This window comes from Schistocerca gregaria, chromosome 6, assembly GCF_023897955.1.
Source record: "Schistocerca gregaria isolate iqSchGreg1 chromosome 6, iqSchGreg1.2, whole genome shotgun sequence".
NCBI lineage: Eukaryota > Metazoa > Arthropoda > Insecta > Orthoptera > Acrididae > Schistocerca > Schistocerca gregaria.
The window spans coordinates 206,688,294-206,976,651 of NC_064925.1; the positions used below are offsets into that span (position 1 = coordinate 206,688,294).

Here is a 288,358-nt window from a genome sequence, read left to right on the forward strand (position 1 = left end):
CTTAGGTTAGTTAGGTTTACTTAGTTCTAAGTTCTAGGGGGCTGATGACATGAGATGTTGTCCCATAGAGCTCAGACCCATTTGAACCATTTGAAAAAGGCGTCATTTTGGAGCATTACATGCCTAGAGGGACCACTGTTACCAGTGAATCATTCACAGATTTCTTAAAAAGTCATTTGCGGCCTGCACTCTTCCAGATGTTCACTGGAATCTCTGAAATCAAAGAGACGTGGACTGCTGTCAGCAGGTGTAGTTTTGCAGCATGACATAGCAAGGTCCCACACTGCCCGTACAACAATTTCAGCAATCACAGACCTGCATTTTGAGTGTTTTCCTCATCCACAATACTCACCAGACCTTGCCCCATCTGATTTCCATATGTTTGGAGCGCTCAAAGACGCAATGGGAGGAAAGAAGTTCCGTTCTGATTAAGAGATACGCCAAGCGCTGCATGAGTGGTTGCGCAGACTACCAAACGAATTATTTTCAAAGGAATTTATGCACTTTGTAAGAACTGGAGGACTTGCATCGAGTGTAGGGGGGATTATGTTGAAAAGTGATACAGCTTGTACCACATCTGCACAATAAATAAAATAAAAAAAATTTAAGGTTTTCATTTGACTCACCCTCGTATTAATCCTGAATACGAGCTTAATTGAGCCATCTAAACACATCTCTCTTCTCGACTTAAAACTTTAGACAATCAATTTTCTAAACCTTACAAATGTCCTATTGTGTATCTTGCTGCACTAGCGCCTTCGGAGGAAAGGATATGATGCAGAATGAATTTGAATTAGCGAACGCTGTAGAGGAGTCAACGCTGCGGTGGAGCTTCTGGTATGTCTGCCTGAATTTTTTTTCCTGTTGAATTCGTAAGTGAAGTTATCAAATTGTCAAACAAAATTTAATTGGCACTAAAAACTTTCATGGATTCATAGATTATAGGCGATACAGTATAAATTGTGTACTTATTCGTAGCAACATATAACATATATTATAAATTGTGTACTTATTCGTAGCAATATATAACATATATTTTATGTTAGGTGGGGTAGAAGAATGGTAGCCGTCAACTATTACATTTATTACACACTTCTGATATCTTTAGTGTGTGGGCCATTTGTAATACGAGGTCTATTCAGAAAGTAAGGTCCGATATGCTATGCGATCCAAAGTATTCGGACACCTGGCTGAAAATGACTTACAAGCTCGTGGAGGCATCTGTAAGGCCGAGCGGTTCTAGGTGCTTCATTCCCGAACAGTGCTGCTGCTACGGTCGCAGGTTCGAATCCTGCCTCGGGCATGGTTATGTGTGATGTCCTTAGGTTAGTTAGATTTAAGTAGTTCTATGTCTAGGAGACTGATGACCTCAGATGTTAAGTTCCATGGTGCTTGGAGCCATTTGAAACATTTCTGAGACATCGGTAATGCTGGAATTCAGTATGGTGTTGGCTCACCCTTAGCCTTGATGGCAGCTTCCACTCGCACAGGCATGTATGTCCAATCAGGTGATGGAAGGTTTCACGGGGAATCACAGCCCGTTCTTCACGGAGTGCTGCGCTGGGGAGAGGTATCGATGTGGGTCGGTGAGACCTGGCACCAAGTCAGCGTTCCAAAACATCCCAAAGGTGTTCAGTAGGATTCAGGTCAGGACTGTCTGCAACCCAGTCCATTATAGGGATGTTATTGTCGTGTAACCACTCTGCCACAGGCCTTTCATTATGAACATCTGCTCGATCGTGTTGAAATACGCAATCGCCATCCCAGAATGCATCTTCAACACTGGGAGGCAAGAAGGTGATTAAAACATCAACGTAGGTCTGTGCTGTGATAGTGCCCCCTCCATGAGAAAACACCGCAGCCTCCGAATTTTATTGTAGGCCCTACACACGCTGCCAGATGACGTTCACCGGGCATTCGCCATACCCACACCCTACCATCGGATCACCTCATTGTGTACCGTGATTCGTCACTCCACTGTTCGTCCCATGTTATGCTTATGACCAGTCGTTCGTCCATGAAATCAAAGTTTTATCGACTCCCGCCTAACTGTCATAGTACTTGGAGCGGATCCTGATGCCATTTGGAATTCCTGTGTGATGGTCTGGATAGATGTCTGCCTATTACACATTAAGACCCTCTTTAACTGTCGGCGCTCTCTGTCAGTCAACAGACGAGGCTGGCTTGTACACTTTTGTGCTGTACGTGTCCCTTCACGTTTCCACTTCACTATCACATAGGAAACAGAGGACCTAAGGATGTTTAGGGGTGTGGAAATCTCGAGTACAGACGTACGATGCAAGTTACATCCAATCACATGGCCACGTTCGCAGTCCGTGATTTACGCGGATCGCTTCATTTTGCTCTCTCACGATGTCTATTGACTACTGAGGTCGCTGATATGGAGTACCTGGCAGTAGGTGGCTGTACAATGCTAATATGAAAAACGTATGTTTTGGGGGGTGTCCGGATACTTTTGATCACATACTGAATGTCGCGAAATGAAAACGACAGTGAAAATCCAAAGAAGCTTTCCACAGATGTGCTGGGCAGTGTCTCTAATATGCCCGTTGATCGCGTCACGTCGCTGTTTCAGCTCTGTGCACAAAGTGAGGAAGATAGCCCGTAAAGATACCTAGAACAATAATGCCTCCCGCCAAATACGGGTATCCGCTGAGAGATTTTGACTGATTTCATGCAACACCACATAGCGGGTCGTTCTTACATATTCTTCTTCATGGTAATTCTCGATCAGAAACTGCAGGGGCAAACAGGACATCCCTGCACCGTTTTCGATGGGAACATTTGGTCACCCACCATACAGACCGGATTTGTCTCCCTCTGATGATCATCACTGCTCACATCGACCGCTGTCTATGAAGACAACATTTTGGCACAGACAGCGATCCGGCCGGGGTGGCCGAGCGGTTCTAGGCACTACAGTTTGGAATCGCACGACCGCTACGGTCGCAGGTTCGAATGCTGCCTCGGGCATGGATGTGTGTGATGTCCTTAGGTTAGTTAGGTTTAAGTAGTTCTAAGTTATAGGGGACTGATGACCTCAGAAGCTAGGTCCCATAGTGCTCAGAGCCACTTTTGAACAGACAACGAACTGCAGACCAGCGTATAAAAATGGCGGAAAGCGCAAGTGGCAGCCTTCTATGACGAAGGTATTGGAAAGTTGGTGCAACGCTCCGACAAATATCTAAGTCGGAGAGTCAACTATGTGGAGAAGTAGCTGGAGATGTAACTAACTGCAATGAATAAAACAGTTTTGATTTTCGCTGTAATTTACATTTTGTTACCAATCGGATCTTACTTTTCGAATAGCCCTCGTATTATCAACAGCGAATACATTTTCAGCGGTCAAGATCGCTAAAATCATTTATTCATATAGTTTACCGGTTTCGGCAATTCTGTGATGCCATCCTCTGGTCTATTTTTACATCATTACCCAATCATCTTCTTCAGTTCCGTAAGTGGTGCTATACAACATGGACGTACATTGAATAGTACTACTTACTGTAACATTACGTAATGATATAATCTTAGCTTCGAAGATAGTAATAGAGAACTGCCAAAATCGATGATCTGCAAGAATAATTGATTTTAGCGATCTTGGCAGTTGAAAATTTACTTAGTGTTCATGTTACACTTATTTATTTTGAAAGTTTTTGAGGTTGGAATTTCGGCTTTTGTTTTACGTACTTCAGAATACATCTGATATTTTAAAATTGTGATGCGCACTAAGACACAAAATTGCCGCTGTCTTCTACTTGAAAATAAATAAAAGATAAAAATATAATATTGTTTTTTCAAAACGAAAAATTTTAATATCGCAGGCGACCATGATGTCCCTTTTTTTTAAAAAAAAAAAAAAAAAAACTTAAACCAACTTTAGTCAGCAAGTTTTAAACTATTAACGATTTATTTCACATTTCAGCATGTTGCTAGTGGCAGATTTTTGTCCTGACTGGCTGCCTGGTTGCCAAAGACTTCACACTGAATGAGGCAGACATCATATTCTCTTTGATCATTAAGCTGACGTCTTGGCGAAGTAAAGTCGTAATGCAGCGCAAAGGCCGACTTGGGAAAGAAGATTTGGAGGTGCGTCTGATGCCACTGCCAGAAACTGGACGGGTGTGTTTCGTCATTCCGCGTATTTCTCAAGGTGAGACTGTGCTCCAGAGCGGGCGCTCTCAGGTCACATGTGGCAGTGGTCAGTCGCGTGGGAGGGGCTCTGGTGGACTATATAAGGGGCCAGCGCTTCGTCTGGAGTCGTCAGTCCCTCTCATCTCGGTCAACTGAAGAGAACTCGCATTATGGCTTCTCAGGTGAGCAAGGCGCTGCGTTACGAATCTGAACGATAAGATTTCGATACCAGAATCTTTGGGTTAGAAAATAGTTCATCTCACAGCAACGATAGAGTGAGAAATAAGCAGGTTAGGTTACTTTCCGCTATCTTAGTAACTTGATCACATTCCTTCCGGATAAACAGATTCTTATGTGCGAATACCGCTTAATACTGAATTAAAGTAAATGCGTACCGTGTGCAGTTTTTAACAGAAGTCTTTTTAGTCATTAGTCTTCTGGCTGGATCGGTGTGGCTTACTACGAATTCCTTTCTTGTGCCAACCTCTTCATCTCAGACAGCACTTGCCCGCTACATTCTCAATTATATGCTGGATGTATTCAGATCTTCTCCTTCCCCTACAGGTCTCTACAGTAACATTGAAGTTACTCCCTGATGCCTTAACGCATATCCTATCATTCTGATACTTTTTTTCCCCCTCTATTACCATATGATCCTTCTGCGCAGATTCTGTGGAGAGATTCCTCATTCCTTATAAGTGCACCTAGATTGCAATATCCTTCTATAGCATCACATCTCAACCGCTTGGATTCCCCTCTTTTTGAGTTTTCTCGCAGTCTTTGGTTGACTCCCATACAATTCTGTGGAACAAAACCGGGGTACAAGGGGGTATAATAGTTTCTGAAGTCTTTCTCTTCACTAAATGTGTGCTGAAGTCATCACGTGAAATGAAGATCTCACTGTAGAAACATTAGATAGACATTACCTGCCTACAGTGAGTGGGCGTAGGCCTACAGCTAAGGAAAATGAATACCTGTACGCAACTTAAGATCTCTATCTCCAAGATCGATGCTTCAATATGAGGATAAAGTAGTCATCTTGGCTACATTAGGACACTCATAAAAAGTGCTATGTATCATAGATGAAAATTCTGGCTGAGAAGCACATCAAATTCCCTCGTAAACTGCAATTTTTCGTGAGTGATATCTCCAGCCACATTAGAATTATCTACTTAAAAATGTAGACTGGATAATTATCAGATTTTGTCTTCTATCCTCATACGTTGTAATACATACTCTGTCGATTTATCCTCGTCACAGTCTTCGCACTGAAAAGTGATTGGCGACTTTCTGCCTATGTCAGTGGAGACGGTTTATGAACCAAACATGTCGCTACCCTATATTACTTGGAGTTTTCAATACTTAAAACACTGGACTCGCTTCCGGTGAGGTATTCTCTTGGCGTATTACTTACAATTTTTTGCGTAATCTGTGCTGTTTTCCAAGTATTATATATTAGGTTTATATGTGGACATGTGCAGGCGATATTCTAATTTCGAAACAGAAGTATCAGGGAGCTATTGTACACTCCACTTAGGGTTAACACGGCCAAGAGGAGTCTATTGATACCAAACATAGGCCTTAATTTGAGGAAGAAATTTCTGAGAATGTACGTTTGGAGCACAACATTGTATGATAGTGAAACATTGACTGTGAGACAACCGGACCAGAAGAGAATAGAAGCATTTGAGATGTGGTGCTATAGAATAATGTTGAAAGTTAGAGGGACTGGTAAGGTAAACAATGAGGGAAGGAAGCGAGTGTATGGGAAACTTTGACAAGAAAAAGAGAGAAAATGATAGAACATCTATTAAGACGTAAGGGAATAATTTCCATGCTACAAGAGAGAGCTGTAAAGGGCAAAAACATCAGAGGAAGGCAGAGATTGAAATACATTCAGCAAATAATGGAGGACACAGGACGTAGGCTGAAAGCGCTACACTGAGATGAAAAAATTATTACAGGACAGAATGTCATCGCGGCCCGCGTCAAAAGGCTGATGAGTAAAAAGAATTTTTTTTCTTCGAAACTAAAATTACCTTATCATAGATTAAAATATTCTGAATTGTAAAGAATGATCGTGTTATGCGGCATGGCATCTCATCGTTTTTAGCTAACCGAACATGCGTAGTAGCACTTACCGTTTAACACAAATCCTTTACTTATGAGATCGAATTTCACTCTCGAAGGCCGTCCGCGGTGGCCGAGCGGTTCTAGGCGCTTCAGTCCGGAACCGCGCAACTGCTACGGTTGCAGGTTCGAGTCCTGCCTCGGGCATGGATGTGTGTGATGTCCTCATGTTCGTTAGGTTTAAGTAGTTCTAGGGGACTGATGACCTTAGAAGTTAAGTCCCGTAGTGCTCAGAGCCATTTGAACCATTTTTTTCCCACTGTAACTTAGCCAGGTACTTGATCAGCACAATGCTTTGCACTCTGTCGGCCAGTGGGGAGTATCTAGTTTAGATAATTCCTGTTTAGTATAAGTTTTAGAATGTCAAATTCAATCGATGTAAAATAAACATCAATTCCTGATTCCTGGCCATATCAGATATCAGTTGTACCTGGCTTATAGTCTCATGAGGAAGCATCTGTGTAGTTTTAGAGAAATCTGGAAATCCTTGTACCAAGCTGAGTCTCTCTGACGGTATGTGTACCGCACTGTTCGTGAAAGCTCCCACATATATTCCAGTCTGAAGAACTATTTTGACCTATCACAAGTGAAAGAATTTCTCCAAGTTTCCTACGAAACTCTGAAGTTCGTAGCGAAGAAATTATTTCCGCGAATGATTAACAATATGTGAACACTCCGCAGTAATGAAGATTTGTAGCAGAATAAAGACGTTGCTGAATAGGGGCATGCCTAACATCTCTGTCGGCTGCCTAGCATATTACTGCCGACTGCCGACTAGTATCTCTCTCCCGATATCCAAAATATACAGGGGCTCGAATACACACTTTGCTGGACAATGGCACTGAAGGACAGAGAGTGGCCTAATCAGAACATTTCACTTGTTTCCTGAGTGTGCCTCGCTTTGTTCAACAGAGTTAGCTATGTAAGGAGACAGCTAAACTCTCGTCTAGTTTATTCTATGTTCAAACCGGTACGCGACCTGACACTGTCAACGCCGAAGAAAGCGCATGTGCCGTACATGAAAAACAAACTATAAACTGTAATGACGATGGGTGTCAGGTTTAAAGATCTACGTTTGCATTGCTCACATAAGTGACAGAAGCTCTGTTTCCGGCAGGCGGTGCTGCTGTGCGTGTGTGTGGCGGTGGGCGTGGCCAGCGCGGGCTTCCTTGGCTCCCCGGCCGTCTCCTACTCGGCGGCTCCCGCTGTCCACGCGGCCCCGGCGCTTCCAGGTAAGGCAGCAGCACCCGTCTGAAAGCTGACAGCACTGTCTGCTGATTATGCTTCTTCACAAGCGCTACAACAAAGTTAACTTTGTCAATAATTAGATAATTTCCCATTTCAGTTGCATACAACGTTTTTATTATAATAAAATTATATTGTGTTAATAATATAATACGTTTCTTTTTACAGCGGATGAGTGCAACAAATAATCTTTGACGTATTACGATTGTCTTGGTACACTCAAAATCCGATAGGCATCTTTATATGTTTACACATAAAATTTTTATTGATAAACAGCTAAAGGTGCCCGTTGAATGTACCAAGACAATAGTAACGGACTCAAATATGATTTGTTACATAGATCTGATGTGAAAAGAAACGTATTATCTACAGCGAAAAATTAGAAAAGGAGCTAATGGATTGATAATGAATTAAATTTTTCGAAAATGGTCACTAGTAAAAGTAGCATGCGTAACGCTGACGGGAATCTTAATTAATGAATTACAAATATACTTAGTTACTGAAGCTGAATGTTGCCATTACGTAAAGTTTACTTTTGTTTCTTATTCTTCTTTCTTTTTTCTTCGATTTCTGTAGTCTGTGCCTTTTTTATGATTTTTAGCCCTTACACTGTTTCTTTATTAATTCACCGTGTTCTTTCCTTTTCTCATTTGTATACACAGTGAAGTGCTTTTTCTCGTCCAAACTACGAGCTTTCTAATCTCGTTTATAAAAGCTGCCCTCTCTAGATTTTCTGCTTTTGTATGTGTAATTGCTGCTAAGTCCTTTTCCATTTACCTGGAGCAACTGCTTTGCGTTTTGGGATTTTTCTCGAAATGGCCAAATATTGTTTTTTATTCAGTCGTCCCCGGTTTCATCGAACCAAGTAATCATAAAAAGTAATCATTCCCTGAGCATGATATAGTTTTCCAGTTTGAGAGTGGATTTCGTCATTACTTCTTCTCATCCACGCCCTCCTTCTTTCCTTGGACTAAATATTTTCCGCAGTACCTTCCTTCCTTTTTTCTCCACCACCATTTCTTCTCCCTTTCTGTGGAGGAGCACACATGCCGCTTCATAAAGACAATCCGGTTTTATGAAAGTGGTGTAGTATTCTATGTTTGGTTTTACCGAGAGTGATTTTTGTTGTAAATATCCTTCGTTAACTGATAAGATATTTGTATTTTCTGGGGTCTTTCTTTGCTTCTTTATCTTGATAGTTTCCCTGTATTATTTCTTGAGAGCAAACACATTTATTCATTCTGTTGATAGTAAAGTATCTTGTGCTACTGGAGATTTCGAGTGTTCGTTATGAATATGTATTCTCTATAGAAAAACTTGTAAACCGCGTTATCCCGTCGTCATTTTCAACAGAATGATTTACTCAATAGCTGTATCGATCTTTTCTAGTCAAGAGAGGTTACAATGGCTTTGTGACAACCTTCTCCAGCGACTCAGTACATGAATCCAGACCAGAAGGAGTGCAACATCAAACTGATAGGGTGGCGCATCCTGCCTACTTCTTCGTAAATTTGGCTCCATTCTACAGTCACTGAAATAACACCAGAAAGCATATCACCCCACACGGTGTCTTAGCAATGTTGTATTTGGGATCGACAGGAACTATGGTTTTAGCTACCTGACCGAGATCTTGTACGTGCTAACTAACTCCTCTTTTTATGGGGACTGCATTTTAAGAACACGTTTAACGAGTTCGCTTTTCAGACCGTGAATGTATTATAAGACAGCTTTGCGACTTGCTCTCGCTCACCTTATGAACATAATTCCCAGTTTAACGACTCGATGACCAAACTTTAAAGAGATTATGCAATTAGTCGGTTTACAAATTGAACTTTCCACCATCGCACATTTTCTCGACCCTTATGATGTGAATAGCTTTTTCTCCTGAAGATGTCCTACAATGATGTGAAACTGGTAGTATTGTTTGATAAGGGACTTCTATACATTTTTATTCATTTTCAAAAGCAATTTTAAACGATTTTTTAAGATCACTTTAGAGAATTTTGGGAAAGTTAGTTAGTTACATGTTCCATAGATCATTTGAATGATTCTTTTAACGAAATGATGTGGAATGAGACAGTTTACGTGAGACATTTTACTTTTTTGGGGCAAATGATCAAAAATTTCAATTCTGGCCTTTTGAACTCCCCTGTGCCCGTTAAATAACAACTTTCAGGATGAGTAATAAAGGTACTTTTACCCTCTCGTGTTGGAGGTATCAACAACACTGTATTAGCATATTGCGATAGATTATTTATCATATAGTGAATAGTTTTTTCTCCTGAAGATGTCCTACAATGATGTGAAACTGTTTGTGTTGTTTGATAAGGGACTTCTATACATCTAACACGACCTTGAAAAATTTTTATTCATTTTCAAAAGCAATTTTAAACGATTTTTTAAGATCACTTTAGAGAATTTTGGGAAAGTTAGTTAGTTACATGTTCCATAGATCATTTGAATGATTCTTTTAACGAAATGCCTAGCTCTTGAAGAGATACCTACATGAAGACCGTGGGTGAAGACCACATACATCTACATTTACATTTCTACTCCGCAAGCCACCCAACGGTGTGTGGCGGAGGGCACTTTACGTGCCACTGTCATTACGTCCCTTTCCTGTTCTAATCACGTATGGTTCGCGGGACGAACGACTGCAGGAAAGGCTCCGTGCGCGCTCTAAACCTTCTAATTTTACATTATGATCTTGTCGGGAGGTATAAGTAGGGGGAAGTAATATATTCGATACCTCATCCATAAACGCAGCCTCTGGAAACCTGGGCAGTAAGCTACACCGCGATGCAGAGCGCCTCTCTTGCAAAGTCTGCTATCACGCTTACGAAATAACCCTGTGACGAAACGCGCCGCTCTTCTTTGGATCTTCTCTATCTCCTCTATTAACCCGATCTGGTACGTATCCCACACTGATGAGCACTACTCAATTATACACTCCTGGAAATGGAAAAAAGAACACATTGACACCGGTGTGTCAGACCCACCATACTTGCTCCGGACACTGCGAGAGGGCTGTACAAGCAATGATCACACGCACGGCACAGCGGACACACCAGGAACCGCGGTGTTGGCCGTCGAATGGCGCTAGCTGCGCAGCATTTGTGCACCGCCGCCGTCAGTGCCAGGGAGTTTGCCGTGGCATACGGAGCTCCATCGCAGTCTTTAACACTGGTAGCATGCCGCGACAGCGTGGACGTGAACCGTATGTGCAGTTGACGGACTTTGAGCGAGGGGGTATAGTGGGCATGCGGGAGGCCGGGTGGACGTACCGCCGAATTGCTCAACACGTGGGGCGTGAGGTCTCCACAGTACATCGATGTTGTCGCCAGTGGTCGGCGGAAGGTGCACGTGCCCGTCGACCTGGGACCGGACCGCAGCGACGCACGGATGCACGCCACGACCGTAGGATTCTACGCAGTGCCGTAGGGGACCGCACCGCCACTTCCCAGCAAATTAGGGACACTGTTGCTCCTGGGGTATCGAGGAGGACCATTCGCAACCGTCTCCATGAAGGTGGGCTACGGTCCCGCACACCGTTAGGCCGTCTTCCGCTCACGCCCCAACATCCTGCAGCCCGCCTCCAGTGGTGTCGCGACAGCCGTGAATGGAGGGACGAATGGAGACGTGTCGTCTTCAGCGATGAGAGTCGCTTCTGCCTTGGTGCCAATGATAGTCGTATGCGTGTTTGGCGCCGTGCAGGTGAGCGCCACAATCAGGATTGCATACGACCGAGGCACACAGGGCCAACACCCGGCATCATGGTGTGGGGAGAGATCTCCTACACTGGCCGTACACCTCTGGTGATCGTCGAGGGGACACTGAATAGTGCACGGTACATCCAAACCGTCATCGAACCCATCGATCTACCATTCCTAGACCGGCAAGGGAACTTGCTGTTCCAACAGGACAATGCACGTCCGCATGTATCCCGTGCCACCCAACGTGCTCTAGAAGGTGTAAGTCAACTACCCTGGCCAGCAAGATCTCCGGATCTGTCCCCCTTTGAGCATGTTTGGGACTGGATGAAGCGTCGTCTCACGCGGTCTGCACGTCCAGCACGAACTCTGGTCCAACTGAGGCGCCAGGTGGAAATGGCATGGCAAGCCGTTCCACAGGACTACATCCAGCATCTCTACGATCGTCTCCATGGGAGAATAGCAGCCTGCATTGCTGCGAAAGGTGGATATACACTGTACTAGTGCCGACATTGTGCATGCTCTGTTGCCTGTGTCTATGTGCCTGTGGTTCTGTCAGTGTGATCATGTGATGTATCTGACCCCAGGAATGTGTCAATAAAGTTTCCCCTTCCTGGGACAATGAATTCACTGTGTTCTTATTTCAATTTCCAGGAGTGTAGATCGAAAGAGTGTTTTGTAAGCCACTTCCTTTGCTGATGGACTACAGTTTCTAAGGACTCTCCCAATGAATCTCAACCTGGCACCCGCCTTACCAACAATTAATTTTAAATGATCATTCCACTTCAAATTGTTCTGTACGCATATTCCCAGATATTTTACAGAAGTAACTGCTACCAGTGTTTGTTCCGCTATCATACAATCATACAATAAACTCTTACTGCTCGCTTCATAAAACCTTTGCTGTCTTTGTAAGTGATGACTTAATCAAGGAAATTATTCCGCACGACATTAATGAATGGAAATATGCACATATTTTCTGGAGATTGATAAGTTTGTTTCCAAGATTAGCAGTTATACTAAGAGCGAAAGTAGCTAATCTCAATTATTTGAGAAGATTATACCGTACAGTTCCATTTCGTTTCCTCCTCCCTTTGCAACAGTCCTTTTATCAGTGCATAAGGGGAGCAATTATAGCGAAGTACCTCACAAGCTCAGCTTCCTTCCCTCCTTGTTATAGTTATTTTTTTGGTCCGCTGTTGTGTTCTGGAGGGGTGGTCAAGAGACACTGAGGCAGCAACAATAACGGTAGTTGATCACCGGCGAGCGCAGTGAATAGCGTCGAATAACCACCGCCATTGCCGACAGGAGCGCTGGCGGCGGCCGGGTCTGACGCGGACTACGACCCGAACCCGCAGTACAGCTTCAGCTACAGCGTGAGCGACGCGCTGACGGGCGACGCCAAGCAGCAGCAGGAGAGCCGCAGCGGCGACGCCGTGCAGGGCAGCTACAGCGTCGTCGAGCCGGACGGCGCCGTCCGCACCGTGCAGTACTCGGCCGCGCCCGGCGCCGGCTTCAACGCCGTCGTCTCCCGCTCCGGCGGTGCACCCCCGCCTCCCGCGCCCGCCAGGGTCGCCGTACCCGCGCCTCTGCCCGGTGGGTACCACTCCGGTGTAGCCGTAGTAGCTCAGATGTAACTAGCACTGTCACCTAATGAACGAAATAACATTGTAAAGAAGATCAAACCACTGACCTTGAAATCTTTGGGGTGGTTCGTCAGCGTCATATTTCTTCTGAACGATCGACGTTTCGAACAGTCTGCTGGGATCCTCTTCAGGATCACTTTCATACGCAATATGAACTTAGTACATACCCTAGCAAAGCGTTAGGGGACTATTATTGTTTAGTATACACGTACACGGTGGTCGGAAACAGTATGGAAAATTTGTAATCCTGTTGCAGCGTAGTTTATAGTAAGAAAACAATTCGAAAATTTGCCCTCTTTCTCAGTTACTTAGCATCAAAGTTAGCCAATTCGGCCGTTGTTGCCGCAAATTCAAGCAACCCGTCGTAGACTGTATTGTCAAACGCAGTCTCCCTTTTGTTTTCTAAAACCGAACAAAAGAGCGACACATAATCTGGAATGGAACGGTATTAAGGATCGAACCCGAGCCAGGGGCTGAGCAGTCGCGCCTGCTATGATCTCTATGAGAACAACTGACGATAGTTGAATCTGGAGGGCCTCTTGAATTCGAGCTCGCAACGACCACATTGCCGAGATTAAATGCTAATTAACTTTGAAACGGTGCAACGTATCGACATTTATTCCAAACAATTATTTCTCTGTACATCGTACCCTGTAAAACCCTTACAAGCTTTCTAGACTGTTTTCGACCACTCTGGAGACCTTCTGACCAAAACCGTTTACCACATCATAATTCTTTTTACCGCCAAAACCATTTGACTCGTCATTTTTTTCAGGCAGATGAATTGTGCCAAAGTCTTCACCAAACTATAAATTGTCTTTTTTCATTGCAATAATAGACATGGCAGGTAGGATGCAAATGGGAGTGTTAAGGTGGTGAACTCAAGTAATGGATTAGGAAAGGAATGTGGTCAGAAAAAGTCAAATAAGTCAGAATGGCAAGATGTTGATAGCGCCGGCTACAGTATGAGCAACAAAGACGTAGACCAGATGCTGTACAGCACCAGAATTTCACCTGGTGGCCAAAATTGGAACTTTTTTTCATACAACCAATGCTTTTGTAGGAACATCCGCAGCTGAGCATTATACCAGAGGTTGAAAATACCGCATCAGTTGTAAATTTCTTTTATGATCACGACCTATTTCGGGCTGTCATACGCCCATCCTCAGGTGTTCCAAATGTGCTGTAGCCCCCGAGCGCCGCAATGGACGTGTTATAGGCACGGTGTGCTACCTATGAGCGCACAGCAGGGAGGTAGCACGGAATAGGTGGCACACCCCGCCTAGTACACGTCCATCGCGGCGCTCGGGGGCCACAGCACAGTTGCGACACCTGACGATGGGCTTATGAGAACCCGAAACAGGTCTTGATCATAAAAGAAATTTACAACTGATGCGGTGTTTTCAACCTCTGGTAAGTTTTTCAGCTTTAATCGTTTCCGAATCGGTTTTTATTGACGCATTAGCATGTCTGCCAAGTTTGACTGCCATCCGACGATTACAGTCCACACTGGGTTTCCATGATTATCTTTACTCCCATGTCTTTCTCTTGGTCACATGTTACTTCACTGAAACTGATAACCGGTTTCGACTCGATTACAAAAGACTGGTGATGGCTGCAAAGCCGAAATCGGTTAGCGATTTCAATAAATTAACATATAACTAAGACATAGACTTTTATTATCTAATCCGATACACAGGTCGCCGGGGTCTTAGGGAGGTCAAAACGGCCTCATTCCTCGCCTTTGTCTTACATCCACTGTGCTTGTTGTCTTGTTGCAGGCCGCCTGGTGCCGCTGCCCGCCGCCGTGCCGCGGTTGGCGCCTCTGCCGCCCCCCGCCGCCCCCGCGGTCGTCATCGCCAAGACTCCCGTACTATTCGCCGCCCCCGCAGTAGTCGCTGCCCCCGCCAAGGTCGCCCCACCGTCCCCAGCCGCGCTGTACGGCGCGCCACTCAAGAGCTCGCACACTGCTGTCAGAACGTCACACGCCAGCTACCAGTACTGATGAGCTCCGTCCCGTCTTGTCTCTAAATACATCGTAGCTGCCGTTAAGTTGCAACATATTGTGCAAACTATTTAAAAACTCGAATAAAAACATCGAATTTCCTTTGAATGTATGTGTGTGTCTAACATTCTGCGTGGTGTCTGTTTGTTCTATATCGTGTCTCCTTACCACTTTCGCGCAACGACGGTCTGAACGTGTTTTTTAGGGAATTGACTAGTTTGAACCTGGGACCTGTTGCTGGTAAGGAGACGCCAGACCACACATGACATGTAGAGTTCAGAAGAGTTCAGTGAGACTAGCGATGATATAACCAATTACTTAATGATTTCAGCGTCAGAACCACTGCACTCCCTGTAAAAGAATCTTAATACTAACTAAATTTAGTGGAAGAGTTTCTAGGCTTTCCTATTTTTAGTTAGCTGGTAAAATAACGTCGAAAAAGCAGTTAAGTTTACCATTGTAAATTTTATTCTACTCACAAAACAATGTTTATAAATTGCACTATTGATAAAAGGAAATGTTTTAACACAGGATGGTAAAAACCAACTGCGTTCAACAAAAATGTGAACGAATATTCCCTGACTGGGTTTCCAAGTTCTACAATGGATCGAAGGATGACCTATGCCATATCACATCTATAATCTAGGTTTAAATTAAGTTTCACAAAAGAGAAAACTATCAAAATGGTCTACAGTGACCCTCAATTTTCTTTAATTACTTATCTAATTTGTCGTAAATTACAGTGTCTGGTGTGGCTTCTCAATATCTATATAACAGAAAGATCATCGCGTTTCAGATTTTTTTACTTCAAGTGGCAAATGTGAACACCATGAGCTTCAATTGACGATCGACACTAGTATTACGAAAAAAGGGGGTGTAACAGATGAGACTTCTGCAGTTCTGAGTGAAGCTTTATGCGCTGTTATGCGGCATCGCATGCGTTCATTACCTTGTCAGTGTTCGTCAGGGGGCGGCGGGCAGCACAGTTCCAGTCACCTCTACTAACTTCTCCTTACTACAATTTACCGAAGTTGATTATAAAAAACTATCTGGCTATGTCTTCATCTGACCAATCAGGGTCTCAATGTTAACCTTAAGCTCCACCTACAAAAATTCTGTCTATCCAATGAGAAACGTAATACTTTTCATGGTAGGGCAATGTTTTTAAAGTTTGCAACGTAACAGAGACGCAAAAAAGTCTCACGCTAAAACTTGCGGCTGAGTTGGCCCTTTTTGTGTTATCGTAAGATCTATACTGTTCTTCTGGAGGGCTATAGCTTTTAACATAGGCTGGGGGGTGGTCCTAGCGGTGTCCGTCCCTTATCGTAGGGCCTTCCAGCTTAACACGGTTCTGCTCTCGGCTTCTGTTCTCGTTTCTCCCCTCGGAACTGCGTCTGTCTCACGGTGGGTAGGTATGACATGCATTTAGGCATTCTTGTGTTAGTCTGTGTTATTCCATTAGCTCACTCGTTACTCGTATTACTTTGGTTAATTTAATATCACGATTTTTCGGAGCTATGTGACATACTACTAGATTTGCTTATCATGTCATGGTTTTCATGTAAGGTGTTGGATTTGCTTGACACTTTACATGTGTTCTTCTAACAAACTAAAAACAACCAGTTTTCTTGCATGCTGATTAATATATAACACAAAAGCGACACAGTTAAATATTGATACAAGAGGGGGTCAAAAGTTCGAAGGCCATACGCTATAGAATCGGTGTACCAAGCAGGTAAAATCTTCGTGAGCACTGAGGCAATTATCCCACCGACATACCAGGCTGATGCTACCCATTTGGTAAAGCTCCGTGTCCTGAGGCGTGAAGAAGTCAATGCTGCCTCTTTGTTCGACAGGAGTCGCCGACCATTGAACGACTTTTAAGTGACCATAGGCATTATAATCGCGTGGGGAAACATCAGGATTACAGGACGGGTGTTTTCGTGTGTCCCACTTGAGTTGGCGTAATTTCAGCGTTATCAAGTTTGGGATCTGAGTACGTGCGTTACGATGACACACTAACTGCCTTTTGGCGCACCATTCCTTAACGGTGGTTGTAAACAGGTGTCTTGCCCCTTACAAATTCTTCATCGTCCGATGGAAGTCTATCAGTGTTTGTCCTTCCTCAGCAACGAAAATTATAACAGCAAGTTCGTCCTGTTTGGACGCATTTGATAATGACGTAGCCACATTAGCGTCACGCACATCGGAAATATACACTATTGGCCATTAAAATTGCTTAAGCAAGAAAAAATGCAGATAATAAACGGGCATTCACTGGACAAATATATTATACTAAACTGACATATGATTACATTTTCACGCAATTTGGGTGCATAGATACTGAGAATACAGTATCCAGAACAACCACCTCTGCCGTAATAACGGCCATGTTACGCCTGAGAATTGTGTCAAACAGAGCTTGGGTGGCGTGTACAGGTACAGCTGCCCATGCACCTACAACACGATACCACAGTTCATCAAGAGTAGTGACTGGCGTATTGTCACGAGCCAGCTGCTCGGTCACCATTGACCAGACAATTTCAGTTAGTGAGAGATCTGGAGAATGTGCTGGCCAGACCAGCAGTCGAACATTTTCTGTGTCCAGAAAGGCCAGTCCAGGACCTGCAACATCGGTCGTGCATTATACTGCTGAAATGAAGGGTTTTGAAGGCATCGAATGAAGGGTAGAGCCACGGGTCGTAACACATATGAAATGTAACGTCCACTTTTCAAAGTACCGTCAATGTGAACAAAAGGTGAGAGAGACGTGAAACCAGTGGTTGCCTACACCATAACGCCACGTGATACGCCAGTATGGCGATGACGAATACACGCCTCCAATGTGCGTTCACCGCGATGTCGCCAAACACGGATGCGACCACGAGGATGCTGTAAGCAGAACCTGGATGCATCCGCGACAATGAGGCTTTGACATTCGTACACCCAAGTTCGATGTTGAGTACACTACCGCAGGCCCTCTTGCCTGGTAGAGAGGCGTCAGGGGTAACCGCAGCCATGGTCTCCGAGCTGATAGTCCATACTACTGCAAACGTCGACGAACTGTTGTTGCAGATGGTTGTTGTCTTTCAAATGTCCCCATGTATTGACTCAGGGATCGAGACGTGGCTACAAGATCCGTTTCAGGCATGTGGATGAGATGCCTGGCATCCCTACTGCTAGTGATACGAGGCCGTTGGAATCCAGCACGAAGTTCCGTATTACCCTACTGAACCCACCGATTCGATATTCTGCTAACAGTCATTGGATCTCTACCAACGCGAGCAGAAATGTCGCGATACGATAAACCGCAATCGCGATATGCTACAATCCGACCTTTATCAAAGTAGAAAACGTGATGGTACACATTTCTCCTCCTTACACTAGGCATCACAACAACGTTTCACCAGGCAACGCCGGTCAACTGCTGTTTGTGTTTGAGAAATCGGCTGGAAACTTTCCTCATGTCAGCACGTTGTATTTGTCGCCACCGGAACCAACCTTGTGTGAATGCTCTGAAAAGCTAATCATTCGCATATCACAGCATATTCTTCCTGTCGGTTAAATTTCGCGTCTGTAGCATGTTACCTTCGTAGTGTAGCAATTTTAATGGCCAGTGGTGTGAAATATACCGTATCGACACACGTGTTCACATCTCCGACACATTGATGGCCCTTCCTTCCGTAAGATAAAAGCATATGATAATGGACAATGTTCCCTCCTGTGTTTTGCAAGGGCTACTTCTTCAGCTCGTTGTAGTCAGAGCGAGGTGTTGCTGACAGCAGTCTAATGTTCCTCAGTTTAAGTCCCTGACGGCTGCAGCAAGTCACCTCACTAAAATATTACTGTTCCTTAATTCCTTCCACTGAGCCAACAACACATTGCCTTTTAGGGCCCCGTAAGAGCTGATTATCAGCAGGGATACAGAGCAACGAGCATGTGGAAGGAATAAAGCGTTCTTTGAAGCTACGTCGACGAATTTATTTCCCCCTGTTGCTATGAGCTCTGGAATCCACCTGAAAATTTAATTTCTCTTACCTATCTAATAAAAAGAGAGGGTCGAGGACGTCTTGCACCCTCCCATCTTCTTGATACATATGATCAATAGTAAGAAGTATACTTGGAGACGGTAGCACGTTGTGAATTTCTTGCCATGACGTCACCTCGTCTGATCAATTGCTCTCAGCGTAGCAAACAAATCCACATAATAACAGATTGACAGGATATCGCTGATAAGACTAGCTGGTGATATTGCCATCTACAGTGAATGTGAAGAAGAATTAGAGTACAAAATAAGGACTGAGAGTATAGAATATGGAGTACAAATTACAGACTGAGAGTACAGAATATAGATTGAAAGTAAAGCGGGAAGCAGACAAATGTAATGAGATGCAGCAGAAATTAAAACAGCCAGATACTAACTTTTTGAAAACTGGTGATCACGAAGTAGTCTAAGTTAAGAAGTGACGAACGAATTAAGGAGGACGTGAAGAGAGAGTAGGACATCTAAGAAAAGTCGACTGGTAGCAAACATGAGCTAAAATTTGTGGAAGTAATTTCTAAGAAGGTACGTCTGAAGCCGAGAATTGTATGGTTTACTGGTGTCTTTGATCAACTTGATGGTGATGTCACCTATGGTCAGTTATTTGAGGGTAACATTTCCCATTTTTGGGAAGTCCTCTCGAAAATTTAGGATGCCGGGATGACTGCTAAGCCGTCCAAGATTAGACTTGTTAAGATATAGGTGTCGTTTCGGAGCCATTTAATTTCCGGGGAGGGCCCTAGGATTGATCAGGAACGAATTAATGTGTTGAAGATATTTCCTCAGTCTCGAAGGAGGAAGGTGATTGACATATTTATTGGGCTGGCAAATTATTTTCCCAGTTTTGTCCCTGGTTTTGCCCAATTGGTCGATCCCCTTAGTAAACCACATAAGAAGCGGAAGAAATTTGTCTGGATGAGAAGTTGTATGGTCCTGAGATGAATTACTCCGTTTATGAGTGCGAGGCGCTAGCTGTGCTTTTCGCCTTAGAGAAGTTTCAGTTCTATCTTAAGCATATGGAGTTTGATCTCGAGGCGGATAATCAGGATTTCCAGGTAGGCGGTCCGCATCTTCACGTTTCATTAGAAGGATGTGACAACCAAGTCGCTGACGCAGTCAGGCTTATTTTTCAGAAGGAGAGGCTGTGGAGAATAAGGGCTTTAGTGAGTCTCACCCGGTTGTGTCTACCGTTTCAGCCGAAGTTTCCCATTTGTCTGTCGATAGATAGTATGAAAATCCAATCCGATAAGAGGTTGAAAAGAGGTAGATTGATAAAAGGAACATCCGAAAAATCTAGTGTGTGTGTGTGTGTGTCTTCGTGCACTTTGACGGAGTCATCTGCCGCCTGTATCTAAAAGTCGGTTGAGATTGATATCCGCCAATAATTTCAGTGTAGGGCTAAACAGAACAGAAATAATTGTAGTCATCATCGTAATTAGCCCCTTTCAGAAGAATCTACACATATAGTGAGCTAACGTTCGACTGTAATTTGTTAACCTCCATTACTGGAATACAGTTGTTGCTGAAATAGTTGTTTTATATGTCGTTTTCTGAGTGTGGCGCAAGATAACGTGCTGTCGTTTCCTATGAGTCGAAAGTGTTGTCGTTGTATTGGTGGCACGTATGCATGTTAATTAAAATTTACCGAACGTATGCAAATCAATGCTTATGAAATTATCACTGACGTTCAGGTGTGTACAATTCTCTTTGTTACGACGTTACTTTTGGTAAATTCTAGGCCTGATGATGACAACAAGAGTCTGTTGAAACCGGTCTTTGTGAAATAAAATAATTATACCAAGCTATCTTGTCTGCAGAAGATTTTCCTATCGACAAAAGAAATTCACTTGATATATATTTTAAATTAGAGCCACAGAGGTAGTCGTAATGGACTTTGATTCAATAATTGATAATCGATTATGGAATTATATTACAAACGCACGTATATTTCGTAATGTATGTCACCGTTCACGAAACCCATTGGCACCCTATGATTTGGAGCTGGTCAGATAATCTAAACCAGTGGTTCCTTAGAAATTCTGACGATGTCGGATGTCTGATGTAGATTGCCCTATCTGCGTTGTAGGATGTGGGATTGTAGGCTTCTTCCTGGATATGAGCACGCAGGAAGCTACTCGGGTAGCAGAGTATCAGCGGTGATCAAAATGCTTTGACTATCAAAGTGGCAAAAGCAAGTTACGATCATGATACTTGGTGAAGGTTTTAGTCTTTCACTAATAATCACCCTTCAATGGGACACATTGTGGATGACTCAGTGGAGACCTTGGTTGTCGAATTCTATTTTCCGGCCTTTCAGAGATCGTTCCACATCAAACACCACCTCGTCGTATTTCTAGGAATGGCTACCACCCAGTGGTTTCTTCGTCAGGGAAGGAGGTAAAGTCACTGGGTGCCATGACAAGAGAATACGGCAGGCAATTCAAGTTGGAAGCACAAGGAAGCAGCGTCTCTGACTGCGTCTTGCGCCGAATGACCTGGGGCGTTGTCGTGAAGCAAAAACACTCGCTTGGACACCTTCCTAAGATACTGCTTGGTACAGTGCAGTGACGTTGCAGAAAATTTCTACGGTATGCTCCTGTGAGGATAGCTGTTCGTAGCCTTTCGGCGGTGGTGAATCTACAAGTTTTCACTGTTCGATTTGCTCCTCTGTCACACAGTCGTAGTGATACTCCCAGCTGCTGCTTCGATTTGGCGGGCTTTTTGAATAAGGGTGAGCAGTCGTGGCACCCACGGATGGTGACTTTTGTCATCTACACATATATGATGTAATTCAAAGTTAAATTAAGTGCCTCGCAAAGGGTTGTTGGAACTATCATAATATTCCTCTAAAACATTTTCAGGCTGAGGAGAGAGTTTGAGATTGAAATTGTGTGAAAAGGTATCGCCGCAATGAAAAACTCCTTTGTTTGAATGGCTGCCATCCGAAATCGTTTACCGTATCTGTGACACTCTCTCTCCTATTTCACGATAAGCCAAAGAGAGCTGCCTTTCATTGGACTTCGTCGATGAGCTCCGTCAATCCTGTCTGTTAAGGATCACATCGCGCACAAGATTTCAATGTATACCAGAGCTGCAGATGTGCTCCTGCAAATAAACGAGAATGATAATAATGTAAATAAATTTTTTTGAGGTGATAATTGAAAGTTTGTAAGTAACTCTCGTAACAGCAGTGTCCTTCTGACGGTATTTAGTGTCACAGGAAACCCTCTCTCTGTCCGATGAGCCACGAAGGAGAATTGGGCTGTACTGTCTTACAAAACAAAAAGTGGAAATGTAAACATGATAGCAAACTGCAACAGCACATGAAGGAAGAGCCTAGAACTTTTCTCGCTTATTTTAAATATCAGCATTCACGGCACAAACAAGGGAGGAAAGAAGTTGAGATGGCCGGTGGCAGGAATCCAAAGTGATCTATGCATATACATTCAAATTAATAGCACACGTTATATCTGAAAAAGAAAAGAAAGACAACTTAACTTGCTTCCTGTGCTCTTCTCTACGCAATTACATTTCCCTTCTACTATTCTCAGAACGCAAGCTAAGCAACCTCTTCTTATCACTTAATACTGTTGCTCTTGAAGTCTACAACCGAAATGGGCCGACCAGCGATGGTTTGGTGGTGAAGATAGCTTTGACAGACGGCGCTGAACTCTTGTCATCCTTAGAGAGCCTGTATACAGAGAGAGTGGCCATAGGTGAAGTTGCCTGTGATGGGTTGATTAGCTTTGGCGTCATTTTCCTGCCAAACGTCTCTCGCGTTTCATATGTTTGCCGTGCTTTTCAGTTGAATTGAAGATCAGAGGACTTTTGGAAACGTTTAAATCTATTTGAATTATTGAGATACTAGTTATGCGTTGTGCATGCATGTTCGATTTGGTTGTATATCGTTTTTAGTAAGAAATTTGCGTTTGCAATCTTAAATACGAGTTGATTTTAAGGTGTCAGTTTTTTAAAATATTGTTAGCCACGCAAAACTGGTAGGTCCATTACAATTTACTGCATTTTTTAGCTCTTATTTCTTTAACAGTTCGTGCATACCGGTAGCATCACAAGCTTTTCTGAAGCCAGTATCTGACTGTCTTTGCTCGAAACGGAAATTTCCTGTAATTGTTGTGCCATACTCATTTGACTTTACAGCGTCAACCTTTATTTCGTTCCGAATCAGAACACTAGGCATCATTTTGCTTCCAGTATTATTGCCTGACTGTTCAAATGGTTCAAATGGCTCTGAGCACTATGCGACTTAACTTCTGAGGTCATCAGTCCCCTAGAACTTAGAACTACTTAAACCTAACTAACCTAAGTACATCACGCACATCCATGCCCGAGGCAGAATTCGAACCTGCGACCGTAGCGGTCGCTCGGCTCCAGACTGTAACGCCTAGAACCGCACGGCCACTCCGGCTGGCGCATGACTGTTGACGCACGCAAGTTGTAAGCACGTTTTCCGCAGTTCTCGTGGTTACTGAAACATTATTCGTAGTAAATAATTGTAGGTACTCTTGAAGACAGTTTTAATAGGCCTACTTACTGTGGGGTAGAAGGGATACGGTAGTTTTCTTGTTATATTTGGTCGTTATTACAGTAGCCTACATTTAACATTACCTGATTTTTGTAATCTTTTTCGTTTGTTATCTATATGAAGAAAGTCGTAAGCAGTTCTTGTGACATGCAAAAAGTTTGAAGACGTGACAAGAACTACTAATACGGCTCATACTTTTTGCATGTCACGACTTTCATTCATCTGACTTAATACAGGTACGTTAAATCTTTAGCGTTATGTACTTCCGATACAAAACAAATGCTATACACTATATTTTTTATTTACGGTACTTTCATTGCAATATGTCTAGTAAACGAACTTTAAAGAAAATAAATGCAAGTAACGAATAATTTTTACCACCACTGTATCAAATTTTCCTGTGCTGTACGTAGTAGGCTACTATATTATAGCTGTAAAGAAAGGCATTGTACAAATGATTTCGCAATATTGTCTAGTGCTTTTGATTCGGTGAGTGTGTACTCCACTACTCCACTACTGGCCATTCAAACATCCCGCCCGCAGTTTGGCAGAAGAATGGCCGCCGTATCGTCCGGTTGGCCACTCTCTCCCTATACAGGCTCTCTTGTCTTCCTGAAGATGCGGCGGTGCCCGCTGTTGCTATTGGCGCTCGAGTCAGCGCATTCTTGATGCTGTTTCGCGTCTCTGGCCGGTGTGCAGTCGTTGCTTTAAGACTTCACACACGTGGTGCTGAATCCGTAGGATGAAGCTGGAAATTACTAATAGTAATATGTTACGTAGTGGCCGTCTCCATGTAGAGGGATGCCTCATTCGTCTTGCTGTTTCTGCATCTTGATGAAGACAGAAGCCCGCCGTTTTTCAGTCGTTGACTGGCCTGGCCGCCACGTTCGCAAGGCTCAGTCTAGCCATATGATTAAAAATCTATAAAGAAGTCTTTTATATTTTGGTATTTTCATTGTCTTCTCATGTTCCATAGATAAGTTAGAAACTGTAATTTCTCTGTGTGTGACAGATAATAGACATAGTGCGCTGTGTGGGCGACTATCTGTATGGTGACAGATGCCTTGCAGGCATGAAGTGGCATAAAGTATGGAGCCGTGACAGTAGTTGTGCTGAAATGGTTTGTCGCGGTTCTGTGTGATAGACTATTAGTTTACTAGTTTTGCAAATAACTGCGACCGTTCGACATAGAATACTGCGCTCCAGAGCTTTAGACATGTTAGCCACAATCACACCCAAACTTTTGGATCTAATGTATGTAGTGGCAGGATCCATAAGGCTGTTATTACATCACTGACTGGTGGACTTGACAGAAATGCATGAAAAGATAAATTAATTTCAGGAAATTTTCTGCCTCAAATAGGAAGGTAAAATGCTTTCGAGTTGCTCTGTCGCTATCGTCAGAAGTTACGTGTACATCGCGTGTACTATATACAGTTGATCGAATTATGTCACGGAGACCTCAAGAAGTCACAGTTTCTCCATACGATACCGGATATTACGTCGCTGTCCATTAGTGGAGCTTCACTAGTAGCGGTGCTGATTTCGACATATGGTGAACAACTCACTAAAATCGTGAAGCTTTTCTCATTTTAACTATGTTTAATTATCCCTTGTATAACAGTAAATAATACATGATGATGGCGACATAGACAGACCGCTAAAGCTTGAGATTACATAACAAATCTGACGAGAGGAAATCTGTGAAAACCTAATTCAAATTGTTACCACGAAAAACTACGTTCCCAAGGTAGAAAATTATTTCTGGTTCGTAAGTTTGACAATATTAATATAATAATACATAATAATATTTAAAGTTAACTGAGTAGTCGGCAGAAAGCATTTGACTCTAGGAAGAAAACTGTGAAGGATTCGGTACCACAAACTCAACAGTAATGTGAGAAACCATTTTCTTGATAAATATGTGGAATGCAACAGAGTGAGCTCTAGGAAAGAACCTCCATAGTTCACGATAAATGTTGGGAAATTTCTTTGAAAGCTAACAGAGCTTCACATGAGTTTCATACGAACCCATCGTTTCTAACAAACAAACGATGAATGGCACGAGAACGCGTGACTATTTTTTGACGACTTTCATCACGAAGCGTTGATCTTTCAATCTGTGTATACTGACTACACCCAACACACTGCACAAAGTGTCTTGTAATGTAACTTCTTTTTATGCTTACTAAATTTCTCATGTGGTCTAGGAATAGCGTCTTTGACTAATAATCAAAACGTTGTCGGTCCCGGGTTCGAAACCCGCCACTGCTTAAACTTTGATTAATAACCAGCACTGGCGAGAGGGCAGAAGGGAAAGATAACACTCCTTCATAATTTCTAAAATCACTGGGGAAGTGGGAACAAAACGACTTTTCACGTTGGTATGTAGAATGTACGAGTTTGGCAACATACCATCTTACTTTCGAAAAGTATCATTCACACAACTCCGAAGGCTGTAAGAACAATGGCTTATTCTTAACTGCGATAAGCACTGTTTACCCTTCCTTTCTCACTGAAGATGCAAAATGCTCGCCATCAGATGAGAGGGACGCTAAATTCGTGTCAGAGCCATTAATGAGGCAATATCCTCGCGATGCTCCATGTGGCAATCAATAACAAGAGCACGGGGAACCCAGTCCTTACCAAGTCCACGAGCTTCTTCATCGCAACTATTAGACGCAGGCCTGAGTCAAGATTGAAATTTAACGGAGTAGGGTAGCAAGGCGCGGCCTGGGTAAAGCTAGGCGTCACACTATGAGCGCGCATTGGGAGTCAGTTTCCTGATCAATATACCGCATGGTTCCCTTGTGAACCAATGGCTGAACTCGTGGAACTAATTTCAGACACTTGTTCTGATGATCAAAGGGTAAGCTGATGATACTGTATGACACTTCAAGGTGAAATAAGCCGGAACTGAAAAGCGGGTACATTAACAAGAGAAACACTCACCGTGAATTGGTTTTGATGCCTTATTTTTTGACAAACGGTTCACCAACTTCTTCCACTTTGTTTGGAGTCCATTCCACAGGATTTACAAGGTTGGAAATGTACTTTTCCAAAATTTTTAATGCCCAAACGTCAACTGGAAGTGAGAAAAAGTTAGGTGTCTTTCTGAGGTGGGTTTTGTTTAAATTTCATACAAAAATAACTGAAAGTAATAAATTACTTAGTCACTTACCTCAACAGGCAGAAATAAATATATACTCAAATTGCTCTAGAAAATTTAAGTACGAAAGTATTTGAGTATGTTTATGAGTTGAGCATGAGGCCTAGCAGATGAACTTGAGTTAATAAGAAGTTTCAGATATCTTGTGAAGAGTAACAACGAACTGTAGTGTCACAAGGTAGACCTTAGTACCCGCGTTGTAGGTGTAGCGTCTTTGATTAGTGATCAAAATGTCATGTATTCTCGGTCCCAAAAAGCAGAAAAGCTACCGGCGAATGTTTCATAACTTCCTGTAGATCTCGCTGGACGCAGCTTTAAGGTCGTCGTCAACAACACGTGAAGTGAACGCCGCCGCTCCCACAACAGCCTTGCCCTCTCGCCGCTGCCGCCTCCCTCCCCCCTCTCTCACGCCCATATAAGTGCAGTGTCGAAGTGAAAAGTGGAAGTGCAGCTCTAATGTGCTTAAATGCTCCGTATCCTTTACCGTGTGTGACAAATGAAGTACGAAAATCAAACATTATTGACGGTTAATCCTAAGTCAGTATATAAATTTTGTTTTTTAGTTTTTGTTTTGTGTAGAAGTACAGTCAACATTGTTTAGTATTTTATGTGTTTTTAGTCTGTCTTGTATTTTGTGTGTCTGAATTTGTTGGTTTCAAAGAAAATGTGAAAACACAAAATTCTGTCATTAGAGAGAAGCGACATATTTCAATTTTGCGTCTTTTGTAATGTATAATTTAAATAATGTTTCTATAAATAAATGTGCTACGTCTCTCTCAACCCCTCTCTTCTCGTCTCCCTCCCTTTTCCTCTTCCTCTCTCTGTCTCCCCTCTTTTAAAACAAAAGTTTACTTTGTTAAAAGGCACTGCGCCTCTTCCGTCTGCCTAAATGTGCCTAAATGTGATTTGCTTATTTCTTTTTCATTAATATTAATAGACATGTTTGTGGTTCATGTATATGTCACCTTCTGTCTTTGCCTCTCCATCTCCATCTACATCTACACCTACGTCTGCATCTACATGTATACTCTGCAAATCACACTTAAGTGCCTCGCAGAGGGTTCATCGAACTACCTTCGCAATAATTCACTACTATTCCATTCTCGAACAGCGCGCTGAAGAAACGAACACCTGTATATTTCTGTGAAAACTTTGATTTCCCTTATTTTATTATGATGATTGTTTCTCCCTAAGTTACAAAATATTTTCCCATTCGGAGCAGAAAATTGGTGATTGAAATTTCATGGAAAGATCCCAGTGCAAAGAGAAACGCCTCTGTTTTAGTGATGTACTCCCAAATCCCGTGTCATATCAGTGACACTCTTTCCCCTTTGCCCATAATTGCTTGTAAATTGTAATTTACTTCTATTTATATTATCAATATATATGTTTCTATGTATATGTATATCATTGCGCTCAAAAAAGAAAATCATCTGTGAACACTTACAGGTGTTACAGTGTGCATATAAAAGCTTCCGGCATAAGAAATCACCCTCACTCTGCCAACGCCCTAGTCAAAGAGGGTGGAGAAGCGGACGGAGGTTCAAGACACTCTATTGCCTTTGTGGTGGGAGACTGCACCCAAATTGTGGAAGAATCAGGTATGGTCAATGACATGAGGATGCAGAACGCAATGGATACCTCTGCATTAAAGACACGTGTCGTGTATCCACAGGACATCTTTCCTGTAATTGAGAAAGTGTCACGATGATCTCTCTAATGGGAACAGATTCCGCATTAGTCTCTCATTCGTATCCCTATGACGGACTGGCAAGGGGGAGGTGGTCATGAGAAAAAGATGTAATAGTCAACGAAAGAATAATGGCCTACCAGTCGGAGCGTGGGCTGTCAGAGGTTTGGACGTAGTAAGAATGCTAGAAAATCTGAAAAGGTAAATACAAAGACGTAGTGTATATATAGTAGGCGATAGTGAAGTGAAATGGAAAGAAGACAAAGATTGCTTATCGAACAAATAAAGGGTAATATCAATAGCAGCAGAATATTACGGGAGTGGTATTTGTATCGAAACTAAAGTAGGGCAGAGAGTGCACCACTGTTAACATTCCAATGATAGGATTGTAGCTCTCATCAGACTTGACAGCAAACCAAAGCCGACGACCTTAAATGATTTACACTCCTGGAAATTGAAATAAGAACACCGTGAATTCATTGTCCCAGGAAGGGGAAACTTTATTGACACATTCCTGGGGTCAGATACATCACATGATCACACTGACAGAACCACAGGCACATAGACACTGGCAACAGAGCATGCACAATGTCGGCACTAGTACAGTGTATATCCACCTTTCGCAGCAATGCAGGCTGCTATTCTCCCATGGAGATGATCGTAGAGATGCTGGATGTAGTCCTGTGGAACGGCTTGCCATGCCATTTCCACCTGGCGCCTCAGTTGGACCAGCGTTCGTGCTGGACGTGCAGACCGCGTGAAACGACGCTTCATCCAGTCCCAAACATGCTCAATGGGGGACAGATCCGGAGATCTTGCTGGCCAGGGTAGTTGACTTACACCTTCTAGAGCACGTTGGGTGGCACGAGATACATGCGGACGTGCATTGTCCTGTTGGAACAGCAAGTTCCCTTGCCGGTCTAGGAATGGTAGAACGATGGGTTCGATGACGGTTTGGATGTACCGTGCACTATTCAGTGTCCCCTCGACGATCACCAGAGGTGTACGGACAGTGTAGGAGATCGCTCCCCACACCATGACGCCGGGTGTTGGCCCTGTGTTCCTAGGTCGTATGCAGTCCTGATTGTGGCGCTCACCTGTACGGCGCCAAACACGCATACGACCATCATTGGCACCAAGGCAGAAGTGACTCTCATCGCTGAAGACGACACGTCTCCATTCGTTCCTCCATTCACGCCTGTCGCGACACCACTAGAGGCGGGCTGCACGATGTTGGGGCGTGAGCGGAAGACGGCCTAACGGTGTGCGGGACCGTAGCCCAGCTTCATGGAGACGGTTGCGAATAGTCCTCGCCGATACCCCAGGAGCAACAGTGTCCCTAATTTGCTGGGAAGTGGCGGTGCGGTCCCCTACGGCACTGCGTAGGATCTTACGGTCTTGGCGTGCATCCGTGCGTCGCTGCGGTCCGGTTCCAGGTCGACGGGCACGTGCACCTTCCGCCGACCACTGGCGACAACATCGATGTACTGTGGAGACCTCACGCGCCTCGTGTTGAGCAATTCTGCGGTACGTCCACCCGGCCTCCCGCATGCCCACTATACGCCCTCGCTCAAAGTCCGTCATCTGCACATACGGTTCACGTCCACGCTGTCGCGGCATGCTACCAGTGTTAAAGACTACGATGGAGCTCCGTATGCCACGGCAAACTGGCTGACACTGACGGCGGCGGTGCACAAATGCTGCGCAGCTAGCGCCATTCGACGGCCAACACCGCAGTTCCTGGTGTGTCCGCTGTGCCGTGCGTGTGATCATTGCTTGTACAGGCCTCTCGCAGTGTCCGGAGCAAGTATGGTGGGTCTGACACACCGGTGTCAATGTGTTCTTTTTTCCGTTTCCAGGAGTGTATATTTGATGTCTTCGCAAGGTGAAGATAATGAGTGGGTAATTCGGTATGTAAAGGAAGATGAGAAATCTAATAGTCATGGAGGTTTGGAACGCGGTTGCGGGGAAGAAATAGAGTAAATGATTATGGGTGAATATGGGTTATTCAGTAGGAATGAGAGAGGAGAGCCATTGAGTCTTGCAATAAATTTCAGCAATTAACAGCGAATACTCCGTTCAAGAATCACAAGACCAGGACGTTTATCGGAAAAGATCCGTGTTACAAGGGAATATTGTAAATAGTTTATGTCATGCTCAGACAGAGACTCAGGAATCAGATATTGGTAGAAGTGATACTCTGATGTATTGAGGAATGATGAGACGCGTTTGAAGTTCACTAAAGATGCGAAAACTGCTGTAAGGAATACCAGAGTAGGCAGTTCAGTTGAAGAGCTGTCAGTATCTCTAAAGAGGGCAGTTAGAAAAGTTGGACAGTCAAACATAGGTAGGACTGAAGTAAACAGGAAGTAAACAGCAGTCAAGGCGAAATAGCTGAGGGAAAAATGTAAAGAAATCGAAGAAGGAATGATCGTTGGATGGATTGGCCAAGGATATAGAAAAATCAAAACAGCCGTCGGTGAAATGAAAAGCACGGAAGATAACATGAAGAGTGCAAATGGAATTCCGTTGTTACACGCAGAGGAAAGAGTCAGTAGGTGGGAAGAGCATATTTAAGCCCTCAGTGAGGGTTAAGACTTGTCTGATAACTTGATAGAGGAACCAACTGAAGTCGGTAAGAAAGACATAGTCGGTCGTGTATTAATCACATTCTGAAAGAGCTCATGAAGATGAGATCCAGTAAGTCAGAAGGGATAAATAACATGCCATTCGGAATTCCTAAAATCATTGAGGGAAGTGACATCCAAATAACTATTCAAGTTGGTTTGTAGAATATATAAGACTGCCGACGTACCATCTAACTTTTCGGAAAAATGTCATCCAGGCAGTTCCCAAGAGAGCAAGGTCAGATGGACGAAACAAACATTCGCAAACACTTTTACATCTCATACATCGAAGCTGCTGATAAGAATCATACGAGTATGAGAATAATGGAAAAGGATCTGAGGATCAGTTTGGCTTTAAGAAAGATAAAGACGGGAGAGAGGGAGATCTGACCTTGTGCTTGAAACTGGAACCAAGACTGAAGAAAAATCAATCGGTGCAAGATGTTCGAAATTCTGAGAAAAATTGGACTAAGCTATAAGAAAAAACGGGTGGTACACAACATATTCAAGAAGAAAGAGGGAACAATAAGACTGGAGAGGCAAGAACGAAATGCTCGGTTTAAAAGCGGTGTAAGACATGGATACAGTCTTTTGCCCTTTCTGTTCAATCTATATATCTAAGAAGCAATGACAGTAGTGAAAGAAATGTTGAAGACTAGGATGAAAATTCGGGAAGGAAGGACATCAATTATAAATTTGGTGATGAAATTGATGAGGGGGTAAATGAACAAATGTGTGCAAGAGAGGATTTCATGGCTATCCTTATCAAACCAGTCAGGGTAATGATTACAAAAGGAAGTCGGAAAGAAAAGAAGGGGAAAAGGCCGAGGCGTCTCCCTGCCCTGCGTATAATTCGCGGTGTTGTGTAGAAACTACAGTAGCGTAAACACTCGCTGCGCCGCCTCACCCTGTGTCCGAAAGTGTAGATGATGCTGCGTAGTTAGGTCAGCGTAATCCTCTTGATGTTCACTGGAACCACTAAAAACATCGGTAGTAAATTACTGCATTAGTTCAATCAGGTGCTCTATAGTGGCAACTGGCCCAAATATGATAACCGCTGCCTGCATTGAACTGACATGTACACATTACTTATCGATAAACCAAACTTTTCTAACTTGATAATGTATTCCACCAACTTTCTGAGACTCAATCAACTAATATGATTCCGTTGGCTGGAACCCCTTAGGAAAATGTATGAATTACTGTGCTGGTAAACCTCTTACTTTATTTGATTCTCAAACAGCTGAGCAAAACTGAACGAACTCAGACATTTCTTTCTTTACTTATTTTCATCAGCACTAAAGTGAAACACAATTTTTTTTAACGCAACGCAATCTGAATTTCAATAGTCTCTACAAAAGAATGGCCCTGACTAACAATAACCTATACCTTTCATGAATCACTTACCTCACAAAAATCTTCGATACTCGAACTACTGCAATACAGCTAGCGCCAATACTGCCAGCTAAATAAAAGATTCCAACTACTGAAGGCACTAACTACTGATAGGCATAGTTAGAAAATGGAAGATTTTGATGAAGAACAAACAACGTATTTACCTTAATAAGGTTCAAAAGTCATTATATATATATATATATATATATATATATATATATATATATATATATATATATATTAGTTCATGACATACAGTCTTACAAATTTCCTTTTTCTGACGGATATCCGTCCAGATCGTGCGCTCATATTAACATCTCTAAAAATTGTGGCTTCTCTCTTCCTACATCCACCACTGCTGGGGGCTCCCCTCCAATTGCAGAACGCTACGCGCTCTTCACATCCAACTGCCCAACGCTACAATAGCAGATATTCCAACAACGCAAGCCATCCACAGACTGCACACAGCATAAGTCAGTGATTTTCATACAGAGCGCTACGCAGGGTTACCAACATAAAAACCTAAACAGCCTACTTTCATAGCCTCCATGCTGCCCACAAAAATTTTTACAAATTGTTTTGGGCGTTGGCCAATACTTATTCGTTAACATTTTTTATATAAACTCTAGCAAATGTATATCAAATGCAGACACCTATCTATACAATGTTGGTCAAAAGCAAAAATTTCTCACAGTCCATAAAGACAGTCCTGAACATTCACTACAGTAGTAACTGCAGTTTTTTTTTTCAAAGTTTGAGCAGTAAAAGAAAATGCACACGCAAGTAGTGGATTGCCATGCAGTCTTGAAGAGGTAATGTTGTCTCTTTTGACATGCAGACAGGTAATGGGCCACAACAGAGCAAACCGCAGCAGAGTCAGTCGAAGTTTTGAAGGATATTGGTGGGTAGGTCATCACAGAGTAGGCTCACTGTAGACCTGGTAGAGAGAATGGTATTGGTGGGCCATTAAAGGTGCAGACCCACTGCAGTCCTTGTAGAGACGGCCAGCAGCCATCTATTGTGACTGTGAAGGTGTACAATCACCATCGAAAAGTCTTGCAGACAATATAGCAAGTCCATAAACCATCACTTGTGCTATCACAAAGTTTATGAAGTAGTCCTTAGAACCAAACAATGTTGTTAAACAGTACCTTGCTGAATTATCAACACATGTGGAAATGCAAACAGTCCCCTTTTGTTAGCCTCTTACATATTGTGCATATACTATGAACAACAGAAACGTGTGCAGTGAAATGAAACTTAATTTGAAGAAGTGGTGTCTATACAAATATAAATTTGCAACATAAGAATATAATTACAAAGGTACAAAATACATAATTAAAGAACATAATAATACAGATAACATTTGTAGTAATACAGGCCTTACAAAAGAATGGAAATAAACATATACATCAGTGTTACAGGAATTATGACATAAGTAAATAAATAAAAAAGGAGAAGAGCTTTCGAAAGATTAACTTCACACTTGAGCATTAAAAAAGAACACAACTAATAATGTCTAAACATCTTTACAAAGTAAATAACATAATATTAGAAAAATTCTACGACATAACTCTTATCAGATATACACATCAACACAGGAAGAACACGAATGCACAAGGGTACACAAACAACATAGTGGAAAACACAAAAGCAAAGGACAGGGTTTGTTTTACTGCAGTATTTATCGCATTTGATTGGCAAACAAAATTTCTTTGCTTCTTGGAGATCTCCCTTAGTTCATAATTATTCCCAAAAAGTACTATCTACACCTGTTGTCCCGAAACCCTAATGTTTGCTTCATATCCTCTTTCAAAACAATTTTTCTTCATTGTAACCTACTCTTTTTCTGCCAAATCTTTTTTTATATACCAATGCATTTCTTCTAATTCATCGCAACTCACTCTCTTATATAGCCTACCCCATCTTAAGCTAATATAAATCTACTGAGCTCATAAAAAGCAATGCCAAAAGAACGCAAATTGGCAAATCAAGCAGCGGTATGTCTAAATTAGTAAAGCAAATGCTTCATTACAAGTAATATGAGCCAATGTGCAGCAACAAGGGAAATAAATCAGTAGTAAAACTGGCTTAATACAATGTAAAATTCAGTAGAACTATGTATGGCAAAGAGCACCAACAACCAATAACTTATATCTAAACATGATAAAGCTCAATTAGGAAAAATATTACAGTAAAGATAGGAAATGTCCTAATAAACATGTCAGATCTTAACACTAGAGTGATGCATCACAAAAACTTAGTCTGCCAAAAAGTTCCAAATCCTTGAAAAAATAATGTATGCAATTCCTGTGAAGGGAAATGTCTATTTGTGCTCCCTTTTTTAAGAAAGTAGATGATAAAATTATTACATACTGGGTCTGTAGACAGAAACTTTTCTAATAGTACATCTATTAACTTTTATTTTAACCAGTCCTGCAGTGAAACTAAAAACTAGATATTAAACAAAATGAGCAAATATACACATAAAGCAAGACGTGAAACGTCATTCACTAACCATATGGCACTTCATAAGGCAGTAAAAAATCTGTCAACTAGCAAGACATTACACGTAAAATGTTTCTCATCATGTCATTAGGCATTTTAGTAAATATCAGAAATTACTAGCTTCAAAGTGTAATGATATGTTTTCAAGTATGAGCGTGTAGTATTTGGGATTCTTTCTCCAAACTAAGTCAATACCGAGGTTAATGGCCTTTCCTTTTTTTTCTCCACCTAATGGCTTTTTTTTCAGGTGACTATCGCTTAGCTGGGTGCCCACAACGCATTATCTCAAGGTCACTTACCTTCCTTGCCGATGTATTTATGGCAGCAGTTCTCGCTACAGTGGCAGTTTGATACAAATAAAATTTCACAGGCTGAGAACTTACAGTAAAAATGCTTAGAAACGAAATCTCATGAATAGCAATATTGTGATACGTTCACAGATGGACACACATGTCATAACTCTTAAAAGTACGATTTTTGGTTTCCAACATCCTTTTTTACAAACCAGAGTTCCTAACTTCTATTCATTAATCGTATACTTATAAACATGTAATCACATTCCTCATACAGCTTCAGCTTATTGATCATAAACATACCTCAGCAGCATAATACACATCGTCGTCGCAATAATAACGCCAGAACACCTCAGTTACATCTCAAAAACGTCATAGCTTTCTGCAATAATTTAGAAACCTGAAAAAAAAATTCTCTGCTCATTTAAATAGTGTAATCTACCTCAAACGTACTTTAAAAATCATGATCTCATACCAAATACATCATTCAAAGCTCTCATAGTAACACAATGGTTCCGAAAGAAATATGAACAGTTCACGAAGTACAGACACAATACAATTTTGTAACAGTGAATTCACTGACTTAGTTAAAAATGTTTGTCGCTCTTCAATGATCAGATAGCTGTGCAATCCTGTGTTAGAGAAACATGGTACCGATGTGTAAAGTTGTATAAGCAATTACCATACTAGCTAGGGCTCCTAGCGCTTGCCACTCACTTAGTACACAAGCGTCTTGCTCTAAGACAATCTCTGTCATTACTTAAGGGTAAAAAATGTGCCAAGTGTCGTAATTATCGTCGTCCATAAGCAAAGTTCTATAGACGTCAATGTACTTACCTCGGAATAAACAAACGCGAAATGCTATGCGTATAGATATCGTAGTTATTACGTACTTTACAGTGATCAAGAAAGTACTAGACTGTAACGTATTTTTGTGCTACAGAAAAGGCTGTCTCATTGTAGCTATACCACAAAAGTTACTACTAAAACATGTTTTACTTTCCAGAGGAATTCAGAAAAACTGTGCAGATATAAAACATATACAACCGAAAAGCAATAACACAAATTGTGTCCCTCATTAGTAGCGTCATTATACAGTCGTGTAGCTGTCAAATAAACTAACCACTATGACATCAGGTGTCTTACAGAAAGTAATTTAAATCCAGAATGTATTTTCAAGTAAACCAAAATGTTGCATTAAACTCTCATTAGCAGTACCAGTATATGTTCTAAGAATGTAAACCTTACAGTTGTTACGTAATCGTGCAATTAACAAGCAAGATTATACACACACATCAACAGTGTGTCGTCTGTTCACTATAACAATGCATTCGTAATTACTGTTTAATTATGTTCTATAGGTTCTAGACTGGATAGTTGTTTCTAAGTGTGACAAAGCGTACTTGTAATGTGCAGTGAAAAATTTTGTAGCAAAGACTAAGTTAAAAAGCAGATTATCTCTCAATAAACGGTTTTACATGTGAAATGTGGTGCAATCCTTTACTCTTCCTAGTACGCAGAGTTTCAACTTCAATGCAATTATCATGTAGTATACGTCAGGTACTGTAAGGACCATTGTAAATCAGACAGAATTTGTGCCTCAAGTGTTTCTTCTTATGTGACAATGAATGAGCTTTAATGATAACTTTCTGACCAATATATAATTTCTTTGCATTTGCTTTACCGTGTAGTTTTCTCCTTTTGTCTACAGCAGATTTTATATTTTGAATAGGCAAATCAATTATGTCTTTGTGTCGAAGTTTACGTGTATTCGGAAAAGGTACAAGCTCTGTGATTCTATTTGGTGGTTCTTCATTCTTCAGTACGACAATAGGTGGTAAAGCAGTGGAGTCATGACGCATTTCATACAGCACGTTTTGAAGTAAGTGTAAATATCTGTCCCAATACTGATGCTTTCTGTGACAATGAAGTCTGTAAAGCTTATTGATGTCTTTCATAATCCATTCAGACGGTCTACAATGTGGTGAGTACAATGAAATAAAAACAGGTTTGATTTTATGTTTCGGAAGCATGCGTGACCAAACAGCATATCTGAATTACGGTCCGTTATCTGAAATGACTTTAGCACGTGGCCAACTTCATGGAAGAAATTTTTTTACAAAGGCTTTGGTGTGCAAGAAACGAATTTTGAAGTAAATTCAACAGCGACTAGAACGTACGAAAATCCATTCGATGTTCTGACAAGGGGTCCCAAGAGATCAATAGCAGCAAATTCTTTTAACTTAGAAGGAATCATAGGAAACAACGGAGCACGATGTGTGATGATAGATGGTTTACCTTTTTGACAAAGTTTACAAATAGACAAGGCTCTTCGAATCCTCTTTTTCCTATCGTTAAAATAACAAATAGTTCGAAGAATATGGTAACATTTTCTTGGACCAAAATGTGTGTAGCTAAAATGAATGTACCAGATGAGCTTATTAACAAAATCGTCAGGAATGCAAAGTACGCATAGCTTGTCATCAACAGTACACCGTTTAAAGAGTACGTTGTTTCAAAGCAGATAATAATGCCAAATCTGTGTGTGTGTCTTTTCATGCCATTTGCATTTGATGTCTTTCTAAATCGGATCTTTATCTTTTTCATGAGCAATGTCCTTTAAAGATGTCGTGATGAAGTTATCAAAGGCGACTTTCTGAATGGAAAGAATACTCAAATTTTTCTCGAGGTTGCCTTCTGTGTTACTTTCCTCAAGCCCAGCCGGTGTGCGTAACAGTGCGTCTACAACAATGTTCTCCTTGCTAGGAATGTAGACTACTGTGAAGTGGAATTCTTGCAGAAACAATGCCCAACGTTTTAACCTGTCATGATTTAATTTTGAAGACGTAAGAAATTGTAATGCATGATGATCACTGTATATTTTTCGTTCTTACCGAAAAAAAAGAAATGGAATTTGTTAAATGCCCAAACGATAGCTAAAGCTTCTAATTCAGTAACGGAATAATTTTTTTTAGATTTTGTTAGCACTCGGCTAGCAATAGCAACTGCTTTCTAAACAGTACCGTCATTTTCTACGGCTTCTTGAAATAAATGAAGAATCTGTGCTAAGGCAGTAATCTTGTGACAGGTATGGATGAGCTAGTATTGACGCGTTAAGTAGCGTTTCTTTCAAAGAATTGAATTCCAATGTGCCTTTTCGTCCCAGTTGAGAATAGTATTTTTTCCAGTGAGAGAACAAAGTTTTGGTGTAACTAGAATTTGCATATTCAGAAAACATCGGTAAAACTTTACGAGACCTAGAAAACAGCGGACTCGTTTTTTTGTGGATGGAACTGGAATGGCTCTGATTGCTTCTAACGTTTCAGGATCCGGCTGAGTACCTTCAGAAGAAATAATGTGTCCCAAAAACTTCACCTTTGTCCTTCCGAATTCAGACTTTTCCAAGTTAACAGTATTTCCAGATTCTGCACAAATACGTAACACACTGTTGAGGGTGCAATTATGTTGTTCCCATGAGGCTTCTGCTATTGGAATATCGTCCACATATAAGGTGATGTGACGTTTTAAGAACTCAGGAAATATGGGATTTAGGCCAAGAATGAATGCTGCCGAAGAAATGTTCAAACGAAAGGGAAGTTTTCGAAATTGATAACAAACGCCGAAACAAAGAAGAGCTGTGTATTTTTTACATTCTAGATGAAGTTCGATCTGATAAAAGCTGGATCTGAGATAAATAGAAGACGACAATTTTACTCCATTAAAATTTTGAAGACGTTCTTCAACCTTTGCGGCATGTCTGTTTCAGGAATGATGATAGTATTGCTTTGCATCGAATCTAAGACAATGCTGATCGATCTTTCTTCTTCTCAACAACATGTAATGGATTATTGTATGAGCTTATTGCAGGCTCAATAATGCCCTCGTCAAGCATAGATTGTATTTCTGTTCTAACATGGTCCCTATAATGTGCCGGAATTATGTATGGTCTAGCACAAAATGTAGTATGCTCACGAACACAAAATAAGTATTGAGATACAATGTTGTTACTGTTTTGTGAGTAAAAGTTGAAGAATGTGCTTACAAAATCTCAAAAAGCTACTCCCTATTAGTGTCATTACAATTCTCAGTTGTTTGAATTTTATTCAGAATTAAGTCTTTAATATCAAAAACGGCATCGATATCATCCCTGTCAGTACTTGCAGAGTGATTGTTCGTGCCAAGTTTCGTCGAAAATTCCGAACTGTTGTCTAACAGGAGGTAAAGCCGATTAATTTCCTCGTCATGGTTTGAGAGCCAAATTTCAAAGCTATTGACTTACCTTCTTTCTCTAAACTTATTTCAGCATCGTGAAACTTTAAGATTGCTGTGTATTCATTCAAAAATTTCTACTCCCAATATAATTTCCGTCGACAATAATGGAATATTAAGAAAGTTCATAGAGAAACTGTAGCATTGACAAAGGAATTCTAATTGGTTTGTCGGTGTACATGTACATTTTTTTCCAACGATCGCACCTTGTAATTTAATCTTACGTAACGGAAGTTGGGGCAATCATTCGATTTCTTGCATTTGCTAAAGGCTGTTTCACTAATTACTGAAATGGGACTGCCAGAGTCAAGTACTGCCATAAATTTTACGTCATTTACTGTAATGTGCATTACAGGATATGCAATTTTGTTATGTTTTACGTCGTGTTCCTGGAGTAAGATGTCCCTAATGTCTTCCATTTTTACGTGATTACTAGCCACGACAGCTACGTCGTCAGCTTCATAAGTACGTTATGTGGCTGCCAGCGGTGTGAGTCATTGCCTACTACCTCTTTGTTGGCGCAGGTCGTTATTGAGATTTGGAGATCTACAGGTAACTTCTACAAATTTATCTTTTCGAGAGCACCCTGCCCTGTTTGAATCCCACCAGTTCTGATGAAATTCAGGTCTGTCGGTGATTTCCATTTTTTTTTATGGAACATGTGGTGGAGAATTTCTCCTGGAATCGCAAATGCGCGGTAGATCGTTGCATCTAAAGTTATTCTGTCTTCCTTGATAATAATTATTTTGGTTCCCATATTGTCAGTTCCGCTGCTTGTCTCTGCCATAGTCAACACTGCGGAGAGGTGATCTTTCCCTGTAATTATTACTACTCCGCCAATGATTGTCATACGCGAGGTGTCTGTTTTGGTCACGAATTGCATTGTACGAATAGCCTTGTCGTGTCCAGTTATTATTTCTATCATCGCGGAATTTTGACGGATGTGACCTGTAGTTGATGTGTTCCTGTTTTCGCGTCCCGCGATTGTCAGTGTCAATTTCCAATTCTTGTAACTGTTACTGAAAAGCTTCAATGTTGCCTTTACAACGTCCTGCCAAAATAATACCTGTATGTCGTAAACGTTTAGGTAGTTTGATTAAGCAAATGCGGATGAGTTCTGAGGGGCTGTATGGGTTTGACAGGTACTGGCTCTTGTGCAACATGTCTTCAAAATATTTCACAAGACTGAAAATTCAAATTGTTCGAATTGTTTCATCATTTTGATGCTATGTTTTACTCGGCCTTGAGTAGCTTGAGACCAATATGCTGAGAGGAAGGCATACTAAAATTCCCCTTCACTGTGACAATCGTGAATGACCGATCGCATTCTTACAGCTGGTTCATTCTCTAAATAGCCACACATAAATTCTAATCCGTGCTCTAATGACCAGTTGGGAGGAAAACAATGAGAGAATCGATGAAGCCACGCTTGTGGATGAATGTCGTTGCGAGATTTCTCAAATGTTTCGAATTTACGTGTAGCATTGAACTACTTATAGTGAAAGTCATCGTGTTGGCAAGTCGCATAGCGGTCATTGTTACGTCATGTCAGCGGTTACATCTCAAAATTCGATGCACCTTACCAGTTTCTTTCATAATTTCCGATATGCCCTGTGTTATTATTTTGTGGATTTTCCGTAGTTCTAAGCCCCTTTCCCGTGTTGGAACGCGAGTGTCCTCTGAAATATGGAATTCTTGTATTACCTGTGCCAACTGATCTTGTATTTCTCGGATTTCTCTTTTGTGTTGCGTATTAATTTGATGTTGATTCTGTTTAAATTTCTTAATTTGTTGATACTCTTCTGTGTCAGTGAAGGCTACGGGTCTTGTGTCATTCAGCTCATCATCTACCTTTGTAGACAAGTTAGTGAACTGATCCGACAGTTCGGCTACTTTGGCCAATAATTAACTGAAATCAGCAGTGTGTTTTTCTGAACTAATTTTCAGAGTGTCCATTTGTGTTGAAAGGGTATTTACTGTGTCCTTTAAGATTTCCTGAGTTTTTGGAAGTTGCGTAACCGAATCGGTAGATGCAATTGAGTCAATTTTAGCTTGCAAGGTGTCGTGATTTTCATGAACAATAGTTTGCAATTCTTTTATGGCTGCTTCGTGATTCTGTAATGCATTTTCATGACGCGAAAAAATAGGTTTGGAAATACTCACAAATTTGTGTTTTTTCGTCATTACAGACTTTTTGACATTTCGATTCGATTTTAAGTAACTCAGAAGTTAAACCTTCACGTGTTTCTTCAAGCGTGGTGTCTAACTTTTGAAGCTGTTGCTGTGTTTGTCTCTGATTTTGTTTGATTTGTTGCATTAATTGCAATAATAATGTATTAGTGTGTAGAATCTGTTCCTGTATACTTTTCGGTAGTGCATTTGCACCGGCAACATTCGCATTTTGAAACGCAGAAGATGTGTCTTGGCTTAACTGAGGAAAAGGTGGGGACTCAAATCCTGAATCTACAGTATTTGCAGATCTTTGTCTTCACATTTCGGAAGCCTGAGGCGAGCTGTCGCCGACCGATCGATCGATAATGCTTCCCTGTTCACTAATTGTTTCACTGTCTACACCATTATTTGTCGCTCGCTCCATTTTCCTATGCACAATTACCAATTTACTACTTTGAATGAATGTTAATTCATTACACGCTAAGCTCGTCGTCACTATCATTTCTCAATTTACTGTGGAGCCTAGTGTTACGTTTTTCACACGATAACACTGAAATAATATCTTGTTAAATGCAAGCGCAGCTGCGAAATACTTCATGCAAATCAACATGCATGCCACAACTCTTTTACTGTACAACAGCGAAAAACTACAACTACAAAGTAAATTCTCTCTACAATTACGCACTAGCAATACACAATAACTACACTGATTACACAAACTACAAGAAAAAACCGGAATATTCCATTGAGGTATCCTTGGCTAAGGGTCGACATATGAAACATCTCCTTAGAAAATTTTATGAATTACTATGCTGGTAAACCTCTTACGTTATTTGATTTTCAAACAGCTGAGCAAAACTGAACGTACTCAGACATTTCTCTCTTCACTTAATCTCATCAACACTAAAGTAACACACAATTTTTTTTAACGCAACGCAGTCTGGATTTCAATAATCCCTACAAAAGAATGGTCCTGACTAACAATAACCTATACCTTTCATGAATCACATACCTCCCAAAAATCTTCGCTACTCAAACTACTGCAATACAGCGAGCGCCAATACTGCCAGCTAAATAAAAGATTCTAACTACTGAAGCCATTAACTACTGACAGGCATAGTAAGCAAATGAAAGATTTTGATGGAGAATAAACAATGTATTTACCTTAATAGTGTTCAAAAGTCAGTTCATGACATCCAGTCTTACAAGTTTCCTTTTTCTGACCGACACACGTCCAGATCGTCCGCTCACATTAACATCTCTAAATCTGGCTTCTCTCTCCCCACATCCACCACTGCTGGGGACTCCCCTCCAACGGTGCAACGCAACGCGCTGTTCACACCCAACTGCCCAACACTACAGTAGTAAATATTCCAACAATTCAAACCAGCCAAAGACTGCACACAGCAGTCAGTGATTTTCATACAGCGCGCTACGTGGCGTTACCAACATAAAAACCTGAACAGCCTACTTATAATGGTAATTCTCGACCGAAACTGCTGGGGCAAACACGACGCGCCTGCAGCGTTTTCGATGGCAAGTCTTGGGTCACCCATCATACAGCTCGGACTTGGCTCCCTCTGAGGTTCATCATTGCTCATATGAACCGCTGGCTATGAAGACAACGTTTTGATACAGACAACGAACTGCAGACCTGCGTAGAAATTTGGCTGAAAGCACCTTCTAAGGCGAGGGTATCGGAAAGCTGGTGCAACGCCTCGACAATGTCTTGGAGAGACGACTCTGTAGAGAACGTGTAGCTAACTGGTGCTAATACAATATTTCAGATTTTTTCTGTGGTTTCCATTTTTCTACCGTTCGGGTATTACTTATCGAATAGCCCTCGTATTACGAAGAGCGAATAAATTTTCGACTGCAAGATCGCTAAAATCATTTATTCATATAATTTACCGGATTCGGCAGTACTCTGTTGTCATCTTCCTTTCTATTTTTATACCGTTACCCAATGTTATACAATCATCTTCTTCAGTACAGTAAATGCTGCTATACAAACATGACATACATTGTACAGCACTATTTACTGTAATGAAAGAGAAGATTACGTAGTGTTATAAACATAATCCGAAGGTGGTAACAGAAAACTGCCCAAATCGGTGATCTGCAAGAATAATTGATTTTAGCGATCTTTAATGTTGGATTTTCGTATTTTACCTGTTACATGCTTCAGAATACGTCTGATATTTTTAAAATTACCATGCATGATAAGGCACAAAATTATCGCTGTCTTCTTTTTGAAAATGGATAAAAGCTATAAATGTAATATTGTTTTCGAATAAAAGAATTTCAATATTCGGACGTGACGATACTGTTCTTTTCTTTTTTTTAAAAAAAAAATCTTAGTCTAGTCAGCCAGTTTTAAACTATTAATGATTTATTTCATATATCAGCATGTTGCTTGTGGATGAGTTTTGTCATTGACTGTCTGCCTGGTTGTCATAGAGTTCTCAGTTAATGAGACAGACATCACACTCTCTTTGACCATTAAGTTGACGACTTGACGGTGTAAAGTCCTAACGCAGCGCAGTGGCAAATTTGGGAAAGAAGATTAGGAGGTGCGTCTGATGCCACTGCCAGAAACTGGACGGGTGGGTTTCGTCATTCCGCGTATTTCTCAAGGTGAGACTGTGCTCCAGAGCGGGCGCTCTCAGGTCACATGTGGCAGTGGTCAGTGGCGTGGGAGGGGCTCTGGTGGACTATATAAGGGGCCAGCGCATCGTCTGGAGTCGTCAGTGCCTCCCATCTCGGTCAGCTGAAGAGAACTCGCATCATGGCTTCTCAGGTGAGCGGGGCGCTGCGATACGAATCTCAGCGATAAGACTTCGATACGACAATCCTTAGGATATAAAATAGCACATCTCACAGCAACGATGATAGGGAAATAAGTAGGTTAGGTTACTTGAGTAACTTGAACACTATACCTTCGACTAAGCATATTCTTATAAGAGAATATTACGGTGTCGAAAGACACTGTAGGATCATTAGTCTTTTGATACTGAGTTAAAAGAAATGCGTACCATTTGCAGTTTTTAGCAGAAGTCTTTCTAGTCATTAGTCTTCTGGCTGGATCAATGTGGCTCACCACGAATTCCTTTCTTGTGCCAACCTTCATCTCAGAGTAATACTTGTACCCTACATAGTATAGTATTTGTTGAATATATCCTAATCTCTGCTTTCCCCTGAAGCTTTTACCCTCGACAGTTCTCTACAGTAACATGGAAGTTATTCCCTGATGTCTTAACGAATATCCTATAATCCTATTCCTTACTCTGCCTGTATTTCAGTATGATCCTTTCTGCGCCGATTCTGTGGACAGCTTCCTCATTTCTTATCGGTGCGCCTAGTTTTCAACATCGTTCTACACCATCACATTTCAACCGGTTAAATTCTCCTCATTTCGGATTTTCCCGCAGGTTTTTGGTTCACTTCCTTATAATGCAGTGAACCAAACCCGGGATACAAGGGAGTGTAATAGCTTCTTAAGTATTTCTCCATGTTAAATGTGCACTGCAGTCATCACTGTTGTTAAATGAAGACTTCACTGTAGAAACATTCGATAGCTATTACCTCTCTGCAGTAACACAGTAATGAAAAGCGATTAACTGTACATGAGTTGAGATTCTGTTTCTGCAAGATCCATGCTTCAATGTAAGGTTAGCGTAGTCTTCTTAGCTAAATTAGGAAGTTCGTAAAAAGTGTGTGGCAAATGAAAAATATGGCTAAGAAGCACATCAGATTCTCCTGTAAGCCGAAGTCTTTCGTGAGCGATACCTTCAGCAACATTAGAGTTATCAACTTAAAAATGTAGGCTGTGGAAGTATTACATTTTGTCTTTTTCCCCATAGATTTGTAATACATATCTCTGTAAATTTATCGTCTCCACAATCTTCGCACGGAAAAGTTACATATGACGATAATGTCAGTTGTGACTTTTAGCCTACGTCATTCGAGATAGTTTATTAACCAAGCATTTCACTACGTTATATTACTTGGAGTTAGACTGCTCAATACTCAAAACACTGGGCCTGCTACAGGTGAAATGGGTGGGGGTGGGTGAGTGAACAGGGGCTGCACGGAGTTTGGTGTAAGTGGTGAAGGAGGGAGATGTCCTGTTCAGATTTCCAGGCTATCATTGATGCGTTCAGCTGCTTGCCTGACAAGCTTGATGCGAAATTCTGTTTCATTCCTTCAACGAGGGCACAACCAATTCATTTTATCACCCATGGCAAGGACGAAATGTTGAAACCATACCGGACGCCTTCACGTTTTCTGCTAAAGCGGTTAACTACTCCGTACAAGAAGCGGTTGTCTTGTCTCCTCCTGCGTAACCGTTACAAAGAGTTACATTAGATGATTCAGCGGTTAAAATTTCAAAATATTTTTGCATACATGGTGTCTCAGAAATGTTGCGACAGTCGTCGAGGGATTGTAGAGGATGTCTTGAGGAATAAATCGCGAATAGGAGCCCGTATTAGGAAACGTCATCCAACGACACTACAGAGTGTCGAAGTTAGAGGCCCCGGCGGTTGCCTCTCGGACATCGCTTCGGTAGCAAACGTGATTTATTACGCAGGCGGATTGTAGGCGGGACGTCTCGCAATGTTATTTGTTATTCAATGATCGCGACTGATTCCCACGACTGCCAGTGAAGAAGATGGAGTTAGTTGCTTGGTAGACAGACTGTCTTCCTTTTGATTGGTTCAAATGGCTCTGAGCACTATGGGACTTAACAAAAAATTGTTCGAATGGCTCTGAGCACTATGGGACTTAACGTCTATGGTCATCAGTCGCCTATAACTTAGAACTACTTAAACCTAACTAAAACAAGGTCATCACCCACATCCATGCCCGAGACAGGATTCGAACCTGCGAGCGTAGCGGTCGCGCGGTTCCAGACTGAAGCGCCTAGAACCGTTCGACCTCACCGGCCGGCTCTTTCTTTTGAATGCGGTCTTCGGTTGCCTTAGTAGATGACTGTTTCAGACCAGGACTTCTATCTGCGGTTTATTTTTCTCATGTTTACGGACAAATACTGACGTGTTAGAGTATAATAAGAGAAAAATAAACCGCCGATGGAAAACCGTGGCCGTACCCTTACATTATGTTATTGAGTAAACGCTACATTATCTGTATCGATTGTTCTAGTTGTTCCTGAAATTCCAAGGCTTTCACTGGCTTAGGATTACTTTCAAGACCAAAGTTCCTAGTCCAAAATTGTTGCATTTCATTTCCCTTATCGACACCTTTATATTTCGCTAATCATTTTGAGCCACTCTGCGTATAATCTGATAGTCACTGTACAATACATGGTGGAAACTACTGAGACTTAATATTAACCATTTTTATTCAGTTCTATTTCCGTATGAAGCAAGGGGAAAAAAGACCGTCCTCATTTTTGGTAAGTAAGGGGGAAAAACTAGGAGTCTAGTTTTCAAATGACATATCCCGATATTAAGGAGAACGAAGAACATAACTTCGCATTGCCACAATGGTATTTGAATCCTGATTCTCTAGCACCAGAAACTGGTGACACGTTTATGTGCAGGTAATGATATATTAGTAAGTAAGTCCTTTCAGCCCTCGCCAATTAGATCATGGCGTCAGGCCAAGTCTTTGAACGTGAAAATGCACTCCAGAAACTACTGAACAGTGGAGAGTAGAGAGTATTTCTTTCTAATATTACAGTTTTCTCTCCATTTTACTTGCTTTTTAAGCCAGTGACAATGACCATCTCTATAGCCTCTTATACTAACTATCCCTCTGCAAGATGTACGATGCAAATATTTCAGTTGTTCCACTCTGCTCCTCGAAAATGTGTCTCAGAAATTTACCCAACAGAATTTCGTGATGTAATTTCCCCTTTCATGCACAGTTTCTTGGCATAAGCCGACACCGATCGGCAAAGACGTAGCAAACATCGATTGTTGGTGCTGTATCAAGAACACCTATCACGAGAGAGGCCAGAGACACGCCGACAAGCAACATTCCGCCAACACCCTCTAAAAAGGATGTCATTACACCGCCGCCGCTGACTGTAGGGCATCACTGACCCACCATTCCAGTTTGGCTTGTGTCGGTATCGCCACAGTACATAGTGACACAACGACCCATTACTGATTGTAGGGGGACTAGCAGTGAGACAAAAGTTAGTAATAACAATATTACCGGCATTTTTGGAAGAGGACTATTACTGATGAGCCTTTACCACAGAACATGACCTCTCCTCCAGTTAAGTAAATGTTCATGTAAATAAAGAACCGTGTTAGTCCACATGTACATTTGTTCTGTAGAAAGAGGATATCGGCCACCCACAACAATGTTCTCTCCCTTGCCTCCTTGCGGTATAAGACTCCACAATAAGTTTCACTTCCGTATGATCTATACCTATCTGTTGTAGTCCCAGGAGCGAAAATAAAAATTTGAAATCTGTTTTCAAGCCTAACTTATGAGATCTCAAAATAATGGAGCAATACTGTATAATTGCTGTACTAGCATCTTTAAGCAATTCCTTTACAGATGCACTGTAATTTCCCAGTATCTTTCGCAAAAATTTAAGGGTTCTATGCTACTACAAATTCCACGTTGTATCCATTCTTAGTATTATTTCCAAATACTTAAACGATGTAATGGACTAGAATAGTTTAGTACTAATGTATTTTCTCTTCTCGTATTACGAGAGTTTTTGCAAAATCTTAGCCGTTTCCAAGTATTATGTATTACCTCATATGTGGACAAGTGCAAGTAATATTCCTATTTCGAATCAAGATATCAGGGAAGTAGCGACTTTTCTCTATACGTGGGGTTATACTGGTCAAGATAAGTCTACTTGTATCAGACATAATTCTTCATTTGAGGAAGAAATTTCCAAGAATTTTCTTTCGGAACGCAGCACTGTATAGTCGTGATTCATGAATAGCGGGACAAAAGGGACCTAGAGAATCGAAGCATTTGAGATGTGATGCTACTGAAGAATGTTGAAAATTAGGTAAAGGAGGAGGTTCTCCATAGAATCGATGAGGAAAGGAATGTATGGAAAACACTGGAAAGAAAATGGGACAAAATGATAGGACATGTGTCCAGGTATCACGGAATAACTTCTTTGGTGTTAGAGGGCGCTGTAGAGGATAAAAGCTGTAGAGGAAGACAGAGGCTGGAATACATTCAGCAAGTATATGAGGACGCAGGACTTAGGTTGCAAGTGGAACACTACATGAAAAGGTTGCCACAGGAGAGAAATTCATGGTGTGCCACATCAAACCACTCAAAAGACTGTTGACTAAAAGTAAAGTTTGTCTTCGATACTGCAATTACCTTATCATTCTGAATTGGAATGAATGTTCATGTTATGCGGCACAGCACCCGGTCGAAAGATCTGTAGATGGCTCAAATGGCCATGAGCACTATGGGACTTAACATCTGTGGTCATCAGTCCCATAGAACTTAGAACTACTTAAACCTAACTAACCTAAGAACATCACATACATCCATGCCCGAGGCAGGTTTCGAACGTGCGACTGTAGCGATCACGCGGTTCCAGACTGAAGCGCCTAGAACCGCACGGCCACACCGTACGGCAAAGATCTGTAGAGCTCGCTTATTAGCTAACAGAGTATGTATTGTAGCGCTTACCATTTAGTACAGATACTTTTCTCATGAGATCGAATTCCAATCTTCAAATAGAATTCAGTGCGTTGATGACATACAAAAATTCGAAATTGTCCGCTGGAAAGGGTGTCTAATTTGATCTTTCGCTGTGTGTTCTAAATCCCAAGACCAGAAGCCGTCGTAAATTAGCACAGGATTGATACGCAACTGTCAATCATAGAGAAATGCTACCTAACTTTTATCTTTTATTTTGCAAGAAAAGTAGGTCTTATATACATACGATAACAGCTATAGCATTGTCGTTAGCTTTGTAACTTTTCAATATCATCACGAAGTTTGTTGCACCTTGTATACCTCTGTGGTAAAGGTTATGGCCCCGTTTCCTCAGCCAGTGGCACACAGAATATTTCATGGTCGCCGCACCTTAAAATTAATGCAATCGATTACCTTTTCTGATTAGACCGTAAAGATGGAAGTCTGATATTGTAATGGCAGATGATGTGGCCGACACGTTAGATGTTGTGTGAAGTTTCTACAGTAGCTGGCTGGTTGCTCCTCGGCGAATCAGCTAATTATGTCTGCCCTTCAGATTCTCTACAGCGACCACCCTATCGCTTAATGCTGCTGACGTCCACTGTAGCATCTCTACATATCTTTTCAGCCCTTTATGAAAGGAAAGGGTCTCTCACCTACTGCGGGGAGGAATTCAATCACAGAACGCTGTGCTGAATGGTCAGTATCGGCCAGTTTCTAGTCGTACACAGAGCTGGCGTCAGTTGATGCTGGACTCTTGCTGCTGTAATGGGCTGTAGAAGAAACTTTTCAGAAATGCACCGAATTCGTGGTTACTACATTACAAAGTTAACGAAGGAGGAAAAGAAATGGGCTGCATTACTTTCTGACTTGCTCTCGCACATACGTTGCGAACACTCCAGTCCTTTCCCACTGTAAGTTAGCCAGGTAGGCGCGCTTGGACAGCGAAATACTTTGGACTCTGTCGGCCAGTTGGAAGTATCTAGGTTAGATAATTTCTGTTCACTGTAAGTTTTGGGCTGCCAAATTCAATAGATGTAAAATACACTGTATCAAATGCTTATATCTCAAGTATATCAATGGAGTTGTGCAGGGTCTGTCTGAGAACCGCCTGGAAACCCTGTAGCAATCTGAATCTCTCTCACAGTGTGTGGAGAATGTTAGGGTAGTGATATTTATTCCGCACTGTTCGCCAAAGCTCACAGATAGGTTCCCGTGTGACGAACTATTTTGACCTGTTACAAGTGAACAAATTTCTCCACGTTTCCAACGAAACTCTGAAGTTTGCAGTGAAGAGATTATTTCCGCAGCTGAATAACAGTATGTGGACTCTCGGCAGTGTTGAAGATTTGTAGCAGAATAAAGATGTTGCTGAATAGGGGCATGCCTAATATCTTCCTGCTGACTACCTAACATCTTACTGCCGACTGCCGACTTTTCTCTCTCTCCCGTTATCCAAAATCTAAAGAGGCTCGAGTAGACACCTTGCTGGACAATGGCACTGAAGGACAGAGAGTGGCGTAGTCAGAATATTTCACTTGTTTCCTGAGTGTGTCTCGCTTTGTTCAACAGTCGGCACGATGTAATGACACAGATAAACTCTCGTCTAGTTAATTCTCTGTTAAAGTCGGTACGGGACCTGACACTGTAAACGTCGCAGAAAGCGCGTGTGCCGTACATAAAACACAAAGTATAAAGTATAGTGGCAATGAAGGCCAGGTTTAGAGTTCTGCTTTTGCGTTGCTCAGTTAGTGACAGAAGCTCTGTTGCCCGCAGGCGGTGCTGCTGTGCGTGTGTGTGGCGGTGGGCGTGGCCAGCGCGGGCTTCCTCGGCTCCCCGGCCGTCTCCTACTCGGCGGCTCCCGCTGTCCACGCAGCCCCGGCGCTTCCAGGTAAGGCAGCAGCACCCGTCTGAAAGCTGACACCACTGTCTGCTGATTATGCTTCTTCACAAGCTGCTACAACAAAGTTAACTTTGTCAATAATTAATTGAGGATCCCATCTGAGTTGCATATAACGTTATTATAATACTAATATTATGATAATAACATAACACAATTCCTTTTTTACATCAGATCAGTGTAACAAATGTTATTTGACTGTATTACGATAGTCTTGGTACATCAAAAATCCAGTAGGCATTTTTAGTTGTTTACACACAAAGTTTTTATGTATAAACAGCTCAAGATGCCCGTTGAATGTTTAATGTACCAAGACAGTACTAACACAGTCAAATATGATTTCTTACATTGATCTGATGTAAAAAGAAATGTGTTATCTGCAGTGAAACAGTACAAACGGAGGTAATGGTTTGATAATGAAAAAATGTTTGAAAATGGTCACTAATGAAAATAGCATGCGCAGAGATGACTGCAACCTTAATTAATGAAATACAAATCTATTCAGTTACTGACCCTGATACAAACAAAATTTTGCCATTACGTAAATTTTACTTTTGTTTCTGCTTCTTCTACTTTGTCGTTCTTTTTTCTTCGATTTCGGTCATCTGTCGAGCATGTGTAGTAAATTCTTAATGATTTTATTTTTTTACGATTCTTTCCCCTACTGCGTTCCTTCATTAACTCACTCTGTTATTTCCTTCTTTCCTTTTTCCGTTTGTCTACACAGTGATGTGCTTTTCCTAGCCCAAACCCCCAAACTTTCTAATCTTGTTTATAAAAGTTGCCCTCTCCAGAATTTCTGCTTTCGTATCTGTAATTGCTGCTAAGTCGTTTTCCATTGACCTGGACCAATTGATTAGCGTTTTGAGATTTTTGTCGAAGTGGCCAAATATTATTCGTTAGTCAGTCTTCCCCGATTCCCTCGAACCAAGTACTCACAAAAAGTACTTCGTCTTTAACTGACATGATATAGCTTTCCAGTTTGAGAGTAGATTTCCTCAGTACTTCTTGTCATCCACGTACTCCAACTTATCTTGGACTATGTATTTTCCATAGTACTTTCCTTCCCTTTTTCTCCACCTCCATTTCTTCTTCCTTTTTTTTGAGGACCACACATTTCACTTCATAAAGACACACCGGGTTTTATGAAAGTGGTGTACTATTCTACCTTTGATTTTAGCGAGAGTGATTTTTGTTGTTAATATCCTTTGTTAACTGATAAGGTATTTGTATTTTCTGGGGTCTTTCTTTATTTGCTTCTTTATCTTGATCGTTTCCCTGTATTATTTCCTGTGAGAACACACATTTATTCATTCTGTTGATAGTAACGTATCTTGTGCTACTGGAGATTTCGAGTGTCCGTTATGAATTCTGTGTTCTCAAAAGAAAAACGTGTAAACCGCCGTATCCCGTGGTCGATCATTTCACGTTATTAGAGGTTACAATGGCTTTGTGACAACCTTCTCCAGAGAACCAGTACTTGTGTTAAATTGCCTAGCTCTTCAAGAGGTACCTACATGAAGGCCGTGGGTGAAGACCAGATACTATTCTTGCTGCTCACTTTTGTGTAATCTATACTGCTTTCGTGAGTGATGAAAGGGGATCAGTGGTTGGGAAGGGAGTGAGACAGGGTTGTAGCCTGTCCGCGATGTTATTTAATGTGTATATTGAGCAAGCAGTAAAAGAAAAAAAGAAAAATTCGGTGTAGGTATTAAAGTCCATGGAGAAGAAATAAAAACGATGAGGTTCGCAGATGACATTGGAATTCTGTCAGAGACAGCAAAGGACTTGGAAAAGCAGTTGAACGGAATGGACAGTGCCTTGAAAGGAGGATATAAGATGAAAATCAACAAAAGCAAAACGAGGATAATGGAATGTAGTCGAATTAAGTAGGGTGATGCTGACGGGCTTAGTTTAGGAAATGAGACACTTAAAGTTTTGCTATTTGGGGAGCAAAATAACTGATGATGGTCGAAGTAGAGAGGATATAAAATGTAGACTGGGAATGGCAAGGAAAGCGTTTCTTAAGAAGAGAAATTTGCTAACGTCGAGTATAGATTTAAGAGTAGGGAAGTCGTTTTTGAAAGTATTTCTATGGAGTGTATCCGTGTATGGAAGTGAAACATGGACGATAAATACATTGGACAAGAAGAAAATAGAAGCTTTCGAAATGTGGTGCTACAGAAGAATGCTGAAGATTAGATGGGTAAATCACATAACTAATGGGGAGCTATTGAATAGAATTGGGGAAAAAGGAGTTTGCGGCACAACTTGACAAGAAGAAGGGACCGGTTGGTAGGACATGTTCTGAGGCATCACGGGATCACAAGTTTAGCATTGGAGGGCAGCGTGGAGGGTAAAAATCGTTGAGGGAGACCAAGAGATAAATACACTTAGCAGATTCAGAAGGTTGTAGGTTGCAGTAAGTACTGGGACATGAAGAAGCTTGCACAGGATAGAGTAGTATGGAGAGCTTAACCAAACCAGTCTCAGGACTGAAGACAACAACAAGAACAAGTGATGAGTTATTCAAGGAATTTATTTTGCAACACATTAATGAATGGAAATATGCAAATAATGCCTGGAGGTTTGCCAGATTAGCAATAATGCGAAGAGCAAAAGTAGCTGAACTCAATTACATGAGAATGTCAGTAATATGCTTCTCAAATAATTAGTGTCTTACAGTTACCATACAGTTCTATTTCGTTCGCTCCTCCCTTTGTTTTGTCAGTCAGTGCATAAAGGGCTCAGTTATAGTCAACTACATCACAGGCTCAGCTTCCTTCCCTCCTAGTAATTGTTATTTTTATGGTCCACTGTTGTGTTCTGGAGGGCTGGTCAACAGGCACTGAGGCAGCAACAATAACGGTAGTTGATCACCAGCACGCACAGAGAATAGCCTCGAATAACCACCGCCGTTGCCGACAGGAGCGCTGGCGGCGGCCGGGTCTGACGCGGACTACGACCCGAACCCGCAGTACAGCTTCAGCTACAGCGTGAGCGACGCGCTGACGGGCGACGCCAAGCAGCAGCAGGAGAGCCGCAGCGGCGACGCCGTGCAGGGCAGCTACAGCGTCGTCGAGCCGGACGGCGCCGTCCGCACCGTGCAGTACTCGGCCGCGCCCGGCGCCGGCTTCAACGCCGTCGTCTCCCGCTCCGGCGGCGCACCCCCGCCTCCCGCGCCCGCCAGGGTCGCCGCACCCCTGCCCGGTGGGTACCACTCCGGTGTAGCCGTAGTAGCAGAGATGTAGCTCGTTCTGTCACCTAATGAACGAAATAACATCGTAAAAAAGATCAAACCACTCACTTTGAAATCCTTGGGGATTTTCGACTGCGTCATATTTCTTCTGAACCATCGACGTTTCGAACAATCTGGTGGGATCTTCTTCAGGATCATTTTCATACGCAAAGTGAACTTAATACATATCCTAGCAAAGCATTAGGGAACCATTATTGTTTATTATACACGTACACGGCGGTCGCAAACAGTGTGGAAAGTTTGTAACCGTGTTGATGCATAGTTTTTACTGAGAAATGGTTACTAAGAAAAGAATTTGAAAATTTGGTCTCTTTCTCAGTTACTTAGCATCAAAGTTAGCCGCTCCGGCCGTTATGAGCTCAAATTCAGGTAACCCGCCGTAGACCCTGACGTCAAACGTATTTCCTGTTGGATTGGTTGGGTTGTTTAGTGAAGGAGACCAGACAGAGAGGTCAACGGTCTCATCGGGTTAGGGAAGGACGGGGAAGGAAGTCGGCCGTGGCCTTTCTAAGGTACGATCCCGGCATTTGCCTGGAGCGATTTAGGGAAATCCCGGAGAACCTAAATCAGGATGGCCGGACGCGGGATTGAACTGTCGTCCTCCCGAATGTGAGTCCAGTGTGCTAGCCACTGTGCCACCTCGCTCGGTTTTACCGTTGGTTTTCTAAAACCGAACTAGAGAGCGACACAAAATCTGGAATGGAACGGTATTGAGGATCTAACCCGAGGCAGAGGCTGAGCAGTCGCGCCAGCTATGATCTTCTCTATGAGAACACCTGACGCTAGTTCCATCTGGTGGGCCTGTTGAATTCGAGCTCGCAATAACCACATTGCCGAGATCAAATGCTAATTAAATTTGAAACAGTGCAACATATCGACTTTTATTCAGATCACTTATTTCTCTGTACATCATATCCTGTAACACCTTACAAGCTTTCTATACTGTTTCCGACCACTCTATAGACCTTCAGATCAAATACTGCCAAAACCGTTTAACACATTATAATTATTCTTTCAGCCAGATGAATTGTGCGAAAGTCTTCACCAAACTACGAATTGTCTCTTTTCATACCAATAATAGATATGGGAGGTAGGATGCAAATGGGAGTGTTAATGTGCTGAACTCAAGTAATGGATTGGGAAAGGAATGTGATCAGTAAAAGTCAAATAAGTGAGTAAGGCAAGATGTTGATAGCGCCGGTACACAATTTGTTCAATATGAGCACCAAAGACGTAGACCAGATGCTGTACAGCACCAGAATTTCACCTGGTGGCCAAAATTGGAACTAATTTTTTTCATGCAACCAATTCTGTTGGAGGAACATCCGCAACTGAGCACTATACCAGAGGTTGAAAATACCGCATCAATTGTAAATTTCTTATATGATCATGAACTATTTCGGGCTCTCACACACCCATCCTCAGGTGTCGCAACTGTGCTGTGGCCCCCGAGCGCCGCTATGGACGTGTTCTAGGGGTGTGCTACCTATGAGCGCAGAACAGGGAGGTAGCACAGAGTAGGTAGCACACCTCGCCTAGTACACGTCCATAGCGGTGCTCGGGGGCCACAGCACACTTGCGACACCTGGGGATGGGCTTATGAGAAACGTCTTGATAATAAAAGAAATTTACGACTGATGCGGTATGTTCAACCTCTGGTAATGTTTTTCAACTTTAATCGTTTCCGAATCGGTTTGCATTGAGATGCCTGCAAAGTCAAAATCGGTCAGCAATTTCAGTAATGTAACATATAAATAAGACATAAACTTTTATTATCTAATCTGATACACACGTCGCCGGCGTCTTAGAGAGGTCCAGATGACTCCATTCCGCGCCTTAATCTTACATCGTGCTTGTTGTGTCGTTGCAGGCCGCCTCGTGCCGCTGCCCGCCGCCCTGCCGCGGTTGGCGCCTCTGCCGCCCCCCGCCGCCCCCGCGGTCGTCATCGCCAAGACTCCCGTACTGTTCGCCGCCCCCGCAGTAGTCGCTGCCCCCGCCAAGGCCGCACCACCGCCCCCAGCCGCGCTGTACGGCGCGCCACTCAAGAGCTCGCACACCGCCGTCAGAACGTCACACGCCAGCTACCAGTACTGAGGAGCACCGTCCCGTCTTGTCTGTAAATACTTCGTAGCAGCCGTTAAGTTGTAACATATTGTGCAAACTATTTAAAAGCTCAAATAAAAACAACGAATTTCCTTTGAATATATGTGTGTGTTCTTCTAACAAACTAAAAACAACCAGTTTCCTCGTATTCTAATTAGTATGTAACACAAATGCTACACAGTTAAATATTAATACAAGAGGGGATCAAAAGTTTGAGTTCGAAGGCCGTACACTCGATAATCGGTGTACGAAGCAGGCAAAAACTCCTTGAGCATAATTGCAATTATCCCACCGATATATATGGAAATAAAAGAAAGGTTCAGGAGTGGAATTAAAATACAAGGTGAAAGGACATCAGTGATACGATTCGCTGATGACATTGCTATCCTGAGTGAAAGTGAAGAAGAATTAAATGATCTGCTGAACGGAATGAATAGTCTAATGAGTACACAGTATGGTTTGAGAGTAAACCGGAGAAAGACGAAGGTAATGAGAAGTAGTAGAAATGAGAACAGCGAGAAACTTAACATCAAGATTGAGGGTCACGAAGTCAATGAAGTCAAGGAATTCTGCTACCTAGGTAGTAAAATAACCAATGACGGACGGAGCAAGGAGGACATCAAAAGCAGACTCGCTATGGCAAGAAAGGTATTTCTGGCCAAGAGAAGTCTACTAATATCAAATACCGGCCTTAATTTGAGGAAGAAATTTCTGAGGATGTACGTCTGGAGTACAGCACTGTATGGTAGTGAAACATGGACTGTGGGAAAACCGGAACAGAAGAGAATCGAAGCAATTGAGATGTGGTGCTATAGACGAATGTTGAAAATCAGGTGGACTGATAAGGTAAGGAATGAGGAGGTTCTACGCAGAATCGGAGAGGAAAGGAATATGTGGAAAACACTGATAAGGAGAAGGGACAGGAAGATAGGACATCTGCTAAGGCATAAGGGAATGACTTCCATGGTACTAGAGGGAGCTGTAGAGGGCAAAAACTGTAAAGGAAGACAGAGATTGGAATACGTCAAGCAAATAATTGAGGACGTAGGTTGCAAGTGCTACTCTGAGATGAAGAGGTTAGCACAGGAAAGGAATTCGTGGCAGGCCGCATCAAACCAGTCAGTAGACAGATGACAAAAAAAAAAAAAAAAAATACCAGGCTGACGCTACCCATTTGGTAAAGCTCCGTGTCCTGAGGCGTGAAGAAGTGAGTGCTGCCTCTTTGTTCGACAGGAGTCGCCGACCCTTGAACGACTTTTAAGTGACCATACGCATTATAATCGCGTGGGAAGACATTAGGATTACAGGACGGGTGTTTTCGTGTGTCCCACTTGAGTTGGCGTAATTTCAGCGTTATGAAGTTTGGGATCTGAGTACGTGCGTTACGATGACACACTAACTGCCTTTGACGCACCATTCCTTAACTGCGGTTGTAAACAGGTGTCTTGCCCCCTTACATATTCTTCATCGTCCGATGGAAGTATACCGGTGTTTGTCCTTCGGCAGCAACGAAAACTATAACAGCAAGATGGTCCTGTTTGGGCGCATTTGGTAATGGCGTAGCCACATTAGCCTCACGTACATCGGAAATATACAATACTGGCTATTAAAATTGCTCAACAAAGAAGAAATGCAGATAATAAACGGGTATTCATTGGACAAATTGGACAAATATATTATACTAAACTATGTGATTACATTATCACGCAATTTGGGTGCATAGATCCTGAGAAAACAGTATCCAGAACAACCACCTCTACCGTAATAACGGCCTTGTTACGCCTGAGAATTGAGTCAAACAGAGCTTGGATAGAGTGTACAGGTACAGCTGCCCATGCAGCTTCAACACGATACCACAGTTCGTCAAGAGTAGTGACTGGCGTATTGTCACGAGCAAGTTGCTCGGCCACCATTGACCAGACGTTTTCAATTGGTGAGAGATCTGGAGAATGTGCTGGCCAGAGCAACAGTCGAACATATTATGTATCCATAAAGGCCAGTACAGGACCTGCAACATGCGGTCGTGCATTATCCTGCTGAAATGTAAGGTTTCGCAGGGATGGAATGAAGGGTAGAGCCACGGGTCGTAACACATGTGAAATGTATCGTCTACTGTTCAAAGTGCCGTCAATGCGAACAACCATAACGCCGGGAGGTACACAGTATGGCGATAACGAATACACACTTCCAATGTGCGTCCACCGCGATGTCGCCAAACACGGATGCGACCGTCATGATGCTGTAAACAGAACCTGGATTCATATGAAAAAATGACATTTTGCCATTCGTGCACCCACGTTCGTTGTTGAGCATACCATCGCAGGCGCTCCTGTCTATGATGCAGCGTCATGGGTAACCGCAGACATGGTCTCCGAGCTGATAGTCCATGCTACTTCAAGCATCGTCGAACTGTTCTGGCAGATGGTTGTTGTGTTGCAAACGTCCCCATCTATTGACTCAGGGATCGAGACGTGGCTACAAGACCAGTTACCGCCATGTCGATAAGATGCCTGTCATCTCGACTGCTAGTGATACGAGGCCGTTGGAAATCAGCACGTCGTTCCGTATTACCCTTCTCGACCCACCGATTCGATATTATGCTAACAGTCATTGGATCTCGACCAACGCGAGCAGAAATGTCGCAATACGATAAACCGCAATCGCGAAAGGCTACAATCCGACCTTTATCAAAGTCGGAAACGTGATGTTACGCATTTCTCCTCCTTACACGAGGCATCACAACAACGTTTCACCAGGCAACGCCGGTCAACTGTGTGTATGAGAAGTCAGCTGGAAACTTTCCTCATGTCAGCACGTTGTATTTGTCGCCACCGGCGCCAACCTTGTGTGAATGCTCTGAAAAGCTAATCATTCGCATATCACAGCATATTCTTCCTGTCGGTTAAATTTCTCGTCTGTAGCACGTCACCTTCGTGGTATAGAAATTTTATGGCCAGTGGTGTGAAATATACCGTATCGACACACGTGTTCCACATCTCTGACACATTGATGGCCCTTCATGTCGTAAGAGATAAGCATATGCTAATGGACAATGTTCCCTTCTGTGTATTGCAAGGGCTACTTGTTGAGCCCGTTGTAGTCAGAGCAAGGTGTTACTGACAGCAGCCTAATGTTCCTCAGTTTAAGTCCCTGGCGGCTGCAGGAAGTCACCTCACTAAAATATTACTGTTCCTTAATTGCTTCCACTGAGGCAACAACACATTGCCTTTCAGGGCCCCATAAGAGCTGATTACCAGCAGGGATACAGAGCAGCGAACATATCGAAGGAATCAAGCGTTTTTTGAAGCTACGTCAACGAGTTTATTTCCCCGTGTCGCTATGAACTCTGGAATCCAACAGAAAATTATCTTTCTCTTACATATCTAATAAAAAGAGAGCCTCGAAGACATCTTGCACCCTCACATCTGCTTGATACATATGACCAATAGTAAGAAGTATACTTGGAGACCGTAGCACGTTGTGAATTTCTTGCCATGACGTCATCTCGTCTGATTAATTGATCTTAGTGTAGCAAACAATTCCACATAATAAAAGGGTGACAGGATATCGATGATAAGACTAGCTGGTGATATTGCCATCTACAGTGAATGTGAAGAAGAACTATAGTTCAAAATAAGGACTGAGAGTATAGAATATGGAGTACAGATTATAGACCGAGAGTACAGAATATAGATTGAGGGTAAAGCGGAAAGAAGACAAATGTAATGAGATGCAGCAGAAATAAAAATAGCCAGATACTAACTTTTTGAAAACTGGTGATCACGAAGTAGTCTAAGTTCATAAGCGACGAACGGTATAAGGAGGACGTGAAGAGTAGACTACGACATGTAAGAAAAGTCGACTGGTAGCAAACATGAGCTAAAATTTGTGGAAGTAATTTCTAACAAGGTACGTCTGAAGCCGAGGATTGTATGGTTTACTAGTGTCTTTAATTAACTTGATGATGATGTCACCTCTGGCCAGTTGTTTGAGGGTAATATTTCCCATTTTTGGGAAGTCTTCTAGAAAATTTGGGATGCCGGGGTGACTGCTAAGCCGCCCAAGATTAGACTTGTTAAGAAATAGGTGTCGTTTCGGAGCCATTTAATTTCCGGAGAGGGCCTTTGGATTGATGAGCAACGAATTAAGGTGTTGAATATATTTCCTCAGTCTGGAAGTAGGAAGGTGATGGCCATCTTTATTGGGCTGGCAAATTATTTTCCCAGTTTTCTCCCTGGTTTTACCCAATCGCTCGATCCCCTGAGCAAACCACGTAGGAACCGGAAGAAATATGTCTGGATGAGAAGTTGTTTGGTTCTGAGATGAATTACCCCGTTTATGAGTGAGAGGCGCAAGCTGTGCTTTTCGCCTCAGAGAAGTTTCAGTTCTATCTTAAGCATAGGGAGTTTGATCTCGAGGCGGAAAATCAGGCCCTAAGTTCGGTGTTGGCTCGACGCAGAAAAAGCGGTAGAATTTCCTGGTGGGCGGTCCGCATCTCCACGTTTCATTTGAAGGTGCGACACATAAAAGGATCTGACAACCAAGTCGATGACGCCCTCAGTCTTATGTTTCAGGAGGAGGGGCTGTGGAGAATAAGGGCTTTAGTGAGTCTCACCCGGTTGTGTCTACCGTTTTAGATGAAGTTTCCCAGTTGTATTTCTATAGCTAGTATGAAAATCCAATCCGATAAGAGGTTGAAAAGAGGTAGATTGATAAAAGAAACATCCGAAAAATGTGTGTGTGTGTGTGTGTGTCTTCGTGAACTTTGACGGAGACATCTGCGTGCTGTATCTAAAAGTCGGTTAAGATTGATATCCGCCAATAATTTCAGTGTAGGGCTAAACAGAACGGAAATAATTGTAGTCATCATCGTAATTAGCTCCTTTCAGTAGAATCTACACATATAGTGAACTAACGTTCGACTGTAATTTGTTAAACTCTTTTACTGGAATACAGTTGTTGCTGAAATAGTTGTTTTATATGTCGTTTTGTGTGTGTTGCGCAAGACAACGTGCTGTCGTTTCCTATGAGTCGAAAGTGTTCTCGTTGTATTGGTGGCACGTATACATGTTAATTAAAGTTAACCGAATGTATGTAAATCAATGCTTATGAAATTATCACTGACGTTCAGGTGTGTACAATTCTCTTTGTTACGTCGTTACTTTTGGTAAATTCTAGGCCTGATGATGACAACAAGAGTCTGTTGAAACCGGTCTTTGTGAAATAAAATAATTATACCAAGCTATCTTGTCTGCAGAAGATTTTCCTATCGACAAAAGAAATTCACTTGATATATATTTTAAATTAGAGCCACAGAGGTAGTCGTAATGGACTTTGATTCAATAATTGATAATCGATTATGGAATTATATTACAAACGCACGTACAATTCGTAATGTATGTCACCGTTCACGAAACCCATTGGCACCCTATGATTTGGAGCTGGTCAGATAATCTAAACCAGTGGTTCCTTAGAAGTTCTGACGATGTCGGATGTCTGATGTAGATTGCCATATCTGCGTTGTAGGATGTGGGATTGTAGGGTTCCTCCTGGAAATGCGCACGCAGGAAGCTACTCGGGTAGCAGAGTATCAGCGGTGATCAAAATGCTTTAACTATCAAAGTGGCAAAAGCAAGTTGTGATCTTGATACTTGGTGAAGGTTTTAGTCTTTCACTAATAATCACCCTTCAATGCGACACATTTTTCCCTATTGTGGATGACTCAGTGGAGACCTTGGTTGTCGAATTCTACTTTTAGGCTGTTCAGAGATCGTTCCACAACAAACACCACCTCGTCGTATTTCTAGGAATGGCTACCACGCGGTGTCGTGATGAGAGAATAAGACAGGCAACTCAAATTTGGCAGCCCAATGAAGGAGCGTCTCTGACTGCGTCTTGTGCCGAATGACCTGGGGCGTTTTCATGAAGCAAAAACACTCGATTGGACACCTTCCTAAGATACTGCTTATAAAGTGCAGTGATGTTGCAGAAAGTTTCTATGGTATGCTCCTGTGAGAATAGCCGTTCGTAGCCTTTCGGCGGTGGTGAATCTACAAGTTTTCGCTGTTCGGTTTGTTCCTTTGTCTCATGGTCATAGTGACACTCCCAGCTGCTGCCTCGATTCGGCAGACTTTTTGAATGTGGGTGGGCAGTCGTGGCCCACGGATGGCGACTTTTGTCATCTGCACCTACACGACTACTTTGAAATTCAAAATTAAGTGCCTAGCATAGGGTTCTTGGAACTATCATCATAAAATTTCTCTAAAATACTTTCATGCTGATGGCAGAGGGTTTGAGATTGAAATTCTGTGAAAAGATATCGCCCAATGAAAAACTCCTTTGTTTGAATGACTGGAATCGCAAATCGTTTACCGTATCTGTCACACTCTCTCTCCTATTTCACGTAAAGTCAGAGCGAGCTGCCCTTCATCGAGCTTTTTAGAGGTGCTCCGTCCATCCTATCTGTTAAGGATCACATAGCTCCCAACATTTCAATGTGTACCAGTGGTGCACATATGCTCCTGGAAATAAACAAAAAGGTTAATAGCGTAACTAAATTTTTTGAGGCAATAATTCAAAGAAATTCTCGTAACTGCATTGTTACTCTGATGGTATTTAATGTCAGAAGAAACCATCTCTTTATCCGATGAACCGCGAAGGAGAAATAGGATCTACCGTCGTGCTAAACAAGAAGTGGAAATGTAAACATGACAGCAAACTGCAACAGCAAATGAAGGAAGAGCCTAGAATATTTTAAATAGGAGCATTCACGACACAAAGAAGGGAGGAATGAAGTTGCGATGGCCAGTGGCAGGAATCCAAAATGATCTGTACATATACATTAAAATTAATAGCGCACCTTATACCTAGAAAGAAAAGAAACACAACTTAACTTTCTTCCTGTGCCTCCTGTATGCAACTACATTTCCCTATTACTACTCTCAGAACGCAAGCTAAGTAACCTCTTCTTATCACTCAGTACTGTTGCTCTTGAAGTCTGCAACCGAGCTGTGGCCGACCAGCGATGGGTGGCTGGTTAAGGCAACTTTGACAGACGGCGTTGAACTCTTGTCTTCCTGAAGATGCGGCGGTGCCCTCTGTTTCCATTGGCGCTCGGGTCAGCGCCTTCTTTATGCTGTTAAGCGGCTCTCCGCTGGCCGGTGTGTAGTCGTTGCACACAGGTGGTTCTTGAATCCGCAGGATGAAGCTGGAAATAAGTAACAGCAACATGTTACTTTGCAGCCTACTCCATGTAGAGGGATGCCTCATTCGTCTTGCAGTTTCTGCATCTTGATGTTGGCAGATGCCCGCCGTTTTAGTCGTTGAGTGGTCTGGTTGCCAACGTTCGCCACATTTTTTCAGGCTCTGTCTAACGATATGATCCAAAACCCATATAACTTTCTATGAATTCTATATTTCCATTGACTTCAAATGTTCCATAGATAAGTTAGAAACTGTAATCTCTCTGTGCGTCACAGATAATACACGGAGTGCGCTGCGTGGGCGACTATCTATATGGTGGCAGATCTCTTGCAGGCATGGAATGGCTTAAAGTATGGAGCCGTGACAGAGTTGCGGTGAAATGGTTTGTCGCTGTTCTGTTTGATAGACTACTAGTTTACTAGTTTTGCAAACATCTGCGACCGTTCGACATAGAATTGTGTGCTCCAGAGCTTTAGACATGTTAGCTAAATCACACTCAAACTTTTGGATTTAATGTATGTGGAGGCAAGATCCATAAGGCTGTTATTATATCACTGACTGGTTTAGTTGACAGAACTGCTTAAAAAGAACGAAAATACACTCCTGGAAATGGAAAAAAGAACACATTGACACCGGTGTGTCAAACCCACCACACTTGCTCCGGACACTGCGAGAGGGCTGTACAAGCAATGATCACACGCACGGCACAGCGGACACACCAGGAACCGCGGTGTTGGCCGTCGAATGGCGCTAGCTCCGCAGCAATTGTGCACCGCCGCCGTCAGTGTCAGCCAGTTTGCCGTGGCATACGGAGCTCCATCACAGTCTTTAACACTGGTAGCAAGCCGCGACAGCGTGGACGTGAATCCGTATGTGCAGTTGACGGACTTTGAGCGAGGGCGTATAGTGGGCATGCGGGAGGCCGGGTTGACGTACCACCGAATTGCTCAACACGTGGGGCGTGAGGTCTCCACAGTACATCGGTGTTGTCGCCAGTGGTCGGCGGAAGGTGCACGTGCCCGTCGACCTGGGACCGGACCGCAGCGACGCACGGATGCACGCCAAGACCGTAGGATCCTACGCAGTGCCGTATGGGACCGCACCGCCATTTCCCAGCAAATTAGGGACCCTGTTGCTCCTGGGGTATCGGCGAGGACCATTCGCAACCGTCTCCATGAAGCTGGGCTATGGTCCCGCACACCGTTATGCCGTCTTCCGCTCCGCCCCGACATCGTGCAGCCCGCCTCCAGTGGTGTCGCGACAGGCGTGAATGGAGGGACGAATGGAGACGTGTCGTCTTCAGCGATGAGAGTCGCTTCTGCCTTGGTGCCAATGATGGTCGTATGCGTGTTTGGCGCCGTGCAGGTGAGCGCCACAATCAGGACTGCATACGACCGAGGCACACAGGGCCAACACCTGGCATCATGGTGTGGGGAGCGATCTCCTACACTGGCCGTACACCTCTGGTGATCGTCGAGGGAACACTGAATAGTGCACGGTACATCCAAACCGTCATCGAACCCATCGTTCTACCATTCCTAGACCGGCAAGGGAACTTGCTGTTCCAACAGGACAATGCACGTCCGTATGTATCCCGTGCCACCCAACGTGCTGTATAAGGTGTAAGTCAACTACCCTGGCCAGCAAGATCTCCGGATCTGTCCCCCATTGAGCATGTTTGGGACTGGATGAAGCGTCGTCTCACTCGCTCTGCGCGTCCAGCACGAACGCTGGTCCATCTGAGGCGCCAGGTGGAAATGGCATGGCAAGCCGTTCCACAGGACTACATCCAGCATCTCTACGATCGTCTCCATGGGAGAATAGCAGCCTGCATTGCTGCGAAAGGTGGATATACACTGTACTAGTGCCGACATTGTGCATGCTTTGTTGCCTGTGTCTATGTGCCTGTGGTTCTGTCAGTGTGATCATGTGATGTATCTGACCCCAGGAATGTGTCAATAAAGTTTCCCCTTCCTGGGACAATGAATTCACGGTGTTCTTATTTCAATTTCCAGGAGTGTAATTTCAGAAAATTTTACTGCGTGAAATATGTAGGTAATCTAATGCTTTCGAGTTACTCTGTTGCTATCGTCAGAAGTTACTTGTCCATCGCGTGTACTGTATACAGTTGATCGAATTATGTCACGGAGACGTCTGGAAGTCACGGTTGCTGCACACGCTACCAGAAATTACGTCGCTGTCTGTGATGGGGCTCCATCAGTGGAGCTCCATTAGTGGCGATGCTGATTTTGACAGATGGTGAACAACTCACAAAAATCCTGAAGCTTTCCACATTTTTAACTATGTTAAATTATCCCTTGTATTACAGAAAATAATTCCTGACGATGGCGACGTAGAAAGACGGCTAAAGCTTGAGTTTACATAACAAATCTGAAGAGAGGAAATCTGTGAAAACATAATTCAAAATGTTCCCATGAAAAAGTACGTCTCCAAGGTAAAAAAATATTTCTGGTTTGTAAGTTTGACAATATCAATATAATAAGATAATACATAATAATATTTAGGGTTAACTGAGTAGTCGGCAGAAAGCACTTGGCTCTAGGAAGAGAACTGGGAAGGATTCGGCACCACAAACTCAACAGTAATGTGAGAAAGCATTTTCTTCATAAATATGTGGCTTGCAACAGAATGAGCACTAGGAAAGAACCTCCATAGATCACGATTAAAGTTAGGAAATTTCTGTGAAAGTTAACAGAACTTCACAAGAGTTTCATTCAAAACCCTTCGTTTCTAACAAACAAATGATGAATGGCAAGTGAAGGCGTGTAAGAACACTTTTGTTTGAAGTGATCTGATCGTGTGAAAACAAAACCTTATTCGGTGAAATACTGAAATTATTCGAAACGGCGTCAATGTAGTTAAAACATCTAATCATCTATAGTGATTACACTGACGTTAAAACAATCACTAAATTATGTCCTCCGAAATAATTAACAGAACCAAAGTGTGTGAATGTATCTCCCTTCATCATCGGATAGAAGAATATATGTTAGAAATTGATATCTGTTAGAGGCATAAATAGTAGTGGAGTTTTATCCAATGAAATTGGTTCGGAAGATATAATTTTTTTATTTGGCACTTGCATTCAGCATTTATTTTTGTGTCAGTGTAACCAGTGAATTCGAATATGGGTGATCACACGATTTAGGTACATTGACAGACGTAGATTGAAAATATCTCACGACATTGTCGGGTCAGATTGGTCGCTGTTGGTTAATAGCGCCCTTGCTGACGACAAACCATGTAACTATACCGCACAACAAAATTAAACAATCACTTTTTGGAAAGCACGCAATTGTTTCCTCTTGAGAGGCATAAAAATGAATTTTTGCTGGATGGTGCCTACAAACTTCTTCTCCAATGGAGCAAAAACTTGGCGTCCTGCAGCGTCACGCGCGGGCTCGACGACTTTTCGAAGAACAAAGTGCCGACACAAGTGGAAAAAAGGCCGTAGCTCAGAAGTTCATGTGGGGTGTAATGTCGATCCCTGATGTCACATTGGTATTAAATGTTGCTACAGTTCGGTCTAACGTCATCTTGGACATCTCACACGAGGAGAATGTTATTACAGCCCCTCTTACACATGTCTCACGCCTTCTATTGACGACACCGTAATGGATGTCAGAACAGCGGCATTCGCTGTCGAAATCATGCGGTTTTCTTCAGGATGGCCAAGGGCAAATTTTCAGACACAATCTTTTCCACTCAATTGGCTGACTGTTGCAATAACCGTTACGAGTTATCTCAAAAAGAAAACAGTCATGGTTGTAAAGTAATGATTATTTAATAACGAGTTTCATCCCTTTGGGATCATCAGTTTATATAGAGCTCTGCAAATAAGCATTCGTCAAAATCGCACTAGACAAGCCGTTTACCTTAAACGCACAAGGATCCACCGACGACAGATGTAGGTGCACAGAAATAAGACCACGCTTACAAATCTGTACAAATGTGGCATTATCTGTATATACAGCAGTAGTTTCCTCAAAACAGTAATTGTTTTGAGCATCACTTCAAGACCCCCTCCCAGCTCGGCAACACCTCAGCACGATCCACATACCTTTGCTGAGCATCTGCTGAGTGGTGCTTCAGCTGCTCTGCCGAATGCTGGCAGGCAACACCTTCAACACCTCCTTGCGTGGGGTTGCCTGCCCTCAGGTCTTTGAGCTGCAGTAAATCACCAGTTTAATGAGTGGGTGTCAAAGTCTCTGCACAGATACATTTTTAAAGAGCTTAGCAAAGAATCGTGGGTGCGGCTCAACTGGGGGCGGGGGGTCCCATAGGGACGAAGCACCTAATAAGTACAGAATGTGGAAGGAGAGTAAGCCCAAAAAAAAATGACAAAGGTAATGAGAAGTTGCAGGAACGAGAATAGAGAGGAAATAATCAAAATTTCGTTCAAATTGAGGGATAGGAAATTAAGGAAATCTGCTGCCTTGGAAGCAACGTAGCCCATGACGGACGGAGCAAGGAGAACATAACAACCACACTAGTGCAGGCAAAAGAGGGCATTCCTGGACAAGAAAAGTCTGCTGGTATCAAACATAACAATGATTTGAGGAAAAAATTTCTATGGAGAACTCGTATTGCATGGTAGCGAATCATGGATAGTGGAAAAAGCTACTGCAGTAAGTTTTGAAACCACTTTGAGGTAAAAGGAATTGGGAGGTCCTCGATAGAATAGGCGAGGAAAGGAAGAAATATAAAATACTGACGAAAAGAAGGGACATGTTGACGGGACATGTGTTAAGGCAAGAGGGATTAACAACTTTATTACTAGAGGGAACTGCAGAGGTAAAAAAACTGTAAGGGAAGAAAGAAATTGGAATACATCCAGCAAATAATAGGGGAGGTAAGTTGCAAGTGGCACTCTGAATGGAAGAATTTTGTACAAGAGAGGATTTCATGGCTATCCGCATCAAATCAGTCAGGATACTGATAACAAAAAAAAAAAAAGTCGGAAAGAAAGAAAGAAAGGAAAATAGGCCGAGGCATCTCACTGCCGCGTACATAACTTCCTGCGCCGCCACACCCTGCGTCCAAAAGTGTAGATGTTCTTATTGCTGCACAGCTACGTCAGGGCACTCTTCCTGATGTTCACTGGAATTGCTAAAAACATCGGCAGTGAATTAATGGTTTAGTTCAATCAGATGCACTGTTAGTGGCAACTGGCCCAAATATGGTAAACGCTGCCAGCATTGAACTGACGTGTGCACAGTACTTATTGATTAATCAAACTTTTGCATCTTGACAGTGTACTCCGCCAACTTTTTGAGACTCAATCAGGTAATATGGTTTCGTTGTCTGGAACCGTTCTTTTATGGCGAAAAGATACTAGATCTTACCATATCTACTGCCATTACTTTCGGAAAAACCTCACAAGGGAATTAAGTAATCCCGATATAAATAGTCCTACATTTACGTTTACAGGTCCAAAATACAAGACGAGCAATGTGATGCAGTGTTCTGTTTATAGTCAGTTTTGGAGAAAACCATGGCTTCAAGCAGATTAACACAGTTATTGATGTGATGTACCACCGCACGTGTATCCTGTTACATCCCCCAGCATACTCTAGTGTATAACAATATGAGTGTCGTTATTATAGATGAGCATGATGAACGTTTGTGCTTGGACAGTCCAAATGAAACGGGCCTACCTTGACATGATACGAAACAAGATCACTCTCCACAGAAGGCGAAAGGGAATATTAATTTTCGTTCTGACACATCTACGAAACCGTTGATCAAGAAAGTGATCATAATGGACACTATTAAGAAGTTATCTAGTCCGATTTTGCTCATTCTTCTACCGACAGTAATCGTCTAACACAATGCACAGCTTTCTGTCTTTCTAGGCCCAAGACAATGTACAGCTTACTATCTTCCTAGGCCCGTTTACCGTAACAGTGGACTTGCTATTATTCGAATTTTTCGTCGGTGCTTGGCAGAATATGACATTGAGAATAATATGAAAATAATTCTTCTTGTGAAACAATTTTTGGTCGTCAATGTGGTTCGAGCCCTGGCTATAGCAACCATTAATAAAATTCTGTGAGTAATGAATACCAAAGGAATAATAAATTTATAATCCTTTAGTATGCGACCAACCGACAAAAAAATGTCAGAAACCCATGTGTGGGCAAAGTTTCGGAAATTGGAGCCAAAAATGGATTTTGAAGATCAAGTGTTAACTGAAATATTACTCCTGGATGCGAGCCTAATTGAGCCATCTAAACACACTTCTCCTCTCGACTTAAATCTTTAATAAGTCAACTGTCTAAACTTGCTGCACTAGCGCCATCAGAAGAAAGAATGTGACGGAGAACGGTGTAGAGGAGTCAACACTGCAGTGAAGCTTTCTGTATGTCAGCCTCAATTTTTTTCTGTTGAATTCTTAACTGAACTTATCAAATTGACAAATAAAATTTGATTGGCACTAGAAGCTGTTATGGATTCAGAAACTATAAGTGATACAGCGTAAATTGTGTATTCAATTTTTGTTGGCTGGGGTGGAAGAAAACGTTTGAAATGACTCACGGTAGTCGTCAACTCTTACATTTATAGTAAACTTTTGATATCGTTAGCGTGTGGAAAATCTGTAATACGAGGGCCATTCACAAAGTAAGGTCTGATTGTTCTCTAAATGGAAACGACAGTGAAAATCCGATGAAGCTTTGAGCAGATGTGCTGGGTGGTGTCTCTAATATTCGTGTCGGTTGCGTCACGTCGCTATTTACGTCCTATGCACATAGTGAACAAGTGAGCACGTAAAGATACTTAGAACAATATGCTCTCCTGCCAAGAACAGGTGTCCGCTGAGAAGTTTTGGTTGATTTCATGCAACACCACATCACGTAACTGTCATACATTTCCTTTATCATGGTAATTCTCGACCGAAACTGCTGAGGCAAACAGGACGCGCCTGCAGCGTTTTCGATGGGAAGTGTTTGGTCACCCATCATACAGTCCGGACATGGCTCTTTCTGGTATTCGTCCTGGCCCACATCAGCTGCTGGCTATGAAGATAACAGTTTGATACAGACAACGAACTATAGACCTCGGCAGAAAAGTGGCAAAAAGCTCAGGTGGCTACCTTGCATGATGAGGGTATTGAAAGTTGCTGCAACGCCACGACAAATGTCTTGGAGGGACGACTGTGTAGAGAACGTGTAGCTAACTGCTGCAGATAAAACATTTTTGATTTTAGCTGTGGTTTCCATTTTGCGACCGATCGGGCATTAGTACTCGTATTAAGAACAACGAATAACTTTAGAACTGCAAGATAGCTAAAATCATTTATTCATATAGAATACCGGAGGCCGGCTCTAGTGAACGAGTGGTTCTAGGAGCTTCAGTCTGGAACCGCGCGACCGCTACGGTCGCAGTATCGAATCCTTACTTGGGCATAGATGTGTATGATGTCCTTAGGTTAGTTAGGTTAAAGTAGTTCTAAGTTTTAGGTGACTGATAATCTCGGCTGTTAAGTCCCATGGTGCTCAGAGCCATTTGATTTTACATTACCGGATTCGGCAATTCTCTGCTGCCATCTTCCGGTCTATTTCTACACCGTCACACATTCTTACACAACCGTCTTCTTCAGTACAGCAAGTGGTGTTATACAACATGGACATACATTAAACAGCAACACTTAGTGAATGCAAGAGAACATTACGTAATGATATAAACGTAGATCCGAAGATGGTAAATAAGAACTGTCGAAATCGGTGACCTGCAAGAATAATTCATTTTATCGATCTTGGAAGATGAAACTTTATTTAGTGTTCATGTTACAGTTATTTATTCTTAAAATTTAATGTCGGAATTTCGGCTTTTATTTGTTACATGCTTCAGAATACGCCTGAAAATTTAGAAGATGCGTGCTGGGGCACAACTCTATTGCTGTCTTCTATTTTAAAATGGCTATAAGTTATAAATGTAATATTGTGTTATCGAAATAAAGAATATTAATATTCGCACGTGACCATGATGTCCTTTTTTATAAAAACGTTAGTCTAACTTTAGTCAGCCAGTTTTAAACTATTACTGATTTATTTCAAATTTCAGCATGTTGCTTGTGGATGATTTTTGTCATTGACTGGCTGCCTGGTTGTCAAGGAGTTCTCAGTTAATGAGACAGACATCACACTCTCTTTGACCATTAAGTTGACGACTTGACGGTGTAAAGTTGTAATGCAGCGCAGTGGCCAACTTGGAAAAGAAGATTTGGAGGTGCGTCTGATGCCACTGCCAGTAACTGGACCGGTGTGTTTCGTCATACCGCGTATTTCTCAAGGTGAGACTGTGCTCCACAGCGGGCGTTCTCAGGTCACATGTGGCAGTGGTCAGTGGCGTGGGAGGGGCTACGCTGCTCTGGTGGAGTATATAAGAGGCCGGCGCATCGTCTGGAGGTGTCAGTCTCATCTCGTCAGCTGAAGAGAACTCGCATCATGGCTTCTCAGGTGAGCGAGGCGCTGCGATATGAATCTCAACGATAAGATTTAGATACGAGAATCTTTGCGTTAGAAAATAGGTAATCTCACAGCAACGATAGAGTGAGAAATAAGCAGGTTAGGTTACGTTCCGCTATCTTAGTAACTTGATCACATTCCCTCCGACTAAACAGATTCTTATGTGCGAATATCGCTTAATACTGAATTAAAGGAAATGCTTACCGTTTGCAGTTTTTAACAGAAGTCTTTTTAGTCATTAGTCTTCTGGCTAGATCGGTGTGACTGACTACGAATTCCTCTCTTGTGCCACCTCTTCATCTCGGAGTAATACCCTACATAGTATATTATTTGTTGAATATATCCTAATCTCTGCCTTCCCCTGAAGCTTGTACCCCCTTCAGGTCTCTACAGTAACATGGAAGATATTCCCTGATGTCGTAACGCATGTCCTATCATCCTGTTCCTTACTCTTGCCCGTATCTCCGTACGATCCTTTTTGCGCTGATTCTGTGGACAGATTCCTTATTTCTTATCAGTGCACTAGTTTTCAACATCCTTCTAAAGCATCGCATCTCAGCCGGTTAGATTCTCCTCTTTTAGGATTTTCCCGCAGCCTTTGGTTCAGTGCAGTGGAGCAAACCCGAGGTATAACGGGTACAAATGGTTCAAATGGCTCTGAGCGCTATGGGACTCAACTGCTGTGGTCATCAGTCCCCTAGAACTTAGAACTACTTAAACCTAACTAACCTAAGGACATCACACACATCTATGCCCGAGGCAGGATTGGAAGCTCTGCGGCCGTAGCAATCGCACGGTTCCGGACTGCGCGCCTAGAACGGCGAAACCACCGCGGCCGGGGAGGTATAACGGGGTTTAATAGCTTCTGAAAACTGTCTCTACATTAAATGTGGATTGAAGTCATTACTGTTGTGAAATGAAGACTTTACTGTAGAAACATTCGATAGCCATTACCTCTCTGTAGTAACACTGCTATGAAAAGCGATTAACTGTACATAATTGAGATTTTGTTTCTGGAGGATCCGTGCTTCAACGTAAGGATAACGTAAACATCTTAGCTAAATTAGGAAGTTCATGAAAAGTGCTATGTGTAACAGATGAAAAATTTGGCTGAGAAGCACATCAGATTCCCCTGTAAACCGAAGTCTTTCGTGAGCGATAGTTCTGTCAGCATTAGTGTTATCTACTTTAAAAATGCAGACTGGATAAGTATCAGATTTTGTCTTTTTTCCCAGACATGTTTAATACATATGTCTGTAGATTTATCGTCGTCCTAGTCTTTGCACGGACAAGTTTACCACCGCATATATGACGATAATGTCATTGGCGACTTTTAGCCTATGTCAGTGGAGACGGCTTATTAACCAAACATGACGCTACCTTTTATTACTTGGAGTTAGATTGCCCAATACTCGAAACACTGGGCCCGTTACCAAGGTGGGAGGGTGAACAGGGGCTGCACGGAGTCTGGTGGAGGTGGTGCAGGCGGGTGGTGACCTGTTCAGATCTCCAGGTTATCGTTTTGCGTTCAGTTGCTTGCCTGAACGACTTGATGCGAAATTCCGTTTCATTCCTTCAACGAGGGCACAACCAATTCTTTTATCACCCTTGGCAAGGACGGATTGTAGAAACCATACCGGAGGGCTTCAAGTTTTCTGCTAAAGCGGTTATCTACTCATCTACATCTACATGACTACGCTGAAATTCACATTTAAGTGCTTGGCAGAGGGTTCATCGAACCACAATCATACTATCTCTCTACCATTCCACTCCCTAACAGCGCGCGGGAAAAACGAACACCTAAACCTTTCTATTCGAGGTCTGATTTATCGTATTTTATTTTGATGATCATTCCTACCTATGTTGGTTGGGCTCAACAAAATATTTTCGCATTCGGAAGAGAAAGTTGGTGACTGAAATTTCGTAAAAAGATTTAGCCGCGTCGAAAAAGGCCTTTGCTGTAATGACTTCCATCCCAACTTGTGTATCATATCTGCCACACTCTCTCCCCTATTAAGTGATAATACAAAACGAGCTGCCCTTTTTTGCAACCTTTCGATGTCCTCCGTCAATCCCACCTAGTAAGGATCCCACACCGTGCAGCAATATTCTAACAGAGGACGAACGAGTGTAGTGTAAGCTGTCTCTTTAGTGGACTTCTAAGTGTCCTGCCAATGAAACGCAACCTTTGGCTCGCCTTCCCCACAATATTATCTATGTGGTTTTTCCAACTGAAGTTGTTCGTAATTTAACACAGAAGAATACCGACAATCCTTCTTTCCACGAACAATACGAGACTGGAATAGAAGGGAGAACCGATAGAGGTACTCAGGGTACCCTCAGCCACACACCGTCAGGTGGCTTGCTGAGTATGGATGTAGATGTAGATGTACTTAGTTGAATTGACAGCCTTGAGAATTGTACTATTTATCGAGTAATCGAATTCCAGCGGATTTCTTTTGGAACTCATGTGGATCACCTCACACTTCTCGTTATTTAGCGTCAACTGAAACCTGCCACACCACACAGCAATCTTTTCTAAATCGCTTTGCAACTGATACTAGTGTTCGGATGACCTTACTAGGCGGTAAATTACAGCATCATCTGCGAACACACTAAGAGAACAGCTCAGAGTGTCACCCAGGTCATTTATATAGATCAGGAACAGCAGAGGTCCCAGGACGCTTCCCTGGGGAACACCTAATATCACTTCAGTTTTACTCGATGATTTGCCGTCTATTACTACGAACTGTGACCTTCCCGACAGGAAATCAGGAATCCAGTCGCACAACTGAGACGATAGCCCATAGGCCCGCAGCTTGGTTAGAAGTCGCTTGTGAGGAACGGTGTCAAAAGCTTTCCGGAAATCTAGAAATACGGAATCAACTTGAGATCCCCTGTCGATAGCGGCCATTACTTCATGCGAATAAAGAGCTAGCTGCGTTGCACAAGAGCGATGTTTTCTGAAACCATGCTGATTATATATCAATAGATCGTTTCCTTCGAAGTGATTCATAATGTTTGAATACAGTATATGCTCCAAAACCCTACTGCAAACCGACGTCAATGATATAGGTCTGTAGTTAGATGGATTACTCCTACTACCATTCTTAAACACTGGTGCGACCTGCGCAATTTTCCAATCTGTAGGTACAGATCTATCGGTGAGCGAGCGGTTGTATATGAGTGCTAAGTAGGTAGCTATTGCATCAGCGTAATCTGAAAGGAACCTAATCGGTATACAATGTGTGCTGGCATAAGCCGACACCGCTCGACGGAGTTGAAGTAAACATCGATTAGTAGGTGCAGGATCAAGAACGCCTCTCACGAGAGAGGCCAGAGACACACTTACAAGCAACATGCCTCCAACACCCTCTCAAAAGCATGTGATTAGACCGTCGCAGTTGACCGCAGGGCCTCACTGACCAACTCTTCCAGGTTGGCGTGTGTCAGTATCGTCACAAGCTACGACGGTACATAGCGATCACATTAGTGATTATAGCGGGACTGGCAGTGGAACTAATGTTTGTAATAGCAAGAGTTACCGACATTTTTGGAAGAGGATTATTACTGATGAGCTTGTACCACAGAACATGGACTCTATTCCAGTTAAGTAAATGTTCATGTAAATAAAGAACGGTGTTAATCCACGTGTACATTTGTTCTCTAGAAAGAGGATATCGGCCACACACAGTAAAGTCCTCTTCCTTGCCTCCTTGCAGTACAAATCTTTGCACTTTCCTTTGATATATACCTAACTATTGTGGTCACAGGAGCGCAAATACGAATTTGAAATCTGCTTTCATGCCTAAGTTATGAAATCTCCAAATATTGAAGAATGCTGTATAATTTCTGTACTAGTGTCATTAGGCAATTTCCTTTACAAATGCACCTTAATTTCTCAGAACGCTTTGCAGAAATTTAAGATTCTATTCTACTACCAATTCCACATTGTATCCCTTCTTAGTATTATTTCAAAATACTGAAACGATGTTATGGACTACAACAGTTTATTACTAATACGTTCCCTCTTCCCGTAATTATTGTAAGTTTTTGCATAATCTTAGCCGTTTCCAAGTATTATGTATTAGCTTCATATGTGGAAAAGTGCAGGTGATATTCCTATTCCGAATCAAGGTATCAGGGAGGTAGCGATTTTTCTCTCTACGTAGGGTTATACTGGTTTCGATAAGTCTACTGGTATCAGACATAGTCCTTCATTTGAGGAAGAAATTTCTGAGAATTTTCGTTCAGAACGCAGCAATGTATAGACGTGAATCATGGATAGCGGGACAAAAGGGGCAAAGAGAATCGAAACATATGAGGTGTGATGCTACAGAAGAATGTTGAAAATTAGGTAAGGAATGAGGAGGTTCTCTGTAGAATCGATGAGGAAAGGAATGTATGGAAAACACTGAAATGAAGAAGGGAGTGAATGATAGGAGATGTGTCAAGGTATCACGGAATAACTTCTTTGGTATTAGAGATAGCTGCAGAGGATAAAAGCTGTAGAGAGAGACAGACGTTGGAATACAATCAGCAAGTAAATGAGGACGCAGGACTTAGGTCGCAAGTGCTACACTAGATGAAAAGGTTGCCACAGCAGAGGAATTCATGGTGTCCGCATCAAACCAATCAAAAGACTGTTGACTAAGAGAAAGGGTTGCCTTCGAAACAGCAATTAAATGATTCTGAAAAGGTACGAATGTTCATGTTAGGCGGCACAGCACTTGATCGTAATGTCTGTAGAGCTCGCTTATTAGCTAACAGAGCATGTATTGTAGCGCTTACCATTTTGCACAGAGTGTCTAATTTTGTCTTTCGCTCTGTGTTCTAAACCCAAAGACTAGAAGCAGTCGTAACTTAGCACGGGATTGATACGCAACTGTCAATCAGAGAGAAATGCCTCGTAACTTTTTACTTTCATTTTGCAACAAAAACAGGCATCATATAATACGATAACAGCTACAGCATTCTCGATTGCTTTCTAACTTCTCAATATCATCATGAACTTTGTGCACAATTTTGTTGCGCTTTCTATACCTCTGCGGTAAAAGTTATGACCCCGTTTCCTCAGCCAGTGGTGCACAGAATAACGCGCCCGATGACGTTTTTTGAGTTGACCGAAAAGATGGAAATCTGATGTTCTAATGGCAGATGATCTGATGGACAAGTTAGATGTTGTGTGAAGTTTCTGCAGTCTTTGGCTGGTTGCTCTTCGGTGTATCAGCCAGTTGTGCCTGCCCTTTAGCTTCTCTACAGCGACGACAACATCGTTTAATGCTGCTGACATCCACTGTAGCATCTGCATATATCTTTCGAGCCTTTTATGAAAACGAAAGGGTTTCTCTCCTAATGCGGGGAGGAATTCAATCACAGAACGGTGTGTTTAATGTACGTCAGTATCAGCCAGTTTTTAGTTATAAGATGATGTCGGACTCTTGCTGCTCGAATGGGCTGTAGAAGAAGGTTTTCGGATTTTCCCCGAATTTGTGATTACTATATTACAAAGTTAACAAAGGAGGAAAAGAAACGGGCTGCATTACTTTCTGACTTGTCCTTGTACATACGTTGCGAACACTACAGCCATCTCCCACTGTAACTTAGACAGGTAGGCGTGCTTGGGCAGCGCAATGCTTTGGACTCTGTCGGCCAATGGGAAGTATCTAGGTTATATAGTTCCTGTTCACTGTAGGTTTTAGACTGCCAAAATCAATAGGTGTAAAATACACTCTATCAAAGGCATTAGGCGTATATCTCACGTATATCTGTGGCTGCACAGGGTTCTCATTCATCGCCATATCGATTATACCTACCTGAGTCTCACGAAGAAGCGCCTAGAAACCCCGGTTTTAATCTGAGTCTCTCTGACAGTCTGTGGAGCATGTTAGGGTAGTGATATTTGTTCCGCATTGTTCGCGAAAGCTCCCGTCGTGCGAACTATTTTGACCCGTCACAAGTGCACAAATATCTGAAAGTTTCCTAGGAAACTCTGAAGTTTGTAGCGAAGAGGTTATTTTCGCAGCTGAATGACAATATGTGGACACTAGGCAGTAATGAAGATTTATAGCAGAATAAAGGTATCGCTGAATAGGGGCAGGCCTAGAATCTTACTGCCAAGTGCCAACTAGTATCTATCTCCCGTTATCGAAAATCTACAGAGGCTCGCGTACAGACCTTGCTAAACAATGGCTCTGAAGGACAGAGAGTGGTCAAGTTAGAACATTTCACTTGTTTCCTGAGTGTGTATAGCTTTGTTCGTCAGTGTGTACGATGTAATGAAACAGCTAATCTCTCGTCTAGTTTACTCTCTGTTAAAACCGGTGCGCGACCAGACACTGTCAACGGCGCAGACAGCGCGTGTGCCGTACATAAAATACGAAGTATAAACTATAGTGGCGATGAAGGTCAGGTTTAGAGCTCTACTTTTGCATTGCTCAGTTAGTGACAGAAGCTCTGTTGCCCGCAGGCGGTGCTGCTGTGCGTGTGTGTGGCGGTGGGCGTGGCCAGCGCGGGCTTCCTCGGCTCCCCGGCCGTCTCCTACTCGGCGGCTCCCGCTGTCCACGCAGCCCCGGCGATTCCAGGTAAGGCAGCAGCACCCGTCTGCAAGCTGCCAGTCACGTCTCGTAACTATTCTTCTCCACAAGCACTACAACAAAGTTAACTTTGTAAATAATTAATTAAGTTTCCCATTTGAAATGCACATAACGTATTTTTATTATAATAAAATTATATTATGGTAATAATATAATACGTTTCTTTTTACATTGCATGAGTGCAACAAATATTCTATGAGTGTCTTGCCGTTGTCTTGGTACATCAAAATCCGATAGGCATCATCAGTTGTTTGCACATAAAATTTTTATGTATAAACAGCTAAAGATGCCCATTGAATGTTGAATGTTCCAACAAAATAGTAACAATGTCAAATATGATCATCTACAGCTAAACATTACAAACGGAGGCAATGAACTAAAATGTTCGAAAATGGTCACTAGTAAAAATAGCATGCATAACGCTGACGGGAACCTTAATTAATCAATTACAAATATATTCAGTTAGTGAATCTGATCCGAAAAATAATGTTGCGATTACGTAAAGTTTACTTTTGTTTCTTCTTCTTGTTTCTTTTTCCTTAGATCTTGGTCATCTGTGCCATTTTTGTGATTTTTAGCCCTTACAGTGTTTGTTTGTTAATTGACTGTGTTCTTTCCTTCCTTCATCTGTCTGGACAGTGATGTTCAGTTTCTCGCCCATACCCCCGATCTTTCTAATCTTGTTTATAAAAGCTGCCCTCTCTAGAACTTCTGCTTTGGTATCTGTAATTGCTGTTAAGTCATTTTCCATTTACCTGGACCAAACGATTTGCGTTTTGGGATTTTTATCGAAATGGCCAAATATTGCTTTTTTTAGTCAGACTTCGCTGGTTCGCTAGAACCAAGTGACCATAAAATGTAATCCTTGAGCACGATATAGTTTTCGAGTTTGAGAGTGGATTTCGTTCTCATCCATGTACTCCTTCTTCCCTTGGACTAAGTATTTTCGTAGTACCTTCCTTACCTTCTTCTCCACCTTGACTTCTTTTCCCTTTTTGCTGAGGAGCACACATTCCCCTTCATAGAGACACTTCAGTTTTATAAAAGGGGTGCAGTATTCTACATTGGTTTTTAGCGAGAGTGACTTTCCTTGTAAATATCCTTCGTTAACTGATAAGCTATTTATATTATCTGCGCTCTGTTTTTCTTTGCTCCTTTACTTTGATCGTTTCCCTGTATTATTTCTTGTGAGCCCTTACATTTATTTATTCTCTTGATAGTAAAGTATCTTGTGCCACTGAATCATTTCGAGTGTTCGTTATAAACTCTGTGTTCTCGAAAGAAAAACGTGTGAACCGCCTTATCCCTTCCTCAATTCCAACTGAATTACTTAGTTGCTGTAGATCTTTCCACGTCAAGAGAGGTTACAATGGCCTTATGACAACTCTCTCCAGCGAGTCAGTACGAGTATCCAGACCTCAATACACCTAATACGACCTTGGACAATTTCCATTCATTTACAAATGTAATTTTAAAGGATTTTTACCATAACTTTAGAGCATTTTTGATAGTTAGTTAGTTACATGTTTTGTAGCTACCTTTATATGGGTAAAAACCACAAGCTATTCTTACTGCTCGCTGTCGTACAATCTTCGCTTTCTTTGTAAGTGATGAGTTAGTCAAGGAAACTATTCCGCACGACACTAATGAATGGAAATATGCAAATAATGTCAGGAGGTTGATAAGTTTGCAAGATTCGCGGTTATACGAAGAGCAAAAGTAGAGGAACTCAATTATTTGTGGAGCTCATTAATATGCTTCTCAAACCAATAATTCTCCCACAGCATACTATTCCATTTAGTTTCCTCCTCCCTTTCCGACTGCAACAGTCCTTTTGTCAGTCAGTGCATAAATAGCTCAATTATAGCGAAGTACCTCACAAGCTCAGCTTCCTTCCCTCCTTGTTATAGTTATTTTTTTGGTCCGCTGTTGTGTTCTGGAGGGGTGGTCAAGAGACACTGAGGCAGCAACAATAACGGTAGTTGATCACCAGCACGCACAGTGAATGGCGTCGAATAACCACCGCCGTTGCCGACAGGAGCGCTGGCGGCGGCCGGGTCTGACGCGGACTACGACCCGAACCCGCAGTACAGCTTCAGCTACAGCGTGAGCGACGCGCTGACGGGCGACGCCAAGCAGCAGCAGGAGAGCCGCAGCGGCGACGCCGTGCAGGGCAGCTACAGCGTCGTCGAGCCGGACGGCGCCGTCCGCACCGTGCAGTACTCGGCCGCGCCCGGCGCCGGCTTCAGCGCCGTCGTCTCCCGCTCCGGCGGCGCACCCCCGCCTCCCGCGCCCGCCAGGGTCGCCGCACCCCTGCCCGGTGGGTACCACTCCAGTGTAGCCGTAGTAGCAGAGATGTAAAGTCGCCTAATGAACGAAATAACATCTTCAAGAACATCGAACCACTCACCTTGAAATCTTTTGGGTTGTTAGAGCGCTTCATATTTTTTGTAAACGATCGACGTTTCGACCTCTCTGCTGGAAACGTCTTCAGTACTTTGTTGTGTCCACTGTACATTTACCACTCAATGTGTGCTTAATCTGTAGCGTACAGCTCAAGTTCCTGAAGAAGATCCCATCAGAGAAGAGACTTGGCGTGGTCCAACAACCAAGAAGATTGTAACTTCAGTAACAACGGCCAGGAAAGCCTGCAGACTTACGTTATATAAAACCAGCTGTTTGAATGGGTTAAAGAGTTTCTAGAAAAGCTTGTGAAATAAACTTCCGATGTACCCTAACGAAGTACTGGAGGACCATTGCTGTCCCGTGTACATGAACAGGGTGGTCAGAAACAGTGTGAAAACCTTGTAAGGGTGTTGCAGAATAGGCAGTACTGAGAAATAATTGTTAAGGAAAAATTTGTTATGTTGCGTCGTTTCAGAATTAATTATCATTGAGTCGGTCGGTGTGGTCGAGCGGTTCTAGCTGCTTCAGTCTGGAACCGCGCGGCCACTACAGTCGCAGGTTCTAATCCTGCCTCGGGCATGGATGTGTGTGGTGTCCTAAGGTTAGTTAGGTTTAAGTAGTTCTATGATCTAGGGGACTAATGACCTGAGATGTTAAGTCCCATAGTGCTCAGAGCCATTTTTAATTATCAGTGAACTTAGCAGCCAATCAGGCAGCTGTGAGCGCAAATTCAAGCGGCCCGCCAGAGACCGTGTCGTCAAACGTGTTATCCATTTGGTATTCTAAAAACTAACAAGATACAGATACAAAAATCTGAAATGGAACGGTAGTAAAGATCGAACCTGTGCCAGAGGCTGATCAGTCGCGTCTGCTTTGATCTTCCCTATGAGAACAACTGACGCTAGTTGCATCTGTCAGGCGGAATTTCAGCACGTAACAACCACACTCGCCAGATTAAATGACATTTAAATTTGAAACTGTACAGCATATCGAATTTATACTACTCAATTAATTCTCTGTACAAAATACACTCCTGGAAATTGAAATAAGAACACCGTGAATTCATTGTCCCAGGAAGGGGAAACTTTATTGACACACATCAAACGATCACACTGGCAGAACCACAGGCACATAGACACAGGCAACAGAGCATGCACAATGTCGGCACTAGTACAGTGTATATCCACCTTTCACAGCAATGCAGGCTGCTATTCTCCCATGGAGACGATCGTAGAGATGCTGGATGTAGTCCTGTGGAACGGCTTGCCATGCCATTTCCACCTGGCGCCTCAGTTGGACCAGCGTTCGTGCTGGACGTGCAGACCGCGTGAGACGACGCTTCATCCAGTCCCAAACATGCTCAATGGGGGACAGATCCGGAGATCTTGCTGGCCAGGGTAGTTGACTTACACCTTCTAGAGCACGTTGGGTGGCACGGGATACATGCGGACGTGCATTGTCCTGTTGGAACAGCAAGTTCCCTTGCCGGTCTAGGAATGGTAGAACGATGGGTTCGATGACGGTTTGGATGTACCGTGCACTATTCAGTGTCCCCTCGACGATCACCAGAGGTGTAAGGCCAGTGTAGGAGATCGCTCCCCACACCATGATGCCGGGTGTTGGCCCTGTATGCCTCGGTCGTATGCAGTCCTGATTGAGGCACTCACCTGCACGACGCCAAACACGCATACGACCATCATTGGCACCAAGGCAGAAGCGACTCTCATCGCTGAAGACGACACGTCTCCATTCGTCCCTCCATTCACGCCTGTCGCGACACCACTGGAGGCGGGCTGCACGATGTTGGGGCGTGAGCGGAAGACGGCCTAACGGTGTGCGGGACCGTAGCCCAGCTTCATGGAGACGGTTGCGAATGGTCCTCGCCGATACCACAGGAGCAACAGTGTCCCTAATTTGCTGGGAAGTGGTGGTGCGGTCCCCTATGGCACTGCGTAGGATCCTACGGTCTTGGCGTGCATCCGTGCGTCGCTGCGGTCCGATCCCAGGTCGACGGGCACGTGCACCTTCCGCCGACCACTGGCGACAACATCGATGTACTGTGGAGACCTCACGCCCCACGTGTTGAGCAATTCGGCGGTACGTCCACCCGGCGTCCCGCATGCCCACTTTACGCCCTTGCTCAAAGTCCGTCAACTGCACATACGGTTCACGTCCACGCTGTCGCGGCATGCTACCAGTGTTAAAGACTGCGATGGAGCTCCGTATGCCACGGCAAACTGGCTGACACTGACGGCGGCGGTGCACAAATGCTGCGCAGCTAGCGCCATTCGACGGCCAACACCGCGGTTCCTGGTGTGTCCGCTGTGCCGTGCATGTGACCATTGCTTGTACAGTCCTCTCGCAGTGTCCGGAGCAAGTATGGTGGGTCTGACACACCGGTGTCAATGTGTTCTTTTTTCCATTTCCAGGAGTGTACCATGCTACACCCTTAGAAGTTTTCTAGACTGTTCAAATGGTTCAAATGGCTCTGAGCATTATGTGACTTAACTTCTGAGGTCATCAACCGCCTAGAACTTAGATCTAATTAAACCTAACTAACCTAAGGACATAACACACATCCATGCCCGAGGCAGGATTCGAACGTGCGACCGTAGCGGCCGGTCGGTTCCAGACTGTAGCGCTTCTAGACTGTTACCGACCACTCTGTATACACTCAGATCAAATACCGCCAAACCCGTGTAAGACATCATTATTCTCTTGTCGCACTAACGAATCGTCTACACCAAACTACGAATAGCCTCTTTTCATAGCAAAATATTAACTACAACGGAATTGATATGACAGGTAGGATGCAACGAAGAGTGTTAAGGTGCTGAACACAACATGTCAAGGAAAAAGAAAGAAATTCAGACATTTATTCGTCTTAGCGACGTTCCAACGGTATTCACAGAACAAACAAATTCGTTAATGAGAGAGAAGATAATTAACACAACCTAGTTTACCTTCTTTTAAAATGGTGTTGACGAAGCACACGGGTAACGCTGAAAGTTATTCTTTTAAACATTTATGAAAAATTAAAAATTTGCACATATGGGTTTTAAATCCCATAATCAGAGAGAGAATCAATAGTAACAAGATTTATAAGTGTCATAAGAAATTTCCGTTGCAGAATTAAATTTCTATTAGAAGGTTTCGCTCAAAGAAGTGATTTTCGCAAATCATAGCCAGTAGCAAAATCACACGTAACAAAACGTACTCATCGCTTTCTTTGTATACCGATCCTTGGGTGTATATTAAATACTGGCACCTAGGCATCCACAAAGCCAAGCAGGAGAAATGAGTAATGTGCAGACGCTCAAAACACAAAATCGAGAACACGAAATCAGCGGCAAGCAGTAATTTTTTGTCTAATTGGCATACCTTTCACAGTTATGGATCATCATCAACAACACAGGGAACCGACTTCCGACCTCAGTGAACAAAACCCCTACCTAGCAAGCGGAAGAGCAACAAAAGAATCCAAGAATCCACAGCAGAGAGTGCCTACCTGCCTCTGCCGTGATGTTGGCGAAACCTTCGCTGTTATATGAAGTACTGACAAGTTTAATGAGCAGCAGGCATCGATACCAGCGTACGAAAGGATCAAATATCGATATCGACTTCTCTTTTCCAAATGGATTAATAGTAATTGCTGCTACTAGTTTCGTGGTCATAAAAGAGACCAATTCGACGACACTTCACTCTTCAGTACCTAATTACTAGTTTCGGCGTAAACGCAATGTTTAGAACTTACGATTTATCTGTTCGGAACATGAAACCTGTTTGCTCTTAAATCAAAATTCGATTAGATAAATTTAGGCTGATACTAATACCTCTGCAACTATTACAGCAGTGAAAAGAGACTCTGCGTCATTTAGTGACACCTTAAATAGTTTGGGCAACGTATGAGGTGTACTATTATCACTTAGGCCAATTTTCGTATATGCTTTAACATCAGGGAAGGGCAGTACACCAGATACCGTACAGGAGATAGAAAGGAAGAAGAAAAGGAATTATAAAGGAATTTTCACTGTTAGTGTTTCGTCGGCCCTGCTCCGGTTTGTGGTAGTAATATTTCGCAGCTTTCTATTACACCGATAGCGCTTGTTGTCAGCACCGGCTGTATCTTTGTATTACATTAGATCGTACTGGATGTCTACAATTAAAGAGTAGCTATTGACAGAGGTAGAGCATGGGCTGTAATTATCGTGTGGCAGCGATATGTGGTAGATATTCTAAGACGTTAATGCGGAATCAGTTTACTCTGGAGAAAAATGTTAGTCGAAATTCTGGCAACCGTGTGTAAATCTGGCACCCTGAATGCATGAAAATTGTTTGCATATGTAATAGATTAGGAAAGGAATGTGGGCAGAAAAATTCAAATAAGTGAGAAAGGCAAGATGTTGATAGCACCGGTTACACAATTTGTTCAATATGAGCAGCGAAGACGTCGACGAGATGCTGTACAACACCAGATTTTCACATGGTGGCCAAAATTGTAACAATTTTTTTTTCAACCAAATCAATCAGCTGGAAGAACATATGCAACTGAGCAGTACACCAGACGTTGAAAATATCGCTTCAATTGTAAATTTATTTTATCATCACGACCGGTTTCAGGCTCTCATAAACCCATCCTTAGGTGTTGCAACTGTGCTGTGGACCCTGAGCACCGCGGTGGACGTGTATTAGGCGCGGTGTGCTACCTATTCTGTGCCACCTCACTGTTCTGCACTCATAGGTACCACACCGAGCCTAGTACACGTACTTCGCGGTGCTCGGCGCCCACAGCACAGTTGCGACACCTGAGGATGGACTTATGAGAGCCCGGAACAGGTCGTGATCATAAAAGAAATTTACAAGTGAAGCGGTATTTTCAACGTCATACAATTTTTTCCTAATCGGTTTGCATTGACGCATTATGATGTCTGCCAAGTTTTTCTGCAATCCGACGATTACAGCCCACACTGGAGATCCGTGAGTAGCTTTACTTTCATTGTAACCATCCGGTACGTCTTTGTCACATGTTACTTCACTAAAACTGATAACCGGTTTCGAGTCGATTACAAGAGACTGGAGATGCCTGCATAGTCAAAATCGGTTAGCAATTTCAGTAATGTAACATATAAATAAGACATAGACTTTTATTATCTAATCCGATGCAGAGGGAGGTCAAAACAGCTTCATTCCGCGCTTTAGTCTTACATCCGCCGTGCTTGTTGTGTTGCAGGCCGCCTGGTGCCGCTGCCCGCCGCCCTGCCGCGGTTGGCGCCTCTGCCGCTCCCCGCCGCCCCCGCGGTCGTCATCGCCAAGGCTCCCGCAGTGTTCGCCGCCCCCGCAGTAGTCGCTGCCCCCGCCAAGGTCGCCCCACCGCCCCCAGCCGCGCTGTACGGCGCGCCACTCAAGAGCTCGCACACTGCCGTCAGAACGTCACACGCCAGCTACCAGTACTGAGGAGCACCGTCCCGTCTTGTCTCTAAATACTTCGGAGCAGCCGTAAAGTTGTAACATATTGTGTAAACTATTTAAAAACTCAAATAAAAACAACGAATTTCCTTTGAATATATGTGTGTGTTCTTCTAACAAACTAAATAGCAACCAATTTCCTTGCAGTGTGATTAATGTATAACACTCAAGCCATGCATTTAATTATTAAAAGAGGTGGGAGTCTAAAAGTTTCAGTTCGAAGCCCGTACGCTCGAGAATCGGAGAGCCAAGTAAGCAAAATCTGCGAAACCACTGAGGCAATTATCCCACCGACATACCAGGCTGATGCTACTTCAGCGTTAAGAAATTTGCATTGTGAGGACGTGCGTTACGATGACACAGAAACTCCCTTTGGCGCACCATTCCACTACGGTGGTTGTCGACAGGTGTCCTGCCTCTTGAACATTCTTCATTGTCCGATGGAAGTCTATCTGTGCTTGTCCTTCGCCAGCAACGATTCCGATAACAGCACGTTGGTCCTGCCTGGAAGCATTTGGTAATAATGTCGCCATATTTGCCCTAAGCACATCGTAAATATACGAACGACACCTTGACCCCTTACCTACTGTCGTAGCGTGCGTACCCGTAACGGAGTTGCACTACGTTGGATAAACGCTACGGCAACGCCCTCAAACGGAAATTGTTTGATCGCCTCCATATAGTTATTACTGTTTTAGGGCGCTAAATGGTGAGCTGAACAGTGCGCTTGCATGAAGTAAATGGAGATAAAAGTGGTCAAATACAAGAAGAAAAGAATAAATTTGTAAACTAGGCTGTATTAAGAAACAAGAATTGAAAATAAAACACCAACATCGCAATATTCTTAAAAGACCGTCCATAAAATGCAGATAAATGATAGCAGAGGAACTAGGTAAAATAATGATAAAATATCAGTAGGGTTATAGACGACAGATTACTGTGTCTGTGTGGCTATTCGTAAATGATGGGTGACGTAGTCACTCTTCCCACACTATTGTCTAACATTCACAACACATAGAACCTTAAAACATTAACCACACACGCCCCAACATTTCTACATCTACGTCTACATCTACGTCCATACTCCGCAAGCCACCTGACGGTGTGTAGCGGAGGGTACCTTGAGTACCTCTATCGGTTCTCCCTTCCATTCCAGTCTTGTATTGTTCGTGGAAAGAAGGATTGTCGGTATGCCTCTGTGTCGGGTCTAATCCCTCTGATTTTATCCTCATGGTCTCTTCGCAAGATATACGCAGGTGGGAGCAATTTACTGCTTGAATCCTCGGTAAAGGTACATTCTCGACGCTTCAACAAAAGCCCGTACCGAGGTACTGAGCCGTTTTCCTGCAGAGTCTTCCACTAAAGTTTATCTATAATCTCTGTAACGCTTTCGCGATTACTAAATGATCCTGTAACGAAGCGCGCTGCTCTGGGTCCCACACTGCTGAGCAGTATTCAAGCAGTGGGCGAGCAAGCGTACTGTAACCTACTTCCTTTGTTTTCGGATTGCATTTCCTTCGGATTCTTCCAATGAATCTCAGTCTGGCATCTGCTTTACCGACCTTCAACTTTATATGATCATTCTATTTTAAATCACTCCTAATGCGTACTCCCAGATAATGTATGGAATTAATTGCTTCCAGCTGCTGACCTGCTATATTGTAGCTAAATGATAAGGGATCTTTCTTTCTATGTATTCGCAGCATGTTACACTTGTCTACATTGCGATTCAATTGCCATTCCCTGCGCCATGCGTCAATTCTTTGCAGATCCTCCTGCATTTCGGTACAATTTTCCATTGTTACAACCTCTCGATATACCACAATATCATCTGCAAAAAGCCTCAGTGACTTCCGATATCATCCACAAGGTCATTTATGTATATTGTGAATAGCAACTGTTCTACGACACTCCCCTGCGGCAAACCTGAATCCACTCTTACATCGGAAGACTTCTCTCCATTGAGAATGACATGCTGCGTTCTGTTATCTAGGATCTCTTCAATCCAATCACACAATTGGTCTGATAGTCCATATGCTCTTACTTTGTTCATTAAACGACTGTGGAGAACTGTATCGAACGCGTTGCGGAAGTCAAGAAACATGGCATCTACCTGGGAACCCGTGTCTATGGCCCTCTGAGTCTGGTGGACGAATAGTGCGAGCTGGGTTTCACACGATCGTCTTTTTCGAAACCCATTCCTGCTGAGTAGATTTCTAGTTTCCAGAAAAATCATTGTACTCGAACATAATACGTGTTCCAAAATTCTACAACTGATCGACGTTAGATATATAGTTCCGCACATCTGTTCGACGTCCCTTATTGAAAACGGGGGTGACCTGTGCCCTTTTGCAATCCTTTGGAACGCTGCGCTCTTCTAGGGATCTACGGTACACTGCTGCAGGAAGTGGGGCAAGTTCCTTCGCGTACTCCGTGTAAAATCCAACTGGTACCCCATCAGGTCCAGCGGCCTTTCCTCTTTTGAGCGATTTCAATTGTTTCTCTATCCCTCTGTCGTCTATTTCGATATCTACCATTTTGTCAACTGTGTGACAATCTAGAGAAGGAACTACAGTGCAGTATTCCTCTGTGAAACAGCTTTGGAAAACGACATTTACTATTTCGGCTTTTAGTCTGTCATCCTCTGTTTCAGTACCATTTTGGTCACAGAGTGTCTGGACATTTTGTTTTGATCTATCTAGCTCTTTGACATAACACCATAATTTCTTGGGATTTTCTGCCAAGTCAGTACATAGAACTTTACTTTCGAATTAATTGAACGCCTCTCGCATAGCCTTCCTCACACTACATTTCGCTTCGCGTAATTTTTGTTTGTGTGCAAGGCTTTGGCTATGTTTATGTTTGCTATGAAGTTCCTTTTGCTTCCGCAGCAGTTTTCTAACTCGGTTGTTGTACCAAAGGTGGCTCATTTCCATCTCTTACGATCTTGCTTGGCACATACTCATCTAACGCATATTGTACGATGGTTTTGAACTTTGTCCACTGATCCTGAACACTATCTGTACTTGAGACTAAACTTTTGTGTTGAGCCGTCAGGTACTCTGAAATCTGCTTTTTGTCACTTTTGCTAAACAGAAAATAGATAGCAGATTCTTTGGGGGACCCAAGTCTCTCTCAGGTTTTCATACAAAATACAACTAAAATATACCGTATCGACACCCGTGTTACACATTTCTGGCGCATTGGTGGTCTTTCCGGCCGTAAGAGAAAGCCATATGCTAATGGGCAATGTTGCTTTGTGTGCCTTGCAAGGGCTGCTTCTTCAGATCGTCGTACTCAGAGCGAGGTTTTACTGACAGCAGCCTCCTGTTCTTCAGTTTAAGTTTCTGACGGCTGTAGAAAATCACCTCACTAAAATAATACTGTTCCTTAGTTGCTTCCACTGAGCCAACAACACATTGTCTTTCAGGCCTGATTGCCTGCAGGGATACAGAGCAGCGAGCATGTCTAGGGAATAAAGTGTTATTTGAAGCTACGTCGGCTTGTTCATTTCCCGGGTCGCTATGAGCTCTGGAACCCAACTGAAAATTTTCTTTCTCTTCCCTAGGTAAGAAAAACAGAGAGGATCGAGGGCGTCTTGCACCCTCCCACCTGCTTAATACTCGTGACCAATAGTAAGAAGGAAACTTGGAGATCACAGCAAATTGTGAATTTCTTGCCATTACGTCATGTCCACTGATCTGTTGGTCTCAGCACGGCAATAAATTCCATGTAGTAAAAGGGTGGCAGGATATCGATAATAAGACTGGCTGATGACAACGCTATCTACAGTGAATGTGAAGAAGAATTCGAGTTCAGAATATGGACTCAGATTGTAGAATACAGATTCAGAGTACAGAATACAGATTGAGAGTGCAGAATATGGATTGAGAGTAGACCAGGAATATATAAAAATGTAATCAGATGCTTCAGAAATTAAAATACACTCCTAGAAATTGAAATAAGAACACCGTGAATTCATTGTCCCAGGAAGGGGAAACTTTATTGACACATTCCTGGGGTCAGATACATCACATGATCACACTGACAGAACCACAGGCACATAGACACAGGCAACAGAGCATGCACAATGTCGGCACTAGTACAGTGTATATCCACCTTTCGCAGCAATGCAGGCTGCTATTCTCCCAAGGAGACGATCGTAGAGATGCTGGATGTAGTCCTGTGGAACGACTTGCCATGCCATTTCCACCTGGCTCCTCAGTTGGACCAGCGTTCGTGCTGGACGTGCAGACCGCGTGAGACGACGCTTCATCCAGTTCCAAACATGCTCAATGGGGGACAGATCCGGAGATCTTGCTGGCCAGGGTAGTTGACTTACACCTTCTAGAGCACGTTGGGTGGCACGGGATACATGCGGACGTGCATTGTCCTGTTGGAACAGCAAGTTCCCTTGCCGGTCTAGGAATGGTAGAAAGATGGGTTCGATGACGGTTTGGATGTACCGTGCACTATTCAGTGTCCCCTCGACGATCACCAGAGGTGTACGGCGAGTGTAGGAGATCGCTCCCCACACCATGATGCCGGGTGTTGGCCCTGTGTGCCTCGGTCGTATGCAGTCCTGATTGTGGCGCTCACCTGCACGGCGCCAAACACGCATACGACCATCATTGGCACCAAGGCAGAAGCGACTCTCATCGCTGAAGACGATACGTCTCCATTCGTCCCTCCATTCACGACTGTCGCGACAATACTGGAGGCGGGCTGCACGATGTTGGGGCGTGAGCGGAAGACGGCCTAACGGTGTGCGGGACCGTAGCCCAGCTTCATGGAGACGGTTGCGAATGGTCCTCGCCGATACCCCAGAAGCAACAGTGTCCCTAATTTGCTGGGAAGTGGCGGTGCGGTCCTCTACGGCACTGCGTAGGATCCTACGGTCTTGGCGTGCATCGGTGCGTCGCTGCGGTCCGGTCCCAGGTAGACGGGCACGTGCACCTTCCGCCGACCACTGGCGACAACATCGATGTACTGTGGAGACCTCACGCCCCACGTGTTGAGCAATTCGGTGGTACGTCCACCCGGCCTCCCGCATTCCCACTATACGCCCTCGCTCAAAGTCCGTCAACTGCACATACGGTTCACGTCCACGCTGTCGCGGCATGCTACCAGTGTTAAAGACTGCGATGGAGCTCCGTATGCCACGGCAAACTGGCTGACACTGACGGGGGCGGTGCACAAAGGCTGCGCAGCTAGCGCCATTCGACGGCCAACACCGCGGTTCCTGGTGTGTCCGCTGTGCCGTGCGTGTGATCATTGCTTGTACAGCCCTCTCGCAGTGTCCGGAGCAAGTATGGTGGGTCTGACACACCGGTGTCAATGTGTTCTTTTTTCCATTTCCAGGAGTGTAGCTAGACACAAACTTTTTGAAATCTGGTGATCACGATGCAGTCTAAATTAAGAAGTGACGAACGAAGCAAGGAGAACGTGAAGAGCAGACTAGGACATGGAAGGAGGTAAGTTCTGGTGAAGAAAAGTCGACTGGTAGCAAACATGAGCTATAATGTGTGGAAGTAATGTCTAAGAAGGTACGTCTGAAGCCGAGCATTGTATGGTTTTCTTGTGTGTTTAATTAACTTGATGATGCACTGTTGAGCGTCCATAACACCATATGCATCCTTGATGATGATGTCACCTATAGTCAGTGGTTTGAGGGTAATATTTCCCATCTTTGGGAAGTCCTCTTGAAAATTTGGGATGCAGGGGTGAGTGTTAGCCGTCCAAGATTAGACTTGCTAAGAAACAGGTGTCCTTTCGGAGTCATTTAATTTCGACTGAGGGACTTAGGATTGATCAGGAACGAATTAACGTGCTGAAGAAATTTTCTCGGTGTCTAAGTAGGAAGGAGATAGCCATATTTATTGGGGTGGGAAATTATTTCCCCAGTTTTGTCCCTGGTTTGGCCCAATTCGTCGATCCCCTGAGTAAACTACGTAAGAAGGGAAAGAAATTTGTCTGGGGTGAGAGGTTGTTTGGTCCTAAGATGAATTACTACGTTTATGAGTACCAGGTGCTAGCTGTGCTTTTCGCCTTAGAGAAGTTACAGGTCTACTTTAAGCATGGGGAATTTGATCTCGAGGCGGACAATAAATCCATAAGTTCCGTGTTGGCTCGACGCAGAAAAAGTGGTAGAATTTCCTGGTGGGCGGTCCGCATCTCCACGCTCCATTTCAAGGTGCGACACATACAAGGATCTGACAACCAAGTCACTGACGCCCTTAGACTTATGTTTCAGGTGGAGAGACTGTGGAGAATAAGGGTTGTGTCTACCGTTTCAGCTGAAGTTTCCCAGTTGTATGTCTAAAGCTAGTATGAAAATCCAATGCGATAAGAGGTTAAAAAGAGGTAGTTTGATAGAAGAAACATCCGAAACATGTGTGTGTGTGTGTCTGTGTCTACGTGCACTTTGACGGAGACACCTTCCTGCTGTATCTAAAAGTCGGTTAAGATTGATTTCCACCAATATTTTCAGTGTAGGGCTAAACAGAACAGAAATAATTATAGTCACCATCGTAATTAGCTCCTTTCAGTAGAATCTACACAGACAGTGAGCCAATGTTCGACTGCTATTTGTTAAACAACATTACTGGGACACAGTTCCAGAAATGGTTATTTTGTTTGTCCTTTTATGTGTGTTTGACACGAGGTGGTGGTTGTTGTTATAGTTTAACGTCCCATCGACAACGAGGTCATTAGAGACGGAGCGCAAGCTCGGTTAAGGAAGGATTGGGAAGGAAATCAGCCGTGCCTTTCAAAGGAACCAGCCCGGAATTTGCCTGAAACGATTTAGGGAAATCATGGAAAACCTAAATCAGGACGGCTGGAGACGGGATTTAACCGTCGTCCTCCCGAATGCGAGTCCAGTGTGTTAACCACTGCACCACCTCGCTCGGTGTGTTTGACAAGACAACGTGGTGTCGTTTTCAATGAGTCGAAAGTGTTCTCGTTGTGTTGGTGGCACGTATGCGTGTTAATAAAAATTTTCCGAATGTATGTAAACCAATGCTTGTGAACTTATCACTGACGTAGAGGTTTGCACAAATCTCTTTGTTACGACGTTACTTTTGGTAAATTCTAGACCTCATGATGAAAACCAGAGTCTGTTGAAACCGGGCTTGGTGAAATAAAATAAGTATACCAAGCTATCCTGTCTGCAGAAGGTTTTCCTATTGACAGAGAAATTCACTTGATATAAATTTAAATTAGAGCCACAGAGATTGTTGCAGGTAGTCGCAATAGACTTTGCTTCAATAATTGATAAGCGATTATGGAGTTATATTACAATCGCACGCACAATTCGTAATGTACGTCATCGTTCACGGAACCCATTGGCACCCTATGATTTGGAGCTGGTCATAAAATCTAAACCAGTGGTACCTTAGAATTTCTGACGATGCCGGATGTCTGATGTAGATTGCTTCATCTGCGTTGTAAGACGTGGAATTGTAGGGTTCTTCCTGGATATGCCCACTCAGGTAGCTACCCGGGTAACAGAGTATCAGCGGTGATAATAATGTTTTAACTATCAAAGTGGCAAAATTAAGTTGCTTTCATGATACTAGTCCTTCACTGATATTCACTCTTCAATGGGACATATCTTTCCCAATTGTGGATGGCTCAGTGGAGACCTTTGTTGTCGAAGTCTGCATTTCGGCTGTTCAGAGATCGTTCCACTTCAAACACCACCTCGTCGTATTTCTAGGAAATGGCTACCACGCAGTGATTTCTTCGTCAGGGAAGGAGGGAAAGTCTCTGGGTGCCATGACAAGAGAGTACGGCAGGCAATTCAATTTGGCAGCCCAGGGAAGCAGCGTCTCTGACTCCATCTTGTGCTGAAGGGCGTTGTCATGATGCAGAAACACTCACTTGGACACCTGCCTATGATACTGCTTCACACTGTGCAGTAACGTCGTCAGATGGTTTCTGTGGTATGCTCTTGTGACGGTAGCCTTTCCTAGCCTTTCGGCGGTGTTGAATCTACAAGTTTTCACAGTTCGGTTTGCTCCTTTGTCTCATGGTCATAGTGACACTCCGAGCTGCTGCTTCGATTCGGAGGGCTTTTTGAATGTGGGTGAGCAGTCGTGACCCACGGATGGCGACATTCAAAATTAAATTAATTGCCTAGCAGAGGGTTCTTGGAACTATCATCACAATAGTTCTCTTAAATACTTTCACGCTAAGGGGAGAGTGTTAGAAATTGAAACTCTGTGAAAAGATATTGCCGCAATGAAAAACTCCTTTGTTTGAATGACTGGCATCGCAAATCGTTTACCGCATCTGTCACACTTTCCCCCCTATTTCACGATAAGCCAAAACGAGCTGCCCTTCATTGGTCTTTTTCTATGTGCTCCGTCATTCCTATCTGTTAAGGATCACATAGCGCACAAGATTTCAATGTCTGCCAGGGCTGCAGACATGCACCTGCAAATAAACAAAAGGTTAATAACGTAAATCAATTTTTTGAGGCGGAAATTGAAAGTAATTCTTCTAATTGCAGCGTCCTTCTGACGGTATTTAGTGTCACAAGAAACCCTCTCTTTGTCCGATGAGCCGCGAAGGAGAAACAGGATGTACTGTCTTGAAAAACAGAAAGTGGAAATGTAAACATGATAGCAAAATGCATTCACGACACAAATAAAGGAGGAAAGAAGTTGCGATGGCCAGCGGCAGGAATCCAAAATTATCTGTACATATGCATTCAAATTAATAGCACACCTTATACCTAAAAAGATAAGAGAGTCAACTTAACTTTCTTCCTGTGCATCCTGTGTGCAACTACATTTCCCTATTACTACTCTCAGAACGCAAGCTAAGTAACCTCTTCTTATCGCTCAGTACTGTTGCTCTTGAAGTCTGCAACCGAGCTGTGGCCGACCAACGATGGGTGGCTGTTTGAGGCAAGTTTGACAGAGGGCGCTGAACTCTTGTCTTCCTGAAGATGCGGCGGTGCCCGCTGTTTCCATTGGCGCTCGAGTCAGCGCCTTCTCGATGCTGTTCCGCGTCTCTGCGCTGGAAGGTGTGCAGTCAATGCTGTAAGACTGCACACAGGTGGTTCTTCAGTCCGCATGATGAAGCTGGAAATAAGTAACAGCAACATGATACTTATCAGCCGACTCCATGTAGAGGGATGCCTCATTCGTCTTGCTGTTTCTGCATCTTGATGTTGGCAGAAGCCCGCCGTTTTTTGGTCGTTGACTGGCCTGATTGCCTACGTTCGCATTTTTTTAAAGGCTCAGTCAAACCATGTGATTTAAAATATATAAAACTTTCTTTTATATCTTGGTATTTTCATTGTTTTCTCATGTTCCATAGATAAGTTAGGAACTGTAATTTCTCTGTGTGTCACAGATAATAGACGGAGTGCGCTGTGTGGGCGACTATGTATGTGGTGGCAGATCTCAGAAGGCATGGAATGGCTTAAAGTATGGAGCCATGACAATAGTTGCGGTGAAATGATTTGTCGCGGTTCTGCTTGATCGTTAGTTTTACTAGTTTTGCAAAGATCTGCGACTGTTCGACATAGAATACTGTGCTCCAGAGCTTTAGACATGTTAGCTACAATCACAGGCCACTTTTGGATCTAATGTATTTGGAGGCCGGATCCATAGGGCTGTTATTACATCACTGGCTGGTGGAGTTGACAGAAGTACTTAAGAAGATCGAAAATAATTTCAGGAATTTTGCTGCGTCACACATGTAGGTAATCTAAATCTTTCAAGTTGCTCTGTCACTATCGTCAGAAGTTACATGTACATCGCGTGTGCTGTACACAGTTGATATAATTATGTCACGCAGACGTCAAGAAGTCACAGTTCCTCCATACACGGCCAGAAATTACGTCGCTTCCTGTGATGGAGCTGCATTAGTGGATCTCCATTAGTAGCGATGCTGATTTCGCCAGATGGTGAAAAACACACCAAAATCGTGAAGCTTGCCACATTTTTAACTGAGTTTAATTATCCCTTGTGTAACAGCAAATAATTCCTGACGATGACGACGTAGAAAGTCGGCGAAAGCTTGAGATTACACAACAAATCTGACGAGAGAAGAAATATGTGGAAACCTACTTCAAAATCCAGAATGAGATTTTCACTCTGCAGCGGAGTGTGCGCTGATATGAAACTTCCTGGCAGATTAAAACTGTGTGCCCCATCGAGACCCGAACTCGGGACCTTTGCCTTTCGCGGACAAGTGCTCTACCAACTGAGCTACCGAAGCACGACTCAGGGCCGCTACTCACAGCTTTACTTCTGCCAGTATCTCCTTTCTTTCAGGAGTGCTAGTTCTGCGAAGTTCGCAGAAGAGCTTCTGTAAAGTTTGGAAGGTAGGAGACGAGGTACTGGCAGAAGTAAAGCTGTGAGTACCGGGCGTGAGTCGTGCTTCGGTAGCTCAGTTGGTAGAGCACTTGTCCGCGAAATACAAAGGTCCCGAGTTCGAGTCTCGGTCGGGCACACAGTTTTAATCTGCCAGGAAGTTTCCTACTTCAAAATGTTACCACGAAAAACTACGTTCCCAAAGTAGAAAACTATTTCTGGTTCGAAAGATTGACAATTTAATATAATAAGGTAATACATATTGATATTTCCAGTTAACTGAGTAGTCGGCATAAAGCATTTGGCTCTAGGAAGAAACATGTGAACGATTCGATAACACCAACTCAACGGTAATGTGAGAAACCATTTTCTTCATAAATATGTAGCTTGCAAGGGAGTGAGCACTAGCAAACAACCACCACAATTCAGGATTAAGGTCTTTGAAAGCTAACAGAACTTCACAAGAGTTATCACGAACCGAATCATTGCTGACAAACAAACGATGAATGGTACGAGAACGCGTTTAAGATTACGTTGTGTTTGAAGTGATCTGATAGTGTGAAAAAAACAGCATATACGGTGAACTACTGTGATATTTTGAAACTACGTCATTCACTGTATCCAAAACATCTTATAATCTATACTGTAATTCGGTGATTATACAGACACTAAAACGATTACTAAATTCTGTGTTCCGAAATAGTTTCACAGAACCAAACTGTATTATTTTATCTCTCTTCAATAGTCGGATAGAAGAATAAATGGTAGAAATTGATATCTAATGAAGGCAGGAGTGGTAGTGGACTTTTATCCAATGACATTGGTTCGGAAGATGGAATTTATTATTTGACACTTCCCTTCATCATTTATTTTAGTCTCAGTAGAAGCAGTGAATGAGAGTATGAGTGCTTACGTGATTTAGATACATTGACTGAAAATATCCCTGGATGTCGTCGGGTGAGATTGGTCGCTGATGGTTAACAGCGCCCTTAGTGACGAATAATCGTGCACCTATACCGCACAACAAAATTAAAAGATCACTTTTTGAAAACCGCGTAATTGTCTACTCTTGCGATGCGTAAGTCAGTATTTTTACTGGAAGGTGCCTACAAACTTCTTCTGTAATGGAACAAAAACTTGGCATCCTGTAAAGTCACCTTCGGGCTAGAAGACTTTTTGAACAGCAAAGTATCGACACAAGTGGAGGAAAGGCCACAGTTCAGATGTCCATGTCGGGTGTAGTGTCAATCAATGATGTCACACTGGCATCAAATTTTGCTACAGCTCTGTCTACCCTTCTTGGACGTTTCACATGATGAGGAAGTTGTTACACGGCCTCTTACCCATGTCACACGACTTTATTGACGACTCTGAGATGGAGGTCAGCACAGCGACATTCTGTGTTGAAATCACGCGGTTTTATTGTGGATGTTCGAGGGAAAATTTGCATACATAATCTATTATACTCTATTGGCTGGCTGGTGGAATAACCGTGACGAGTAATTTCAAAGGTGAACGTCGTATTTGTAAAATAATTATTATTGAATAACGAGTTTAATCATTTTGGGATCATCAGATTATATAGCGTTCTGCAAATAAGCATTCGTCAAAATCGCACGAGATAAACCGTAGACCTTAAACGCTCAAGGATTCACAAACGTAGGAGCACAGAAATAAGACCACGCTTACCAATCTGCGTTGTCTGTATATACATCAGTAGTTTCTTCAAAACAGCAATTGTTTCGAGCATCACTTTAAGAGCCCCTCCCATCTCAGCAACACCTCAGCACCATCCACATACCTTTGTTGAGCATTAGCTGAGTGGTGTCTGACCTGGTTTACCGTATGCCGGCAGGCAACGCCGTCAACACCTCCTTGGGTGGGGTTGCCTGCCCTCAAGTATCAGAGTAGCAATGAAGCACCAGTCTGATGAATGGGTGCCGAAGTCTCTGCGCAAATACATTTAAAAGAGCTCAGCAAAGAAACGTTGGTGTTGCCTAACTGGGGTGGTCACAGAGGGAAACTTTGCATTTTTATTCGCGCGCATCTAGATGTTGCTTACTCTCCCACCACCTACACATGAGATCGCGCCACAGGAGAGAGCGATACATAATACACTCCTGGAAATGGAAAAAAGAACACATTGACACCGGTGTGTCAGACCCACCATACTTGCTCCGGACACTGCGAGAGGGCTGTACAAGCAATGATGACACGCACGGCACAGCGGACACACCAGGAACCGCGGTGTTGGCTGTCGAATGGCGCTAGCTCCGCAGCAATTGTGCACCGCCGCCGTCAGTGTCAGCCAGTTTGCCGTGGCATACGGAGCTCCATCACAGTCTTTAACACTGGTAGCAAGCCGCGACAGCGTGGACGTGAATCCGTATGTGCAGTTGACGGACTTTGAGCGAGGGCGTATAGTGGGCATGCGGGAGGCCGGGTGGACGTACCGCCGAATTGCTCAACACGTGGGGCGTGAGGTCTCCACAGTACATCGATGTTGTCGCCAGTGGTCGGCGGAAGGTGCACGTGCCCGTCGACCTGGGACCGGACCGCAGCGACGCACGGATGCACGCCAAGACCGTAGGATCCTACGCAGTGCCGTAGGGGACCGCACCGCCACTTCCCAGCAAATTAGGGACACTGTTGCTCCTGGGGTATCGGCGAGGACCATTCGCAACCGTCTCCATGAAGCTGCGCTACGGTCCCGCACACCGTTAGGCCGTCTTCCACTCACGCCCCAACATCGTGCAGCCCGCCTCCAGTGGTGTCGCGACAGGCGTGAATGGAGGGACGAATGGAGACGTGTCGTCTTCAGCGATGAGAGTCGCTTCTGCCTTGGTGCCAATGATGGTCGTATGCGTGTTTGGCGCCGTGCAGGTGAGCGCCACAATCAGGACTGCATACGACCAAGGCACACAGGGCCAACACCCGGCATCATGGTGTGAGGAGCGATCTCCTACACTGGCCGTACACCTCTGGTGATCGTCGAGGGGACACTGAATAGTGCACGATACCTCCAAACCGTCATCGAACCCATCGTTCTTCCATTCCTAGACCGGCAAGGGAACTTGCTGTTCCAACAGGATAATGCACGTCCGCATGTATCCCGTGCCACCCAACGTGCTCTAGAAGGTGTAAGTCAACTACCCTGGCCAGCAAGATCTCCGGATCTGTCCCCCATTGAGCATGTTTGGGACTGGATGAAGCGTCGTCTCATGCGGTCTGCACGTCCAGCACGAACGCTGGTCCAACTGAGGCGCCAGGTGGAAATGGCATGGCAAGCCGTTCCACAGGACTACATCCAGCATCTCTACGATCGTCTCCATGGGAGAATAGCAGCCTGCATTGCTGCGAAAGGTGGATATACACTGTACTAGTGCCGACATTGTGCATGCTCTGTTGCCTGTGTCTATGTGCCTGTGGTTCTGTCAGTGTGATGTATCTGACCCCAGGAATGTGTCAATAAAGTTTCCCCTTCCTGGGACAATGAATTCACGGTGTTCTTATTTCAATTTCCAGAAGTGTAGATGAAAAATCACGAACACCATTTGTTTCTTCAGGACCCGTTCAACATCCGTCAAACCGTTCTGAAGCCTTTCCCTGTCCATTTTTCTGGTCGTCCATTCTTATTATTCCCTCTCGGCTCCTGTACATCTATCCTTATAGGTAGCGGCTATGTCTTTCAGAATTTCGAACGTCTTGCGCCATTTCACATTGTTGAACGCTTCCCTACGAACGTGCCTTGAATTTCCTTTAGTCTTGCTTCCATTAACAACTGCAACGCCAGTATTGCCTGTCTTGTGCCTTTACTTTTCCTACAGAAAAACTGATGGTTGTCTAACACATCCTCAATTTTCGTGTCCATTTTTCCGCCTATTATATTGTCAGCTGCTTGGACCCATGCGCTGCTAAGCAGATTGTGAGATAATTCTCGCATATCTCAGTTCGTACAGCCTTCGGAATTGTGTGAATGATACTTTCCCGAATGTAAGATGGTTTGTCGCCAGACTAGTACATTGTACATACCAACGTGAATGGTCGTTTTGTTGACACTTCGCCAGTGATTTTAGAAATTCTGATGGAATGTTACCTTTCCCTTTTGCCTCTCTTAAATTCTGATTTTAGTACTGGAATTCCTATCGTTTCTAAATCGACCCCTGTTGCTTCTTCTATCACATCACACAAACCTTCCCCCTCATAGATGCATTCGATATAGAATACGTGTTCTTTCTACCTATCCGCTCTCTCGTCTTAATTTAGCAGAGTGATTCTCATTGTTACCTTAATGTTACCAGACTTACTTTTAATTTTCCTACATGTTCCGAGAGTCCTTCCAACAATCAGTTCTTTTCTGATTTCTTCACATTTTTCATATAGCCACTTCATCTTAGATTCCCTACAGTTCCTACTTATTTCATTCCTCAGCTACTTGTATTTCTGGATTCCTGAATGTTCATGAATATTTTTGTACTTCCTTCTTTCGTCTATCCAATGAAGTATTTTTTCTGTTACACATGGTTTTTTCACAGTTATCACCTTTGTATCTATGTTTTTCTTTCAAACTTCTGTAATTGTTTTTTTCTAGAGATGTCCATTCCTCTTCAATTGTGTTTCCTACTGCGCTACTCCTTATTGCGGTGTATACAGCCTTAGAGAACTTTACGCGTGTTTCGTCCTTCATTAGTATTTCCGTACCCCACTGCGTCGTGCAGTGATGATTCCTGAGTAGTCTCTTCACCTTCAGCCTACACTTCATCACTACTACATTGTGGTCTGAGACTGTATCTGCTCCTGGGTACGCCTTATAAACCGGTATCTGATTTCGCAATCTCAGTCTGACAATTATGTAATCTTCACGTATCACCAGGTCTTTTCCAAGCATTCCTTCTACTCTTGTCATCTTGAACACTATGTTCACTATTACTTGCTTAAATTTAATACAGAACTCAATTAGTCTTTCTCCTCTCTCATTCCTTGTTCCTAGCCCTTATTCTCCCGTAATCGTGTCTTCTGCTCCTGCCTCTACAACTTTATTCCACTCCCCTATCACTATTTGTTGTGCTGTGCGTTCATACAGCGCAGTCACCGTACCTACGACGTGGCAAACGCCTTCTCTAGCCCTGTGTGCCAAGGCTGCAGTGGCAACAGCGCGGCATGCTTCTAAGTGGTCACAGTAGGGGCGCCACAAGAGATGCAGCAGTCATACCACCGGAGTCGACGTAGCCAATCAGGTTGCAGCCCCTCGTGATTAAGTCGCGTCGTCGGGGCCCGGAAGGGGAATCGTCGGGTGGGCCTCCTGGAGTACGGAGCAGGTCTCCTGTCAGTCGCGAGGCTCTTACTGTGATAGCGTTTATGGGAGATCAACTTTGGCTACGGACATGGACACAACTGATTACTCTAAGCTACGTTTCACCGTGTTTTCAGAATAAATTTACTATGTTGTAATTAATTCCGACTTACCGTATGGTAATTTGTACGTGGGACATAACACTACAAGATTTTCATCACACTTTACATACGACGGTGTTACCCTTTCAATATCCTAATACACTTCGTTTATCCCTTCATCTTCAGCCTGCTGCGTCAGCATGTATACCTGTGCTATCGTTGTCGGTGTTGGTTTGGTGTCGATTCTAATAAGAATAATCCAACCACTGATCAGTTCACAATAACACACCCTCTGCTCTACCTTCCTATTCATAATGAATCCCACTCTCGTTATACCATTTTTGCTGCTGCTGATGTTACCCAAAACTCATCTAACCCAAAATACTTGAGCCTTAGCATTTCTCTTTGTCAGATTTTCTAGTTTCCGTACCACGGCCAAACGTCTGACATACGAAGCTCCAATGTGTAGAACGTTATGCTTTCGTTGGTTTTTCAGTCTTTTTCTTATGGCCAAGTCCGCATTGCCAGTCCCCTCCCTGAGATTAGAATGGGGGACTACTCCGGAATCTTTTACCAATGGAGAGACCATGATGGTATTTTTTCCGTTATAGGCCACATGTCCTGTGGATACACGTTATGTGTGCTTAATGCAGTGGTTTTCATAGCTTTCAGCATCCTCATGCAGTAGATCATATTCGATTCTTCCGCCTTTAGTCGCAGTTTCCCACCCCAACCATCGCCCGGTCCTCCGTCCTCTTTGACAAAACCGTTTTCAGAATGAGAGTGAGTCTTCGGTCGCCAGTGCTGGTTATTAATAAAAGTTTGACCAGTGGCAGGTTACGAGCCCGGAACCGAGAACGTTTTGATTACTAATCAAAGAGGCTATTCCTAGACCACGCGAGAAATTTAGAAAGCAAAAAAGAAATTAGAGTCTAAGAAATTTTGTGCAGCGCGTTGAGCGTGGTCAGTATTCACAGATTGTAAGATCAACACTTCGTGATGAAAGACGTCGAAAAAATAGTCACGTTTCAAGTGATAGGGCAGTTTTATCATTTTGGAATTTATTATTGCTTCATGTCGTCTTCATGTTGCAAATGAACTAATTTCTAGTTCCCACGGGCTCTGTGTGAGAGGTAATAATCGCGTCTCGTCTTTGATAATTTTTGCGTTAGGTAGGGCTCACAGACAAGAAGTTATAATTTGGGACACTCAAACAATATTAGCTATATAGTTTTATGACTAGTCTGTTTTTACAATATCGAAAGTTGACAAGGAGATTCCGACCACTCCATTAGTTGAGACACTACATCTTTACGTTATTGAAATAGCCTACAAAAGTTGACAGCTCCCGAGGTCCCAGCTATTAGGCAACACTCCAAGTTATGTTCCTGTTAGATATCTCTGGACAAGCATAACAGTCTTTTTTCTCCCTTCGTGTAGCATTCTAATTTACCCAAGTAGGATGGACCAGCGAATTATTTGGATTGGTGAGTGTTATTCTTAACAGATATAAACACTGTTTACCCCTCGTTTCTAACAGAAGATGCAAAGTGCTCGCAATCAGATAAGAATGACGCTAAATTAATGTCAGAGCCATTAACGAGGCAATGTCCTCACGGTGCTCCATGAAGCAACTACTAACAAGTGCGTAGGTAACACAGTCCTTACAAAGTCCATACGATTCTTCATCGTGACTGTTAGACGGAGGATAGAGTCAAGATTGAAATTTAACGGAGTAGGGTAGCAAGGCGCTGTCCTGGTCAAGCTAGGCGTCACACAACGAGGCCGCATTGGAACTCAGTTTCTTGGTCAGTATGCCGCTTGGTTCCCTTGTGAAACAATGGCTGAGATAGTGGAAGTTATTTCAGACTCTTGTTCTGATGGTCAGAGGGTATGCTGATGATATTGTAAGACACTCAAGATGAAATAAGCCGAACTGAAAATCGGGTACATAAACAAGAGAAGAACTCACTGTGAATTAGCTTTGATGCCTGAGTTTTCTGACAAACGGTTCACCAACTTCTTCCACTTGGTTTGGAGTTTATTCCACGTGTTTTACAGGATTGGAAATGTATCTTTTCCGACATTTGTAATGCCCAAACATCAACTGGAAGTGAGAAAAAAATTTGTGTCTTTCTGAGGTGGGTTTTGTTTAAATTTCATACAAAAATAACTGAAAGTGATAACTTACGTAGTCACTTCCCTAAACAGCCAGAAATAAAGATAGACTCAAATAGCTCTAGAAAATTTAACTACGAAAATTTTTAAGTACGTTTATGAGTTGAGTATGAGGTCTAGCAGTTGAACTTGAATTAATAAGAAGTTCCAGATAACATCTGATATCTGGTGAAAAGTAACAACGAACTGTAGGTTCACAAGGTCAACTTTAGCACCCGTTTGCAAGTGTAGCATCTTTGATTAGTGACAAAAACGCCACGTGCCACGTATTCTGGGTTCGAAAAAGCGGAAAAGCTACCGGCGAATGTTTCATAACTTCCTGTAGATCTCGCTGGACGCAGCTTTAAGGTACGTCGTCCACAACATGTGACGTGACCGCCGCCGCTCCCACAACAGCCTTGCCCTCTCGTCGCTGCCGCCTCCCTCCCCCCTCTCTCACGCCCATATAAGTGTAGTGTCGAAATGAAAAGTGGAAGTGCAGCTCACATGTGCTTATGTGCTCCGTAGCCTTTACCCTGTGTAACAAATGAAGTACGAAAATAAAAAATCATCGACAATCAAACGAATGTCTGTAATTACATTTTGTGTTTTTATTTTTGTTATGTATAAAAGTACAGTTAACATCGTTTAGCATTTTATGTGTTTTCAGTCTGTCTTGTATTTTGCGTGTCTGAATTTGTTGGTTGCAAAGAAAATGTGAAAACATAAAATCTGTCATTAGAGAGAAGCGATATATTCCAATTTTGTGTCTTTCGTTATGTATAATTTAAATCATGTCTTTATAAATAAATGTGCTACGTCTCCCTCAACCCCTCTCTTCTCGTCTCCCTCCCTTTTCCTCTTCCTCTCTCTGTCTCCCCTCTTTTTAAGCAAATGTTTCTTTGTTAAAAGGCACTGCGCCTCTTCCGTCTGCCTAAATGTGCCTAAATGTGATTTGCTTCTTTCTTTTTCATTAATATTCGTAGGCATGTTTCTGATTCATGTGTATGTCACCTTCTGTCTCTGCCCCTCCATCTCCATCTACATCTACACCTACGTCTACATCTACATGTGTTGTTGTTGTTGTGGTCTTCAGTCCTGAGACTGGTTTGATGCAGCTCTCCATGCTACTCTATCCTGTGCAAGCTTCTTCACCTCCTAGTACCTACTGCAACCTACATCCTTCTGAATCTGCTGGGTGTATTCATCTATTGGTCTCCCTCTACCATTTTTACCCTCCACGCTGCCCTCCAATGCTAAATTGGTGATCCCTTGATGCCTCAGAACATGTCCTACTAATCGATCCCTTCTTCTAGTCAAGTTGTACCACCATTTCTCTTCTCCCCAGTTCTATTCAATAGCTCCCCATTAGTTATGTGATTTACCCATCTAATCTTCAGCATTCTTCTGTAGCACCACATTTCGAAAGCTTCTATTCTCTTCCTGTCCAAAGTATTAATCGTCCATGTTTCACTTTTATTCACGGATACACTCCATACAAATACTTTCAGAAAAGACTTACTGACACTTAAATCTATACTCGACGTTAACAAATTTCTCTTCTTCAGAAACGCTTTCCTTGTCATTGCCAGTCTACATTTTATATCCTCTCTACTTCGACCATCATCAGTTATTTTGCTCCCCAAATAGCAAAACTCCTTTACTACTTTAAGTGTCTCATTTCCTAATCTAATACCATTAGCATCTCCCGACTTAATTCGACTACATTCCATTATCCTTGTATTGCTTTTGTTGATGTTCATCTTATATCCTCCTTTCAAGACACTGTCCATTCCGTTCAAGTGCTCTTCCAAGTCCTTTGCTGTCTCTGACAGAATTACTATGTCATCGGCGAACCTCAAAGTTTTTATTTCTTGTCAATGGATTTTAATACCTTCTCCGAATTTTTCTTTTGTTTCCTTCACTGCTTGCTCAATATACAAATTGAATAACATCGGGGAGAGGCTACAACCCTGTCTCACTCCCTTCCCAACCATTCCTTCCCTTTCATACCCCTCGATTCTTATAACTGCCATCTGGTTTCCGTACAAATTGAAAATAGCCTTTCGTTCCCTGTGTTTTACCCCTGCCACCTTCAGAATCTGAAAGAGAGTATTCAAAAGCTTTCTCTAAGTCTACAAATGGTAGAAACGTAGGCTTATCTTTCCTTAGTCTAGCTTCCAAGATAAGTCGTAGGGTCAGTATTACCTCACGTGTTCCAATATTTCTACGGAAACCAAACTGATCTTCCTCTAGGTTGGCTTATACTAGATTTCCTTTGGTCTGTAAAGAATTCGCGTAAGTATTTTCCATCCGTGACTTATTAAACTGATAGTTCGGTAATTTTCACATCTGTCAACACCTGCTTTCTTTGGGATTGGAATTATTATATTCTTCTTGAAGTCTGAGGGTATTTCGCTTGTCTCATACATCTTGCTCACCAGATGATAGAGTTTTGGCAGGACGGGATCTCCCAAGGCCATCAGTAGTTCTGATGAGATGTTGTCTACTCCCGGGGCCTTGTTTCGACTCAGGTCTTTCAGTGCTCTGTCAAACTCTTCAAGTAGTATCGTATCTCCCATTTCATCTTCATCTACATCCTCTTCCATTTCCATAATATTGTCCTCATATACATCGCCCTTGTATAGACCCTCTATATACTCATTCCACCTTTATGATTTCCCTTCTTTGCTTAGAACTGGGTTTCCATCTGAGCTCTTGATGTTCATACAAGTGCTTCTCTTATATTCAAAGGTCTCTTTAATTTTTCTGTAGGCAGTATCTATCTTACCCCTAGTGAGATAAGCCTCTACATCCTTACATTTGTCCTCTAGCCATCCCTGCTTAGCCATTTTGCACTTCCTGTCGATCTCATTTTTGAGACGTTTGTATTCCTTTTTGCCTGCTTCTTTTACTGCATTTTTATATTTTCTCCTTTCATCAATTAAATTCAATATTTCTCCTGTTACCCAACGATTTCTACTAGCCCTCGACTTTACATCTACATGTATAATCTGCAAATCACACTTAATTGCCTCGCAAAGGTTTCATCGAACTACCTTCGGAATAATTCACTATTATTACATTCTCGAACAGCGCGCTGAAGAAACGAAAACTTGTATCTCTCTGTACAAACTTTGATTTCTCTTATTTTAATATGATGATCGTTCCTCCCTATGTTAAAATATATTTTCGCATTCGGAGCAGAAAATTGGTGATTGAAATTTCATGGGCAGATCCCAGTGCTTTGTTTTAGTGATGTACCCCCAAATCCCGTGTCATATCTGTAACACTCTCTCCCCTTTGCCCATAATTGCTTGTAAATTGTGATTTACTTATATTTATATTATCAATATATATGTTTCTATGTAAATGTATATCATTGTGCTCAAAAAAGAAAGTCACTCAATTTAAAATCAGTAACTGGTAGCATGAGATACGTACAACTACAATATGTAGAAACTTAAATATTTTTGTTTCACAAAAACGCAGCTGAAATATAAACAATGTCATCGGAGAAATTTGATGAATCTTTACGAAACATAAAAGAATATCAAAAAACATAAGAATTTCAAACTAAAAATTTATGATATTATATGAAACGATAAATTTGTGAATTTTCTTTAAAATATACCTAACAATCAAATCATCTGTGAACACTTGTAAGTGTTACAGTGTGTATATGAAAGCTTCCGGCATACGAAATCACCCTCACTCTGCCAACGCCCTAGTCAAAGAGGGTGGAGCAGCGGACGGAGGTTCAAGACACTCTCTTGCCTTTGTGATGGGAGACTGCACCCAAAAGGTGGGAGAATCAGCTATGGTCAATGACATGAGGATGAAGAACGCAATAGAAACCACTGCATTAAAGACACATGTCGTGTATCCACAGGATATCTTTCCTGTAATTGAGAAAGTGTCACGATGATCTCTCTAATGGGAACAGATTCCGCATTAGTCTCTTATTCGTATCCCTATGACGGATTGGCAAGGGGGAGGTGGTCAGAGAAAAAGATGGAATAGTCAACGAAAGATTAATGGCCTACCAGTCGGAGCGTGGGCTGTCAGAGGTTTGGACGTAGTAAGAATGCTAGAAAATCTGAAAAGGTAAATACAAAGACGTAGTGTAGATATAGTAGGCGATAGTGAAGTGAAATGGAAAGAAGACAAAGATTGCTTATCGAACGAACAAAGGGTAGTATCACTAGCAGCAGAAAATTACGGGAGTGGTATTTGTAACGAACTGGAAAGTAGGGCAGAGAGTGAACCACTGTTAATACTCCAATGATAGGATTGTAGTTCTCATCAGACTTGGCAGCAAACCAAACGACCGTATTGCAGATATATTTGCTGACTTCGCAAGGTGAAGATAATGAGTGGGTAATTCGGTATGTAAAGGAAGATGAGAAATCTAATAGTCATGGGCGTTTGGAACGCGGTTGCGAGGGAAGAAATAGAAGAAATAATTATGGGAGAATATGGGTTATTCAGTAGGAATGACAGAGGAGAGAGATTGAGTCTTCCAATAAATTTGAACAATTAACAGCGAATACTCCGTTCAAGAATCACAAGAGCAGGACGTTTACTTGGAAAAGATCAGAGGACAAGGGAATATTGTAGATAGTTTATGTCAGGCTCAGACAGAGACTCAGTAATCAGATATTTGATTGTAAGGCATGCCTAGGAGCAGAAAGCCTCAGATCATAACTTAGTAATGATAAAGAATAGACCTAAGTTGGAGAGAATCGTACAGAAGAATGTGGAAGAAGTGATACGCTGATGTATTGAGGAATGATGAGACGCGTTTGATGTTCACTAATGATGTGAAAACTGCGATAAGGAATAACAGAGTAGGCTGTTCAGTTGAAGACGAGTCAGCATCTCTAAAGAGAGCAGTTAGAAAAGTTGGACAGTCAAACATAGGTAGCACTGAAGTAAACAGGAAGTAAACAGCAGTCAAGGCGAAATAGCTGAGGGAAAAATGCAAAGAGATCGAAGAAGGAATGATCGTTGGATGGAGTGACCTAGGATATAGAAAAATCAAAACAGCCTTCGGTGAAATGAAAAGCACGGAAGGTAACATTCAGAGTGCAAATGGAATTCCGTTATTACACGCAGTGGAAAGAGTAGGTAGGTGGGCAGAGCATATTTAAGGCTTCAGTGAGGGTTAAGACTTGTCTGATAACTTGATAGAGGAACCAACTGAAGTCGGTAAGAAAGACATAGGCGGTCGGGTATCAATCACAGTCGAAAAGAGCTCATGAAAATGAGATCAAGTAAGTCAGAAGGGATAAATAACATACCATTCGGAATTCCTAAATTCATTGAGGGAAGTGACATCCAAATAACTATTCAAGTTGGTTTGTAGAATATATATGACTGCCGACGTACCATCTAACTTTTCTGAATAATGTCATCCCGGCAGTTCCCAAGAGAGCAAGGTCAGATGGACGAAACAAACATTCGCAAAAACCTTTACATCTCATACATCGAAGCTGCTGATAAGAATCATACGAGTATAAAGAATACTGGAAAAGAAACTGAGGATCAGTTTGGCTTTAAGAAAGATAAAGGCACGAGACAGGCAGATGTTACCTTGTGCTTGAAACTGGAAGCAAGATTGGAGAAAATTCAAGTTACGCTCAAAGGTTTTGTTGACATAGAAAAGTGACAATGTGAGATGGTGCAAGATGTTCGAAATTCTGAGAAAAATTGGACTAAGCTATGCGAAAAACGGGTGGTACACAACATGTTCAAGAAGAAAGAGGGAACAATAATACTGGAGAAGGAAGAACGAAATGCTCGGATTAAAAGCGGCGTAAGACATGGATATAGTATTTCGCCCTTTCTGTTCAATCTATACATCTAAGAACCAATGACGGCAGTGAAAGAAATGTTCAAGAGCAGGATGAAAATTCAGGGAGGAAGGAAATCAATTATAACTTGGTGATGAATTTGCCGAGGAGGTAAACAGAAGGGTCCACTCTGAAATGAACAAATTTGTGCAAGAGAGGATTTCACGGCTATCTGCATCAAACCAGTCACGATACTGATTACAAAAAGGATGTCGGAAAGAAAGAAAGGCCGAGGCGTCTCGCTGCCCTGCGCATAATTCGCGCTGTTGTGTAGAAACTGCAGTTGCGAATACACTCGCTAGGCCGCTTCACCCTGCGTCCGAAAGTGTAGATGTTCTTATTGCTGCGCAGTTACGTCAGCACAATCCTCCTGATGTTCACTGGAACCACTAAAAACATCGGCAGTAAATTACTGCATTAGTTCAATCAGATGCTCTATAGTGGCAACTGGCCCAAATATGATAACCGCTGCCTTGCATTGAACTGACGTGGTCACATTACTTATCGATAAACCAAACTTTTCCATCTTGATAATGTACTCCTCCAACTTTCTGAAGCTCAATGAAGTAATATGATCCCGTAGGCTGGATACTTTCCTTTATGGCGAAAAGAAACTAGATTTTACTATATCCAGTTCCATTACTTTCCAAAGCATCTCACAAGGAAATTAAGTAATCGCGATATAAATAGGCCTACATTTACGTTTACTGGTCCAAAATATAAAACGAGCAAGGTGATGCAGTGTTCTGTTTGCAGTCCGTTTGGGAGCGACCATGGCTTCAAGCAGTTTAACACAGTTGTTGATGTGATGCACCACCGAACGTATATCCTGTTTCTTCCCCCAGCATCCCCTAGTGTATAACTACATGACTGACGTTTTATAGAAGAGCATGATGCACCTTTGTGCTTGGACACACCAAATGAAGCGTGGACTGCGTTGACATGATACGGAATAGGATCACTCTCCACGGAGAGCGAAAGGGAATATTTATTTTAGTACTGCCCCATCTACGAAATCGTTGATGGAGAAAGGGATCACAATGGACACTACAAGCAGTTATCTAGTTCGATTTCGCTCGTTCTTCTACTGACAGTAATCGTCTAAGATAATGCACAGCTTTCTGTCTTCCTAAGCTGAAGACAATGTAGAGCTTCCTATCTTTCTTTCCGTAACAGTGGCCTTGCTGTTATTCGAATTTTTCGTCGGTGCTTGGCAGAATATGATATTGCGTAAACTATAAAATACGTAATTCTTGTTGTGAAACAATTTTTGGTCGTCAATGCGGTTCGGGCACTGCCTATAACAAGCATTAATAAAATTCTCCGGGTAATTAAAAACCAAAGGAACAATAAATTTATAATCCTTTCGTTGTGACCATTCGACAAAGAACGTCAGAAACCCATGAGCGGGCAATGTTTCGGAAACTGGAGCCAAAAAGGGTTTGGGAAGATCAATTACTTCAAAGTGTTAACTGAAATATCGCTCCTGGATACGAGCCTATTTGGCGCATCTAAACACACCTCTCCTCTCGACTTGAAACTATAAGCAGTCAACTCTCTAAACTTGCTGCACTAGCGCCTTCAGAAGAAAGAATGTGACGGAGAACGGTGTAGAGGAGTCAACACAGCTGTGCAGCTTCCTGTATGTCAGTCTGAATTTTTTTGCTGTTGAATTCGTAACTGAACTTATTAAACTGGCTAGTAAAATTTGATTGGCACTAAAAGCTGGTATAGATTCAGAGATTATCACTGTAAATTCTGTACTTGTTCGTAGGAACATGTAAAATACGATTTTTTTTGGCTGGTGTCCTAGAAAACGTTTGAAATGACATCATGGTAGTCGACAAATCTTACATTTATTATGAACTTCTGATATCGTTAGCGTGTGGAACAACTGTAATGCGAAGGCCATTCACAAAGCAAGGTCTGACAGGTTGCGAAATGGAAACTATAGTGAAAATCCGATGAAACTCTGAACAGTGTCTCTAATACTCCTGTCGATTTCGTCACTTCGCTATTTACGTTCTATGCACATAGTGAGCAAGCTAGCATGTAAAGTTACTTAGAGCAATAGTCTCTCCGACCAAGTACGGGTGTCCGCTGAGAAGTTTTGCCTGATTTCATGGAACACCACATAACATAACTGTTATACAGTTCCTTCTCCATTGTAATTCTCGACCGAAACTGCTGGGGCAAACAGGACTCGCCTGCAGCATTTTCTATGCAAGTGTTTGGTCACCCATCACACAGCCCGGACTTGGCTCCCCCTGATATTCGTCATTGCTCACATGAACCGCTGGCTATGAGGACTACATTTTGAAACAGACAACAGACAACGAACTGAAGACCTGCGTAGAAGATTAACGGAAAGCACAGGTGGCTACCTAATATGACGAGGGTATTGGAAGGTAGGTGCAACGCTAAGACAAAAAGTCTTGGGGAGTCGACTCTGTAGAGAACGTGTAGCTAACAGCTGCAAATAAAATATTTTGGATTTTCACTATGGTTTCCATTTTGCAACCGATCGGGTTTTACTATTCGTATTACGAACAGCGAATAAAGTTTTAATTGCAAGATTGCTAAAGTCATTTATTCATACAGATTACTGGATTCGGCAATTCTCTGTTACCATCTTCCATTGTATTTTCACACCGTTACACAATATTATACATCATCGCTTTAGTACAGTATGTGGTGCTATATAGAATGGAGATACAACGTATAGCACCACTTACTGTAATACAAGAGAAGATTACGTAATGATATACACAAAGACCCGAAGGTGGTAACAGTGAACTGCCGAAATTGGTGATATGCAGGAATAATTGATTTTAGCGATCTTGTGAATCGAAAATTTATTTAGTGTTCATGATTCAGTTACTTATTTTTAAAATTTAATGTTAGAGTTTCGGCTTTTACCTGTTACGTGCTTCAGAATACAACTGATATTTTCAAATTACGATGCGTGCTAAGGCACAAAATCATCGCTGTCTTCTATTTGAAAACGGCTGAAAGCTATAAATGTAATATTGCGTTTTATAAATAAAGAATTTTACTATCCGAACGTGACCATGACGTCCTTTTTTTTTAAAGAAAACAAAGTAATTCTAACTTTAGTTAGCCAGTTTTAAACTATTAATGATTTATTTCACATTTCAGAATGTTGCTTGTATGTGATTTTTGACAGTGACTGCCTGCCTGCTTCTCAAAGAGTTCTCAGTTAATGACACAGACATCATATTCTCTTTGATCATGAAGCTGACGTCTTGGCGATATAAAGTCGTAATGCAGCGCAGTGACCAACTTGGAAAAGAAGATTTGGAGGTGCGTCTGATGCCACTGCCAGAAACTGGACGGTGTGTTTCGTCATTCCACGTATTTCTCAAGGTGAGACTGTGCTGCGGAGCGGGCGCTCTCGGGTCACATGTGGCAGTGGTCAGTCACGTGGGTGGGGCTCTGGTGGAGTATATAAGGGGCCAGCGCTTCGTCTGGAGTCGTCAGTGCCTCCCATCTCGGTCAACTGAAGAGAACTCGCATCATGTCTTCTCAGGTGAGCGAGGTGCTGCGTCACGAATCTCAACGATCAGATTTCGCTACCAAAATCTATAGTATAGAAAATAGTTCATCTCACAGCAACGATAGATAGGGAAATAAGCAGGTTAGGCTACTTTAGTAACTTGAACAATATCCTTTCGATAAAAATATTCTTATAAGAGAATATTATGGTGTCGAAAGACACCGTAGGATAATTAGTCTTTTGATGTTGAGTTGTGCGTACTATATGCAGTTTTCAGTCGAATTCTTTTTAGTCATCAGTCTTCTGACTGGATCGATGTGGCTCAACACGAATTCCTTTCTTGAGCCAACCTCTTCAGCTCAGAGTAAAACTTGCACCCTACATAGTAAATTATTTGTCGGATATATTATAGTGTCTGTTTCTCCCTGTAGCTTTTACCCTCTACAGGTCTCTACAGTAATATGGAAGTTTTTCCCTGATGTCTTCACGCATGTCCTATAATCCTTTTCCTTGCTCTTGCCTGTATTTCCGTATGATCCGTTCTTCGCCGATTCTGTGGATAGCTTCCTCATTTCTTTTCAGTGCACCTAGTATTCAACATCCTTCTACAGCATCGCATCTCAGCCTCTTGGATACCCCTGACTTCGGATTTTCACGAGATACAAGGGGGTGTAATAGCTTCTGGTGTCTTTCTCTACATCAAATGTAGACTGAAGTCATCACTGTTGTTAAATGAAGACTTCACTGTAGAAACATTCGATAGCCATTACCTGTCTGCAGTAACACAGCTATGAAAAGCGATTAACTGTACATAAGTTCAGATTTTGTTTCTGCAAGATCCATGCTTCAACGTAAGCATAACGTAGTCTTCTCAGTTAAATTAGGATGTTCATAAAAAGTACTATGCGTCACAGATGAAAAATCTGGGTGAGAAGCACGTTAGATTCCCTTGTGAACCGTAGTCTTTCGTGAGCGAAACCTCCATCAACATTAGAGTTATCTACTTAAAAATGTAGACTGGATAAGTATCAGACTTCGTCTTCTTTCCGCAGATATTATTAATACATATCTTTGTAGATTTATCGACGTCACAATCTTCGCACGGAAATGTTTACTACCGTGTATATGACGATAAAATCATTGGCGACTTTTAGCCTATTTCACTTGAGATAGTTTATTAACCAAGGATTTCGCTACCTTATATTACTTGGAGTTAGACTGCTCAATACTCAAAACACTGGGCCTGCTACAGGTGAAATGGGTGTGGGTGGGGGGTGGGGGGGGGGGTGAACAGGGGCTGCAAGAGAGTCTGGTGTAGGTGGTGCAGGAGGGAGGTGTCCTGTTCAGACCTCCAGGCTATCATTTATGCGTTCAGCTGCTTGCCTGAAAGGCTTGATGCGAAATTCGGTTTCATACCTTCAACGAAGGCACGAACAATTCATTTTATAACTCTTGGCAAGGACGGAATGCTGAAACCATGCCGGAGCCCTTTACGTTTTCTGCTAAAGCGGTTAACTACTCCTTACAAGTAGCGGTTGTCTGGTATCCTCCTGCGTAACTAATGTCACATAGGGTAACATCAGAATATTCAGTGGTTAAAAATTCTAAACATTTGCACATACAAAGTGTCTGAGAAATCTTGCGAAAATCTTCGAGGGGTCGTAGAAGGGTGTCTTGAGGAATACATCGAGGACAGAGGCCCATGTTAGGAAACGTCATCCAGCGACACCACAGATCGTCGAAGTTAGAGGCCCCGGCGCCTGCCACTAGACCACCGCTTCGGTAGCAAACTTGATTTTGTACGCAGACGAGCATTAGGCGGAACGTCTCGCTATGTTATTTGTTATTCAATGATTGCGCCTGATTCTCACGACTGCCAGTGGAGAAGGAGTTAGTTGCTTGGTAAACAGACCGTGTTTCTTATGAATGCGGTGCTCTGTTGCCTTAGTGGATTACTGTTTCAGACAAGGACTTCTACCTGCAGTTTATTTTTCTCCTGTATAGCGAATAACACTGACCTGTTAGAGGGTAACAAGAGAAAAATAAACCGCCGATGGAAAACCGTGGCCATGCCTTTACATTATGTTATTGAGTAAACGGTACATTGTCTTTGCTGAAATTATAGTCTGTCTTCGTCGATTGTTCTAGTTGTTCTTGAAGTTCCAAGGCTTTCGCTGGTTTAGGTGTACTTCCAAGACCAAAGTTCCTAGTCCAAAATTGTTGTATTTCAATTCCCGTATCGACTGCTTTATTTTTTGCGAATCCTTTTGAACTTCCCTGCGTATAATCTGATAGTCACTGTAGAATACATGGTGGAAGTTACTTAGACCTAATATTAACCATTTTTATTCAGTTTTATTTGCGTATGAAGCAAGGGAGAAAAGGACCGTCCTTATTTTTAAGTATGGATGGGGAAAAAACTAGGAGTCTAGTTTTCAAATGAAATATCCTGATATTCGGTTTAAACTATTAATGAGAATGGATTACATAGCTTTGCATTGGCAGAAAGGTATACGAACCCTGATTCTCTCGCATCAGAAACTGGTGCCATGTTTAAGTGCACTTAATGATATAAGAATAAGTGAATACTTTCAGCTTCGCCAATTAGATCATGGCGTCAGGAAAAGTCTTTGAATCTACATCTGCATATGTACTCCACAAGCTACTGTAAAGTGAAGAGTATTTCTTTCCAGTATTAACGTTTTCTCTCCATTTTACTTGCTTATTCAGCAAGTGAAAATGGCAATCTCTGTAGTCTCTTATTATAAGTATACACAAGATGTATGATGCAAATATTTCAATTGTTCCACTAGCAGTGGAACTATTCCTAGAAAATGTGTCCCGAAATTTACCCAACAGAGTTTCGTGATATAAATTCCCCTTTCATCCACAGTTACCTATTTACATTCCCCAAACATATGTGTGCTGGCATAAGCCGACACCGGTCGGCAAACAGGATGTAAAGTGAAAATGGCCATCTCTGTAGTCTCTTATACTAACTATCCCTCTGCAAGAGGTACAATGCATATATTTCAATTGTTCCACACTATTCCTCGAAAATGTTTCCCCAAAATGCACCCAACAGCGTTTCGCGATATAACTTCCCGTTTCATCCACAGTTGCCTATTTACATTCCCCAAACATATGTGTGCTCGCATATGAAGTAAACATCGATTAGTAGGCGCAGGATCAATACCGCCTATCCCGAGAGAGGCCAGAGACACACCGACTAGCAACACGCCGCCAAAGCCCCTCTCAAAGTGATGTGATTAAACCGCCGCCGCTTACCGGAGGCGTGTGTCAGTATCGTCACAAGCTACGCCAGCACATAGCGACCACATTAGTGATTATAGCGGGACTAGCAGTGGAACTAATGTTTTTAATAGCAAGATTACCGACATTTTTGGAAGAGGACTATTACTGATGAGCTTGTATCACAGAACATGGTCTCTATTCCAGTGAAGTAAATGTTCATGTAAATAAAGAACCGTGTTGATCCACGTGCAAATTTGTTCTGTAGAAAGACGACATCGGTCACCCACAACAATGTCCCATCCTTTGCCTCCTTGTGGTAAAAGACTCCACAATATGTTTCACTTTCGTATGATCTATACCTATCTATTGTGGTCCCAGGAGAGCAAATACGAATTTGAAATCTGATTTTATGCCTAACTTATGAGATTTCCAAATATTGCCGGCAAGGGTGGCCGAGAGGTTCTAGGCGCATCAGTCCGGAACCGCGCGACTACCACGGTCGCAGGTTAGAATCCTGCCTCGGGCATGGATGTGTGTGATGTCCTTCGGTTAGTTAGGTTTACGTAGTTCTAAGTTCTAGGGGACTGATGACCTGAGATATTAAGTCCCATAGTGCTCAGAGTCATTTTGGTCTCCAAATATTGGAGGAATACTGTACAATTGCTGTACTAGTGTCTTTAAGCAATTTCCGTGCACCGTTATTTCCCAGTACCCTTCCCAGAAATTGAAGGTTGTGTTCTAGTACAAATTCCACGTTGTATCCCTTCTTAGTATTTTTCCCAAATAATTAAACGATGTAAAGGACTAGAATAGTTTAGTACTAATACGTTCTCTCTTCTCGTATTACGTGTAAGTTTTTGCATATCTTAGCCGTTTCCAAGTATTATGTATTAGTTTCATATGTGGCCATGTGCAGGTGATACTCCCATTTCTAATCAAGGTATCAGGGAGGTAGCGATTGGCCTCTCTACGTAGGGTTATACTGATCAAGATAAATCTACTGTTATCAGACATAGTCCTTCATTCCAGGAAGAAATTTCGAAGAATTTTCATTCGGAACGCAGCTCTGTATAGTCGTGAATGATGAATAGCGGAACAAAAAGGACAAAGAGAATCGGAGCATCTGAGGTGTGATGCTACAGAAGAATGTTGAAAATTAGGTAAGAAATTAGGAGATTCTCGGTAGAATCGATGAGGAAAGGAATGTATGGAAAACACTGAAATGAAGAAGGGACTGAATGATAGGAGATGTGTCGAGGTGTCACGGAATAACTTCCTTGGTATTGGAGATAGCTGTAGAGGATAAAAACTGTAGGGGAAGACAGAGGTTGGAGCACAATCGGCAAGTAAATGAGGACGCATTACTTAGGTCGCAAGTGCTACACTAGATGAAAAGGTTTCCACAGGAGAGGAATTCATGGTGTGCCGCATCAAACTACTCAAAAGACTAATGACTAAGAGAAGTTTTCTTCGATACTGCAATTACCTTATCATAGATTAAATCATTCTGATTTGGAACGAATGTTCATGTTATGCGGCATAGCACCTGGTCGAAAGTTCTGTAGAGCTCACTTATTAGGCTCGCTTATTAGCTAACAGAGCATGTATTATAGCGCTTACCATTTAGTACAGATACTTTGCTAATGAGATCGAATTCCATTCTTGAATTAGAATTCATTGCGTCGATGACTTACAAAATTTTGCAATTGTCTGCCCGACAGGGTGTCTAATTTTGTCTTTCGCTGTGTGTTCTAAGCCCCAAGATCAGAAGCCGTCGTAACTGTCAATCATAGAGAAATGCCCCCTAACTTTTTACTTTTATTTTGCAAGAAAAATAGGCATCATATACATCCGATAACAGCTACAGCATTCTCGATTGCTTTGTACCTTTTCAAAATCATCACGAATTTTCTCCACAGTTTTTTTGCCCCTTGTACACCTCTGCCGTAGAACTTATGGCCCTGTTTCCTCAGCCAGTGGCCCACAGAATATTTCAAAGTCGCTGTATCTGAAAACTAATGGACCCGATGCCCTTTTATGAGTAGACCAAAAAGATGGAACTCTGATGATGTAATAGCAGATGACCTGGTCGACAAGTTAGATGTTGTGTGAAGTTTCTGCAGTCGCTGGCTGGTTGCTACTCGGCCCATCAGCCAGTTGTGTCTGCCCTTCAGATTCTCTACAGCGGCCACCCTATCGTTTAATGCTACTGACGTCCAGTTTCTAGTCATATACAGTGCTGGCATCTATTGAAGTTGGACTCTTGCTTCTGGGACGGGCTGTAGAGGAAGATTTTCGTAAGTGCGCCAAATTCGTGGTTACTACATTACCAAGTTAACGATGGAGGAAAAGAGATGGGCTGCGTTACTTTATGACTTGCCCTCGTACATACGTTGCGAACAATAAAAGCCCTTTCCCACGGTAACTTAGCCAGGTAGGCGCGCTTGGACAGCGCAGTACTTTGGACTATGTCGGCCAGTTGGAAGTATCTAGGTTAGATAATTCCTGTTCACTGTAAGTTTTAGACTACCAAATTCAATAGACGTAAAATACACCCTGTCAAAGGCATTAGACTTATATCTCACGGATACTGCCGGGAGCTGTGCAGGGTCCTCATTTCTCACCATATCGATTGTGCCTGTCTGAGTCTCATGACGAAGCGCCTGCAAAACGCTGTAGCAAGCTGAGTCTCTCTGACAGTGTGTGGAGCAGCACATAGGCTCCCATCTGGCGAACTATTTTGACCTGTCGTAAGTTAACAAGTTTCCAACGAAACTCTGAAGTTTATAGCGAAGAGATTATTTCCGCGGATAAATAACAATATGTGAACACACGGGAGTAATGAAGATTTATAGCAGAGTAAAGATGTAGCTGAATAGGGGCATGTCTAACGTGTTACTGCCGACTGCCTAGCATCTTACTGCCGAGTGCTGACTAGTATCTCTCTCCCGTAATCCAAAATCCACAGAGGCTTGCATACACACCTTGCTGGACAATGGCACTGAAGGACAGTAAGTGGCCTAGTCAGAACACTTCACTGGTTTCCTGAGTGTGTCTCGCTTTGTTCAACAGTGTGTACGATGTAATGAAACAGCTAAACTCTCGTCTAGTTTATTCTCTGATAAAACCGGTACGCGAATTGACACACTGTCGACGGCGCAGAAAGCGCGTGTGCCGTACATGAAACAACCTGTATAGTGATGATGGGGGTCAGGTTTAGAGCTCTACTTTTGCGTTGTTCACGTGGTGAGGCAGGCTGTGTTGCCCGCAGGCGGTGCTGCTGTGCGTGTGTGTGGCGGTGGGCGTGGCCAGCGCGGGCTTCCTCGGCTCCCCGGCCGTCTCCTACTCGGCGGCTCCCGCTTTCCACGCGGCCCCGGCGATTCCAGGTAAGCGAACGGCACTCGTCTGAAAGCTGCCAGTCACGTCTCGTAACTATTCTTCTCCACAAGCACTACAACAAAGTTAACTTTGTAAATAATTAGATAATTTCCCATTTGAGTTGCATATAACGTTTTCATTATAATAGAATTACATTATGGTAATAATATAATACGTTTCTTTTTACATCGGATGAGTGCAACAAATAATCTTTGACGTATTACGATTGTCTTGGTACACTCAAAATCCGACAGGAATCTTTAGTTGTTTACACACAAAATTTTTATGTATAAATGGCTAAAGGTGCCCATTGAATGTCGAATGTACCAAGAGAATTGTAACACAGTAAAATATGATTTGTTACATTGATCTGGTGTAAAAAGAAATGCATTATCTACAGCGAAACATTACAGACGGAGGTAATGGTTTCATAATTAACTGAAATGTGCAAAAAAGGGCCACTAATAAAGATAGCATGCGCAACGCTGTCAGGAACTTTAATTAATGAACTACAAATATATTCAGTTACTGACCCTGTACCTAAAAAATTGTTACCATTACGTAAATTTTAAATTTGTTTCTTCTTCTACTTTCTTTTTTCTTCGATTTCGGTCGTCTGTGCATTTTTAATAATTTTTAGGTCGTAGAGTATTTCTTTATTAATTCACTGGCCAAATATAGTTTTCTTGACAGTCTTCCACGATTCCCTCGAACCAGGTGACCATAAAACGTAATTCACCTTTCCCTGAGCTTGATATAGTTTTCCAGTTCGAGAGTGTATTTCCTCATTACTTCTCATCCACGTACTACTCCTTTTCTTGGACTAAGTAATTTCTGTAGTAACTTACTTCCCTTTTCCTCCACCTCCATTTCTTCTTTCTTTTTGCCGAGGAGTATACATTCCGCTTCATAAACACACTCTAGTTTTATGAAGGGGGTGTAGTATTCTACATTTGTTTTTAGTGAGAGTGATTTTTGTTGTAAATATCCTTTGTTAACTGATAAGCTATTTATATTTTCTGGGCTCTGTTTTTCTTTGCTTCTTTATCCCATTTGTTTCCCCGTATTATTTCTTGTGAGCACTCACATTTATTCATTCTGTTGATAGTAACGTACTTGTGCTATTGGAGCATTTTGAGTGCTCGTCATAAATTCTGTGTTCTCGAAAGAAAAACGTGTAAATTGCCCTATCCCGACGTCATTTCCAAGAGACTGATTTACTCAGCTACTGTATCGATCTTTTCACGTCAAGAGAGGTTACAATGGCTTTATGACAACCTTCTACAGCGATTCAGTACTTGTATCCAGACCTCCATACCTCTAATACGACCTTGAACAATTTTCAATCATTTTCAAAAGTAATTTTAAGGAATTTTGTCATACAACTCTAGAGAATTTTTGGAAAGTTTCTTAGTTACATGTTCTGGAGTTATTTGTTCCATAGATCAATTGAATGGTTCATTCATAGAAATGAAGTGTAATGAGTCACATTAGAGGGATATTTTATGTTTTTCGGCAAATGATCAAAAATTTATAATTCCGGCCTATTGAACTCGGCTGTGGCCATTAAACAATAGCTTTAAGGATGGGTAATAAAGGTATTTTTCCCTCTAGTATTTGAGGTATCCACACCACTGTTATTGACAAATTGTGGTAGATTATTTATTAAGAATTTCATATTGAGGGCGCAGTTAAAATGACTAGCTCTTGAGGAGGTGCCTACATGAAGAGCATGGGTACGAGGCTATCCTTACTACACGGTGTTGTGAAATTTATGCTTTCTATGTAAGTAATGAGTTACTCAAGTAAATTATTCTGCACGACATCAATGAATGGAAATATGCAAATAATGTCAGGAGGTTCATAAGTTTTCTTGCAAGATTATAAATTAGACGAAGAGCAAAAGTAACTGAAATCAATTATTTGAGAAGCTCAGTGACATGCTTCTCAAACAATTTATTTCCTTACAGTTACCATACAGTTCCCATTCGTTTCCTCCTCCCTTTCCGACTGCATGAGTACTTCTGTCAGTCAGTGCATAACGGGCTCAATTATAGCGAAGTACGTCAAAGGCTCAGCTTCGTTCCTTCCTTGTAATAGTTGTTTTTATGGTCCACTGTTGTGTTCTGGAGGGCTGGTCAACAGGCACTGAGGCAGTAACAATAACGGTAGTTGATTACCGGCAAGCGCAGTGGGGTAGTCTGGCTTAAACGCCGCCGTTGCCGACAGGAGCGCTGGCGGCGGCCGTGGCTGACGCGGACTACGACCCAAGCCCGCAGTACAGCTTCAGCTACAGCGTGAGCGACGCGCTGACGGGCGACGCCAAGCAGCAGCAGGAGAGCCGCAGCGGCGACGCCGTGCAGGGCAGCTACAGCGTCGTCGAGCCGGACGGCGCCGTCCGCACCGTGCAGTACTCGGCCGCGCCCGGCGCCGGCTTCAACGCCGTCGTCTCCCGCTCCGGCGGTGCACCCCCGCCTCCCGCACCCGCCAGGCTCGCCGCACCCCTGCCCGGTGGGTACCACTCCGGTGCAGCCGTAGTAGCAGAGATGTAGCTCGTACTGTCACCTAATGAACGAAATACAAACACACACACCAATTCCCGAGGGAGGACTCAAACCTCCGCCGGGATCAGCCGTACAGTCCATGACTGCAGCGCCTTATATAGTGTATGACTACAAGTAAAGTGTAGCTACTGACAGAGATCCAGCAAGGGCTGTAATTATCGTGTGGCAGCGGAACGTGGTAGATATTCTAATACGTAAATGCGGAATGAGTTTACCCTGGAGAAAAATGTTAGTTCAAATTCTGGCAACCATGTGTAAATCTGGAGCCGCGAATGCAGGAAAAATGTACAGAAATGTTAACACATTTAATGGATTAGGAAAGGAATGTGATTAGAAAAAGTCAAATACCTGAGAGAGGTAAGCTGTTCATAGCGCCGGTTACTGAATTTGCTCAGTATGAGCAGCGAAGACGTCGACGAGATGCTGCACAGCGCCAGATTTTTCTGCTTGAATCGGTTCCGGATCGGTTTGCATTAACGCATTAGCATATCTGCCAAGTGCTTCTGCCATCCGACGATTACAGCTCACACTGCTTTACTTTAATTGTAACCACCCCGGGTATGTCTTTGTATTGGTCACATGTTACTTCACTAACAACCAGTTTCGACTTTACAGCCATCATCACATCAAAAATTCCAAGACGCTCGTGATGGCAGCAAAGCTGAAACCGGTTAACAATTTTAATAATGTAACATATAACCAAGACATAGACTTTTATTACCTAACCCGATACATAGGTCGCCGGCGCCTTAGGGAGGTCAAAACTGCCTCGTTCCGCGCATTTGTCTTACATCCGCCGTGCTTGTTGTGGTGTTGCAGGCCGCCTGGTGCCGCTGCCCGCCGCCCTGCCGCGGTTGGCGCCTCTGCCGCCCCCTGCCGCCCCCGCGGTCGTCATCGCCAAGACTCCCGTACTTTTCACCGCCCACGCAGTAGTCGCTGCCTCCGCCAAGGTCGCCCCACCGCCCCCAGCCGCGCTGTACGGCGCGCCACTCAAGAGCTCGCACACCGCCGTCACCACGTCACACGCCAGCTACCAGTACTGAGGAGCACCGTCCCGTCTTGTTCGTAAATACTTCGTAGCAGCCTTTAAGTTGTAACATATTGTGCAAACTATTTAAAAACTCAAATAAAAACAAGGAATTTCCTTTGAATATATGTGTATGTTCTTATAAGAAGCTAAATAGCAATCAATTTTCTTGCAGGCTGATTAGTATATAACACAAAAGCTACATAGTTAAATATTAATAAGAGGGGATCAAAAAGTTTTAATTCGAAGCCCGTATGCTCGAGAATTTGTGTACCAAGTAAGCAATGAGGCAATCATCCCACCGACATACCAGGCTCATGCTACCCATTTGGCAAGGCACTGTGTCCTGCTGTGTGAAGAAGTCAGTGCTGCCTCTTTGTTCGACAGGAGTCGCCGATCCTTGAAAGCCTATACGCGCGAGAATCGCATGGGAAGACATCAGGACTTGCGCTTTCGTGTGTCTCACTTGATTTAGCGTAACTTCAGCATTGTGAAACATGTGATTTGAGGACGTGTGTTACGAAGACACAGCGACTCCTCTTGGGGCACCATTCCACAACGGTGGTTGTCGATAGGTGTCCTGCCCCTTACACATTTTTCATTGTCCGATGGAAGTCTACCGGTGTTTGTCCTTCAACGGCAACTGAAGGAATAACAGCACGTTGGTTCTTTTTGGACGCACTTGGTAATAACGTCTCCACATTTGCCTCACGCACATCGGAAATATACGAACGCAATACTGATCCCTTGCCTATATGTCGTAGCGTGTGAAGCCGCACCTGAGTACCACTACGTTGCATAAAACCTGCAGCAACACCCTCAAAAGGGAATTGTTTTATCGCCTTTTTATAGTTATCACTGTTTTGACGTGCTAAATGGTGAGGTGAACAGTGCACTTGCATGAAGTAAATGGAGACGAAAGTGATCAAATATAAGAAGAAAAATATAAATCTACAAACCACGCTCTTAAAGAAACAAGAATTGAAAATAAAACACCAACATCGCGATATTATTAAAAGACTGTCGATAAAATGCTGATAAATCATAGCAGAAGAACTAGGTAAGATCAAGCATAAAATATCAGTAGGGTTAAAGGGGGCAGATTACTGTGTATGTGTGACTTGACATAAATGATGGGTGACGTAGCCACTCTTCCAACACTATTGTCTAACATTCACGACACACACAACCATTTTAACAGGGACCACACACGCCTCATCATTTTAAATAGATGGCAGATTTTTTGGTGGAACCGTGTCTCCCTCAGGTTTTCATACAAAACAAAATTAAAATACACCGTATCGACACCAATGTTGCACAACTCTGGCATATTGGTGGCCTTTCCTGCCGTCAGAAAAAGTCAAATGCTAATGGACAATGTTTCCCTTTGCACCTTGCAAGGGCTACTTCTTCAGTTCGTCGTCGTCGGACCGAGGTTTTACTGACAACAGCCTCCTGTTCTCCAGTTTAAATATCTGACGGCTGTAGAGAGTCACCTCGCTAAAATATTACTGCTCCTTAATTGCTTCCACTGAGCCAACAATACATTGTGTTTCAGGGTCCCATAAGAGCTGATTGTCTGCGGGGATACGGAGCAGCGAGTATGTGGAAGGAAACAAGGGTTCTTTGAAGCTGAGTTCATTTCCCCGTGTCTCTATGAGCCCTGGAACCTAACTGAAAATTTTTTTTCTCTTACCTACGTAAAGGAAAGAGAGCGTCGAGGGCATCTTGTATCCTCACACCAGGTGGGTACATCCTACCAATAGTAACAAGGATTCTTGGAGACCACAGCACTTTGAGAATTTCTTGGCATGGCGTCACATCTGATCCATTGGCCTCAGCGTAGCAAACAATTCCACCTAGTAAAAGGGTGACAGGTTATCGATGATAAGACTAGCTGGTGATATTGCTGTCTCTAGTGAATGTGAAGAAGATTTAAGAGTACACAATATGGATTGAGAGTGTAGAATACGGATTCAGAGTACAGAATACAGAGTACAGAATATGGATTGAGGGTAAACCAGGAAAAAGACAAATGTAATGAGATCCAGCAGAAATTAAAACAGCCAGGTACTAACTTTCTGAAATGACGAACGAAGCAAGAAGGATGTGAAAAGTATACTTGGACATGCAAGGAGCGAACTTCTGGTGAAGAAAAGACTACTGGTATCAAACATGGGCTATAATCTGAGGAAATAATTTCTAAGAAGGTACGTTTGAAGCAGAGCATTGTATGGTTTTCTTCTGCCTTTAATTACCTTGATGATGTTGTCGTCTACAGTCACTTGTTTGATGATCATATTTCCCATCTTTGTGAATTCGGGATGCCGGGGTGACTGTTAAGGCGTCCAAGATTACACTTGTTAAGAAACAGATGTCCTTTCGGGTCCATTTCATTTCCGGCGTTAGGAATGACCAGGAACGAATTAATGTGTTGAAGAAATTTACTCAGCCTTGAAGTAGGAAGGAGATATCCAGATTGATTGGAATGGCGATTTATTTTCCCAGTTTTGTCCCTGGTTTTGCGCAAATGGTCTCTCCCCTGAGGAAACTACGTAGGAAGCGGAAGAAATTTGTCTGGGGTGATATGTTGTCTGGTCCTGAGATAAATTATTCCGTTTACGAGTCCGAGGCGCTATCTGTGCTTTTCACGTAAGTGAAGTTTCAGTTTTATCTTAAACATAGGGATTTTGATCTCGAAGTGGACAATCAGGCCCCAAGCTGGGTGTTAGCTCGACCAAGGAAAAGTGGGAGGATTTCCAGGTGGTCGGTCCGCATCCTCACGTTTCATTTGAAGGTGCGACACATAAAAGGATGTGACAACCAAGTCGCTGACGCCCTCAGTCTTATGTTTCAGGACGAAGGGCCTGTCGAGAGTAAGGGCTTTAGTGAGTCTCTTCCGGTTGTGAGTACCGTTTTAGCTGAAGTTTCCCAGTTGTTTGACGATCTTAAACCAAACAGTATCAAAATCCGTTGTGGGCTCCACTATGGAAGCGACTCTTACTCGGCGGTGAGGCTAGCGACTACTTCTCCAGGAAGGCGTTCTATGTAAACGAGTCAATGAAACCAGCGATTTATTTGCCTCATGGAGCTAGTGCCTTCCGTTTTCCATTCTTTTCATAATTCTCTAGTAGGGGGACATCTGGACCTCCGTAAAACTTGGAAAAGGTTAGGCTACACCTAACTTGGCTCGCGTTGTGTGGGGATATCAGGCGATTAGTGGGCGAGTGTGAAGCCTGTAAAGCATCTAAACCCAGTAATAGTCCTCTGAAGGTGCTGTTACAATCCGAGCCTGAGGAGAAATTCTTTACCGATTACATTACGTCTATTCCTCGTACCAAGAAGGGAAACCGATAAATTCTGGTGGTTATTGATGCATTTTCCAGATTTGTATGGTTAATCCCTAGTCGTGGGGTCACGGCGCCCTTTACCATTGCACATCTGACCAACATATTCAGCTGATTGAACTCCCTAAATGTCTTGTTAGCGATAACGCTCTGGTGCTTGTTTCCAAACAGTTTAAGCAGTTTTGTTTTTGTAACGCTGTTAAGCACCTAACCACCACGTCCCATTATACAAAGGCATCCTTTGCCGAAAGAGTGAATCGCAACCTGAAGCGGTCGCGCGGTTCCAGACGAAGCGCCTAGAACCGCTCGGCCACACCAGCCAGCATTAAGGATGTCATTAGGTTTCTGGAAAGTGCAGTCTGGAGTGAGAACTACAGGTATGTCGTCACTTCCAATTTGATCAAGGACTTCTGCAGTGAGGTGTGCAAGGAGTCTGGGAGATTCTTGGACGACATGTGGGTTGGTTTCTCATTCAGAACTGGTATAGAGTGAGACAGGGACTATATGACTTTGCACGGAATCGGTAAGCTGACGCCAGGACTGGAGATCTGTGAGGGACCTAATATGGCTGTGCCAGCCAGCGGCAATAATATAACGGTAGGAAAGGTGTGATCACTTGGGTGAGGAACTCAGAGGTGACGTGGAGATTAGATCAGCTGTAAATGGTGGCACAGATAATGGTCAGGGTTTGGAAAACGAGGTGTTAGGTGGTAGTATTGTGTAAGGGTTGTAACGGAACAGATTTGTCCTTGTCGTGACCAACTGCAACGTGCCACCTCTGGCTAGGCAAGGTGGGTTATCTGTGTGACAGGATATATGGAGAGGCCTGGATGGTGTGACGGGGTTTCCGGGGTTGGAGTAATGTTTTATTAAAAATCGAGGTATGGAGGTTATGTAGGGGCAGGGCATACACTGAAAGATGTCTGCTGATATATAAGGAACGGAAGCTGTGGTACAGGATTTTGTAGTGGTGTGACACCACTATAATGGATAATAGTGATTTATGTAGATAAGGACTAGAGCAGATTTTGGCAAGGGTGTCGAGGTGGGTGTGATTACACGAATCACATATGCGTGTATGTTGATCCGGTTTTTTCCACAACTGCGAGAACATGCTTCATATTTTACTTTTGTATGGGACTGTTGTTATAGATCTTGGTGTGAAATTCCAAAAGTAGGCGTTTTGTTAACAATATGTAGGAGAGCCTGCTGAAAAGTAGTGTCTCGGAATTTTTATTCTGCTCTCAATATCGGTTGAGGTATTAAATGTCACGCCTGTTACTCACTCGCCTTCCCCACATTGCTGACACTAGTTGCAAACCTCTGCCTCTGGAGCGTCCCAAGTAGAAGCGTGTAACATGGTGGCGTGTAATGCAACTATGTTAGTGCGTGAGAAATAGCCTGTAGTAATTGAGTTCCTGAACACAAGAATTGGAGCACTCTCTTCTTCAGCATAACAATGCTAGACCCAATACAAGAGCTGCGACATCTGCAATAATCGTACTACTTGGTTTCTCTGTCATCCATCACTCTCCTTACGGTCCAAGATGGACCCCATCCGATTATCATCTGTTTGCAGCACCTAAAGACACCTTCAAAGACTACATTTTGATGGTGGTTAGTTAGTGTAATCGAAGATATAGTTGTGACTTCGTTAGCAAAGTTAAACATTCTACGATGAAGGGATCAAGAAGCTGATTATTCGTTGGGAGAATATGTTGGTGTCAGGGTGGCTATATTGAGAAACAAATATGAGGACACAAAGAAGAAAGATGTATAATGTTAACAAAGTTTATTTTATTTAAGGAGCTTTAAGAGTTTTCACATAATTAATTCGGAGATATTTATTTCAGCACACCCTCGTATATTAAAACAGTGACTTCAATCAGATTGTCGCTGGGGGAAGGGGGGTTATGAATTACGACTTACGTCATTGGCCTCTTAGATCTCTTGTAAAATCTAATGGTCTCGTTGGACAGGAAATGACGAGACTTGATTTATAGAACTTCCAACACTTGGGGGTACAAGAGGCGCTTAGGTAAATAGCAGATTGCCCGAAACATAGATGCGATATGACTGCAACACACGGCAATTTTGAGTGTGGTGGTGGATTACTGCTTACGTTGCAGTGAGGAGAATATTTGGTACTGCAGTGCAGTGTATATATCGCTCCTTGTCTGTTAATGCTCTCCCTGGCTGTCAGCTTTGTTTCCGATTCCCTCGTTGACGGCGCTGCGGTTACGTATCTAAGTGAAAACAATATCGTTTTACATTTGTTTGGAACTTCGCACACGTAAATATATTCATATTGTGTTAGTTTTTTGTTATTGTGAGTTAGTTGTTCACATTAATTCAGAAGCGAACAAATGAGGTAAGTATGAATTACAGAAATGCGATTCAGGTGCGACTAGAGCTATGGGAGCTCGAAAGTAATATACACAAAGATCATAATCTGCAAAAGGAGGACAAAGGAAATTTGAACGACATAGTTATGTTTTTTCGCAGACGCTGCGATTAAAACCAAAAGTGTAAAAGCCTGAGGGCTTAGCCATCACCTACTGTATGTTGTATCATCCAGCAGATATTGTAAAGTTCTTATTTACCATCTTCTGTCTTACCCTGGTAGAAGAAATATGTAAAAGTAATGTAATACCAATTTAAAATTTAACCATCGAGTTTTGTTTATTTAGCGGTATCAGATGTAATACCTCTTTTGAACAACATTTTGTTTTATATATAATATCTATAGTTTTCAGAGACCGCCGTCAAAATTATTGGAGCAGGATTGTTCAATGACCAAACGATTCGAGCTTCATTGTACTCTTCCGTTAACTATTTTCTTAGTAGGGAGAGAATCTTCTTCGCCAGTATAAAAGTCCATGTATCTTAATTCCTAGATATTCTTAGTGTAAGAAATTTATTAAAATTGTCATTGTCAAGAGTCACTGAAAAATGGCGGCAGATTACGAGACGCGTTGTCCTGAGAAAGAATAACGAGTACCTTCTGGTTTAGTGATGGGTATGATGAATCATATCTCTCGTTCTCTTAAGGTCAGTAGTTGATTATGAAAGATATTATAGGTGTTCACTAACTGAATATATACTCCCATCACTGTGGGAGTGAGCCTTTTCTCGCGATTAAATGCGCACTCGATAATTTTGAATTATTCGCATTCTTCAATGTCGGTTAATTGGAAAGTTGTTTCTTTATCGAACGGCTTCTATCGAGGGGGCATATGTGACAGGCTGTTACCGATGAAGTCGCATCATGGTTATCTTTGTTGTAAGCTTTAATACGTGCGTTTGTGTGTGCCGGTGACCAAAACGAAAGTATAAATAAAAACCGTGTTCTTGTTTCAAACGTAATGAAATCCTTCAGTCCTACCATAGTATTCCATAGTTCTGCTACCTAGAAACTTGTTGATAAACACTGCACTTTAAAGTGGACCATTAAATTTCTCTACGAATCATCACTAACTAAAAACCGAATTGTGATTGTCAGTCGGGTTGTAGTTGATATACATCCTCTCATATTCGGGTTAAAGAAATCGGGGACCAACAGCTTCGACAAGGCAATGAAAATTCTGGTAAAACTCTGGAAAGATATGTATCCAGTAAAATTCATGCGTTAATTTTTTTAGCATACGCAGACTCAAAGAAAAAAGAAAAAAAGAACGCATCCACAAAGCCTGATTCCACCTATTCTTTCTAGTTCGGTTCCTTGTGGGACAAAAAGCAGTAGAGCCGGACTCACTTCCAATAGCTAGCGTTCATTCTTTTCGTGGCAATATGGTGGCCCCAGGTAATCACTTCTGGATTGGCAATGTATTGTTACGACAATTTCCGGGCTATAGCGGCCAGTAATGTTTTAGTGTATTTGACTTCAATTCATGTGTACGAAACGTTGCCGGATAACATTTTCAGGATATACACGATGGCCCAGGAATGTTACGATAAACTTGGCGGAGGTATATAGGGTGACTTGAGGAACAAATCGAGGACAGGAACCCTTTGCCGGAAACACCACCCAACGACGCTAAGGAGCGTTGAAATTATAGGCGCTAGTACCTGCCTCTAGACCACCCCTGCGAAGTCACTTTTGCTGCTGGAGGGGTGGTCTAATGCAGGCGCAGGCGACTCTCAAGGCACCCTCTACAACCGCTCCAAGTTTGTCGTAACATTTATGGGGCACCCTGTATTGTTGGCAATATGCTCCTTTTATGGCTCGCGTAAACACGCCTTAAGGAAAGCAGAGAAACTTGGGAGACCTCTTCACTCGACGTAATGGGTGATCGGTCGCTTCAAATGGGGATAAGTTCAGAATAACGTCCGTAACTAGGAGAAACAACCCGGTAGTATCAAATTATAAGCGGTAAATTTCTTGATCCCGTCGTTTCGTTTAAACGATCGGCGGTAATACTGCGAAGTGATGCCAAACGAGGCGAATACGTACTGGCATTACTGAGGAAGGCGATTGGAGGACTTAAATTCTCTGGAAGGGTGCTCTTAAAATGTATCCCATCTGTACAGCGTGTACGAGAGGCCAGAGCGGCCAAGTGTACAAAAATTCTGCAGTGTTTGAACTCTGTTTCAAGTATTCATATACAGAACACATGTGACGCATTCAGAGATGTGCGGCTTGGATCATAAGGAACCAATACAGCCCGTATTTGAAAGTATAATAGAGTTTCTCGTGGAACTTAAATAAAAACTGAAACTGGAATTATCACGTAGATAATGTTGGAGGGAAGGTAAACCAAAGAGTGCGTTCCACTGGCAGAACATTCATAAGATGCAACAGGTTCTACTAAAGAGACTACCTACAATACGCGTGTCCGTCCTCTGCTGGAGTATCGCTGTGTGGCTAGGGATCCTTGACGGAGGACATCAAGAAATTCCAATTCGTTTTATATTATTGCGAAAGAGGAGGGAAATTGTCACATATATGCTAAACGAACTGGTATGGCAATCATTAAAATAGGCCTTTTGCGTTGCGGCGAAATTTTATCACGAAATTTCAGTCACCAGTTTTCTCCTCTGAATTTGAAAATATTGTAGTGTCGCCAACCCTCCGACGATTGTTGCAGGGTGTTTGCTATCAGACCTTCGACGCCGTACACGCCAACGGCCATCTGTACGATGGAGCATAGGACGTGATTCATCTGGAAAGGTCACCTGTAGCCACAATTGACGTGCCAATTCCAACCTTCGTCACCGGTCAATTGCAACCACCAAGGGTACATGAAAGAGGCGCCTGCTGTGGAGGCCTATACACAGCGAGGTTCACTGAACGGTCGTTGAGGAGAAACTGCTGGTAGCCCCTTGGTTCAGCATCTATTCGCCTGTGGAGATTCGTACAGCCGTCGCTGATCCTTGGTGCACCACCGTTGCCTCGGGACTAATTTTGGATAGCGCCATTTTGCCATGAGCTCTACACTTTAACCACGGCGGCATGTGAGCACTTTACAAACTTAGCCATTTGGCGAACGCTTCTGTCTTTGGCCCGAAACCCAATGATAATACCGTTTCGGACGTCAGATAAATAGCTCCGCTTTCGCAATGCGACAACGTCTGCATTGTTTTCTCGTCTCCCCTTGCCCCCTCCGCTCTCCCGACAAGCTTTATACTCCGTCCGCTGCTAGTGTGCTACCACAAGGCGTCTGTGAGTGGTTATTGCACGTTGACGCTGAAGACAGGGGATGGTCACATTAATGTCACGGGGCTGTATAGTTTTTCAACTGCGATTGTGTCTGTTTTTTGCTAAGCAATTCTACTGCATTATTTAAGCATTTACAAATGCTGAGTATTTATGCACCGTACGGATTTTGTAATGGAAACGTAGCTGCTGCCTGTAGAGAATAGGGTAGACGCTCTCCCAACTGAAGAGTACTAGTGTTTCCACTAGACTGCGTGTACCTGGTGTAACGTCTAGCAGCCATATCTCTTGTGAGGAACGGTGTCAACAGCCTTATGGTAATTTATGTGGAATCAATCCATGTCCTCCTGTCGACAGTACTGAATACTTCGCGCGAATAAAGAGCTGATTGAGTTTCACGAGAATGATATTTTCCAAACCCATGCTGCTTACGCGTCAGTGTACCATTTACCTTTTAGGTAACTCATAATGTTCGAACACCACATGTGGACCAATATTCTACTGCAAACCGACATCAGTGATATGAATCTGTAATTCAGAGGATTAATCCTATTTCTTTTTTTTAATATTGCTATGACCTGTATAGCTTTCTAGTCTTTTGGTACAGATGTTTCGTCGAACGAATGTTTCGTATATGGTGGAGCTATTGTATCAACATACTTTGAAAGGAACCTAGTTGGTATGCGACGTGTACCATGAAACTGTCCTTTGTTAAGTGCTTTTCCTTGTAGCTGCTTCGCTACGCCGACGGCGTCTGTTTGTAAGTACTCATGTCGGCAGTTGCGTGATGCTGCGTTCCTAGCCTCCACTTCTCTTGTGATTCCCGGTTCTCCATAGGGAGGTTATTTAGAACTTCGTTCTTCTACTTTTAAGACTTATTTGACCACAGTGGAAGCGTCGGCGTCACCTGACTACAGTGTCACCTGATGATTCATTGTTATCGTGCACTTCTATCAACTCAGCTTTGATTGTTGAAGCGTTGCTGAAAACGTATGCTGCACAATATTCCATATTATCAGTGAGCTACGCCATTTTCTTTTGGCTCATCGAACGGCACTTCACAGTACAGTAGCACCGGATTTAAATATGTACCAGAGCTGCAGACATGCACCTACCAATAAGCAAACAATTAATGACGTGAATTTGTTTTTCGAGGCATTAACTCCACAGTTGTTACGATGAGCCTCAAAGCAGAAGTATGTACTTCATTGCGAAACGGAGAGTGAAAATGTAAACGTGGCAGTAAACTGCAGCAGCATGCAAAAGATGAGCCTAGATCATTTCCCGCTTACCTCAACCAGAAACGCTCTCGTAGTGTTTGGATCCGCAGGCTGAAGCTGGAAATACGTAACAGTGAAATGTTTAAATTTGAAATCAACAGCTAGGCTAGGCACTAATCAGAGTACTGTGTTTATTCCTATGAAAATGGAAGGCTGTTATAAATGACTGAAGCGATTTCATGAATTCACTGTAGCTACACTGATCGACACGAAACTCGACTCTCATATAGAAATAAATGAAAAACATTCTTATAGCTCCAGCTTCCAGTACGCAGAAGAACAGTTAAGCAAGATGGGGACAGCCGCCGAGGGAGGATGTCTTGAGGTTGAAATATTCATATCTGTTTGCCGTAAAAATGCAACATCACTCCAGAACAGACTTCAACAAAGATCCACCAATTTCCAACTCCACATAGCAGTAGTATGTGCAGTTTAAAGTTTCAGTATGGAGTGGTAATTAAAGCATCGATCTACAGTAAGTGAAGAAACTGTTGACTGCACGTGGGCGAGTTTCGCACGCAGCCCACAGAAGTCGACGCACAGAGCATGCAGAGAGCTGAGCATACCAATTAGAGAGTCTTGAACGTCTTAAGAAAACGACTGATGTGGAAGCATTAACGCTTGAAATTGCTACAAGCCTTGACTCCCGATGACGAAGACAGATGCTAGGTTTTGTGAGAAACTCGTCGTCAGTGATGAAGTAACTCTTTTTGTGAATAGTATAGAGCTCAGGACCATTGTGCGAATCTGTGGAATAGAATATCCGCACGTTACCGTGCAGCACATTTGAGATTCATCAAAAGTTAATGTGTTCTGCACAGTCTCACTGTTTAAAGCTGACGTCCCTTTTTCATCTGAGACTCTTACAGGACATATGTCATTTATAGCAAAGTTGTATAGTCATGTCCAGCGAGGTACAGAAGCCATATAATCTTGGTATAGGTCCTTCAGAGGCACAGGTCGAAATATGTAATAGATTGTCGAAACGGATTACAAAATACTGGTATAGAATGAGAGTCACCTTTCCTAGCAGGTATGGTAAAGACAAAGATTCCTGCGATATTATTCAGTTATTAGAAGTTGATTATATAGACCACTCGTGAAGGTAACATACTAGTTTAGAGCTGTTAGCCACTGTCACAACCAAACTTTTAGATTTATTGCATGCAGAAGATGGATCCATAAGTCTATTATTACATCACTGATTGATGGAGCTATTAGAATCCCATCAGAATATAAATAAAAACTTACGTAATCGAGTCACGAATTTTTCCTGCATCACCTTTCGACTTTCTCTGTCACTGTGGTCAGAATTTATCGGCAAATCGTGTGGTACTCTTTTAGTTGGTCGAATTATGTCATGTAGACGCCACGAAGCCGCGGGTCTTCCATACGATACCAGAAATTACATCGATATATGTGCTCGAGCATTAGTAACGATGCTGATTTCAACCAATGGTGAAGAGCTCACCAAAAGCATCAAACAATCTAAATTATGTTCGAGTATAATGTCTTTTTTGGAGACTAGAAATCTACTCTGTAGGAATCAGCATGAGTTTCGCAAAAGACGGTCGTGTGAAACCCAGCTCGCGCTATTCGTCCACGAGACTCAGAGGGCCTTAGACACGGGTTCACAGGTAGATGCCGTGTTTCTTGACTTCCGCAAGGCGTTTGACACAGTTCCCCACAGTCGTCTAATGAACAAAGTAAGAGCATACCGACTATCAGATCAATTGTGTGATTGTATAGAGGAGTTCCTAGATAACAGAACGCAGCATGTTATTCTCAACGGAGAGAAGTCTTCCGAAGTAAGAGTGATTTCAGGTGTGCCGCAGGGGAGTGTCATAGGACCGTTGCTATTCACAATATACATAAATGACCTTCTGGATAACATCGGAAGTTCAAAAAAATGGCTCTGAGCACTATGGGACTCAACTGCTGTGGTCATTAGTCCCCTAGAACTTAGAACTACTTAAACCTATCTAACCTAGGGACATCACACACATCCATGCCCGAGGCAGGATTCGAACCTGCGACCATAGCAGTCGCACGATTCCGGACTGCGCGCCTAGAACCGCGAGATCGGAAGTTCACTGAGGCTTTTTGCAGATGATGCTGTGGTGTATCGAGAGGTTGCAACAATGGAAAATTGTACTGAAATGCAGGAGGATCTGCAGCGAATTGACGCTTGGTGCACGGAATGGCAATTGAATCTCAATGTACACAAGTGTAATGTGATGCGAATACATAGAAAGATAGGTCCCTTATCATTTAGCTACAAAATATCAGGTCAGCAACTGGAAGCAGTTAATTCCATAAATTATCTGGGAGTACGCATTAGGAGTGATTTAAAATGGAATGATGATATAAAGTTGATCGTCGGTAAAGCAGATGCCAGACTGAGATTCATTGGAAGAACCCTAAGGAAATGCAATCCGACAACAAAGGAAGTAGGTTACAGTACGCTTGTTCGCCCACTGCTTGAATACTGCTCAGCAGTGTGGGATCCGCCCCAGATAGGGTTGACAGAAGACATAGAGAAGATCCAACGGAGAGCAGCGCGCTTCGTTACAGGATCATTTAGTAATCGCGAAAGCGTTACGGAGATGATAGATAAACTCCAGTGGAAGACTCTGCAGGAGAGACGCTCAGTAGCTCGGTACGGGCTTTTGTTAAAGCTCCGAGAACATACCTTCACCGAAGAGTCAAGCAGTATATTGCTCACTGCTACGTATATCTAGCGAAGAGACCATGAGGATAAAATCAGAGAGATTAGAGCCCACACAGAAGCATACCGACAATCCTTCTTTCCACGTACAATACGAGACTGGAATAGAAGGGAGAACCGATAGAGGTACTCAGGGTACCCTCCGCCACACACCGTCAGGTGGCTTGCGGAGTATGGATGTAGATGTAGATGTAGATTTTTAACTTAGTTTAATTACTCATTATCTAGCAGTACACAATTCATGATGATGGCAATATAGAAAGTCGTCGAATGCTTGAGATTACATTTCAAATGTGAGAAGAAATCCGTAAAAACTTCTTTCAAGAATGTAATTTCCAAAAACCACGCTCCAGAGGTAGAACGTTGTATCTGCTTAGCAAGTAACTCTAATCATTTGAGCAGTTGGCAGCAAACATCCGTACCTAGAAAGAAAAATGTGAAGGATCCGGTATCACAAACTTAACAGTAATATGCGAAAGTACCTGCTTCATTAATATGTACATTGCAAGAGGACAAGAACTGAGAACGAATCTCCACATTTCAGGTGTAACGTTAGGAAATTTATTTGAAAACAACCAGAGTTTTATAACAGATTACAGGAAGCGAACCTTTTCTAACAAACAAACGTTGAATGGTGTGAAAACACTTGTAAGAACGTATTAAGTTTGAAGGCATCTGATATTCTGAAACTGAAACCTTTTCAGGTAAAATCCTGAGTATTTTTAAATCAAACCAGTTCATCTAATCCTCTATATTGAAATTCGTAGATTACACTGACGCTGAAACGAATACTAAATTATTTCGGAAAAAGTTTCACAGTACAACACCACCATATTGTTTCCTGCTTCGGTCGTCATATACAAGAATAAATAATACACTCCTGGAAATGGAAAAAAGAACACATTGACACCGGTGTGTCAGACCCACCATACTTGCTCCGGACACTGCGAGAGGGCTGTACAAGCAATGATCACACGCACGGCACAGCGGACACACCAGGAACCGCGGTGTTGGCCGTCGAATGGCGCTAGCTGCGCAGCATTTGTGCACCGCCGCCGTCAGTGTCAGCCAGTTTGCCGTGGCATACGGAGCTCCATCGCAGTCTTTAACACTGGTAGCATGCCGCGACAGCGTGGACGTGAACCGTATGTGCAGTGGACGGGCTTTGAGCGAGGGCGTATAGTGGGCATGCGGGAGGCCGGGTGGACGTACCGCTGAATTGCTCAACACGTGGGACGTGAAGTCTCCACAGTACATCGATGTTGTCGCCAGTGGTCGGCGGAAGGTGCACGTGCCCGTCGACCTGGGACCGGACCGCAGCGACGCACGGATTCACGCCAAGACCGTAGGATCCTACACAGTGCCGTAGGGGACCGCACCGCCACTTCCCAGCAAATTAGGGACACTGTTGCTCATGGGGTATCGGCGAGGACCATTCGCAACCGTCTCCATGAAGCTGGGCTACGGTCCCGCACACCGTTAGGCCGTCTTCCGCTCACGCCCCAACATCGTGCAGCTCGCCTCCAGTGGTGTCGCCACAGGCGTGAATGGAGGGACGAATGGAAACGTGTCGTCTTCAGCGATGAGAGTCGCTTCTGCCTTGGTGCCAATGATGGTCGTATGCGTGTTTGGCGCCGTGCAGGTGAGCGCCACAATCAGGACTGCATACGACCGAGGCACACAGGGCCAACACCCGGCATGATGGTGTGGGGAGCGATCTCCTACACTTGCCGTACACCTCTGGTGATCGTCGAGGGGACACTGAATAGTGCACGGTACATCCAAACCGTCATCGAACCCATCGTTCTACCATTCCTAGACCGGCAAGGGAACTTGCTGTTCCAACAGGACAATGCACGTCCGCATGTATCCCGTGCCACCCAACGTGCTCTAGAAGGTGTAAGTCAACTACCCTGGCCAGCATGATCTCCGGATCTGTCCCCCATTAAGCATGTTTGGGACTGGATGAAGCGTCGTCTCACGCGGTCTGCACGTCCAGCACGAACGCTGGTCCAACTGAGGCGCCAGGTGGAAATGGCATGGCAAGCCGTTCCACAGGACTACATCCAGCATCTCTACGATCGTCTCCATTGGAGAATAGCAGCCTGCATTGCTGCGAAAGGTGGATATACACTGTACTAGTGCCGACATTGTGCATGCTCTGTTGCCTGTGTCTATGTGCCTGTGGTTCTGTCAGTGTGATCATGTGATGTATCTGACCCCTGGAATGTCTCAATAAAGTTTCCCCTTCCTGGGACAATGAATTCACGGTGTTCTTATTTCAATTTCCAGGGGTGTAGAAATGGGTACGCATAGGAAGGAGGAACAGTAGTGTGTTTTTATTCAGTGAAAATGTTTCGGAGGACAGAATTTATTATTTGGTATTTCACTTCATCATTCTTTTAGTGTTAGTATAAGCAACGAATGACAGCATAGATGATCAGATGATTTGGATATACTGACAGACATGGACTAAAAATATCCCAGAATTTTTTCGGGTAAGATTTTACTTTCAGACCGCCGAATAAAAAACTTAATATCTTAGGGCGTTCAACAGAGGGAAGGTCATTTGACATGACAGATTGCCAGTTACATTCCTTACCGATTATACTCATAAGGGGAACTGGTTGGTGAGAGAGCAGGCAATTCATGGGTGACGATCAGAATGGATTGTGTAAATAATAATTACTATGTACCTACATGATTAGTTTGACTTTCATGCTACATCAGAATATTTTATGATTTGAAGATGGCCGTAGCCGAAACCGCATCAGGCAGCAAGGTGTCTAGACATGCGAATAAACGGCCAGAGCTCACAAGTGCATGCTAAATGGAAGGAGGGTTAACGATGTCATAAAAACTAAACTCTGCCAGAACAGACCACGGAAGCCCAACGGTACAGAACAGGGCCTTCTCATCCACAGGCGTCACTGGATGCTGATATGGAGGGTCATGTGGTCAGCACACCGCTCTCCGGGCCTTATGAGAGTTTATGAGAGCGGAGCCGTTACTTCTCAGTCAAGTAGCTCCTTAGTTTGCCTCGCAAGGGCTGAGTGAACCCTGCTTGCCAACTGCGCTCGGGTCGGCCTCTGTGGTCGAGCGGTTCTGGGCGATTCAGTGGGCACCATGCGGCTGCTACGGTCGCAGGTTCGAATTCTGCCTCAGGCATGGCTGTGTGTGATGTCCTTAGGTTAGTTAGGTTTAAGTAGTTTCTAAGTCTAGGGGACTGATGACCTCAAACGTTAAGGCCCAAAGTACTTAGAGCCATTTTTTGAACAGCGCTCGGCAGACTGGATTGTCACCCATCCAAGTGCTAGCCCAGCCCGACAGTGTTTAACTTCGATGATCTTACGGGTACCTGTGTTACCACTGTGCAAAGCCGTTGACTTAACGGTCTTATAATGGCACATATTTCTCCCACGTGTCATAGGGTGGTGAAGATCATCACTCTCTTTCTCACCAAACTTCGACCCTTCTTTTGCCACCACTGCGTTCGAGGTCAGATCAGCAACACTCAGCATTGGAATCACGCGGTTTTCTTGTGGGAGGGCGAGGAAAACATTTCAACCATACCGTCGCTCGAATTCCACACTGAAGTACCTCAGAATGTAACGTAAAGGGCACCAGTGGAAGCACCTTCTCCATTGAGGTGTATCAATGCTCAGATTAGCGGTGTACAAAGTGATGACGTTCTTGGCAACGTTCGAAACTGCTGACACTCCTCAGGCGAATCAACGTTACTCTAAGCACATCGTGAGGCTGCAACCACATTAAACGTGATCTTTTCGCTTTAGGGTGTAGTGGGATCGTAGTTTTGTAACTGGTAGGGTGTGACTCCTAGAGCACGTTCAACATCATTCGACGAAATCTGAAAGTGATGCGAAGCAACAACGAGTATTTATGTTTTTTCTATCCTCCTGTTTCACCTTCTACCGTGGCGTGATAAGGGGGGGAGGGGGAGGGTAGTTTTGCCATGTGCATAAAATGCCAAAGGGTTCCTCAAAGATCCCCAGTTTGGCAACATTCACAAACCTTTGTTGAGCGTGTTAGAAATGTATCTTTAAGAGATTCTGACATCCGTTAAGCAGTGTCGTGCCACGGTTTGTTGAATCCCACTGGTTCCATCCTATATACCAAAGAAAAACCAGTGATCTGACTACACTCTAAACGTCTCATATCACATTTATTGGCCTTGCAGTCCCACGATGTCGTCAGAGACGCCAGTAGTGACGAATATTGTCAAACACGTCGTCCTGTTGTTCATCGCATTTCGAGTTGTCATTCTACAGCACGAAATGTATGGGAATCAAAGCCTCAAGGGAAGAAGAAAATTCACTGACGCCCTTCATGTCGTCTCCTAAGGAGTGTCAGTTTTGAGCGGTGGTGTGTCTGAAATGACACAAGTAACCTACCTAACATGAGCTTCTGAGCCACCTTTCCGTTTGTAGCATCACCGAGGCCGAGGGTGACGTATCAGGGCGCCACCCTTTTGCACCGTTGTGGAGGAACGGTTTGGGCACATTTGAGCCAAAATTGAAATTTTTACGGTGCAGTGTTAGTACTGAAAAAGTGATCCTTTAATTGTGTTGCACAGTGTAGTTAAAATACACACAATGGAAACTATATTGTGAAAAGATAGTCAGACTTGGAATAAAGAAACAGGTTCGACATTCAAAACAGAAAATAACTAACGACAGAGCGCTTAAGGGGCTCGATCACTGTGTACCAAAGCAAGTCACTGTCAACTTAATTAAACCGACAGAAATTACTTGGTTCATTTAATTGAAACTAGAGAACTGAGAGGTTGATAATTTTACAAAATAAAATTGCAGTTTGAATAAATGGGTCCAATTATTATTGGTAATTGTTGCAATGGATGCAGTTACGTCTATACCAAACGCTGCCAGAAACGAAGGAAGGAAACGGTCCAATGTCGCTTTTCCCATACAGAAAAAATTATTGCAGTTTCGTAAAACAAAGCGTAGTATAATGTCTTGAGTTGGAGATGTTAACTTCCCCAAGGACTTTGTCTTTTTTACAGTATGTCCTTTACTGTTCATTTAATGTAGCTGCCATAATTCCACAAACTCTTTAACTGAAATTAAATAACAGTCCACAAGCGTAAATGTTACTTGTCACTTTTATTATTACCGTAATGTCGCTTAAGGACGACTCAAAGGCACAAGAGCCCATCTTCTTGGTTTCATCAAAAGCTGCGTTATGCAGTCCCCAGAACTGGTGAAAGCAGTCTTCATTAGTGTAACCTGATTAGTGTAACCTCGCTTTCAGCGTTCGACTCCATATTATTCACTTCAATAATATGAAAAACTTTAGAAGGGCACAGGAAATGTTAGTTATTCGGCTATTTTAGTTGACTGTGTAATGTTTATGGTAAGAAAATTATTCCACTGCGTAGTCCGCCCTTAGCTGAGTGCTTAGCGCGTGTGTCTGTCCTGCGGCGGGCACGGGTTCGATTTCCAGTCGGGTCGGAGATTTCCTCCGCTTGGGCGTTCATCATTTCAGCGTCAGAGCATCATCCATACGCAAGTCACCCAGTGTGGAGTCAACTGGGAGGCTTGCAAACCTGCGGCCGAGCTTCCCCAGGTTGGGGGACCCCTGGCCATCAACGGCGATAGATCACTTCATTTTGTTGCACTGAACGATGATGGTTGTCGTTCGAATGTGAGTTAGCAAAACACAAATTGTCAGGCGCGTGATAACCGTCTCCTTAAAATAGAGACCTGATCAAATCTACGCTACGTAATTAGAGACCGTAGACCACAGTTAAGGTTCAAAAATGGCTCTGAGCACTATGGGACTTCTGAGGTCATTAGTCCCCTAGTGACTGGGAGTCAAAAACGTCAGATATCGTTAGTGTTGACAACGAATGAAAATGCATTAAAAATAAAAATTATTATCCACCAGCAGATAGGGGTTCTCATCCTATAGCTTGATAATACACAGTGAAAAGTTTAGTGCTGGGCCAGGATTCCAACCCATTCATGCGCAATATGTGAAGATGTTGAGGAATCTGCAGTTTTGAACAAATAACAAGTTGTAGTCGAGCTGTATCGTCACGAAGGGATCAAATTCGGCGTTAAGGGAGGTCTGAGTTGCATTCCTAGATCAGAAACAATTTTATCGACATACAGAAGCTCGAATAAAAGACGGAATAAGTGTCCTGTGACCATACTCAGGGTTGTTTCGCCACTAGAAATAAATAACTGGTATAACAAAGGTTACTGGTGATAGAGATTTTACATGTCGCCACTCCTTACTTTATTGCGGTTCCACCTTTCGTCTACTTGGTAGAGAAGGAATATCATGTTTAATGTGTTTTTCAGACCACAATGCCATTATACCTTCTTCACTTGGCGTAACCAGAAGAGAATAGAATCTGCCTCTCCCTATCAAAAAACATCGGCAGAAGTCGGAATCGAACCGAGACAAAATCATATAAAACTATCACCAGTCCAACAGACCACCAAACCCTCTTCTCTAAGGCTCATTTCTCTATCATAACACTGTTGCGTCACGCAAGATGAGAAATCTGACACTCAGGCTCTCCGTAGTGGTTTGCAGGATGTTCAGTACATTCATTTACTTGGTTGACCGAATCGCCATGAACTAGCTGCCTTGGCTACACAGTGCTTACATTCGACTCTATTTTTCAATCACCGAAAGAAAATAACGTAACTGCCACCTACCCAGAACTGCCAACAGTGTAGGATGCAGAAATTTAAATAGGAGGTGTTCCTTTCCATTTGAGCTACTCTATTGCGCTATCTGTCTGTTGAAATCATCGTGCAGTGCAAAAGAAATGCTGTAATTGTTTGTCTCTCATAAGCCTACATCCGGCCATTTGCATTATCTCATAGCACTGTGGAATACCGAAGTTCCGGAGAAACTGTTGTTCACTTCCAAAGGTGCTGTTGTTACGTCACGGCTAGTAGCGCTACGGTAAGCGTCGCGCAATGTTGATAAGACGTCGCGCGTTATATTATATTCGCTAGTACATTTTTTTAAAACGCAATTCTGCTGTCTGGTGAATTTAACAATTTAATGAAACTTTGAACATAATTCTCTTCACTTCTCAACCTAAAATAGTCGCATGTGGAAAAAAAAGGCTAACTTCTGCGTCATTTTGTTCTTTTCAGGTTTAATAGATGGCCAGGCAGCAGATGCGTCTCGAAGCTTTTGTATTATGTATGGGGAGAGCGCATCGTGCCAAAATAGTCAGAAAGGTATTTTCTACAATAGCTGTCGTCTGGTAGTGGCATTTTATTCTTCTTCAAACCTTGTTTGACAGCTTTAACTAAGAACAAGTTTTATACATACATGTAATCAATAAACTGCATGTGCATTGTCAGACTGTTATGGATAACATAAGAGAATTCGCATATGTCGCTGATGATTAATTTCTTTCTCATGTTTAGTATTGTTTTAACAGTACTAAAAGAAACCTTACGAAAACAGTGCACTGTATTGTAAGAAATGAAATAAAACTACCCACGATAACCTTACGACGAAAGTAAGTTTGTTTGATCAAAACTGAGTATCTGTACACAAGGGTGCCTCTATCTGCACGAATTAGTATAACACTATTCACTTGGATTTCGATTTGGTCTGTGTTTAAATTGTATGCTGTGGCATACTCAACAGGTATGCAAACGTGGCATTTCATAAATAAAGTTACGTATTCCTAGAAACCCAAAATTTGCTTTTCAGCAGCGGAAAAAGGCGTTACCTGTTGTGCAGCATTGTAAGTTTTCACCATTGCACTTTGAGCTGAAAGTATTTTCTTGCGATTTGCTAGTCAATTTATTTACTTCATACTTATCGCCCTGGCATGGGAGTCTTAAGTGAATAACATTTCTGAATTTCGTATCGTTGACGGTCGATTCGAATTTCTTCAGAGACGCTTGTATTGTTTAGCAGCTTGGCAGTCAGAAAGCCGAGATCTATGACCATTAAGACAACCTACTGAGTCGAGCTGGCAAGAGGATTTGATGTGTAAAGGCTTTCTTCTGATTTTGTTACAAAATTTCTTCTGGGAATTCGCAGCTCCATGAAATAATACACAAAAAATGCTCGCACGCGCTGCCCCTACCACGGTTAGAGCTGATTATGTTCTTAACCGTTGGAACACGAGACACGGGCGGTACCACGGTGCTACGGACACACTGCTACCAGCACCCAACTCTTGTCATGGTAGTGGTCCCTCAGCCTCATAACGCATCGTGAAAGATATTAAAAGTTGTCACTTATGTGAAGAATAGCATTTCTTTAGCCCAAAAATTGAAATAGCTGTCTAAGTGTCTTAGTTTACGTGAGGATTATATATCACGAGTCATTCAAATGGAAAGGGAAATCAAATGAATTTAGCAAGTCAGTTCAGTACCATATGCGGAAATGATTGCACTGTCACAGTGTTGCCAAATGTTTGTGACGATGTTGCCAATTCTCAGTTGTGCTAGGGACAGCTCTATATCGTTATAGGAAGAGAATCCTGTGCTCGTGTCATAGGAGGAAACGGAGAGAAGGCGCGGGGTTTGGTTAATATGCAGCGTTTTCTCCTACCAGCTGTGTCAAACATTCATGTGTGTAATCTTCCATCACGATTACAGTTTCCCACAAAATATATACGAATAGAACACTTACCTTGTTACTTTGTTACAAAAGATTATTTCAGTACAATAAAAAGTCTTTGGAATTCAACTTTGTCAATCTATCACGAAAAGTAACATAACAAACACTTTGCACCTCGAAATCGATTGCATCTATGTACAGTCTTGTGACCATACAAGTAGAATTTCATGAATTGCACGAGAATGTAGAAAAATGTTGGTGCGAATGGAAGCTGTAAGAAACACAGTTACCTAATTATTCTGTACCAAGTAATAATCAATTCATTTGATAGTTGAGAAGAGAAGAATCTAAAGTGGTCCAAATGGCTCTGAGCACTATGGGACTCAACTGCTGTGGTCATTAGTCCCCTAGAACTTAGAACTACTTAAACCTAACTAACTTAAGGACATCACACACATTCATGCCCGAGGCACGATTCGAACCTGCGACCGTAGAAGTCGGAAGAAACTAAAAATTATGCCCATTAAGACAGGAACTAAAGTTCAGATGCGGGCACTGTGCAGATCCGCGCTTTTTGATCTGCAGATCTATACAAATAATGTACACTAACTAGCGTATTCATTGCTTTCGTAATGTTTCCCTCTTGTTTTCTTATGATGAACTGGATCCACACCCATGAGTCTGATTTTTTCTTTGTATCCTTCCATCTACTATCTTTATGTGTTATTGTTCGGTGTTCAAAAAGCAAAATATTATGCCTGCTCCCACGAGGTATTAAAATGAGGTAGCAAAAAGGCTAACGAATTATAATCAAAATACAGTGAGACGCCAATTTGTCTGTCGTCATGGTGTTAAGTGGACAGAAATAGTTGGGCGCTATTGTCGCCTTTTCTTATTGAGATTTTCATATTACCCTGACACAAGACGCCGAGATAAATGTGTATATTCTCCGTGACGAAACATCCCACATTCCATTCATCCTGATCCATTCGTTACGTGCGTCGGCGGCAATGAGTGATAGGAAAGCTGTTGTGGGGTGACGAATAACAATAACAATGGTAGTAATTACAAATCAATAATCATGGATGTTTACTGCATTACAGACGATTAACAAAATAACCAAGAATGGCTGAGTGTTTAATTGGCGCACTGAGTAGGTGTTCTTACCAGTTTGTTACTGAATTCTGTTCTACTTGTTTGCAGAGAGAAAACAAAGAACCTTGTAGCCACACATATTGCTAGTGCAACGATATATTACCTTTCAACTATCCTTGCTTTACAGCACGAGGCGAACATGGCGTCACTAAGCTGATATTTGAAATACATTTCTGTTTTCTCTTTCTGTCTCTCTCTCTCTGTCTCTCTTTTTATTTTTATTTTAATTTTTTGAGGAAAGCATCGACAAGCACGATCATAAGCAAGTAGGCATATAACCTGTTTGCAGTTATTTTCATCGGTATGTATAATGCAAAAATAAAACTTTTAAGTGTGTTATTGCGTAATTCCAGTTATTGACAGTCTATTCGTGAGCTTGCTCGCATTCAGTGGGGTGAAACCTATCACAGAAGCAAGCAAAACACAAATATTTCTTGCACCATGCGCAACACATAAGCGAAATCTCGCTGCACTGACGTGTTGTCCGATACATTGCACGGAAAACATATCTGATTCATGTTGTAAATACAGCTCTATCAGATATCAATTTGGAAGCGTACCAAGTGTATAAAAGTAAATCCTGAAATACGCAGAAAGGCTCATAGAGGTATTCGACGGACACATAGCCATGACCAAGATTGTAACTGGGTTCAACAGCATCGTCGTCTACCACCTTGCAACTCGAGCGGTGACAGCACTCGGCCGGTTATTTACGTTTACTGGTATCAAAGCTACACCATGAGAACACAAAAATGTTAATAACCCGAAGATCACTAGTTTTGGAACCCATAGAAAGTAAAGCAGTCATCAGTAGCAAGAGTGGTTTGAACACCACAGTGCTTTAATAGGCACGGACTTGTTGGATGTGGTATGCTGTTGCTTTCATCCGACCTTTGAGTTGACTTACCTAGCCAGTTAATAGGGGAACCTACAGTTTTACGTTGCTTTCGGACCACAGTGCAACTCAGCATTTTTCGCATCAACAAACACTGCCCCAGGAGAAATATGTGTAAAACGGGACCTAAAAATCGTGGGACTGGTGAGAGATCGAACCTGAGACCTTCATATCCATAGTCTTCCTCTTTATCATCTTTTTTTATTATATAAAAGAGTGTTCAGTTATGAATAGGTGGAGACAAGGCGGGCAGGTGTCGGAACCCGAGGACTGGCCGCGATGTCTCCTCCTCTCGTCCCTGAATCACTCTCTCAGAGTAGCTTTTTGATTTATTTTTATTTTATTTTATTATTTTTATTATGTTTTTTCACCAGGAACAGGGAAAATGAACAGAAGATCTTTATTGGTACAAATGTAAGTACAACAGAAATGCCATCCTTCCGGCGAAAATAACATAAGACATTATACTCGTACAAGGCGAGCAATTTTTTATTATGAACAAGGTGTAGGGAAAAAAAATAATAATATTGATGTAAGCTAAGAGGTGTGAAGCAATATACAGTGGAGTGAGGGAAGAACCAGTGTTTTCTGGTATAGTGCATAAAAGAAAGGAGGCGCGTGTCCATGCGCCTACTCCACTGTGGGTTACAACGTAGAAAGCAGCGCGGGGGGTCTCAGATGTCAGCAGGGGGGGGGGGGGGGGGGGCGGGAGTGCTGTCGGCGTGTGGCACCATCCAGCTGAGCGGGGGTGAGGTAAAGATCGCATGTAGGTAATTGGCGAAGAAGGCGCGGTAGCGCGGTCGGTGTTCGACTTCACTGTAGACGGTTTGTAAGTACTGCCAGAAATCAAGGCGTGATTTGTCGCCATCATTATTCATGTAGGTGATCGTCCATCCCTTGACCCATACAATCGCATGATTCTTGGTGGCGGGGAAATAAGTATTCTCAGAATGGATAAAAGTCCTTGGGTCAATCGAGTCCGGCGGAACACGGAGGTAACAGGCAACGAACTGTCGGGCAAGTCTCCAGACGTCGCTGGTGGTAGCACAAGTCAGTTGATGGACATCGTCATCCACGAGGTGGCAAATGGAACAAAGTGGAGAGTCTTTTAGTCCGATGGCGTGAAGACGATGATTTGTTACGAATTTTTCATTTGCGACTTGGTACCATGTTGGCTGGACGTTGGAGGGAAGAAAAGACTGGTGGATGTGACGCCAAACCGTGGGCCACCGCGTGAACGGATGTCTCAGTTAGATATTGTTGCTGGATATGGAACGAAGGAGTGGGGTGTAAAAATCTTTAGGTTTAGGAGAACGCGTGGTCGGTAAGTGTGTGTGAGCATAACTGAAGTCGACGATGAAATCAGAAATGTGCGAAAGATGGTGCTTGATGTGTCTGACTGGTACTGGTGGTGTTATCGTCGCGGGCACGAGAATTTCCAGCAAGCTGCGCGTAAGGGAGGTACCCCCGTGCCACTGCTTGTGCATCGTGGACATGCACAAGGACGCCGCGCGGAGCCGCACATTGACAAGGCCGTGGTCCCCCGCTCGTGGGGGAAGGGTGAGCGTGTCGTAGCGGACCTTAAAGAGCGTACCAGTCGTAAGGAAGTATCCGAAGGCAGCCTGGAGGCTGCGTCCAATAGTTGATGGCAGCGGGAGGACTTGTGCGATGTGGACCATTCTGGACGCCACATGTTGATTCAGGTATTGGACACGTTGTAAAGAATCGAGTCGTCGGAGAAGATTTTGTCGCACCGTTGTGCGGATAGTTAGGAGTGCACGCCGAAAATTGATGGCAGCGGAGCGGCGCACGGTGGAGGTGAAAATGGTACCAAGGTATCGTAGTTTTTGTACACACGGAAGAGGTGCTAAGTCGTCGTGTGAGAGGCCGCGTCCAATGGGCAGCACCGCAGATTTAGCTGCTGCAGTGCCGTACGTTGATATCAAATCAAGTGCCGTGTGTGTTTCACTCCGTGAGCGGATCAACAGGAGGAGGTCGTCCGCATACGCACGACATCGAAAACTGTGCTGTTGCAATCGTTGTCCACCGTGACGCCATTAGTGTGAAGAAAGCGCGATAAAATTCCATCGGCAATCTGTCGATACCAGGTGACTTATTCAGAGCACCTTTTTTGATTGCATCGCGGATTTTGTCACTCGTAATGGGCTCCATGAGCTCGTCCTCTTCGTCGCTGGTGAGGGTGCGAGTTACGTGTGGTAACACAGACTCCTCAGCGTGGTTGTTGGTAGTCTCCTCCTGGTACATTGTGCGGTAATGGTCGACAAAGGCACTGACGATTTCGGCCTGGCAAGTGACGTGCTGTCCGCGACAGGTGGTTATCTCGGTGATGAATTGTTGTCGTCCATGATGGTGGTGGTTAGTGTTTAACGTCTCGTCGACAACGAGGTCATTAGAGACGGAGCGCAAGCTCGGGTTAGGTAAGGATTGGGAAGGAAATCGGCCGTGCCCTTTCAAAGGAACCATCCCGGCATTTGCCTGAAACGATTTAGGGAAATCACCGAAAACCTAAATCAGGATGGCTGGAGACGGGATTGAACCGTCGTCCTCGCGAATGCGAGTTCAGTGTATTAACCACTGGGCCACCTCGTTTTTTATCGGAGTCGATATGATGCATGGTCGGATGTTCTTGTTCCGCCGAATATTGACATCGGGTTAGCACCATAGTCCCCTGCAGTCTACGGCGTGTCAAAGTTACAATTTGGGCCTTAATCCTGCTGCGTTCCCTCTGGGTGTCGGGGGTGGGCGGTTGGGCGTCCAAGTCGCGGAGAACGGCGTAGAAATAGTCGGTAGTGTGCCGGCGCCACATAGCAACTTCCTTTCCATACGGAATCAAAGCACGTAGAATAGCAGGTTTGGTACATTCCAGCCACCAGGTCAAGGTCATGCAGTATTTCGGAAAGCGACGTTCAGAGGTGGCCCATATCTCGGTAACACGTTGAAGACATTCAGGATCATGAAGATGGGAGGTGTTTAGTTTCCACGGTGCACGACTACGCCAGACCACTTGCTCGGGGAAGAGAATGTTGCAGATGTAGGTACAGTGGTCCAAAAAGGCCAAGGGCCAAAGTTCTGCACCTTGGCCTGCATGTGTGAGTTCCCGAGAGACGTAAATTCTATCAAGGAGGCTCGCGGAGTGACTCGTCTGGTAAGTGTGTCCAGGCGCGTCGCCTTGCTGAACTTCCCAAGTGTCGCGGAGCAACAGATCTCGCACGACAAGACGCAGTTCTTGACAGGTGTTGTAGTGGGGCACTTGATTTTTAGGGTGCAAGACACAATTAAAATTACCCCCAAGTAAGTAATGGTCGCAGCGTCCAAGAAACAAAGGAGCGATTTCTTCTGAATAGAACAGAGGCCTGTCGCATCTGCAGGTGGAGCCTGACGGAGGGTAAATGTTGACGATAAGCGTCCCCATGACGGTGAAGGCCATGCCTCTGGCACATGGAAGGTATGTGATATCGGCCACTGGAATGCCTTCTCTGGCGTAGATGGCTACGCCGCGTCCCAGGTGGTCACCAGGAGAAGGATAAGTGTTATATCCCACGACGTCTGGAAGTGTGGCCATGTACTTCCAGTGGTAGTGCGATGTCAACGTCCGACGCCCATATCATCTCTCGCAGCAGTTGAAGTTTCACTGGTGAGCTAATGGTGTTAGTGTTGATCGTCGCTATTCGGTAGGTTTGGAGCCCTACCCCGCCGTGGAGAGGAACTCCACCGGCGGAGGATGAAGAGGGCGATGCAACGGCGAGTCGTGCCGTATGCCACCTGACGGCGTTATCAGCGGCGTAACGAGTCTTCCATCTGGGGTAACTCTGTCCCCAGCGTGTGGTCCGGGTCCTATCGACGTCCTCACTCCACGCCATTGAAGGCGCTGTCGTTGTGATGGTCGTACGTTCCACTTCGGTCGTAGGGGCGGATGACGTCTCGGTGGCAGTCGCGACGGTGGAGTCCATCGGTTCAGGAGCACCTGAGCGAGCCAGTAGAGTAGGCATCGACACAGCCACAGTTGGCGTCATGTGGTCGTCATTCATATCGTCGTGTAGGTTCTCCGAGGCCTCGTCGGGTCGGACGGCCTCTGGAGCATCAGGGGGAGGTGATCCGTCTCATCCCGAGACCGTACGGCGCCTCCGCCACTTGGGTGAATGTTGTTTGCGGGTTCGTCCCTCCGTGTCGGAAGACGGAAGGGAGTCGCGTTGCTCTGAGAGGAAGACCGTAGCGGGAACGTCAAATAAAGGGGAGTCCATGTGTTCAGGCGGGTGGGTGTCGGAAGTCGTCGCTGTTGGTAGTGGCGCCAGAGTAGCGTCAGGCTTTGAGCGCGACGTGTAGGCCCCGGCGGTATCCGTAGCAGCTGGAAGGGTCACCGGTACGTGGTCTGATGGGCTCCGGCCGGTGGGAGGAGAAGAGAGCGCCGATGCGTAGGTGATCGGTAAATCAGAGCCGGACGTGCCACGGTAGAAGCTGGCAATTAGGTGATTCGTCGCTGAAGACACTCAGATCTGAGGTGGCCTTCATTGCCGCACCCGGAACAGGTCTTGGGTTGGCCGTCGTATATGACAACCGCGCTGCAGCCGCTAATTTGCAGGTAAGATGACACGTGGCGGTGGAGATCGATGGTGATCTGCCGTAGAGCGTTAAGAACGGGGTACGTTTGGAATTGCGCCCAGCGTTCGGCAATGTGGCTATGTACAGTGCCATAGGGGAGGAAAGCAGCGATAACGTCTTCCGCCGGAAGCTCGAACGGGAGTTCGAAAACTCGTATGGTGCGCATTCCTAAGCTGGCATGGTCGACAGTGACCGCTCCGACATTGCCGTCGGCGTGGCAAAAACGTAAACCATGGTTGGTGTCACGAAGAATTCTTTCACACACCGCGTCATTGACGACTTTGACGTACACAGTACTGCTTAATATGGACAAATGGATGCCCCAGATGTCGGGAGCTGGGAACTTAGCAACGTTGCGGAGGAAGCGTTCCACTTCCAAGGCCTTTGGTCATGCGTATTCGTTGCGGAAGGTGAATCGTAATGTTGATTTTCGAAAACGGTTGGCCATGGTTCTAGTGCACGTAAGCGACACGTAAGTGACGACCGCTGAAATGTAAACAACAGCGAGCGCACACGCGCTCCGCAGGCGGAAACAACAACACGTCCGCACTGCACGGCGGCGAAAGCCGGACTGATGATATTGCACAGAAAAAATATCTGATTCATGTTGTAAATACAGCTCTAAAAATGGTTCAAATGGCTCTGAACACTATGGGACATAACATCTGTGGTCAGCAGTCCCCTAGAACTTATGTAAGTAGGCTGTTTAGGTTTTTTAATTGGTAACGCCGCCGCCACGTAGCGCTCTGTATAAAAATCACTGGCAGTGCCGTGTGCAGTCTGTGGCTGGTTGGCATTGTTGTAATACTCGCCATTGTAGTGTCGGGCAGCGGCAGCTGGATGCTAACAGCGCGTAGCGTTGCGCAGTTGGAGGTGAGCCGCCAGCAGTGGTGGACGTGGGGAGAGAGATGGCAGAGTTTTGAAATTTGTAAGAATTGGTGTCATTAACTGATATATATATATATATATATATATCATGACTAGTGAGGTAAATACATTGTTTGTTCTCTATTAAAATCTTTCATTTGCTAACTATGCCTATTAGTAGTTAGTGCCTTCAGTAGTTTGAATCTTTTATTTAGCTGGCAGTAGTGGAGCTCGCTGTATTGCAGTAGCTTGAGTAACGAAGATTTTTGTGAGGTAAGTGATTTGTGAAACGTATAGGTTAATGTTAGTCAGGGCCATTCTTTCGTAGGGATTTTTGGAAGTCAGATTGCGTTGCGCCAAAAATATTGTTTTTCAGTTTAAGCACAGTCTTGTAATAATTTTTCTAAGAGGACGTTTCATATGTCGACCCTTAGCCAAGGATACCTCACTGGAATCTTGTGATTTTTTCTTTTAGTTTGTGTAGTTAGTGTAGCTTTTGTTTATTGCTAGCGCGTAATCATAGAGAGAATTTACTTTGTAGTTGCACTCTTTCATTGTTGTACAGTGAAACATTTGTGGCATGCACGTAGATTTGCATCAAGTATTTCGCAGCTTCGCTTGCAATTAACTACATATAATTTTTAGTGCTATGTTAATGTGTTCTCTTATTTTTGCTCTTCAAATTGTGCTTTTATGTGTTATCGTGTGAAATATTGTGACAATAATGGCGTGTGAAAAACGTAACACTAGGCTCCAAAGTAAACCAAGAAATAATAGTGACGACAAGCGTCGCTTATCAGCACCACCGTGTAGTGAATTAACAGACATTCGAAGTGCATAGGGAAATGGAGCGAGCGACAAATAATGGTGTAGACAATGAAACAAGTAGTGAACAGGAAACAATTATCGATCGATCAGTCGGCAACAGGTCGCCTCAGGAAACCGAAATGACAGAACACAATATTGCAAATACTGTAGACTTAGGTTATGGGTCCTCACCGTTTTCTCAAATGAGTGAAGACACATTTTCTGCCTGTCAAAATGTAAATGTTGCCGGTGAAAATGCACTGCCAAAAAGCATAGAAAAACAGATTCCAGACACTAATACATTATTATTGCAATTAATGCAACAAATGGAAGAAAATCAGAAACAAATGCGGCAAAATCTTCAAAAGTTAGACACAATGGAATAAAATCTTCAAAAGTTGGACACAATGGAACAACAACAGAGACAAACACAGCAAAAGTTAGACACAATGGAACAAAATCGGAGACAAACACAGCAAAAGCTTCAAAAGTTAGACACCACACTTGAACAAACACGTGAAGACTTAACTACTGAGTTACATAACATTGAATCGAAATGCCAAAAAATCTGTAATGACGTAAAAACACAAATTTGTGAGCATTTTCAACCTATTTTTTCGCGGCATGAAAACTCATTACAGAATCACGAAGCAGCCACAAAAGAATTGCAAACTGTTGTTCGTGAAAATCACGACACCTTGCAAGCTAAAATTGACTCAGTTGAACCTACCGATTCGGTTACGCAACTTGCAAAAACTCAAGAAAACTTAAAGGACACAGTACATACTCTGAAAATTGGTTCAGAAAGACACATGGAGGACATTAGTTCATTATCAGAGAAAGTAGTTGAACTTTCAGATCAGCTAAATAATTTATCTACGAAGGTAGATGATAATCTGAATGACACAAAACCGGTAGTCTTTAATGACACGGAAGAGTTCGAACAAATTAGGAAATTCAAACAAAATCAGAATCAAATTAATACGCAACACCAATGAGAAATCCGGGAAGTACAAGATCAGCTGACACAGTTAATACAAGAATTACGTATTTCAGAGGACACTCGCACTCCAATACGGGAAGAGGGACATAAAAATACGGAATTGCCACAAAATAATAACACAGGGCACCTTGGAGATTATGAAAGAAATTGGCAAAGTACACCAAATTTTGAGATGGAACCGCCGAAACGACGTAACAATGACCGACATGCGACCCGCCGACACGATGATTTTGACTATAAGCTGTTCATTACTACACGTAAATTCACAACATTTAAGAATTCTGGCAACGACATTCATCCACAAGCGTGGCTTCGTCAATTCTCTCATTGTTTTCCTCCCAACTGGTCACTAGAGCACAGATTAGAATTTATGTGTGGCTACTTAGAGAATGAACCAGCTGTAAGAATGCGATCGGTCATTCACGATTGCCACAGTGAAGGAGAATTTTACCATGCCTTCCTCTCAGCATATTGGTCTCAAGCCACACAAGACCGAGTAAAACATGGCATCACAATGATGAAAAATTTCGAACAATCTGAATTTTCAAGTCTTGTGAAATATTTTGAAGACATGTTACATAAGAATCAGTATCTTTCAAACCCATACAGCCCGTCAGAACTCATCCGCATTTGCTTAATCAAATTGCCTGAACATTTACGGCATATTATTTTGGCAGGCCGTTGCAAAGACGACACTGAAGCTTTTCAGGGACTCTTACAAGAATTAGAAATTGACACAGACAGTCGTGGGATACGAAAACAGGAAAACAAACACTACAGTTCACATCCGTCACAATTCCGTGACGACAGAAACAATAATTGGACACGACAAGGCTATTCTCACAACACAAATCGTGACCAAAACAGACACCACCCGTATGACAACCGTTGGAATAATAATAGTAACAGAGAAAGATCGTTTTTCCAAAGTAATGAATGTAACACAGACAACCATAGAAACAGACAATATGGAAACCAATATAATTATTACCAAGGGAGACAAAATAACTTTAGACGCAACGGTCCAGCACGCAGTTACGATTCAGGGAGAAATTCTCCACCACGTGACCGACAAGAAAGAAATTACAGAAATTACCGACATGACGTCAGACGATATGATCGTAACGACAGACCTGAATTGCATCAGAACTGGCGAGCTTCAAACAGGGCAGGGCCCTCTCGGCAAAGTGAATTTCTAGAAGTTAGGTCTCCCAATCCCAATATCGACGCGCGCCAACAAAGAAACAAACAATGACTCCCACCGCAGGCAGCCGCGTGCGCCGGCGGGCTCAGAGAAAAATAACATAAGCTAACCTCGAGCAAAATTCCAGTGTTCCTTACCGACGTAACCACATGATAATTGCTTTTCAGTTGACAGTCTGCGTACTAGGAAGAGTACAGGTTTACACCACATTTCACATGTAAAACCGTTTATTAAGAGATAATCTACTTTTTAAGTTTGTCTTTGCCATAAAACATTTCACTTCACATTTGTAGTATGTTTTGTCACACTGAGAAACTGTTTACATGCAACAATGTTTTGAAGTTAACTATCCAGTCTACAACCTAGGGAACATTTTTAAACAGAAATTACGAATACATTGTTATAGTGAACAGACGACACAGTTTTGTTATTTGTACATTCTTGCTTGTTTATTGCACGATTACGTAACGACTATAAGGCTTACATACTTAGAACATATACTATTAATGAGGTTTTAATGCAACATTTTGGTTTACTTGGGAACACATTCTGGATTTAAAGTACTTTCTGTGAGATTAAAGATGACTTAGCATTTGGTTTCTTTGATAGCTACACGATTACATCACGACGCTACTAATGTGTGACACAATTTACATTGTGCTTTTGCACTGTATCTGTTTTATATCTGCACAGTTTTTCTGTATTATTCTGGAAAGTAAAACATGTTTTAGTAGTAACTTTGTGGTACAGCTGCAATGAGACAGCCTTTTCTGTAGCACAACAATACGTTACAGTACAGTACTTACTTCATCAAGGCAATAAGCGTAGTAACCACGATATCTATACGGAAAGCATTTCACTTTTGTTTATCATGAGGTAAGTACATTGACTTCTGTAGAACTTAGCTTTCGGAGGACGATAACCACGACACTTCCACAGAGATTATCTTACAACAAGACACACAGTTTAGCGCTACAGTACACGTATTTGAGTGACTAATTTTGTACTTAAAACATTTATTTTTAAAGATACTTGAAATACAGTGATACAAAGGTTTTCCATGATACATTTCATTCCATTGCTGTAATCTGTAACATCTGAGGATATAATTACATTAATCCTCAGGGGGGTACACGCTTACTTTGTGTACCATGTGTTTGGCAAGCACAAGGAGCCCTAGCTAATATGGTATTTGCTTATACAACTTTACACATCGGTACCATATTTCTCTAAGACATAAATTACACAACTATCTGATCATTTAACTGAGAGAGACAAACATTTACTTTACTACATCAGTGACAGATGTTTACGTAATTACACCATTGGATAACTTCACACTTACGAAGTTGTATTCTGTCTGTACTTTGTGAAATGTTCATATTTTTTCGGAACCATTGTGATACTATGAGAGCTTTGAATGACATATTCGGTATGAGATTATGATTTTTAAAGTACGTTGGAGGTAGATACATTTTGACATGAGCAGAGAATTTTTTTAGGTTTTCAAGTTATTGGAAGAAGCTACGACGATTTTGAGATTTGGCTGAGGTTTTATGATGTTATGATGACAATGTGTATTACGCTGTTGCGGTATGTTTATGATCAATAAGCTGATGCTATATGAGGAATTTGATTATGCTACATATTTATTATGATTAAATATTGAAGAAGTGTCGACAAATATGTATATGTGTAATAAAGCAAGTAATAATGAGTAGTGGTTAGGGACTCTGGTTTGTGAAAAAGGTTGTTGAAAACCAAGAATCGTACTTTAAGAGTTATGAAATGTATGTAAATGCTTGAATGTATTACAATGCCGACGAAAATTTTTTGCACCCTGTTATATTTACAGGATTTTCTTTCTACAGATTTGAAACGCAAATTCTCGACCTGTGAAATTTTTATATGAGACTGCCACTGTAGCGGAAACTGGTGTCGTAAATATTTCGATAAGAAAGTTAAGTGACCACCTGCACGTAATGCGTCGTTGGCGCCCAGCTGGGTGACAGCCACCAGGAAACAAGCCATTAGTGTTTGCCTTTCAGAGGCACAAGAAAAAAAAAGGGAGGCCATTGTCCTCGCTATTGACATTCCTTTGTAGAAAGCATCGCAAAAACGACACGCTCATTACTTGGAAAGATACTTTCTTACATCTGCACACCTGATAATGACAAGCGTCTTTCTACGAGAGTTGAGAGAATTTGTACTAACTTATGACATGTCACATGACTATTGAATGATATTTTTATGCTTTGTCCATAGTTGCTTATTTCATTTGATATCTGTTTTCCAGCTGTTTTGCAGCATTGGTTTTATAAAATTAAATGCATGTGAACACTTTCTGTCAACAGATCTATTAAATAATTATTTTATGATCCACATTCTTCGAAAAAGGAGCTCTTGGAATGGAAAGAGCAATAAGGAGCGACTAATAACAGTAACTGTATATATAATATTCTTTTCCAGTACTTGGTAATATTTTTTAGAATTAGTTTTTGTAGAGTACCACTTTAATTACATAGACTTTAAGATGTGAATGGACATTGTCCATATCTGCATTGTTGTCTTTAGTGTACATTTTTTTTTCTGCTTGAGCTTTGTCATGTTTAGGTATAAGTTATAGCATTTGCTGCGGCTGTTTGCCATTCATAGTGCTACTGAATGTCACTTTGTATTACTAGGTTAAGACAATTTTATTACTGATTTATTTTTCTTGTTTGCTGCGCATTGCCTTATATTAGTTGTAATATTGCTGCATTTTTTTTGCCAATTTCCATTTTTTTAACATTGCTGTTTGTGTAAATTGTTTTGTGCTGCTGCATTGCCTCATCCCTTAGTTAAGCATCTGAGCTCAGTAGATTTAAGTTAGCTTAAGAGGGGGTAGACTATATAAGAAAATAACTATGATGAATTGGAAGAAATGCATTGAGAAGCTATAAGAAAATGGTTTGGCCAAAAAAGTAGTGTATAGTGGAGAAAAACTATTTTTGAAAGAGGATGTGAGCATAATACAGAAAGCAGGCTTCGATATGACTTTTTGGAAATAATGAAGAATGAAGGGAGATCTCCGAGAAGTAAAGAAAGCTTTGTTTGCAAAATACTGCAGTGAAATAAACCCTATCCTTTCCTTGTGTTATCCCCCTATGTGTTTGTGTACCCTTGTGTATTTGTTTTCTTCCTGTCTCTGTGTGCTGTTTCACAGAATTTTTTCTCTTATAATACTAAGCTACACTCACTATGATGAGGAATACTGTTATCCTCAAATATAATTTGCATTAATAACATGTTATTTACTTTGTAAAGATGTTTACACATTATTTATTCTGTTTTATTTTAATGCTCATGTGTGAAGTTAATGTTTCAAAAGTTATTCTGATCTTTTATGTATGTACTTATGTCGTAATTTTTGTAACACTGATGTATTTGCTATTTCGATTCTTTTGTAAAGCCTGTACTACTGCAAATGTTATCTGTATTCTTATGTTCTTTAAAGATGTATTTTGTACCTTTGTTATTGTATTCTTATGTTATAAAATTGTAATTGACACCAGTTCATCAAATTAAGTAACTTGTAAATTACATTTCACTGCACACGTTTCTGTTGGTCATAGTATATGGACAATATGTGAGAAGTAGGGACTGATAGTGTTTGCACTTGTGTTAATAATTCAGTAAGGGACTGAATAACAGCATTGCTGGTTGTAAGGACATTTCAAAAACAATTTTTGTGAGTGCACAAGTGGTGGTTATGGACTTGCTATATTATCTGCAAGACTCTTCAATGGGGATTGTGCGCCTGCACAGTCAAACAGATGGCTGCTGGCCATCTCTACAAGGACTACAGTGGGTCTACACCTTTGATGACCCACCAATACCATCATTTCTACAAGGACTGCAATGGGTCTGAACCTCTGGTGGCCCACCAATACCGTAATCTCTACGAGGACTACAGTGGGTCTGCTCTGTGATGACCTACCTACCGATAGTCTTCAACGTCGACTGACTCTGCTGTGGCCCATTACCTGTCTGCATGTCAAGAGTCAGCACAGTCTTTCCGTTGGAAGGACAACACTACTTCTTCAAGACTGCTTAGAAATCCACTACTTCCAAGTGCAATTTCTTTTATTGCTCAGACTCTGAGAAAAACATTGCAATTTTACTGTGATGAACGATCAGGACTGTCTTTATGGACTGTGAGAAAATTTTAGTTTTTGACCAACATTGTATCAATAAGTGCGTGCATTTGATATCTTTGTTATTGTAAATATGAAAAAAATTTTCAAATCTGTATTGGCCACTGCCAAAAACAATTTGTAAATTTTTTTGTGGGGAGCATGGGGGCTATGTAAGTAGGCTGTTTAGGTTTTTTAATTGGTAACGCCGCCGCCACGTAGCGCTCTGTATAAAAATCACTGGCAGTGCCATGTGCAGTCTGTGGCTGGTTGGCATTGTTGTAATACTCGCCATTGTAGTGTCGGGCAGCGGCAGCTGGATGCTAACAGCGCGTAGCGTTGCACAGTTGGAGGTGAGCCGCCAGCAGTGGTGGACGTGGGGAGAGAGATGGCAGAGTTTTGAAATTTGTAAGAATTGGTGTCATTAACTGATATATATATATATATATATATATATATATATATATATACATATATATATATATATATATATATATATATATATATATATATATATATATATATATCATGACTAGTGAGGTAAATACATTGTTTGTTCTCTATTAAAATCTTTCTTTTTCTAACTATGCCTATCAGTAGTTAGTGCCTTCAGTAGTTTGAATCTTTTATTTAGCTGGCAGTAGTGGCGCTCGCTGTATTGCAGTAGCTTGAGTAACGAAGATTTTTGTGAGGTAAGTGATTTGTGAAACGTATAGGTTAATGTTAGTTAGGGCCATTCTTTCGTAGTCTTGTAATAATTTTTCTAAGGGGACGTTTGACTTAGAACTGCTTAACCCTAACTAACCTAAGGACATCACACACATCCATGCCTGTGGCAGGATTCGAACCTGCGATCGTAGCAGTCACGCGGTTCCGGACTGAGCGCCTTAACCTCGAGACCACCGCGGTCGGCAAATACAGCTCTATCAGATATCAATTTGGAAGCGTACCAAGTGTATAAAAGTATATCTTGAAATAAGCAGAAAGGCCCATAGAGGTATTCGACTGAAACATAGCCATGACCAAGATTGTAACTGGGGTCGACAGCATCGGCGTCACAACTTGAAACAGGTCACGTCGACCAAATGATATGGAAGAACCGACAGCGACGTATATTGCAAGGCAGTAGGATCCCTTGACTTTTGGTTTGGCAGTATTCGACAACCATTTCTAGGCGTAAGTAAATGAAGAAAGGCAGCGTGTTTCCGTTATCAAGTAACGTCTTCATCAATTACTTCAGTTTTAATGTGATCTATGAGTAATTGGTGATGTTTAATAATAACATGAACAGGATTCCGTAGACAGGGAAAGAACCTGTTCTTGGGCATCTACTTCTATAATGACCAAAAGGCCTTAAATTATTTTCAAGCACATGTGTTCCAGCAGCGTTACGAAGGAAATGATAGTAATAATTACGGTGATAATCGAATTATTCGGTAACTTTACACTTCACAGTGGTTTTTCTGGAACTGAATAAGTGAAAATTTCAAATTGGCTTCAAATCGAGGCTATGACCCCAAGAAGAGTCTTTACATCCTGCTGGCATGAGAACAGCATAATCTCCACATCAGGAGCTTGCTTCTACTTAACCATTTAATAGACTCGCGTTTTTTTCCACCGTGACTAGTTTAGTAAGCAGAGCACATCATCCATTACAGCCCACTCCTGGGGCTGGGCAATGTGGCCACAACGGTCTGATGGAACGGACTATCACGAGTGCAAAGCGTGGGTTCAGGCATTTACTTTTAAGAGGCACAAACAAATTTACTTTACCCGTGGTAACCTCAAGAGAAAGCTGTTATAATCCAGAATCCCCATTAAACCTCACGTTCCTTCATTCCAAACTAGTCAGAGCCGGTTTACGTTGGAAAATGACGTAGGTTGAGGTCATGGTAAACATGGTAAACTTACTTACATTAGAAAATTTTATTTTATTTGATGAACTGTTACCCGTCTAAAGGAACAGGGCTCTTATTTTACTTGTACTTGATTGAACTAGAGACGCTGAAAAATTTGGTGCGGCACTGTGATTCAAATTAGTATCTCCTCTTTCCAGGATCTGAATCTCTCGGAACAGTATAGTTCAATCATTTCATTCCTTTTCCCAAGACTGCAGTCTTCTCTAGGTTCAAAGGTAAATATGTGGGTCCGAATCCTGATCCAGTACAAAAATCTTCATAACTTCATTTCAAGCCCTATCACGTGTACACCGGCCTGCTAGTGAAAATTAACGTGCATTTTTAATGTCTGTTCATGTTGCCAACAATTTCTGGACAAACACGCACACATCTTACTGTTGGTGATTAAGCAATTGATACTTAAGCCATATTCGTGAACAATAAAGAAGAACGATAGGAGTGCGGTTCGATTGCCGCTCAGGCACAAAAATTTGTGTCCTTCTTTTAGATTAAACACCGAGCTGCTGGCAAGAAAAACTGATACGTAACATTTGATTTTACTGAGTTAACAATCCGATGACGTCTTGGGTTCGTATCTCTGTCGTAGAACTTCACTTCATGCGCTTCATTGACGTATATCAGACATCTGTCATGGTTAGTTAACAGGGATGAAAGGGTCTTGATAGGACTCCCGGCTTATTACAAAAACTGTCGTCTTTTATTTTCAAGTTTAGATTTGGTTACTCATATAGGCAAAAATTTCGGTACTTCATGACTGTTCATGGATAGTCAGCAATATGATATGATTAGATTAGATTAGATTAGTACTTGTTCCATAGATCATGAATACGACATTTCGTAATGATGTGGAGCGAGTCATTTTAATGAAAGATTTATTTACATAACAGTATTCGATTTCTTTACAACAATTTTTACCCCCTGTCTCTCTCTCTCTGTCTCCCCCCCCCCTCTCTCTCTGTCTCCCTCCCTCTCTCTCTCTCTTTGTCTCTCTCTCTCTCTCTCTCTCTCTCTCTCTCTCTCTCTCTCTCTCACACACACACACACACACACACACACACACACACACACACACATACACACACACATTCTCTTTTTATTTTTATGTGTTGATGTGCTTGACTATCGGCGAGGCATGGAAACGTCTGTGAATGAGTTTCTTAGTTTTGAGTACAATTACGAAAGAAATATAAAAACAACTATGAGAGTTACTGATTTATGATGCTTAGTAGCAGTCAGTTCTGAGTATTATTAACAACTAAGCTCCAGTCCCTAAACCTAGTTACAGAAAAGCGAATCAGACGCATTACGTATTCCAGGCCTTAGCAGCCGCGTCTTTGAGGCGCCAGCTATGGCCACTTCCCAGCCAGCTGTAGGATCACATCGGTTCGTCTTCTTCCTGCTGGTAATGTAACTGAGATTTGGCAACAACGCAAGGTATGTTTGGCAACACTGTCATCGACGAGTTACTTCCTGATGCGCACGGAATTAAGCCTCAACGTTCACTTGATTTCTCGTGTCATTTCCATTGAATAACCTGATTTGTTATCGCTTGAGGTGTAACAGAAGATTTTAAATTTACGGTTTTCAGCCCAGCAAAGTAATTGAACTTGGCAATCGCAACTATTCTCGTCCTGTAAATAGCGGTTGGCCTCGTAAGAGGAAGGCGAAAACCATATCCATCCGCTAGGTCTGTGTTGCCGTGCTGACATGTGGAAACGCTACTGTTATGGTTCGCGGTTCCAGCCTAGCTGAATGTGACGATTTTATCCCTTCTGCGTAAGAGCTGCAAGCAGTCAGATCAAACATCAATAAGCAAATCACAAGAAAATACTTTCAGCTCAAAGTGCAATGGTGAAAAACTTATACTGCTGCACAACAGGTAACGCCTCTTTCCGCTGCTGACAAGCAAATTTTGGGTTTCTAGGTATACATAACTTTATTTATGAAATGTCACGTTTGCATACCTGTTGAGTATCACACAGCATATCATTTAAACACAGACCCAATCGAAGTCCAAGTGAATAGTGTTTTACTAATTCGTGCAGACAGGTGCACTCTTGTATAAAGATACGAAATTAATCATCAACGGTATATGCGAATTCTCTGAAGTTATCTATAACAGTCTGACAATGCACTTGCAGTTTATTGATTACATGCATGTAAAAGACGTATTCTTAGTTAAAGCTGTCAAACAAGGTTTGAAGAAGAATAAAATCCCACTACCAGACGACAGTAATTGTAGAAAATACTTTTCTGACTATTTTGGCACGATGCCCTCTCCCCATACATTATACAAAAGCTTCGAGACGCATCTTCTGACTGGCCATCTATTAAACCTGAAAAGAACAAAATGACGCAGAAGTTATCCTTTTTTCCACATGCGACTGTTTTAGGTTGAGAAGTGAAGAGAAGTTCAAAGTTTCATTAAATTGTTAAATTCACCAGACAGCAGAATTGCGTTTAAAAAAAAAGTATTAGCGAATGTAATACAAAACGCGACGTCTTATCAAAATTGCGCGACGCTTACCGTTACGCTACTAGATGTGGTGTAGCTGCAACACCTCTGGAAGTGAAAAACAGTTCCTCCAGAACTCCGGCATTCCACAGTGCTGTGTGAAAATGCATACGGCCCGATATAGACTTATGAGAGACAGACAGTTACAGCATTTCTTTTGCACTGCACGATGGTTTCAACAAACAAGTAGCACAATAGAGTAGTTCAAATGGAAAGGAACACTTCCTATTTTAATTTCTGCATCCTACACTGTTGGTAGTTCTATGTAGGTGGCAGTTACGTTATTTTCTTTCGGTGATTAAAAAGTGGAGTCGAATGTATGCACTGGGTAGTCCAAGGCAGCTAGTTCATGGCGATTCTGTCAACCAAATAAATGAATGTTCTGAACATCCTGCAAACCACTACAGGGAGCCTGTGTGTCAGATTTCTCATATTCTGTGACGCAAGGGTGTTATGATACAGAAATGATCCATAGAGAAGAGGGTTTGGTGGTCTGTTGGACTGATGGTAGTTTTATATGATTTTGTCTCGGTTCGATTCCTACTTCTGCCGATGTTTTTTGATAGGGAGAGGCAGATTCTATTCTCTTCTGGTTACGCCGAGTGAAGAAGTTATAATGGCATTGTGGTCTGAAAATCATATTAAACATGATATTCGTTCTCTACCAAGTAGACGTTAGGTGGAACCACGATAAAGTAGAGAGTGGAGCCATGTAAAAACTCTATCACCAGTAACCTTTCTTATATTCGTTATTTATTTCTAATGACGAAACAAACCCTGTGTATGGCCACAGGACACTAATTCCGTCTTTTATTTGACCTTCTGTATGTCGATAAAATTGGTTCTGAACTGGGAAAGCAACTCAGACCGCCCTTAACGCGGAATTTGATCCCTTGTTCGTTCAAATCTGCAGATTCCTCAACATCTCCAAATATTGCGCATGAATGGGTTGGAATCCTGGCCCAGCACTTAGCTTTTCACTATATGGTATCGAGGTCTAGCATGAGAACACCTATCTGCTGGTGGATAATAATTTTTATTTATAATGCATTTTCATTCGTTGTCACCACTAACGATATCTGACGTTTTTGACTCCCAGTCAAACACAGAACTATTTGCGAGATCACTGTAAGTTCAATGATGTTATTCCGAGCTGCTCATGGAGAAAAATTCGGTAAGTGTCGTCTCTTTGTGTGTAGTCAACAACGATATGTTTGGGGTTCGATTCTCAGTCAGCACTGAACACTTCGTCATATTATTTCTAGTTCAAACATGCTCACATGTCGCTGCTGGTGTAACAAACCGATACTTAACGTTCCTTTTCTCTAGAATATAACAACGATACGTGCCTGGTTGGAGCCCTGGGAAGGAAAAAATTCATGTTTCGTCTCGTCATTTCTTATAATTTATCTAGCTACTGCCGAGAAAATCCGATATGCCAAAGTTGATTGTGCTTCGATAACAATTCGATTAGGTTCTGGGTTCGACTCCCTGTCCAACACAAAGCCTTACCTCACTGCATTTCAAGTAAGTTACTTGTGAAGAAGCAGTATTTAACATCTCTCGTAGTTCGTTAATAGGGACAATAGATGCTGGGTAGGAATTCGTGACCGTTAAAAATGTATACGTTATGTAATTTAAAGTTGATACTTGTTAACAGATACCGACTAAAATCGAGGTATATCACTCTCTTTATGTCTAGTCAGGAATGACAGTTAATTTCCGTCAGTCACGAAATCGTAGTTTGCATGTTCTGGGTTTGAATCCATATGCTGAACGAGGAAATGATGAATACGACGAACTTACTACGTGCATTACCTACCTGACGTAATAATGAGAGTGCTAACATTTCAGGTATATCAGTTATTGCAATAAATGGGAGCTTACAAGCCTTAAGGACAGTCTTATCTGTGCTGAGGTGTTCCCTGATACTTTTAGTATGGTGGTATTACTTTACACCCTGAGTTAATGCGATACAGAGCAGTGTTTTCCAGTGGTGACATGTTGGAACCATTTTCAATAGTCAAACGACTGTACCAAGCAGCGATTAGAGGACCTGCTAGACAGCTGCGTTATGCATGGGAATCAGGCGAAATGCAATCCAGGTCGTTCGGAAACTTTTGAGCATGACTGTAATTCGTTAACAATCCGATTAGGTGCTCGGTTCGCATCCCTGTCATAAGCTTTATATAATGGAATTTTAATTTTAAACATGAGCATACCTTGCTCCTTGTGAATGACAGCATATTAAACGTCGTTGAGAGTAGTTCCCAGGACGGTAACTGTTATGAAAGGATTCCCAGTTCAGTACAAACATTTTCGTCATTTATTTTCAGGATCTGGATTGATAACTGATACTGGTGCAAACGTCTATACTTCACGTCTCTTTATGCCTAGTGATCCGGTCTCAATAAGGCACAAACAAAGCTTAGCTTACTTAGCAATGGCTATACGTGCTGGGTTTGAATCCAGGTCCAGAACGACGTCGTTGGTCATGTCATTTAAAGTTAAAATTTGTGTACACGTAGCTCTTGATATGTTACGAGAACAATGATATTACTGGTGATTCGATGTTAATGTTGAGATTTCCTTAGAGTGCTTGTTGCCGTTTATTGCGTTTTCCTGCTGGTTCGTCCAATATTCAGTTTCCAGAGCCACTCGCGGTTGAGCGACCTTCACACATGGATGGAAAACCTTTTAGAGAGCGAAAAACATTTTTCCAATTGCCATATAGCTTTGTAACTCCATATATTGTCTCAAGTATTTAATTTTGACTAAGGGTTACTGTACGATACATGTAAAATAATCCGTTTTCTCAGAACTTTTGGAATGTCACTTGTTGCAATTAAGGTTAGTTTATGAGTGTTATGGGGTGTCTCATCGCTAAGAACGTGTTTTCTAATACGTTTTGTATGACGATATTAGTTGACGCTTAGACTGACTGCCATAAAGACCTTTGGTCTCTTAGTAGTCTCCTGCAGTACCCATTGTTTGTAGTCAAACGACTGTACACCATGGAGTTTTGGTGTTTGGATGATCTGCAACACAGCTACGTTAATTTGGTTGTATTCGTCAGGGACCCACTTTTTTTTGCTGTCAAGTGTACATTCGTAGCACAGTATTCTATGCCAGTAAATCATGGACAGTGGGAAAACCGTAGAGAAAATCGAAATGTTTTATATGTGATGCTACAGAAGAATCCTGGAAGTCAGATGGACTGATAATAAATGAGAGGGTTCTCCGCAGAATCGTCGAGGAAAGAAATATATCTAGTACACTGACAAGAATGGACAGGGTGACAGGACACGTGTTAACCTCCATGGTGCTCGAGGGAACTGCTGCACTTCCAGCAATACAGGGGAGCACGAGAGGAATTCATGACGGAACGCATCAAACTAACATAAAACTGACACAAAAAAATCGCAGTTAACTGCCTCTCGAATACTGCTAGGCTCACTCGGAAGCTGTGCGATACTGTGTTCGGCTGACCGGCACTTCCCCTATCTCGCTCTGTTCTGTAGAAACTCCAGTCGCAAAAACTCTCACTGTGCTGCTTCAGCCTGCGTCCCACTGTGCAGCTGGGCTTATTGCCACATTCCTCCAAATGTCCACTGAATCACTGAAAACAAAGGCATTACATTACTGTAGTAGCTGGATAATGTCGTTTATTAGTAGCTTCTGACCAAAATCTGATAAATACTGCTTGCACTCAGTTGACACGCACACATTCCTTGTTGACAATTCAAACTGTTCCACTTTGGTAGTGTACTCCGCTTGCTTTATAAGACCGAATTATGTAATAATGTTCCTTGGGTTTCAACCGTTCCTGCATGAGAAAAAAATTAAAAAAAAAACACAAACGAGATTTTAGGATATGCAGTGCTATTACTCTTGGAAGAAATCTAAGAGAAAAGCTGAGTAAAGCAGGGTGTAGGTCGAAAATGCAAAACGAGCAAGGTGTTGTAGTGTTTTATTTGCAATCCATTTCGAAGCAACCACGGCTTCATCTTCAAGCAGTTTAACACTGTTATCGATGTGCTATACCACACGAAGTTTGTCCTGTTATTTCCTCCAGCATCTTCCAATGCGACAACTGTATGACTGTCATTTTCGGGGATTAACATGACGAACAAATGTGCCTGGACACAGAAAATGAAATGTGAAATACATCAAACGGAAGCACACCACTATCCTCGGAGGGTAAAAAGAGTTCGTTGATGAAGAAAGTGATTGCGAAGGACACTATCAGGCTCTTCTCTGTGTTGTTCGATTTCACTCATTCTTCTAGTGGCAGATCGTCAAAGACAGTGCACTGTTTGCTGTCTTTCTTGGCTCCTTTTACGCAATACTACATGTGCTCTCAATCGAATTTCTTGACAGTGCTAGGCAGAATACAGACGACCATATAAAAATAATAATTTCTGTTCGTCATATGAGATTGAGTACTGGCTATAACAAAGATTAATAAAATTTTGAGAATAATAAAACATACGAAAAATATGCTGTATCCCTTCCTCATTGGGACCAACAAGCATTGATCAAAACCGACAAGAAACAGTTGTTTACTAACATAAGTGTGGGCAAAATTTCACAAACTAGAGCCAAAATGGCACTATGGAAGATCAAATACTTTAAAGCGTTAACTGGGGTATTACTCCAGGATACCAACCCAATTGAGCCATCCAACCATACCTTTCGACTCGATTACAGCTTTAATTACCCAGTCACCTCTCTAAATTTTGCAGACGTTGTTGTACTAGCGCCTTCGTCAGAGAATAATTTAAATACTAGTGAATGGTATAGCGAAGACAACTCCTCAAGGAAACTACCTGTACGTTAACCTGAATTTTTTTGCCATTGATTTCGTAAATAAATCTACGATACTGCCAAACAAAATTGGGTAGATAAATGAAAACTGATATGGACTAGGAAATTATGGATGATACAGTATAAAAGGTGTACCTACTCGTAGGAACAGAGAAGATTTGATTTTTATTGTTTAGGGTAGGAGGAAACTGTATAAACGTCGTCAGCGTAGCCATCAACAGCTACAGATAGTTATTTTTCAATTCCACTATTGCAGTATCGGCTTTAGATTACATGATTCAGCATATCTGATATTTTAAAATTAAAGCACAAAATTATCGCTTTCTTCCACGTTAAAATAGCTGAACGCTGAAAATGTAGTACTTTGTTTTGAAAATGCATAATTTTGGCATTCCTATCCTTTAAGGACATAAGACTTAGTCTAAGTTACGTTAGCGACTTTTGAACTCTTTATGATTTATTTCGCATTGCATCATATGGTTCGTCGTAGATTTTTGTCATTCAGTGGTTTATCGTCTACAAATGTTGGTTGTTTTTCTAAAAGTTGACGTCGCATTCTCTTTGATCAATAAGTTACTGTCTTGAATCAACACTGAAGAGCACAACGATACAAAATCGTAATGCAGTGCATTGGCCAACTTGCGAATGATGATTTGGAGGTGCGTCGGATGCCACCGCCAGTAACTGGACCGGTGGGTTTCGTCATTCCGCGTATTTCTCAAGGTGAGACTGTGCTCCAGAGCGGGCATTCTCAGGTCACATGTGGCATTGGTCAGTGGCGTGGGAGGGGCTACGCTGCTCTGGTGGAGTATATAAGAGGCCGGCGCATCGTCTGGAGGTGTCAGTCCCATCTCGTCAGCTGAAGAGAACTCGCATCATGGCTTCTCAGGTGAGCAGCGCGCTTTGATAGGCATCTCAGCGCTAATGTTTCGCCGGCCGGTGTGGCCAAGCGGTTCTAAGCCCTTCAGTCTGGAACCGCGCGGCCGCTACGGTCGCAGGTTCGAATCCTGCCTCGGGCATGGGTGTGTGTGCTGTCCTTAGCTTAGTTAGGTTTAAGTAGTTCAAAGTTCTAGGGGGCTGATTACCTAAGATGTTAAGTCCCATAGTGCTCAGAGCCATTTGAACTAAGATTTCGATGCCAGGATCTTTGGGATAGAAAATAGCTCACCTCACAGCAACGTTAGAGAAGTAAGCAGCTGCTGATAACTAGTTGCGCTACATTTCACTATATTTGTAACTTGAACACTATCCCCCCGACTAAACAGATTCTTATAAGTTTGTTAAGGTGTCGTAAGACTGCTTAGATTCTCTTCTTACCCGTAGTCTTCGGTTCTCTCCGGCGCAATGCTGCGCAACAAAACCGAGGTACAACGCTTTATTATAGATTCTGAAGTCTCCATGATACTAAATGTGGACTACAGTCGCTACGGTTGTGGATTGAAGACTTCATTCTAGAAATGTTAGATAGTCATTACTTTTCTATAATGAGAGTACATAAGCACACAGCTATAAAAAGTTATTGCCTGTATATATTTCAGAGCTTGTTTCTCCCAATTTCATGCTTTAACATGTGACTATCGGTAACGTAGTCCCCTAGCTGGAATAGGACGTTTATAAAAATGTGCTACGAGTTACAAAAGAAATTTCTTGCTTAGAAGCTCATTAAATTCCTTTGTGAACCTAAGTCTTCCGTGAACGATACTTCCAGCTACATCAGAGCTACCAACTTAAAAATGTGCTCGGTATAGACATCAGATTTTTTTCCAGAGGATTCTAACACCACTCTCTGCCGTTTTATCGTCGTCATAATCTTCACACTGAAAAGTTTACATCGTTTATATGATAATGATATCATTGACGACTTTGAGCCTACGTCGGTAGAGATGCTTCATGAACCAAACATGTACATAGCGAATATTACTTGTAGCCAGACTGCTCACTGCTCAAAACACTGCACTCGTTTTCAGTGAGGGGGAATGGATTGGGAGCGGGGGCGAGATGGAGGGGATTGCTTCTGCACGGAGTCGAGTGGTGGTGGTGGAGGCGGGAGAAGTCCTGTTCAGATTTCCATGCGATCTTTTACGTATTCAGCGGCTTGCCTAAATGAAATGAATCGAACTTCGAATTCATTTCTGAAACAAGGGAGCGACCAATTAATTTTCTCACCCATTGAGCAGTACAGGATGTTGAAGCCATATCGGAGTAATTCTAGTTTGCAGCTAACACGATTAACTGTTCCTTGATAGAGGCGGCTGTGTTATATCTTGCTGCATAACAGAGTAACGTGGCATAATTCAACAATCAAAAATTCATAATATTTTCATGCATAACTAATCCGGCGTCGATTTGTCTATTCACACAGAGATCTGTATACAGAGTGATTCAGAAAGTTGCGCCCAAATTGAAGGAACTGGTAGAGGTATCGACATACTACGATAGCTTTCAAACTGGGACTTACTACCTTGAAAGTGTTCCTGACCCATTGAAAACATTAGAATGTCTGTGAGGAGGACAATGAATGTACACGTTCGTAAGTTCGGTGAAGATAATGTACTGCTTCGGTGTGCATTCAAATGCTTTTTTTTTGGGGGGGGGGGAGGGGGGGGGGGTGTACGTGATACCAATCCCCTACGAAGAAACACTTCTAGCCATTATTCTTTCAGCGTCTGACGAGGACCGTGCATTGTCTGGTGTATTCTGCAGAGTGCACTATAATTTTTACGAAGATATTATGCCTGAACTGAATGTGATGGACGCTATTTTGAGCAGCTCTTGTAATGTACAACGTTGTTAAGTGACGATTACGTTGTCTGTATTGAACTTGAGGCGCATAGGCATTGACTGTCCTCATTTCTTACATCAAATAGCCTTTACTAGCTCAGGTTTACTTCTCAAACTTCAAAACAGTCGCAAATCGTCACCTGTAGTAACTCCTTTAGTTTGTGCGCAGTCTTTTGAATCACCCTGCGTGTAATTTGACTATCGCTATACAATGCAAGGCTAAAATTACATGGAGGTAACACTAGTCACTTTCTGTCCAATTCATTTTGCTTATGAAAAATCGTTTGTCTTTCTAAGTATGTGCAAAGACGGTGCGAGAGACTGGGGGGCGGGGGGGGGGGGGCGGAGTCTACTTTCCAATTGAAATATTCCGATATTTGTTTTGAACTCTTTAGAGAGAAAGGAGAATATAACTCGGTTAGGACAGAAAGGTATTATCTAGTATGTGAAACTGGTGGCTCCTTTAAGCCGAACCAATAATATAATGATAGATAAGTAACTACGAGCCTTTTGTAACCATACCTTTCGGTTACGTACTGTCATATCCACTCTGTAATCCTACATCTGAACGTATATTCTACAAGCTATTGTAAAATGCACACTGGTGGGTATTTTGTACCAGTATGAACAATTTCCTGTTTCACGTGCTTATTAACAAGGGAAAATGGCCTTCTTTGCAGTATCTTATTCTAATTATCCTTCCGCAAGATATACTATTCAAGTTTTACGATTATTTCACACTCTTTCTCAAATAACTGTCGTTCCGTGGTAAACTTCCCCTTTCTTCCAAAGACGCCTTCTTGCGTTCCCTTATCAAGAGTGTGACACTTCCCTGTGATCTATACCGGTATTCTGCGATCCTAGGAGAAGATATACGAATTCGACATCTGATTTCATGCCTGATTGCTGAGGTCACCAAATACTAGAGTAATGGCCTAGCTATATTGCTATAGTAGCGTCTTTAAGCAATTTCCTTTACCCATGCACCGTACTTTTCCAGAACCCTACGCTTTAATTTACGCTTTGTATTCACTTACGCTACTATAAATTGCACGTCATATCCGTTCGTAGTATTACAAATATTTAACCTACGTTGTGGACACTGCTCGTTTGGCACAAATATATTTTCCCTTACGTGTCAGCTTTTGCATAATGTGTGCCATTTTCCAAATATTAAGTATCAGCTTCACATGTGGACATGTACATATAACATTCCCATTTCGAATTAAAATAGCAGGATGGTATGTATTTTGTTCTCTACCTGGAGTTATATTCGAAAATGCAGTTCCTTTGTCATAGTTTAAAAAGGTTCTGGATATAGAAAGTACGTTCCTGTTATGCAGCACATCACTTGATCAAAATTTCTATTTCGCTCCGTAGAATTCTGTTATTTCCTCACAGAACGTATGTAGTAGCCCTTACCGCGTAGTACAGACACTAATAGAACGAAACGTAATGTTGAATTACAGTTTAGTGCGTTGATTATACGTGCCTGATAGGGTATCTAATTTTGTTGTTCTTTTTCTGCTAGTGTGACTTAAACCCCAAGGCAGACTGATTGAAAGCTGTAATTTTAGAAGGAAAACCAAGCTACACGACTAATTTGTCGCGTTCCAATATTATCACGATCTCTGTGCACAGATGTATTCCGCCTTGTATACCTTTTCGATTAGAACTATGATCCTGCTTGCTCAGCCACTGGAGCAAAGAATTTTCCAAGATCACTGCATATTGAAAGTCATGCTCCCTATGAGCTTCTTGGAGTGGGCAGAACGGATGGAAGTCTGATGCTGCAGTGGAGGTGATTTGGTCGACATGTTAAGATGTTGTATAAAGTCTTTGAAGTAGTTGCCTTTCAGCTTCTGTACAGCGATGAATTATCCATCGCGTAACGTTGTTGACGTGCGCCGTAGCATCTCTACACACTCTTCTCAGCCTTTATGAATGTGACTGCACATTTCACCTAACGAAATGACAGAATGCTGAGTTGAACGTTAAGTCAATGTCGGCCAGTTTCTAAACATATACAACGGCGTCATCTCTTGATGCTGGACAATGTGATGAAATAGAAGGTTATCGGAAGTGCACCAGATTGACGATTAATATGTTTTAACTTAATGAGGGAGAAGGAAATAAGTTGCATTATTTTATAAATTTGCGTTTGTACATTCCGTCCGTGCTACTTCTACTCTCTCCCACGATAATGTGGTCAGGTAGGCGTGCTTGGATTGCACTCTGTACATGAAATGGAGGTGACTAGGTTAAATGTCCTGTCCTTTGTAATATTGCTAAACTGAATTGATTGCGAATACATCTGTCAAATGCATAAGGCTTCGATCTCAGATATCTCACTGTAGCTCTGCGGGACCCTAAACCACCGACTAATCGATTCAGCCTTTCTTACAGTCTCATGAAGAAGCGTCCAGTTTTAAAGGAATGGGGAACACTCTAGCAACCTGTGTCTCTCTGACGATCTATAAAGTGAGCTAGGATACTGGTGTTTGTATCGTACTGCTCGCGAAAAGCAGCGCCCTCGTTCCTATCCGGAGAGCTATTTCGACCCGTCACTTGTGAAAAAATTTCTCAAAGTTTCCCATGAAACTGTGAAGCATGTAGGAAGAGATTATTTCTGCGAATGACTATGATTAACTGTGTGTCAGATCACACAGTTGTAGTAATGATTTGTAGCAGAATGAAGATATTTTGAAACATGGACATGACTAAGATCTTACTATAGAAGCATCAGCCAACTAGTATCTCTTCCTTGGTATCTAAAATCCACAGAGGTTCGCCTGCACACCCTGCTGGACTGCTACACTGGAGGACAGAGAGTGGCTTAATCAGAACATCTGACTTGTTTCCTAAATGGTTCTCTGTACGTTCAACATTGTGTATGATGTAGTGAAGCATGTAAACTCACTGCCAGACTGATATTTGAAAGAGAATGTTTGTATTTTATTGTTATAAGAGACTAAATCTGTAAGTCACTAAATAAGCGACTATTGTTACAATTCAGTAAATCAAAATATATCCGTGGAAGGCACGAATACAGATTTCATTTGAAAAATGAAGCAACGAATGTGTCGGGCTTGTTTCCAAGAACGCTCCTAAATCGTGTAGCTTATTCTCGATTAAAACCGATATGCCACCTGACACACTGCCAGATCAGCTTGCTAGAGCGTCATGCAGTGGTTGCCCACGACCTGCCTGTGGGGTACTGGTTCGCCCACAATGCCGCAGACAGCTGAATCGACAGTGACAAGTGAGAGGTGTGCATTGTTCACGTGGTGAGGTAGGCTGTGCTGCCCGCAGGCGGTGCTGCTGTGCGTGTGTGTGGCGGTGGGCGTGGCCAGCGCTGGCTTCCTCGGCTCCCCGGCCGCCTCCTACTCGGCGGCTCCCGCTGTCCACGCAGCCCCGGCGATTCCAGGTAAGGGAGCAGCACTCGTCTGCAAGCTGCCAGTCCCTTCTGCTAATTATGATTCTCCACAAGCCTACAGCAAAATTTACTTTATCATTTATTAACTAAGGTCTCCGACAGAATTCCATATAATATTTTTGCCACTGACTGGTTTCCAGTATTTTCGTTCACTGTCAGACCATTACCTGGATAACAAATGTTTCACTGTAGATAATACATGTTTATATGTCAGATGAACACAAGAAATATTATTACGATTGACTTCGTACTTTCGAAGTTTGATACGGCTCGTTGGTTGTCTATACATAAAATTTTTAGTATGTGTTTAAATAACTAAAGATGCCAACTGAATTTTGTATGTACCAAGATAATCTCAATAAAATGTTGTCGTCATAGATCAAATTCAGAGACAGCCATATCCGCGCTGTATATTCGGTGATTAAACACTTGCCACCGAAAACGTCGAACGAGCATCTTCAATTCCCCCGCAGTGCGCGCCCGAGAATTCTCAAGAAGATGTAAGTGCTTGATAGTTACACGTTATGTACAGTGAAACTTTACATTACGCAAGGTTTACTTTTATATTTTCTTCTTCGTCTTCTTCTTTCTTTATTTCTTCGACTTCGATCATCTATGGAGCACGTTAAGCAACCTCTTCATGATTTCGTCTTCCTTGGTGATTTTTGGTCTTCATTGTTTCACTTTGTGCTCTTCTTCTTCTTCTGTGCACAAAATATTACGTTTTCTGACGTTTTCGTGAGGGCTCCCGTACATTCTAGACCAGTCTTCGTGCCTTTAATTTCTACTAAGTCCTATCTCATTACCTAGTCCATTTGATATTTATTTCGGGAGTTTTTTCGCTATAGTCGAATATTGTTTTCTCCTGCAGTGTTTCACCGTTTCTTCGAATCTAGTGACCAGAAAACTGTATATCCTTTGCCCGAAAACATAATTTTTGAGCCGGCCGCGGTGGCTGAGCGGTTCTAGGCACTTAAGTCCGGAACCGCGCGACTAATACGGTCGCAGGTTCGAATCGTGTCTCGGGCATGGATGTGTGTGATGTCCTTAGGTAGTTAGGTTTAAGTATTTCTAAGTTCTAGGGGACTGATGACCTCAGATGTTAAGTCCCATAGTGCTCACAGCCATACTCTTTTCAACCACGTAGTCCAACTTTTCTTGGATTATTTTCCGTAGTACCGTCCATTCCTCTTCACCCACCTCTACTGTTTCTCTCTTTTCTCTGAGTAGAGAAGATTTCGCTTCATAAAGACACTCCAGTGCTATGACAACTTTTTGGTGTTTTATTTTTACTTAGAGTGGTTTTTATTACAAATATACTTCCTTATTTGATAAGTCAATTACGCTTTCTGGTCTCTGTTATAGTTTACTTATTTAAACCGTTTAGCTGTATTATTTCCCTGAGCAGTAACATTTATTGACCCTGTTAATATTAAAGCATCGTGTGCATACGAATTTGGGGTATTTGTAATTTTGGTTATGAATACTGTCTTCTCGAAAGAAACTAGTGATCCAGCCGTTCCCGCCGTCTGCTTCAACAGATTGACTACTGAGTCGCTGTATCGATGTTTTTGACCCGGGAGAGGATTCGGTGGCCTTGTGACAATCTTCCACAGCAATTCAGTACATATATCTGGAGCGAGTGTAGTAGCATCATACTGAAATGTTGATCCATACTGCAAACCTCCATGTAAATGTGGCTCAATTCTATACAGTCCAGACATATTAATTTGACCAACGCCTATGTCCGACATCAACGCGCAATAATCACTCACAGATGGCACTAGCAGCGGAGTGTATATCAAGCATGTCGAGGAGACACGAAAAACAGTGTGGTCGTTGTCAGAATATGGAAACGGAGCAACTTATGTCACTTCCAGAAGGGCATGCTAGTGGGTGTGCGGAACAATGGTGTAAGCACTTCTTAGACGGCTAAGTTAGTAAACTGTTCTCATGCAACTGTGGTTAAAGTATACCGTGCATGGCAAAATGGCAGTATATATATACTAAGATGGTATCTGTTCTTTCGGACATGACCGAAAGAACAGATACCATCTTAGTAAATATATAGTTAATGCTCACCGGCCACTTGGCACAAACAGTGCCGGAACTCTTACGGGAATCGGCAACGCGCCGCGAGTAATGAGCATTATGCTACGAATGTAGTGCGGGACAATACGTTAAGAATGTGGGTTTCGCGAGAGGCGTGCCAGAGATAAATCCCTGCAGTCGCGCTATCCTCTGTGTCCTCGGTGACTCAGATGGATAGATCGTCAACCATGTCAGCAGGAGATCCCGCGTTCGAGTCCCGCTCGGGGCGTACATTTTCATCTGTCCCAGTTGATGTATGTCAAAGCCTGTAAGCAGCTAAGGGTGTTCATTTTATTGTAAAATGGCACTTTTCAGAACCGGCGGCGAGTTAACTGTGGTGCACCACGGACCAAAGATGACAGGGCTGAACGACATCTGTGTTGATGTGCGTGGGCGAACTGACATGTAACGGTTGAGCAACTGACCACATAGGCGAAGGAGCTGTCAACGTTGACGCCTCGACAATCATTCAGCGTGCGTTACTAAGCATTTGTGTGGTTGAGGCACCTGTGTTGACTGCTTTTCATCGGTGACGAAGGCTCCAATTTGTACAGAGATTTCGCAGGTGAACGTCCACTGTGTGGTGAAGGTGGTCTCTTCAGATAAATAACGCATTATGCTCCAGCAGATAGATGCCACTTGGCGCTTACGACGTGAAATGTCTGAAAGCAAACACCTTCCAACAATCGTTGGAATCCTCTAGATCGCAGGAAAGAGCTTTGTAGTCTGTGAAAATTTTCGTTTGTTTCCATGGATGATCGCGCAATTATGGAAAACGCAATGGCTCAGCACAAGTATACATCTATCTTCTGGGAGCCAGTCTACCCGCACATGGATTTTGCTTCTCCTCGGCACAATGCCTTCTACCAGCAGAACAGTGCAACGTTTCACACTGCTCATAACGTACGTGCGTGGTTCAAACATCAGAATGAGTTTACTACACTCGCTCGGGCACCAGACTCCGCAGTTTCAAACTCTGTGGAAGCACCTCAATCGGGCTGTTAGCACCACGGGTCGTCAATAGAGAGACGTGGCGCAGTTGGCGACGGTAGTGGAGTCCGTATATCACGCATCGCTATCGGTACCACGCAGATCCTCACTAAGTCTCTTCGTCCTCGTCTCGCAGAGGTCCGCTCTGCAAAATGTGGTTATTCAGGATTTTAACAAGTGGTCACATTAATGTGACTGGGAGTGTATAACCACTGAAATAACATCGCATACCCTCATAAACCACTTAGTTTCTCCTTGGTTTCTGTTAACTTCACTTCTTTTGCCAGAGGCCTCTAAGGGGTCTAATTATAAAAGATACGTACTGCATCTTTCTTCCTTATTTGTCGTAATTATTTTTATGGTCTACTTTTATATTTTGCAAGACTGACCAACAGGCACTGGGCCAGCAACACAAATGGTTGTTGATCACCGGCAAGCGCAGTGAATAGCCTCGAATAGCCACCGCCGTTGCCGACAGGAGCGCTGGCGGCGGCCGGGTCTGACGCGGACTACGACCCGAACCCGCAGTACAGCTTCAGCTACAGCGTGAGCGACGCGCTGACGGGCGACGCCAAGCAGCAGCAGGAGAGCCGCAGCGGCGACGCCGTGCAGGGCAGCTACAGCGTCGTCGAGCCGGACGGCGCCGTCCGCACCGTGCAGTACTCGGCCGCGCCCGGCGCCGGCTTCAACGCCGTCGTCTCCCGCTCCGGCGGCGCACCCCCGCCTCCCGCGCCCGCCAGGGTCGCCGCACCCCTGCCCGGTGGGTACCACTCCGGTGCAGCCGTAGTAGCTGAGATGTAACTCGTACTGTCACCTAATGAACGAAATAACATCGTAAAGAATATCAAACGACTGACCTTAAAATCTTCTGGGTTGTAATACAGCTTCATATTTTTTCTACGTGATAGACGTTTCGAACCCTCTACTGGGATCTCCTTCAGGATCTTGTCGTGGCCACTGTAGATTAAGCACCTAACTGACAACTGCCACGAAAGACTAGAGGTTTACATAATATCAGACCAGATTTTTGACCAGATTAAAGAGTTTCTAGTAAATACTAAACACAGCTTGTCAATCTCAATGGAGAGAAATTATCGTAAGTAAAATGAACGTAGGACATACCCCAACACATTGTTGTAGGACCATTACTGTTCAGTACAGGGTAGTCAGAAACAGTCTGTAAAGCTGTAAGGGTCTTTCAAGGTAGTTTGTGCTGAAAAATAATTGATAGGAATAAAGTTCGATACGTGGCGCCTTTTCCGTATTAATTAACACTGAAATTAGCCAATCATGTCACTCAGCGAGCAAATTCAAGCAGTCCGCCAGATTCGGCGTTTTCAAACGTGTTCTCCCTAAAACCAAACAAGAGAATGATTCAAAAATTGAACATGGGGAGGTAGCAACGATCGAACTCCAGCCAAAGGCTCAGCAGTCTCGTATGCTATCATCTGTGTTATGAGATCGTCTGACACTAATTTTATCTGGCGGACCGATTGAATTTGAACTCGCAGCGGCCATACTGGTCAACTTAAATGCTAATTAACTCGGAGACGGTGGAACGTATCGAATTTTATTCAAAACAATTATTTCTCTGTATAACATACCCTGCAATACCCTTAAAGCTTTCTAGACTGTTTCAAATCACCCTGTATACCCTCAGATCAAATACCCGATTAAGACATCGTAATTAGTTTTTCATCCAGATTAATAGCGTGAATGTCTTCACTAAGCTATGAATAGTCCCTTTCCATTGTAATATTAACTACAGTGATATTGATATGGCATGGAACATGCAGGTAAGACTGTTAAGATACTAAACTCATCAAATCAGGGAAGAAGAAACAAGTTTACAACATTTTCTTCCTCAGCCTTTATTGCGATTGTATTGCGTTGCCTGCCAATTATTAACATAAAAATGATCGCAGGCCTCAGACGGGATTTTATGTCCTGCATATCATCGCCTCAGCGACATTCCAACAGTATTCAAAGACTGAACAATTCCACAACACAGAAAGATAATAATTAACAAAAACTAGTTTATTTTTTCCAAAACAGGCGTTATAAGGGAAACCATAATGTTATTAATGAACATACTATCAGAATGACATTTGAAGTTATTCTTTCAAATACACTCCTGGAAATTGAAATAAGAACACCGTGAATTCATTGTCCCAGGAAGGGGAAACTTTATTGACACATTCCTGGGGTCAGATACATCACATGATCACACTGACAGAACCACAGGAACATAGACACAGGCAACAGAACATGCACAATGTCGGCACTAGTACAGTGTATATCCACCTTGGCAGCAATGCAGGCTGCTATTCTCCCATGGAGACGATCGTAGAGATGTTGGATGTAGTCCTGTGGAACGGCTTGCCATGCCATTTCCACCTGGCGCCTCAGTTGGACCCGTGTTCGTGCTGGACGTGCATACCGCAAGAGACGACGCTTCATCCAGTCTCAAACATGCTGAATGGGGGACAGATCCGGAGATCTTGCTGGCCAGGGTAGTTGACTTACACCTTCTAGAGCACGTTGGGTGGCACGGGATACATGCGGACGTGCATTGTCCTGTTGGAACAGCAAGTTCCCTTGCCGGTCTAGAAATGGTAGAACGATGGGTTCGACGACGGTTTGGATGTACCGTGCACTATTCAGTGTCCCCTCGACGATCACCAGAGGTGTACGGCGAGTGTAGGAGATCGCTCCCCACACCATGATGCCGGGTGTTGGCCCATTGTGCCTCGGTCGTATGCAGTCCTGATTGTGGCGCTCACCTGCACGGCGCCAAACACGCATACGACCATCATTGGCACCAAGGCAGAAGCGACTCTCATCGCTGAAGACGACACGTCTCCATTCGTCCCTCCATTCACGCCTGTCGCGACACAACTGGATGCGGGCTGCACGATGTTGGGGCGTGAGCGGAAGACGGCCTAACGGTGTGCGGGACTGTAGCCCAGCTTCATGGAGACGGTTGCGAATGGTCCTCGCCGATACCCCAGGAGCAACAGTGTCCCTAATTTGCTGGGAAGTGGCGGTGCGGTCCCCTACGGCACTGCGTAGGATCCTACGGTCTTGGCGTGCATCCGTGCGTCGCTGCGGTCCGGTCCCAGGTCGACGGGCACGTGCACCTTCCGCCGACCACTGGCGACAACATCGATGTACTGTGGAGACCTCACGCCCCACGTGTTGAGCAATTCGGCGGTACGTCCACCCGGCGTCCCGCATGCCCACTATACGCCCTCGCTCAAAGTTCGTCAACTGCACATACGGTTCACGTCCACGCTGTCGCGGCATGTTGCCAGTGTTAAAGACTGCGATGGAGCTCCGTATGCCACGGCAAACTGGCTGACACTGACGGCGGCGGTGCACAAATGCTGCGCAGCTAGCGCCATTCGACGGCCAACACCGCGGTTCCTGGTGTGTCCGTTGTGCCGTGCGTGTGATCATTGCTTGTACAGCCCTCTCGCAGTGTCCGGAGCAAGTATGGTGGGTCTGGCACACCGGTGTCAATGTGTTCTTTTTTCCATTTCCAGGAGTGTATTTACGGAAAAATCAAAAAACATTGCACATGTGGGCTTCAAATCCCATAAAAAGAGACAGAATCAATAGCAACAGAATTTACATATGACATAACAAATTTTCGTTGTCCAACATACGACCTAATTAAATGCAGACGTCACTCGGTCCCTTCATTCAGGTATAGGATGAAAACTGAAACCACTTAACAAAAAGGTTAGAACAGAAATGAATTACAAATTGCACATCCTTTCAGATCTTAGCTGCGAACAATTCGTTCTTATATTTTGAGACAGCTGTCTTCAATTTAAAAAAAAATACTTACAATTTAACAATGAGTGTCTGAAGACAACAAACATTTTAAAAATTTATGTTTACAGAACTTTTAACACACGGGTTCTTAAAAAGGAAATCACAATTTAAAAATGATTGACGAAATAATATAAGGGTTTCATTTTGCCAATGTGCTGCTTGTTACAGGTAGGCTTAGCAATAATTTGAGTACGTTCTGGTAACTCGGGATGCTGATCCTTCAATATCTAATTACTAATTTCAGCGTAAATGCTATGTTTATAACAGATGTCCTGTTACATACTGTTTTCAGACTTTATTATGTTGAACACAACATTAAAGAATGTTAAATGATTTACAAGTAGATGAATCATCCTATATTCTCTAACAACTCATGACAGAGGTGCTGCGTGGGCTGCGATTATCGTATAGCAGCGAAACTTGGTAGATATTCTAATGTGTTAATTCGGAGCCAATTTACGAATTCTGGCGGGCATTTGTAAACCTGGCGCTATCAATAGAAGGAAGATGTATTTCAATTTTTGCATATGTAATGGATTAAGAAAGACATTTGGCCACAAAAAAATCTAACAAGTGAGAAAGGCATAATATTCATTTTATTATTAACTGCAGATTGCACAATTTTTAAATGTGACCACCGAAGATTTCGACGAGATGCTGTACAGCACTAGATTTGCACTTGTCGGCCAAAATTGTGTCTAATATTTTTCAGTTTTATCCGGTCCCGTACTAACGCTTTAGCCTGTCTATCAAGTTTTGCTGACATATGATGATTACAGCCCGCACTAAACATCCATGAGTAGCTTCACTTTAATTATAACGACCCGGTATGTATATGTCCTTGTCACATGTTACTTCATTAAAACATTATCGCCATCATCACATCTAAAAATTAAAAGATGCGCGTAATCAGCACTAGTTGTAGTTGCAAAGCCGAAATTGACTAGCAAATATAATGAAGTAACATCTGACCAAGACGTAGAAATTTATAATCCACTGGCCTCCTCGGGAGGTCAAAACGACCTCCTTCAGTAACTTTGTCTTACATCCGCCGTGCTTGTTGTGGTGTTGCAGGCCGCCTGGTGCCGCTGCCCGCCGCCCTGCCGCGGTTGGCGCCTCTGCCGCCCCCCGCCGCCCCCGCGGTCGTCATCGCCAAGGCTCCCGCAGTGTTCGCCGCCCCCGCAGTAGTCGCTGCCCCCGTCAAGGCCGCCCTGCCGCCCCCAGCCGCGCTGTACGGCGCGCCACTCAAGAGCTCGCACACTGCTGTCAGAACGTCACACGCCAGCTACCAGTACTGAGGAGCTCCGTCCCGTCTTGTCTGTAAATACTTCGTAGCAGCCGCTAAGTTGGAACATATTGTGCATACTATTTAAAAACTGAAATAAAAACAAGGAATTTTATATATGTGTCTGTTCTTTTGGCAAGCCTAACTTCCTTGCAATCTAATTAATATGTAACATTAAAGCTACACAGTTAAGTAAGACACAATACAAACCTAGAAGAGGAGATCAAAAAGTTTTACTTGGAAGGCCGTGCATATGAGAATTGGTGTGCCAATCAGGCAAATTCCCTGTGAGCATTGATGCATTCATCTCACGGACGCACTAGGTTGATAATACCCGTTTGGTTAAACGCAGTGTCCTTCTGTGTGAGAAGTACGAAGATGTCTCGTACGGCAGGAATCACCGACCCTTCAAGGCCTTTTTGTGAAAGCGGACGGGTGGTAATCGTATGAGCAGACATCAGGGCTATAGGACGACACTTGCAATATGAGGACGTGTGTTATCGTGAAACAGCAGCTCCCCTTGGCACAATATTCCACAACGGAGTGTTGTCCCATACGCATTCTTTATTTTCTGATGAACGTCTACTGGTGTTGATCCTTCTGCTGCAACGAAAAGAATAACAGCCCTTTAGTCCTACTTGTAATCATTTCGTAGTAACGATACCGTGGCTCATGTTTCCACATTAGTCGTATGCACCCCAGAAAGACACGAATGCGCACGAACCTCTTGCTGTATATCGCAGCGTGTCTATTTGCAAACTTTGTCAAAAAGCTAAACCATCCGCCATCTCCTATCGTGGTCCACTGTTTCCTATTATTCCTACTAGATTAAAAGAATTAGCTGCTGTTGATATTCTGGGACCCCTTGTTTAAACATTGAGTGGATTTTCGCATGTTTTCATCGCTGTTAAACTTACTTTAAATTTACGTAAAGCCACTGGACGTTCTGTATCCAACACCTTTGTTAAAAATTTCTTACGTGAAGTTGGACACGTTGACAAGGTCATTTCAGACAGCAGACCAATATTCAGATCTTCTATTTGGTCATGCATTCTTTGGAATTGTAAAGTCAAATCTGTTTTTATTTCATTGTACTCTCCACATTGCAACCCGTTTGAATGAATTTTCCAAGTATACCTCCTCCTCTTGTGATTCTTGAACAGGGAATTCGCTATTGGCCGGCCGCGGTGGTCTCGCGGTTCTAGGCGAGCAGACCGGAGCCGTGCGACTACTACGGTCGCAGGTTCGAATCCTGCGTCGGGCATGGATGTGTGTGATGTCCTTAGGTTAGTTAGGTTTAAGTAGTTCTAAGTTCTAGGGGACTAATGACCACAGCAGTTGAGTCCCATAGTTTTCAGAGCCACTTGAACCATTTTTTTTTAATTCGCTATTAGTAGCTGAAACTTCTTACAGAACTCAATTAGTCTTTGTCCTCTTTCACTCCTTGTCACAAGCCCATATTCTCCTGTAATATTTTCCTCTACTCCTTCCCCTACAACTGCATTCCAGTCGCCTATGGCTATTAGATTTTCGTCCCCCTTTACATACTGCATTACCCTTCCAATATCCTCATACACTTTCTCTATCTGTTCATCTTCAGCTTGCGACGTCGGCATGTAGTCCTGAACCATCGTTGTCGGTGTTGGTCTGCTGTCGATTCTGATTAGAACAACCCGGTCACTGAACTGTTCACAGTAACACACCCTCTGCCCTACCTTCCTACTCATAACGAATCCTACACCTGTTATACCATTTTCTGCTGCTGTTGATATTACCCGATACTCATCTGACCAGAAATCCTTGTCTTCCTTCCATTTCACTTCACTGACCCCTACTATATCTAGATTGAGTCTTTGCATTTCCCTTCTCAGATTTTCTAGTTTCCCTACCACATTCAAGCTTCCCCTTGGCAGTCCCCTCCCGAAGATCCGAATGGGGGACTATTCCGGAATCTTTTGGCGATGGAGAGATCATCATGACACTTCTTCAACTACAGGCCACATGTCCTGTGGATACACGTTACGCATCTTTAATGCAGTGGTTTCCATTGCCTTCTGCATCCTCATGTCGTTGATCATTGCTGATTCTTCCGCCTTTAGGGGCAGTTTCCCACCCCTAGGACAAGAGAGTGCCCTGAACCTCTATCCACTCCTCCGCCCTCTTTGACAAGGCTGTAGGCAGAATGAGGCTGACTTCTTATGCCGTAAGTCTTCGGCCGCCAATGCTGATTATTCATAAAGTTTAGCCAGTGGCGGGGATCGAACCCGAGAAAAAAGACGTTTTGATTATGAATCAAAGACGCTACCCCTAGACCACGCGTACGGTAAAGGAACATGGTACCGATGTGTTAAACAGTAAACACAAATACCACATTAGCTAGGGCTCCTAGCGCTTGCCACATGCATGCTACACAAAGTAAGCGTACCCCCTTGAGGGGGTCAATGTACTTACCCTGTTATATACAAAAGTAAAGTGCTATGTATATAAATGTCGTCGTAATTATGTTCATTGCCATGACCTTGAAAGTACTGTACTGTAACGTATTGCTGTGTTACGGAAATAACTGTCTCATTGTAGCCATGCCATAAAAGTCATAATCAATGCGTGTTTTACCCTCCAGTAGAACGTAGATTAACTGTGCAAGCATAAAACAGATACAGCATAAAAGCAATAATGAAAATTGCGTCACTCTTTAGTAGTAACGTAATATAATAGTGTAGCTGTCAAACAAACCAAGTACTGTGTCATCTCTGACTTCCCAGAAAGTACTTAAATTAGAAGTGTGTTTTCAAGTAAACCAAAATGGTGCCGTAAACCCTCATTAGCAGTATATGTTCCAAGAATATGAGCATTATAGTATTGAAGAAATCGTGCCACTGACAAGCGAAACTGTACTCACAATAAGACTGTGTCGTCTGTTCCCTATAAAAATGTACTTCTAAAATTACTGTCTTAATATGTTCCATGGGTTCCTGACTGGTTAGTTAACTTCACAACTTCACTGCACGTTAACACTTTCTAAATTGTTACCATATTTCTCTACCGTCCGCTATCTGGTCATTTAACAGAGAGAAATTAACATTTTTACTACTTTACTGACACAAGTCTACATAATTACACATTTGGATTACTTTTCATTTAAGAAATTATAACTTACTGACAGATTAAAACTGTGTGCTGGACCGAGACTCGAACTCGGGACATTTGCCTTTCGCGGGGAAGTGCTCTTATTTCATATCAGCCCACACTCCGCTACAGAGTGAAAATATCATTCTGGAAACATCCCCTAGGCTGTGGCTAAGCCATGTCTCCGCAATCTCCTTTCTCCCAGGAGTGCCAGTTCTGCAACTTTCGCAGAAGAACTTCTGTGAAGTATGGAAGGTAGGAGACGAGGTACCGGAAGAATTGAGGCTATGACGGCGGGTTGTGGGTTGTGCTTGTGTAGCTCAGATGGTAGAGCACTTGCCCGCGGAAGGCAAAGGACCCGAGCTCGAGTCTCGGTTCAGCACACAGTTTTAATCTGTCAGGAAATTTCATATAGGCGCACACTCCGCTGCAGAGTGAAAATCTCTGTCTGAGAAATTGTATTTTGTCTGCATTTTGTGAACCGTTAAAATATATTTTCAGAACCATTGTGATACTGCGAGAGCTTTGAGTTATGTATATTGTATGGTATGATCATTTTTGAAGCGCTTTTGAAGTACATGACAGTTTCGAAAGAGCACATATTGTTTCTTTAGAGGTTTTGAGATTACTGAAAAGCTACAACGATTTTGAGATTTGATTGATATGTTATGATGATATTATTACAACGAAGTTGTGTATTATGATGTTCAGATATGGTTATGATCAACAAGGTGATGCTGTAAGAGGAATATGATTATGCTACGTGTTTATTATGATGTAATATTGAAGAAGTATTGAGGAATATGTATGTGTGTAGTAAGGCAATGAATAATGAGTAGGTGTTAGGGACTCTAGTTTGCGGAAAAGAATGTTAGAAACCAAGAACTAGATTTTAAGAGTTATGAAATGGGAGTATATATATGAATGTGAGTACCAGAATGTTGCCGGAAATTTTTGTACACTGTTATTGATGAGATTTCGTTTCTACACATTTGGCCTGTAATGTACACATTTTGGTAACAAGTATATGTGACCTTGACATAATGCTCTACTGTACTGGGCTGAGTGCTAACCGACTTGAAATATATCCATTGTTACGTTGCCTTTCAACTTACTACTTCTGCCATTTCAGCCGCTTTGAAGCTCGCTGCACTCCCACAAGCATTCTCACAGCTGTAGAAAAGAGGTGCCATTGACCTCACTATTGACATTTCTTTGCAGAATACACCACGAATATGATATACACTACTACCTGTAAACATATGATTATAGTTTGGAGATTGAACTTCGTGCTACTTGCTGAAATGCTTATGATTTGCTAAGAAATATTCTAACGTTTACACATCTGAAGTGTCTCCCTACGAGAGTTGAGAGAATTTCTACTGACTTATGAAATGCCACATGCCTTATGAATGATGTTTTGTGCTTTGTTTTGTACATATCTGTTTATTTTATTTGACATCTGGTTTGGAACCGCGCGACTGCTACGGTCGCAGGTTCGAATCGTACCTCGGGCATGGATGTCTGTGATGTCCTTAGGTTAGTTAGGTTTAAGTAGTTATAAGCTCTAGGGGACTGATGACCTCAGAAGTTGAGTCGCATAGTGCTCAGAGCCATTTGAACCATTTGAACATCTGGTTTCTGGCTCAGCTGCAGCATTGGTTTCATAAAACAAAATTTAATACATATGCTAATGGGATCAGTTTCTGTTAACAGACCCATTAAATAAAGCTTACACATATATCTCCCTCATCTGCATTGCTGTCTTTACTGTAATATTTTTTCTGCTTGTGCTTTGTCATGTTTAGGTATAAGTTATTCTATATGCTGCTGCTATTTGCCAGGCAGTGTCCTACTGAATTTTACATTGTATTACTGTGCTAAGCCAGTTTTAACACTGATTTATTTTTCTTGTCTGCTGCATATTGCCTTATATTAGTTGTAATGTTGCATTTGCTTTGCTAATTTAGATATTCTGAAGCTTGCTTTGCCAGTTTGGAATTTTCGTTGTTGTTTGTGTTAATTTTTTGTGCTCCTGTACACCTCATTCTCTAGTTTATGTATCTGAGCTCAGTAGATTTACGTTAGCTTTGGAGGGGCTATACTATATAAGAAAATAAGTTGTGATGAGTGGGGAAGAAATGCATTGAGAAGGCATAAGGGAAAGGTCTGGCCGAAGAGTATTCAATAATAAGTAACAATTATTTGAAAGAGGAAATGAACAGATATAAGTAGGGTATAGTGCCAAAAGGTTTAGGTACCATATTTTTGGAAACGAATGGTGAGGTAAGAAGAATCTGGGAGTATAAGCAATGGTTGAAAGTGTGAATACAGATAACATGCTTAGGTAGGATTTTTGTGGAAACAAATGTTGAAAATAGGTCTATAAGAATTAAATGAACTTTTGGTTGGAAATGAAGTAGCTTTGGTTGAAAGTAAAGGAGGTACGAGCATGAACGATGTTACGGAAAAGAGAAAAGTGCAACACAGGCATAAAATACACAACAAAAGTACCCAAATATCAAATGTTACACTTACACTTTGACACATTTTCTCTTGGAAACAGGTCCTGTCCCTTTCTTTTGTGTTATTCCGATATGTTCATGTGTAGCCTTGTGTTTCTGTGTTCTTCCTATCTATTTGTGTTTACCTCATAGGAAAATTTGATAAAATGTTCTTTCTTCTAATACTAGGCTACATTCACTGTCATTGGGAATACTGTTATTCACTAACTTAATCTCTGTTTTTGTACCATTCTCTTTACTTTAGGAAGATGTTCAGACGTTATTTATCCCGTTATGCTTTCTTTAAATTTCATGTGTCAGGTTAATGTTTCTACTGATATTCTCATTTTTCATTTATTTACTTATGTCATAATTCCTGTAATACTCATGTATATGCTTACTTCTATTCTTTTTGTGAAGCATGTATTACTACAGATGTTACTTGTATTATTATGTTCTTTACAATAATGATGTTTTCTTTACATTTGTAACTGTATTCTTATGCTGAAAAATTGTAACTGTATAGACACCAGTTCTCGAAGTTAGGTAAATAGTAGGGATTATTTTTACTGCACACATTTGTCTGTTAGTCATACTATATGTATGAAATCTCAGAGATTATATGACTGTGTTAGTGCTTGCACATGTGTCGATAATAGAGCAAGGGACTTGTCAACTGTATTGCTGGTTGTAAAGATATTTAAAAAAAAGTGAGTGCACAATCGGTGGCTCAGGGATTTATAATATGCATCAATACTGAGTACACAGTGGTGGCCCATGGACTTGCTTCAATTGTGATTCTGCTTGTGCACAGTTGCAACGGATGGGTGCTGGCCATCTATACAAGGACCACAATGGATCGGGACCTTAAGTGGCCCACTACTATCATGATCTCCACTGACTACTATGGGTCTGCTCGTGGTCACCCACCAATACTACCAATATTCTAAAGACTTCGATTGATACTACAGCTGGTATGCTCTGTGGTGACCTACCAATTCTACAGTACTCTTCCAGACTTCGACTGATACTACTGCAGGTCTGCTCTGTTGTAGCCCATTACCAATCTTACAATACCCCTTCAAATCTTCGTGTCAGGAGTCAGCACTGTGTTAACATGGGGAGGACAACACTACTTCTTCAAGACTGCATGGTTGTGCACTGGTGATTTGTGCATTTTCATATACTGCTCAGCCTTTGTGTTGAAAAGTGGCGCACACTTCTCTTCTGATGAACTATTAGGACTGTCTTCAGGGCATGCGAGGAGAATTTTTAGTTGATTCACCAACAACATGTTACTTAACCTTTGTGTGCATCTGCTCTATTTGATACTGTCAATACAAAAATAATCTTGGACACTGCCTAAAACACTTTGTAAAATTTTTATGAAGGAAGTAGGTGGAGGCTTTAAAAGTAGCCTGTTTTGTATCAATTATTGGAAGTAATGTTACTAATGTACAGCAATCAGATTCGTTGGGTGATTGTGGGCAATAAATGGGTGATTGTGGATGATAAATGGTTTAAGTTTGAGTTGTCCTTGTCAGGGAAAATTCAATAGATCAGTGTTTGATAAAATATATTTGAAAAGGTAGTTTCAATGGGTCAGATCAAGATTTTTTAGTTGTGGAGAGTAGTGGAGGGGTGTAAACCCCTAATTTGGCCAGTTAGTAGTTTTAGTAGTCTCTTGTGGCTCATTAGTAGTCTCTTGTGGGCTTACTATGGGATGGTTCGAAACGTGGATACATGTTGAGGTTTAATTCAAGATGTTTTAGTGTGCTATTTAATTGGATAGACTGGCTGTATATTGTAACGTAGAAGTTATGGAGATAGGTAATTTATCCTATGGTTACTGCCTGTGTTTCGGAGGTACTGATCTTGAAGAGCCATTGGTTATACAAGGAGGTAAACGGAGATGATTTTGGAGGGATCGATTGTATTTCTGGAGTGTAGGGTAGACAGTGAGGAATGTGGCGCTATCAGGAAGGCGATGGAGTGATTTAGGCATATCAGCAGTGCAAAGGAGATAAAGAAGAGGAAAGAGGACTGAGCCGTTGGGCACTCCTGCAATGAGATGGAAGGTATGGTAATTGGTGTTGTTCATAGTGAGAAGGGATTGCCGATTAAATATGAAGGTAGAGGATAGTGGTATAAAGGATTACAAGGGTGATGGCAAAAAGAGGGTCCATGTTTAAGGAGTCAATAGGCGATGAAGTCGTGTTCAGGCAATGTCTTGCGTTTTCTGTGAAGTACTAGTTTTGTGTCATGTGCTACGATTGGTTCAAAAAAAATGGTTCAAATGGCTCTGAGCACTATGGGACTCAACTGCTGTGGTCATTAGTCCCCTAGGACTTAGAACTACTTAAACCTAACTAACCTAAGGACATCACACACATCCATGCCCAAGGCAGGATTCGAACCTGCGACCGTAGCAGTCGCACGGTTCCCGACTGCGCGCCTAGAACCGCGAGACCACCGCGACCGGCTACGATTGGTGTATTTAATTCTGTTTTGTCGTATGTCAGCCAAATACCGGAAGCTTAGAGTCAGGGGTGGAACAGCATTCTTAGTACATTCGCATATGACACGGAACAGGAGATAATAAAACGATAGCCATCAGGGATGGACCAGATGATGGAGAGGTTGGATGCAAAGTGGTCAACTTTGCTCAGGTTGTCAGGTAAGGGATGGTTCTTGTGGAGGAGTGGGTAGTGAGATATGGGGTGAACCCGTAAATCGATTGAATGCTTTCCAGTGCTTGGAAGAGCTCAGAGATGGTTTTGGGATTATTTTTGTACACGCACGAAAAGGAGTCGCATGTGTTCAGACCCGGAGAATATGGAGGCCAATTGAGGCCCATTCTAGTGGCCTCTGGTACCCCAGAGCCAGAATATAGTCCCAAATTGCTCCTCCAGGACATGAAACGCTATTCTGCTTCGATGGGATCGAGCTCCGTCTTACATGAGCAATATTTAATCTAAATAAGGTTCACTTTGGATAATGGGTTGAAATCATCGAAAACCTTCACGTATGTTTGGTAGTCGCCGTGACATGAAGGAATATCGCACTGATTATTTCATGACTAGACATTGCACACCACACAGTCAAAACTTAAGATTGAAGACACTTCTCGATTGCGAAATGCAGATTCTCAGTCCCCCCAATGCGCCAATTTTGCTATTTGAAGAAAGAAACCAAATGAAAGTGAGCCGACAACAATAAGGCACGTGCGCCTGAGGATACTAATACCCATCATGCCCCGTGGCCAACAGTGCTGTCTGAACGTCCTAACGCAAACCGCTCAAAAGCTATGACGATTTTATCTCTTTATTTGTCATCAATTTTCTGACTGGTTTGAGGCGGCCTGCCACGAATTCCTCTCCTGATTGAATCTCTTCACCTCAGAGTAGCACTTGCAACGTACCTCGTCAATTATTTGCTAAATGTAGTCCAATATCCGTCTTCCTCTACATTTTTTGCCCTCTACAGCTCCCTCTAGTACCATAGAAGTCATTCCCTCGTGTCTTATCTTAATAGATGTCCAATCATCCTGTCCCGTCTCCTTATCAGTTTTTTTCCATATATTCCTTTTTTCTCCGATTCTGTGCAGTATCTCCTCATTCCATACCTTATCAGTCCACCTAATTTTCAACATTCCTCTGTAGCACCACACTTCAAATGCTACAATTATCTTCTTTTCTGGTTTTCTCACAGTCCATGTTTCACTACGATACAATGATGTATTCCAGAGGTACATTCTCGGCAATTTATTCCTCAAATTAATGCCGATATTTGATATTAGTAGACTTCTCTTGGCCATTTTGTCATTGCCATTTTTGTCTCTTGCCCATTTTGTCATTGCTAGTCTGCTTTTGATGTCCTCCTTGCTCTGTCCGTCATTGGTTATTTTACTGCTTATGTAGCAGAATTCCTTAACTTCATCTACTTCATATCCATCAATCCTGATGTTACGTTTCTCACTGTTCTCATTTCTGATCCTTCTCATTACCGTAGTCTTTCTTCGATTTACTATCAATCCATACTCTGTACTCATTAGATTGTTCATTCCGTTCTCATATAGTTTAATAATTAACACCCTGGTGTCGGTGTGTGAAACACGGCGTGCTGTAATCGAGTTTCTGAAAACACGAATTGGATGAGTTCTCGCCCCTGTCTCCTTCAGATTGACAGTGTCAGACAATACACGACTGCTGCGACATCTGCAACAATCGACACCTTGGGTTCTCTGTCATCGATCATCCTCTTTACTGTCCCGATTCAAGCCCATACGATTTTCGTCTGTTTCCAAAACTTAAAGAACTTCTTCGAGAACTTCACTTTGATAGTTAACAAAGGCAAAAATTCTATAATGATGGTATCAACAAATTGATCCTTCTTTGAGAGAAATATGTTAGTCATCAGATTACCATGTGGAGAAATAAATATGTACACATGAAGAATAAAGATGTATAATCTTAATAAAGTTTTTTTTTAATTTAAAAGCCTTAAGAGTTTTCAGATAAACAATTGAGAGACATTAATTTTCAGTGCACTCTCTTGTATCATAACAGTGAGTTCACTCAAAGACGATTGTCCTTTAGGGGCTAATGAGTAACGATTTCCATCATTGGCTTCCCAGATCACTTACAAAATTAAATTGGTTTTGCTGAAAAAGAAATGACGAGACTGCTTATTTGTAGAACTTCCAACATTGGGCAGGTAAAAGAGCCGCTGAGTTAAACAGCAGTCACACCTAGAAAGGAACCCAGGTGTACTCAGTAAGATGACCAACGAATTTCAGTCGAAGGTAGACGAGACTCTGACAATGGTTATTAAAAACGATTGGTGTGACATACCAGAAGTAATGATTTGTGTTGAAAATAAATTATATCACTATGAGATCGTTTTCTAACGATTCCACGTTCTTGGGTGAACATAAACGTACGTTTGACGGGTCATATTTTATGGCAGTATTTGTCCGAAATATAGGTGCCATGTGACTGCAACACAAGGCGATTTTGAGGTGTGATGGGGCAGTATTGTTGATGTTCCAGGTTGCCGCAAGCAGCTGCCGACGCTTTCCTAAGGGGTTGCTGGTGTTGTCCATCAAGGATGGAGAATACTTGGTACTGCAGCGCTGTGCGTACGTCTCTGATTGTCTCTAAATGCTTCCCTCAGGCTGTCACCATTGTTTCCTGTTTCTCTCATCGACGGCCTACGGACACGTATCTGAGTGAAAACAATATCGTTTCACTTTTGTTTGAAATTTTGTTCCTGTAAATACAACCACCCGTTTTGTTAGTTTTATTTTCTTGTGTTTGCAGTGCACAGTAACGAACAAGCGGACAAACGAGGAATCTACGAATTTCATAAATGCGATTCATGCGCGACGAGAGCTATGGGACGTCGAATTAATGTAAACAATGACCACAATCTAAGAAAGGACAAAGAAAATTTGAACGACAGAGTTTTTTCTGCAGATGCGGCAATTAAAGTCAAGAATCGTCGATCGTATGAACTCTAAATGCCAATGTAATTTATTATACGACGAACCTGAGGGCTTACACATCATCTACAGTACCTGGTTTCAGCCAACAGATATTTTTAAGTTCGTTTTCCTGTTCTCTTTTTATTTATCTTTTGGATGTAAATTTAGCAGAAGAAATATCAGAGCGTAATTTAATACTTGCTTAAACAAGTCAATTTAAAATTTAACCATCCAGTTTTGTTCACTTAACAGTATAAGATGAAATACAAGATATTGGATTAAATATAATATCTATATTTTTCAGAGGCGTTCACCAAAAGGATTGGAGCCAGACTGCTCAATGACTAAAACATTCGAAATTCACAGTGATCGTTCATTAACTATTCTCTTAATAGGGAAAGAAACTCTGTCAGTATAAAAGTCGATATATCTTAATTCCTACACATTTTTAGTCTAAGTAAACTGAACTGGCCTTAGTGTATCATGCAATGAAATACAGTCACAGTTACTATACTTTGGTCCACAGAAATACGCTCGTTCCACACATTTTCGAAGATTATGCCAAGGCTTCAAAGATTTATTGAGGATGGACAAAAGCGGTAATTTTGGTGAAGAATATGCTGGCTCCTAAAAGTGTGAAAGACTTTTTAGACACTTTAAGAGGCTCAAAAACTTCATTTTTTTTCATTGTCGACAGACACATCGAATAAGGGCAACAGAAAGATGTCTCCTGCTTGAATTCGCTGTTTTGACCACCTGAAAGGAATACAAAACAAACTTTTTAGTTTCATTGTGGATTCCGATCAAACCTCTGCTGGAGTGACTGATTTGCTGCTGTGAAATTTAGACATCCAGAAGCTGAATGTAAATAAAGTTTCCTCTTGTCAGTAAGAATAAGAAATATTATAAAGGCTTATTGCACTAATCATGTACCCCACAATGCCATTAATAATGAGACTAATAATTTACATGTCGATGTGGAAAACAAAGTTCTAAAATATATCATGATTTCACTATTTCTGCAAACAGAAGAGAGGGACAGAATTGTTTTTCCAGTTCGTGGAACTGGGATGGATAGACATCCTGAGACCTGTGCCCAAAAGATAGCTTTCTCTGACAATAGCTGTGTGGAATATCGTGTAACCGAAATTTAAATATTTATTTCCGTACTCATGTGGATGACCTCACAAGTTACCCTATTCAGGAACAATTGACGCTTTTCACACCATACAAAAATCGTGTTCAAGTCATTTAGCAATTCTGGTCTTTTGACGAATTTTCGTCTACAAGCAATATAACATGGCTTTACAGATTCACTCCTAAATTACTTATATAGCGTAGTCAGAAGGCCTAAAACAGTTGCTTGGGGAACACCAGATATCACTCCGGTTTTAGTCGATTTTCCATCGATTACTACGTAGTGTGAGCTTTCTGAAACGAAATCACGAATCCAGTCGCACAACTGAAGCGATAATCCATGAGCAAGCAATGTGATTAGAAGTCTCTTGTGAGGAATGGTGTTAACAGCCTTCTGGAAATCTATAAATATGGAATCAATTTGAGTTCCCCTGTCGAAGGCATTCATTACTTCTTGTGAATAAAGAACTGGTTGTGTTACACAATAATTATTTTTTATGGGCCTGTGCTGACTACGTTTCAATGGACCGCTTACCTTCTGTATGTACACGGTCCGAAATCCTACTGCAAACCTACATCAGTGATATGGCTCTGTAATTCATCAGATTACTCCCATTTCTGTCTAGGCTTTCCGTACGCGTCTTTCATCGAGCGAACGGTTGTATGTGATTGCTAAGGGTGGGGCTATTGTATCAGAATGTTCTAAAGGAACCTAATTGGCATGCAAACTTGACCATAAGACTTGCATTTATCAAGTTATTTAAGCTGTTTCGATGCACTGAGGATACCTGCCTCGAAGTTACTAGTGTTGGCAGTTATTTTTAATGCGAATTGTGAAATATATACTTCGTCTTCTTTGGTGAAGGAATTTCGAAAACTGTGTTTGACTACTTCACTTTAGTGGCTCTATAACTGTTCATATTAACATTGGTATCGCTCCGTGAAGGTATTGATTCTGTATTGCCGCAGGTCTACTTTCTATACGGCCAAAATCTCTTTCAATTTTCTGTCAGAATTCGAGACAGAATCATGTTAAAAACTTTCTGTATGATGTTTAAAATTGATCCATATCTGTTTTTTACTTTTTCCCACCATCGCCTCCGCCATAGAGTTTCTTGCGATTCCCCCAAGGACATCGTTCTTTGCCATTTAGTTCTTGTCTGACCACAGAGGCGGAAGCGTGTGCGCCACCGAACTACTGTGTCAGAGGGTGGTTTATTGTCAGACAACACTTCTGTCAACTCAGCACTGATTGTTGGAGCGTTTTTTCTATTCAAATACAGAAAGTACAGAAATGTATCACTGGGACGCACCATTTTCTGTTTGCTCTCCTAACAGCGTGCCACGTTTCTGTGGCGTGGAGATTTCAGTGTATACCACAATTGCAATCATTGATTTTTTTGGTGGTGATAATTGAACCTTTATTAGTACCCCTGGTGACAGCGGACTCCATATTGTGGTATTTTATGTCAGAGGAACCCCTGTCTTGCTCCGATGAGCCTCAGGGGAAAAGTATATACGGTGTTGCGGAACAGTGACTGGTAATGTAAACGTGGCACTAAAGTGCAGCAGCCACTATCATATAGTGCCTGGATCCGAATGCTTAAGCCCGAAATACGTCCATAACTTTGCTGTAGGTACATCATTGACGTTTTGTCAGAAAACTCCCCACTCTTATATAAAAATTCAAGAGTTTTTGTACTCCAGAATGAGATTTTCACTCTGCAGCAAAGTGTGCGCCGATAGCTTCGGTAAAGTTTGGAAAGTAGGAGACGAGACACTGGCAGAAGTAAAGCTCTGAGACCGGGCGTCAGTCGTGCTTCGGTAGCTCAGATGTTAGAGCACTTGCCCGCGAAAGGCAAAGCTCCGGAGTTCGAGTCTCGGTCGCGCACACAGTTTTAATCTGCCAGAAAGTTTCAGTTTTTGTACTGTTCCACCCCCCTTCAGATTTCTGCAACGAGAGCGCAACAGTGAGTAGCTAGGAATGTTGGCGACAGACGCCGAGAAGGCGTATGTTTTGTTTGGAATGCATTGGCATTAGTCTGTCATAACAGTGCTGCGACATTTCAGAGCGAACTTGCACAATGATCCACCAACTTCTAATACCATTCGGCGATGGCATACGTAGTTTAAGGTTTCAGCAAGGTTCTGCAAGGGAAAACATTGGGTCGGCCTGCAGTGAATGAAGAAACGGTAGACCACGGGCGGTCGAATTTCGCACGTAGCTCACGAAAGTCGACGAACAGAGCAAGCAGGGGTGCGACGTAGACGACCTTCAAGATGGTACACCCTGGGAAACGTCCTTCAGGAAAAAGACTACGAAAAGTCTACACAAACGACGACCGTACTGGATCAGCGATCTCTCACAGTCCCCACAAACAAAAATTGCTCGAAGCACTGTGGGAGTTAACGTCTGAGGTCATCAGTTCCCTAGACTTAAACTACTTAAACCTAACCAACCTAAAGACATTACACACATTCATGCCCGAGGCAGCGTTCGAAACAGCGACCGTAGCATCCGCTTGGTTCCGGACTGAAGCGCCTAGAACCGCTCGGCCACAGCAGCAGGCTCCACCGGCAGCCGCGAAAACCAAACAAAAATTGTATTTTTAAAAGTCAACTTCAAGGCACGTTTGCCCCAAATTAAATATCTTGCAACTCAATGTAGAAGAAATCTCCAGAGACAAATGCGAATACCTAATCAAATTGGCAACTGATAATACCATCGACATAATAGCTCTTCAAGAAACTCACCCGCCACCAAAGGCACCTGAAGCAAGAATTAATATTACAGCGTATAAACTGATAGTACACATACAATCTACTAACCATAGGACACCTGTATACATCATGAACGCTCTATGTCACTATAGAATAATTAAAGAAGAATAGCAACATGACGTCAAACAATAGCCATCAACGTTAACCATATAACTATCATGAACACTTACAAAACACCCAAAACAACATGTGTAAATTCTGTCTTCACACCTTTCCTAACCATTGTATATACACTCCTGGAAATTGAAATAAGAACACCGTGAATTCATTGTCCCAGGAAGGGGAAACTTTATTGACACATTCCTGGGGTCAGATACATCACATGATCACACTGACAGAACCACAGGCACATAGACACAGGCAACAGAACATGCACAATGTCGGCACTAGTACAGTGTATATCCACCTTTCGCAGCAATGCAGGCTGCTATTCTCCCATGGAGACGATCGTAGATATGCTGGATGTAGTCCTGTGGAACGGCTTGCCATGCCATTTCCACCTGGCGCCTCAGTTGGACCAGCTTTCGTGCTGGACGTGCAGACCGCGTGAGACGACGCTTCATCCAGTCTCAAACATGCTCAATGGGGAACAGATCCGGAGATCTTGCTGGCCAGGGTAGTTGACTTACACCTTCTAGAGCACGTTGGGTGGCACGGGATACAGGCGGACGTGCATTGTCCTGTTGGAACAGCAAGTTCCCTTGCTGGTCTAGGAATGGTAGAACGATGGGTTCGACGACGGTTTGGATGTACCGTGCACTATTCAGTGTCCCCTCGACGATCACCAGAGGTGTACGGCGAGTGTAGGAGATCGCTCTCCACACCATGATGCCGGGTGTTGGCCCTGTGTGCCTCGGTCGTATGCAGTCCTGATTGTGGCGCTCACCTGCACGGCGCCAAACACGCATACGACCATCATTGGCACCAAGGCAGAAGCGACTCTCATCGCTGAAGACGACACGTCTCCATTCGTCCCTCCATTCACGCCTGTCGCGACACAACTGGATGCGGGCTGCACGATGTTGGGGCGTGAGCGGAAGACGGCCTAACGGTGTGCGGGACTGTAGCCCAGCTTCATGGAGACGGTTGCGAATGGTCCTCGCCGATACCCCAGGAGCAACAGTGTCCCTAATTTGCTGGGAAGTGGCGGTGCGGTCCCCTACGGCACTGCGTAGGATCCTACGGTCTTGGCGTGCATCCGTGCGTCGCTGTGGTCCGGTCCCAGGTCGACGGGCACGTGCACCTTCCGCCGACCACTGGCGACAACATCGATGTACTGTGGAGACCTCACGCCCCACGTGTTGAGCAATTCGGCGGTACGTCCACCCGGCGTCCCGCATGCCCACTATACGCCCTCGCTCAAAGTTCGTCAACTGCACATACGGTTCACGTCCACGCTGTCGCGGTATGCTGCCAGTGTTAAAGACTGCGATGGAGCTCCGTATGCCACGGCAAACTGGCTGACACTGACGGCGGCGGTGCACAAATGCTGAGCAGCTAGCGCCATTCGACGGCCAACACCGCGGTTCCTAGTGTGTCCGCTGTGCCGTGCGTCTGATCATTGCATTAGTGGACTTTAACAGCCGTCACACTAATTGGTGCTACAGAAAACAGTGATTTGTTTTTGGTCATCAGTCTACAGACTGGTTTGATGCGGCCTGCCACGAATTCCTTTCCTGTGCTAACCTCTTCATCTCAGAGTAGCACTTGCAACCTACGTCCTCAATTATTTGCTTGACGTATTCCAATCTCTCTCTTCCTCTACAGATTTTGCCCTCTACAGCTCCCTTTATTACGATGGAAGTCGTTCCCTCATGTCTTAGCAGATATCCTATCATCTTGTCCCTTCTCCTTATCAGTGTTTTCCACATATTCCTTTCCTCTCCGATTCTGCGTAGAACCTCCTCATTTCTTACCTTATCAGTCCACCAAATTTTCAACATTCGTCTATAGCACCACATCTCAAATGCTTCGATTCTCTTCTGTTCCGGTTTTCCCACAGTCCACGTTTCACTACCATACAATGCTGTACTCCAGACGTACATCCTCAGAAATTTCTTCCTCAAATTAAGGCAGGTATTTGATATTAGTAGACTTTTCTTGGCCAGAAATGCCTTTTTTGCCATAGCGAGTCTGCTTTTGATGTCCTCATTGCTCCGTCAGTCATTGGTTATTTTACTGCCTAGGTAGCAGAATTCCTTAACTTCATTGACTTCGTGACCGTCAATCCTGATGTTAAGTTTCTCGCTGTTCTCATTTCTACTACTTCTCATTACCTTCGTCTTTCTCCGATTTACTCTCAAACCATACTGTGTACTCATTAGACTGTTCATTCCGTTCAGCAGATCATTTAATTCTTCTTCACTTTCACACAGGGTAGCAATGTCATCAGCGAATCGTATCATTGATATCCTTTCACCTTGTATTTTAATTCCACTCCTGAACCTTTCTCTTATTTCCATCATTGCTTCCTCGATGTACAGAGTAGGGTCGAAAGGCTACAGCCTTGTCTTACTCCCTTCTTAATACGAGCACTTCGTTCTTGATCGTCCACTCTTATTCTTCCCTCTTGGTTGTTGTACATACTGTATATGACCCAACTCTCCCTATAGCTTACCCCTACTTTTTTCAGAATCTCGAACAGCTTACACCATTTCATAATGTCGAACACTTTTTCCAGGTCGACAACTCCTATGAAGGTGTCTTGATTTTTCTTTAGCCTTGATTTCATTATTAGCCATAACGTCAGAATTGCCTCTTCCGTGCCTTTTACTAAAGCCGAACTGATCGTCACCTAGCGCATTTTCAATTTTCTTTTCCATTCTTCTGTATATTATTCTTGTAAGCAGCTTCGATGCATGAGCTGTTAAGCTGATTGTGCGATAATTCTCGCACTTGTCAGCTCTTGCCGTCTTCGGAATTGTGTGGATGATGCTTTTCCGAAAGTAAGATGGTGTGTCGCCAGACTCATATATACTACACATCAACGTGAATAGTCGTTTTGTTGCCACTTCCCCTAATGATTTTAGAAATTCTGATGGAATGTTATCTTTCGCTTCTGCCTTATTTGACCGTAAGTCCTCCAAAGCTCTTTTAAATTCCGATTCTAATACTGGATCCCCTATCTCTTCTAAATCGACTCCTGTTTCTTCTTCTATCACATCAGACAAATCTTCACCCTCATAGAGGCTTTCCACCTATCTGATCTCTCCTCTGCATTTAACATTGGAATTCCCGTTGCACTCTTAATGTTACCACCGTTGCTTTTAATGTCACCAAAGGTTGTTTTGACTTTCCTGTATGCTGAGTCTGTCCTTCCGACAATCATATCTTTTTCGATGTCTTCACATTTTTCCTGCAGCCATTTCGTCTTAGTTTCCCTGCACTTCCTATTTATTTCATTCCTCAGCGATTTGTATTTCTGTATTCCTGATTTTCCCGGAACATGTTTGTACTTCCTCCTTTCATCAATCAACTGAAGTATTTCTTCTGTTACCCATGTTTTCTTCGTAGCTACCTTCTTTGTACCTATGTTTTCCTTCCTAACGTCTGTGATGGCCCTTTTTAGAGACGTCCATTCCTCTTCAACTGTGTTGCCTACTGCGCTATTCCTTATTGTTGTATGTATAGCGTTAGGGAACTTCAAACGTATCTCGTCATTCCTTAAAACTTCCGTATCCCACTTCTTAGCGTATTGATTCTTCCTGAACTTGAACTTCAGCCTACTCTTCATCACTACTATATTGTGATCTGAGTCTATATCTGCTCCTGGGTACGCCTTGCAATCCAGTATCTGATTTCGGAATCTTTGTCTGACCATGATGTAATCTAATTGAAATCTTCCCGTATCTCTCGGCCTTTTCCAAGTATACCTCCTCCTCTTATGATTCTTGAACAGGGTATTCGCTATTACCAGCTGAAACTTGTTACAGATCTCAATTAGTATTTCTCCTCTTTCATTCCTTGCCCCAAGCCCATTTTCTCCTGTAATCTTTTCTTCTACTCCTTCAACTGCATTCCAGTCGCCTATGGCTATTAGATTTTCGTCCCCCATTACATACTGCATTACCCTTTCGATATCCTCATACACTTTCTCTATCTGTTAATCTCCAGATTGCGACGTTGGCATGTATACCTGAACTATCGTTGTCGGTGTTGGTCTGCTATCGATTCTGATTAGAACAACCCGGTCACTGAACTGTTCACAGTAACACACCCTCTGCCCTACCTTCCTATTCATAACGAATCCTACACCTGTTATACCATTTTCTGCTGCTCTTCATATTACCCGATACTCATCTGACCAGAAATCTTTGTCTTCCTTCCACTTCACTTCACTGACCCCTACTATATCTAGATTGAGCCTTTGCACTTTTCAGATTTTCTAGTTTCCTAAACCACGTTCAAGCTTCTGACATTCCACGCCCCGACTCCTAGAACATTATCCTTTCGTTGATTATTCAATCTTTTTCTCATGGTAACCTCCCCCTTGGCAGTCCGCTCCCGGAGATCCGAATGGGGGACTATTCCGGTATCTTTTGCCAATGTAGGCAGTGGCGGGGATCGAACCCGGGACTGTAGACGTTTTGATTATGAATCAAAGACGCTACCCCTAGACCACAGTGATTAAAATGGTATAAAATTAGCATAGTGGATAGGAGATCCGTAGATGGAACACGAACACCAACCGAGAGTTGTGTATGGTCAGCTAGGAAACTAATAACATCCCTCTACCCCATGCAAAGAAAACTTCACAATGAGTCAACACAGGCCTACGCAAGTCAACGTGTGTACAAAATTTCCCCTAGTAAACTCCAACAGGAAGCTACGATGGTACTTTAACAAAACAAATTGGCCGCAGTACATCAAAGAAATGGAAGAAATATACGATGGATCAAACCTACTATAAACGATTTATTGGTATGATAATCAGTGCTGCTAAGAGAAACATACCTCGAGGCTATCGTAAGGCCGGCAGTTGTGACCGAGCGGTTCTAGGCGCTTCAATCCGGAACCGCGCTGCTGCTACGGTCGCAGGTTCGAATCCTGCCTCGGGCATGGATGTGTGTGATGTCCTTAGGTTATAGTTAGGTTTAAGTAGTTCTAAGTCTAGGTGACTGATGACCTTCGATGTTAAGCCCCATAGTGCTTAGAGCTATTTGAACCATTTTTGAGCTATCATAAGGAATATATACCTTACTGCGTCGAAGCTATACCTAGAGCTGTAGAGATATACCAAGAGCACAGCGAGAGCGGCTATAACGGAAAGAGAAAACAAATACTAGAATCATTAAAACGGGAACGGAGTTGAAAAACACTAACATCAGAGTTGAACTGCACCTCCTCCAGCAGAAAGATATTGTCACTACTAAGGAAATTGGGCTCTGCTTCTAAAAACATTAGTGAACCAACCTGACGGACTTCACAGATAGCACAGCACATTAACCAACGAGCTGAAAATGCTCCTCTGGAGCAAACACCTGCAGTAAGGAAGGTGAAGATTATTGTTAAAATTATTGTAAATACTTATTATTTTCAATAGGAATAAATTTAGGCTTATTCAAATTTAGGTCAAAGTGGCTGTTATTGATTAGTGGCATGTTTGATGATGAATAACCATATCAGTGTGCTGTACAACAAATTTCAACTATCAGTTTTTCGGAACACTGTTATTGTCTTCCACTGCGACCCATAAGTTTGAATTTTTGCTCAGAGGTACCAACACAACCTTTCTCTGTAATGGTGCAAATGTGTAGCGCCCTGTGACGTCACCCATGGACTTGGTGGCGCTTCAGGCAGCACGGTGTCAACAAATGTGAAAGGAAAACACAGCTCAGAAGTTAATTATGTCACATTTGATGCCAATTTTACCATTATTCACCCCAACGCCATCACGGACCTGTAACACGGTGGGAACGTTGTCACATCCTCTCTGATCCACGTTATTTGACAGTTCTGCGATGAAGGTCGGAAGCGCAAAAACCAGCTTTGAAATCACTCCGCTTTCTTATGGGTAGCCGAAGGAACTCACCGCTTCCCAGAATCGACACTAAAGCCTTCGCCGTTCTTGACAACATCCGACATGGCTGACGCCCTCCACACTGTTCAGCTCTAAGTACATCTTGAGGCTGGAAACTAATTGAGCTTAATCTGACCCCTTCAGGATGCAGCGTAACCGCAAATTTTGCTTTGCTATTTAGGGTGGAGATACTAGATCCCATTCAAAACCACTCGAAGAAATTTGAAAGTGTCTGAAAGCAGGAAAGGTTGTTTATGCTTTATATTCTTCCTGTTTCACGCCCTCCTGCGGTATGATCATGGGGGGGGGGGGGGGGGGGGAGGTCGCAATATTGACATGTACATGAATAAAAGCCCGTCTCGGCAACGCCCTTGCTTCCACCCATAAACTTTCATTGAGAACGTTAAAAATATATCTGAGTGATATTTCACTGTTGCTCTGGAGCCTGAAGGCAGGCAACCCGTTTCATGCCTGCTGGCTGGGGTTGTCTGTCCTCGGTTGCTACAGCTGCATTAGAGCACATCTCTGATGAATATTTCTCGAAGTATCTGTGTAGATACATTCTTAAAGTGCTCAACAAACTTGTGTGGGTGCCACCGAGGGTGTTTCCAAGATCGGAGGGGTCTTAGTGGAACCTGTGAAGTCGTTGATGAAGACAGTGATTACGATGTGAATTGTGTAATTTTTCCCTCCCACACATCACTATTAAATTTTCTTTGTCACTTCATTATTTTCAAAAGCTTCGAGGGGCGTAAAGTATACAAAAAAAAGTCTTTGCTTATCTTCATTTTTCTTGTTGTTGGCTCCAAGTCTTGCATCTACAGGTACATTCTTGTGGCTGATATTTTGGTTTGACCTTGTGGGTTCCTGATGACTAAATAAATGATGAAGATTTGTCTGTATATTTCTTGAATTTTATTCTTTGTCACATTATTAAACATCACACCGCTTTTACAATTTCCACATAATATTCCAAATTACATTGTTAGCGTCGATCACATAAATACTTCTGTCCCAATCACAGGCATGCCCAATACTACTTACATTCTGTGGTACTCACAATATTCCAAAGAGTCTACAAAGCAAAAGAATTTACAAACTTTCTTGACAAAAGAAGAATCTTCGCTAAAATATATCATTATTTTGTAAATGAATCCATAAATAAATTTTAAATATAGTCATATTGTGCAATTAATAATATGAATTTACCATAAATTATTTCATATATTTTTAAAAGAAAAGTAATTTGAACTGTATTTACAGAGTATTAACAAATTAATTTCTTGTTATACATTTTAGCCTGAAATATAATACATTGCATACAAAATCATATGAAATTCATTTTGTTAAACAGCTGAAATAATGCTCACCTACGCAAGAATGGATAGAGGAAGTGGTATCGGTTATTTCTATAAAAAAAAGTTAATGTCAAATTAGGACGTCCTGTCAGAACTGTTGCCTGACTTCATTCGTCCTTCTGCTGACAGTGATCGTCTAAGATAGTGTACCGTTTCCTATCTTTTTATGATCCTTTTACATAATAGTGCACTGCTATTAATTGACTTTTTTGTTGGTGCTTGTCAGAATAAGATATTGACTATAATATAAATGTAGTTATTGATGTTGCGAAATGGTTTTCGTTCGTCAGTTCTCTTTCAGCACTGAGTATAATAATGATTAATAAAACATCCGAACGATCCAAACAAAATTAAATAAATTTGTATCTCCAATAAATGCCGATGATAGCCAACGAAAAAATCGTCACTAGTCCGTATGTGGGCAAATGTTCAGAAATTACAGCAAAAAGGGATTTGGAAGACGAAATACTTGGAAGTGTGAATTGGAATAATATTCCTGGACATGAGCTCATCCAAAAATATTTCTCATCTCGACTTAAGGCTTTAATCAATAATCTCTCTAAACCTCACAGAATTCGTCTCGCTTATCTTGGCTCAAAATGGTTCAAATGGCTCTGAGCACTATGGGACTTAACATCTGTGGTCATCAGTCCCCTAGAACTTAGAACTACTTAAACCTAACTAACCTAAGGACATCACACACATCCATGCCCGAGGCAGGATTCGAACCTGCGACCGTAGCAGTCACGCAGTTCCAGACTGAGCGTCGCTTATCTTGCTCCACTTGCATCTTTGGAAGAAAGGATGTGACCGAAAATGACTTAATATTGTGAGCAGTGTAGGGAAGTTAACGGCGTAATACAATGAGTCTTCCTCTACGTCAGCTTGAATTATTTTGATATTAAATTCATTACTGAATTTACTAAACGGCCAAACAAAATTTGATTGGTGACTAAAAACTGGTATGGATTCAGGAGTTGTGAGTGTTACAATATAAATTGTGTACTTACTCGCAGCAGCGTGGAAGATGTAATTTTTCGCGTCTGTGGTCAAAGAAAACATTTTAAATGACATCATGGTAGCCTTCAACTGTTACATGTATTATACACCCCGACATTGTCAGCGTGTGGGCGATCTGTAGTACGAGGATCGTCCGAAAGCAACGTCCAGTAGGACGCTAAATGGAAAGGATAGTTAAAACGGGATGAACCTTTGCACAGATGTGTTGGGGAGTGTCTCTAGTTTGCCTGCTGATCGCATCACGTTGCCCTTTTCTATTCTGAACACGCAGTAAGGACGTAAAGCTGCCCGGAACAGTAATGTCTCCTGCCACGTTTGTGCGCCCGCTGACAGGTTTCGTCCGATTTCATGCAACCTCACTTGACGTAACCGTCTGCGCTTCCTTCTTCATGTCAATTCTCCATTGTACATTTTAGGGGGAATTAGGACGTCACATCAGCGTTTTCGATAGGAAGTCCAAACTTGGCTCTCTCTGATGTTTATCTTTGCTCACATGAACCACTGGGTAAGGAAAGAACATTTTGGTGCAGACAACGAACTGCAGACCAGAGTACAGATGTGGCAGAAAGCACAGGTGGCTGCCTTCTACGGCGAGGGTATTGGAAAGTTGGTACAGCGCTATGACAAATGCCCAAGTGCGAGTGGCTACTGCGTATACAAGTAGCTGAAAGGTGTACCTTTTGCAATTAAAACATTTTTTATGTTCGCTATGGTATCCACTTCCCGAACAGCTCTCGAACTATGAACAAAAAAGAAAATTTCAGCTGTCAAGATCACTAAAATCATTTCTTCACATAGATTACCGGTTTCGGCAATTGTCTGTTTTCATCTTCGGATGTATGTTTACTTCATTACACAGTTTTCTCCTTCGATATACCAAGTGCTGTAACGTAACCAATATGGACACACATTGTATAGTATCACTTACTGTACTGAACTAGAAGATCGTGTAATGACGTAAACATAGATTCGAAAATGCAAACACAGAACTTCTGAAACCTGTAATGTATATGGATAAATGTTGTTAGCGATCTTGGCAGTTGAAAATTTATTCAGTGTTTACGGTAAAGTTATTTATTCTTAAGATTTAATTTTGGAATTTTCGTTTCTAGCTAATATATGCTTCTGCACATGTCTGATGTTCTAAAATTGTGACATGCGATAATGCACAAAATTATTGTGGTCTTCCACATTAAAATGACTAAAAGCTGAAAACGCAGTACTGTCTTTTTCAAAATAAAGAATATTAACATTCGACGGGGAACATGACATCTTCAAAAAATGCCTTACTCAACCTTCAATCAGCCAGTCTTAAACCATTAATGATTTATTTCACACCTCAGCATGTGGCTTGTCGCAAAGTTTCGTTCAAAAATGGTTCAAATGGCTCTGAGCACTATGCGCAAAGTTTCGTCTTTCACTGGTTTATCGTTTGTAAATTTTGGCTTGTTGTCAAAAAGTTCTCAATAAATGAGGCAGGCATGACATTCTCTTTAATCATTAAGTTTCCGTCTTGTATCATAATTAGAGATAAATGGGAAGGCAACGATACAAAGTCGCAACACTGCGCAGTGGCCAACTTGGGAAAGAAGATTTGGAGGTGCGTCGGATTCCACTGCCAGAAACTGGACTGGTGGGTTTCGTCATTCCGCGTATTTCTCAAGGCGAGACTGTGCTCCAGAGCGGGCGCGCTCGGGTCACATGTGGCGGTGGTCAGTCGCGTGAGAGGGGCAGAGCGGCTCTGGTGCACTATATAAACCCCGAGCGCATCGCCTGTAGCTATCAGTCGCATCTCGGTCAACTGAAGAGAACTCGCATCATGACTTCTCAGGTGAGCAAGGAGCTGTTGTAAGCATCTCAGTGATACGTTTTCGATACCAGAGCCTTTAGGGTAGAATACAGCTCATCTCACAGCAGACATAGAGAAATAGGCACATGCTTACACTTGGTTACGTCACTTTCTTTTCACCTTTGTAGCTTGAACTCAATCGCTCCGACTGAGCAGGTTCTTATAAGCAAATATTATGATATCGAAAGATACTGTAGGGTATTTACTCTTTTAATGTAGATTGAGGGAAATTATATAAGTTTGCACTTTTTATGCGAAGTTTTTTTTTAGTCATTAGTCTACTGACTGGATCTTCGTGGCTTACCACTGATTCCTATTTTGTGCCAACCTCTTCTTCTCAGCGTAGCACTTGCATCCTACATCCTAAATTATTGGTATTCCAATCTCTGCCTTCCCCTATAGTTTTTGCTCGCTACAGCTTCCAATAGTACCATGGAAGTTATTCCTTGATGTCTTAACACATGTGCTATAATCCAGATTGTTCTTCTTGCCTGTGTTATCCGTATGATCCTTCTCTACCGATTCTGCGGAGAGCCTCCTCATTCCTTACCAGTGCACCTAGTTTTCAGCATCCTCCTATAGAATCACATTTAAACCGCTAGATTCCCTTCTTTACGGGATTTCCCGTAGCGTCTGGTTCACTGCTATACGGTGCTGTGGATCAAAGCCGAAGTACAGGGGATATCTTCCTCTTCTCTAAATCTGGACTGCAGTCATCACAGTTACGAAATGAAGATTTCTCTCTAGCAACATGAGGTAATTGTTATCACTCTATTTTGAGTGTGCATAAGTCTACAGTTGTGAAAAGTGATTAGCTGTACATATTTCAGATATCTTTTCTCCAAGTTCCGTGCTTCACACGTACGTAAGTAAGCTGGGTCTGCTCGGCTAGAGTAGAACGTTCATAAAAATATGTTATGCGCCACAAAGGAAATTTCTGGCTTAGAAGCTCATCAAATTCCTGTGGAAACCTAAGCCTTCAGTGACTGACACCTCCAGCAACATCAGAGCTACCAACTTAAAAAGGTGGCCGATATAGCCATCGGATCTTGTCTTTTTTTCCAGAGGATTCTAAGACATGTGTATGTCGTTTTTTGTCGTCATAACCTTCGTACTAAAAGGTTTACATGATGTTAATTGCGACTTTTAGTCCATGTCAGTGGAGATGCTCCTTTAATCAAATATGTCCTCGGCTTGTATTACTTGGAGCCTTTAGCTCAGTGTTTAAAACGTGGAGGTGGTGGAGGAGCCAGAAGTCCTGTTCAGATCTCCATGCGATCATTTACGTATTCAGCTGCTTGCCTAAATGACCTGAGGCGAACTTCGATTTCATTCCTTCAACAACGGCGCGGCACCTTAATTTTCTCACCATTGGCCAGTACGGAACGTTGTTAACTGCTCGTTGATAGACGCGGTTGAGTGATATTCTGCTGCATAACATGGCATAATTCAGAGATTAAAAATTCAGAATGTTTTCTTATAAAACCTGTAAGGCGTCGATAAGTATATTTACACTTAGGTCTGTATACAGAGTAATTCAAAAGGTTGCCCAGAAATTAAAGGAACTTGTAGAGAAATCTAAATACGAGTAATATAGCTTTGAAACTGCGACATACGGTCTTGAAAGTAATCCTGAGCCAGTGAAAACTTCAGAATGTCAGAACAACAAGGACAATGAATGTACACGTGCCGTAACTTCAGCGAAGCTAATGTACTGTTTCTGTGAGCGTCAACTACTTTTGGGGGAGAATATCGAAAGCCTCCTGTAAGTGACACGAGTGCCCTACGAAGGAACGCTTATAGTTACTTACAGCGTCTGATAAGGTTTGTGCGACGCTTGGTGCACTCGGCAGATTGCACCATTAATTTCTTACGAAGATATTATGTCTGAATTGAATATGGTGGCCACTATTCTGAACATCTACAACATTGTTGAGTGAACGTTACGTTGTCTGTGCTGAAGATAAGGCGTATATGAATCGAATGTTCTTCTTCCTTAGGTCCAATAGCTCTCACTAAGTCAGGATTACTACCAAAAACGTAAGTTCCTAGTTCAGAATTAGTGTATCTCATCACCTGTATTAGCTTGTTTGTGCGCAGCCTTTTGAATCACCCTGCATATAATTGTCAGTCGTTGTACAATGCATGGCGGAAATTACTTCGAGATAATACTACTCACTTTCTGTCCAATTCCATTTGGGTACGAAGCAAGGGAAGAAAGGATCATCTTTATTTTTAAGTGCGTACAAAGTGGGGCGTAGAAACTGGGAGTTTACATTTCAAATGAAATATCGCGATATTTGACCTAAATTACTTAGAGTGAACGGAGAACATAGCTCTGCATGCCCAGAAAGGTATTTTCTCGAATGAGAAACAGGTGGCAAGTTTCAGTCAGCCCTTGGCAATTACATCGTTCGGTTACACTGGGTCATCTCTAGCCTGTAAGCCTACGTCTGACCACATACTCCACAAGCTACTGTAAAGTACACAGCGGTGGGTACTTCGTACCAGTATTAGCAATTTCTCTTCCTACTTCACACACTTACTGAACAAGGGAAAACGGCCATCTTTGTAGTTTATTATTCTAATAATCCCTCCGCAAGATATACGATGCAAGTAATACAATTGCTCCACAATCTTTCTCGAACGTCTGCGTCGTAAAATTACCTAACAGGATTTGGTGAAGCAACTTCCCCTTTCTTCCATGGATGCCTATTTACATTTCGCAAACATTTCAGTTACACTTCCCTATGATCTGTACCTATGTGTTGCTGATACGGATACACGAATTCCACCTGCTTTTGCGTCTAATTTCAGGGGTGGTCGAACACTAGAGTAATGATATAGAATTTCTGTACTAGCGTCTGTAAGAAATTTCCCTCACAGATGCACCTTAATTTGCAGGAACCCTATGCTCAAGTTCAAGCTTTCTACTCGCATACTCTATTACAAATTCCACGTCATATCTGTTCGTAATATTACTCACAAATTTTCAAACGGTGTGATGGACACTACTGGTTTGCACTAATATATTTTCCTTTTGCGTCCAACATATCAGATTTTGCATAATGTGAGCTGCTTTCCAAATATTAAGTATCAGCCTCACATGCGGACATATAAAGATAACATTCTCATTTCGAATCGAAGTGTCAGGAAGGTAGCGATTTTTTTCTGTACTTAGGGATATCTTCGAATGTGCAGTTACCTTTATCATAGACTAAAATATTTTGAATGTGGAAAACGTATTTGTGGTATATGGAAAATCAATTTGTCGTAATTGCTATTTCGCTGTGTAGAGCTGGGTTATTACCTTACATAACGTGTGTAGAAACGATGATCGTGTAGTACAGATGCTTAAGTGAACTAATTCTACTCTTGTTTTAGAGTTAAATGCGCTGCATGGATGTGTCAACTTGAACTTGTGTGCCAGAAAGGGTATCTATTTTTTTTGTCTCTGTGAGTGTGTTCTAAACCACAAGGCAGACTGACTGAAAGCCCTAACTTAGCATAGGCTTCATATGCAAACATCAGTCAGAAACTAATGCCTCGTGATTTTTAAACCTTAATTTACAAGAAGAGCAAATGTCATATACGTAGGGTAACACCTACAGCAGTCGCGATTAATATCTTACTTTTGAATACTATTACGATCTCTGTGCACAGATTTATTCCACCTTATATACCTATCCGATAAGAATTGTGATCCTGTTCAGTCAGCGACTGACACAAACAAGGTTTCAAGATCACTGAATATTACAAGTGATGCTCCCAATGAACTTCTTAGAGTGGGTCGAACAAACGGAAATCTGATGCTGCAGTGGAGGGTGATTCGGTTGACATGTAAGATGCAGTACAAAGTCTCTGAAGTCGTTGCCCTTTGTTTTCTGTACAGCTATGAACCCATCGTGTAACATTGCTCACGCTCACCGAAGGATCTCCACATAATTTTTTGAGGCTTTATGATTGCGACTTGGTTTAATGCAGAAAGAAATTAAACGGCTGAATGTTGTGTGGATCATAAGTCAATGTCGGCCAGTTTCTAAACATTTACAGTGCCGGCATCTCTTGATGGTGGACTCTGTTACTGAAGTAGGAGGTTTTCGGAGAGCACAGAGTTAACGATTAATATGTTATCAACTTAATGTTGGAGAAAGAAATAAGATGCATTACTTTCTGAGTTAGCCTCGTACATTCCTTTCGAAATATTCCGACCCTCTACCACGATAATACGGTCACGTAGGCGTACTTGGATAGCACTCTGTCAGTCTAATGGAGATGACAAAGTTCAATTTTTTGCTCATTGTAACTGAATCGATTGCAAATAAAATCTGTCAAAGGCAAAGGCTTCGATCTTAAATATATCATTTTCTCTGTAAGGTATTGTAATTCCTCGCCATATCAATTATGCCTTCCATGCAGTGTCATGAAGAAGCGTCTGTGCAGGTTTAGAGGAATCGGTAAACCCACGTAGTAAGCTATCTCTGACGATCTGCGAAGCGAGCAACGATAGTGGAGATTGTACCACACTGCTCGCGAAAGCGTACATGCATATTCCCGTCCGGCCTGTAACAAGTGAACGAATTTCTCCAAGCAACTAATGAAACTGCATTTTCTAGTGAAGAGATTATTTTCGCGAATGAATAACAGTACGTGTCAGATCGCATGGCAGTAATGAAGATTTGGACAGAGTAAAGATATTGCTGAAGACGGGCGTGCCTAATATCTTATTGTCGAAGCATGACTCGACCAATGCTTCTATCCTGTTATCTAAAATCCACAGTGGCTCGGCTGCGAACCTAGGTGCAGTGTGTCACTGGACGGCAGAGACGCCGAACGCTATGGTCGAACGGTACTAGGCGCTTCAGTCCGGAACCAGGCGGCAGCTACAGTGGCAGGTTCGAATCCTGCCTCGGGCATTGATGTGTGTGATGTCCTTAGGTTAGTTAGGTTTAAGTAGTTCTACGTCTAGGGGACTGATGACCTCAGATGTTAAGTCCCATAGTTCATAGAGCCATTTAAACCATTTTGAGGAGAGAGAATGGCATAATCAGAGCATTTGGTTTGTTTCCTGCATGAGTCTCTATTTGTTCAATGTTGTGCATGATGTTGTCAACAGCTAAATTCACTGACAAAATGGTTCAAATGGCTCTGAGCACTATGCAACTTAACTTCTGAGGTCATCAGTCACCTACAACTTAGAACTAATTAAACCTAACTAACCTTAGGACATCACACGCATCCATGCTCGAGGCAGGACCTGCGACCGTAGCGGTCGATCGACTCCAGACTGTAGCGTCTAGAGCCGCACGGCCACTCCGACCGGAAAATTCACTGACAGACCGGTACTTGAATCAGAAACAATGAATATCACATTTAGAAGAGATCAAATCTGTAAGTCACATCTTACCATTTTTGTTACAACTCAGTAGATCAAAACATTTCCTTGGTAGGCAAGAATAGAAATTTCATTAAGAAAATGAAGCAACAACTTCCCCGGACTTGTTTCCAAGGCCGCTCCTAAATCGCGTGGCTTATTCTCGATTAAAACCGATACACCACCTGACACACTGTCAGGTCAACTTTTTAGAGCGTCATGCAGTGATTGGCCACGACCTGCCTAAAGCCTATAGGGTACTGGTTCGCCCACAACGCCGCAGGCAGCGCTTGTGTCGTACATGAAACACCATACATAAATCGACTCTGACAGGTGAGAGGTTTGCATTGTTCACGTGGTTAGGTAGGCTGTGCTGCCCGCAGGCGGTGCTGCTGTGCGTGTATGTGGCGGTGGGCGTGGCCAGAGCGGGCTTCCTTGGCTCCCCGGCCGTCTCCTACTCGGCGGCTCCCGCTGTCCACGCAGCCCCGGCGATTCCAGGTAAGGGAGCAGCTCTCGTCTGAAAGCTGACACCACTGTCTGATAATTATGCTTCTCCACAAGCCTACCGCAAAATGGAAACCACAGTGAAAATCGAAATGTTTCATTTGCAACAGATAGCTACATCTCCCATCTACTCTACTGCACAGTCACAGTCATTTGTCCTACCTAATTATATTAAATTTCAGCCTCCAGTTGCATAAGCAAAGAAACTTTACCTAGGTTTCGGTTGTAATAATGTAGCCTTTTTCAGAAATGTCACAATATAAAATTAAAATTAAAACATGCCAAATGTTAGTGCTACAGTACGCAGTCATAAGACTGCGTCACTTCTACTGATGTTTTGCCGCGAGACATTGTTTCTAGGCATTCTTACGTGCTCAGTGTGCACTCAGAACTGAAAAGAGTGAAGTGACGGGATCGACAAGCATACTAGAAGCATGTTTCTGTTCCGTGACTGATAGGACATTGATAAACGAATGGGCCTCCTAATATGTACTGTAGTACTAACATTTTAAGTTTGACAAGGCCAATATCTGACACGATTTAATTTTAATTTTATATTATGACATTTCTGAAGAAGGCTACATTATTATAGCCGAAACCTAGGTAAAGTTTCTTTGCTTATGCAACTGGAGGCTGAAATTTAATATAATAAAATTTTACAGTTTCTGACACTGCTGCACCATTCTAAAAATATTCAAATTTGTCGTACCGTAGTTCAACTTTCCATTATCCTCGTCATAGAAGACAGCAGCCTGTGATTTCCGACAATTCTCTATGTTGCTCGATGTTTGTGCCGGGGTCTTCACAGACAGCCGTTCATGAGGGCAGAGATGAAAATCAAACGGAGCTAAGTCAGCGCTGTGTGTTGGGTGATCGAACACTTCCCATCGAAAAAGCCGCAATAACATTTTCATTTTACCTCCAGCGTGCGGCCTACATTATTCACGAAGAAGGAAATGCATGACAGTTATGTTACCTGGGCTGCTCGAAGTCACGCGAAAGATGTGATCATGCTTCATACTTGGCGGGAGACCCTCTTTTCTAGATATTCTTACGTGCTCAGTGTGCGCTCAGAACTGAAAAGAATGAAGTGACGCGATCGACGAGCATACTGGGAGTCACTGTCCAACATATGTATGCAGAGGCTCATCGGATTTTCACTGTGGCTTCCGTTTTGTGACTGATCGGATATTAATAAACGATTAGGTCCCCTACAATATACAGTGAAACATTAAAAATGCAGGTAATGAGTCGAGAATTTCTGAGAATGTTCTAAACTAGTAATAAAAATATTATGTACAACTCTGAAGGAAACCTTAATTAATACATTTCAAATATATTGAGTTTCTTATCCCAAGTCTAACACAACGTTGGAATTAAGTACAGCTTACTTTTGTATTTCTCTTCTTCTTCTTCTTTCTTTTTTCTTCGATTTCCGCGAAGTAACTTCGTATGATTTTGTCTTCCTTCACTGGTTCTTTTCGTCTCTCATTTGCTACACGCTGATGTAGTTACTCAACATTCAGGACATATCCCCAAACTTCATAACCTTGTTTAGAAAAGTTGACCTGTCTAGAATATCTTCTTTAGCGCTGCGTGCCGTTTCATTTATCTGGACCAATTCATTTGTATTTTGGGGCTTTTGTCGAAAAGGTTGAATACTAGTTTACTTCAGTCAATACTTTCCGGTTTCTTCGAAAAAAAGTGACCATAAAATGATTTTTTGCACACTCTAATTTTATGTAAGTTGTGAAGTATTTTATATTTGTTGTTACTTATAGTGATTTTCATTACAAAAATATCCTTTGTTAATTGATAAGCCATTACCATTTTATGGGCTCTACTTTGTTTTCTTCTTTATCTAGACCGTTTGGCTGAATTATTTCCGGTAATCAATCGTAGACATTTAGTCGGATTGTGGTAACATATCTTCTGCATAGGAATTTTGAAGCATTTTTAATGTTCGTTATGAATCATGATTTTTCGTAAGAAATTTTTAATGCAGCCTTTCTCGCCTTCTCTTCCGCAAGGTTGATTTGCTCAGCTCCTGTAACTATGGTTTCCCCTCAGGAGAGGGTACAACGGCTATATGACAACCTTCCCTGGGCAAATCAGATCATGCATCCAGTCAACAGACGTGGTAAATACTGATGAGTGGGCTCTTACTGCCAAGCTATTTTTAAACTGGGCTCCATTCTACTACACTCACTGAAATAACATCACATACCCTCTGAACCCAAGCAGTTTCCTCTTCCCTTTTTCATTGCATCACATCTTTTGTCAGACGGTGTATAAAGGGTCCAGTTACAGGAAGATACGTCACATCCTGATCTTTCTTCTTTCCTTGTAATAATTATTACTTATTTGTACTTTATGACAGAAATTTCCAGCTTTTGCTGCTCGGGGGCATTAAAACAACACGAGGGCGAAAGATGAATGTTTGTGCCGGACAGGAATTAGAACTCGGATTTTCTACTTAATCCGAGCGCTTGCCTCAAACGTTTCGTCTGTCCGAGGATGTCTCACGTCTGATACAAATCTCTTTATGCCGCACACTACGGTGTAGTGTCTCTTTCCACAATTCCTTTCTCTCGCAGTCCTACTATACTCCCACGACAGGTCGGACATTATTGTGGATCTGCGCTGAAACATTCATACGGTGTCAAGCGCGGATATTATGAAGGTGTGCAGTCTATTCTTTCGGACATGCATGTCCAAAAGGACAGACACCATACCTACATAATAAATATTTTTGTGGCCAACTTTTCGGGAACTGGTCAGCGAGCACTGCGGCAGCAACAACAATTCTTAAAGTACGACCGGCAAGCACAGTGGGTAGTCTGGCTTAAACGCCGCCGTTGCCGACAGGAGCGCTGGCGGCGGCCGTGGCTGACGCGGACTACGACCCGAACCCGCAGTACAGCTTCAGCTACAGCGTGAGCGACGCGCTGACGGGCGACGCCAAGCAGCAGCAGGAGAGCCGCAGCGGCGACGCCGTGCAGGGCAGCTACAGCGTCGTCGAGCCGGACGGCGCCGTCCGCACCGTGCAGTACTCGGCCGCGCCCGGCGCCGGCTTCAACGCCGTCGTCTCCCGCTCCGGCGGCGCACCCCCGCCTCCCGCGCCCGCCAGGGTCGCCGCACCCCTGCCCGGTGGGTACCACTCCGGTGTAGCCGTAGTAGCTCAGATGTAACTAGCACTGTCACCTTATGAACGAAATAACATCGTAAAGAATGTCAAACGACTGAAGTTAAAATCTTCTGCGTTGTTAGACCACGTCATATTTCATCTAAAATATCGACATTTCTACCACTTTGCTGGAATCGTCTTCAGGATCTTGTGTTCACTGTAGATTGAGCACTCAATGTGTATAACAGCCTAGAAGATTTTAACTGCAGCAACAACCGTCACGAAAGCCTGCAGACTTACATACTATGAAACCAGCTGTTTCATTGGGTTAAAAAATTTCTAGAAAAGCTTGTAAGATAACTTCCGATGATCAGCAAAAGATTACTAGAGGACCATTACTGTCCAGTGTACATGAATAGGGTGGTCAGAAACCGTCTGAAAATCTTGTAAGTCTGTTGCAGAACAGGCTGTACTGAGAAATAAATGTTAAGAAAAAATTCGTTATATTGGGTCGTTTCCGAATTAATTGTCATTGTACTTAGCGAATCAGGCGGCTGTGCGCGCAATTTCAGATGGCCCTCCGGAGGCGTCGCCAAACGCGTTCTTCGTTTGGTTTCCCAAAACCGGGCGAGAGAACGATGTATAGAAGGTGGACATGGGACGCTAGTAATGATCGAACCTTAGCGAATGTTTGAGCTGTGTTGTGCGCCATCATCAACAAAATCTGTTCCTGTACGTGTATCCAGCGGGCTGCTTGAATCCGCGCTCGCGACGGCCTACACTGCAACACGCTTCCAAGCTTTTCAGACAGTTTCCGACCAGCCTGTATACCTTCAGCGCAAATATTTACACACAAGTTTGAGACTTTTTAATTCCGCTTTTACTGAAATGAACTGTGTGAAAATCTTCATTAAACGACGACTAGTCTCTTTTCATAGCTATATTTATCTCACCCTGTGGGATTCCGATATCACTCACAAGAAATGAACAACTGAATTCCTGAAAAAGGTAATAATTACCAAGAATTGTTTCACCCGCTTCCAAAACTGGTATTAATGAATTGCAAAATCTGAATGACACTTCAAGTTGTTATTTTAAACACTTATGAAGAATTTTAAAGTTTTGCATATTTCATTTTCAAAGCCCATGAACAGAGAGACAATAATTATTAACAGTATTTACAAATTTAATAAACAGTTTTCATTAATCAGTAGCTGAGTTAATAAAACGTTCAACCCATTTGTAAACACTGAAAGCATTAACAGCGTTACAATTTAGTGTGCTGAAACAAAAACAGTTGATTAATAGTCAGGCGTTGGAGTATCGCTACATCGCTACCACCTTGAGCTTAGCCCAGACATCGCTCAATCCCTCCTGTCAGCTCAGACTACTTAAACATATGCAGAATAAAATCTAAAACCACTCAGGCAAAAGATCGGACTCCGAAAGATTTGATAACCCCCTTACAGACCTTACCTGCGAACGACACATCATTTTATATCTTGACACAATAATCTTCGATAAAAAAAATTAACTTACGAGTGTTTGAAACAGAGCAACAAATTCAAAAAAATTAAACTTTCCTGGCAGTTTTAATATACGCGTCTCTAAAAATGAAACACACAATTTAAAAGAGATTAATTATTTTTACACCCAGGAATGATTTCACGAAACAGTAAAAGAGTTTCAGTATACCGGTTACTGCGTTTTACAAGCGGCCTTAGCAATAAAAGTTTCTGGTAACTAGGAATGCTGATCTGCATTGAGGGCTAAGACAAATATAACAGACACTAATAAAAACTAGACAGCGTTATATGCAAGAATCAAAATTAAATATCAGTAACAAGGGTTCGCTAAATTAATACGGATTTTCGAAAATGACAGACAGTACTGAAATCACACGTGACAAAAGGAGGTCACCGTTTCTTCATATGCCGGTCCTAGACTGTATAGTAAATACTGGCAGCTAGGCATCCACACAGGGAAGCAAGCAAAATGAGAAAGATGTCGACTGTGAAGACGCAAACTCGGAACCACAAAAAAGTGAGAAGCAGTAATTTTTTAGTGTCGCAGGATCTTCATCTATAATGTGACCAACCGAACCTCCGTCCATGGTGAACAATGCTAGTTACCACGCCGAACAGCAATAAACGAATCCTTAGCATAGAGCATGCATGCGGCTAAATCCGCGCGGTGGAGCGTTTGTTCTGTCTCTGGCGGGATGCTGGTGAACCCGATCAATGTAGTACAGAGTGCGGAGAAGTGTGATGAACAGCAGGTATCGATACTAACATACACACTGCTCACCTGTCGATATCAACCTCCCTTTTTCAAATGGATTCAAAGTTATTTTTGGCGGTAGATTCGTGGTTCTAAATGAGATCAATTCGGTGGCGTTTCACTCTTCAGTGCATAATTCCTAGTTTCAGAGTAAATACGGGGTTTGACACTTAAGACTTCTCTGTTTATAACATGAAACCAATTTCTGTTTTATCAAAATTCCATTCTAAAAAGTTGATATGACACCTCTACAAATAACAAAGCTGAAGTAAAAGAATATATGTCATTTAATGACGACGTTTTCAGAATTCAGACAGTGAAAAAAAAATCAAGCTAACTTAAAAGATTCAGGAAATTTATAAGGTCAATAACTTACGCTTAGGTGAATCTCACTACAGTCTTTAACATTAGGATAGGGCAGTACACCAGCTAGTGTAATGTAGTTGGAGGAAGAAATTGGACCTTCACTGGTAGTGTTTCGCCGCCCCTGCTCCGGTTTGTAGTGGCATTATTCAGAACATTTGTATTACATTCGTCGTGTCTGCTGTGAGTGACGGTGGTTACTTCGTATCTGATTACATATAAAAGGGATGTTCAAATGAAAAGATACTAAACGTCGTAAGAACCAATCTTGTTGAATTTTGTGTATGCTTCTTTGGGAGAAAGTAGTGAGACATCTAGGCAGTGGCTGTAATGTCGTCACCTATATCTGGAAAAATCAAAGCTGTGACTTCAGCAGTCAAGGCATTTATCGACGTCAGAGATCCGATACTGATTGAATTGCTGTAACACGGAAGAACCATTAAGAGTTACGTGTACTGTGAGATACTCCGTAGTCTACTCACGATCAAGATCAAACAGTCTGGGTTGCTCGCGGAGGGGTGATTCTGTTTTACGATAAAGCGCGTCTACACGTCTCCAAGGTCAAACCATGTGTAATGACCAAGTTCCAGAGGAGGCAGCTTGACCCTTACAGCCTGGACATGTCACCCTGCTGCTACCATGTGTCTAGACCGCTAAAATAACATCTGAAAGGGGAAACTCTTCAACACGGACGACGACAAACTGAAGGATACAGTGGAGGACCGGCTCCCGTCGCAGCCATGGTAATTCTGGGAACAGGAAGTCGTTTGACTTTTGAAAACCTTGAGATTGTTATGCTGAAGCCTCTGGGGATTACTTCTGAACAAAGACTTTACTTACAGCCATGGTTCTGTTTCGTATTGTTTCTTCTGAACGCCCCTCTTAGTTCTCTGCCTTGCTACGGCTTGGTCGAATCCTACTATAATAAAATTGATAACCAGTTTCGAATTTGCAGCCACCATCATAATTAAAAGGTTACAGCATCAACACATAGGTGCGTAACCATCATTGATGATGGCTGGAAGTCTGAAACTTAACTTATGATCAACACATACACTTGTATAACCTAATATGGTACAGAGCTTGTCTGTGTCGTGAGGAGGTGAAATCGTCGTCATTCAGCGCCTTTGTCCTACAACCGCTGTGTTTGTTATGGTGTTGCAGGCCGCCTGGTGCCGCTGCCTGCCGCTCTACCGCGCTTGGCACCTCTCCCACCCCCAGCCGCCCCCGCAGCTGTGATCGTCAAGGCTCCCGCAGTGATCGCCGCCCCCGCTAAGATAGCGCTGGCGCCCCCAGCCGCTCTGCACGGCGCGCCGCTCAAAAGCTCGCACACTGCCGTCAGAACGTCACACGCCAGCTACCAGTACTGAGGAGCACCGTCCCGTCTTCTCTCTAAATACATCGTAGTAGCCAATCTTATAACATATTGTGCAAACTATTTAAGAACTCAAATAAAAACGACGAGTTCCACTTAACGTGTGTATCAGTTTCCTGTAGTAAAACTAAACAGCAGCCAATTTGCTTCCGCCCTAATTAAAATATCACACAAAAGCTACTACTGTAACTTACGTTCTGCGCCATTCGATGTGGATAATGTGACTTCTCTACGTTGACAACAGACTACAAGGTGACTCTTATATGTCTGTGCGGACAGGAGCGCTACTCCAAGGAGTACCAGATACAGTTACACGCAAATGTTACAATTAATGACGTATTAAGTTTCAACTTCTCTGCCGCCGTTCTGCGATAGACGGCACAGCAGCAAGTGCTGGTGCAGGTGGTAGATCGTGTCATACAGAAGCTTAGGCATTTGTAAACATACCGTCGCCAAAAGATTAATCGATGTTTGGTTGCATCATAAAGTTATTCACGACTGAATATGTCAACTTACGAGCCCATTTCCTGTCATTTCCGGTACATTTTTATTTTCTGTTTTAACATGAAGAAATGGGTGAGACCCACGGTGAGACAACTATTACTGAAAGAACGTGCAGAAAATGGTTTTAACTTTTCAACAACTGTGATTTTGACGTCGAAGACTGGATGGTGGTGGAAGAGAGAGGATTGTCGAAGCCATTGAAATCGATAGACAGTAACAGGGAATAGTTACCTAAAGATTCTGTTGTGTTTGATCCGAGTACAGAAAGACAATCGAAGACATACAACCATTGAAATGTAAAGGTGAGCTAACAGCACGATAATGCTCGACCTTCAGCCGCAAAACCATCAAACATACTTAAAAAAGTTGAAATGGGAATTCCGACCCGACACGTCGTATTCTCCAGATATTGGTCCCTCGATCAATTGCAGACGGCCTGGATGACCAACACTTCCAGGCATACGAGCAAGTGTAAAATTGGATCAATTTACGGATCTCCACAAAAGAAGCCAATAAAGTCTCGAACATCGAGAAAAAACAGTGGAAGCTAAGTTTTAGACCTACTTATTACAAATGATGGCTAGACACTGATTTCTTCACAAACACAGATAACCAACATCTAGTCTATACCAGGTCTCTTTCAGGGGTGACGTCCAAATCTGCAAAATTTCCTTCCCGACGTATTCTTACCCATTACTACGTCTTCTCGCTGGGACGTTTATATCACGTCGGAATCGCCATCCGCGAGCGTGGCAATTCCTGAAACGAACGGATTGATGCTCCTCTGCCAGTGACCTGCGATGGAACCGCTGAGCACGATGGAACTGGAATTGTCTGTAACGGCACCGACCGCTGCTTGTATCCTGCTCTGCCCACTGATGTGAAACTGCATTAATTGTTCCACGTGATTAATGACGTGTAGAATACATCCCAGAAAATAAGTTGTAGGCCGCTCGAATTACTAGCAGTCTAATTACGCCAAGCGAGTAGGCTACCCCGTGCAACTTGCCTTGCTAGAGGGAAGGCTGGCTTGCACTGGAATTGCAAACAGGTGACTGACAGTCACAAAAGCCACGCAATTAAATTAGGCACAACACGAAGTTATGCTACAAAGTCTTCTCAATTCGGAATAGTAGTGTAACAGGAATGAGTTACCGTGGCGCCAATTGTCACCAGCCTGAGCAGAGACTAAGTAGCAACTAGCACAGTCAGTAACAACAAGCAACATATGTACGGCTTGAACCCGCCAGGTTAGCCGAGATCGCTAATGCGCTGCTTCCTGGACTCAGGTAGGCGCGCTGGTCGCGAATCAAATCCGCCCTCAGGATTAACGACGAGGGCCAGTGTGCCAGCCAGCCTGGATGTGGTTTTTAGGCGGTTTTCCACATCCCTCTAGGTGAATATCGGGCTGTTCCCCACGTCCCGCCTCAGTTACACGACTCACCGACATTTGAAACAAATCCTCACTTTTCCATGATTTACACTAGATGCAGACAGATGGGGTACTCTGATTCTGTCCCAGGGGGTTCGGGGTGGGCATCCGGCCACCCCTTCAAATTAACATGCCAAATCCGATCTAACCACGGTTTAGGTTAGTGTTGTTTAACGTCCCGTCGACAACGAGGTCATTAGAGACGGAGCACAAGCTCGGGTTAGGAAAGGATGGGGAAGGAAATCGGCCGTGCCCTTTCAAAGGAACCATCCCGGCATTTGCCTGAAACGATTTAGGGAAATCACGGAAAACCTAAATCAGGATGGCTGGAGACGGGTTTGAACCGTCGCCCTCCCGAATGCGAGTCCAGTGTGCTAACCACTGCGCCACCTCGCTCGGTGATGTAACCACGCTCACCCCGCCCAAAATGCGGGACAAAGGCGCAAGTGATAGCGATAGAAACATGCGTACGGCTTGATCTACAACATCCTTGCGCTTGCCTACCATATCGACGAAAGGCTCCGCTGCCTCCGCCTCCGTAGAGCAGTGGTACCGTACCGTGTACCACCCAACGGGGCCCGGGTTCGATTCCCGCAAGGTGTTATGTGTCTTTCATCATCATTGACATGCAAGTCGCGAAAGTGGTGCTGGCTAAAAATACGCAATACGGCGGCCCAACCCCGAAGGGGATATCCTAGCCAGTAAATAACATAGGATCATTTTTTTCACTCTGCTGCATTGTAAACTGCAAGCAATCCCATCTCATCGAAGTCTGTTTCACGGATTCCACACCGCAGACGTAGTGAGGTTCGTCTTGTCGCTCGCCCCTGATGCCACTAAAGCACGCTAAAAGCGCGGCTTCGTGGGTAATCGCCTTGTGTAGCGGTTCACCTTTCGCACACGACTTCCCGGCTCGACGTCGAGCGCCACGTAGCGTCACAGGTGGCGGAGGCTGTCGTAGCCTCCAGTTCAGTGTTGCCACCTCGCAGGTTCTCGGGGGACGAAGGCTGTGCCGCACTATTGACGCGCGCAGCTAAATAAATTAGAAGTGAAAAGTTTCTAAACATATTTCACGTTAATCTGTAATCCCTTCATTCCTGACACACTCAGTATCCTCCAGAAACTGTTTTGAATAACCAAGTGTTTCTGTGCTTCCTAATGCTGTTTCTCTCTACTTTTCATTTTAGTGCCAATTTAATTATTCCTAGACGCCGTAGGAGAGATTCTTCTAAATTTTCCCTTGTTTTGGCAAATACCTTTCGTAGGCCTCTTTTTACACGTATTCTTTCTAGTACTTCTTCGTTTCGTACTCTTATCAGTCTACACAATTTTTAACATTCTTCGACAGCACCCTTATTTTATAAATATGAGGATCATCATCTCTTTTGTTACTGTGTCGTTTCCAATGTTGACTATAAGAAAGTCCTTTTTCTCATGTATGTTAATCTTCAACATCTCATCTTCGATATGTTTGTATTTAAGCCACATTCTGTACTAGGTGTTCTACCCATTCCATTCAACAGTTTCTTTTACATTTGACCGGATGGGCTATGTCTCCTGCGAACCTTATCACTTGTATCTAACGCTCTTTACTCCCCTTCCGAAATTTTCTTTCAGTTTATTCAACACTTCTTCGAATTTCAAGTAGAGCAGTACGTTCGGTGAACTGCAAACCTAACTAAATCATCTTAATCTCAAAACAACCAAGCCAATGAATAATTTGATAAATAAGTCACCGTTTGTAGTACAACCTAGATAAATAATAGGTATGAGTATATGTAGCATAGCATTTTGACGGGAGGTTGAAATGGAACCACATGTTCTTACCCTTACACTCAGTTATTTCTTCCTCATTCTTTCTTTTCTGTCTCCTTCACATGTTACTGTTAACCGTATCTAACGTCGCAATGATACGCAGGTTCAAATGGCTCTGAGCACTATGGGACTTAACATATATGGGCGTCAGTCCCCTAGAAATTAAACCTAACTAACCTAAGGACATCACACAACACCCAGCCATCACGAGGCAGAGAAAATCCCTGACCCCGCCGGGAATCGAACCCGAGACGCTGGCGTGGGAAGCGAGAACGCTACCGCACGACCACGAGATGCGGGCTGATACGCAGGTATTCGAAGCTATCCACACTACTGTATCCCCTCATGTGTATGAAACTACTTACTGCAAACCAACTTCTGAATTATTCTATAAATAATGTAGATGTCTAAAGTTAAATTGACTTGTACAGTGGAGGAATAGTTAACACTCAGTGATAAGGCGGGATTGTTGTATGGTGTGGCAGGTGGCAGTTGACGCTAAATAACGAAAAGTGTGAGGTGATCCTCATGAGTTCCAAAAGCAGTCGATAAACAGGACAATTCTCAAGGCTGTCAATTCAACTAAGCACCTGGGTGTTAAAATTACGAACAACTTTAGTTGGAAAGACCACATAGATAATATTGTGGGCAAGGCGAGCCAAATGTTGCGTTTCATTGGCAGGACACTTAGAAGATGCAACAAGTCCACTAAAGAGACAGCTTACACTACACTCGTTCGTCCTCTGTTAGAATATTGCTGCGCAGTGTGGGATCCTTACCAGGCGGGTTTGACGGAGGACATCGAAAGGGTGCAAAAAAGGGCAGCTCGTTTTGTATTATCACGTAATAGGGGAGAGAGTGTGGCAGATATGATACGCGAATTGTGATGGAAGTCATTAAAGCAAAGACGTTTTTCGTCGCGGCGAGATCTTTTTACGAAATTTCAGTCACCAACTTTCTCTTCCGAATGCGAAAATATTTTGTTGAGCCCAACCTACATAGGTAGGAATGATAATAAAAATAAAATAAGAGAAATCAGAGCTCGAACAGAAAGGTTTAGGTGTTCGTTTTTCCCGTGGAATGGTAGAGAGACAGTATGATTGTGGTTCGTTGAACCCTCTGCCAAGCACTTAAATGTGAATTGCAGAGTAGTCATGTAGATGTACATGTAGATCATTCGAAGAAAACAGGCTAGCTGGCTCTAAAATGCATACCTTAAGAGTTATGAGCACATCACGTAAGACACTCTGAACCAAATCTCTTGTACTGCAAGATAGCTTCTTTCCATATCTTAGTATGGATCAAAACAAGAAAAAAATGTACTGTAAACAGTATTAATTAGGAGTTATGAACAGCTGTTAATCTTCATTAGTGTGATAGAGATCTCTTTTACCGAACAAATGTTGATAACTCTCAAGTTATACATTTTAGAACCAGTGATTACTAAAGTGTTTTGCTTCTCCGATTAACTCCCCCAATTTCGTACGAATCTGATCAAATTATTTGTAACGTTTTTGAATGCACCACCTGCAGCTAACAAGTGGCTACATTTATTTCGTTAGAATGAAATGTCTACCATATAGATTTTTTTTTATCTAGCTGCATTTATGAATTTGAATTTCACCAACATACAACACAAAATGAAGTGGCGCTCCTCTGGATTAGCACTTTCGATCAGTGCCCCTTTCATACCTTCTTCATAATAACACTCCCATCTTAAGCAGTAATACACTAAGGTTCAGTAATGAAAGCCTATTCAGTTTCTATGAAAGCCCACAGCAGAAAACTACTGCTAAATAGAACCTGGGAAATATGAGCTGAAACGTTATGACCGCTACCAAATACACAGTACAGTGTTTTGTGTGAACGTGGCACAGTGAGGAAAATGTAGTGAGGAAAGTGTACAGGGTGTAATGGGGATAAATACAGATATTTTTATTGGTGACTGAGGACGGTGTATTGAACGAAATTAAATCAGCATTTACGTCATTTGCAGGCTAGTAATTATATCTATTAAAAGTCGTATGTTTTTAGGTTGGTTAGTACCTCCAAGTATATGTGACAAGAGCAAATCATTAACGCTTATTTTCCTCTGAGAAGCAGCTCAAGTGTTGAAGCGTGAACGAGTGGACACAAAAAGTGCAGTTTATACTGACGGGCGTAGTCCACTTGCTGGTGCAGCTACGACCATGCAGAAAGCATCAGGTAGTGATGTTTGTGGCATGTTTGTGACAGGACTATTCAGTGCAGAGGAAAAACAACCAGCACACTGATACTTTCGAAAAACAGAACTATCCTCACATATACCTGTTACACCTTGTTTAATTGGTGCAGAGACGAATAGAAAATCATTCTAGGGACTATATGGTGAAATCAGCTGATGTAAGCGATTTCGACAAAGCGCAAATTTTTACGATTGGTGCGTGGGCTGTTCATGTGCACCTTTGGTGGACATGAATGTAATCAATTAAACGAATTTTTGCTTGCACTCCGCAAAAATTTACATGGGGTGAGCGATAAATGCAAAGAATCTATATTGACATATCAGTTACACAGTATAACAAAAAATATTGGCAAACTTAGAGGAATCCGCAGCTCATGATCTAATGACTAGAGTTGCTGCATCTCGATCATGGGGTCCCGGGTACGATTTCTTGCCATGTTGGGATTTTCTCTGCCTGGGAACTGGGTGTTTGTGTTGTCTTCATCATTTCATCGTTATTCGTGAAAGTGTAAGTAGGCTGTTTAGGTTTTTTTTATTGGTAACGCCGCCGCCACGTAGCGCTCTGCATGAAAATCACTGGCTGTGCCGTGTGCAGTCTGTGGCTGGTTTGCATTGTTGTCTGCCATTGTAGTGTTGGGCAGCGGCAGCTGGACGCTAACATCGCGTAGCGTTGCGCAGTTGGAGGTGAGCCGCCAGCAGTGGTGGACGTGGGGAGAGAGATGGCGGAGTTTTGAAATTTGTAAGAATTGGTGTCATGAACTGATGTATATATTATGACTAGTGAGGTAAATACATTGTTTGTTCTGTATCAAAATCTTTCATTTGCTAACTATGCCTATCAGTAGTTAGTGCCTTCAGTAGTTTGAATCTTTTATTTAGCTGGCAGTAGTGGCGCTCTGGCGCTCGCTATATTGCAGTAACTTGAGTAACGAAGATTTTTGTGAGGTAAGTGATTTGTGAAACGTATAGGTTAATGTTAGTCAGGGCCATTCTTTCGTAGGGATTTTTGGAAGTCAGATTGCGTTGCGCCAAAAATATTGTGTTTCAGTTTAAGCACAGTCCTGTATAATTTTTCAAAGGGGACGTTTCATAAAAGTAACTAGACTGGGCTGTGAAAAGATTTAGACTGTGTACGGGCGCAATTGAGCGACCCACAAACCAAACATCAACAGACTTAGAGAAGTTGTAGACGCAGGCTGTTTCGTCGCAGTACGCCTGACGGTGTTCAGGAAGTCAGATGGGGTCTACTGCTTCCCCACTTGTCGCAACAACACCGCTAAGCGCTTTAACTGAAGAGGCGGCAGCACTACGACTCACATAGCTTATTGAGCGGGTAGCCTAGTGCCAGGCGTTATGCCTTAAATCTAGATAAACACAGGAGTTGAACAAAAATGTGTAAACACCTCGAGAAATGCATGCTTCAACATGACTGCAGATGACAGCCACGCCGGCAAGTCACGCTTTCGAATGGCACGAGTGCATCGTCGACAGTACGTTGCAAGTGTTTTGTGTACTTCGGAGTGCGTTATGTCGGAGTTAAGTGAATTCGAACGTGAACAAATTTTTGGTTCTAGTAGGTAGGTTCTTCCATAACAAAGGCATCGGAAGTATTCGGTGTTTCAAGCGGCACAGTATCGAAGATTTATATCACAACAGGAAAAGCTGGAAAACATCTTCTGCTAAGTCTGAACTCGGAAGAAAGTGTATACTGAATGATAGTGAAGGATGGTAACTGAAGAGAATCGTGACGAAAAATATGAGGACGACAGCGGGAAAAGTCACTGCAGAGCTGAATGTCACACTCGTGAACCCAGTCAGCATGAAAAGAACATGATTTGAGCTCCGTAAGCAGAGAGAGCTGAATTACAAAACCATTCATCAGTGATGTAAATGCCTGTAACAGGAAAATGTATGACGAAGCCATAAAATCTGAACCATGGAGCAATGGAAGAATCTCATTCGGTCGGATTTGTTTCATATTTTTTCCAACCTCAGGTCATTCTCGCTCCATGAGTGGAATAAGGTGAGAATTCGGCGATGTTCTGGGCAGCCATATCGAGTTACTCCATGATCCCATAGTAACTCTGCAATATCGCATTATTTCCAAGGATCATGTGGAAGTTTTGACTGGTCAGATCCACCCTACGGCGCAATATTTGTGCCATAACGGCATTGCTGTATTCCAAGAGGGCAAGACCCCTCTTCACATAGCTAGTACCGTCCAGGACTGCTTTTGTGAGCACAAGTTATCACATCCCCCTCTCCAGTATAATCACCAAACATCAGTATCATTAAGCCTGTGTGGTCTACTACGGACGGAATGGCGCGTGATCGGTTAATATATCGATAAATAAATATAACTGGTGTAACTAACGCATAAATTATAAATACATTATTACTCTGTAACGGGACATAGGGCAACGGATCACTTTAACTAAAATACTTCGGAAGAGCCTCCAAAATTATCTCGTTGGAGCTCGGGTTTATGTTGTATAAATGACTGCGGAGTGTGTAAATGGACAGTAAACATTAAAAAAATTCTTAAGTCTGGAAGTGATAATTAGGTCTCACAGTCAAAGAGAGCAAAGATAATTTACGCCAGGGAGTTTCCGCTTCAGAGATCACACAATGGAAAACAACCGCAAGACTTTCGCAGTATTATGCCTCAGAGTCGCCTAAGGTCGCCATACAGCTCCGAATTCGCAACAAAGCTCACAAAGGATCTAGTCGTATTTCTTAATCAGGCAAAGAGAAACGTGTCAGGACTGGAAGCAATATTTGCACAGCCACTAGAGAATGGAGGCGAAGTTTTTTTATAGCGGGACCATTTGGCGTCAGGCAGTGATATAGGAGCTCTATAGGCTCTCTTCCCGTCGTTTCGCAGAGGAATGGCGGCAGGATGGCAGAACGAGGATCGTCCGGTGCAGCTGTGACTGCCGCAAAAGCGACGCGACGCCAGCGTAAAGTTCGTCACGTTTTACAGCCCGCGCTGCTCTGCGATCGTAAATCTGCGACGGCGATCGTTAAGGCCGAGGAGGCGCCGTGCCTCGCTTTTGTAAAACGCTATTCATCTCGCAAGGCTGCAGCCCACGTTACGAGGAAGCGAATGTCCTCATTGTATCCAAGAAAGCTTGCAGCTTGCCGGTATGCAGCTGCGTTATGGTATAGCTTGTATAGTAAGTCTGAGGGGAGGTTAATGATGTGGGAAACGGCGCTGGAACTTTCAATGTGATCCGAAGCAACAAAGAGAGCTTACGCATTTTCAGCCATTCCGTTTCGCATCCTTCTGTCGCCTGATTACCAGGGAAGGGTCGGTTAAGTGGGTGGTAGGGGGGGGGGGGAGCGTGTACGACATGTGACATTGAGACATGTTTGAATAAAATGGCAAAGGATCCCTCTAAGACCTCCCAGTTAGGTAAGTGCCTGTTTTTCACTCACGCACCTTTGTTGAGCACCTTAAAAATGTACCTGTACAGACACTACTGTCTCTTGGATCTCTATGCACTTTCAGGCAGGCAACCTTTTTGACATCCTTCCACTATTGCGCACTTGCTAACAGGCGTTAGAGTAGTAGTGTGTCGAGACGTTGGCTGCCTCCTGTCACCGGGAGACCTAAAAGATGGCAGTGCTGAACAAAGGAATACAGGTGGCATGAGGGTGTCGCCGAACTCAGAGAAGAACCCTTTTTTGTTTTATTCGCATGTGTCAATGTCGCACTCCATTGTGATCACGCCTCTGACGGGCGCGAAACAAGAAAACTGAGAAAGCACGAACACCATTTGCTGCTTCGGATCACATTCAGATTTCGTCGAATGGTTTTGAACTTTCCGCAGTGGTTCCACCATGTGTATCAGAGCAAAAATTGCGGCTGCGCTACACTGCAAAGCAGTCAGATAACGTTCAATGGGGTAGCAACACCACGATGTTCTCAGAGAAGCGTTGAATCGTCCGCGATGTGTCAGCAGTGTCAAAAATTGTTAATAACGCCGTCCAGTTGCAGATTGCTCGTTTCCGGCCGGGAGGTTTTTCTAAATGAACACAACACAAACAAATTTCTTTAAAAAAGGAACGTTACATCCGGTCAAGTGGAAAAACGCGACTTTTGTAAATGTTTGCGTAGTAATTTGTTATATCACGATCACACCATGCGGGGGCGCGAAACAAGAGGGCTGAAAACGCATAAGGAGCCTCTCGTACTTAGGATCACATTAAAATTTTGACGAATAATTTTGAACGGTTCCTAGCTGTCCACCATTTTTTTTTTGGCAACTTGCAACCTATGTTCTCAATTATTTGCTGGATGTTTTCCAATCTCGCTCTTCCTCTACAGTTTTTGCCCTCTACAGCTCCCTTTATTACCATGGAAGTCATTCCCTCAAGTCTTAACAGATGTCCTATCATCATGTCTCTTCTCCTTATCACTGTTTTCCACATATTCCTTTCCTCTCCGATTCTGTGCAGAACCTCCTTATTCCTTACCTTATCAGTCCACCTAATTTTCAACATTCGTCTGTAGCATCACATCTCAAATGCTTCGTTTCTCTTCTGTTCTGGTTTTCCCATAGTCCATGTTTCACTACCATACAATGCTGTACTGAGGAAGTACTTTCACAGAAATTTATTCCCCAAATTAAGGCCGATAATTGATATTAGTAGACTTCTCTAAGCCAGGAATGTCCTTTTTGCCATTGCTAGTCTGCTTTTGATGTCCTCCTTGCTCCGTCAGTCATTGGTTATTTTACTGCGTACGTAGCAGAATTCCTTAACTTGATCTACTTCGTGACCATCAATCCAGATGTTAAGTTTCTCGCCATTGTAATTTCTACTACTTCTCATTACCTTCGTCTTTCTTCGATTCACTCTCAGTCTATACTCTGCACTCATTCCGTTCAACAGATCATGTAATTCTTCTTCACTTTCACCCAGGATGGCATGTCATCAGGAAACCGTACCACTGGTATCCTTTCACCTTGAATTTTAATTCCACTCTGAACCTTTCTTTTATTTCCATCATTGCTTCCTCGATGTGCAGATTGAACAGAAGCATCGAAAGGCTACATCCTTGTCTTTAACCCTTCTTAACAGGACCACTTGGTTCTTGGTCGTCTACTCTTCTTATTCCATCTCGGCTATTGTATATACTGTACACGACCCGTCTCTCCCTATAGATTACCCTACTTTTTCAGAATTTCGAACATCTTGCACCATTTTACAGTGTCGAATGGTTTTTCCACGTCGACAAATTCAATGAACGTGTCTTAATTTTTCTTTAGTCTTTCTTTAATTATTAACCGCAACGTCAGAACTGCCTCTCTCGTGCCTTTACCTTACCTAAAGCCAAAACTGATCGCCATCTAGCGCATTCTCAATTGTCTTTTCAATTCTTCTGTATATTATTCTTTTAAGCAACTTGGATGCATGAGCTGTTAAGCTGATCATGGGATAATTCTCACACTTGTCAGCTCTTGTCGTCTTCGTAATTGTGTGGATGATGATTTCCGAAAGTCAGATGGTATCACGCTATACTTATACATCCTACACACCAACGTCAATAGTCGTTTTGTTGCCACTTCCCCCAATGGTTTTAGAAATTTGGATGGAATGTTATCTATCCCTTCTGCCTTATTTGATCTTAAGTCCTCCCAAGATCTGTCTAATTCTACTACTGGATCCTCTTTCTCTTTTCTAAATCGACTCTTATTTCTTCTTCTATCACATCAGACAAATCTTCACCCTCATAGAGGCTTTCAATGTATTTTTTCCACCTATCCGCTCTCTCCTCTGCACTCTTAATGTTATCACCATTGCTTATTATGACACAGGTTGTTTTGAATTTCCTGAAAGCTGAGTCTGTCCTTCCGGCAATCATTTCTTTTTCGATGTTTTCACATTTTTCCTGCAGCCATTTCGTCTTAGCTTCCCTGCACTTCCTATTTATTTCATTCCTCAGCGACTTGTATTTCTGTATTCCTGAGTACCCGGAACATTTTTGTATTCCCTCCTTTCATCGACCATCTGAAGTATTTCTTCCGTTACCCGTGGTTTCTTCGCAGTTAAGTTCTTTGTACCCATGTTTCCTTTCCCAACTTCTGTGATGGCCCTTTTTAGTGACGTCCAAATCTATTCAACTGTACAGCCTACTGAACTATTCCTTATTGCTGTGTCTACAGCCTTAGAGAACTTTAAGCGTATATCGTCATTCCTTAGTAGTTCTGTATACCACTTCTTTGCGTATCGATTCTTCCTGACTAATGTCTTAAACTTCAGCCTACTCTTCATCACTACTGTATTGTGATCTGAGTCTACATCTGTCCCTGGGTACGCCTTACAATCAAGTATCTGTCTGACCATGATGTAGTCTAACTGGAATCATCCCGTTTCAGCCGGCCTTTTCCAAGTATACCTCCTGCTCTTGTGACTCTTGGGCAGAATAATCGCTATCTCTAGCTGGAACTTGTTACAGAACTCATATAGTCTTTCTCCTCTCTCATTACTTGTCCCAAGTCCGCATTCTCCTGTAACATTTTCTTCTACTCCTTCCCCTACAACCACGTTCCATTCCCACATGACTATTAGATTTCCATCCCCCTTTACATACTGTATTACATGTTCAGTATACTTATTCACTTTCTCTATCTCGTCATGTTCAGCTTGCGACGTCAGCATGTAAATCTGAGGTATCGTTGTCGGTGTTGGCTTGCTGTCGATTCTGATAAGAACAACCATGTCACTGAGCTGTTCACAGTAACACACTCTCTGCCCTACCGTCCTATTCATAACGAATCCTACTCCCGTTGTACCATTTTCTGCTGCTGCTATTACCCTACACTCATTTGGCCAGAAATCATCTGTCTTCTTTCCACTTCATTCACCCCTACTATATCTAGATTGAGCTTTTGCATTTCCCTTTTCAGGTTTTCTAATTTCCCTACCACGTTCAAGCTTCTGAACTTCCACGCCCCGACTCGTAGAACGCTATTCTTTCGTTGATTATTCAATCTTTTTCTTATGGTATCTTCCCCCCCCCTCCGTGGTAGTCCCCTCCCAGAGATCCGAAAGGGGGACTATAACCGAATCTTTTGCCAAAAGAGAGATCATCACGACTTCTTCAGTTACAGGCCACATGTCCAATGGAGACAAGTTACGTGACTTTACTGCAGTGGTTTCCATTGCCTTCTGCATCCTCATGCCTTTGATATTTACTGATTCTTCCGCCTTTAGGGACAGTTTCTCACCCGTAGGACAAGAGAGTGCCCTGAACATCTGTCCGCTCCTCCGCCCTCTTTGACAAGGCTTTTGGCAGAATGAGGGTGTCTCCTTATGCCGGAAGTTTTCAGCCGTCAATGTATACTAGAGCAAAAATTGCGGTCGCACTACACTCTAAGCGTGCTGGTGGCACTGGAGCACTGTGATGTCCTTAGCAGAGTTGAATCGTTGGGGCAGGGTGTCACCAGTGACGAACTTCTCAAGAACGTTGTCTTGTTGTTCATTGCACAGTTAACTGTCGTTTCCAGGTGCGAAATGTGTGGGAATCGACGCTCCAAAGGAAGAGATGGTTTCATTGACGCCATTTATGGCATTCCTTGTGGCCTATCAGTGTCGATTCTGAGCGGTGGAGTGTCTGAAATGTCTTGCTCTGCCACGTATGAGAAAACCGCGAGTCTTCAACACTGGGAGTAACGGTCTAATCTCCAATGCAGAGGCGTTAAAAAAAGGGGTGAAACACTGCTAAGACGGGGGAACGACCGCGTTGGCGTTGGGCAGAATTGTGGTCCAATTTGCAGCCAGTGTGGCATCATTAACCTGCTATACATCACACATGAACTTTTTAGGTCTGGCCTTTTTCCTCATTGTTTCGACACCATCTGTCTGGAAAGTCGTCGATCTAGAGGGTGATTTACAGCGCGCGCAATTGGTGATAATTACAGCGGTTCAACAAAAATGATTCCGTAATTGTGTTACACACTGTTCTTAGATGCTCATACCAGGCTCCTAGTAACGTCGGTATCGGGATACAGCCAGAATGACAACACAACTATACATATTATAGAGAAACTTTCTGAATAGCTAATACAGTATGCCACAATGAAATGAATCGTTAACCGCTCCCCAGAACGAATAGGCACTTAAACCGAATGATTGATATATTTCATCATAACTGTTATAAACGTTAATACGTTAAGTCTGTGGCTCGTGCTCTAGCGGTAGCGTTCTCGCTTCCCTCGCACGGGATCCCGGGTTCGATTCCCGGCGGGGGCAGGGATTTTCTCTGCCTCGAGATGACTGGATGTTGTGTGTATTTCATCCTCATTCACTCTACAGTTTGCCACAATGAAATGAATCGTTAACCGCTCCCCAGAACGAATAGCCACTTAAACCGAATGATTGATATATTTCATCATAACTGTTATAAACGTTAATACGTTAAGTCTGTGGCTCGTGCTCTTGCGGTAGCGTTCTCGCTTCTCGCGCACGGGATCCCGGGTTCGATTCCCGGCGGTGTCAGGAATTTTCTCTGCCTCGAGATGACTGGGTGTTGTGTGTATTTCATCCTCATTCACTCGCAAGTCGCCGTAGTGGCGTTAAAGAACTTGTGGAGCGGCGGCCGAACCGCCCCGCGAGGGGTCTCCCGGCCACCCATGCCATACGCTAATTATTATTACCGCCTGAGGAAATTAGTGTTAGAGGAGGATGAGAACACGAAATGAAACTTCAGTGCTTGAGAGAGTACGTGATTTTATTTCACTTCTCACTAAATCGTGTCAAATTCACAAAAAACTAGGCAATATTACTCTACATTTCAGTACAATGTTGGCCTGAATGCAGACACTGACTCGGTCGGGAACGGTTCATAAAGCAGTTGTAGCCCCACAACTGTTGTAATTGGAGCTGGATATTCCGTATACTGGCACTGGTATGGAATTCACATCCGTTTTCGTCGCACACATGGTTCTATCGTGGACGGGTCTTGGGATCTTGCTAGCCATAGTACCTCCTCAAGATAAAGTAATAATATTCGATTGCAGTCTTTCTCGGCGTATTTCTAAAGGTAAGTCGCCTAAAGATGATGGATACGCAATCCATCGAAACGTTGCGACTAGAAGACAACGTCACTCGGCTAATAACCCGTGAGGATTTCATAACGTAAATATACTTCTTTTTTTAAAAAAAAGAAAAAGTGACATCTGTTCAACTGAAAGTATACGATCTTCGTAGATATTGTATAGTAATTTATTACATCAAGATAGCTTTAATATGTATAAAATATTCACACTACTGATTTTGGCAAGTATCTGCAATAATTAGATCTGATAAAAATCCACCACAAAGGTTCGTGCAGATGAACAGGGTGATTCAGTTGCTCCCATCGCAGTCTTTTATGCACCATGCAGCGACTTCAAATACCACACGCAAGAATTTTATATTCTCTCACTCACTATGCCCTGTCTATTAGTCCTACAGAATAAATGAACAGGACATTTCTGTAAGAAATACAACGTCATTAAATTTTTTTACTGGGATACGTTTTCGGTAGAGGCCAGTGTTCCAATTATCTGATAAAGCCCGCCGGCCGGTGTGGCCGTGTGGTTCTAGGCGCTTCAGTCTGGAACTGCGTGACCGCTACGGTCGCTGGTTCGATTCCTACCTCGGGCATGGATGTGTGTGATGTCCTTAGGTTGGTTAGGTTTAATTAGTTCTATGTTCTAGGCGCATACTGGTCAGAGCCCATTTGATAAAGCCGATGCGAAGGGGCAACTCAGTCACTCTGTATAATACAAATAGTCAGCCTCTTCGAACATCATGCACTCAAGTATAATAATTCAAAGAATTTACATCACATCGTCAAATGGTAAAAAAGATTATTTTTGCCATGTAACGAAATGAATAACATACAAGAATTACGAGGACCTACTTCAAAAAGTGCACATTACGTGACGCGCGTCATGCATGAGATGATGACTCAGTGTAACTAGCGGTTGTCGTGGTAACGAGAGTAATGTTTGCTGTACCCCTTGCCCTTTCACGCTGACGGCATAATATTTTATAGCGACAAAACGACCCGTTGCCATCCGAGAGGGCAACTTCGCACCGCTGTTTGTGACCTCTATCTAGCACACTGCGGATCCCCTGACGTCACTAGGTGTTTGTTGCTGCTCGTGCGGTGCCGCGGTCGCGGCTAGTGAGGTTCGGCCCCCAGCCGCAGTCGTCAAATATTAGCAATGCTGAGCGACGGTGGCGCTGTTTGACTTTGGCATTTCGCTGTTTGAAGGCTGAGGGGCTTAAAGCGGAGAGCCTCGGTGTCACCGTTAGGCGGACGGCACTGTCCGATTCAGAACAGGGCGGCCTCTTGCCTGCTTATAGCGTGTGTGCACCAGCACTGCGGAAACAGGCCGGCGTGTGTGTGTGCAACTCTAGTCGCGTCACGTCACGTTACGTGTTCTGCACTGAACATGTACGCTCAGCGGGAAGCTATAGACGTCACTGACAACCGTATTTATCGTAAGAGAAAAATAGACACGTCTTACCGAATATGAGGAATGAGCAACAATTTTCGTGAACATCTGGCTTCTTTGTAAAAGCGCAATGTAGGAAAAATGATATTGCGGTACTACAGCCACATTATCCATTGCATATAAGAGGTGTAGTCATTAAGGTTTAAAGGTGAAGTCATTAAAGTTTAAATATCACCAAGAAAGAGCATAGTTTGGAAGATGGCCTTTATGGAACAAACGGGCACTTTTCATGTATGGCATACTTGCCCCACACTAGGCGTAAGTGACTTCTTGACCACATAAAATTCTCAGCCTAAGACGCACTTTATTTCTTCTAATTATTCGTTTCGGCGAAGAGCCTTCGACAAGTCTGTCATAAGACAGAAAGGTATAAAAATGCAATACAGATTATCCATGTAAATGAAAATGTTAACGTCCACTTGTAAAATTCGTATATCTCCGAAAGTGCTTAGCTGATTGAAATTTTGACACAGCATTCCATTCTGGTAAGTGAGGGTTTGAGATATTCGAGTCTTTTGTAACGAGCTTACTCTATAATTAAATTTATACAAATTTATATATTACACATATGGAAAAAAGTACTAAAAACCAGCTTATACCAGTCGAACATTGCGTCAAAATTCAAACTAGTGTGTCAAAAACTTTCGTTGTTTTGCTATTAGGAACATCCACATATTCTATGTAAGTAAAAACGTATACGTTCGTTTCTTCAAAATCTCAAGCCTCTTTGTGGATTGCTTTGAAGGTTTGACACAACCTTTTATCTAAACAGTCGACTGTTTTTATATACTACTCGTACGCCATATATATATATATATATATATATATATATATATATATATATATATATATATATATATATATATATAGGGGGAGAGAGCGGGGGCAAAAGGAGATAGAGAGGGGGAACGAGACGATGCACAGAGAGATGGGGAAAAGGTGATACAGAAAGGGGAAAGAAAGAGGTGTTGGACAAAGAAAGGAGAACGCGATGTGGATAGAGATAGGGGAGAGAAGGAGATTAGGACGTATTTCCATTTCTTATACAAATAGAAAATGTGTGCTTTTCCTATTCTTTCATTTCCATTGAAGCAGATTGAGCCACAACAAAGAGTGGCCGGATGATGGTAGTTTTACATGTAGCGAGAAAGATTTGTCGCAAGGGAAAAAAAGGATAAACATGGTATGCACTGTGTTTCAACATATTACAAGAAAGAAAATCACAAACCGACGATTGCCAAAAATAGTATATAAATATGAATAAGACACTCCAAATATCTCGAAGAATGAATACAGCTATTACGTCAAACAGTAAACGATCGTACTGGTTATCAGAGAATTATTCAAAAGCCACAAAGTGGCGGACTAAGTACAAGAAAATTTCGCGTTTGGTCTTATCAGGATTCGAATCTGGACTATCATCGTTATTTTCTAGCCGTTAACAGGCGTTAAATATCGCTTAATTTTACCAGTAGCGAGATATAACATGTTTGAACTAGAAATAATGTAAAAGAAATGTTCTGTGTGACCGGGAGTAGAACCCCATACATATCGTAGTTGTAGACGTCACACAAAGAGACGTTAAGTGATTAATTCATTTCCATCAGCAGCTAGGAATGGCATTTCTGAAACTGATATGGTGTGATGAAAAGTACAGTGTGTCACTAGGTGTCGAAACCGGTACTATAATTATTGATGACAATGCATCCATATTACACTACTGGCGAATAAAATTGCTACACCACAAAGATGACGTGCTACACACGCGAAATTTAACCGACAGGAAGAAGATGCTGCGATATGCAAATGAATTGATTTTCAGAGCATTCACACAAGGTTCGCGCCGGTGGCGACACCTACAACGTGCTGACATGAGGAAAGTTTACAACCGATTTATCATACACAAACAGCAGTTGACCGGCGTTGCCTGGTGAAACGTTGTTGTGATGCCACGTGTAAGGAGGAGCAATGCATACCATCACGTTTCCGACTTTGATGAAGGTCGGATTGTAGCCTATTGCGATTGCGGTTAATCGTATCGCGACATTGCTGCTCGCGTTGGTAGAGATTCAATAACTGTTAGCGGAATATGGAATCGGTGGGTTGAGGAGGATAATACGGAACGCCGTGCTGGATCCCAACGGCCTCCAATCACTAGCACTCGAGATGACAGGCATCTTATCTTCATGGCTGTAACGGATCGTGCAGCCACGTCTCGATCCCTGAGTCAAAAGATGGGGACGTTTGCAAGACAACAACCATCTGCACGAACAGTTAGACGACGTCTGCAGCAGCATAGACTATCAGCTTGGAGACCATGGCTGCGCTTACCCTTGATGCTGCATCACAGACACGAGCGTCTGCGATGGTGTACTCAACGACGAACCTGGGTGCACGAATGGCAAAACGTCATTTTTTCGGATGAATCCAGGTTCTGTTTACAGCATCATGATGGTCGCATCCGTGTTTGGAGCCTTCGCGGCGAACGTACATTGCAAGCGCGTATTTGTCATCCCCATACTGTCGTATCACCCGGCCTGATGGTATGGGGTGCGTTTGGTACACGTCTCAGTCACCTCTTGTTCGCATTGACGACACTTTGAACAGTGAACGTTACATTTCAGATGTGTTACCACCCGTGGAGAGCAACATCAAACCAGTCTAAGGACTGAAGACAACAAGAACAACAACACCTCCTCCTCTTGTGATTCTTGAGCAGAATAATTGCTATTTCTAGCTGGAACTTGTTACAGAACTCTATCAGTCTTTCTCCACTCTCATTCCTTCTCCCAAGCCCATATTGTCCTGTAATCTTTTCTTCTACTCTTCCCCCTACAACCGCATTCCAGTTCCCTATGACTATTAGATTTTCATCCCCCTTTACATACTGTGTTACCTGTTCAGTATACTCATTCACTTTCTGTATCTCTTCATCTTCAGCTTGCGACGTCAGCATGTAAATCTGAGGTATCGTTGTTGGTGTTGGCTTGCTGTCGATTCTGATAAGAACAACCCTGTCACTGAACTGTTCACAGTTACACACTCTCTGCCCTACCTTCTTATTCATAACGAATCCTACTCCCGTTGTACCATTTTCTGCTGCTGTTGCTATTACCCTACACTCATTTGGCCAGAAATCATCTGTCTTCTTTCCACTTCACTCACCCCTACTATATCTAGATTGAGCCTTTGCATCTCCCTTTTCAGATTTCCTAGTTTCCCTACCACGTTCAAGCTTCTGAAATTCCAAGCCCCGACTAGCAGAACGCTATCCTTTCGTTGACTATTCAATCTTTTTCTCATGGTAGCCCCCCCACTATAACCGAATCTTTTGCCAAAAGAGAGATCATCACGACACTTCTTCAGTTACAGGCCACATGTCCTATGGAGACTAGCTACTTGACTTTACTGCAGTGGTTTCCATTACCTTCTGCACCAGCACGCCATTAATCATTGCTGATTCTTCCACCTTCAGGGGCAGTTTCCAACTTCTAGGACCAGAGAGTGCCCTGAACCTCTGTCCGCTCCACCGCCCTCTTTGATGAGACCTTTGGCGGAATGAGTGGGTCTTCTTATGACGGAAGTCTTCGGCCGCCAATGTATACTAGAGCAAAAACTGCGGTCGCACTGTAGTCTGAAGCGGCCAGATCACGTTCCATGGCGCTACAGCACTACTATGTCCTTAGTAGGGTTCTGTCGTTTGGGCAGGGTGTCACCAGTGACAAACTTCTCAAGAATGTTGTCTTGTTGTTCATTGGACAATGAAGTGTCGTTTCGAGGTGTGAAATGTGTGGGAATTAACGCTCCAAAAGAAGAGATGGTTTCATTGACGCCATTTATGGCATTCTGAGCTGTGGAGTGTCTGAAATGTTTTCCTTGGCCACCAATTAGAAAACCGCGTGTCTTCAGCACAGGGAGTAACGGTCTGATCGCCATTGCAGAAGCGTAAAAAAAAAAAAAAAAGGTAAAACATTGCTAAGAGGGGGTGTGACGATATTCCCGTCGCGTGACCATGTTGGCATAGGACAGAATTGTCGTCCATTTTGGAGCCAATGTGGCATCATTAACCTGCTGTTCATTACACATGAACTTTTTAGCTCTGGCGTTTTTCCGCATGGTTTCTACACCTTGTTGTCAGAAGCGTCGCAGAGCTAGCAGGTAATTTACAGGGCGTCAGATTCGTGATAATTACGGTGGTTCAAGAAGGTGATTCTGTAACTGTGTTACACACTGTTTTTAGATGCTCATATCAGGCTCCTAGTAACGTCGGTGTCGGGGTGCAACCAGAATGACAACACAGCAACACATATTATAGAGAAGCTCTTTGAATGGCTAATACAGTATTCCACAATGAATTGAATGGTTAACCGCGCACCACAACGAATAGGCACTTAAACCGAATGATTGAAGTATTTCATCATCATAACTGTTATAAAAGTTAATACATTGACTGATAAAATCAGTGAAAACCCAGAAGAGGGGGAGGACACGAAATGAAACTTCAGTGCTGAAGAGAGTAAGTGATTTCATTTCATTGATCATTAAATCGTCTCAAATTTACAGACAACTTGACAATATCACCCCACTTTTGAATGCAATGCTGGCCTGAATGCGCACACTGAATCGGTCGGGAACGGTTCATAAAGCTGTTGTAGCCCAATAACTATTGTAATGGGAGTTTGATATTCTGTATACTGGCACTGGTATGGAGTTCAAATACGATTCTTCGCACACATGGTTCTATCGTGGATGGGTCTTGGGATCTTGCTAGCCATGATAGCTCCTCAAAATAACGAAAACATACTCTACTGGCCATTAAAATTGCTACACCACGAAGATGACGTGCTACAGACGCGAAATTTAACCGACAGGAAGAAGATGCTGCGATATGCAAATGAATTGATTTTCAGATCATTCACACAAGGTTCGCGCCGGTGGCGACACCTACAACGTGTTGACATGAGGAAAGTTTGCAACCGATTTATCATACACAAACAGCAGTTGACCGGCGTTGCCTGGCGAAACGTTGTTGTGATGCCTCGTGTAAGGAGGAGAAATGCATACCATCACGTTTCCGACTTTAATGAATGTCGGATTGTAGCCTATTGCGATTGCGGTTAATCGTATCGCGACATTGCTGCTCGCGTTGGTAGAGATTCAATAACTGTTAGCGGAATATGGAATCGGTGGGTTGAGGAGGATAATACGGAACGTCGTGCTGGATCCCAACGGCCTCGTATTACTAGCAGTCGAGATGACAGGCATCTTATCTGCTTGGCTGTAACGGATCGTGCAGCCAAATCTCGATCCCTCAGTCAACAACCATCTGCACGAACAGTTCGACGATGTTTGCAGCCGCATGGACTATCAGCTCGGAGACCATGGCTGCGTTTACCCTTGACGCTGTATCACAGACAGAAGCGCCTGCGATGGTGTACTTAACGACGAACCTGGGTGCACGAATGGCAAAATGTCATTTTTTCGGATGAATACAGGTTCTGGTTACAGCATAATGACGGTCGCATCCGTGTTTGGCGACATCGCGGTGAACGCACATTGGAATTGTGTATTCGTAATCGCCATACTGGCGTATCACCCAGCCTGATAGTATGTGGTGCCATTGGTTCCACGTCTCGGTCATCTCTTGTTCGCACTGACTTGACCTTGAACAGTGGACGTTACATTTCAGATGTGTTACGACCCTTGGCTGTACCCTTCATTCGATCCTTGAGAACTCTACATTTCAGCAATGCCAAGGCCTAACGAGGCCGTTATTATGGACAGAGGTGGTAGTTCTGGGTACTGATTTCTCAGTATCTATGCACCCAAATTGCTTGAAAATATGATCACATCTCAGTTCTAGTGTAATATATTTGTCGAATGAGAGCCCGTTTACCATCTGCATTTCTTCGTGGTGTAGCAATTTTAATGGCCAGTAGTGTAAAACATACACTTCTTTATTTGTACACATATAATTCTTCGTGTTGATAATTGTTTGACTGATTTATATATGACACTGAATTATTTGTAACTATATTACTTTCTGAATGTCAGCTCGTTATACTTTCATGGTAATCCCGAAATGCCTCTTAGATGTGACACAAGACTTCACGTACACCCAGAACTTAACGATTTAAGAATTCACGATATCTTACTAATGAGCGAAGGTCTGGGCAGTATTTTTTTTTTACGGATACTTTTGTGTTTTGTTAAAGTAGTCGCTCATCATAATATTATCACGGCAAGCTGTAATTCATTTGTATTAGGACGGTGCGTATTTCTATAAGCGTTTATCGTTGGTTCTTTTGAGTCTAACACAGAATCGTAAGAGGTAAAAACATAAATCATCAACAATATATTCTCTAGCATTATCTAAAACAGTTTTATGGTGCTGTTGAAACCTACCGGATCGGATATAAAGCTGTTGTCAATTCACGTTCAGCTCACTATTTGGCCCACAAAGAAATTTTCTTGACGGCTGTTAGATAAGGAGCAACAGGGTAAACGTTTGAGGGGTAAGATTAGAATATTTGCAGCAGGTATGGCTTTCTAGCCAATCTTCTGAATACATACTTTTCTGAAATCACCGGAGTGCAGACGGGCGACCTCGTACAGTGGCTAAGCTTGTTGTAGTTTCCTGCGCCATTTCTCTAATACACGTTATTCCAAAAATATGTTTCCAGCTATAAGGTGGTACAAAATTTTAAATTTTCTTTTGTTGCAGACTAGGGATGGCCACACGACTCACTCTGGAAGAGAGAAGCAACGTGTCAGTTCGGTTGGAAGTGTTTGGGCCACAGTTAATAACAAGAAAAACATTGCAGCAACCGTTTTATAAGAATACCCCAAGCTTTTTGTTTGTCCGTCGACCGCATAACAAATTTCTGTATACGAGGTGAAAGTCTGGCCCTGGCAGCTGAGTGCTCAGCGTGACAGACTGTCAATCCGATGGTCCCGGGAGATTTTCTCAGCTCAGGGACTGGGTGTTGTGTTGTCCTAATCATTATCATTTCATCCCCATCGACACGCAGGTCGCCGAAGTGGTGTCAACTCGAAAGACCTGCACCATTCAAACGGTCTACCCGACAGGAGGCCCTAGCCACACGACATTTCATTTTTCACCAGGTGAAAGACTGTGGAGGACACATTGGGCGCCTAAGAAGTATGCGAATGGAAGATATCATAACAATGTTTAGGTGGCAAGGAAATTCAAGCAAGAATCAGCACTGGAAAACAGACTTGCGCTGATAATCGTCTTAGGAATTCTTTACTTCTGTGTGGGAATGAAGCCGTACCACTTTCAAATGATAAAGCCGTATCTGACTCTGATAAAATTGTTCAAGCCTCCGATGTGTTGTTAGAAATGACTCATTTACAACCTAATGTGGTCCTCATGTGAGCAACAGCGTGAATGAGCACAACTGCGTTACTTGGAGTGAAGCAGTCCTCATAAACTAAGAGAGCACACTCTATACTCGCAGAAAGTTAACGCAGGTTTCGAAGTTTGGAGTAGCTGGTCCAAATTCTTTTTAATGATCAGACTATAGCTCCCGATCCTTACCTAGATACGTTGCAGACTTTTGTTAACCTTCCCCTGTAATCGTAACATCAGGTTCCCTCCTGCCGGATGGTGCAACACCATGTTATTCCTTAAAGGTTCGACGTTACCTGCATGAAACATTTTTAGATGCTGTACTGTTAGAGGATGGACTTTTGTCGTGTCCACCCCAGTCCCCCCATTTAACTCTACGTGGTGGAAGAACGCGTGTATGATACAGGATCTGCTGTAGTTAATGACCTTCAAGGTCACATAACACAAGAGTCCGCATTATACCTATGGAAATATGTGAACGAACTGTGGCCTATATTGTCAAAAGGTTTTGCACATACAAAGAGAACCAAGCAGTACAGAGCGATGAAATGCACTAGCATCATTAGACTCATGCATATTGAGTGTGATTTTTATTAAAAGAAATAAAATTAATTACGAATAAAAATACACAAATAAAGTAATAATAAAAAAACTAAATAAAATAAAAGTCAATCCCGTGGAGGTGGTAAACATCCTTTAGCACAATACTTCACGGGCGGCTCATATGTTACCAAGAGACGCCAACTGCGATGTATGCGGCCCTGGGATGCAATTAGTAACACAAAGTATTTTCTTTGTACCACCATATCCGTAACATTACATTATGTGGGCTCACACGGATCTTTGCTCCAGATATTTTACCTAGGACCGATCGTTTTTTTGTGAAGTTAACACACTATGGTAGAAATTCCAACCTAGTCATCTTCAGTTAGGTTTTTTGTTATTTTTCTAAAATCGATTTAGGTAAATACTTGGATGTTTCCTTTGAGGGGGCTCAACTGGTCTACTTCCAGATCCTTTCCTGTCGTAGCTTCTTCAAATGAAATGGCTCTGAGCACTATGTGACTTTAACTTCTGAGGTCATCAGTGCCCTAGAACTTAGAACTACTTAAACCTAACAAACCTAAGGACATCACACACATCCATGCCCGACGCAGGATTCGAACCTGCTACCATAGCGGTCTTGCGGTTCCAGACTATAGCACCTAGAACCGATCGGTCACCCCGGCCGGCTGTTGTAACCTTTGCTTCGTCTCTAATGATATTTTAATCGATGGGACATTAATCCTTATCTTCCTTCCTTCCTTTTTTCGTCAGCGTTCAAATGGTTCAAATGGCTCTGAGCACTATGGGACTTAACATCCTGAAGTCCTCCTTTTTAATACAGATGAAGTTATTTACATAACAATGAAATATACAATTGGTTACGAATATAGTCATGTACAATTGAAAAGGACGTAGACTACAGTTAGTTTCATTTTGGCTGCTTCTTTTCAGCGTTGCAACTTTAGCAGTGTTCAATGGTATACAATCACGAGTTAGTCCGTAATACTTTAAGTCCCAGGGGTGTCACCTGTTTGCTCCTCATTCGACGTGGCCGTAGGGAAACCCTGGGGAAAACCTCAGCGGAGCAACAAACTAACTGCTTTGGTTACTTTTGAAATGTCCCCTTAGAAAAATTATACACGACTGTGCTTAAACTGAAACACCATATTTTTTAGCGCAACGCAATCTGACTTCCAAAAATCCCTACAAAAGAATGGCCCTGACTAACATTAACCTATACGTTTCACAAATCACTTACCTCAAAAAAATCTTCGTTACTCAAGCTACTGCAATACAGCGAGCGCCACTAGTGCCAGCTCAATAAAAGATTCAAACTACTGAAGGCACTAACTACTGATAGGCATAGTTAGCAAATGAAAGATTTTGATAGAGAAAGAACAATGTATTTACCTCAATAGTCATAATATATATAGCAGTTCATGACATCCAGTCTTACAAATTTCAAAACTCCGCTATCTCTCTCCCCACGTCAACCACTGCTGGCGGCTCACCTCCAACTGCGCAACGCTACGCGCTGTTAGCATCCAGCTGCCGCTGCCCAACACTACAATGGCAGACAACAATGCAAACCAGCCACAGACTGCACACGGCACAGCCAGTGATTTTTAAACAGAGCGCTACGTGGCGGCGGCGTTACCAATAAAAAAACCGAAACAGCCTACTTACACTTTCACTTAAATGTTTCTGGGATGTCATTGGAGTACAGGATGTGCATACATTACGAATAATGTTTTGTTGCACTATGCAAAGAAATGAGGTCATTATAACAATTGATTGCGGTGTCGTTGATGAACGGCGCAGGTTGGGTTGTTCCGTGCTCGGCATTCGCGGCGGCTGCGTAGAGGTCAACGCCCGCTCGGCGCCAGCGTGTCTCTCGCCGTCGCGGAACGTCAGAATCAGCCTGATAGGCTGCACGATTGGCGATGCGTTTCTGTCTCGGCCGGGCGTGGCGGAGTGGGATGATATCCGCTCCCCGCGCTTGTTGGCAGGAGTCAGCTCTGCTACGTATCTCCGACGTAGTACATGAAACATACACACAACCAACGTAATATTTATTTCCCACTGCAGGTGGTTACGCTAGTGGGAAAGAAGCATTTATTAGTGCGGCAGTTGTTAAGTTTTCGTCATTTTCCGAGTGTCAAGCTAGCACTGTCTTGCAGAATACATTTCATGGATCTTCTCCCGTGAATGTAGTTTTGATGCGCCACTGTTTCCATTACGCGTCAGTTTTTGTCTTGATATTTTATTTCTGTTTTCGCCGCACTCACAGGCACTGGTGAGTGCCCCAATACGAGCTTAGCACAAACATTCGCCGTTTCTGCGGTCGCTGTTTTGCAACAGTCCATGCATCGCATTCCAATCTCGCATTATTGTACTCACTGAAATTACAGTCTGTCCCAAAAATATTGACTGTAGGTTCACTTCACATTAATAATTCACATTTATAAGCAAATTCACTGATTTTCGTGCGTAATATTGGCGTTTGGCGTCTTCACCGCTGTTGAACGTTCAATACTAGCACTTCACTGTCCGTATCACAGTTTCACCTTCACAGTTTTTCACACTGTTTAAAGTAACTGTTTCGATTAGTTCACAAACACTAATGTATTTCATTCAGTCTGAACTGGATTTTGGCTCGTGCTGGATTTTACGAGTCTCTCGCACTAATTATCTCTTTTCATTTTCCACTTAGAGTCGTACTTGCCTTCAGATTTTTTTTTGACTATACAATTGTATTTCCGTTTCATCTGAGGTAAGTTCCCATGTCATGTCTGCCCACTCATTGCGTACTTGCCCTCCAGAGTAGGCTCGACTTTACAAAACTTTGCCTCTCGTATTATTGTACACATTTTATAATCTAGGCCTAGTGTGCAAGTTCCTAGATTAGTGTTAGATTTGTGACTTTTGTTTACACTATAAATTCGTGCAAATCTCTGCGTCATCGGATGGCAATATATTTTAACAGTGCTTAGTGGTAGTCGTGTTTACTGATTTGCTTTGTTCCTTCTCCACAACACATGAGGTACCTTGGGTGATGTACACCCTGCACTCATGTTGTTCAGTAAATTATGATTGAGCATATTTCAAGATCGGTATAGACATAAATACATGGAACAACATATACACTATAATATTGAATGTCATCAGTTTCATTACTACTACAGTTTAAAAACATTCATGAAACACTAATGAAAAATTCCTTCATAATTACATGCTGTTGAATATTTTTGAAGAATATTTTTAAAGTATTTTTTTAAAAAATGAAATTTGTAAATTATTCTTAAACCAGCGTTCATTTTTTCCTTCAAAACGCAATTACTTAAAAATACTGTTATTCCTTAACATCTAAAAAACTGAATCGCACTAATCTTGTGTGCCTCATTGCCTTTAAATGAGACACTAAAATCTGAACATTTACCCACAGAAAAAAATAAACTATAAACTTAACCTGCTACTCATATACATAAACGGTGCTCTACTGTGCTAACTTCTTTAAGTCTTTGTAAGTATTTTTCTTATTTGCTTCGTAACTGCCTCCTTCTTTGACCTCCTTCTTTCCCTAGTTTGCGTGTCAGAAAGTATCGTGAGTTACCACTTCGATGTTATAGGTGTAGCCCTCGATAACACCGGGTTTTTCCGAAAACACATTCTCATAATCTGCAAGTAGCTGAGTCAATTCGTTTTGTTGTACTTCAGTCAAATGTTCTGACTCCCCGACTTTCATGGCTATCAGTTTCCTTTTTCCTCTTTGTCTTCAGTAATAAATTCTTTATTATACGCTTGTCTTGTACTTAAGTCAGAATATAAATTCATTACCTGTATTCCTTCGAATCTAGACTTTAAGCTCCGGCAATATTTTCCATGCACTTCCCGTGACCTCAACAATGGCAAAATTACACGTCTACCCTCATTCATAAGGCTTACTTCCCCGCACAAGAGGTCGATTTTTGCGTCCCTCTGGCGTAAAAATTCCATCCCCAGGATGCGAGCAACACGTAATCCCTTAACTACTAGGAACGAGCTTTTCATTGCTTCATTTCCTACCGTAAACTCATCTTGCACCTGGTGCTGTATGATATGCGATTGTGCACCTATAGCACCTGTTACACGACAATTCTTCACTGGCAATACTGGTATTCTATTATTTTGACTCCAGTACTTGTAAAAATTTGCACCGGAATCGGCTATTATCTGTATTGGTGCTCCATACATATCTGCTTGCAATATAGCCTGCACAACACTTTTGTCGGTTCGGTTACATTTCTGTGGTATGTCTGCAGGCTCCTTTTCTATTTTTATTCCCTCATTGTATCTCAGCATACAAAGTTTATAGCTATCATCCGTGAATGTGCCCTCACTACACCATCCTGCAGCCAACAACGGAGAGCGTATTGTGGCTGTCTTCAGTTTAACGAATGAGCATTAGTGGGTTGACAGTTGTCTGTCACTTCCACTAACTTCACATTGTGGTTCTGGTTGTTGTTGTTGCTACTGTTGGGTTGGCCACCCTGCCTCCCCGATGGCGTATTTTGATACTGTGTATGGCTCTGGTTTTGCGGTGGTCAGTTGTAGCTTCCTGACATGTTCTGTGACGAACCTGGGTTGGCGTTCCGTTGTGGCGCTGTGTTTTGTTGCGACTGTGGTGTCGGTTCATTACAACCACGCCACTGGTTTCGGTTGTTCCACCATTGCGGATTGCCGTTACCATTATACCCATTACTCATGTGTCCATCATGATGTCTCTTTCGATTTTGACGATTATAACCGTTGCCGTTATAACCATTGCCATTGTTTGTGCCTCGATTATGTTGCCGGTGCTCTTGCCTATTCCCGTTACCATTTGCTACTAAGTTACTACCGTTGCTGTGGCTGCTATTGTAATCGGCTTTTTGTTGATTACAGCCTGCATGGTTCCACTTGTTTTCGGTTTTCATATCTTCGATCAATAAGTCAACAGAATCCACTATTTCCATGAATTGTTCTATATCGTATTCCGGCGCATTGATGAAATATCTTTTAATTTCACTGGGCAACTTCATTTTTATTAATCTGATTATGTCACTACCGCACATTGGCTCGTCCCAGTACCTGGTTTTGTTTATATACTTTTCGAAATATTTGTGTGCCGTTCCCATCTTAGTATTGTACATTTCTGGACTGTACAACTCCTTGCGTGGTCTTTCTTGGACGCTATCGGACCAGAATTTTTGCAAGAATGCACCTTCAAACTATTGCATCGTTAGACATTTTTCGGACACGTCGGTAGCCCACAATGCCGCGTCACCTTGAATAAAGGAGACCACGAACTGTATTATTTGTCTTTCCGTCCGTGTCCTGGAAACACATTACTGAAGCTCTTAATAAATACCACAGGGTGGACATTTCGTTTTTCGCTATTGAAGGGTTGGAATGTCCTGTGTTTCATTACATTGTCCTCTTTTTTGCACATCTGAATGCTATATTCTGTGACACTCATTACTTCGCGATGTGCGCTGCACGGTATCGCATGTTGTTCGTGCCCGTAACTCACAATAGGTTGCGGTTGCCCTCGCACCCTGCATACAGTCTGCGTTATTATAGTCGTCAGTACGAGGAGTTGGATTCATCTGTCCACCACTGCTTACATTGCTTTCCAACGCAGACAGTCTCCGCGCGACCTCCTGTTGCCAATTTGGCAACTCCGCTGTCACACGGGATTTGATCTGTGTTAATTCGGCATGGAGTGCGGCAGCGCTAGCGTCAATATTTACACTCGCGGCCGCAGTCGCTTGTTCTACAGCTCTTTTTTACGTCGCTTTCAATCTTTGCAGATATCTCGCGATCCTTTACTTCTACCCATTCATTGAATTCTTTGTCGACTTTTTGAGCTTGCACTTCCAAATATGTATCAATACTTTTCCGTGCATCTATATCCACATTATCCACGCGGTTGGTTAAAGTTTGAACATTGTCTTCAAGCCTAGCCTGCGATATCTGTAGTTTTTTGCATCTCGCCGGCTAAGCTTTGCACAAGATCGGGTATATCAGAGAGTTTTTAGCAAACAGAATACAGCATGTTGTTCTCAATGGAGAGACGTCTACAGACGTTAAAGTAACCTCTGGCGTACCACAGGGGAATGTTATGGGACCATTGCTTTTCACAATATATATAAATGACCTAGTAGATAGTGTCGGGAGTTCCATGCGGCTTTACGCGGATGATGCTGCAGTATACAGAGAAGTTGCAGCATTAGAAAATTGCAGCGAAATGCATTAAGATCTGCAGCGGATAGGCACTTGGTGCAGGGAGTGGCAACTGACCCTTAACATTGACAAATGTAATGTATTGCGAATACATAGAAAGAAGGATCTATCATTGTATGATTATATGATAGCGTGGTTCATTAACAATGACAGTACGTGCTGGGTAGTACTCCCAAGTTTTGGAAAACTGCAAAATATTTCGTCTTGTTCTTTCAAGTTAAGACTTGCTTTTTGGAATTTCACTTATTGTAATAAATGTGGGTGAGCCGTGTGCGGCACGCGTTCTTGGCGTTCATAACTTGACATCTTGTAATAGCGGTAGTGGCGTTTCGTTTCCTTCTTCTGTTCATGGCACCACTGAGTTTGCTAGTATTGTTTGTCCGCGAGGGCAGCAGCAGCGGTTATCGATAGCCAGTGCTGTGGCACTATCTTTGGTCCTACCAATTGTGTTTCCGGCTCGTCGTATGTGTCAGGCAGTTCAGCTTCGGACGGAGCAGTGAGGAGGTCTGCAAGGCGGGGGTAGGCCGGGACCACTGGCGGCGTGCAGGCACTGTCGGAGCGAGGGGCTGTAGCCGACGACCGAACCCAGGACGTTTGAAGTTGAGTGAACCTCACACAGCAGTGAAACCTCCACTGTTTGAGATCTCGCTGTTGTTTGGGTGTTGCTGCTCCCAGGGTCATAGAGACCAACCACATCTAGTGGACTCTGTCAGGTTGGCTTCTACTGCTTGATTTTAGTTTGAATTTGGTGGAAATAGTGATGTGCAACCATCGGTATCTTACTGCCTAGTGGCCGATAACGTCCAAGTTGCCTGCTTTTGAGGTTAGCGTAATTTGCGGAAGTGTACTTTTCCTCATCTGTTGATGCTGCCCAGCATGGCGTGAAATTTGACAGCTTCTTGAGTGGGGTATGGATAATTGTTTTCCTGGTCTACCTTGGTTATAGTGGTTCCTTCTGCCTTTTCTACATCTACATCTACATCCATACTCCGCAAGCCACCTGACGGTGTGTGGCGGAGGGTACCCTGAGTACCTCTGTCGGTTCTCCCTTCTATTCCAGTCTCGTATTGTTCGTGGATAGGATTGTCGGTAGGCTTCTGTGTGGGCTCTAATCTCTGCGATTTTATCCTCATGGTCTCTTCACGAGATATACGTAGGAGGGAGCAATATACTGCTTTACTCTTCGGTGAAGGTATGTTCTCGAAACATTAACAAAAGCCGGTACCGAGCTACTGAGCGTCTCTCCTGCAGAGTCTTCCACTGGAGTTTATCACCTCCGCAACGCTTTGGCGATTACTAAATGATCCTCTAACGATCGCGCTGCTCTCCGTTGGATTTTCTCTATCTCTTCTATCAACCCTATCTGGCACGGTCCCATACAGCTGAGCAGAATTCAAGCAGTGTGTGAACAAGCGTACTGTAACCTACTTCCTTCGTTTTCGGATTGCATTCCCTTAGGATTCTTCCAATGAATCTCAGTCTGGCATCTCCTTTACCGACGATCTAGTCTATATGATCATTCCATTTTAAATCACTCCTAATGCGTACTCCCAGATAATTTGTGGAATTAACTGCTTCCAGGTGCTGACCTATTTTGTAGCTAAATGATAAGGGATCTATCTTGCTATGTATTCGCAGCACATTACACTTGTCTACATTGAGATTCAATTGCCAATCCTTGCACCATGCGTCAATTCACTGCAGATCCTCCTGTGTTTCACTATAATTTTCCATTGTTACAACCTATCGATACACCACAGCATCATCTGCAAAAAGCCTCAGTGAACTTCCGGTCATCCACAAGGTCATTTATGTACATTGTGAATAGCAACGGTCCTATGACACTCCCCTGCGGCACACATGAAATTACTCTCTTTTGGTTGGTTGGTTGTTTGGGGAAGGAGACCAGTCAGCGTGGTCATCGGTCTCATCGGTGTACGGTAGGATGGGGAAGGAAGTCGGCCGTGCCCTTTCAGAGGAGCCATCCCGGCATTTGCCTGCAGTGATTTAGGGAAGTCACAGAAAACCTAAATCAGGATGGCCGGACGCGGGATTGAGCGGTCGTCCTCCCGAATGCGAGTCCAGTGCCTTACCACTGCTCCACCTCGCTCGGTATGAAATTACTCTCATTTCGGAAGACTTCTCTCCACTGAGAATGACATGCTGTTTGGTGCTGTAAACACCGGATTCTGGAGATCCAGTGCTATCTGTCACTTCGCCCTCACCCGAATTACTCGATCGTTGTACTGGTTATCTGGCGTTAGGTGGATTTGGTAAGATGGTTGAATGGCGTTTAAACTGTCTGTAGTTTGAGTTGCTCTCCTTAGGCGAACATTACTCTTGGCTGCCAGTCTCACAGCTTGCAAAGCTGTAGTGACTTTGCTCAGGTCGATCCGTGGAGCACTGTCTGGAGATCACTCCGTCTCACTTGGTCAAGGTGCCATAACTGTATACAATTTACCTTAATGTTTTAACATGTAATTGCCTGTCACACGTGTAATTCAGGCCTTCATCTGTTAATTGTTTGTACCATTGCTTGTGGCTTTCAGCGCAGTATAGATGGGCCCAACAACAAGCCGAATGGATCGCCAAAGATTAGCATCACGTTCTTTTCACTCATGAGTGTCGCATATGCCTTCAACCAGACAATCGTCGGAGACGTGTTTGGAGGCAACCCAGTCAGGCTGAACGGCTTGTAGACACTGTCCAGCGATCGCAGCAAGGTGGAGTTTCCCTGCTGTTTTGCGGTGGCATTATGTGGGGCTAACGTTCGTCGCTGGTGGTTGGTCATGGACGGCGCCGTAACGGCTGTACGATACGTGAAACCATCCTCCGAACGATAGTGCACCCATATCTGCAGTATCCCCCCCATGAACCATGGACCTTGCCGCTGGTGGGGAGGCTTGCGTGCCTCAGCGATACAGATAGCCGTACCGTAGGTGCAACCACAACGGAGGGGTATCTGTTGAGAGGCCAGACAAACGTGTGGTTCCTGAAGAGGGGCAGCAGCCTTTTCAGTAGTTGCATGGGCAACAGTCTGGATGATTGACTGATATGGCCTTGTAACAATAACCAAAACAGCCTTGCTGTGCTGGTACTGCGAACGGCTGAAAGCAAGGGGAAACTACAGCCGTTATTTTTCCCGAGGGCATGCAGCTTTACTTTATGATTAAATGATGATGACATCCTCATGGGTAAAATATTCCGGAGGTATAATTGTCCCCCAGTCGGATCTCCGGGTGGGCGGGGACTACTCAAGAGGACGTCGTTATCAACAGAAAGAAAACTGGCGTTCTACAGATCGCAGCGTGGAATGTCAGATCTCTTAATCGGGCAGGTATGTTAGAAAATTTAAAAAGGGAAATGTATAGGTTAAAGTTAGATATAGTGAGAATTATTGAAGTTCGGTGGCAGGAGGAACAAGACTTTTGGTCAGATGAATACAGGGTAATAAATAGAAAATCAAATAGGGGTAATGCAGGATTAGGTTTAATAATGAATAAAACAAATAGGAGTGCGGGTAAGCTACTACAAACAGCATAGTGAACGCATTATTGTGGCCAAGATAGACACGAAGCCCACGCCTACTACAGTAGTACAAGTTTATATGCAAACTAGCTCTGCAGATGACGAAGAAATTGAAGAAATGTATGATGAAATAAAAGAAATTATTCAGATAGTGAAGGGTGACGAAAATTTAATAATCATGGGTGACTGGAATTCGGTAGTAGGAAAAGGGAGAGAAGGAAACGTAGTAGGTGAATATGGACTTGGCCAAAGAAATGAAAGAGGGAGCCGCCTGGTAGAATTTTGCACAGAGCACAACTTAATCATAGCTAACACTTGGTTCAAGAATCATAAAAGAAGGTTGTATACATGAAAGAAGCCTGGAGATACTGTCAGGTTTCAGATAGATTATATAATGGTACGACAGACATTTAGGAACCAGGTTTTAAATTGTAAGACATTTCCAGGGGCAGATGTGGACTCTGACCACAATCTGTTGGTTATGACCTGTAGATTAAAACTGAAGAAACTGCAAAAAGGTGGGAATTTAAGGAGATGGGACCTGGATAAACTAAAAGAACCAGAGGTTGTACGGAGTTTCAAGGAGAGCATAAGGGAGCAATTGACAGGAATGGGGAAAATAGATACAATAGAAGAAGAATGGGTAGCTTTGAGGGATGAAGTAGTGAAGGCAGCAGAGGATCAAGTAGGTAAAAAGACGAGGGCTAGTAGAAATCCTTGGGTAACAGAAGAAATACTGAATTTAATTGATGAAAGGAGAAAATATAAAAATGCAGTAAATGAAGCAGGCAAAAAGGAATACAAACGTCTCAAAAATGACATCGACAGGAAGTGCAAAATGGCTAAGCAGGGATGGCTAGAGGACAAATGTAAGGATGTAGAGGCTTATCTCACTAGGGGTAAGATAGATACTACCTACAGGAAAATTAAAGAGACCTTTGGAGAAAAAGACGACCACTTCTATGAATATTAAGAGCTCAGATGGAAACCCAGTTCTAACCAAAGAAGGGAAAGCAGAAAGGTGGAAGGAGTATATAGAGGGTCTATACAAGGGCGATGTACTTGAGGACAATATTATGGAAATGGAAGAGGATGTAGATGAAGATGAAATGGGAGATACTATACTGCGTGAAGAGTTTGACAGACCACTGAAAGACCTGAGTCGAAACAAGGCCCCTGGAGTAGACAACATTCCATTGGAACTACTGACAGCCTTGGGAGAGCCAGTCCTGACAAAACTCTACCATCTGGTGAGCAAGATGTATGAGACAGGCGAAATACCCTTAGACTTCAAGAAGAATATAATAATTCCAATCCCAAGGAAAGCAGGTGTTGACAGATGTGAAAATTACCGAACTATCAGTTTAATAAGTCACAGCTGCAAAATACTAACGCGAGTTCTTTACAGACGAATGGAAAAACTAGTAGAAGCCGATCTCGGGGAAGATCAGTTTGGATTCCGTACAAATGTTGGAAGACTTGAGGCAATACTGACCCTCCGACTTATCTTAGAAGCTAGGTTAAGGAAGGGCAAACCTACGGTTCTAGCATTTATAGACTTAGAGAAAACTTTTGACAATGTTGACTGGAATACTCTCTTTCAAACTTTGAAGGTGGCAGGGGTAAAATACAGGGAGCGAAAGGCTATTTACAATTTGTACAGAAACCAGATGGCAGTTATAAGAGTCGAGGGACATGAAAGGGAAGCAGTGGTTGGGAAGTGATTGAGACAGGGCTGTAGTCTATCCCCGATGTTATTCAATCTGTATATTGAGCAAGCAGTGAAGGAAACAAAAGAAAAATTCGGAGTAGCTATTAAAGTCCATGGAGAAGAAATAAAAACTTTGAGGTTCGCTGATGACATCGTAATTCTGTCAGAGACAGCAAAGGACTTGGAAGAGCAGTTGATCGGAATGGATAGTGTCTTGAAAGGAGGATATAAGATGACCATCAACAAAAGCAAAACGAGGATAATGGAATGTAGTCAAATTAAGTCGGGTGATGCTGAGGGAATTAGGTTAGGAAGTGAGACACTGAAAGTAGTAAAGGAGTTTTGCTATTTGGGGAGCAAAATAACTGGTGATGGTCGAAGTAGAGAGGATATAAAATGTAGACTGGCAATGGCAAGGAAAGCGTTTCTGAAGAAGAGAAGTTTGTTAACATCGAGTATAGATTTAAGTGTCAGGAAGTCATTTCTGAAAGTATTTGTATGGAGTGTAGCCATGTATGGAAGTGAATCATGGACGATAAATAGTTTGGACAAGAAGAGCATAGAAGCTTTCGAAATGTGGTGCTACAGAAGAATGGTGAAGATTAGATGGGTAGATCACATAACTAATGAGTAAGCATTGAATCGGATTGGGGAGAAGAGAAGTTTGTGGCACAACTTGACCAGAAGAAGGGATCGGTTGGTAGGACATGTTCTGAGGCAGCAAGGGATCACCAATTTAGTATTGGAGGGCAGCGTGGAGGGTAAAAATCGTAGAGGGAGACCAAGAGATGACTACACTAAGCAGATTCAGAAGGATGTAGGTTGCAGTAGGTACTGGGAGATGAAGAAGCTTGCACAGGATAGAGTAGCATGGAGAGCTGCATCAAACCAGTTTCAGGACTGAAGACCACAACAACAACATCTGCAGTATACTGGCGAGTCATTCGTCTTCATGGACGAAAATTCAGGCGCTCATCTTGTGAATGACTTCTTTCAGGATAACGACATCGCTAGACTATAGTGGCCAGGATGTTTTCCAGACGTGAAACCTATCGAACATGCCTGGGATAGATTGAAAATGGTTGTTTACATACGACGTAAGCCACCAACCACTCTGAGGGATCTACGCCGAATTGCCATTGAGGAGTGAGACAATCTGGATATGCAGTGCCTTGATGAACGTGTGGATAGTAGGTTACGACGAATAAAGGCATGCATTAATGCAAGAAGACGTGCTACTGGTTATTAGAGGACCGCCACCTCTGAAGATCTCGCTGTAAGGTGGTGCAACACGCATTGTGTGTTTTTCATGAGCAATGAACAGGGCGAAAATGATGTTTATATTGATCTGTATTCCAATGTTCGGTACAGGTTCTGGAACTTTTTTTGATGTGTGTATATTACAATGCAGTGCAAATTAAGGTAAGTCTAATGTAGTTACATGAGAGATTAAAGTGAAAATTAAATTTTAGCACCCATCAATTGTAAATACGTCGGACACCTTTGGCTTCATGTTGTATTTAACACTTATCAAAGCAGAATGTGAAGCTAGGCAAGTTTTGCTTCTGTTTACTGCGTCTTTCCTAAACGTACGGAAACGGAAATGTACGTACTATTTCGTCCGTTTCAGAATTTTCCAAATTATTGTTCCAGAGTAATACCTGACGCACATTCTATAGCTGCAACCTGTGTTTACCAATAAAAACGACCACGTAAAATGCATATAAAAGATACAAACTCTGGAAAAAATATAACTGTTAGGTTTCACGAATTCCTGTCCTTGCTCGATTTTGAATCAGCGGGAGATAGAAAGGTTAACGAGAGGTTTATATCAATATTCATCACAAAATATTGGCTACCCCGTACGACCAGCAACGAGAACCGCGGCTGGAATCTCAGTTTGAAATAATCTGAGCAGCTGTCTCTCTTTTGGGGAACGGAATTTAATAACGATGTACTGCGGCTCTGATTCATGGAATTCATTACACTGCGTGTCTACAGATTCATGCTAGGAGCATTAAAACTCAGATCTTTCGAAATTGAGTTTCCTGTGGCCAGAGATTATTGAATGCATCCCCACACTCATTTTTGCTTTGCTTGTAAGAATATGTGACCACTGTATATGAGTGTTTAGTGGCGCTGTGAGCTTTATGAAATCGTTCTGCCTGGAAGAGGTGTTATACTAATTAGACGACCTAATATTTATGAAAAACGGATTTCCCTGTCCTGATTGTATTGAAATATACGTTTCTTAAGTACCAGAGCAAAAGTAGCAGTCTGCATGTTGTGGGAATAAAAAGAAAACACAACCTGGAATACGAGTTGTATTTATCAGATACATAGTTCAGCTTGCATCAGAGGCGTAAAAAATGTCTAATCTGTCTGTGTCTAATGTCTTTCATCTTTGTCTCTTCTGCTGGTTGCTTTCAATTTTTAATTAGCAAATAAGAACATATTCTTACTTTTTTTATGTACGGTGTATGGTGTCCATGAAGTGAGTAGCGTTGTGTTTATTATTAACTGCAGTGCCCTGTGATTGCTTCGCCCCACGTATAGGTTGCTCTCCTTTGGAAAATTAGTAAGACCTACCGAAATTAGTGTAATGTAATCTATGCTTACTACCAGTTCTCATATACCGATATTTAAATAGCATAAGATTAAATCTAATACCTGAAATATTCTAATATTGCTTGCTGGTTACCTTCCCTTCCCTTAATGCAAATCGAATGTACCTAACAACATTTTTTCGCCTGCTTCGCAAGATGTCAATCAAATCTTGTGCATTCATATACAAAGTGGTTATGCAATAAATTTCTAATACATTACCACAAAATATGTAACCAATATAGACTGAATTAAACTTGTGAATATTTAGCTTAGTTATTTGCTCATAAAGCATTCTGGCAAAGCCATATGGTTGGTCACATCTATTTTCTCACAAAATTGAATTTAATTTAACATAATTTATGGAAAGTGTGACTTTGAAATAAAGATATATGGTCTGAATTATCTTTATAATTATTATTGTGCTTCAAGAAAACAAAAACAAAATCGATTAAAGTTCATGAAACACCTGCTTCTCCCAGAACAGCCATACAATGATCATTTCTCCAATTTACTTTTAAAAACCACGAAACTGTAGACCCTACCTGGTGAATGAAATACGGGCTTGCTAAACCTTATAGCGAGTTAAATATAGTTCGTAGACAGAAGAGAAGTTGACCCACTGACACAAAATCGTGAAAGCCATTCTGCGACAGCATTCACTCTTCGAACCGGATACATGATAACCGCACTTAGTAATGCAAACCTTTCGGTTAAGTGTCGTCTTATGAGAGGATCTTTATTTTACTAACACACTTCACACAAGCAAACCACTGCTGCTTCATACATGTAGCTCTCTCTCTATCTATGTATCTATCTAACTCAGTGTGTACTAGTACAAATGAGACACTTTCAATAGCATACCGTTTCATACAGTAAGAAAGTAGACCTTCTATCTGGCATAACCTTAACAGAACAGGAACAAGACACAGATATTGCTCTCCTTCAAAACTTGGAAAGCATACCTTAAACTCTGTAGGCCTTCATCCCTCATTGGCTTAGGCACTCAAGTCTCAAAGAACTTTAGTAGAGGACGTACCCTAGCAGATGCCACAACAAAGCTCCATCAGTAAATATAGACATAGCAGCAGACATTGTACACGAATAAGACACATAGTAAACTGAATCTATAAGTATACTGAATATTCAAGTACAACAAGCACCTTCCATTGGATTCTGCTTGAATTGGAGAGCATACTTGGAATTTTTGCTATGAAGTAATCAGCAGTTAATTTTCCAAGCAGGAAACGACCCTCATCACCAAGTAGAGTCAGAATGAGCATAATTCATGAAACATGAAACAGTATAAAATGTCTTCGGAATTTAGTCTTGATAAATAAAACATTTTCACTTAAAGGTTATTATAAATGTTTGTGGGAGTAATGATTTTCTATGATATGAGTATAAATATCAATATCAGTTTAATACATGAAGTGTAAATTTCTCTTTAAAGTATACTCCGAAGGGAGTTATGCATACTGTAAAAAGGATCATAATATGATCACAGTTAATTGCAATTAAGATAAAGGTTGTGCAAAATGATTATACTGGACAAGGCCATATAAAAAAGGCCAATATGAATCGTCACAAAAGCGGAAAAAGTGTATTATGTAAATGTAGACTATGGCCTCGCAATGGAAACGTTGTAGCACTTGAAACATCCATAAATAATGTGTGTATGCACCGTAACATTATTCAATCAAACTATGGCCTCACTGTGGCTGTGGTGTAAGCGTAAGTCCATATATCAAGTGTGAACACAATTACTCCAACGGGTTCAGGCTTAGCGGCCCTACCAATTACTACTTACAATCATGTGAATTTCCATGCACAACCTTAAATGTCACGTAGACACGGGTGTAGATCTAAATTCAGTGTTTTAATTTAAATGGCAGAAGAGAATTAGTAAAATTAAAGTTTCTGTAACCTCACATCAAATAGATAATGTTACTAAGTTCATGGAGAGAATCTAGATGCAATTACTTTCGACCTGATTAAATTTTAACAACCGAAATACGAGCATGTGAAATTAGTAAATTTCTGGTATTCTTAGGGTAACGGAGCCTGAACAAAAGAATCTCTGCACTGAATAGTGAGATTATAATGTCATGATATTACTGCAAAGGACCATGGATTGACTTTTAATTTGTCCCAGTTATACAAGAGATTATCTCAGGAAGCATTTTGAAATATTTAGCTCTAATGGCATAAGTACACATTGTTCACAGGATAATAGACACAAAAGTATAGGACAAATTACAAAGTCTGTGTGCGACAGTATTAGTTTATCTGTAATGAGTACAATGACAAAAATTAGTCATTGTCCTGTAATATAATAGTTCAAGAGAGTTCTGCAGGACATGGAGACCGAATGACTTTTGCTTAAAACACTGTTTCTGGTTAAATGACGAACTTACAGCAGCAGGCACAGTAGCATTACTCACTGCATCATGGCTCACCCGGAAAGGTCACTGTCAGGTAGGTGCCTCGCTTGGTCACTTATAGGCAACCTGTTTTTCCTTGGGAACGGCACGAAGCTTATCCATGTTCCAGCATGTGGATTGGTCCACATAACAGATTTGTTTAACCTGTCCCTCTCATGTTCCATACTTTGTCTTGCTCATCTACTTATTCATTTGTACATTTTTACACGTAACATACTGAAATGACCATAAGTGGAGCGGTTGCTATCATCTGTCAATCATTATACTGGAGTGCCAATTGAAGGGTGCTCTCTTCACCTCTTATACAAACAAAATGGCGATGATATAGCTTCTTAAGAATAATAAATATTCTACGTATTTGTAATTCGTTATTTATAAATCTGGCCAGACATCTCATTGTTCACTGCTCTAGACTACACCCAAATACAATTGGTACAATACCTGCTACAATGAACTACATATTCTACAGTACCTCTCAATACCAAATACCTGTCAACATTATAATAACTTCTCACAACATACACACACATATAGACACACAGAAATTTAATCATAGTTTCAAGAAATGTATCACTATATTAGTAATCAGATACATCAATATCCAACCTCAGACAACACTCTCTTCCCAAGTAAAAACACTGATAACGCAAATGGAAACACACAATTGACTATCGTCATCAACAGACATGAGAAACTTAAGCTGAGATACAGTGCTGTAAAAAGTTAGTACACCATTCTAGACGTTACAAATATACTCAAGATTTATTGTAGCAACAGTGCATATGGATTACATGAAACGATTACATTTACAGATCAATAGCACAAGCGGTTCTGAGGTACCAGCTATTGATCCATGCTGGAACTCTCATATTAATACGTAGTGTAGCCTCCAGAGGTGGAAATACAGGCGCTGATTCGGGTATTCAGGCGAGTACTGTCCTGCGATTCGATATCCCACAACTGCTTACCTGTTCACGTAAGTCTGTAAGAGTTGTTGGCTGATGAGTCGCACGAGTGACTTACAGTTACATGATATACCACAGGTGCTCGATTGGAGACAAATGCAGAGACCGTGCTGGCCAGAGAGGCTGCTGCACATGTTACAAAACGCTGCCTGTGGGCGAGCATTATTCTGTTGGAACAACTCGTCCACTTCCTGTTTCCAGAACATCACAGGAACAGATGGCGCTCTGGAGGCTAAATGGTTCAATTGGCTCTGAGCACTATGGGACTTAACTTCTAAAGTCATCAGTCCCATAGAACTTAGAACTACTTAAACCTAACTAACCTAAGGACATCACACACATCCACGCCCGAGGCAGGATTCGAACCTGCGACCGTAGCGGTCGTGAGGTTCCAGACTGTAGCGCCTAGAACCGCTTGGCCATCCCGGCCGGCTCTGGAGGCTACGCCGCTGGACGCTGAAACCATTATCAGTACATCTACTCCCGGTGGAATATGCCGTCCTCGGTCGAAAATCCACGTCGTCTTTCCAGGTGTACTAATTTTTTCCGGCAGTGTAAGAACAGTACACAAGAATAAATGGTTTCTTAACCAAAACACATTGCCTAGAGATCTCTGGGTACATATCGACACAAAAATACGGTGTTACTAATAAGATAGCACAATCAGAAAAGAATCTTCACTGTTATATAAACAGGAAATACATTGTGAGATACCGCTTAAGTAATTTAGCATGCTACAGATTCTATCCCCTATGACCTACAGTCATAGAGAAGTCCCCACAATATCAAGAGAATTAAAGGAAAACCAGGTCACACAATGTAGTATGGCTTATGTAACGAAATTACAGGGTTTGACCTAATTAAACATTAATGCACGGTACAGCACCTCACACGAGTGTATTGATAATGGGATACATCAGACTACAAAAGGAAACTAATGGCGATTACAGCAGTCTGATTTATTGTTAACTGGTGTGAAAAATGTCTTATCCACTGAATCAACAATAAAATCAATTATTATGCGAGCAAGAGATTGAAAATGTGTGTTATAGCCTGGGCACAAGAAGGTGGATACCTGATAGAAACGACTAAAAGGCATAAAACAAGTTATATATACTGAATCAAGCATACAGTTAATTACGAAGCAAGCAAACGGTTAAAAATACGTAGTATGGCCTTAGCACAGGTGGCTGTAAACCCTGGTAGGAACAATAAGAGAATGAGCCACGAAAATGGCCAATGATTTTGGAAAAAGTTAACAAGCTAATGCAATGTAACCGGGAAAGAATGAAGAAACGACAGTACTCTCCCAAAAGTGCATGGTGGGTGCTGCTAGCTGGTTGTGAAAGTTAGATTAAATAAATGACTTTGCTCTCACCTCGTCTTGGTGGTTTCCAGTACGAACCATGCTTCCTATTCTATGATGAATGAGAGCGTAAGACGACTGAAGCAGTGACTGGTAAGTCTTTCAGCTCTGGCATCTGAGTTCTGCTCCAGGATGAAGACACATCACTCAGCACCGCTAGAATCAAGTGTATTTTCTCAAGCCCAGAAGGCAGCTGCCATTTATGATGTTCCTATACTAAATGCGTTCTTTACACCGCTCTAAGGACAAGAGCCAGTTGCTCTCCTATACAAAACTCAATTGGATCTAACAGTACTGGAATCTGGTCGGCCAATTATAACAGACTTTTCAAATTCCGAACAACGATTTTTAATAAACAGGCAATAATTTCTCTGCTCTTGGAGATTTTGCCATCCTTAAGAAGTTAGCTACACATCTTGCTCGTTGTGAGAAAGAACACAAGAAACCTCCCCACTAGGTAACAGAGTTCTAGTTATGGCCAGTGAGCAGCCGTCCACATGCTCAAATGCCGGTCTCTTCCCATGACCAAAATAATTACTATAAGCCAGTCATAGAACTGTTTATTAAATTTTGAACAAACATTCCAGCTGAACTTCTAAAAGCCCAATGGCTGGTCCGACGATCGTTGCATTGTGTCCTCTCGTGTACTCAAGATCTCTTTCCTTGTTAATTGAGATTCTTTATAATTTGCTTGCAATTAAGCTTTATCACGTGCTAGCCATCTTCGCTGGTCGTCCTTGCTGCACTCGGTCGGCAGAGGTATCTCTCCTATCTTTACCTGCACAAGTTTATGGTTTGCAGCAGAAACGTCTTTACAAGCCGTGCAGTACCATCTAGCGACTCTTCCCTTACGCCAGAGATCTAAAAGCCACAAGGATCTTCTAATTAAAAGACTCCTTCGCCGTAACGAAAGGAAATATATTGACAGCTGTTATTATTGCTTGCAGAATTCATGCAGCATTAGTGATTTGATTTGAATTACTACGTGGATGTACATATTGGATCATAATCACGTTATGTGTTCACTAAGCTCACACATAGCAAAATTATATGTCATTGTGAAGAGAAGGAAAATTACTCAAAGTTATACAATTCAGCACTCAACAGCTGCATACTGTGACTTCCATACCTCGGGTTGAAAAAAAATATTATGTTCACTCACCAAAATAAGGAATGGAGAAAGGAAAACTATCGTCGTTATTCTTATCCTGGTACTTACCCTGGTGCCAATAATTTACTGTTACACCTCTCCAGATTTTTGTTGTTGTTTCAATCTTCAGTCTGAAAACTTGATTGTTACTCTACCCTGTGCAAACCTCTTCGTATCTGAATAACTATGGCAACCTACATCTTTCTGAATCTGCTTACCATATTCATCTTTTGGTTTCCCTCAACGAATTTTGCCCCCTCCATTCCACACACTTCACTTCAATACTAATTTAATTTGTTGACATTTTGATGTCTCAAAACGCGTTCTACCAATTCATTCCTTCTTTTAATCAAATTCAGCAGCAATTTTCTTATCTCTCCTATTTTTATTCAGAAAATCCTCATTAGTTACGCGATCTAACCATCCAGTCTCCAGCATTTTTCTCTGGCACCACAGTTTCGAAGCTTTCTTGTCTGAATTATTTACCATCCTTGTTCCTCTTCCATACATGGTCCCACTCCAGACAAATACCTTCAGAAAAAGCTCCCTAACACGTAAATCTATATTCGATGTTAACAAATTTCTCTTCTTGAAACACGCTTTTCTTGCCATTGTCACTTTACATTTTATATCTTCTCTACTGCCGCCATCATCAGTTATTTTGCTGCCCAAATAACGAAACTCGTCTACGACTTTTAGTGTCTCGTTTCCTAATCTAACTGCTTCAGGGTCACCTAATTTACCTCGATAACATTCCATTATCCTCGTTTTCTTTTCGTTGATGTTTAGCTTGATCCTCTTTTCAAGACGCTGTCCATTCCATTCAACAGCTCTACCAAGTTCTTTGCCATCTCTGACCGAATTACTACATTTTCAGCAAGCTTCAAAAACTTCATTTCTTCTCCCTGAATTTTAATTGCTACTCGAAGTTTTTCTTTGTTTCGTTTACCACGTGCTCAGTGTACAGACCGAATAACATCAGGGGTAGGCTGCAACTCTGTCTCACACCGGTCTCAACCACTGCTTCCATATCATGCTCCTCGACTTTTGCAACTGTCGTCTGATTTCTGTAAAAGTTGTAGTCTTTTGGTCGCTACATTTTACCCCTGCTACCTTCAGAATTTCAGAGAATTCCAGTCAACATTGCCAATAGCTTTCCCTGATTCTACAAAGTTACAAACGTAGGATTTCCTTACCTTCACCTATCTTATAAGAGAAGTAGGAACTTGTTTAAGAAAATCAACATAATATTCAGTGACATTGTGAGAAGCACGGCATCTTTAAAAACTTAAGGAACACCGCCAGTGAGTGGACTATTTAACAGTGATGCCGTTTCTAAAACCGAAGTCCATACGTGCAGGTGCACTCTTTGGTCAGTGCAGGTACACTTGCTCGATCGCGCACAGACACATCATCGGCGGCTACAATTAGCGTGCGTTCCTCTAGCATGCCTTCCCCATACACTAAACAGCAAGCCGCTTTTCACACGTTGCCCTGTCCTCCTTGTCCTTACAAGAACTCCCGCACAAGCGCCATCGCGTCACGGAGGCACAGTGTGTTGATATAATGGTTCCGCGTGGTATGCGATTAACGATATTATCCTCTCTTGTGGAAATCAGATCGTGTGTCCTTCAGTAGTTTATTCATTGTTTCTCCTCTGCATATGCTGAACAGTGGTGACACGTTTCGAGTCGATTCATCGCTGTTTGCGTGTCTTTGGTTTGGTGCTACGCCGTGTGACTACTTGGCGCTCTGGAGCGGAGGAGGTAAGCGAAGCGGAGAAGAGTCGGCATAGCTGCAAAGAGGCGAGTGTGACGAGCTTGGCAAGACAGTTTACAAGGAAGAGTGGACTGTTGGGAGTGCTTAGTGGGCTGTGAGGGTTGGCAGCATTTTTCAGTGGTCACTATCGTGGAACTCGTGTCGTACTTTATTTGTACGTTGGTCGACGAGGAGAAGTGATTTTTGGAGCCTTTCGAAGGTGGTCTTCTGGAAGAGAAGGGGTTACTGTTCCGAACACTAGATCTAAGCATTGTAATTTCTTTCCTCTGCTTGTGTACTGCTAGCGTGGCTGAGAACTGGCTTGAGATTGTCTTTTACATGACATCTCTCGTCTGCTTTGGCTCCAGCTACGTGTAGGATGAGACTGCTTAAGTTTGCGTCTGAGGGATATGTTTTATATTGATGCATTTATTTGTATTGAAAACTGATGCAATTCTCCGTGTGCTCTACTATTGCCCAAGTGGTCTGTTAAGTTGAAACTATGGTTACATTACTGGACGGTTGTTTCGCTGGTTGTATATGACCTGCTATTTGCTCATATGTTCACTGTTGGAACTGTGGTAAACTGTAAGCTATTGATAATTAATTTGACTAGTTTTAAGAACTGAAATTTTACATGTGATGTGCAGCGCCACATTTCAGGTCTTGTTGATATCAATTTCTGACCTCGCTAATATTTGATTGCAAATTATTTATTTAAGATTTCTGTAAATTTCTTGTGCTGTCTAGTCAGAAGATTAACTGCATTTTATCGTGTTTGTATGCTTGTTCATTATATTAATGTTATTGAGGTTTCAATTGTCGTAACCCCCAAGTATTTAGGGCAACGTCTTAAATCTGTGTCAGTGCCATGCGTAGCGGACTGGTGCAAGGTTTTGCTAAAGAAAATTTAGTATCTGTACTGTAGTTCAAATTTTTCCGACTGTGTGCAGTTAACGCGACTTTTACCTCTTGTACCTTGACTAATACGTTCTTGTGTCATAGGTCTGACTCCCATCTTAGTTGTCAATGTACTTGCCCACGTGGAGCTACCCTGCTTGCGTTAATTGTCAACGCTTCGGTGGCTGAGTGCCTCATGCTGGCCAGTTCGCACGTCTGCTCTCCGGAAGGGACAGCCGGCCAGTGTGGACGAGCGTTTCTAGGCGCTGCGGTCTGGAACCGCGCGACACTACGGTCGCAGGTTCGAATCCTGCCTCGGGCATGGATATGCGTGGTGTCCTTAGGTTAGTTAGGTTTAAGTAGGTCTAAGTTCTAGGGGACTGATGACCTCAGAAGTTAAGTCCTATAGTGATCAGAGCCATTTGAACCATTTTTGAACCGGAAGGGACACCTAGACATAAGGTGGCACAGCTTGCTGTATGTAACCATTCCAGAGAGACTCTGTATATTGAGCCCATGGCACCTAGTCAAGGAAACAAATTGGCAAAGTTAGGTTGCTGTTGACTGCGGTTGGAGACTGGCCTTGGGTGTTTAATATTTCTTGTAGTACCTGAGACTTATTTGCTTTCCACGTTCCGAGAAGTTGCTTACTGTACCCTCTGATGTTGTTGAATCTGTTGTGTTACATTGTTGATTAATACTTTTATGGCTTAGTTATCCCTTAATTATACTTTTCTCTGACTGTTATTTCTCTAAGGCAGTATTACTGATAAAATGTTAATTTTGATCCAGATAACTTCCTTAAGGGATGTAATTTTTTATTTGACTAGTTGCGCTTAAGGGGATAGTTCCTCATGGTAAATGAATCTGTAACAGAAAAAAAAATAATGTACAGTTTTATTCTCAGTATAAGGCAACCTGTGAACCTTGATTTTAATGTTATTAATTAGAGTGACATTTCATAGTGTAAGTATGCTGTTTCGGTTTTTATGTTGGTAACGCCACGTAGCGCTCTGTATGAAAGTCACTGACTGTGCTGAGTGCAGTCTGTAACTGGTTGGCATTGTTGGAATATTCGCCATTGTAGTGTTGGGCAGTTGGATGTGAACAGCGTAGCGTTGGGCAGTTGGAGGTGAGCCGCCAGCAGTGGTCGATGTGGAGAGACAGATGGCAGAATTCTGAGAGGTTACTGTAAGCGGACGACCAGGATGTGTGTCCCCGAGATAAAGGAAATTTGTAAAGATGGTTGTCATGAATTGAAAGATATATGATGACTTTTGAGCATTAATAAGGTAAATACAATGTTTGTTCTCTATCAAAATTTTTCATTTGCTAACTATGCCTGTCAGTAGTCAGTGCCTTCAGTAGTTAGAACCTTTTATTTAGCTGGCAGTATTTGCGGTCTCAGTTTTGAAGTATTTCGAGTAGCGAAGATTTTTGTGAGGTAAGTGTTTCATGAAAGGTATAGGTTATTGTTAGTCAGGGCCATTCTTCTGTAGGGATTATTGAAAGTCAGAGTGCCTTGCGCAAAAAATATTCTGTGTCAGTTTAGTGATGATCAGAATAAGTAAAGAGAAAACTGTTTGAGTACGTTGAGTTATTATCAGCTGTTTGAAAATCAAATAACGTAGAAGTTTACCAGCACAGTCATTCTTAATTTTTCAAAGGGGATGTTTCAATAGTCTTGAGACTGGTAAGGCAAGTTCTTCATTAAATGATGGTTTAATGTAACCTTCGTCTAACTAAGTAATTGTTTAGTTAAATTGTTTTCTGAATGGTTGTGATACATATTTATTTGCGTTTGAAATTAAAGGTGAACAATACTGAACAGCTTGGTGTCACATCCTTCCATGAGAGTGTTTTCCTAGAAATTCCTTTGGGCCTAATTATCCCATTTCAGTTTCCACCAAGTTTCTTTGTCCTGCGATCACTATCTTGCCAATCGGGTCCTCTCGACTAGAGTATGCAGACAAAATAGCGCCTTTCTTAGCAATCATACACAACCGCTCAGGTGACGAAAGATCTGTTTCTAAAGACTGGATAGTAGCACAGGTCACACCAATATTCAAAAAAGGAAATAGGAGTAACCCATTGAATTACAGACCCACGTCACTGGTCTCAATTTGAAGTAGGATTTTGGAGCGTATACTATACTCGAACATTATAAATCTTCTTGAAGAAAATTACTTATTGATACAAAACCAACACGGATTCAGAAAATATCGTTCTTATGCAACACAGTTAGCTCTTTATTGCCTTGAAGTAGTGAGTGCTGTCGACAACAGATCGATTCCATATTCCTAGATTTCCAGAAGGCTTTTGGTACCGTTCCTGACAAGCGAGTATTACTCAAATTGCGTGCATATGGAGTATCGTCTCAGTTGTGTGACTGGATTCGTGATTTCCTCTCAGAAAGGACACAGATCGTAGTGATGGACGGTAAATCATCGAATAGAACAGAAGTGGTATCTGGCGTTCCGCAAGGTAGTGTCATGGGCCCTCTGCTGTTCCTGATTTACATAAATGATCTAGGTGATAATCTGGGCAGCTCCCTTGAATTGTTTGCAGATGATGCTATAATTTACCGTCTAGGAAAATCGTCAGACGTTCAATTCCAATTGCAAAATGATCTAGGGAGTATTTCTGTATGGTGCGAAAAATGGCAATTGGCACTAAATAAAGAAAAGTGCGTGGTCATCCAAATGGGTACTAAAAGAAATCTGATAAATTTTGGGTATACGATAATTGGCACGAATGTAAGGGCTGTCAGTTGGAGTAAATACGTGGGAATTAAAATTACGAGCAACTTGTATTGGAAAAGGCCACGTAGATCATATTGTGGAGAAGGCGAAACAAAGACTGCGCTTTGTTGGCAGAATACATAGAAGATGCGACAAACCCACTAAATGGACAGCCTACATTACACTTGTCCGTCCTCTGCTGGAATATTGCTGCGCGGTGTATGATCCTTATCACGTAGGATTGACGGAGGACATCGAAAAAATGTAAAGAAGGGCAGCTCCTTTCGTTTTATCGCGCAGTAGAGGTGAGAGTGTCACTGAAATGATACGCGAGTTGCGGTGGTAATCACTGGAACAAAGGCGGTTTTCTATGCGGCGAGACCTATTTACGAAATTTCAATCACCACATTTATCTACCGAATGCGAAAATATTTTGTTGACACCCACCTACGTAGGGAGAAATGATTATCGTAATAAAATAAGAGACATATACATCTACATCAACATTTATACTCCGCAAGCCACCCAACGGTATGTGGCGGAGGGCAATTTACGTGCCACTGTCAATTACCTCCCTTTGCTGTTCCACTCGCGTACGGTTCGCAGGAAGAACGACTGCCGGAAAGTCTTCGTGCGCTCTCGAATCTCTCTAATTTTACTTTCGTGAACTCCTCGGGAGGTATAATTAGGGGGAAGCAATATATTCGATACCTCATCCAGAAACGCAACCTCTCGAAACCTGGACAGCTAGCTACACCGCGGTGCAGAGCGCCACTCTTGCAGCGTCTGCCACTTGGGTTTGCTAAACATCTCCGTTACGCCATCACGCTTACCAAATATCCCTGTCACGAAACGCGCCGCTCTTCTTTGGATCTTCTCTATCTCCTCTGTCAACGAGACCTGGTACGGATCCCAGACTGATGAGTAATACTCAAGTATAGGTCGAACGAGTGTTGTAAACCACCTCCTTTGTTGATGGACTACATTTTCTAAGGACTCTCCCAATGAATCTCAACCTGGCACCCATCTTACCAACAAATAGTTTTATGTGAACATTCCACTTCAAATCGTTCCGCACTCATACTCCCAGATATTTTACAGAAGTAACTACTACCAGTGTTGTTCCGCTATCATATAATGATACTATAGAGGATCCTTCTTTCTAAGTATTCGCAATACACTCAAGTTGATTCCGTGTGTCTAGATTTCCGAAAACCTTTTGACACCGGTCCTCACAAGCGACTTCTAATCAAGCTGCGGGCCTATGGGGTATCGTCTCAGTTGTGTGACTGGATTCGTGATTTCCTGTCAGGATGTTCGCAGTTCGTAGTAATAGACGGTAAATCATCGAGTAAAACTGAAGTGATATGAGGTGTTCCCCAGGGAAACGTCCTGGGACCTCTGCTGTTACTGATCTATATAAATGACCAAGGTCACAATCTGAGCAGTTCTCTTGGGTTGTTCACAGATGATGCTGTAATGTACCGTCTGGTAAGGTCATCCGAAGACCAGTATAAGTTGCAAAGCGATTTAGAAAAGATTGCTGTATGCTGTGGCAGCTGGCAGTGGACGCTAAATAACGAAAAGTGTGAGATGATCCACATGAGGTCCAAAAGAAATCCGTTGGAATTCGATTACTCGATAAATAGTACAATTCTCAAAGCTGTCAATTCAACTAAGTACCTGGGTGTTAAAATTACGAACAACTTCTGTTGGAAAGACCACATGGATAGTATTGTAGGGAAGGTGAGCCAAAGGTCGCGTTTCATTGGCAGGACACTTAGAAGATGCAACAAATCTACTAAAGAGACAACTAACAGTACACTCGTTCGTCTTCTGTCAGAATATTTCTGAGCGGTTTGGGATCGTTACCAGGTGGGATTGGCGGAGGACATCGAAAGGGTACAAAAAAGGGCAGCTCGTTTTGCTTGTAATAGGGGAGAGAGTGAGGCAGATATGATACGGGAGTTAGTATGGAAGTCATTAAAGCATAGAGGTTTTTCGTCGCGGAGGATTTATTAACGAAATTTCAGTCACCAACTTTCTCTTCCGAATGCAAAAATATTTTGATGAGCCCAACCTACATAAGTAGGAATGATCATCAAAATAAAATAAGAGAAATCAGAGCTCGAACAGAAAGGTTTAGGTGTTCGATTATCCCGCGGGCTGTTCGTGAGTGGAATGGTAGAGAGATAGTATGATTGTGGTTCGATGAACCCTCTGCCAAGCACTTAAATGTGAATTGCAGAGTAGTCATGTAGATGTAGTTGTAGATGTCTATGTTAAGGGTCAGTTGGCACTCCCAGCACCAAGTGCCTATCCGCTGCAGATCTTCCTGCATTTCGCTGCAATTTTCTAATGCTGCAATCAGAGTTGGAACGGAAAGATTTAGGTGTTCCTTTTTCCCACGCGCCATTCGGGAGTGGAATGGTAGAGGTCCTTAAGTGTGAATTGCAGAGTAGATGTAGATGTAGACGAACCCTGGTGTGCGTACTGTAAGACCTTTGGTACACACTCCATCAGATTATTTGACTTGTCGCTCTAACGAAGTAGGCGAGTGTCAGCAATATGTCTCGTGGTCTTATCGTGGCGTGTTTATCTCCTGCCGTTAGGTCAGACGATAGAAATGTCACTTGCACGCTTAGAGTAGCAGATTGACGTTGACCAACTTTAAACAGAACTTGATTAATTTTCACACACATTTATTAAAATAATAACAAGCATAAAATTGCTTAACTTGATCGTGGATGCTATTTACAATTGACAATCTGAAGTTCCTTTGGTCTTGGTACCTTAATCTTATTCTCACATATCTCTGACACTTGACAAATTGTCTATACATTTATCTTCGTGGCTATGTACAGGAATATGATAATCTTATTAGGCGCAGAGTGATACTTGACTATAGACAGGTACAGACTAATGCAGACTGGTACAGACTGGTGCAGACAAATGCAGACTGACAAATCGGGGGTCTGTACACTCGTTATAAAACCTCGCGCATTCAGGTATCACTGCGCGAGTGTGAAACGCGAGGAGAAAAGGTTCTACGTTAGCAGCAATCAAATTGGCTGCGTTACTTATTAATACGCGGATCGGCGGAAGCAGAATTTGGTCTGTGTCTAAGGCAGCGCCACCTCGTAGTGCAGAGACGGACGAGCGCTGTTGTGCTTAGCGGGGCGCGCTCTAGTGGGAAAGTTGTGTACGCGCTGACTACGCGGAACTATGTACACAACACGATGTTTGCAGAAGTCGACAAAAATTCGTAATCGGCCGGTGCGCCGTCACTGCTCCAGCGGCGGCAGCTGAGCATCTGCAGCGGCGCCCCTCTGGCTCGCCGTATATCCGGCCCGCAGCTGTCTGAAGGCTCTGTCCAGCGGCGTCGCACAGTGGCGGGACGCCGGCTGATGGAGTCGCGGCCGCAATTAGTACGGCTGCCGTAATTAACTAGCGGCCTGCCACACTGCGAGCGAGGAGCCCGCGCCACGTGCGCCGCGCCGCTGACAGCCGCTTATTCAATTACCGTGGCCGCTGTTCGCACTGGCTAGCCGTCGGTGCCGTTTTAATTAGTGGTCCTCCCAAAACGACGGCTCCTGTCCAGATATGTGAGAAAATCAGCGGCACTGTTCCCGGCCCGCGGTGACGCGCCCAAATGACCGGAACGGAGTTTGAGGTTATCGCTGGAGGTGATTGCGCCGCGTAACAATTCACACAGCGGAAACGTGCAGCTGAAAGAGGAACGCCCGGAAATGCAAACCCCCGCAGTTCAAAATTTCTGTGAACCGTGATTGACGCTACAGTGAGTTGTACGCTGGCATTCAGTGTATGTTAAGCATTTCTGGACGTCAATGTGTAGCAGCTTAATTCATGCTAAAGCCGTCGGCACACGGACCGTGCTGTCGAACGTTAGCGTTGAGCGTGCGAAGTTCAACGTGCTGCTGAAAGCTGAGGAACGATGTGACTTGTGGATATGGTACGTGGACCCCAACGTGGTATACGCGGTCGTAACGAACTCCAGCGGCAGTAGAGGGATGTTTGTAGTTCGTAAATCACACTGTTTACTCAACAGACGCTTGTGAAATTCCCACTTTAGCTCTATGAAAACGCACATTTCCTCCATCGTCCACGAAAGGGAAAGTACCTTGTCCAATCAATAAGGACGCAGGGTTGTAAAAGTTCCATTACAGACAGTGCGGTACAAATTTGGAATACTTCACCGCATAAGATAAACATTATTTCATCATTCCCACATTTTAGTAAAACCCCAAGGTCAGTCTTACTTGACCACTGTTCTTACCCAGTAGTAGAATCTTTGCAACATGTTAATTACGAAGCGAAAAAGAAAAAGGAGCAAAATATCTTCATACAAGTAGCGCAAGTTCTCCTGTAAATTAAGCACATCGATCAAAGTCAGCCCTCAAAAAAAATTGTGAACTTATATTTACATAACATCAAATATTATATTATATACATATATTAAACTAATAATATAGTATCAGAATCTAACAAAAACGCAAATGTTAGGGAAAAAATAGGTAGTGGCAAGACGCGAACCACCATCCCAACTCATAGCTCTGTTTACGACAGTGACGCTACCGATTACGCTTTTTTTTAAAAAAAATATCATTTTGTTCGCTTTTGTTCCTGGCGTCTGCTTGAGGCGTAACCCTCTGACCGAACACGCTGAGCAACCGTGCCGGCTTACGCTAAACCAACAACACACCCATCTAATCACAGTGTTTTACCCTTTGCTGAAAACATTACTCGTAGCTATGTTACTAATTGAAATTTAATTACAACAAATTGACAAAGAACAATGCGTTTTGGGTGGATCTTCAATGTGTCGCTGCCTTCAAATAGCCTACTCTCATAACACGCAAGTTACAATAATTCTTTTGCCACAAATATCATGTTTCTTATTATTTATTGGAACAAATCACACAGTTAAAAACGGGTTTTCCAGTGATTCTCAATTTGCTGGTGCTCAGAAACGGCATATATACGTGTAGGCTTCAATGTAATGCCAATATGGCGCCTTAAAAATCTGTACTGAAGGGAGACGGCGTGCGTGTGACGTAGGCGGCGTTGTGCCATTTCATTGGTCAACGCTCAGACGTACACTCAGAATATCTGACATGCCAGATATTGCTCTGCACGTTCGGAAAGACTCCCGAACGTGCTATTCCACGCTGTGACGTCAGAAACTCGGCACGCTCATCGATCAGCGTTCGAATGCACGGTCCGTGTGCCGACGGCTTAAGGGAGTAGAGATGACTAGATGACTACCTGCTTATCTGTGGCACTCGAATGTATATATGTCAGTGTTTAGATGACAGTTTGTAGATGAACTCAGCATGGAGCAATGCCAAAGCGTGCGTGGCAGGTGGACGATGGGGGACACACTGAGGTGACTAAAGTCGTGGGTAACTCCTGATATTGTGTCGGACCTCCTTTTGCCCGGAGTAGTGCAGGAACTTGATGTGGTGGGTGTACTCAACTAGTCATGGAAGTCCCCTGTGGAGGTATTAAGCCACGTTGTCTCTATAGCCATCCATAGCAGCGAAAGTCTTGTCGACGCAGGATTTTGTGCACGAGGTGACCCCTCGATTATGTCCCATAAATGTTCGATGAGATTCGTGTTGGGCGATCTGTGCGGCCAAATCATTCGCTCGAACCGTCGAATTGCGAACAATTGTGGCCCGGTGGCTTGGCGATTTGTCATCCATAAAAATTCCATTGTTGGTTGAGAGCATGAAATTCACTAATAGCTGAAAATGGTCTCCAAGCATCCGAACATGATCAATTTCCGTCAATGTGCGTTTCTGTTAGACCATAGTACCCAGTACATTCCACGTAAAGAAACCGATAACCATTACGGAGGCACCACCAGCTGGCTTGTTGTCAACTTAAAGGCCGGCCGAAGTAGCCGAGAGGTTCTAGGCGCTGCAGTCTAGAACCGTTCGATCGCTACGATCGTAGGTTCGAATCCTGCCTCGAGCATGGATGTGTGTGATGTCCTTAGGTTAGTTAGGTTTAACTGGTTCTAAGTTCCATGTTCAAATGGACATTTTTGACAACTTAAGGCCATGTCGTCTTGGAGTTTGAGCCACGCACGAAACCCACCATTAGCTTGTACCAACTGAAATCTTGACTCATCTGACGAGGCCATGGTTTCCCAAGTCTTCTTGGGTCCAACCGATATGGTCACGAGCCCAAGAGAGGCGCTGCAGGTGATGTCACGTTGTTACCAAAGGGACACGCGTGAGTCGTCTGCTGCCACAGTCCATTAACGCCAAATTTTGCCTGACTGTTCTAATGGATATGTTCGTCGTACGTCCCACATTTATTTCTGCTGTTCACGCAGTGTTGCTTATCTGTTAGCCTGACAACTGTAAGCAAAGGCCGTTACTCTTGGTCGTTAAGTTAAGGCCGTCGGCTGTTGCGTTGTCCATGTCAAGTATAATGTCTGAAATGTGGTAATCTCGACACACTCTTCAGACTCTGGATCCCGGAATACTGAATTCTCTAAGCCACACAGCAAAATAAATGTGCAATGCGTCTACTTCTAAGTACCACTCCGCGTTCAAAGTCTGTTAATTCCCACAGTTTAGCCATAATGACGTCCTAAACCGTTTCACATGAGCCATCTGAGTACAAACGCCTGCTCCGCCAATGATCTGGCCTATTATACCTTGTGTATGCAGGTGTGCATATTGCTATCCAAAGACCTTTGTCACCTCAGTGCAGCCGGCCGCGGTGGTCTCGCGGTTCTAGGCACGCAGTCCGAAACCGTGCTAGTGCTACGGTCGCAGGTTCGAATCCTGCCTCGGGCATGGATGCGTGTGATGTCCTTAGGTTAGTTAGGTTTAAGTAGTTCTAAGTTCTAGGGGACTAATGACCAGAGTAGTTGAGTCCCATAGTGCTCAGAGCCATTTTTTGAACCTCAGTGCACAGCGAAGAACTGAGCACCAGTGACGTCATAGGAGGTACAATTACTTAATAAGGGCTAGAGCGGTAATCGATAACAGGCACACTACTCATCTCGAGTAACTCATCGACTTTAACCACTGCACACGTAAACAAATACACATTATTATAAACCAACATTTCACAATTTTTGTGTGAGACACAAATAAGGCAAAAATAGTTTGGTTCTTCAGAAGGCTTCCCATAGTTATAATGCACATGCCGGAACTAGATCTATCTCCGAAATATTCCCAATATAAATATACACAAGGGTCGGAACTTTAACAGTTGCAACTATTTATTTACAGCTCGTACAAAACAGGTGTTTCAAAGTTTTACTGACCTTCAAAGTAGTCACCAGCATTGTGTATAGCCCGTTTCCAGCAATGTCAAAGTCGCAGGATACTCTTAGCTGTGGCAGTTATGTTGACAGTTCGAGCGGCGCTGTCTATTGCCCTACGAATTTGTAGAAGTTCTGAAGCGAATGCCGTGAAGTGTTTCCTTCAGTTTAGCTATCGAGTTGAACTTACGAAGGCTTAAGTCAGGGGAGTGCAGTAGGTGGTATAGCACTTAGCAGCCCCATCAGTCAAACAAATCAGTAACAGCTTGCACTGTACGTGCTTGAGCATTGTTCTGTATAATGACGGTCAGGTCCTGCAGAAAGTGTCATCGCTTCTCTCTCTGAGTTGGTCGTAGGTTGTGTTCCAAAAATGAAGAGCGTAGAGACAGAAGTGAAGACACTTTCTGCAGGACCTGACCATCATTTTGCAGGACCAGTCTCAAGCACGTACAGTGTAAGCTGTTACTGATTTGTTTGACTGATTTGGCTGGTAAGTGATGTACCACCTACTGCACTCCCCTGACTTAGGCCCCCCTAAGTTCAACTCGATTTCTAAAATGAAGAAAACACTTCGCAGCATTCGCTTCACAACTGCTACAAATTCGTCGGTCAATAGACCGCGCCGCTCGAATTGTCATCGCAACTGGCACTGCTATGAGTATCCTACGACTTCCACATCGCTGGCATGTGTTATACACAATATACTTATACAGATATGGTGTCTGTTCTTTCGGACATGGCAATACCGGGCATGACCTTCTTCTTCTGGGCAGATGCATACTTATTACCCAAAGTCTTATGGGACTTGGTAAGAATGTAGTAATGAGTGTGTTGGGTAGGGACACTACGAATATAGTGTGTCTACTTATAAGGTGAAAATATTATGCAAAACAAACCGGCACGGTAGCTCAGCGTGTTCGGTCAGAGAGCCGGTTAGCCTCTGTAATAAAAAAACTGAGTGGAAGGATCAACCACGAACATGAACAGGATGTCTTGCGACGTCCGCAACGACCAAACACAACGATCAATAAAGAAAAAAAAAAGTATAGAGCGTCTGCCATGTAAGCAGGAGAACTCGGGTTCGAGGCCCGGTCGGGGCACACATTTTTATCTGTCCCCTTTGATATATATCAACGCCCATCAGCAGCTGAAGGTATTAATATAAAATTCTAATTTGGTTATACACAATGCTGGTGACTGCTTTGAAGATCAGTAAAACTTTGAAACACGCATCGATGTTATACGATCCGTAAATAAATTGTTGCCACTATTAAAGTTCCGCCGGCCATGTGACCCAGCAGTTCTTGGCGATTCAGTTCGGAAAGCACTGGTGCTATGGTCTGTGATATACCTTTTGCATTTCTTACTTTTATGTTTTCATCCTCTTTAAGAGCAAAGAGAAAAGATGAGGTGGTAGTAGCCCAGCGTAGAGCCTGTGCCTACCGTCAGGTATTTTTGACTTTCAGATGTTAAAAGACAGAGCAGTTTTTGTTCTTGTACGAGTTGTTGGAAGGAAGGTTTCGCTCAGTGAGTGAACGAGTGAGAACCGCCATTTTTTAGCGAGTAACTGCAGACCGCCATTGTGTGTATTTTCTGTGCGCATCGAACAGAAATATAGCAGTGTTTTATTAACAGAATATTTGTGAGAGTTATTATTATTTCGAGTAGTAATGCAATAAGAAGAACGGAAGCCCACCTGTGTACTTCGGAAAATTTACGAAGATCCGAATATAACAACACGGCCACAGTCAAGGAGACGGCGATCGGACATAATATTAATAATTGGTACGCATAAAATACTATGAAGACGATTTATTTATATAAATATAAACTAAAATGATTCCTTTCCCGTTACAGGCAATGCCTAGCTTATTGTGCTTGTCCTGCATTCCAAAGAATTAATCTCTTTAATTCATCCATTTTAAAAAAGCCACACATTCCAACATTTTATTATCATTCATTCCCTATCCTATTATATTATCATTTTATTATATTATAAAGTGGCGACAAGTGACAGGCACGATACGTAGTGGGCAAAACTGTGAGTACTAGTATTGTTAGGAAAATGAATATACATGTATGTTAACAATTTCTTTATGTTCCATGTACGCTGATGATGTGACGGAGACGGTGATGTGATACTGAAAGGAAATAATAAATAAATTAGAAGGAAGAGGACGACAATACCAAGAACGTACAACAAAGCACAATATAGGACGTAACAGTTACAAGACAACAATCAGGTAGGACCGCGCAATGCATATAGAAAATGCGTTCCCAGTAAGCATATTATAAAACCCAAGCACCTATTTCCTAAAATCCAGAACCTAAAGCTTCAGAGATTAACGCTATTGTATTCGAGTAGAGACAATGACATTTCTTTATTAGTACTGAAAATATATTGACCGAACAACAACTGAGATTACAATTACATACAGCTGTATATGCATTTTTAGCGTGAGAAGTACCAGGAAAGTGAAATCTAAAGAGAGAAAATACTGATTTTGATAACTGTAGTGCCTTAAGAGTTTCTACAATGGAGAGTCAAAACAATAAGGAAATGTCATTCGAAAATCAAAATGCCAATGTAGTGGATGTGCATTTACAAAACGCAACAATGAGTGGTTTAGAACCGTTAAGCGGTGATTATTTAGATGCTGGTCGCAACATGCCATTGTTGCATTCGACGCCCGTGAATACAGAACATTTCATTACCAGCAATACTTTGATTACAATAGACAAAATTAATGACAACTCAAGGCAGGAGAATATTTTAAATGAACGTAGTACGCGTAGTACAGACGCAGATGCTGACAGGCGTAGGCCGGAAATGAATAGAGAAGATATGCAAGCATTATTTCGAGCTTTAACGGAAACTGTACAAACTAACATGAACACAATTAATTCAAAGATGTCGAGTTTAGACATAATACAAGCAGACATGACTAACATGAAAGCAGACATGACTAACATGAAAGCAGACATGACCACAGTAAAGTCCGAGATCGCGAAGGTAAATACAAACATGACGCACATTTCAGGCGAGGTACATAGTTTGCGCACAGAACTCAATAACATGGATACGAAGTTCACACAGCAGATTTCGCAAATCTCCAAGGAGGTGGATAGGAAAATTAATGAACAAGTGCAAATTTCAGTTCATGATATGGGTGAGAAATTAAAAGGCATAATGAGAGAAAATTTTGAGACACTAACACACACATATCGACAGGAGCTATCCGGTATTAGAGAAACCCAAGAGAATTTACAGGCAATGCAAAAGAATACGCAGGTTAACTTAGACAATGTACAATCAGAAGTACCGAAACTACATTCTTTCTGTGACGACTTGCTAGAAAATGTAGAGAAAATCACAGTGGAGATAGGGTTACTCAAGTTAGAACACAAGATAATCAACTCAGAAATTGTGCAGCTTTACGAAACGGTAAAGAGTAATACAAAGGACGAAAACACGTTAGCAGAAAAATGCGTACGTGAACAGTGCACTTATGTGGAAGCGGTAAAGGAAATAATGGGGGAAAAGGAAGAAGAAATCTTAAAACGCATAGAACAGGATATCAGACAGGTAGAACAAAGGTCAAGGGACGAAATAGTTAGCAAACAAAGTACGGTAATATCATCGCCGGGGGCGGTAAGCGGAGCGCTAAACAGCCATCCGCCAGTGAGAGGAATCAGTGGCGCGGACAACAATGCCCAACCCACGCCGCGCGACCGCATGTCGACGCACGACGCGAGCAACGGGCGAAATTTTTGTGAAACAAATATACCGTCACTGCAGGGAAACGCTGCTCCGCCCTCCTGGACAGCGTTGTTAATGGATGAGAGCTTAATAAAACATCGACAATTTCCCGTATTCTCAAATGAGAAAAAGCGAACGCACCCGGTAGTGTTTGTCCGAGCCTTCAGAAATGTACTGCCGAGGACTTGGACAGAAGCTCAAAAGATCAAATATGTAGTAGGACATACCGAAGGTGATGCCCTTTTGTGGGCTACGGACACATATGATCAGTTTGAGAATGCATTTTTAGATAAATACTGGTCTACAGCTATCCAGGAGAGGTTAAGACGAGAGGTATTTAACCCAGTACCATATCATTCAAAAATCGGGGGGCCAAGAAACTACACTCCTGGAAACTGAAATAAGAACACCGTGAATTCATTGTCCCAGGAAGGGGAAACTTTATTGACACATTCCTGGGGTCAGATACATCACATGATCACACTGACAGAACCACAGGCACATAGACACAGGCAACAGAGCATGCACAATGTCGGCACTAGTACAGTGTATATCCACCTTTCGCAGCAATGCAGGCTGCTATTCTCCCATGGAGACGATCGTAGAGATGCTGGATGTACTCCTGTGGAACGGCTTGCCATGCCATTTCCACCTGGCTCCTCAGTTGGACCAGCGTTCGTGCTGGACGTGCAGACCGCGTGAGACGACGCTTCATCCAGTCCCAAACATGCTGAATGGGGGACAGATCCGGAGATCTTGCTGGCCAGGGTAGTTGACTTACACCTTCTAGAGCACGTTGGGTGGCACGGGATACATGCGGACTTGCATTGTCCTGTTGGAACAGCAAGTTCCCTTGCCGGTCTAGGAATGGTAGAACGATGGGTTCGATGACGGTTTGGATGTACCGTGCACTATTCAGTGTCCCCTCGACGATCACCAGAGGTGTACGGCCAGTTTAGGAGATCGCTCCCCACACCATGATGCCGGGTGTTGGCCCTGTGTGCCTCGGTCGTATGCAGTCCTGATTGTGGCGCTCACCTGCACGGCGCCAAACACGCATACGACCATCATTGGCACCAAGGCAGAAGCGACTCTCATCGCTGAAGACGACACGTCTCCATTCGTCCCTCCATTCACGTCTGTCGCGACACCACTGGAGGCGGGCTGCACGATGTTGGGGCGTGAGCGGAAGACGGCCTAACGGTGTGCGGGACCGTAGCCCAGCTTCATGGAGACGGTTGCGAATGGTCCTCGCCGATACCTCAGGAGCAACAGTGTCCCTAATTTGCTGGGAAGTGGCGGTGCGGTCCCCTACGGCACTGCATAGGATCCTACGGTCTTGGTGTGCATCCGTGCGTCCCTGCGGTCCGGTCCCAGGTCGACGGGCACGTGCACCTTCCGCCGACCACTGGCGACAACTTCGATGTACTGTGGAGACCTCACGCTCCACGTGTTGAGCAATTCGGCGGTACGTCCACCCGGCCTCCCGCATGCCCACTATACGCCCTCGCTCAAAGTCCGTCAACTGCACATACGGTTCACGTCCACGCTGTCGCGGCATGCTACCAGTGTTAAAGACTGCGATGGAGCTCCGTATGCCACGGCAAACTGGCTGACACTGACGGCGGCGGTGCACAAATGCTGCGCAGCTAGCGCCATTCGACGGCCAACACCGCGGTTCCTGGTGTGTCCGCTGTGCCGTGCGTGTGATAATTGCTTGTACAGCCCTCTCGCAGTATCGGAGCAAGTATGGTGGGTCTGACACACCGGTGTCAATGTGTTCTTTTTTCCATTTCCAGGGGTGTATTTTGAAACATATCTAAACAAGACCCGTTACTGGAATAATCCGATCTCTCATGTAGATGTATTGAAAATCTTAAAGAACAAGTTACCTGCAAATGTTAGGGAAAAATTAGTAACTGTTCCCGAATATGACCTTGAGTATTTTCTTTCAGTGCTCGACTCAATAGATCTGATTCATGAGGATGGGCAAGCCATGCCTAGTTATCGTAACGGTAATGAACACTACCCAAACGGAAAGAACAACTATGGTAACGGCAATGGATTTGGAAACTATAGTGGTCGTGTGCGTATGAATGAATGGCATCCGTATGCACCGCCGCGTCGCAACGGCAATCCGTACAATCGGCCTACCCACCAGCCACAGGGTGACCCAGGGTACGAAAATAAATATCAGCCCCATAGGTACGGCAATGGCCGAGACATTAGGAATCCGAGGGAAAACTTTGACAACAGGCGACAAGGAAATGCAAATTACCAGGATCGGAATATGCAACACAGGGATCCGAGAGAGAAAAGGCAGCCAGTACAATCAAATCGAAACAACCGGGACACGAACTGGTGAGCACGCGAACATACAGTGAACATAGTAGAAATGACGGCAGAGAATGAATCCCTACCTTTACCAACCCCAAGCAATAGTAATCGAGCGTGACTAGAGGAAGAAGGTAATGAACTGTCAATGTGCCACAGAACTAATATGAGCGACATAAACACTAACACGAACAGGGACGGAAAGGAGGAAGTAGAAACTGAAACAAACCTACACATACAGCACATCCGGAATCTATTTTTAAGGTATGATAAGGACACAGGAATGAAAGAAGACCTGTTTACTGAGGAGAAAGGAACAACACCCAAGGTAAGTGAAATTATTCAAGCAATAATAAAGGTAAAAGTGCGAAACATAGATGTACCCCTTGTTTTGGATACTGGCGTGTCGACAAGCCTCATGTCTACTAGCTTGTTCAAAGAGATAGCGAGGGAAGTAAGTGTACCCACGCTACCCGTGGAGAACTGTAAGATCGTAACGGTAATGGGAAGTAAATCTAAGGTTATAAAATTACAGGCCAGCATACCCATTAGCATATGTGGTGTAACTTTGCAGTGTACTTTCTTGTTGATAGACAAACTGATAGTGAACTGTATACTTGAGGTGTTCAGAAGGTATGGGGTAAAAATAGATATCGGCAGCGGGGAATGTCAATTTCATGTAGGAGAGCGCACACTGACAGTGGACTTAATAAAAACTACAACGACGAATCAGGGTAGGCAGATACCCGATATTGATGTTAAACTTAGCTACCCTCAAGTCTTAATAGCAAGGGAGGCGGAATTTGATGACCCTGGCGGTGAGATCCTAGATGAGCAAACAGTAGATAGTAAAATAAGTAAATCCACTTGTCTTAACAATGAACAGCGAAGTGAACTGGCAAAATTACTCTTCAAATATCATAACATTTTTCGTAAACAACCCAGTGTTATTAGGGGATATGAATATAAAATGGAAGTGTGCCCGCATGAAACCTATTGTAGAACGTCATATGGCATTCCTTGGGCAAAGAAAGACGCAGTAAGACAAGAAATACAGCGTATGATTAGGTGGAAGGTGATTGAAACATCGCACTCGCCTTACTGCAGTCCGATTCTCGTAGTTGGTAAAACTGACGGAACGGTGCGGCTGGTGTTAGACGCGAGAGAAATAAACAAAATCATCGTTCCTATAAGAACAAGGCCAGAGAATCTAGAAGAGCAGTTATTAAAGTTTCTTGGCGTTAAGTATTTAACATCCCTCGATTTGAAAGCTTCGTACTGGCAAATTTTGTTGCATGAAGAGAGTAGAAAGTATACAGCTTTCATAAATGCAGGGAGGAGTTACCAATTTAGGGTGCTGCCTTTCGGATTAAACGTGAGAGCTGGTGTATTTATTGAAGCATTAGACAAAGTACTAGGACCGGAGTTGCTTAGCCAGGTTACACTCTACGTTGACGATTTATTAATTGCAACTCAAACATGGGATGAACATGTAAGTATTCTGGAAAAGATTTTTCAAAAATTCGATGAACACAATGTCACAGTTAACTTTAGAAAGTCTGAATTCGGAAAGGACTAAATAAAATTTTTAGGGCATATTATTTCACCAGAAGGGATCTTACCTGACCCCGGTAAATTAGATGCGATACGAAATTTCCCAACACCCTATAATAAGAGACAATTAAAAGGTTTTCTAGGAATGGCCTCGTTTTTCAGGAAATTTCTGCCACAACAATTCTTGAACAGTAGCTCGCTGTTAAACCTACTGCGTAAAAATCACAGTTGGCTGTGGACTAAAGAGTGTGAAAGTGATTTTCAACGCATTAAGCAGGCACTGATTAATGCACCTATCCTTAAACACTCGGATATGGAGTTGGACTTTTGTTTAAGCACTGATGCTTGTTATCAGGGGCTTGGCGCGTGTCTGTTTCAAATAATAACAAAAGATGGTAAGGAAGAAATCAATGTAATAAGTTTTGCGAGTAGAATTCTTACAGAATGTGAAAGATCGTATTCTGTAACTGAACTGGAATTGTTGGCAGTTATTTGGTCCTTTCGTAAATTTCAATATTACCTTTGGGGAAAACATACTAAAGTTTACTGTGATCATCAAGCTTTGTCCTTTCTTCTGACATGTAAGTTGTTACATAAGAGAATAGCGAGGTGGTGCATGTACCTACAGGAGTTTGATTTTGAGGTTGTGTACATAAAAGGGGAACAGAATGTTTTGGCAGATGCACTGTCACGATTACCACAAGGCCTCACCGATTATCACGACTTAGAGGAACAAACATCTGATTTCAAAGTACTTTTAATAAATGATGGAACTTTTAAACCATATTATATCAAAATGTTCAAAAACATGCAACGTCTGCAGGAAGAAGACCCGAGATGGAGCAAGGTAATAAGATATTTGCAGTCCGGAACACACGAACAGTTAAAGCAGTATTACATTATACATAATAGCGTCCTCTTTCATAGAAGAGATCGGCGAATGGATAAGTGGTGTGTGTGCATACCTCAGGAATATGTGGACAACTTAATTCAACACACGCACCGCACGTGGGGACATTATGGAGTGCTAAAGTGTGCTGCAAAAATTGCAACGTATTGTTATTTTCCTAATATGAGGCGACGTATAGAACAAGTAATCAGA

The 288,358-nt window shown here is 42.7% G+C and overlaps 3 protein-coding genes across 6 annotated transcripts; all 3 read left to right on the plus strand.

Moving 5' to 3' along the window:
- Positions 1–4,267: 4,267 nt before the first annotated feature.
- Positions 4,268–124,276, plus strand: LOC126278319 (cuticle protein 7-like). 3 transcript variants are annotated; one of them, XM_049978337.1, is made up of 5 exons: positions 4,268–4,334; positions 7,400–7,514; positions 12,546–12,833; positions 14,665–14,795; positions 124,076–124,276. In XM_049978337.1, the coding sequence occupies exons 1-5, from the start codon at positions 4,323–4,325 to the stop codon at positions 124,166–124,168; spliced, it is 639 nt and encodes a 212-aa protein (XP_049834294.1). In that variant the 5' UTR covers positions 4,268–4,322; the 3' UTR covers positions 124,169–124,276. The 3 variants fall into 3 exon arrangements, with proteins under 3 accessions (XP_049834294.1, XP_049834295.1, XP_049834296.1); XM_049978338.1 differs by lacking the exons at positions 14,665–14,795; positions 124,076–124,276 and adding an exon at positions 86,439–86,772; XM_049978339.1 differs by lacking the exons at positions 14,665–14,795; positions 124,076–124,276 and adding an exon at positions 56,282–56,613.
- On the plus strand, positions 44,349–184,281 carry LOC126278320 (cuticle protein 7-like). Of its 2 annotated transcripts, none has more exons than XM_049978341.1 (4): positions 44,349–44,396; positions 120,455–120,569; positions 179,516–179,797; positions 183,952–184,281. In XM_049978341.1, the coding sequence occupies exons 1-4, from the start codon at positions 44,385–44,387 to the stop codon at positions 184,173–184,175; spliced, it is 633 nt and encodes a 210-aa protein (XP_049834298.1). In that variant the 5' UTR covers positions 44,349–44,384; the 3' UTR covers positions 184,176–184,281. The 2 variants fall into 2 exon arrangements, with proteins under 2 accessions (XP_049834298.1, XP_049834297.1); XM_049978340.1 differs by lacking the exons at positions 44,349–44,396; positions 120,455–120,569 and adding exons at positions 170,567–170,628; positions 175,833–175,947.
- Positions 184,282–209,329: 25,048 nt separating this feature from the next.
- Positions 209,330–222,564, plus strand: LOC126278321 (cuticle protein 7-like). Its single transcript, XM_049978342.1, has 4 exons — positions 209,330–209,423; positions 215,199–215,313; positions 218,188–218,469; positions 222,254–222,564. The coding sequence occupies exons 1-4, from the start codon at positions 209,412–209,414 to the stop codon at positions 222,457–222,459; spliced, it is 615 nt and encodes a 204-aa protein (XP_049834299.1). The 5' UTR covers positions 209,330–209,411; the 3' UTR covers positions 222,460–222,564.
- The last annotated feature ends 65,794 nt before the right edge of the window (positions 222,565–288,358 follow it).

Excerpts from the sequence above, each read along its gene's own strand:
- LOC126278319 (XM_049978337.1), top strand. Across the intron at positions 7,515-12,545 it reads CGCGGCCCCGGCGCTTCCAG|GAGCGCTGGCGGCGGCCGGG; the intron begins GTAAGGCAGCAG and ends CATTGCCGACAG. Across the intron at positions 14,796-124,075 it reads TAGTCGCTGCCCCCGCCAAG|GTCGCCCCACCGCCCCCAGC; the intron begins GTCGCCCCACCG and ends GCCTCCGCCAAG.
- LOC126278320 (XM_049978341.1), top strand. Across the intron at positions 120,570-179,515 it reads CGCGGCCCCGGCGATTCCAG|GAGCGCTGGCGGCGGCCGGG; the intron begins GTAAGCGAACGG and ends CGTTGCCGACAG. Across the intron at positions 179,798-183,951 it reads GGTCGCCGCACCCCTGCCCG|GCCGCCTGGTGCCGCTGCCC; the intron begins GTGGGTACCACT and ends GTGGTGTTGCAG.
- LOC126278321 (XM_049978342.1), top strand. Across the intron at positions 215,314-218,187 it reads CGCAGCCCCGGCGATTCCAG|GAGCGCTGGCGGCGGCCGTG; the intron begins GTAAGGGAGCAG and ends CGTTGCCGACAG. Across the intron at positions 218,470-222,253 it reads GGTCGCCGCACCCCTGCCCG|GCCGCCTGGTGCCGCTGCCT; the intron begins GTGGGTACCACT and ends ATGGTGTTGCAG.